This window comes from Bubalus kerabau, chromosome 2 (genome assembly GCF_029407905.1).
Source record: "Bubalus kerabau isolate K-KA32 ecotype Philippines breed swamp buffalo chromosome 2, PCC_UOA_SB_1v2, whole genome shotgun sequence".
Taxonomy (NCBI): domain Eukaryota; kingdom Metazoa; phylum Chordata; class Mammalia; order Artiodactyla; family Bovidae; genus Bubalus; species Bubalus kerabau.
In genome coordinates, this window is record NC_073625.1 from 88,480,319 (window position 1) to 88,768,676 (window position 288,358).

Genomic DNA, 288,358 nt, shown 5'->3' on the forward strand with positions numbered 1-288,358 from the left:
ATTCATTTATGCATAGGAGGACAAGATTTTTAGAGAATAAATAAAATAGTTTTCAAGACCCTGTGTCAACATGGTGTCTTGTTAATGTTAAAATCTGTTTTTCTAATTTGAAATACATCTTAGCACAGAATTTTGTTTTATATTAATGCTATGTTTGCTCACTAAAACCCTGTGTTTGTCTCTATAAAGGTAAAAGACAATATTTTTCTACTAATCAGACTTTCAAATATAACAAGCAGAGCTATCAATAGTTATCACAAAATTTGTCTGTGTGGGAAGTGGGTATAAACTTAAGAAATAGACTGCAGTTCTTTCTAAAAAGAAATCAGGACAGTTCTGAGGCATCCCCTCCATAGCAAGCAGGCATTAAGTCTTTTTTGTGAATAGGGTTTGCTGTACAGTAGAATAGGATTCAAGGAACAACTATGTCTAAGAATTCTACAAGTGTATTTTTTAAGTTATTTTTATTCACTCTTTATTGGCTGTGCTGGGTCTTCAGTGTTGCATGCAGGCTCTCTCTAGTTGCAGCAAGCGGGGGCTGCTCTCTGGTTACAGTGCTCGGGCTTCGCATTGTGATGGCTTCACTTGTTGTGGACCATGGACTCTAGAGGGCATGGGCTTCAGTAGTTGTGGTGCATGGTCTTAGTTGCCCTGTGATATGTGGAATCTTCCTGGACCAGGGATTGAACCCATGTCCCCTGCCTTGGCAGGCAGATTCTTAGCACTGGACTACAAGGAAGTCTGTATTTCCTTTTAATGTAAGAGAATTACTAGCGCCACAAAGAAGACTTTATTTACATTTAACATTTTATAGTACTCTGCATTTAACTTAATAGATCCATTAGATTTGTTTAAATATCTGTCTTACGTATCCTACCTTCCAGAAACAAACTGAGGAAGAGTTTCTACATCCTAAGGTCACTTCATAAGACAATGAAAAACCAAAATGCTAAGAGTGTCTTTTTCTAAGGAAACCTTGAAATTATGCAGTTAACTCAAGGTTTTTCTCCCTCTCTTTTCCTTTAGCTTTGCTTCAAGTTGTTCTTCAGAAAGCATAAGTTAATATTGATATATATGCATTTATTAAGATAATCCTCTAATCAACTGCAATCAGAAAAAAATAGTGTAACTGCAAGTGTAAACTCTCTAAGTATAAAGGAGGAATCCAAATTCATACCTTCTCTTCCTCCTTACAGAATATTGTATGGTGTTGGAGGTGGCAGTGGTGCCCTGGTTAAAACTTAGATCTGGGCTAACTCTCAGGAAAATCATGATTTCAGATTGCTTCCAAGTCCTTGTACTATCTCTAATAGTACATTTGCTGATTTCAGTAAACCAGGGTCACAGTCTGGAAGCCAGAATGTGAACACTTTAGGAATTGACATAGTTCTGCCTAATAATGTAAATCATTATTTACATTATTAGAAAAGTTGTTTCATTTTCCTCAAAATTATTCTAGAATTTGACTCAGTACTTATTTTAGAAACGTGTGCATGACCTTGATTTCAAAGGCAACAACTGTGTTTGAATATTTGAGTCTTCATTCTGTAATCCTTTTTTGAGGAAGCTGATGCATTTCATCTTCCCTTTTTTACACTTCCTAGTCACTCTTGTTTTCAATATCTACTCACTAAGATCCTTTTCTCTACTGTTTTCTAAAGTGTTTTTTAAGCAAGTATAGAAGTTTCTAGGGTTCTCTATGAAAAGTCTTAACATATTCTATTTAATTGAACCATATGGCATTGCCATTTTGTCGCCCCAAAGCAGCTGAATGAAAGCTTAGCCTTAACTGAAGGTCACCTGGAAACTTCTAAGTGGCTTAATTCTTTACTAAGTGTCAAAGCAGACACAACCTAGCCTGGCCCAAAGGGACCTATGGTTAAAAATATGGCCACAGTACTTCATAGTTCTTTGCCTCAAACCAAGCCAGTAATCAGAGATGTCTTTTAAGATGTATCACTTCAGACACATTTTATGAGCCATTTCAGATTCTCTCAGACTCACCATCTCATTTTAGCTGCCACTGCTTATAGGCTCTAACCAACTATATGAAGGTGCAGAGGGCCCTATTTTTGTTCCCATGTCCCCACCACTACCATTCTAAAACATATATAGCCCAGTAGGGAAACCATTGACAAGTGGGAGACAGAACTAGTGGATAAATTCTTCCCTTTTTCTATTTTTCCCATTAATCTTGGACTGTCTTGAGACTGACTATATATATAGCTTCTGGGATATGTCCTCTGACTCTAACAATTAGTCATATTTAACAGCATCCAGCTCAGTAATATCTTTTTGTATTGCCACTCTCCTAACTGGCTTAATCGTCCTTTCCCATAACTCTACTTCCTAATAAAAAAATGTAAAATCTCTTTACTTCAGCACTGCCTTCTGAGGAACCTAGGCAGTATCCAATGATGTTCTCAAATTTTCACCAGTCACCTATGGTAAAATACATGGTGAAGCTTGAGAAGTATTCCTCTAGGACTTTTTCTTTTTTTATTTTATACTGGAAGAGAATTGATTAATAATGTTGTATTAGTATCAGGTGTAAAGCAAAGTGATGCAGTTATACAAGTATCTATTCTTTTTCAAATTCTTTCCCCTTTAGGTTATTACAGAATATTGAGCAGAGTTCCCTGTGTAATGATAGGTCCTTATTGGTTGTCTGTTTTAAATATAGCAGTGTATACATGTCAATCCCAAACTCACTAAACCCAAATTTATCCCTCCCCTGCACCCTTCCCCTGTGGTAACCATAAGTGTGTTCTTTAAGTCTGTGAGTCTGTTTCTGTTTTGTATCATTTTTTTTAGATTCTGCATATAACCAATATCATATGATACTCATTTTTCTCTAACTGACTTCACTTAGTATGACAATCTCCAGTTCCATCCATGTTGCTGCAAATGGCATTATTTCGTTCTTTTTAATGGCTGAGTAATATCCCAATATATATACAGACTGCATCTTTTTTTCCGGTCTCTCTTTTCAGTCTTTTTTTACTTTCACATTAAACATGGTTCTTGTACATGGTAGAGGAAACGATTTACAAGCCTTCCAATCATTTTTAGTTGAGTGTTCTTTAGGATATATATGAAATATTATGAGTTTCCTTGTCCCCAACCCTCCCTGCTAAAAATCGGTTGCTGTTCTGCATTCACCCTAATATACCATTTGAAAGGAGATAGGCCTAGTTTTGACATCTTTCCAGCCTTCCCCAAGTTTTATCTCCAGACTTCACCCAAATTTTATCTGTCTTCCTTTATTTTTAACTTGATTACTTCTGTTGCTTTCATTTTAAGTTGGACTACATCTTTATTCAGTCATCTGTCAATGGGCATGTAGGTTGTTTTCAAAGTCTTGGCTATTGTAAACAGCACTGCAGTTTAATATTGGGGTGCATATATCCTTTCAAACCATGTTTTTCTCCAGATACTTGCCCAGCAGTGGGATTGCTGAGCCACATGGTAGCTCTATTTTTAGTTTTTTAAGAGACCTCCATTCTATTCTCATAGTGGTTGTACCAATTTACATTCCCACCAACAGGATAAGAGAATTCTCTTTTCTCCATACTTTCTCCAACATTTATTGTTTGTAGACTTTTTGATATAGAAAGTATTTCTGCCCTCATGAAGTTTTTAAATTTATTTTTATTGGAGTATAATTGCTTTACAATGATGTGTTAGTTGCTACTGTACAGCAAAGTGAATTAGGTATATGTATACCTATATCCCCTCTTTTTTGGATTCTTCCCATTTAGGTTACTACAGAGCATTGAGTAGAATTCCCTGTGCTATACAGTAGGTTCTCATTAGTTATCTGTTTTATACATAGTAGTGTATATATGTTATCCCATTCTCCCAATTCATTCCACCCACCCCCACACCCCTAGTATCCATGCATACATTCTCTACACCTATGTTTCTATTTCTGCTTTGCAGGGAAGTTCATTGGTATCATTTTTCAGGATTCCACATATAAGCAATATTATAGGATATTTATTCTCTTTCTTTATTTATCTATTTATTTATCTATTCTCTATTCACTGCACTCTGTATGACAGTCTCTAGGTCCATCCACATCTCTGTAAATAAGTGCAAGGAATTTATTTGCACCCTGCATGGCATATATTGTGTCCACATTTCTTGAATGGATGGATATGTAAGCCAATGTGCTGTGTTCAGTCACTCAGTTGTATCCGACTCTTTGCAACCCCATGAACTGTAGCCCGCCAGACTTCTCTGTCCATGGAATTTTCCAGGCAAGAATACTAGAATGGGTTGCCATGCCCTCCTCTAGGGGATCTTCCTGACTTGAGGATCAAACCTGCGTCTCCTGCATTGGCAGATGAATTCTTTACCTCTGTGCCACCTGGGAAGCCCCATGTAAGCCAACATTATACGTAATTTTTGTCTTGGTCCACAGATTTTGGGGGCATATTAAATTCGGAATGTTAATGAAGGTTAATTTTGATTATGTTAATCTAAATAAAATATTAAATTATTCAGTGATTAACTCTTTTTATATGTTTATTTGGGCTTCCCTGGTGGTATGTGAGCACACATACACAAGTTCATTCAACTTCTATTCCTAAAGATATTCTTAAGCTTCTAACCGTGAGCTCCTGGGCCAGCAGTAAGTGATCGTTTAGGTTCCTAATAGTCCATCCTTCCTACAGTTAACTATAAATTCTGGCCAACAACAAAAATTCCAACTACCTGAAAGTTAGAACGAACAGAGGTAGGCATGTTTCAGAGGCGAAATGAAACTTAGAAGAAGGCACTGGTATGGGGTAAGTTTCACTTTTTGAGCCTTTTAGCCTGAGGACAGGCCACAGTCACAGCGTGGGGTAGCTAAACAGACAAAACTGGCCATGTTTTTGGCCTGAGGAAGAGCGTACAAACCAAGAGACAACTGAAGCCACTGCAAAGTGAAGGGAGGAGCATTCAGTAAAGGAGCTATCCAGACAATGGGGGTCTAAAATTCTGAGCATAAACTTTCCTAAGTCTCCAGCTAAGCCTCAATGCATGAACAAATGGCAAATTCAAAGCAGCTTTCAGTTCAGTTCAATTCAGTCGCTCAGTCCTGTCCAACTCTGCGACCCCATGGACTGCAGCACGCCAGGCTTCCCTGTCCATCACCAACTCCCGGACTTTTCAGCTAAGGGTAAAATAATCAACTGAGATTTGACTGGTGTCCTCAGTGAGCAAAATCAAGTTTGAAGTTTAACCAATTTAATGTTTCTACAAAATGAAAATTGCAACACTTTTTGGAATTATTTAATAGAATCCACAATCTCCACAACATATAATATTAAAAATAGCTGAGACAATCTAAAATTATTTCTTTTTAATTAATTTTTATTGAAGTAGTTGAAATGCAATGTTGTATTAATGACTGAAAGTGAAAGTTAGCTACACAGTCATGTCCTACTCTGCGATCCCATGGACTGTAGCCTGCCAGGCTCCTCTGTCCATGGAATTCTCCAGGCAAGAGTACTGGATTGGGTTGCCATTTCCTTCTCCAGGGGATTTTCCCAACCCAGGGATCGAACCCGGGTCTCCTGCATTGCAGGCAGATTCTGTACCAACTGAGCTACTGCTGCTGCTAAGTCGCTTCAGTCGTGTCCAACTCTGTACGACCCCATAGACGGCAGCCCACCAGGCTCCCCCGTCCCTGGGATTCTCCAGGCAAGAACACTGAAGTGGGTTGCCATTTCCTTCTCCAATGCATGAAAGTGAAAAGTGAAAGTGAAGTCGCTCAGTCGTGTCTGACTCTTAGGGACCCCATGGACTGCAGCCTACCAGGCTCCTCCATCCATGGGATTTTCCAGGCAAGAGTACTGGAGTGGGGTGCCATTGCCTTCTCTGACTGAGCCACTAGGGAAGCCCATATTATTGCTATACAGCAAAGTGACTCAGTAATACATATATATACATTTTTTCATATTCTTTTCCATTATGGTTTATCACAGGGTATTGAATATAGTTCCCTGTATTACAGAGTAGAACCTTGTTTACCCATTATATATGAAATTTGTAGATATAATATTAGACAATACAGCACTACTGCCATTTTTAGGGGCAAAAATCACTTAAGTCACTAATTGTAAACATGGACTAGGTGACTTCTTAGATTTCACAATAGACATAATATCAACCTTGTAAGTTAGAGTGAATTAAAGGTAATAGCCATGAGAAAGGCAGTTTATACAAGATGCCAAACAAATGTCAAACTGTTTGATTCTTGTATACCTTGTATTTTGGCCCTAAATTAGATATCTGGTTAGTAGTAAGACTTCCCCTGCCTGATTTACTGGTCTAACCTGTATCAGTCAATAATTGGCAGATGTAAACTCAGATTATGTAAGTCGAGTTAGTATCAGTGCAGCAGTTTCTCTACTTGCATATTTCTCATACTTTATCATTGTCACCTACTTTTTAATTTTGTGATTATTTTAAAGGATAAAGCCAATAGTTGAGTTAAATGTACTTTCAAATTAACATATCAAAGCCCTTGAATACCTATGTTATACACAATATTTGTACATTCACAATGTGGTTGTACCCACTGACTGTAGTATCTCCTCACCAGATCAGATGCCAAATATCAATTATATGTCTGTTGGTAGCCCAATGTTGAGCTCCTACTGAGCTCTGATATGGCTTTCTGACAAGTGTGACATTTGTAATACAAATCTGTCTCAACAGGTGTTTTAAATGGTTATGAGTGCAGAACTTTCTGATCCATGTTTCTGGAGCTTGATTCGTGAAATCTGTCCGTGACCTCAAGTATGGTCTGCCCAAGTGATACAGTTAGGCACTTTCATCTTCCTTTTTCCCATGTATGTCCCACTCTTCATGTTTATCACACTGTCCTGTAGTTTGTAACTGTCACTTCTCTTTCTTTCTTTGAGACTGAGTTTCTTGAGGGTGGATCACACTGTATTCTAATCACCAAACACAGGACCTAGAAGTATTCAATAAATATTCTTTGAGCAGGTAGAAGGCCATAAAATACTTCTGTAGATGGGATATTGTTAGGGGCTTTAAAAAAATTTTTTTTTAATATATATTCCTCCCACCAACTTTCCTAATCCAGTTTGAGGCAGCTAGTACTAGAAGAATGACTACTAGGTCAATTATCTTGATTTAGACTTTATCTAGATCTTTATTTCAGAATTTTCCATTTTCTTGTCTTTTGTTTTTCTGAAATGTAGACTGATTAATAAACTTTTAAGTAAATACATATTGTTTAAAAGTTTCTGACTTTCCAGTAGCTACTTCTTAAATTTTATTACAAGATTTTACCAAATTTTACCAAAAATTTTCTTTCTAATCTAGATTGTGTTTTATTTAAGCCACAGAGACTAAATATACCTATGCATGCATGCTCAGTTGCTTCACTCATATCTGACTTTGTGACCCTATGACTATAGTCCACTTAAGTGATAGGCAAAATCAGAGTGAAAGTAACAGAATTTAAACTGAATAACTTAATTTCCTTTCCCCTCAGGCTGCATATAGTTGATAATTTTATAAAGTTCTATACTGTGGTGTGGTCAGCTATTTCATTTGATGATACCCATTGTTGACCTTTTGAGATAGAGTTCCTATTAAACCAGGTGGAAGGAGAATCATCATTTTTGGAGTTACTTAAAACCAGCCATGAAGTTAATAAAAACAAGGTTCATTTAATTGTCTTCCAGACTTGATAACTGAAAGTTGCATATCAGTACATTCGCCTGTAGGAGAAATAAACCAAATGACTTACAATGTAAACTGACTTCCCAAAGTATTTATTTGGGGAGCTGAAAGAAAAATAAAATAGAAGATAGAATGTAGAAATGAATGACATTTAAGAATGGTGGTTAATATGAAGTCAATTATGAGAATTCTTTTTTTACTTCAGTATTAGAGTCAAATATTCCTATTTCTTGTCTTCTGTATTACCTTTTTTCATAGGTAACTCCTTTTACTATTAACCAATGAAAAGTTGATTGGAGGAAGTAAGGAAGGAATTGAGTTGCTAACATATACTCATGGAAATAATTGATGTAGGCTGCTTTTGTTCATTATTTGCAAAACCAATTAGGTTACTGTTTGATGAATTTCTATAAATTTTTCAAAATAAAAATGGAGTCATCGAGAAATCTATTTATCATATTTATAAAAACTCAAAATTATATCTTTTATAAGCTCCATATGGATTTTTTAGAACACACTGGTCATAGCAAACACCTTCTTCCAACAACACAAGAGAAGACTCATCACCAGATGGCCAACACTGAAATCAGATTGATTATATTCTTTGCAGCCAAAGATGGAAAAGCTCTGTACAGTCAGCAAACACAAGACTGGGAGCGGATTGTGGCTCAGATCATGAACTGCTTATTGCCAAATTCAGACTTAAATTGAAGAAAGTGGGGAAAACCACTAAACCATTCAGGTATGACCTAAATCAAATCCCTTATGATTATACAGTAGAAGTGAGAAATAGATTTAAGGGACTAGATCTGATAGATAGAGTGCCTGATGAGCTATGGACAGAGGTTCATGACATTGTACAGGAGACAGGGATCAAGACTATACCCAAGAATAAGAAATGCAAAAAAGCAAAATGGCTGTCTGAGGAGGCCTTACAAATAGCTGTGAAAAGAGAAGCAAAAAGCAAAGGAGAAAAGGAAAGATATACCCATTTGAATGCAGAGTTCCAAAGAATAGCAAAGAGAGATAAGAAAACCTTCCTCAGTGTTCATTGCAAAGAAATAGAGGAAAACAATAGAATGGGAAAGACTAGAGATCTCTTCAAGAAAATTAGAGATACCAAGGGAACATTTCATGCAAAGATGGGATCAATAAAGGACAGAAAAAGTATGGACCTGACAGAAGCAGAAGATATTAAGAAGAGGTAGCAAGAATACATAGAAGACCTGTACAAAAATGACCCAGTTAATCATGACGGTATGATCACTCACCTAGAGACACACATCCTGGAATGTGAAGTCAAGTGGGCCTTAGGAAGCATCACTACGAACAAAGCTAGTGGAGGTGATGGAATCCCAGTTGAGCTGTTTCAAATCCTGAAAGATGATGCTGTGAAAGTGCTGCACTCAATATGCCAGCAAATTTGGGAAACTCTGCAGTGGCCACAGGACTGGAAAAGGTCAGTTTTCATTCCAATCCCAAAGGCAATGGCAAAGAATGCTGAAACTACTGCACAGTTGCACTCATCTCACACGCTAGTAAAGTAATGCTCAAAATTCTCCAACGCAGGCTTCAGCAATACATGAACCATGAACTTTCAGATGTTCAAGCTGGTTTTAGAAAAGGCAGAGGAACCAGAGATTAAACTGCCAATATCTGCTGGATCATGGAAAAAGCAAGAGAGTTCCAGAAAAACATCTATTTCTGCTTTATTGACTATGCCAAAGCCTTTGACTGTGTGGATCACAATAAACTAGAAAATTCTGAAAGAGATGGGAATACCAGACCACCTGACCTGCCTCTTGAGAAACCTGTATGCAGGTCAGGAAGCAACAGTTTGAAGTGGACATGGAACAACAGACTGGTTCCAAATAGGAAAAGGAGTACGTCAAGGCTGTATATTGTCACCCTGCTTATTTAACTTATATGCAGAATACATCATGAGAAATGCTGGGCTGGATGAAGCACAAGCTGGAATGAAGATTGCCAGGAGAAATATCAATAACCTCAGATATGCAGATGACACCACCCTTATGGCAGAAAGTGAAGAACTAAAGAGCCTCTTGTGAAAGTGAAAGAGGAGAGTGAAAATGTTGGCTTAAAGCTCAGCATTCAGAAAACTAAGATCATGGCATCCAGTCCCATCACTTCGTGGCAAATAGATGGGGAAACAGTGTCAGACTTTATTTTTTGGGGCTCCAAAATCACTGCAAATGGTGATTTCAGCCATGAAATTAAAAGATGCTTACTCCTTGGAAGGAAAGTTATGACCAACCTAGATGGCAAATTAAAAAGCAGAGACATTGCTTTGTCAACAAAGGTCTGTCTAGTCAAGGCTGTGGTTTTTCCAGTAGTCATGTATGGATGTGAGTTGGACTATAAAGAAAACTGAGTGCTGGAGAATTGATGCTTTTGAACTGTGGTGTTGGAGAAGACTCTTGAGAGTCCCTTGGACTGCAAGGAGATCCAACCAGTCCATCCTAAAGGAGATCAGTCCTGGATGTTGGAAGAACTGATGTTGAAGCTGAAACTCCAGTACTTTGGCTATCTGATGCAAAGAACTGACTCATTTTAAATGACCCTGATGCTGGGAAAGATTGAGGACAGGAGGAGAAGGGGATGACAGAGGATAAGATGGTTGGATGGCATCACTGACTCAATGGACATGAGTTTGGGTAGGGTCCGGGAGTTGGTGATGGACAGGGAGGCCTGGCATGCTGCAGTTCATGGGGTCGCAAAGAGTCGGACACGACTGGGTGACTGAACTGAACTGATGGATTTTTTTTTTTGAAGGGTGGCTTCCCTCATATCTCAGTTGGTAAAGACTCTGCCTACAAATGCAGGAGACCCGGGTTCGATTCCTGGGTTGGAAAGATCCCCTGGAGAAGGAAATGGCAACCCACTCCAGTATTCTTGCCTGGAGAATCCCATGGGCAGAGCAGCCTGGCAGACTACAGTCCATGGGTTCACAAAAGTCAGACATGACTTAGCGACTAAAACACCACCACCATGGATGTTTTGTTACTACATTTAGCAATATTTTGTAAGGAAATTTTATGAAAGCTTGTTAATGATATTATTGTTTTGTAATAGACTATGGAAGATTTCCATAGGTAAGAATCAGCACTTTATCACTCCAGAATATCAACAAAGTGGATAGATGTCAACTCCATTTATACAAAGAAAGTTCCCATGAAGGAAATAATGGTAATCTCAATTTTAGATTAGGTAGAGTTCCCATGTGAAAACTGTGGTTCATCTTATATGACAGCATGTAGCATATCCAGCTGCTTTCTCTTTCTAATCAAAACATTTGCTTGCAATAACAGCTGCCTCTCTGCCTTGTTTTTAAACCATTTGCAGCAAATCAAACTGGGAACAACGTGTCCACAGTAAGACAACTCAGGATTATGGAACATGTCTTTTCTAAAATTTCAAAGTAAGAAAAAAGAAATGCCAATTCACAAACCAATTGTCTTTTTCCTCTAAAGCTTTGTTTCATGAGCCCTAAGAAGCAAAATTTACAATCCACACTAGCATACTGAAGTCCAGAGATTTATAAACAATTGTTCTTTTCAAAATGTTGTTGCTGTTCAGTCGCTAAGTCATGTCCAATTCTTTGCAACCCCATGGACTGCAGCACCCCAGGCTCCTCTGTCCTTCACCCTGGGTTTGCTCAAATTCATGTCTATTGAGTTGGTGATGCTATCTAACCATCTAATCCTCTGATCCCCCCTTTTCCTTTTGCTTTCAATCTTTCCCAGCATCAGGGTTTTTTCAAATGAGTCAGTTTTTCACATCAGGTGGCCAAAGTATTGGATCTTCTTTGGTAACAGTCCTTCCAATGAATATTCAGGGTTGATTTCCTTTAAGATTGACTGGTTTGATGTCCTTGCAGTCCAAGGGGCTCTCAAGAGTCTTTTCCAGCACACTTCAAAAGCATTTACAATTGTGTATCAGATATGTCCAATACAGTGCATAACTTCTGTACTCATCAATTATTTTGGAAAAAGAGAATATAGGAACTGAGTTTTTGATATAATGGTAAAGTATTCTTCTGAGCCATTATCTGTGTCATGTTTATGAAACTACATTTCTAAAAGTTAATATGACTACTACATATGACTATATTATAGGTAGCATTTGACTCAAACACAAGACACATCAAACTGAATTAGTATGAATAACTTTTGGAATATGTTTTATAATCAATGGTTTGGAATAAGCAAATTTTGCACTGTTTTTAAAGAAAATATTTGATTGTTAATGTCATAATTTAGTAAAGCATTCATTTCTTTTATAAGTATCATCATATCAAGGGAAGAAAAGAGGATATGTAATTTAGGTCAGACCAACACATCTTAAGCATTAAAAGATGTGTTTGAAAGATGTCAGTCTCTACATGTTCTGGAAATAAAAACCAGACAAACAATACAATAAAACTTCATGCATCCCATAGAAGTCTGAATAACCAATCACTTAAAATTTCACCATCTGCTCTTACTGAAGCAGCAAGATTGAGGCGTTTTTCGGCCATGATGATCAGAATGTAACAGAATGAGAAACACTAACAGGATTCCCCCCACACACTCTTTCTTATTTACTGCTGTGGTTCTTAATGAAAACCTGAGCTATACAAAGAAAAAGGGAGGATGTCCCCCACCCCATCTCCTAATTGAGTGCTTATAGCCAGTAATAGCTTTTCGCTGCCCTGGGCAGCATGACATTGCCTCATTTGGCCTCGCACAGCTATTATTTCAGGAGGCAGCTAGTGAAGTGCCCCAATCCATCTGCTTGCTTTTCATGGGCTGGTGCCTTCCTTGATGTTGACAGCTGTCTTAATATTCCTGGGCCACCTGCCGCATAGCAAATACTGTGCCGTAATGCACACACAGAAATGTATCCCTCTGGTGGACTTTTTAGAACAAAAAGCATTTCTAAACCATGCTTGCATCCTTGTTGAAAGACTTTAGGGTCAGCACTTTGTTCTCATACTTTTGAGGAGTAATGTGCTTATGCTTTGGGAATGGTAGTTCAGTTACAGTGTGATGAACTTGAGCTTTTCTCACATATCAAATAAGCTATTGAATTGTACTCTTTTTGTAGAAGTCATGGTGGTCACAGGAAGCAGAGGAAGAGAATAAACTGACAGTTATCTCCTCTAGTCAGCCTTCATGGAAATTTCTAGACTAAGTTGGCATGTGTGCATACTAAGTTGCCTCAGTTGTGTCCAACTCTGTGAGACCCCCCTGTACTGTAGCCTACCAGGCTCCACTGTCCATGGAATTCCCCAGGCAAGAATACTGGGTATGGGTTGCCATTTCCTCCTCCAGGAGATCTTCCCAACCCAGGGATCGAACCCATGTCTTATATGTCTCCTGCATTGGAGACTAAGTTGGGGTTCATCCTATGTATGCTCATAGAAGGACTTTCTCTATTCCTATCTGCTTTGCTCATCTGTTCACCCCATCAGACTTGCATCTTGAGGGAAAGCTCTTGGTCTTATCACTGTATCTCTAAGAATGAGTGTGTTTCTGATCCATAGTCAGCACTCAAGGACTAATCCAGGTTTTAAGGTACCTGAAGATTTTTGCAATTTCTCTTTAAAGAAAAATATTTAAAATTAAAAATAAAAATTAGATATAAAAGTGAATGAAAAAATAAATCATACAAATGATCAATTTTAAACGATTAATATTACAAATGTCACAGTCTAGAAAAACAGCATTTTTTCCATTATCTGCCTATTATACTTCTATAATATTTTTTCTTATATTTTTGTTAGTGTATTCATTCATATGACCTTTTCTAATATTTTCTATACATATAGTGGAAAGATAAAGTGTTTCCTTAAATTTGGATGAGCATACATATTGATAGAAAGGCTAGGTAAGCATACATTATATACTTAAATTTGGATGAGCATACGTATTGATAGAAAGGCTTAAATTTGGATGAGCATACGTATTGATAGAAAGGCTAGGTAGGCATACAACATTATATACCCACATACACACTCATTGTGGTATTGCTATAAGTTTGTGCCCTACAAACAAATATTATCATAAGTTCTATTTTACATGATTTTCATTTAAAAGTCTACTGCATTTACAATTAAAAAAATTGTATGCACTACATTATTTAACATATAACTGTTTTGAGTGAAATTACATCAATTAGAAGTGATTCTTTTAAGTTTTGTCTTCTGTTGCCTGAAATAGTTTTCCACAACTCACCTTTTGCTATTGTACATTTTGAATCTTGTTTCACCTCTACTACCCACACATTTTCAGTGTTAGAGGACTTAGGATATGTTTATGTCGCGATAGTGCCTCTGGTCCTGTATCTTAGGTGTAATGCTTGGTGAGTTGCCCAGTGAACAAACTGAAATTAAAGCAGTAACAGCTATTTGGAGAAACTGACAACCATATAAATACATCCCACTAAAAATCCAAACTAAAATCCACACCACACATTTCCCAGCATGTCCTAAAGGGCCTCCAGTAACTCCAATACCAGCTGACTCTAGGAATAAGGTGATGGAGGGAAAATCCAAGTGGAAAGAGATTGTGGTCTTAATTGTGCAGTTTAAACATTTGCTTTTGTAAATTTCATAACCACCACCAAGTGATCACATTCCTGAACTCACCTTGGAAGAGACCATGCCAATGAGGTGCCTTGAAGCTTTGGTTTCATCAGCCTCACAGTAAATATGCTTCTAACATACTCATTAAATGAGGAACTGATCAGTTCTTGAAAGGTAAATCAATGAAAATTCAGGAGTCATTGATTTATGGCTTTAAGCTAATTTTCATAGAGTTTGCAAAGCATTTGAATGAATGAATGCAAGTGTACCTGGTGCCCTGCCTCCATTGAGGCAAACTTTGTCTATGAAAAATTAACTTAAAGCCATAAATCAATGACCCCTGAATTTTCATTTATTTACTTTTCAAGTACTGATCCATTCCTAGATGTCATCTGCTCTTACATTCTGAACTCATAATAATTTCTGAATACTGAGTTCTAAGATTGCATTAGGAAGTCTATAAAAAGGTTGAATTTTAGAGTTTTAAGGATCTTAGAGATTCTAATTTAGCACAGTCATCTTCATTTGTTCATTCAGTTTTTCTTGAAGACATTTAAAGAGTATCTATGGCAGAAGCATATTTACTGTGAAGCTGATGAAGCCAAAGCTTCAAGGCACCTCATTGGCATAGTCATTTCCAATGTGAATTCAGGAATGTGATCACTTGGTATATGGGGCTTCCCTAGTGGCTCAGATGGTAAGGAGTCTGCCTGCAGTGCAGGAGACCCAGGTTTGACCCCTGGGTTGGGAAGATCCCCTGGAGAAGGGAATGGCTACCCACCCCAGTATTCTTGTCTGGAGAATTCCATGAACAGAGGAGCCTGGTGGGCTATAGTCCATAGGGTCACAAAGAGTCTGACCCCACTGAGTGACTAACACTTTTTTTTTATATGAATATATATATATATATATATATATATATATATATATATATATATATATCTCATAGGTTTGTATTGGCCCAACTGTTTATTTTAGGGGTCTCTAATAACATTTATACTATCTTAAACCTTTGCAAGCTGTTTATTAATAGAGGGATTCTAGCTGGATGAACATTCTACTACCTCAACTATCACCACCAATACTATAGATAAATAGTTTCTAGATAAATGAAGTACTTTACCTGACATGATTCTGATGCCTTCTCCCACTGAGGATAGTGATTATTGAAAAAATATGACTAGCCCAGCTTTCCCCTTGAGGGCTATTTTTTTAGAGAAATTATTTTCTTAAATAGCATTATTAGATAAACCCATAAGTCAGTGATAAACTGTACTGGCCCCAATAAGATTTTCTCCCCAGAGAAATATCCTGAACAGTCCACCCTCTGGATAGGTAGTAGGGTGTAGGGCCTGCTTTGGTCATAGTACAAGGGCTAGACACATCTGGTAGCCATCTAGCATTCCTTTGGGGAGATTAATTCTCCAGGCCTTCAAGCTGGAGGGAACAACTGGCTTCCTACTCTTTTTGCTTTCATATTCTCTGGGCTTTCTGGCAAGCAGGCCTTTAATGGAGATTCCTCCCCAAAACAATAAGACTCAATTGGGAACTTTACTTGTCTTATTCTAGTTTATTTTTCTAGCTTTTTCCTCACAGGAGAAGGTTTTCAAAAGAGAAAGTGCTGGGCAATCTTGAGGGATAGTCTGGGGTGAACCCAGCAGAAAGAATCTGTACTGATTTAACTTTGGTAGGTTAAACTGAGCCAGAACAAATTAAGGTGAGCGGCCTTGGTCTCCGCTGCAGTTGGTAGGGGTTAGAGTGCTTCTCGGAGGCAGCTACCTTTGTGGCAGGAAAGTTCAACAGCCCTCAGCTAATGCTGAAATGGGGCTTATGGACATCCTGTCTACCCATAAACAATCTTCTCCTCCAGGACTCCAGTCAGAGCAGGCCAACCTCAGGGTACCTTCCTTCCCCCTCCCTCAAGTCAGAACTGCCTTGGACATTTCATTTTATCTCATTTACTTGTATAGAGTTTTTAGCGAACAGGTATAAGATAATCACTTTTATGACTTCTACACCCTCTCAGGGGCAGCTTGGTTTTAAAACAAACCACCTGGGGTGAATGGGCCCCTTGATATTTTCTCTACTAGCCACCAGGATATACAAAACTAAAAAAAAACAATCTATGCTACTCTATTAGTGAAATAAGTCAGAAACAGAAGGACAAATACATATATTTGGATTCACTTATACTGATGAATCTAAAACAGTCAAATCCATAGAAGCAGCGTGGAAAGGGAGTTGCCAGGGGTTGGGGGAGGGGAAACAGGGCATTATTAATAAACAGGGTATTAGTCAAAGGGAAAGTTGAAGTTATGCAAGATGAGCAAATCTTTGAGTTCTACTTACAGCACAGTGCCTGTAGTTCACAGTACTGTATTATATACTTAAAACTTTGCTAAGAGGGCAGATCTTATGTCATAATTGTTTATAATAATAAGAGTGGGAGGAAAGTTCTGGAAGTCATGGATGGTTTTATATAGATTGTGATGACAGTTTCATGGTGTATATTTATTTTCAGTCTCATCAAGTTGCATACATAAATTATTACAGCTTTTTGTATGTATAAAAAAATAAAACTAAGAAAAGTCAAACGACTGTATTTAGACATGCTGCTGCTACTGCTGTTAAGTCGCTTCAGTCGTGTTCGACTCTGTGCGACCCCATAGACGGCAGCCCATCAGGCTCCCCCGTCCCTGGGATTCTCCAGGCAAGAACACTGGAGTAGGTTGCCATTTCCTTCTCCATTGCATGAAAGTGAAAAGTGAAAGTGAAGTCGCTCAGTCATGTCCGACTCTTAGCGACCCCATGGACTGCAGCCTAGCAGGCTCCTCCATCCATGGGATTTTCCAGGCAAGAGTACTAGAGTGGGGTGCCATTGCCTTCTCTGGTATTTAGACATAATTCAAAGTAAATCTTAAGGACCTTTTGGTTTCCAGATTTCAGTGACGTCTGTGTAATGACTACAAAATATTTGTTTCCCCATAGTTTGAATTATACTTGTTTTTGATCAGCGTCATTTTTGCAAGAGGGCTAGCCGGGGAGCAGTATGTATTAATAACACGGAGTGTGAGAAATATCAAAGCACATCTGGGTTAAGATAAGTTACCCCACAGACAGTAAGCCAGCCGAACCAGAAAGGACCTGTTGACAGACCAGAACCGATACTTACGGCGTCCTCAACTTCTGAGACTGGACCACGGGGTAGCTGCAACTTTTTCAGCCCTGGGAAACTGTTTAAGGAATTACTGTTCGTTAGCTGAAAGGCAGCCTAGGGCACTCTGGTACCGCAGTTTAGTTCATGAGTTTCTTTCAAACTTTAATTAATGAACTTGTTTCAAAAGTCTGAAAACCGTTCCTTGCACTGACTGGACGATAGAAAAACAAATCAGTTATAGAAAAAAATTGAGAGAAAAGACAAATGGGCTGGCAGGCTGAGCTCTTTTGGGCTGGAAGCCCGGAGCCCGGCGTTGCGGGGTGGCGCGTCCCCCCGGATCTCAGGCCCATACTGAGAACGGGGACCGGCCAGCGGCGGCGGCCGGGCCCGGGCTCGGGGCGGAGCCGCGGCCTCTGGCTCCTCCTGGGGGCGGGCGGCCCGGGGGTGGAGGGAGGAGCCGCCTCAGAGCACGAGAAGGAGTAGTGCTGGCAGCCCTTCGCGCCCGCGCTTCTACCGCCCGGGATGGACTGAGCCGCGCCGGCTGCCCGCGCCGAGTCGCTCCTGCCCTCGCCGGGTCCCACGGCCCCGGACCGGGCTCCGGACACAGCCTCACGCGTTCCCTCGGACCGGCTGCCGCGCCGGGGAGATGTCCGGCGGCCGGAGAAGGGGCGGCGCCCCCTGGCATAGCTTTTCCCGATTCTTTGCTCCCCGAAGCCCTTCCCGGGACAAGGAAGAGGAAGAGGAGGAGAGGCCAGGGACAAGCCAGCCGCCCGCGCCGGGCCGGGACGCTGCCAGGTGGGAGCCGCGGGGGTCGTCGGGGGCCCCGCGCCGACTCAGGACGGGGGGGTTCCTGGCCCCGGTGCCCGCAGCCGGCCGCTGTCGGCCAGGCTGAGCTCCTCACTTTCTGTTCTCCTTCTTCCATTGCTGAAGTTTTTTCCTTCTCTCTCAGTTCCCGCGCCGCATCACTTGGTCTGTAAATCCTGGTGAAGTCCGTGGCCAGCGGCCGGGCCAGCCCGCGGGGCGCTCAGCCCCCCATCTCCCGTCCCCGGACGCGGTTCGGTTCCCGTCCCACACTCGCGTCTGCTCTAAGTTCTCCGGCAGAAGCGAGTCCCCCGGCGTCCTGCCGGCGGTAATGAGAAAGAGTAGTGAGCCCAGCCGTCCGCCAGGGCGAGGAGGGCGCGATCCGAAAACCACTGCGATAGGAAAGGTAACGCTTTGGAGCGCCACCCGCTCGGCTGGGATTTTGCCGTCTTAATCGTAGTTTCTCAAAATATTTTTTTTTTTTTTTAAGAATGATGATGCTGAGTTCCCAAGACCCCATCAAAATGTCAAACCGTTGCTAGTCTTATTTACCATTTCCTGACATTTAAATGATGCCACCCTTCTTTCCCAAATCTCGGAGAAAACATCTGCCTCAAGATCCCAGATGGATTCCAGAAACCTGGACTCGAGCTGTCTTGGTTTCTGTAATAATAAAAACGTGCCCCTTTTTTTGCAGTTTTTTCTCCATCCTCCACCTGCTGCTGTAAAATCGAGCTTTTTGAAAAATTCATGATTAATAAAAATACCTGTTCCGGAGTCTTTTCATCTGTCCTGAGGGAGGAAGAGGGGTTAAGTGATATACAACTCGCTGTTTAAAACTTTTGCTGGCTAGAGAGGCTTACTGCTGCCTCTTCCCCCACATTGCACTAGAAGATGACTCGTGATTGGAAGGACGGTCTCCTGAAAGCTGTGTTTACTTAGGTCGTTAAAGGCTTCCTGGAGAGCTTCAAAGAAAACTGGATAGGAAGCAGAACTGTAACTGATTGAGCTGCTTCCATCAGGATTCATTCCTGTCTTGTGATTGGATCCTGGGCGTTTATGTGTTCCTCAGTTTCCCTGCTTGTGAAGCATTTGCATTTATATGACCGTCTTAACAAAACTGCCACATCTTTCCAAGAAGGTTCCTATTACAACTAGAAGACTTCTTCTGTGAGACTTAGCTATTATTGCCCTCTTAAGAGAGAATTTAAAATTCAGACTTACATAGTAGTTAAAAATAGTTTTGAAGTCTGACAGGGCTCAACCAGAATGTCAGAACGCTGGTGTAGGCAGACAGCCCTTGGTGCCTGCCGTCACTGTAACAGCACTGACGATCTTGGATGATAATATGGAAACAGTATTGAAGAGAAACCTGAAGTAGACTCGGAACTAGCCTTGAGTCAGGATTAGAAGGGCCAATTTCATGTTCCTATCAGAATTGTCCTGAAAGCTTGCCGCCTCCCTGCCCTATTTTGGTTTTTTGGCCACTTCTCAAATCTAATCTCTTTTTCTTTCGGGTGCTAGCCACTCCCGCAACTTGTCTGTCTGCTTACCACTTCTCCATTCTCCTTATCTCCAGAGAGGCACAGACTGCCGCTTTTTGACAATCATAATTTTAATTGTGCTTATATGAACTCTAATTTTATCCTTCATCCGTTTTAGAACTTGCCAGATGTTAAGGGGATAGTGGATAATCTTTTGTGTGGGTGTTTTACCTTTTAAATGAGCTTAAATCTTTTCTTTTCAAGGACATAAACACAAAGCCTTTACTGAAAGTTTAATGAAACAAATGGAAACGCTTAGTAGTACCGAATGTGCTAGTAACACAACACCCTGGTGTTAACAAGATTGGAAACAGAATTGTGATTTGTCGCTGTGGTCTTATTTCAAAATGTAAGAGTATTTTGGCTGTTTCTTTTAGAGGCAGTAAAAACTCCTGGTTTTAGTGGGAGCCTGGTTTACCTTTTGTACTGGTGATTTTAGATGCAGGGGAGTCTGTTCAGACATGGGACTGGGTGTGATAGGAATGTAAAGATGACTGAGAAAAAGGCTGTTTCAAGGAACTGGGAGAAGCTGAGGAGACCACTTGAAAACAGCCATCCTAGTACCTATGACGTGTCTTGTTTAGTTGTTAAGTCATGTCCAACTCCTTGCGACCCCATGTAGCCTGCCAGGCTCCTCTGTCCATGGGATTTCCCAGGCAGGAACACTGGAGTGGGTTGCCATGGTGTGTCTGGCACATTACAATTAACAGAATACTTTAAAAAATACTACACCTGAGGTTGGACAGACATGTATGATCAGTATTCTAGTTTTGCTATAAAAAACAGCTAAAGAAACATTCCCAGAGTCACATAGCTACTTTTCAGTTAAAGAACAAGTTTGTGCAGTACCTGCAACTCAGAGGCCACTTAACATTTATTAAGGATTAATGTCTGCATCCTGACTTTTTCTTGTACTCGAAGTGCATTCTCTCAAACTTGAGTTGTACAGTCTCATTTTTTGCACTCCCAGTGTTGACTTACATGAGTTTCGTGATGTAACTTGTGTAGGTAAAAATACAAATGGGACATAAATTCCTTAAGAACAGAATTCCTTAACAATTCCTTAAGAACAGAATTGAAAATTAAACACAGACGTAACCACAAGACCAATAAAAATAAAATTTACAGCATTATCCTGGCAGCTGTTTTTTGGCTACTCACAAAATGCATATGGTACCAACTAGGAAAAAAACAAAGTTTTTGAGGAGTTGCCATGACTGTACCACTGTGTACCATGCCATGATTCAGGTTTTCCAATATTTCCCCACTTGAATCACAGGAAAACTTTTGCTTTTATGGTGTGCTGTAAGATATTTGGACATCATTTGCTGTGAACACGTCATTTATATACTGTATTCTCTGCTGCTCTCATTAACCTGCAGCAGTTAAAAGTCTGTTTGCATCAACACTGGTACGTATGTGAATTCAGGTGTTGGCAGTTGAATTGCTTGTTAATACTCTTTATCTTCGGTGGTTGACCACATCCAGAAAGTGCTTATATTAATTTGTTTTTAATTATATAGAAATGAAAACTGCAGTTGAATTCAATTCATGGCTGTAACGTTTAGCCCGGTTTATGAGTGTGCAATGAATGGGCTCAGCAAAAGTGATAGGGGAGAGCCAGGAGGGCTTCATGGGGGCGGTGGTTTTATCTGGGCCTTCAGGGCACTGATGGTGTTTTCCACAGGTAGAGAACCTAGCCAGGAAGATGGAAATAGGGGATGGATCTTCTAGGCTGAGCAAAGGCCTGGGATTATGATCTCTTGAGGGCTGTATACATCAGTGCGGGCAGTGTGAAAGAGGCGTTAAGACAATTAGATTTAGCACTGGGTCATAAAGAGTGTTTGGTCTCAATTTAGAGAATTTTTGTGAAGCCCCGTTCAACAGGTACTGCTAAACTGTGAAATTCAGAGGATACCTGCCTTCTAATTTTCCTTGCTTTGAGAAAACGATCTCTCAATTTTGTTTCTTTGCTGTATCACACATGATAGTGAGGCAAGAACAGCATTTATCAAAAGCCGACTGTGCACTCTTTGGGCTGGGTACTTTTACTTGTATCGTCTTTTTAAACATTACCCTCAGCCTGGAATGTTGGTATGCTTAAAATTCTGACAACTGAGGAAACTGAGGATAAGATAATTCCCAGAGGTGGCATCTTGGAAGGAACAATTCTTTGCTGAACTGGACTCTCCTGTCCTTTGCAGGACATTTGGCATCTGTGGCCCTGCCCACTAATTACCAGGAGCATCCTGCAGTCACTGGGAGAACCCAGAACACCTTCCCCAAGGTGGGCGGGAGGGAGAGCACTCCCAGGGGAGAACAATTTATCCCAAATCATAACTGGGATAAGTTTCAGGGGTGAGATTTGAGACTGGGTCTCTCTGACTCAGAAACTCTGATTCTTTTTCCACACCATCTTGCCCACCAACCTTCTGAACTGTGCTCCTTCAAAATACATCTGAATATGTAATTTAGTTGGACCTTTCCTTCCTTTGTTCCAGAATGGGTAACAGTGTGGCCTGTTTCACATATACTCTTTTTGACTGTTCCTTTGAGTGTCCCAGTGTAGTGCCATTGATAGAAGGTAAGACAGGATCACTAGACCCAAGGAGCAGGGGCTGTGTCTCATTTATCTTTTTGTCCTCTGTACCTAGCTCAGGTGAGGGAGTGAATCTCTGTTGATGGATCATTAAAACGCTTATTAGTGGCTTTTCACGAATACACTTTTCACTAAAACACTTATTAGTGGCTTTTCACAGGGTAATACCCTCCTGCCCTTAAAGTGGGCATTTTTGAGACATGGTAGGGGATGGGTACCATAAAGTTCTCTAGAGAGTGTTTGGCTCTTGATTTAAAGTTCAGAGAATATTTGCTTTTCACTATGGCTGAGTGTGGCTGATAAATGGGTTGAGCCATGATACTAGTGTGCTGAAGTGTAGGAGATAGTTTCATCAAATGTTAATAGTGCCTCTGATACCAGCTGTTAAGTTAAATGTTGACCACGGCATCATTTATGTAAGAAAAAGGAGTTTTGTGCTCTGAATTTTCATGGTGATTACATTTCAAATAGTGATTTGAAAGCACTGTATAAAATAATCAGTAATAGTTTGGTGGCATAAGATACCTATGTTGTGTTGAAGGGCATCATCTGAGGCTCATGCCTGCAGCAACAAAGATGACTGGAAAATTCCAGAAGTCCTCAGCTGTGAGTATTTTGTGAGAATCTTGAGCTTCCAGGTTAATGGAAAACACAGAACCTACTTTTGGCAGTGAAGTAGAAATATAGACTGTTTTAGAGTATTGAAACCATACTTTTCTTCAAGTGAGAATCTGTCTTTTGGGTTTAACAGGGTGTCTGCCAGATGTCTAACTTGAGGATTCTGTTTCTTGCTGAGGACATTTCCTTGAAAACTAACTCGATTGTACACTCTAAATGTATGTTGAATTGCAAGTGTACCTCAAATTGATCTGCAATAAACTTAATCACAACTTCTAATTTTTTTGAAGCAAACATTTCATCTCAGTGGAGAATATGTAAAAAAGGGTAATAGTGAATTTTATAAAGAAGAAAACAATTTTCCTTCAAAGTATTACCAGAGTTCTGATGAAGTACACTCGTGTGCAGATATACCAAAAATGCCAGTGCAGCTATGATAACTAGAAAACAGATTGACGTACATTCAAACTCGGGAAGGTAATCCAGACTGTCTACTGAAGAGAGAGGATTAGCATGAAATAAAAGTTCAAGAAGTCATGTTTCTCTTGAGCCTGTCCGTTCCAGAAATTTGACTGCTATGTGTTGAGTATGTTGCTAAGGTGTGGGATACAAAGATGAATAAAAGACTGAAACTGCCCTCAAATAGCTCGTAAATTAGTGGAGGAGATAAACCTGCACGTCTCTGTTTTCCAGATGAACTCATGATAAGCCAAATGTGCATTTGGTATGTGTGACTTGTGTGGTTCAGAACACACTCACTGTTTCATGAGTGTCACACATTGCATGAGGACTTTGAACGGGCTTTCAAAGTATCTTCTCACTCTCTTCTCTCTAAGCATGGTTTGATGAGCATCCTTTGCCGAGGCAGACTCGTGGGGAGATGGGGTAGGAGCTGTACCAGCAGGGTGAGTGGACATGATTTCCCTTGGTCCCTCCTGCTGCTCCTTGACCCAGCAAGTCTTAGATGCAGGCAGAAAAGCACATTCTTGCAAAAAATCAGCATTCCAAGTGAGTGGACATCCTTATACAGAATGGTTGGGTGTTGACAGAGAAACAAATTGGTTTTGTGACTAGAAATAATTCGTTGTGTGGCAGTCATGAATGCCAAGTACTGGTACGGCTCCAGCAGGGTTATCCCTCAGTGTTTAACCCCTGGGGGTATTTAACTGGAAATATGCCAAAGCAGTGAAACAACTAAAGTTTGCTTTAGTTGTTTAGTCAAGTGTTCCTTTGTGCCTGACAGATTAGTGACAACAAAACTAAACCATCCTTAATTGAGGCCCTAGTAAGATCCAAGCCCTGTGCTTGGGGCTTTCAACCTATACAACCACCTAATACTCAGAGCAACCTTATGAGACAGGAATCTTTACTCCCTTTTACAGACACATAATTTAAGGCTTGGAGAGGTCCAGTAGCTAATCAAAAGTCTCACAAATCTTGTGGTAGAGTGAGGAGTCATCCTCCTTCCTGAATTCAAAACCTACAGCATTCTGTGACTGCTGCTTCTGCTCAACTTGGGAAGAAGACCCAAACAGAAGGCAGGGTTTAGAAAATGTTTTGAGTGCAGATAAGACCATGGCCTGCAGATGGCCTGGGTCAGTGCTCAGTACAATAAAGAATTGATGCTCCTGGCATTTGAGAGAGGAAATTATATATACTTTATACATTTATATTTAAACACATAAAAAGGGTTAGTCTCCTAAAAAGATAAAAATTAAGCCTATAGCAAGGTACCATATTCCACCTGTCTGATAATCAAAACTTGAGTTCAGTGTAGGTATACAGGAGCTCTGGTATACTGCTAGCGGGAGTGTAAATCGAGACACCATTTTGGAGGGAAATTTGATGAACTCTATCAACATCATACCTTCACATACCCTGATTTAACAGTTCCCTTTTAGAAATTCCACTGGATGTATACAGCTTGCAAAACAAGCCCAAAGTTGACACTACAAATTTAGTCATTGCAGTGTTGTTTTAATTAGCAAGAGATGAAGATTAAAATGAAGTCTTATCAATAGTGGACTAATTGGTAGATCACCATGTATCCATGTAGTGGACTATTATGTGGCTGTCAAAAAGAATGATAAAGCTTTTTGTATACTGATAAGAAAAATACATTTAAAAATCTTTGTAAAACAAGATACAAACCACTGTGTATAGTATGCTCCCATTTGCATTTGAAAATGGGGGAGTATGGAAAAAGTCTGTTCCCACTGTTGTGTTAACTATTTGGGAAGGATGAGAGACTGGGTGAAGGAATGAGGAATAGGAGGGAGACTTCTTCATTTTAGACCTTTTTATACTTAAAAAATTATATGAATTACCTATTTCAGAAAACTGGTTATGACCTAGTGAATACCTTTGTATAAAAGAGGATAAAAGAATTTATGATCCTGTGTTGGCAAAAATTCTCCAAAGGAAAAATGAACTCCATTCACTTGTTCAAATGAGAAAAGTTACGATCGAGGCTACAAATAAATGGAATGTTTATAATGCCAAATAATTGAATATTTAGATACTTTCTGCAGGTATGAGGGAGGTATATGTATTTTTAATCTGCAACGTGAAACTGGGTAGAGTTAATAGAGCCTCAAAAATACCAACTCATTTTTGTGAGATCACCTGAATCATCACTTCGAGTAGCCATGTGACTCTGAGCCAAAATATTCTCTCAGTCTTTGATTATAAAGGAAAGGAGATGGCCCTCATAGCTAAGGTCTCTTCCAGCTTTAGAATGCCAGCCAAAACTCCGTAGGGTAACAGGTGTATGCAGGATAGGTTAGGAAGACTTTTGTTTTACTGGAAAGATCACATGAAAATGCTTTGGGTATTTCCTCTGTGTGTTCCTAACATTTTCATCGTTTGATTTGAAAAGCTCACCAATGTTTTTAACAAGAATCCCTTTGGTACCACTCATGCCAGGCGCTGTGCTAACCTCTGGGAATCCAGTGCAGCATGGCATTGGTTCAAAACACTCCTGCAGTTTTTGTGGGGAAGGCAGACATAGCACAAATCTTCCTTCCCTTCTTAAAATAAGTACCAGCGTGTCTCACGGGCTGTGGAGTATTTGACAGGGGTGGCCCACTCTTAGAGGAAACTGTTTTAATCTCCTTCAGTCTGTTCCTTCTGATCTTTCTGTACATGTGTCTATTTACTATTCTTGATTTGTAAACTTTAGACAATCTATATTGGTTTCTGGTGATGGTAGATGAGGATTGAGCTATTTTATATCTCTTTCCACTTCTCTTCATTCAGCCAAAATAAGTGTTATAATTAGGGGATTAAATCAAAAGTCAACTTTTCCATGTATATAAAATACAGCTGTTTAGAATAGCACAACATACTTTTGAAGGAGCATCATCCCCTTTTAAAGGACACCTCTTATATGTCCTTTATGATAAATAGCGCAAATGACAGAAAAGACGTGAAAATGGTATTTGAATGCTCTCATGAGTACTCATTTTATGTGATAGCTACATGATATGTTAGAAATTTCTGCTTTACTCTTTATATTAAAATTTATACAAAATATGGATATGACCTGCAGGTCATAATTTTTTTTCTGTAACTGCTGTGCTTATAACAAGGAATGAAATTCTTTGAATTTTATATTTTGGTAACTGGGAACAGGTAGCGTGAGATGTAAACTCTTAACCTTTTATCGTCTTTGCTGTCAAAGTACTAAAAAACATACTCTGGCTGGACAGGTGTTCTTGCCTGGAGAATCCCAGGGACCGGGGAGCCTGGTGGGCTGCCGTCTATGGGGTCGCACAGAGTCGGACACGACTGATGTGACTTAGCAGCAGCAGCAGCAGCTGGACAGCTGGCATTGTGCTATATTAATCAAAGCCGAAAATGTGTGTGGTAATCAGTTTAATTGTTCCATTGTTCTATTAGAGGTAGGTAAATAAGATCTTATTTGGGAATGTTACATTTATTATGATACGAAGAAATTGCTATTATGTACTATTTGTACTATTAGTATTTAGCTGTTTGTCTTCTCTAGGTTCATTGCTTGCATTTTTTCACTGACTTGTTTTTACTTGCCTTTTAGAATCAACTACAATACTTTGGGATTTTTGTTTGTTTGTTTGTTTTGCTTGCCTTTGAATAGTAATATACACTCTTCTAAAACAGGTATGAAATTAAAGAAAAATCAAAAAGAAAAAAAAGCACAACTCATACATAACCACCCAGAGACAAGTTCTGCTAGATCACTTCTGATACGCGTGTCTACATGTATACATATTTTTAGAAAAAGTGAAAGTCTTCTTCAGGATTTTGAAACTTGATTTTTTTCCCCACTTAACATTGGTGCTTTATCATTTTATACAATAGTACATATACTCTTAGAAATAATTAAAATAATTTAATTTTAATCTTTTGGAAGATCTTAGATGGGTCATCACTTTTCAGAATCTAGTGTGAATGTCTTAATGTGTCTCTGTTTACAGAGGGTTTGTATTCTGATGGGAAAGTTATATAGATTTATATATAATGTGCTTTGTAGTAAAATAAAGTGAGATGAGGGAAGAGGACGTGACAGAAGTAGTGAGTGTGGAGTAAGGTATAGAGAGGATGCTCGTGAGGCCTGTCTGCTGGGTGACACCTGACCCAAGACCTACATGATACTTGAATTAATGTGAATGAATGTTAATCGTTCAGTGATGTCCAACTTTATGTGACCCCATGGACTGTGGCCCACCAGGCTCTTCTGTCCATGGGATTTCCCAGGCAAGAATATTGGAGTGGATTGCCATTTCCTTCTCCAGGAAATCTTCTTGGAAGATCAGGAAATGAGCAAATCAGAGCAAAGGACTTTCCAGGCAGAGGGAAAAGCCTGTTTCAAGATCCTGGGGCAGGCTCATGTTGGCACAGGTGTCAGAACAGGCAGAGACAACAGAATGGAAAGGAGCCAGGGGCCAGATGAGGTCAGCCTTGGTCAGGAGTTGAGATGATAAGATTACTTTTTAAGAAAACTATCACTTGAGCATGGGTTTGTATGTGCGTATATATTTGTATCCTCTTAAGTAGTTTTTCAGCTTGTTGGTCTCGGAAGACTTGACAGAGGAGGAACGGCCTGAGTTGGAGGTGAGGTCAACCTTGGTCAGCCACTGGGAAGGTCCAGGCTCACCTGTTCTGGGGTCTCCAGAGCTCCTCTCTCAGGTGGTGTGTCAAGTGGTACACGAATGAGTGTCCCATTCTAGACTGCAGCTAGAGTACTGCTTTGAGTTCATGTCACAGCAAAAGATCAGGGTATTGATCCTTGTGAGGTTGGTCACAACTGTTCAGAATCTGAGGGGTTTGAGGAAGAGGACTTTGGGAGAATACAGCAGTTGCTGATGTCACGTGTAGTTGGACAGCTCAGGTCATGTCAAACTGCCTGAGATTCTCACTTTGTAGCCTGTGATTGAACTGTAATTATGGCTCTCATTTTGGGAGCAAGTGATAGGAACAGGAAGTAAATCAGCTTCCAGGTAGATAGAAAAAATAGGAGAGGGTTGACATTATGGGGAAAGAACTGTCAGAAGCTCTAAGACTGCAAAGCCATGGAGCTTCATGATCATATGTATTACTCTCCTCCCTGCTCCTAGTTTCTCTCCAAAGAGGTCTGACGTTGAGACACCAGATGTTTGGGCTAAAATGCATGCTGTTTGACTGTCTTAAAAGTGCAGCTTTTACTTACCTTTTAATTTGAAACCCAGAAATAGCCATAACCACCTGTTTTATATTCTGCTAATGGTCATTAAAAAAAATACAAGTACTACTCTACTGCTGGCAGTCGCTGTTTATGAATGGACAGTTTTCCAGATGGTTGTTTGGAAATTGTCAGTGTGGAACTCTGTTTTTATCCCTGCAGAAGCAGGGTTGGAGATGCTGGGTAGGGCTCCAGGCCAGTAGATAAAAGTCAGTTTAATCTGTAATGTACTGTACCTTCAGTTGGGCTTCTCTGGTGGCTCAGACAGTGAAGAATCTGCCTGCAGTGCGGGAGATCTGGGTTCAGTGCCAAGGTTGGGAAAATCTCCTGGAGGACGGCATGGCAACCCACTCTAGTATTCTTGCCTGGAGAATCCCCATGGATAGAGGAGCCTAACAGGCTATAATCTGTGGGGTCACAAAGAGTCGGACACGACTGAGCAACTAACCACAACCACACAGTACCTTCAGTACAACAATGAGCAAAGAGAACTCTAGAGCTTGTCTAGTGAAGATGTTTCAAGAAAAGATCCCCAAGGTAATGTAGGTGCCCCATGGCATGAGCAGGCCCTTTGGAGGGTATGGGGGTAAAGTTCAACCTATATTTCAGCACTTGAGTGGCCATGAGAGGGAGAAATCCAAGGGAATAGAGAACAGGCCCCGTGGTGGCCTCAGTCACTTTGAAGTCAGGGACAGTAGAAGCTCTGTCTCCTTGTTGTCACGCCCTAATATTTTAACTGAATTGGTTTCTTGATCACAGTCTTTCTCTTTCTTTACCACAAAAGCTTCAAGATTCATCTGCCTTTTCTTCTTTCTACTCACTCTGCTTATTGGAGGGTCATATGTGATTTTAGATCTGGCAGAGGGCTGGTCTGATCCTTTCAATGTACGTGTTTGAAAAAGGAAAATCCGTAAAGGGGCATTTTGACTGAAGAGCCATCCCTGAAACAGATCCCTGTCCATTTCGAGTTTTTGCAGAGCTTTTCGCTTCTGGTAACAGCAAGAAACAGAGTAGGATGGGAAGAGATCCCCTCCTTGTTCCACAGTCTTTTTCATTTAGTCCTCCAAGGAGGACTGCCAGAACTAGCAGGGTTTTATGTTAGTGAGGGAAGAGAGAAACAGATTAACCTGTATTCTCATTCCCTGTCCTCAGCTATATTGCTGGTACTGTAGACCGCCCCTTCTAGGATGAAAGTGAAAACCTAGAGTGGGAAAGAGAGGAGGCAGAGAAGAGAAGTCCTCAGCACAGGCCCCTAGGAATGGTGGCAAGTTCCTGGGGGTAGTGGGTTGGGGGACCTGCTTATGGATCAGGCCATGCCCAAACCAGGCATGTGTGTTCCATCACTCAGTCATGTCCAACTCTCTGCAGACACATGGACTGTAGCCCATCAAGCTCCTCTGTCCTTGGGATTTCCCAGGGAAGAATGTTGGAGTGGATTTCTGGTTCCTTCTCCAGGGGAATTGTCCTTACCCAAGGATCAAACCTGTGTCTCCTGCACTGCAGGAGGATTCTTTACCCGCTGAGCCACTGGGGAAGCCCCAAACAAGGCACCACCTTCTATTGAAGTCACCTTGAGTTTGTGAATGCTCAGAATTATGGCCATGATGTTACCAGTACCAGAGATTGCCTCCTTTCTGGAAATAGCAAGAAATCACAGACTCGGGAATCCACTGAAAAGTGGGCTGGCCTTTGGAAGACAGTTATGGAAGCTGTATTCAGTTCTTCAATACTTCCAGATTTTTCTGATGCAGCCACCATAACGGTGTGTGAGAGAAACGGCAGAGTAAGAGGTGGTACTCAGCTGCCTTGTTGCAGGAGGGGGAGGAGTGAAGAACTTTGTCTTCCTCATGCTGCCTCCACCCACATCCGTTCCTGCATGACTATCCAGTGACCGTCTAGGAAGGGGCATTCTCACCCCTTGAGGGACTGACTCTGGAAGAGGCTGAGCAGTATCCCTTGGGTTTCAGTCTGTGGTAAACACTCAAAGAGGGGATTTTTTTTCCCGTCCCGCTGGACTTTGCATACCCTGCATGCTCATTCAGGCAACAGCTCTTCACTGGGACCATCTCTGCTGAACATCAGTGTTAGAAAATGGGCGCTATTTCACAGGAGTGAGCTTTCAAAATAATTGATACCTATCCTTTAATTATCACCATATAACACATTTAAATAATGGATATCCCTCCAACCAGATCATTCTTTTCTCTGTGCAACGCTCAGTTGCTGGTTTCAGCTCAGTAAAGAGGCTCTCACGCTGTTGTTTATCAAGAACATGACCAGAGGACGGCCTGCATCTGAACAACCCAGGGAAGGGGGCGCCGGTTGTGGAAAATGTGGATTCCTGGGCCCCACTCCAGCTGGAATCCTTGACTGTCAGGCCCCCACATCTGTTTAATAAACAACTGTGCAGGTGATTATGGTGCCTCTAGAGAGGGATTCTTAGGGAAAGAGGACCAGGGCATTGTCTGGTGTGTTCACTGCTTGTTTCCTAGTATGTACCGAGAACAGCGTCTGGCACCTAAAAAGTGCAAGGACATGTCTGGTGACTGAGTTCTTGGACCTAGTTTTCTCCTCCTTACTTTCTGTGAGTTGGGGAATCTTGTTAGAATTTGATTAAAAGTAATAGTGTAAGATATTTTAAGTGAGAGGATAGGGGCTCTCTGTGTAAATTATTTGAGCTTTAGAATGTAAAAATGCCTTCTTTTTTTATGGCCCAGGGGGTTTGTTTTATTTTATGCCTGGCATAAAATAAGTGGATTTTTAATGGCTATACATTGGATTCCTGGTTTTCAGCTATGGTCTAAATAAGGCTGCATCAAAAATGAGGAGCTTCTGTGTCACTTTGACCTTGACGCTTATCTAGATTTAATTTCCCAAGTTGTGTTATCTAAGTTAGATGAGGATGTTAAAATTCAAGGTAGTCTTATTTGTGCCCACGTGTGATCATGATGCCTGCCCCCTCACCCCCTCCCTTGAGCAGAATGTGTACTTTCTAAAAATACTGCTATTGAAATACTCCCAGGTCCCAAAGGGGATTAAATTGTGAGAGAACAATAGGAAAGGCTTGTCTTTCCTAAGGTTTGAGATCATCTGAATTTGAAAAGTTTTTCTTTCTCTTGTATTTTATTTTTGAGTCTGAGAGTACCAGTCCAAGCCTTTTGAGACTTTTCTGTTAATATTTCTTCTTTTCCTTTTCTTTCTTTCTTTTTCTTCTTTTTAAAATCTAGGCTGACATCTAAATATACAATGTTTCAAGTATCTTTATGAATCCTGTCCTAATTTTTGTGTGTTTGGTTTATAAGTCAGTTGAAAATACCTCTGTTCCTACTGAGTAATCGTCTCCCAGCCCAACTTCTCTCTTTTATATCTTTTGAGAAAAATTGTTGCTGGATGAGAGTGGATGGTACATTCTTTCAAGAGACTTACATACTAGTGTGTCATTAAGGAAAAAGGACTACTGTGTATTATTATATTGTTCTTAATGGCACAGTGTTTTCTGATTATGCACACACAAACAGAATGTTTGATAGCAGTTATTTTTACAGTCCATCTGACAAACCATACTTGAGTGCCTTCACAATGCCAAGCGCGATGCTAGGCTTTGGGATACAGCCATGAATGATACGGTCCCTGGGTTATATGAGTTCAAATCTAGTTAGACAAATGGACAACCAGCCAGCCATTATGGTAATTACTGGCAGGAATGTATGAGGGGTATCACTCTGTGCAGTGGGGGCACAAAAATTACAGGTTAACATAGAAATCAATTGGGAAGGATTAGGAGTTGGACAGGGTGGGGAAGGGTGTTGCAGGCAGGAGGAGAAAGTAGTGTGCTGGTATGTGAATTTGGTGTGTTCTGAGAATGGGTTCTAGGTGACAGGTATGTCTGCAACCAGGTCATGAAGAACTTTCTATAGTTACACTAAGGACTCTTCATTTCATTCATCAGCTGATGGAGAATCACTGAAGGAGTTTTTGAGCAGAAGAGTATCATGGTCAGATTAATGATCACTGTGTCTAAGAAGAATGGATTGAACCAGAGCCATCCGGAGGATGTCAGAGACGAATGGAGAAGGGATTCCAGACATCTAGGAAGGACATGGGGAAAGCTTTAACTGAAGCACTGATTTTTCTACTTAATCCAGAATTTTAAAATGTTGTTTGTTTTAAAACTTGACACATTTTAAAATTTTGGTTTAGCCATAAGATTCATGAAAGATAAACCTTAGGATATAAATTTCAACAAGTTTTACAAAGTGTCAAGTATTAACTGCTCTTGGTGATTTCAGTTTTAAATTCTTCAGTTGTTTGCGCAATGCAGAATGCTTATGTTCTGACTTAAAACTTTTTTTTTTTTTTTTGGCATTTTGTGTGTGTTTACAGTGTGGAAATAATTATAGCTACTTGAAAATCCTAACTTCTGCCTTAAATCCCATGGACCCTCAGCTGCATTTTCTGCAGAGCTTTTGTACTGGGAAAGACACTTTTTACTGTTTTCATATACAATTTCAGTAAGGCAGTGAGCTTATAGTGTTAGTCGTTCAGTCATGTCCGACTCTCTGTGACCCCAGGGGCTGAAGCTTGCCAGGCTCTTCTGTCCACGGAATTCTCCAGGCATGAATACTGAAGTGAGTTGCCATTTCATTCTCCAAGCTTATAGAATACCCTGTGAACGCTCTAAATAAATATACTTTCAGAAATCTTGAACTAGGATACTAAATTGTCTATTATATATTTAGACAGATTATATTTAGAAATTAACTAGATTCAAAATAGACTGTAGTTAGAAAATACACTTATCAAATCACCAAGGTTAGTAGTATTCATGGTTATACCCCAAATGTTTATATGATGCTATTTTTATGTGTATTTTGCCAGTCTTTTTTTTATTTGAGCTTAGATAGACAAGTATTGACATTTAATTTAAAAAAAACTGAATTATAAATAACCTTGTGGCAAAAGATAAGCCTAGTAAAACAGGAAAAAACAAAGATAACCCACTCACATTTAAAATGTTAACCATTTAAGACATTATTTTATAGACATGTCCATGTATATGGGTTACAATTCTGACTTGTACATTTTTTTTTCTACTTTGTCCCTATTTTTCCCTATGGAGTTTTCATATGTTAAACATATAGCTTATGTATTTATTTACATGCTTAATTTTTCTTACTGGCATTTGAGCATGGCCGTATCTTTTCTGTCCTTGTATTCCTGCATAGAGTCTGAGACTGAATGAAATTTGAATCCATTGTATTTTCCAGGTGTTCATCATCTATTTTTTCCTTCTTTTTTTTTTAAATCATTGTCATTTGTTGCCTGGATAGGCTGCTCAATTGTACTGGATTGTATGGATAGAAAATCTTAAGTAGCACAAATAGTGTCCTTGCTTAGTATCCTAATGGGAGCTGTGGAACCCCCCTTCCCATTCCCTCTCCTGCCAGTCACCACGATTCCATCCATGTGTTTTTCCCCACCCATCCATTCTCCTGCCTGAAGGCTTCCCAGTGCTAACAGAACAAAGGTCACATTCTGTGATGGGTCAGACAGGTTCTTCTTGGTCTGGCATCTACTAACCTCTGTTCTCATTCTCATCTCTAGCAGGATTATTGCTGCCTGTCACAAGATCCTGTGCTTCAGTCTTATCTTAAAAACAAACAAGCAGAACTCGGTGGTGGTGGTTTAGTCGCTAAGTCCTGTCCAGCTCTTGCGACCCCATGGACTGTAGTCTGCCAGGCTCCTCTGTCCATGGGATTCTCCAGGCGAGAATACTAGAATGGGTTGCCATTTCCTTCTCCAGAGGATCGTCCCAATCCAGGAATCGAACCCACATCTCCTGCATTGCAGGCATATTCTTTATCGACTGAGCTACCCCCCAAATACTGTATCATTATCAACCCCTGCCTTTGTACCTCCTACATGGGCACTTGACTGAGCGGGCAGAGTCTCTGCCTCTTGCTTCCTCTGTGCTCCGTGCCACTTCATTCATTCGGCAGTTATGAATGAGTTTTACTTGTACCAGACTGTATTATTAGTTTGTTTATCAGTGTCTCCTACTAGACCTTGTTTTACGAAGATCCTGACCTACTTGTTCTTAAATCCTCAAGGCCATGCACGATTCCCAGTTCATGGTAGAGTGCCACAGTAATCTTTAGAGTGAAGCTGCTCAATTTGTCTCAGATTATGAAAGTATGAAAACAAAATAAAGTGTTGATGTAAAGAGTTAATTATCTAGATCTAAAATGTATACGTACCTAATAGGCAAAATAGGTTATTATCACATCTTATAAGATATCTGTGAAGGTATTCCAGACAAGACAGTTAAAAGTGACTATCTGGAAAATCAGATTTTTAAGGCACCATCTGGGACACACTTGTGTGTACTTAGTCGTTCAGTTGTGTCTGACTCTTTTCGACTCCATGGATTATATAGCCTGCCAGGCTCCTTTGTCCATGAGGATTCTCCAGGCAAGAATACTGGAGTGGGTTGCCCTGCCCTCCTCCAGGGGATCTTCCCAACTCAGGGATCAAACCCAGGTCTCCCACATTGCAGGCATATTCTTTACTGTCGGAGCCACCAGGGAAGCCCAAGAACATACTTGGGATTAGATAAACCTACATCTCTCTCTCTCTCGCTGTTTTTTTTTTTTTTTTGCATCTCTTTTAAGTATTCCCAGAAATCTCTATATGACCCTGTAAGTTTATAAAAATTTGTTGATTGGAAATATATTTCAGATAACCCTTAGCATAGGATTAAAAAAAGAGTGGGCTGTAGAGAACCTTAATATAAATACAGTCAAAAAGAGTGCCAACACTTTCCAAGATTATGATAGTTGTACACTGGGGCTGCTTTGTTCAGGTGCATCGTTGGTGTGATGCTGGTCATAAAACAGCATGGACTCACCAAAATGTCTGGAGCCTGATGAGCATTTTTGAATGTGTGTTTCAAGTGTAGACACTCAAATCAATAGCTTCTTAGTGTAACACTTTGTATGTGAATCTTTGGGGCATTACAGATAAAAAGGACCTTTCAGTTTTTGCATTAAACACAGAAACTGTATGATTTCAGTAATTCTCTTTTAATTTCAAAAAAAACTGTTTGTTTTTTTTCCAGTGTTGAAAATGAGCCCATGAGCACAAGTCAGAAAAAGGAAAATATACTTTCATCAGAAGCAGTGAAGGTATAGTTTTAAATTAATATTATTTTATATCAAGCAAATGATTTTTTCTTAATTTCTGCTCGCTCTTCTTTTTGATTCTGTCATCTCATTTCACATTTCAAAAAGAGCATAAAGTCTTATTCCTTATTGGAAACTCTAGCCCAGTTCTGCTGGATATTTGCATCTTGCAGTGGGGTTGTGGGTAGATCATTGAAGAAAGGCTTGAGACAGTGCTGCTCTTAACCCAGCTGAGCCACTAATCAGCTGTGAGGTCTTCCACTGAGACATTTAACTTCTCTGTGCCTTGGTTTTCTAATCTGTAAATTGGGTCATCTAACCTCCACTCTCCCTTTCCCCTAGGAAGTTCTTCAATTTATGTTGTGTTTACTCAAATGCTCCTGACAATTACGAGTGTTTCTGAGGACATAGAAGTTAATGATCTATTTGTACATGTCATTAGTATGTGATATGTTTGTTTAGCTCATAAGTGAACTGGCTTTCTCTGTATCTACAGAACAACCATGAAATCATATATGCTACACTTATATGCAGATAGTTATTGATAAGTGTGGTTAAAAATCTCTGAAAACTGCTAAACCTTATAATACTTCTTTTTCATCATAAGTGATTTCCTAGAAATTGGATGTTTGTGTTGGTTGGGAGTGTGAGGCTAGGATCAAGTTCTGACAGCTGTTCCACATTCATGGAGTTTGGGCCCAGTTCCTTTCTTTTTAAATGACTTGTGACAGTCAGTCAAGGAGAAAGCTTGTCAGGGATTCCCAGGTACATTAGCCTGGTCAGTGGAAGGACCAGAAAGTCAACTGAATCCTTCTTTACTGATAATTCTTCATTGCTCTTAAACATTACATGAGGTCCAGAGGCCTTAAAGATGGTAAAGGTAAAGCTGTTTTCAATGTTTATTTCTGCCTTGTCCACCATAGTTAACAATATAAATATTTTTGAAAGAAAAAAATCAGAATCGCCTTGCTTCCCTTTCCTTTCTTCTTCCTTTGTGAGTTTGGCTACTAACTCCTGCCCCCTCGGTTTTACAGCACTTCCTGCCTGTTCTTTGGCAGCCGGTCATTAGTCAACTCACTGGTTTACCACTGCATGGACTCTGTAGCTTTCTCTGTCTTGTTCAGTTTTTACATGTCCTGAGTTGCCCAGCTTCAAGATTTTTACTTCTCATTTTATGTGCAGCTTTGCTCTTGAGTTGTCTCACAGGAAGCATGTGTTTTACTTTGAAATCTCCAACTAAAAGGTTTCTTTATCAACCAGTTCCTGTCATTCCCTATCTTAGTCCTTCATTGCCTCTGAGCCCACCTTTGAGCTTCAGCAAACCTTCATGCTTTCCCTGCTCTTTTTTCTTCTCCAGGTCGCTACTTGTTTGCCTTTTCAACCTGGAACTGATAGGTATCACTTCAGCTGTTAATCTCACTGAAAAAAATGTTGGTCTTCAAACTTGGCCCTGAGACTTTAGTTTCCAGTAGAACTATTTTCTATCTGCAGAGATTTTACTCCAGAAATTATTCTGGCCTCAGTAAGTGTATATGGTGGGCAGTATAGTGGCTGGGCCTCCATGGTTACCATCTTCTCTATCCATTTTTAATACATTGGTTTGAATGTTTCGGATACTTTAAGTTTAGGATTTGGGCCCCCAAGTAAATAGTTATAGTCATGAAAGTCATTCTCTTATGATTTGAGGCCTATAGGATTACTTATATCAATACATGGGCAGTCTGGTTAGCCTCTCACTGGTGTAGTGGAAGCATTTTGGGCCATGTAAGCTTGTTTGTTTGCTATACTTTCTGCAAACTACTGGTAGGCTTGCTCATCTTTGCTGCACAGACCCAGTTGTGGTGGGACCTACTATTGCCAGGCATCAAAAATATGTATTTTGCAGATTATATTCCTCTGTAAGTTATTACATGATATTGGGTATAATTCCCTGTATATAGTGAATCCCTATTGCTTCAATTAAAGAAAAGAAAAAAAGTACATATTTTGATAATATCAATAGTTAGGCCCATACTTTGGGGGACTAAAAAGGTTAGCAACGATATTTATGATCCTGTTATTTTAAATAGTCTCATTTAAAGTTTTCTCACTTGGCAAGTAGCATAAAACATTCATTTGTTTTCTTTCTAATGAATGGTTTTCTGAAACATAGTGCTCCATTGTAAAGTGACATTTCTTGCCACACTTCCATCTTCATAACCTGAATTTTATGATAATGCCTTCAATGATAAGGAAAAATGTGCACCATTTTTCCTCTCCAGTGTAAAATGTAACAGATTTATGTACAATAAATGTTTTTATACATTTCTTTTTGTATTTGACCTTGAGATACCAAATCAAGGTGTTGAAGATTGTTTTGTTATAAATTTAAGCTACAAAAAAAAATTGTATTTTTTTAAAGAACTAGAGACTATAGAACCTTTGTATTATTTTTGTACATAATTAGATTCTTGGTTCTTAAAATATATATGCTATACAAATTTCACTGTTTTGCTAACATTGAAATCTGTTTCTCACATGTGCATCTACCATTCCACTGAAATATATATTTCTTCTGTATTAATCAGTTTTTATATCTAGCTGGTAAAACTTCCAGATATTTAGTCTTTACTCTATTCAGTTTTTCTTTAGGGAATGTGTATTCTTGTCTTGTAGCCTTAGACTCTTGCTGCGTTCATGTCTATCGTTTTAAAGAGAGGGAAGGCATGTTATAACACCATGCTCCCTTCTGCCTACTTCAGAGAACTGTTCATCCCTTCCCACTTTCCAAGGCTCACCCCCTAAATGCCCCCACGGGTGATACTGGTCTCTAATTTCCTGCCTTCTCCTGGACTTCACTTTTCACGGTGTTCATTTCTCCATCTTCACTGGATTCTTCTATTTCACTCTTAATATGTAAAAAAATTTTTTTTTCTTTCATTGGTCTGGTTTCCTTTCAGTCTATCATTTCATTTTATTGCTACCCTTTACCCAAAGATTCCTTATGGAAGTCTGTCATAATCACTGTTTAACTCTTAATGCTTTCTCATCTGACTCTGGTCCCCCTTCCTGGTTTGCTTAGACATGGGAAAACTAGTATTGTGCCTCACATACGTGTCATAGGTGTTCAGGTCAGTCGCTCAGTCGTGTCCGACTCTTTACGACCCCATGGACTGCAGCACGCCTGGCTTCCCTGTCCAACACCAACTCTCAGAGCTTACTCAAACTCATTTCCATCGAGTCATTGATGCCATCCAACCATCTCATCCTCTGATGTCCCCTTCTCTTCCCACCTTCAATCTTGCCCAGCATCAGGGTCTTTTCCAATGAGTCAGTTCTTCGCATCAGATGGCCAAATATTGGAGTTTCGGCTTCAGCATCAGTGCTTCCAAAGAATATACAGGACTGATTTCCTTTCAGATGGACTGACTGGATACCCTTACAGTCCAAGGGACTCACAAGAGTCTTCACACCACAGTCCAAAAGCATCAATTCTTTGGCGCTCAGCTTTCTTTATAGTCCAACTCTCACATCCATATGTAACTACTGGAAAAACCATACCTTTGACCAGACAGACCTTTGCTGGAAAAGTAACGTCTCTGCATTGTAATATGCTGTCTAGGTTGATCATAGCTTTTCTTCCAAGGAGCAAGTGTCTTTTAATTTCATGGCTTTAGTCACCATCTGCAGTGATTTTGGAGCCCCCCAAAATAAAGTCTGTCACTGTTTCCATTTTTTCCCCATCTATTTGCCAAAAGTGATGGGACCAGATACTATGATCTTAGTTTTCTGAATGTTGAGTTTAAAGCCAACTTTTTCACTCTTGTCTTTCACTTTCATCAAGAGGCTCTTTAACTCTTCACTTTCTTCCATAAGGGTGGTGTGATCTGCATATCTGAAGTTATTGATATTTCTCCCAGAAATCTTGATTCCAGCTTGTGCTTCATCCAGCCTGGCATTTCATATGATGTACTCTGTATATAAGTTAAATAAGCAGGGTGACAATATACAGCCTTGAAGTACTCCTTTCCTGATTTGGAACCAGTCTGTTGTTCCATGTCCAGTTCTAACTGTTGGTTCTTGATCTGCATACAGATTTCTCAGGAGACAAGTCAGGTGGTCTAGTTTTCCTGTCTCTTAAAGAATTTTTCAGAGTTTGTTGTGATCCACACAGTCAAAGGCTTTGGCGTAGTCAATAAAGGAAAGTAAATGATTTTCTGGAACTCTCTTACTTTTTCGATGATCCAACGGATGTTGGCAATTTCATCTCTGGTTCCTCTGCCTTTTCTAAATCCAGCTTGAACATCTGGAAATTCACGGTTCACGTATTGCTGAAGCCTGGCTTGGAGAATTTTGAGCATTACTTTACTAGCACATGAGATGAGTGCAATTGTGCAGTAGTTTGAACATTCTTTGGCATTGCCTTTCTTTGGGATTGGAATGAAAACTGACCTTTTCCAGTCCTGTGGCCACTGCTGAGTTTTTCAAATTTGCTGGCATATTGAGTGCAGTACTTTCACAGCATCATCTTTCAGGATTTGAAATAGCTCAACTGGAATTCCATCACCTCCACTAGCTTTGTTCATAGTGATGCTTCCTAAGGCACTCTTGACTTTGCATTCTGGAATGTCTGGCTCTCAGTAATTGATCACACCATCATGGTTATCGGGGTAGTGAAGATCTTTTTTGTACAGTTCTTCTGTGTATTCTTGCCACCTCTTCTTAATATCTTCTGCTTCTGTTTTTGTCCTTTATTGAGGCCATCTTTGCATGTAATGTTCCCTTGGTATCTCTAATTTTCTTGAAGAGATCTGTAGTCTTTCCCATTCTATTGCTGTCCTCTATGTCTTTGCAATGATCACTGAGGAAGGCTTTCTTATCTTTCCCTGCTATTCTTTGGAACTCTGCATTCAAATAGGTATATCTTTCCTTTTCTCCTTTGCCTTTCGCTTCTCTTCTTTTCTCAGCTAATCTTTCCTTTTCTCCTTTGCCTTTCTCTTCTCTTCTTTTCTCAGCTATTTGTAAGGTCTCCTCAGATAACCATTCTGCTTTTTTGCATTTCTTTTTCATTGTTGTTAAGCAAGAGTAATTCCATGGAACCTGACCTCTTGCTACCCATCCCATCAGTAACGTGTTCTCAGTTCTTACTGTATATAACCAGTTGAGACACTTGATTTTCCAAGTTGTCTTCTTTCCAGAAGTTGTATGTTTTTATATTTGCTCTTATGACCTTGTACATTCTAGTTTCTGTTCCTGCCTCTGGCCATTCCCTTGAGTTTCCTTCACTGATTCTTTTTTGAGGGGAGTGAAATAGAAAAGAATAGCTTTATTGCTTTTCCTGGCAAAGGGAGCCACCGCAGACTAATGCCCTCAAAACTCTGTTGGCATAAGAGGAGGTAATGAGATTTATAGTAATGGTTCAAAGAGGAGGGTGTGATCAGCTCATAGCCATTCTTTGATTGATTGGTGGTGAGGTAGTTGGGAGTCAGCATCATCAATCTCCTGGTCCAAACAATCTGGAGTCTAGATGCTTGTGGGAAGCACATGGTTAACTTCTTTTGGTAGGAGTTTCAGTATCTGCAAAATAGCTCAAATATAGTGTTAATGTATATTCATTTAGGAGGGTACCAGGACCCTGCCCCAAAGCTATTCTGTTGTTTCCTTTTTTATTTTATTGAAGGATAATCGCTTTATAGAATTTTTTTTTCTGTCAAACCTCAGCATGAAATAGCCATAGGTATATATATATATCCCCTCCCTTTTAAACCTCCCTCCAATCTCCTGCCCCTCTAGATTGACACAGAGACCCTGTTTGAGTTCCCTGAGTCATACAGCAAATTCCCATCGGTATCTATTTTACATATGGTAATGTAAGTTTCCATGTTACTCTTTCCATACATTTCACCCTCTCCTCCTCTCTCCACGCGTCCAGAAGTCCATTCTCTATGTCTTTCTCTACTGCTGCTGTTGCTGCTGCTGCTAAGTTGCTTCAGTTGTGTCCGACTCTTCACGACCCCATGGACTGCAGCCTACCAGGCTCCTTAATCCATGGGATTTTCCAGGCAAGAGTATTGGAGTGGGGTGCCATTACCTTCTCCGCTGCTGCCCTGTAAATAAATTCTGCAATACCATTTTTCTAGATTCTGTATATATGTGTTAGAATATGATATTTATCTTTCTCTGACTCACTTCACTCTGTATAATAGGTTCTAGGTTCATCCACCTCATCAGAACTGACTCAAATCATTCCTTTTTATGGCTGAGTAATATTCCATTGTGTATATGTACCACAACTTCTGTATCCATTCATTTGTCAACGGAAATCTAGACTGCTTCCATTTCCATTCCAGTTCCATCTAGAACTGCTTCCACTGTTCTAGCTATTGTAAATGGCGCTGCAATGAACAATGGGATACATGTGTCTTTTTCAATTTTGGTTTCCTCAGGGTATATGCCTAGGAGTGGGATTGCTGGGTCATATGGTGGTTTTATTCATAGTTTTTTAATGAATCTCCATACTGTCTTTCATAGCGGCTATATTAGTTTACATTCCCACCTACAGTGCAAGAGCATTCTCTTTTCTCCACATCCTCTCCTGCATTTATTGTTTGTAGACTTTTTGATGATGGCCATTATGACTGGTGTGAGGTGATATCTCATCAAAGTTTTGATTTCTATTTCTCTGATAATGAGTGATGTTGAGCATCATTTCATGTGTTTGTTAGCCATCTGTATGTCTTCTTTGGAGAAATGTCTGTTTAGGTCTTTTCCCCACTTTTTGATTGGGTTGTTTGTTTTTCTGGTACTGAGCTATATGAACTGCTTGTATATTTTGGAAATTAATCCTTTGTCAGTTGTTTCATTTGCTATTATTTTCTCCCATTTTGAGGCTTGCCTTTTCATCTTGCTTATAGTTTCCTTTGCTCTGCAGAAGCTTTTAAGTTTCATCAGGTCCCACTTGTTTACTTTTTTTTTATTTACATTACTCTAGGAGGTGGGTCAAAGCAAGAAGATCTTGCTTTGATTTATGTCATCAAGTGTTCTGCCTATATTTTCCTCTAAGAGTTTTATAGTTTCTGGTCCTACATTTATGTCTCTAATCCATTTTGAGTTTATCTTTGTGTATGGTGTGAGGAAGTGTTCTAATTTCATTCTTTTACATGTAGCTGTCCAGTTTTCCCAGCACCATTTATTGAAGAGGCTGTCTTTGCCCCATTGTATATTCTTGCCTCCTTTGTCAAAAATAAGGTACCCATAGATGCATGAGTTTATTTCTGGGCATTCTATCTTGTTCTATTTGCCTATATTTATGTTTTTTGTACCAGTGCCATACTCTTGATGACTGTAGCTTTGTAGTATAATCTGAAATCAGGAAGGTTGATTCCTCCAGCTCCATTCTTCTTTCTTAAGACTGCTTTGGCTGTTCAGGGTCTTTTGTGTTTCCATATGAATTGTGAAATTTTTTGTTCTAGTTCTGTGAAAATGTCATTGTTAATTTGATAGGGATTAAATTAAATCTGTATTGAATTTGGTAGTTAGTTATTTTCACAATGTTGATTTTTCCTACTAGGAACATGAAATATCTCTCCATCAGTTTATGTCGTCTTTGATTTCTTTCATTAGTGTCTTTTAATTTTCTGTGTACAGTTCTTTTGTCTCCTTAGGTAAGTTTATTCCTAGATATTTTATTCTTTTTGTTACAGTGGTGAATGGGATTGATTCCTTAATTGCTCTTTCTGAAATCTCAATGTCAGTATATAGAAATGCAAGTGACTTTGGTGTATGATTTTGATTCCTGCCACTTTGCTAAATTCACTGATTAGCTCTAGTAATTTTCTGATACTATCTTTATGGTTATCTATGTATAGTATCATGTCATCTTCAAACATTGAGAGCTTTACTTCTTCTTTTCTGATCTGGATTCCTCTTATATCTTTTTCTTCTCTGATTGCTGTAGCTAGGACTTCCAGAACTATGTTGAATAATAGTGGTGAAAGGACACCCTTGTCTTGTTCCTGATCTTTGGGGGATGCTTTCAGTTTTTCACCATTGAGAATAATGTTTCCTGTAGGCTTATCACATATGGCCTTTACTATGTTGAGGTAGGTTCCTTCTATGCCCATTTTTTGAAGAGTTTTAATCGTAAATGGGTGCTGAATTTTATCAAAGGCTTTTTCTGCATCTATTGAGATGATCATATGGTTTTTATGTTTCAGTTTGTTAATGTGTATCACATTGATCGATTTGCATATACTGAAGAATCCTTGCATTCCTGGAATAAATCCAAATTGATCGTGGTGTATGAGTTTTTTGGTGTGTTGCTGAATTCTATTTGCTAAAATTTTGTTCAGGACTTTTTAATCTATGTTATCAGTGATATTGGCCTGTAGTTTTCTTTTTCTGTGTTGTCTTTGTCTGGTTTTGGTATTGGGGTGATGGTGACCTCATAGAATGAGTTTGGAAGTGTTCCTTCCTCTGCAGTTTTTTGAAAGATTTTTAGAAGGATAGATATTAGCTCTTCTCTAAATGTTTGATAGAATTCTCCTGTGAAGCCATCTGGTCCTGGGCTTTTCTTTTGGGGGATTTTTTTTTTATTATGGCTTCAATTTCAGTGCTTATAATTAGGTTGTTCATAATTTCTATCTTCCTGGTTCAGTCTTGGAAGATTGAACTTTTCTAAGAATGCAGTGAAAGTGCTGCACTCAATATGCCAGCAAATTTGGAAAACTCAGCAGTGGCCACAGGACCGGAAAAGGTCAGTTTTCATTCCAATCCCAAAGAAAGGCAATGCTAAAGAATGTTCACACTGTCGCACAATTGCACTCATCTCACACGCTAGTAAAGTAATGCTCAAAATTCTCCAAGTCAGGCTTCAGCAATATGTGAACCGTGAACTTCCAGATGTTCAAGCTGGCTTTAGAAAAGGCAGAGGAACCAGAGTTCAAATTGCCAACATCTGCTGGATCATTGAAAAAGCAAGAGAATTTCAGAAAAATATCTATTTCTGCATTATTGACTATGCCAAAGCCTTTGACTGTGTGGATCACAACAAACTCTGAAAAATTCTTCAAGAGATGGGAATACCAGACCCCATTACTTGCCTCCTGAGAAATCTGTATACAGGTCAGGAAGCAACAATTAGAACTGGACATGAAACAACAGACTGGTTCCAAATCAGGAAAGGAGTACCTCAAGGCTGTATATTATTACCCTGATTATTTAATTTCTATGCAGAGTACATCATGAGAAACTCTGGGCTGGATGAAGCACAAGCTGGAATCAAGATTGTCAGGAGAAATACCAACAACCTCAGATATGCAGATGACACTACCCTTCTGGCAGAAAGTGAAGAAGAAATAAAGAGCCTCTTGATAAAAGTGAAAGAAGAGAGTGAAAAAGTCGGCTTAAAGCTCAACATTCAGAAAACGAAGATCATGGCATCTGGTCCCGTCACTTCATGGCAAATAGATGGGGAAACAATGGAAACAGTGGCAGACTTTATTTTGGGGAGCTCCAAAATCACTGCGGATGGTGACTGCAGTTGTGAAATTGAAAGACTCTTGCTCCTTGGAAGGAAAGTTATGACTAACCTAGACACCATATTACAGACACATATTACAGACACATATTACTTTATTACATAAAGACAGAGACATTACTTTGCCAACAAATGTCTGTCTAGTCAAAGCTATGGTTTTTCCAGTAGTATGTATGGATGTGAGAAAGCTGAGTGCCAAAGAATTGATGCTTTTGAACTGTGGTGTTGGAGAAGACTCTTGAGAGTTCCTTGGACTGCAAGGAGATCCAACCAGTCCATCCTAAAGGAGATCAGTCCTGAGTGTTCATTGGAAGGACTGATGTTGAAGCTGAAACTCCAATACTTGGCCACCTGATGCAAAGAACTGACTCATTTGAAATGACCCTGATGCTGGGAAAGGTTGAAGGTGGGAGGAGAAGGAGACAACAGAGGATAGATGGTTGCATTGCATCACCATCTCAATGGACATGAGTTTGAGTAAACTCCAGGAGTTTGGTAATGGACAGGGAGTCCTGGAATGCTGCAGTCCATGGGGTCACAAAGAGTCGGACATGACTGAACGACTGACGGAACTAAAGAATCTGTCCATTTCTTCCAGGTTATCTATTTTGTTGGGATATAGTTGTTCATAATAGTCTCTTATAATCCTTTTTATTTCTGCATTTTCTGTTGTAACATCTCCTTTTTCATTTCTAATTTTGTTGATTTGATTCTTCTCTTTTTCTTGAGTCTGGCTAAGGGCTTGTCAATTTTGTTTATCTTCTCAATGAACCAGATTTTAGTTTTATTAATATTAATATTTACTATTGTTTCTTTCATTTATTTTTCTTTTATTTTTGCATTTATTTTTCATTTATTTTTTCATTCATATATTAATAAATAATATATTTCATTTATTATTTATTATTTTATTATTTCTTTCCTTCTACTAATTTTGGGGTTTTTTTGTTCTTTGGAAAAGAAGTTTTTTTAGGTGCAGCAATGAAATTAAAAGATGCTTACTCCTTGAAAGGAAAGTTATGACCAACCTAGACAGCATATTGAAAAGCAGAGACATTAGTTTGCCAACAAAGGTCCGTCTAGTCAAGGCTATGGTTTTTCCTGTGGTCATGTATGGATGAGAGAGTTGGACTGTAAAGAAAACTGAGCGCCGAAGAATTGATGCTTTTGAACTGTGGTGTTGGAGAAGACTCTTGTGAGTCCCTTGGACTGCAAGGAGATCCAACCAGTCCATCCTAAAGGAGATCAGTCCTGGGTGTTCATTGGAAAGACTGGTGTTGGAGCTGAAACTCCAATACTTTGGCCACCTGATGTGAAGACCTGACTCATTGGAAAAGACCCTGATGCTGGGAAAGATTGAGGGCAGGAGGAGAAGAGGACGACAGAGGATGAGATGGTTGGATGGCATCATCGACTTGATGGACATTGGTTTGGATGGACTCCGGCAGTTGGTGATGGACAGGGAGGCTTGGCGTGCTGCAGTTCACGGGGTCACAAAGAGTCAGACACGACTGAGCGACTGAAGTGACTGACTGTTAAGTTGTCTATTCAGTGTTTTTCTTGTTTCTTGAGCTAGGATTGTATTGCTATAAACTTCCCTCTTAGAACTCCTTTTGCTGCACCCAATAGTTTTTGAGTTGTCATATGTTCGTTGTCTTTTGATTTCCCTTTTGATTTCTTCAGTAACCTGTTGGGTATTTAGAAATGTGTTGTTTAATCTCCACGTGTTTGTGTTTCTTACAGTTTTTTTCTGGTAATTGATAACTAGTCTCTAGCATTGTGGTTGGAGAGGATACTTGATGATTTCAATGGTCTTAAATTTACTGAGGTTTGATTTGTGACCCACAATGTTATCTGTCCTGGAGCATGTTCAATGTGACTTGAGAAGAAGATGAATTCTGCATTTGAATGGAATGTCCTGAAAATATCAATGAGATCCATCTCATCTAATGTATCATTTAGGACTTGCATTTCTTTACTTATTTTCTGTTTTGATGATCTGTCCATTGGTGTGAGTGGGGTGTTAAAGTCTCCTACTATTATTGTGTTACTCTCAGTTTCTCCTTTTATGTCTGTTAGTGCTTGTCTTATGTATTGAAGTGCTCCTATGATGGGCACAAAGATATTTAGAATTGTTATGTCTTCCTCTTACATTGATCTCTTGATCATTATGGAGTGTTCTTCCTTATCTCTTGTAATCTTTATTTTAAGGTCTATTTTGTCTGATATGAGGATTGCTACTCCAGCTTTCTTTTGCTTCCCATTTGCATGGAATTTATTTTTCCATCCTCTCACTTTCAGTCTATATGTGTTTTTAGGTTTGAAGTGGGTTTCTTGTAGACAGCATATATGTGGGTTTTGTTTTTGTAGCCATTCAGCCAGTCTGTGTCTTTTGGTTGGAGCATTTAATCCATTTACATTTAAAGTAATTATTGATATATATGTTCCTATTGCCATTTTCTTAATTGTTTGGGGTTGATTTTATAGATCTTTTTTCTTCTCTTGTATTTTTTGACTATATAAGTCCCTTTAACATTTGTTGTAAAGCTGATTTGGTGATACCGCATCCTCTTAACTTTTACTTGTCTGAAAAGCTTTTTATTTTTCCATCAATTTTGAATGAGATCTTTGCTGGGTACAGTAATCTTGGTTGTATATTTTTCTCTTTCAGTACTTTAAATATATCCTGCCATTCCCTTCTGGTCTGCAGAGTTTCTGCTGAAAGATCAGCCTCTAAGCATATGGGGTTTCCCTTGTATGTTACTTGTTGCTTCTCCCTTGCTGCTTTTAATCTTCTTTCTTTGTGTTTAGTTTTTGAGAGTTTGATTAGTTTGTATCTTGGTATGTTTCTCCTTGGGTTTATCCTCTGTGGGACTCTTTGTGCCTCTTGGACTTGACTGACTCTTTCCTTTTCCATGTTGGGGAAATTTTCAACTATAACCTCTTCAAAAATTTTCTCATACCTTTTCTTTTTCTCTTCTTCTTCTGGGACCCCCCCATATTTCCAATATTGGTGTGTTTAATACTGTCCCAGAGGTCTCTGAGACTATCTTCAGTTCTTTCCATTCTTTTTATTTTATTCTGCTCTTCAGAAGTTATTTGCACCATTTTGTCTTCGAACTCACTGATAGGTTCTTCTGCTTCACATATTCTGCTATTGATTCCTTCTAGAGTATTTTTAATTTCAGTAATTGTTTGTCTCTGTATGTTTATTCTTTCATTCTTCTAGGTCTTTGTTAACTGATTCTTGCATTTTCTCCATTTTGTTTTCAAGTTTTTTGATCATCTTTACTATCATTATTCTGACTTCTTTTTCAGGTAATTTGCCTATTTCCTCCTCATTTATTTGGACTTCTGTGTTTCTAATTTGTTCCTTCATTTGTGTAGTATTTCTCTGCCTTTTCATTTTTTTTTTTTTAACTTATTGTGTTTGAGGTCTCCCTTTCCCAGGCTTCAAGGTTAAATTCTTTTTTCCTTTTGGTTTCTACCCTCCTAAGGTTGGTCCAGTGGTTTGTGTAAGCTTAGTATAGGGTGAGATTTGTGCTGAGTTTTTGTTTGTTTTTCCTCTGATGGGCAAGGCTGAGTGAGGTGGTAATCCTGTCTGCTGATGATTGGGTTTGTATTTTTGTTTGTTGTTTAGATGTCCTGCACAAGGTGCTACTGGTGGCTGGGTCTTTTATTCAAGTGGTTTCCTTTGTGTGAGTTCTCACTATTTGATACCCTCTAGGGTTAGTTCTCTGGTAGTCTAAGGTCTTGGAGTCAGTTCTTCAACTCCAGAGGCTTAGGGCTTGATATCTACTTTTGCATGGTTCTATATATTCTTTTCCTCTGGTCAGGTACTCCTGTCCACTCTCAGCTAGTGTTCTGCATGCACTTCTGTGTCTGAAGATGTATTCCTAATGTATCTGTGCAGAGAGTTGTACTTCACATCCACCTACTCCTCCGCCATCTTGTTCTCCTTCCTTCACTGATTCTTTTCTGGATAACTTTCTTTTGGTGTGGATGTTTCTCAAAGTCCTCAACCCTCAACATCGGTCTTTCAAAGTGGTATCTTCCAGTCTCATTACTTCACTTCATCTTTCAACTCTCACATCTCTACCCAACACCCCTCTTGAGCTCTAGACTTGATTTTCAGAGTTCCAAACATTTCTACATACTGCAAATTCAGTCTGCCCCAAAGCCTCATATTTTCAGAGGTGTTCTCTCTCTATATATAAGTTGTTGACTTCCCTGGTGGCTCAGACGGTAAAGCGTCTGTCTACAATGTGGGAGACCCAGGTTCAGTCCCTGGGTTGGGAAGATCCCCTGGAGAAGTAAATGGTAATCCACTCCAGGACTATTGCCTGGAAAATCCCATGGACAGAGGAGCCTGGTAGGCTACAGCCCATGGGGTCGCAAAGAGTCAGACACGACTGAGCAACTTCACTTTCTTTCTCTCTATATATATATTGATATATTTGTTTGGGAGGAGGTAGAGAGCATCGTGTAACTGCCTGGGATGGGAGAAGAGCCTGGAGCAACAAGTACTCTATTTGGAGATACTCAACCAAACTCTTCTTTTGATCCCATGTCTCATATTGTCCTAAGTGGTACCAAGAGTCTTCAGATCCTGAGCTTTTCAGGTGGTCTGTTGACAGTGTGTCTATTGATTATTTCTCCTTGTGATCAAAGTTCCCTGTTGCTGGCACTTGGTGGACGCTTCCTCTGGTCAGTTACCATGCTTTCACCTGCTTTTGCCATCTAAGGCTTTTCTGAAATCTCTTATCTGCTAATATCTATGCTCTTCTCTCTTTGTACTTATAACTTAAAAAAAAAAAAAAAAAAAAAACCTCTTACTGTCATTTCAGAGTGTTTTGCACAAGAGAAGAAATCAGTGTTTGTGGTTTGTCTCCAGTATTAATCAGAATTTTTATCTCTTAGTAGTCGAAAATGTGGAGAGATTGTCGCTCAACAAACTCACACTGTTATAGAGAGGAGGCAGGAGAATTCAGATGCAATTCTACACCTTAATGCTTCCCATTTGTGAACTTAATTTATAACTTACAGACTTAATTTACCGAAAAGAAATCCCGTTAAAAATTAAAGGAGCTATGGCAATAAGTCTGTTTTCAGAATGAGTCATGAGCTAAATAAAATGAATTAAATCTAGATCATAGGTTATGGAATCTCCAAACCAGGCCTAAATAAATTTATGACTTTTAGGCTTGTTCTCAGTAGCTTAGCATCTGCTTTATGTAAAGTTTGACTCTCACCTTATTTTAGAATTGTTGCTCATAACCAATCATACAACGCAGGTGAAGGCCCTGGCATCTTTTGAAAGGCAATGATTGATGTATGTCTGTGATGTTTCTAGGGATAACCACAGAGTATCAATATTGTGCCTATTACTGTAAGTTGTTAATAATTCATAGCCCTTATTCTTAATATCATCATAAGTAAATTACTGAAAAAAACTATGCTTTTTAAATTGTTGCCACTGTTGACTGATACATAAAAGTAGAAGTGTGACTCAAGAATAACTCACTGAAGAAAAGTAGTCACAAATTATTCTTAATGTCAATACCTATATTGAGGGTACAGTACTGTTTAGTAAGATGAATATGTTAAATTATGCATTTGTTCATATTTTGATTTCTGTAGTGCTTCTTTCCTTATTGGTCTTTTTCAACACTTTTTTGGCCCGAGGGAGAGGGGAAATGGTAGTCAAATTTAAACATACTGGATGTTTTCATAGTTAGGAGAAATTTAATTACTGAAGTAATTTTTGGAATAAATTATGGCCTTAATACATGCTTGCTACCTTTATTCTCAGCAATGCAAATAGCCATATGACATCAACTTAATATCAAAAATAAAAATGTTTATTTTTCAAGCACAAGAACTCTTTTTAAAAATTTTAACTGTATTTGGACTTGGAACCCCACATATAAACAGGTTAAAGCAAAGCTCCCCTGTTGGTGATGGGAATGAGTAGCCTGGAGCCTCAGAGTCAGCCACTACTCCTTGCCTCTGCCAGCCATGGCACCTCCTTGGAACAAGTTTTTAAATTACAAGCAGTGATGGAAAGAACAGTCTTTGGAATCAGATGTATCTGGGCTCAAATCCTAGGTCTCCATGTGGTAGCTTTCTAACCGTGGAAAATTTATTCAGCCTCTCTGAACTTTGCTTGTTCTCTTTAGTCAGGGCAGGCGGGGAGAGGGGGAAGGGGTGTCTTACTCTTATTTTATAGAAATGTTTTAGAATGAACTGAGATAACATGTGCCGCATTGTACAATACCTGACACAGAGGAGGTCCTCAGGAAAAGAGCGGCCTTCTTATCACATGAAGTTTGACTCCAGCTTAGAATCTCACTCTTTGTTTAAGAATGGTGCAGACTTTTTCTGTGTGTCTGGAAATCAACTATTAGAAGCATTGATTTTTCTGTCACACTTGAAGGCACACATGAACATATGTACACACACTGAATTTTAGCTAAAAGTCGAAGCATCTCACCCCTTGATTGCTTCTTTAAAGACTAAGTGCCGTCAAGGTACCTGAAGTGGAGATGACAATGTGTGTTACTGTTCACGTGATCAAACAGCCAGAGAAAAGCCTGTCAGTGCAGCTGACACTGGTCTGAGGCCTTGATATCCCAGCGTTCTTGAATGTTGAATGTATTGCATGGTATCTGGTGTGATTTGCTACACCAACCTCTCGTAAACCTCACTTAGTCCTACCCTGTGGTGTGATGGAGTACCTTGTCAGAGTGGAAACTGGGGATGAAGGGTCATGTACCTACTCCAGATTTTTGTGAGTAAATATGCCTCCAGAGGTGCCAGATACTGATTTGAGAACATCAGAAGGAGCTCAAGAAAGCTCTCCTAGAATTAAAAACATTATCGTGGCCCAGTGTTTTCACTGGAGACGTTTTTATACCATAACAGAAGGGAATGGCTTTTCTTTTGTTACGTCGTTAACTTCTTTTCTTACCTTACACACCTGCCCTTGTTGATTTCACTTTTACCTACATTTTAGCCTACAACAAAGCTGTCCTTCCAGCCCAGTATGTTGTTCTGAGCTTCAGGGTGATGGAGCTGGTTCTTTGACGGGCCGTTCCTATGAATGTCACTGGGTATGAGATTTGACTCAAAGTTGAATTCAGTGTATTTTATCCTAATTTCCTTCTGTTCCCATATTCCCTGTCCTGCCAAAAAAAGTGAAAGTCATGTTCGACTCTTTGCGACCCCATGGACTGTGGCCTGCCAGGCACCTCTGTCCGTGGAATTCTCCAGGCCAGAATACTGGAGTGGATAGCCGTTCCCTCCTCCAGGGGATCTTCCCAACCCAGGGATCCAACCCAGGTCTCCCATATTGCAGGCAGATTCTTTACCGTCTGAGCCACCAGGGAAGCAAAAGTCCTGCCAAAAGGTGCCACCAATTACTCAGTCTTGATATCAGAGAATGATTCTGCCAAGCAGTGTGTTGTGGCCAGATATCTTAGGAGAAAACTAACTAGAATTCTCTAGTAGGCATCTGGTTTTAGTTTATAAATGCCCAATTTGGGTAACCATAAGTAATCTAGGTAATAGTCCTACTCGCAATGAAAGCATAAAGTCATTTGCCTTCACCTTGTGATTTTGTTTATGGGAAGAACACACACATACACACATGCACATGAATATGTTGTATGTGGGCAGTTTCCATTCTGAAAAACTTGAGTTGTAGTAATTTCCCAGGCAAAGAGGGCAAGGGATAAATGGTATCAGCAGTGATAATAGTGTTGTGCAAAGACATACCTGTAGTAAGAGGAAGCAAGAGGGGAGAGGAGTAGAAAACAGGTCTCAAGAATATCTGAGAACACACATGGTGACATCAGGCCCTGTAGGCATTACAAGTGACAAGAGATGGAATAAAAGGCACATGGGAGCTCGATCCACCAGGCCCTTGAATGCCATGCTAGGAGGTCTGGATTTTATCCTGACAAGGGTGCACAGGCATGAGAGCCCTTTAGGGATGGTCAGATTTGAAATCTGAAATATTGCTGTGGCTTTTGTGTGGAGAGCGGACTGGGGAACTTTAGGAATGGAAGCAGGGACACAGGTTAAGTCACTCACTGCCAGCAGCTTTCTCAGGGTGAGGTCATGGTGTCCTGGCGTTTCATTGACTGTTCAACAAGTGGGAATGTTACAGTTTACAGAAAATGGGCAAGAATGAAGACACAGCATGGTCAAGTTCAGTTTGGATGTACTGAGTTGGAGGTTCCAGTGAAGCGTTCAGGTGGCTAGCTGATGACTGGATATACAGTTTGAGTTGAGAATACACATCTGAGAATCATCAGATTGATTGGTAAGAAATGAGAACGCGTAAGAAGATCATGAAGGTAAAGCAGCCCTGGGCTGGAAGCTGGAAAAACGTGATATGCAAAGAAAGGATGGCTAGAAGAATGTGAACCAGAAGGAGGCGGAGAGAATGTTGAGAGAAGAAGCGAAACCTCAGGGTGATGTCATGGGAGCCAAAGGGAGATTGGCTTTCAGGATCAGACCCAGTCTTACCTCCTGTAGTCATACCACATTAGATCAGAGCAGAAAAAATATGTTGAATTAACAAGTATGAAAGTGTCTCTGAAGCCAGATTGCAGCGGCTAAAGAGTCACTGAGAGGAAAGGGAAAGAAGATGGTGACAGTTGGTAACTTCTGTCAATGAGGTTGGTAGTGAAGAGAGGAGAAATCTTTCCCTGGACTTAAACTTTGAATGGTGGGCTTATGGACGGGCAGATGAGGAAGTGAGGGGGCTGTTTAGAAGACATCAAGCACTATGAAATGGTGCCCTGGTGGATTCTTGGAGGAGGAGTCGTCCTCCCTGCATTGCGAGGGTGAATGAAGGAAGTGGGACTGATGCTGCCGCTGTGATGCAGATAGAGGAGGGGTGGGGGCAGGACTATGAGAGAGCATCTCTGTGAAGTGGAAGGTAGGGTCCTCTGCTCAGCGAGGGATGAGGTGGTGGAGGGGATGACTTAAGGGATGTGGTAAAGCTTTGAAATAGCTTCCATCGGAAATGGGGAGGTTGCAGACTGATTTCCAGCAGAAACTGTAAATCATTAGTTGTTGGCCAACTACATCCACTTAGCTGTATGTATCCCCATGGATTTTTAAACCAAGACATAGTTACTTTGTGGAAAAGATAAAACTGGAATTTTGGGGGGTGGGGATGACCAAACAACAAACAAAAGAAACTTTGAGTGTGTTAACCATATTTGATAACTGGACAGAAAAGATATGAAAATTTGTGGGAACTGAGACAGAACGAGAGGCCAGAAGCTGTGATGACACAGAAGGACTGATGCACCTGGCACAGTGGGGTAAGAGAGCTGAAAAGATGAGAGGGTGTGACTAATTCGGGAATGCCGGAGACTGAGATTCACAGGCTGGGTGCTTATGGGTAAAGACAAGGGTCAGGGTTAGCCAAACAGTAAGGCCCAGCAGAAGTGGAGGTCATCGGATTTGAGGGTGCTAAGGAACTGGGGCTCAAGGTGTTGTAAGAATCATGCCTGCTGTGCACGATGAAGGCAGAGCCTGAGGGAGAAGGGACGCCCAACCCATGTGCCCGAGAGACTCAAGGAGGAGTCATGTGGCTCTTCACTGTTTCTCACTCAGCAGGCGCTTTGCTGACACTCCCTATCCCTTGACCGTCTTGACCTTGTTCCCTGTGCCATTCATCATGTTGGGACAGCACCTGGCACTTGCTAGAGACTACCAAAGGAGGTGACATACTTATGCCCATTAGACCTGAAAACAAGTTCTTACATCACTGGAATGTACACTCTATGAAAGCAGGACTGTTGGGTTTTGTTTTGTTTTTCACTGTTGCATCAAAGCACAGGGAAGTATCTTATAATTCATCACCCAGAGAAGAATGAATACCTTGACATCGACATTGGCCCTGACTGCTCCTTGGTACCCCTGGTGACAGCCCCTGGCTGCCTTCCCCCAAACACTCTTCCAAGTCCTCTCTATTTGGGGAGCTCAGATCCCAGCTCCACCTCTGCATCCCTCCTTCAGCTGAGCGTCTCTCCTCTCACTTCTGAGGTCAGAGCCACGTGTTAGACCTTGCTCATCATCTTCTCCCCCTTACAGAATTGCTCAGGCTTTAGCTGCTTCCTTATCACTGTAGTTGGAAGAGGAAGTACTCCTACTACGCTCCGAGGCTCATGCTTCCCCTTTTTTAGACATATTAGGGACTGTACTCATCATCTCATCACCTTTTGCTTTTCTTTCTTGAACCTGTCATCCTTATCTTGTTCAGCAGTTACTCCCTCCCCACCAGGTATACAGCTGAACCATAAAACAGGAACAAAAAGACATTTCTTCTGTCTTGGACCTTAAACTGTCACCTTTCCTCCCCTTTTTTCTAGTTAAAAAAGTCTCTCAAAAGTGTTCCCCTCTATTTACCAAGTGTTCCTGTTTTCTTGCTATGTGTCCACTGTTTAACACCTTGAGTTTAGGGCTGTACGCACGAATTCCTGAGCTGTTTTGACTATTTCTCCTGCATTCCTAGGGATTCCCTATGGTCTTCAGTTCCTTTGTTTATTAATCCAGCAAGTATTTAAGCACCTCTTATTGTCAGGCACATTTCAAGATGCTAAACATAACAACAATGAATAAAACAGACGAATAACCCTGCCTTTGTGGCTTTTACTTTCTAGAGAAAGAAACATATCAAGTAATGTGTGTTTGTGAAATGTGTATTTGATACTAGTAAGTACCTAGGAGAAAAATGAGGCAGAGAAGAGATGCAGGCAGTTTCGGAGTGGAGGAGTTTACTGTTTTAGACTGAGTGACTGGGGAAACTTACAATGAAGGGATGACAGTTAAGTAAAGGTCTGAGGGCGGTGAGGGGGTGTGAGTCGATAGCTCTGTGGGGGAAGAAAATGCTAGCAGAGAGAAGAGTGAATGCGCAGTTCCTGAGGTATGAGTGGGCCTCATGTTTCTGAAGAACAGTGAGAAGCACCATCCTCATCTTCCTTGACCTCCCAGTAGCATTTGCCATTTGTTCCCCTTTGCTTTTGGAAATGTCTGCTGGGATGACTGTTCTGGTTTTGGCCTTCCCCATCTCTTTCACTGATTGTTTCCTTCTTTGTGCCTGCCTTTTAATCTTTTTTTTCCCTTTTTTTTCCCCCCAGTGCTTTTTTGTTAGTCCTGCTTTCCCCTGCACATGCTGTGTATCACCAAATCACATTCTTAACTGGGCTCTGACTGCTTCACTGGGGACCACAGATTCAATATGTCTGACATCTGCTTTGTTGCCTCACCTCCCCCAACCCCCACAAAGGCTCTTGCCTTCTGTTTTCCTTGTCCATTATTGGCTTAACTACTTAGTCTCCCCATTTAGAAAACTTAGTTATCTGTGACTTTGTTATCTCTCACCCGCCACTTCTAGTTGGTCATCTTATCGACCTCATTCTCCCTCCTCTGTGCCCGAGTCTTCTTCAGCAACACCCTTGCCGTAATAAACTTACTTCACACTACGTGTGCTCAACGCATGCTCTACCTTGTCTCAAGTGCTCTTCTCGCCCTTCAGGAGCAAGTGCACATGTTATCTCCTCTCTGCAGTGGATTCTCCCATATGTCCAACTCTTTGGAACCCCATGGACTATAGCCCACCAGGTTCCTCTGTCCATGGAATTCTCCAGGCAGGAATACTGGCATGGATAGCCATTCCCTTCTCCAAGGGATCTTAAGCACTAACATCCGTTGGATCATTGAAAATGCAAGAGAGTTTCAGAAAAACATCTACCTCTGCTTTATTAACTACGCCAAAGCCTTTGACTGTGTGGATCACAACAAACTCTGGAAAATTCTTCAAGAGATGGGAATACCAGACCACCTTATCTGCCTCCTGAGAAATCTGTACGCAGGTCAAAAAGCAACAGTTAGAAATGGACATGGAACAACAGACTGGTTCCAAATAGGGAAAGGAGTACATCAAGGTTGTATGACTTATATGCAGAGTATATCATGTGAAATGCCAGGATGGATGAAGCACAAGCTAGAATCAAGATTGCTGGGAGAAATGTCAGTAACCTCAGATATGCAGATGATGCCACCCTTATGGCAGAAAGCAAAGAATTAAAGAGCCTCTTGATGAAAGTTAAAGACGAGAGCAAAACAGTTGGCTTAAAACTCAGCATTCAGAAAACTAAGATCATGGCATCTGGTCCCATCACTTCATGGAAAATAGATGAGGAGACAGTGAAAACAATGAGAGCCTTTATTTTTTTTTTGGCTCCCAAATCACTGCAGATGGTGGCTGCAGCCATGAAATTAAAGGACACTTGCTCCTTGGAAGAAAAGCTATGACCAACCTAGACAGCACATTAAAAAGCAGAGACATTACTTTGCCGACAAATGTCTGTCTAGTCAAAGCTATAGTTTTTCCAGTAGTCATGTATGAATGTGAGAGTTGGACTATAAAGAAAGCTGAGTGCCAAAAAATTGATGCTTTTGAACTGTGGTGTTGGAGAAGACTCTTGAGAGTCCCTTGGACTGCAAGGAGATCCAACCAGTCAATCCTAAAGGAAATCAGTCCTGAATATTCTTTGGAAGGACTGATGTTGAAGCTGAAACTCCAATAGTTTGTCCACCTGATGCAAAGAACTGACTCCTTGGAAAAGACCCTGATGCTAGGAAAGATTGAAGACAGGAGGAGAAGGAGATGACAGAGGATGAGATGGTTGGATGGCATCATAGACTCAATGGACTTGAGTTTGAGGAAGCTCCAAGAGTTGGTGATTGACAGGGAAACTTGGCGTGCTTCAGTCCTTGGGGTTGCAAAGAGTTGGACATGACTGACCAACCCATTGTGTACATAGCTCTCCAGTGCTCCACATGGTGATGCAATGATGAGTATCTTGCTAGACTGTCAGCTCTTTGAATCCACAGCTAAGTCTTATTAATCATTGTACCTAATGCTTTCCTGTATTTCCCTGTTTTGGACACATAGCAAAGAGGATAGACAGACAGATGAATTTGGACCTAAGCACACTTCATTACAACATATTGAGTATGTAGGGGAAAAAAATTAAATTCCCCAAAATACATATGCCTTCATAAGTAGCCTTTATATGTTATATGCAGAGTACCAGCATCTTTGAGGACAACTGGAAACAATGTTTTATTAGTGTTTGCTTGAATCCTGAGTGTTTTCATTCTGTTTCTCACTTGTTGAATCAGTGGCAGATTGTCCAGTTGGCAGGTGACATTGGCCCTAGCTTGTGGCAGGCTGAACTTCATTGCTGTCTAGGCTGAAGGCTTAAGAGCAGTTATTTTATATCAGACTTTTAGTATGTAGTTATATAAATACACGGTTTGTCATGTTAATAACAGTGCCCTTTCCTGCTAATTTTGGTCTCTATAAATACTTTTCTTGTTGTTGTTGAAGGTATTTTAATTACTGACACTAATTTCTCATAGGATTATAAGGCAAAAATTAAGCAACTAATAAATTTAAGGAAACTGAGAAAATGTTCTTATTACATTTAAGATACAGGGATTCTGGGATAGCAAAGAAGTGATTACTGAAAGGAAGGAGAATTAAGTGGTTTTTAAAAAATTTATATGTATCACTCTAAAAAGGTTAAATGTGAAGGCATTCACTAGTTTAGCAAAATGTATTTTCCTTGCTTAGGAAACAGTCCATTATATATTTAAAAAATTTTTTTAATTGATTGATGATTGTTTTACAATACTGGCTTGATTTCTGTCATACATCAACATGAATTAACCATAGGTGTACATTAGTCCCCTCCGTCTTAAATCTCCCTCCCACCTCCTGCCCATCCCCACCCCTCTAGGTTATTACAGAGCCCCAGTTTGAGTTCCCTGAATCATAAACAGCAAATTCCCATTGGCTGTCTATTTACATATATTAGTGTATATGCATCCATGCTACTCTCTCCATTCATCTCACCATCTCCCTCTTCTCCCCGTCCCTTGTCCATAAGTCTGTTCTCTATGTCTGTGTTGTATCAGATCAGATCAGATCAGATCAATCGCTCAGTCATGTCCGACTCTTTGCGACCCCATGAATCGCAGCATGCCAGGCCTCCCTGTCCATCACCAGCTCCCGGAGTTCACTGAGACTCACGTCCATCGAGTCAGTGATGACATCCAGCCATCTCATCCTCTGTCGTCCCCTTCTCCTCCTGCCTCCAATCCCTCCCAGCATCAGAGTCTTTTCCAATGAGTCAACTCTTCGCATGAGGTGGCCAAGTACTGGAGTTTCAGCTTTAGCATCATTCCTTCCAAAGAAATCCCAGGGCTGATCTTCAGAATGGACTGGTTGGATCTCCTTGCAGTCCAAGGGACTCTCAAGAGTCTTCTCCAACACCACAGTTCAAAAGCATCAATTCTTCGGCACTCAACCTTCTTCACAGTCCAACTCTCACATCCATACATGACCACAGGAAAAACCATAGCCTTGACTAGACGAACCTTTGCTGGCAAAGTAATGTCTCTGCTTTTGAATGTGCTATCCAGGTTGGTCATAACTTTCCTTCCAAGGAGTAAGCATCTTTTAATTTCATGGCTGCAGTCACCATCTGTAGTGATTTTGGAGCCCAGAAAAATAAAATCTGACACTGTTTCCATTGTTTCCCCATCTATTTCCCATGAAGTGATGGGACCAGATGCCATGATCTTCATTTTCTGAATGTTGAGCTTTAAGCCAACTTTTTCACTCTCCACTTTCACTTTCATCAAGAGGCTTTTTAGTTCCTCTTCACTTTCTGCCATAAGGATGGTGTCATCTGCATATCTGAGGTTATTGATATTTCTCCCGGGATTCTTCATTCCAGCTTGTGTTTCTTCCAGTCCAGCGTTTCTCATGATGTACTCTGCATAGAAGTTAAATAAACAGGGTGACAATATACAGCCTTGACGTACTCCTTTTCCTATTTGGAACCAGTCTGTTGGTCCATGTCCAGTTCTAACTGTTGCTTCCTGACCTGCATGCAAATTTCTCAAGAGGCAGATCAGGTGGTCTGGTATTCCCATCTCTTTCACAATTTTCCACAGTTTATTGTGATCCACACAGTCAAAAGCTTTGGCATAGTCAATAAAGCAGAAATAGATGCTTTTCTGGAACTCTCTTGCTTTTTCCATGATCCAGCGGATGCTGGCAATTTGATCTCTGGTTCCTCTGCCTTTTCTAAAACCAGCTTGAACATCAGGAAGTTCACGGTTCACATATTGCTGAAGCCTGGCTTGGAGAATTTTAAGCATTACTTTACTAGCATATATATGGCATCTAGAAGGATGATACTGATGAGGTTCAGTACCATCCTTCTATGCCATATATATGTGTTAATATATGATATTTGTTTTTCTCTTTCTGACTTACTTCACTCTGTATAACAGGCTCTAGGTTCATCCACCTCATTAGAACTGACTCAGATGCATTCCTTTTTATGGCTGAGCAGTATTCCATCATATATATGTACCACAACTTCTTTATCCATTCATCTGTCAGAAGACATCTAGGTTGCTTCCATGTATATTGGCTATTGTAAATAGTGCTGCAGGGAACATTGGGGTACATGTATTTTTTTCAGTTTTGGTTTCTTCAGTGTATATGCCTAGGAGTGGGATTTCTGGGTCATATGGTGGTTTTATTCCTAGTTTTTTAAGGAATCTCCATACTGTCTTCCGTTGTGGCTCTATCAATTTACATTCCCACCAGCAGTGAAGGAGGGTTCCCTTTTCTCCACACCCTCTCCAGTACTTGTTGTTTGTGGATTTTTATTATGGCCATTCTCACTGGTGCAAGGTGATATCTCATTGCAGTTTTGATTTGCATTTGTCTAATAATGAGTGATGTTGAGCATCTCTTCATGTGTTTATTAGCCCTCCGTATGTCTTCTTTGGAGAATTGTCTGTTTAGCCCTTTCGCCCACTTTTTGATCGGGTTGCTTGTTTTTCTGGTATTGAGTTGTATGAGCTGCTTATATATTTTGGAAATTAATCCTTTGTCAGTTGTTTCGTTTGGTATTATTATCTCCCTTCTGAGGGTGTCTTTTCACCTTGTTTATAGTTTGCTTTGCTGTGTAAAAGCCTTTAAGTTTAATTAGGTCCCACTTATTTATTTTTGTTTTTATTTCCATTATTCCAGGAGGTGGGTCATAAAGGATATTGCTATGATTTATGTCATACAGTGTTCTGCCTATGTTTTCTTCTACAAGTTTTATAGTTTCTGGTCTTACATTTATGTCTTTAATCCATTTTGAGTTTATCTTTGTGTATGGTGTTAGGAAGTGTTCTAATTTCATTCTTTTACATGTAGCTGTCCAGTTCTTCTAGCACCGCTTAATTGAAGAGAGATTATCTTTTCCCATTGTGTATTCTTGCCTCCTTTGTGAAAAATAAGGTGCCCATATGTGTGTGGATTATCTTTCGGCTTTCTGTCTTGTTCCACTGATCTATACTTCTGTTTTTGTGCCAATACCATACTGTTGGAAGCAGTCCATTGTATTTTGAAAGGAATTGTCAAGTAAGTAAAAATAATTGAGGCAGTGAGATAAATAGTAGTTTTGATTTTATAGAAGTTTTTTGTCTTGATTTTGTTGATGTCAAAAATGTAATCATTATATTCTGTTTTCCTTTAAAAAAAAAAACAAAACACTGTGCCAGTTTTATAAAACCCCCTTGTGAATCTGTATGCATTTAAGAATATTGGTATTATTTTAGTGAGTAGCCTACAGTTCACTTAAGCATTGTGGCTAGCCATTACAACAAAGTAAATGGAGTAAAGGACAAAAAAAAATAACACATGATCACTTTCAAAATGTCATCTAGCATATTTTCTGCTGTCATATTGAGAGGCTATTTAAGCTGTTGACATGAGGAGAGAGCGCAGTTCATTTATAGAGCAGGCTCCCATAAAGAGCAGAAGGCTTGGTGGATGAGGTGGAGATATGTGGGCTTGAGTTGCAGTTGAAACCAGTAAAAGGTGAGACTTTGACTCTAGAAGGCTGGTGGTATTCTAAATGTAAAAGACTCAGAAGTTATATTAAGGACCTAACACATAGAAAAATGCTAATGTGTTTATTCAAAAATAGTCCTGACTCCTAAGGTTGGAACAGACCTTGAAATATGGTTCACTTGAAATTAATTTCCTAGGCTAATGGGTTCTAAACATTTTGCAGCCATTCATATGCCAAGTATTATTAGTGGTTAGTGGAACACTCCTTTAAGCTGTTTTGAATTTGGATTAAAACAAGGAAGGAAGTGAACAAATGACATTTGGATGTTCTTGCCTTCTTGAAGATCAGCTTCTTACAAAACTTCATCCTGTGAACCTGCAGTGGCCTAAGGTGGTTTCACCTTGGCACGTTGATATTTTTCTGACTCACACTTGAGCTTTCCTTTTATAAGGACCAGTGAGTGTGACATCTGACAGATACTATCAGACGGCATTCCTCGTACAAGTAGGTGAGTGAGCATGTTGGGAAAGGCAGGCTGAGTTGGCCCCTTTGCCTGAAGCTAAGGACGCTTTAGGCAGGAGAGAGCGTGGACTGCCAGCACGGCCGCATGGTGTACACGAGAATGGAGTGTGCTTCACTGCTGCTGCTGCTAAGTCGCTTCAGTCGTGTCTGACTCTGTGCGACCCTATGGACAGCAGCCCACCAGGCTCCTCTGTCCACAGGATTCTCTAGGCAAGAGTACTGGAGTGCGTTGCCATTTCCTTCTCCAGTGCTTCACTAGTAGGTTCATTATGAGCAGGTAAAACACACCCCTGAAAGTGTTCAGCATCTGCAAGAATTCCTGGTGCTGCCCACCATCTGCGTTAATGCATATATCAGGGCTTTGTGTTTTGCCATTTTTTTTTAATTTGGAGTATAATTGCTTTATAAGCTCATGTTTCTGCTGTACAACAGAGTGAATCAGCTCCAAGTATTAACAGACATATATCCCCTCCCTCTTGTCCTTCCTCCCCCGCCGCATCCCACCCATCTAGGTCATCACAGAGCATCCGGCTGAGCTCCCCAAGCTGTACAGCAGGTTCCCAGAGCAGGAATAGAGACGTGTACACAGGGAGGGGAAAGGGAGGGTGCTGTGAATTGGGAGAGTAGGTTTGACATAGATATACCTCCATGCATACCATGGAGAGTTGATAGTGGGCTTTCCCTCTCAGTTGATACACCATGCTGCTGTCTTTCCTCATCTTCTTGAGAAACAGTTTTCTATCATGTGGTAGCTTCAGGGGTTAACACAAGCAGAAATGATGAAGTCTGTTTAGGTGTTGTCTGTATGGAGCACATAAGAATACTGTCTATTAGTTCTGTAATAACAAGGGCTAAATTGAGATACATAGAAGGTTTGCTATGATGTGTGCCTTTACTTATCTCTCCACACTTACCTTTCGCTCTTCTCATTTTACAATCTTACCTCCAGTCATTTTAAATTAGAAGCTGACTCCTCATTGGACATGGAGAGAAGATGGATGTGTGGGCTGGGGAAGGTCGTGGGGTTGGGGGGAAGCAGAGACAGAGGGCGATGCACGGGCATCCCACTGGCTCTGTCTACGTCTCCTTCCAAGGGCACACCCCCCACCCCAAGTTACCTCCTCTGCTCTCACCGCCCCCAGACCTACTAGTTAGCTCTGGGCTCCCACGTGGACTGTACTTCTCCCTTTGTGACATTTACCATATCATGTTGTTAACGCTGTGCTGACTGTGCCCTTTAGTAGGTTGTAAACTATTAAGAGGTAGAAACCATCCATCTCATTCACAGAAATATCCCAGGCCTTCAGCACAGAGAGTGTCACGCAATAGGTTAGCAGTCAGCCCGTGTCATTTTTTAAAATGATGATGCTTAATATTCTCTGTTTTTTCTAAGATTCCCCAAAGTGAGGACAGAAGGACCCAGGCCCAGCAGCTGATCACTCTTCCAACACCGGAAGATTCCAAAAAGCCCAACGACCTTTCCAGTTCCACTTCAGAGGCCAAAATAGGAGAAAGTGATAAACAGCCAAAAGAAAGCTTCTTCCAGTTTCTAGGTAACTTATTCAATATCTCAGGAAAATCATCTCTTGGTGAAGCCAAGCAGTCTTCTTTCAAAGATGAACATGACAAACCTGAGAAAGACTTACGAAATCCCAGTCGTCATGAGGAAGGGGGCCAAAGGGAAAGTGCTGGTGGCTCCCTGAGAACCCAGGTGCTTCCAGCAGAGGAACAGGAGTCCAGCTCAGCTGAGCTCTCAGAGGCCTTTTCTTTGGATACAACACAAGACAGTGAACAGGAAACCGGTGACTTGCTGAAGTAAGTTTAAAATTTACTTAGCTGAAAAATTGAGTTTTGGACCTAGCCTTAGTTCTATTACTATTGATTAAGGGGATTTGAAAAAATATTGTTATATCCCTGCTACTAGGTGAAAAATTACATGATTCTGTATACCATATCTAGGGTCTCTTGAGCTATTTTAGTGGGTGGTACTAATATCTTTTAGTTGCTAACTTTGTTATAGTACAAGATTTACTTCCTTTTTTTAAAAATAATTTTATTTACTTATTAATTTTTGCCTGTGCTGGGTCTTGGTTGCTGCACACAGGCTTTCTCTACCTGCAGTGCGCAGGCTTCTCATGCGGTGGCTTCTCTTGTTGCGGAGCATGGGCTACAGAGCACAGGCTCAGTAGTTGTGGTGCGTGCGCTCAGCTGCCACACAGCATGTGTTCCCTCCTGGACCAGGGATCGAACCAATGTCTCCTGCATTGGCGGGCAGGTTCTTTACCACTGTGACACCAAGGAAGCCCACAAGATTTATATCTGATTTAAGACTTCTTTAAATGGGGGTGTTTTCTGTTGTCTGAATTCTTCTGTAGTCAGACAGGCAGTGTGTTCAGTATCTGCATTTTGGGAACAAAGATAGTCCTATGATTTGTGTTCACATTCTATCAATATCGTTTCTTTGTGGAATCCAATTAAAGGGATTAAGAGAAGAAATTGACTGTATTTATAAAAGTAGCCTTTTGAACCTTTCTCACAGCTCCAAGAAACAAATTTTGCACAAATTTAAGGAGCATTTCACCACCCCTTTTTTCTTTCTTTGATAAACAAATGGGCACTAACTTGTTATTCTTTTATTTAAATGAGCTAGAAGGAATGTTTTCTATCCAGAAAATGTTTATAACAATGTTGAGTGCATTAGACATTTTGTGTAACGTATAAGTATTCATTCATAGCTAGTAAGGATCTGATTCATTGATTTTAATTTAACCTCTACTTGAGAATTATTCTTATTATTTAAAGAGATCATCAGTACCGTAGGCAGATATTGATGACAATTTAGAGCTGTGTGATCCTTTGTAGTTTCAAAGTGTCCTCAGGCATGTGCTTTCAAACAGTTCCTCACAGTAAGCTTTTAAGATAGGTGTAGGCACAGGCCCATTTTATGGTTGTGAGAACTGAGACCCCAAGTGGATTCAGGTTTACCCATCAGGAATGCTGAGGTGGGACTTGCCCTGCCAGATCTTAAAATGTGCCCATCAAGCTACATTAATTGAAATGATGTCATAATACTGGTACAATATTTGCTAGATCCTTAAATGGAACAGAATAGACAGTCTGGAAATAGACCCTTATATGTTTTCAGATTCGAGCCTTCAAATGTGACAGCATTATGCATTCATGTAGAAAGGAAAACTTGAGGAAATTGGGTAACAATTGGGAGAAAAAATAAAAACTAGTCATGTCATTTTATATTAAAATTAGAGAAGAATAAAAATGATTAAGAAACATACAAAACTAAAAGCATCTAAGTGTGAATTATTTTGGTGAGAAGCAGTTTTCTAAGCATGATAGCAATGGAAAGTATCTGGAAAGAGAAAGTCAGTAGACAAAATTGCTTCCCATTTTCAAACTCTCTTATGCCAAAAATCATGAGCAATACAGTAAATTGGCAAATGAGAATGCTTTAACTGACAAGCATTTTAGTTAGCTCACCAATAGAATAAAATGGACAAATAAAAACAAGTCATTCAGATAAGTGAGGAAGAGATTTATTCTCACTAGCAATCAAGGAAGTGCAAACTAAAGTGAGAACTTTTCTCCTACTAAACTGATAACAGTAATAAGTGATAATATTCTATAGGAGTTGGAGTTGACTTGGCTAATGCTCATATACAGTGCTGTGAGTGGAAGGCTGCATGTATCAGGAACCTTGAGAAGCTTGTAGGTCATTACTGCTGCTGCTGCTGCATCGCTTCAGTCATGTCCGACTCTGTGCGACCCCATAGACGGCAGCCCACCAGGCTCCCCCGTCCCTGGGATTCTCCAGGCAAGAATACTGGAGTGGGTTGCCATTTCCTTCTCCAATGCATGGAAGTGAAAAGTGAAAGTGAAGTCGCTCAGTTGTGTCCGACTCTTAACGACCCCATGAACTGCAGCCTACCAGGCTCCTCCGTCCATGGGATTTTCCAGGCAAGAGTACTGGAGTGGGGTGCCATTGCCTTCTCCAGGTTATTATTAATGATATACAAAGATGTTTATTGAAACATATGTAGGAACACATCATTGGTAACAAATGTCCAATAGCAGACAAATGGTTAAATTTGGGTGCATCATAATAAAGTGAAAGTGAAGTAGCTCAGTCGTGTCCGTCTCTTTGCGACCCCCATGGACTGTAGCCTACCAGGCTCCTCCGTCCATGATAAAGGATTATCCAAAGCAGTGCTATTGTTCAAGTTCAGTCCCTGGATCAGCATCACCTGGGAAGCATTAGAAATGCAAGTTATCTGACTCAGACCCACTAAATCAGAGTCTCTAGGAGTGGGGCCCAACAACCATCTAACAATCTCTCCAAGTGACTTTTTGTCTCTAAAGCAGTTTAAAATGGTGCATATTTTGAGGTTACATGGGAATTGAGTAGAATCAAAGGTTTGTGGTTTTTCTTTTTTCTCCTTTGGGTTTGATTAGTAGGTCATGTTATTTCCTTTGATATTAGACAACAGAAAATGGAAGAGGATTCTGTGCCTGTTCTTTTTAGTAAAACCCTCCTTGATGATAGAATAATTGCTTAAGGCAGTTCACCAGAACCACCTCAGCAAAGAACAATGATTCTTAGAGGAAAGAGAAAGACCACTGGGCCCCCATTTTGACTGAGGCACAGGCTTTCTCCAGCCCAGCTTCAGAAATCCTATAGGTTATCAGGTTTAGAATTATTTATAGTGTTAATAATGTTCTGTTAAAAACTGTCAATTTGTTTAGGAATTATTATATAAAAGTCAAATACTGTTTTGGTTAATAGTACATTTTGACAGTATAATTACCGTCTGCTTATACCTGATTTTAAACATTATTTCAATAATATATCTGGAGAAGATATTTACTAATAACTTTGAGAATCTGAATTTTAAAGGTTAAAGTTTTATTTCTGTGTTATGAATTTGCTAAAAGCATGGACATTTCATTTTTATTAAGAACATGTTGTTGTTCACTTGCTAAATCCTGTCCAGCTCTTTGCAACCCTGTCCAACTCTTTGCAACCCTGCAGACTGCAGCACACCAGGCTCCTCTGTCTTCCTCTATTTCCTAGACTTTTCTCAAATTCATGTTCATTGAGTCAGTTATGAGCATGTTTCAAATATAAAACTTTATTTAAAATTGAATCTATACTTTTGAAATTACTAGAGATCCCTGGGTTGGGAAGATCCCCTGGAGAAGAGAAAGGCTAATCCACTCCAGTGATCTGGCCTGGAGAATTCCATGGACTGTATAATCCATGGGATCGCAAAGGGTCAGACATGGCTAAATGACTTTCACATCGCATCACTTTAATCACTATTAATACAATTTTCAAATTTTAGACAAGTTATTAGCTATAATTTGAAGTGTTTGTAAAAAATCCTCATCAAAAAGCATTGTAAATGATTTCATCTTCACTTAATTAAAAATAATAAACAGCTTTGCAATTGTTTTTATGTATAGTTGACTATATAGACTTCATTTTTAATATCCTTAAAGCCTTTAAGTAAACTTGTTTGGTAACATTTTTTAGATTGCTTTCCATACTTTAACTCATCCTTCTGGTGTAATTTGTATAGGAAGCTACTTTGTTATTGGGTTGAAATTCTTGAAAATGTTCTATAATGCTTCCATTTTCAGCAGATTCCTATCATCATGAGAAACTCTTCTATTAAAACTTTATTGTGATTTTTTTTTTAAAAATTGCTGGTTTTACAGCTTTTATTTACATAAAAGAGTTAAAAATCTTCCCTATTGTGAGAGAAGATATTCTTAACTATATAATTCGAAAGAAAATAAATCTTAATGCTAAAAAAGTAGCTTAATCATACTTGCTAAAAGTGAATTAGGTAGATGTATCCTCTAATGCTAATATTTTCAGGCAGCTTTTACAGAATTTTCTTTGAAGAATGATGCATGTCCTTGGTTGACCTATGTAGTATCAGATGTATGGGATTTATCCAGGATAGAGCACAGCCATGTGTAGTGCCTGGAGGCTTAGTAAGCCTTCACATGATAGGTAGGTATGTTTGGGCTGAAATGCATAAAAACCTTTTCACATTTTCAATCTGTACATCTATTCCCTTAAATATTTGAGTTTTTTAGATATTTTACTTTTCTATTAGTATTATTCTGATCACATACTTCTACTTTTATAGGAAAAGCTACACATCCCATGCACAATTACATAACACATGACAATACATTCTTTATTTTGTGAAATCCTTTTTAATTTTCCATATTTAGCTTATTTGTAAAGTTATATATTTTTGACATTTCCATTTTGTTCCTTTTCTTAATTAGGGAAAAACTTAACAAAGGACAGTTCTACATTCTTAATACTGTTCAATTGTGAAGACTCAGCTACAGCCTGTGAAAGAACACTGTAGAAAATAGACTATCTTGGTATGACTAACCCTTTATAGAGTGTGAGTGTGGCTCATCAGTACCTGCAGGGACTAATTATAATACATGAAGCTAAGCTTGCGACTTTGATGTTCAGTGCTTTAAACGTGGCAGTGTAGTTGTTTAGTATAAAGAGTGCATATTTTAGTTACAAGCATGTAACATTTCCATACAGGGTGCTGCCGGAGATTATCTCGTCAGAAATTTAAACGAGTTCATATAAATCAATTTAATCATTTCCGTTGAAAGTACCCAGAAAACTCCCCAAATGGAAAATAATTATTCCACCAACCCCCCCTAAAAAGGACTCCAAAACTACCAAAAGGCATTCCTACAGTGAACTGAAATTTTCCTGGAGTGGATTTTTCTCTGTGGTTTATTTTAATAGAAGTTATTTTAGATCAAGGATTGATATAGAGTAAAATGGTTAGGATGGTGTAGGTAGTAAGAAAACCTAAGTTTTACTACACATGAAGAATAAACTTTGGATCCTTCTCTCATGGGCTGTTTCTTTGGATATCATGTACATTTTGGAGATCTTTGGGGTGGAGGGGAAACACTGCAGTCTTGAAAGTAGATTTTTAATTATAAAATGTAAAAACTTTTAAAAGAAAAATCAAACAAAACTTGTCATTTTTCATACTTCTGGATCTTGATATATTGTTTTGAAAAGCTCTTGTACTTTCTGAATAATTTATGCATTTTAAAATAGGATTTTACCACTGACATAAATTCGCCTGTATGTGTTTTTCTCTTAAACAGGTTCCCTTATCCAGCATTTTAACTTTGTTTCATAACTGTCTTTGGTCTAGCCTGAAACTCCTGCAGCAGCTAAAATCACTTCTCCAAGGCAAAGCTTTTCTCTACACATTTCCTATACCTGTTTTAAAATGGACAGTAAAAATAAATGAATGTAACCAATACAAATTTTGTATAATAGTGGTGCGGTAGGATTTTAGAGGCCAGCAGTTATATAGGTTGAAATAAAGTTTCAGCTAAAATTAAAGAACTTTGTAAGGGGCCAGGTGATGAAGATTTTACATCTCAGAAGTTTGCTTTGTGTGTTATCATGCAGACAAATCTATCATTCTTCATGGTGTTGCTTTAAAGTTGAGAAAAAACATCATGTTTAGTTATTGGAATAACTGGATTTCCTAGTTATTCATATGAGTTCTATAATGTTTTGTTAATTATATGTTTAACCTGAAAACGTTGGAATATGCATCAGGTTTTTCTACCATACATTTTTGTAGTTGAGACACTAAAATATAACTAGTACGCAAAACTGAAAGCACTTTTGTATCAGTTTTTTTTGGATCCGATTAAGAAAGTCGAAAACAAATCGCTTAGCATTTAGTATCATTGCTTTACTTAAGCCATTCATTAATTCACACAAAGCTATTAAGCATACACCATTTGTCAGGTCTTTTGTAGAGCACTTAAAAATACAAAGATGATGAAGATAATAGTGTCTGTCTTCAAACAGTCACTAGGTTAGTGGGGAAATAAATTGGTACATAGATCTTTTTATGGCAAGTCTGTGCTCAGGGCCGTTTGTACCCAGAGATCAGAGGCTAACTGCCCATTCTAGTAACAGTAAACAGGTCCCGGGGTGGGTTTGCGTTAGAAATAACTTGGGAGCTGAGTCTCGGAGGGTATGAGTTTCTGTCTGGGGCTGGCATGGAAGAAGGGGAAAGAATGGTGTGTATGAAAGACCATAAGGCAGCGTAGCATAGCATCAGAGCTCCCAGAGATAAGATTCTCCAGAACAATGGATGCTGAGAATATCAGGAACTGTAGTCTAGGGCTGAGAAAAAGTTGGGAATTGGTGCTAGAAATCTTTTTTTATTTCTGCATTTGCCCAGCCAGTTTAATACTCATTATGCTAACCTGGTGGCTAGGATGGTAAAGAATCTGCCTGCAATGCGGGAGACCTGGGTTGGGAAGATCCCCTGGAGGAGCATGGCAACCCACCCCAGCATTCTTGCCTGGAGAATCCCCATGGACAGTGGAGCCTGGCAGGCTACATATACAGTCCATGGGGTTGCAAAGAGTTGGACACAGCTGAGTGACTAAACACAGCACATGCTAATTGAATCTCTGAAGAGCTTAACAGGAGAGAGGATTTTTAAGGCAGTTCTGTCCTTTATTGGCTTAATTATATGCTGAATGCTTACGGCAGGCTAGACATCTCGCCAGGTGTTTTCTTTACAACTTCTCTGCCTCTGTGCTAAAAGCGGCTGTTCCAAATTCACATCTAAGTAAAAGAAGAGAAACTTGCTATGATACTCTGATATGGTGCAGAAATCAGTGATGTAGCCATGAGATACCAATATGAGGCACGAAGGCAATGTGGTTCCTTCTAGTCAAGCACTCACTGGAGATCAAAACTATTAATAGAACCTAAGCCTTAGGTTTGTCAGCCCATGTTCTCTCCATTAATCACCGTGGGAGAGACAGACATAATCAAGTGAAAGGGACAGTTCTGAGGAGTTCAAACATTCAGGCTGGCTTGACATTCCTGTGCTGCTGGTCAAATCTGTATTATGCTTAATACAGACAGCCTGAACTAAAACATTCAAGAATTTCCTTCCCAAGTTTAGACATATTAAGAATAGGAGCATTTGAAAGATACACTTCACCATGATTTCTGTAATTGCTGTTAAGTGTCACTAATTATGTTTCCTGATACTCTCATGCTGTTCTTTTTGCAGACAAATGGATGGTAAATCAGAGAGGCCTTTAGTAACATATGCAACCTACCGAGGCCCCAGACAAATTAAGAAGTATTTGAAGCAGCAGACAGTGTCGGAAACGGTGAATCCCTTAGACAGAGAAAATGCAAGTTCTGACTCTAGTACAAGCACACATCGTGGCCCTGGGAGTGAGATGGAGCCTGGAATGGTGTTATTACTGTCATCAGCTAGCACAGGCATACCTGTGAAAGGACAAGGGCCTGAAGGCCAGTTAGAAGACTCTGATGATAACGAAAGAGATCTCAACACAGGAAGCCATTCAACAAACAACCAAGGACTAGCCAACACAGCTTCTTCTAGGGGTGTTTTAAACAAAGCCTATCCTGGGGGACCCGAGACAAGTAGATCATCCCGTTCTGTGACTAGCTGCAGCTCCACTGCTGGAGATTCTGACTCACGGCACCATTTGAGTTGTGCACCAGGTTCTCAGACTGACAGAAATTTGGGATGTTCAGCATTGTTGACAGAAAGTAACAGCAGCAAAATTCCTTACAGTCCAGACTTGCAGAGGACAGCAACACCAGGAACTGTGGTAAAACGAACCAGCTCCGTGATGAGTGATGGGACACCAGTGCAGGCTGAGAACTCGGCTGTTGCTGACTTCTCTTGTAGTAAATCTGATGGGAGTGACCCTACCACACTTAGAAGTGCAGATTTGCCAAGTCCAAATAAATCAATTAGGCGTGAAGCTCTGCAGTTGCCAGAGAGTAAGTGTTCTAACAAGCAAGCAGTAGAGAACTCATCAAAGCAGCCTGCCAATCACACCAGCTCCATGGCTTTCCAGAAACAAGCCGTAACAGACACAGAACTTGTAAGTGCTGGAAACAGATCATCTGCCCAAGACACACAGAAAAATTTGGCTCCTGCAGAAATCAAGCAAGAAACAGAAAATACATCAGGTGAGGAACCCACTACTTCAAGTCATGTCAAAGCTCCAGAAGATAGAATTGAGACACTACACAAAGATACTGACCCACTATTACTAACAGAAGTCAAAAACCTTGTTAGGCCACATGGCAAAGTGCCTCCCTTTAGGATGAATCAAAAGGAAGCTGCCTCTGTAAAACACACCAGTGAATCAGTAGTTGTAACATGCTTAGAAAATAAAATAGCCCCTGAACTGAATATTGAACTTAATAGAAATCACATTTCAGAATCCCTTCTTGACTCTGAGAGTCCTCAACAAGCCATAGCATCACCTGATGCCAGGACATCCCCCGGCCTTGGCTATAAGTCAGATTTCAGTGCTTCACACCCTACCTCTGTTTCCAGAGTGGGCATGCTGAGCCAGGTGGATATCCCTATTTTAAAGAATGAAGGTTCTTCTGCGCTTGTTGAAACTGGAGATGTCAACATTGTTGGTATCTCCAGTCAGTCTCGTCAGTGTCAACAAGAACATGTGGCAAATCATGTGGAGGCCACGGACAGGAAGAGTCTCCCTGCAGGCCTTCACTCTAAGCATGCACCTACAGCTCTTGAATCCAAGGAAGTTCTTCCTGACAGGGAGAAATGCCAGTTTCTACGAGATCTTGAAGCCAGTGACACCGACATAACTGCAGCGGACTTGAGCTTTGAGCCTGCAAGCTTATCTCAAGACCCTGAGAAAGCAGAGTCGGTGCTATCAAGCACCGCAGCAAGTGAGAGCACTGCAGACAAGCATGATTCTTCTTTCTCCTTGGAAACCAAAACTGATAGCATTGCAGAAATGTTACCAGAAGCTGACATTGGTGGTCAGAACAATGTTCCTGTTGAGTCACATTCTGGAACAGGAAAAACTCTAAGTCTCTCCAAGATACCTGTTACCCGAACAGAGCCCAGAGACATTTCTTGGGATGAAATTTCTTCTCCACTTGACATCACAGGTGTGCCAGCAAATCCTGCTTTATCAGAATTGACTTCCCTAGAAGTTGAACAGGACAAAATTTTTCAGTTAGTGGATCATGAGGAAATTAAAGAGAAATACTTAGATGCCAGCCTTAAAGAGAGTTGCCAAACTGAGGTTTCCCCTTCTGCCTCCAAATATCAAGGTGTACAGGGAACAGAGGTGGGAGCCCGCAGTGCTCTACCTGCTTGTCCCCAGAGTGATAGACCTGAGACTTCACCTCCTGTTCATGTTGAGAAAGTTACTAGGCAAGTGGCACAGAATTGTGCAGCCAGGGCTTCTATGATCCATCCACCTTCAGTTCCTTGTGGGAGCAAAAAGATTTTTGATTTTTCACAACTCAGCTTAGCTAATACTTCCCCCAAATTCCAAGAAACTGACAGCACAAAAGCCAAGTCACCTTTTCTGGGTTCTGGTATCAGTTTGGGAAAAGAGGCTTTTGCATCTGAGGATTCAAGTTTCCTTCCTAATCCTTCTGTGCTAAGAACAGAAAAGAGAGCCTCATCTCCCAGAAAGAAAGAGGATGCCCATTCCCTAAGAGGTGGTACTCACAGCCTGCCTTCCTCCTCCAGTAACTCTGAAGTTAGCATGGTTAGAAGTTCATATAACCCCACAAATAATTTTAGTTCTGTAAAAGTTCCCTTAGATGTCCCACATGAAGGTGCCTCCTTAACTAGCCTGTTGGACCCTAAAAGCTCTTATTTGGAATCAGAAACATCTGACCTCACAGGGGCAGAAGTCACCCCACTTCAGGACCATTTGGGAGATCCTACTGGGATGGTATCTCTTGATTTCCCAACTGCTGCCCAATTTGACAGTCCCTTGGAAGCAGCGACTAGAGCAGTTGCTGGGACCCCAGCGTCAGTTAACAGCTCAAGCCAGCAGTGTTCTGAGGCCTCTGCTGAGCACATAGAAGCAAGGAAGAGAGCACATGCCCAACTTTTGGACCTCGAGAGTGATTTCTGTAAAAAGGCTGTTACATTGATTGGGGAGGCCTTTAATTCTGTCAGGGAAGAGCTAAAATCCAAACACTCAGTCGGTACCTGCCAGGAACATAGAGCCATAGACGGCATAATGAATCCAGGTACCCTGGAAGAAGACATCCCTGAGAAAAACCCATCAGAAGTGACACTGACAGAGGTCCAGTCCACAGAGCATTTGGAAGAGCAGGCTGTGGAAAACATACCTGAAGTCCAAGGGGAAGAAAAGGCCTGTGTTTCACCTGTGGTTGGTGAGAACAGTCTCCTTTTTGATTCTGATAAAATGAATGTATGTTGGTTGTTAGAGGACCGAGCTAGGGAATTAGTCAATCAGATTATTTATTCAGCCCAAGAAACGGTAGCAAATGATGCTCAGGGTACCTCGGATTCTGAACTTCAGGCTAATACTTCAAAAATTCTGAGTAGTGATAGTGTTCAGCCATGTGATATGGTAAGAGAGTTCTTGGTGTCAGAACAGGCCATAAATCGAAGCACATGTGAAATCAGTGGGAAAGTTTTAGGTAGATTCTTTGCTGTAAGTAACTTAGGTAGTGACACCGAGTCAATAAGAGGAAGAGAAATTGTTCTCTACCAAAAATCCCCCTTTTCAGGAACTAGAGATGGGCAGTCTGATAGTATAAATTTGCAGGAATCAGATACTGTTTTACTAGCTGAAAACATACCCCTTACAGGGTTAGATGATAAGGCAAAAACACACTCGTTCCTCAAGGAGGACTCTAAAGAGAAAATGGGGACAGAGTGTGTTGATAATCACAAACCTGAGACAGAGGATACAAGAACTCTTGTATTAAATTTCAAATGGCCTCCATTTGTGAATGATGACACTCATGTACCTGGGACATCTAAAAGCAGCTTGTCTGATACTTATGTATGTTTATCTGAAAAAAGCTTGCCAGGATACAGTAACAAAAGCACACCCCTTGCAATGTCAGAAGTAGGGAAAATACACAAGGACACTGAAGTAAATATTGGAAAAATTGAGCTTATACCTTCCATGTTAGAAATGGGAAAACCAAATAAGAAGGACGCTGAGTTGAATATTATGAAATATGAGGCAGTCCCCCCAATGTCAGAAGTGGAAAGAGCACATAAAAAGGATGCCGAATTGAGTACCTCAGAAACTGAACCAACAGTTGAAATTATTAAAATGCGAGAAGCATACCAAATGGATGCTGAGAGGTATATTGAAAAAACTGAGGGATTGCCTGCCACTTTAGAAATGGAAAATATTTGCCAAAAGGATGCTGAAGGGGATATTGCAAAGACCGAGGTGACACCTGTTACATTAGAAATGGAAAATATTTACCAAAAGCATGCTGAGGGGGATGTTGGTAAGACGGGAATGACATCAGTTGTGTCAGAAATGGACAGTATCTACCAAAAAGATATTGAGGGGACTGCTGAAAAGGCTGAGTCAATACCTGCCACACTAGAAATGGAAAGTATTTACCAAAAAGATGTTGAAGGAAAGGTGGACAAAACTGGGGTGATGTCCCTTACATTAGAAGTGGTAAATGTCTACCAAAAAGATGGTGAGGGGATCACTGCAAAGATTGAAGGACCCTTATTAGACTTGGAAAACACTTGCCAAAATGATGCTGAAGGGGTTATTAGGAAAACTGAAATGATGCCTCCTTTTGTGTTAGAAATGAAAGAAGCAGCCCAGAAGGCAGTACCTGCTTCCTTCGAAATATGTAAGGGAGATACGAAGGAGACAAGTGGGGGAACTTTGTCCACACCCTCTAAGAGAGAAATGGAAAGCACATTCCCAGAAGATTCTGATGGGACCATCAGGAAACACAGAGTGTTTCCCACAGCAGTCAGCTCTGAGAAAATACCTGGAACAGGTCTGGAGTTGCCCATTACACAGGCAGAGGCCACATCTCCCATACCTGAGGCTGAAGAAGCATACCAAGAGGGTGCTGACAGGAGTGGTGGAGAAGTGGAGAAAGAGCCTACGGAAACAAAGACAGGCTGGATAGCGGGTGACACTAGACTCGCCTCGTACTTCAGGGATTATGAATCGCCTACCTTAAGTAAGGATAATGAAGGCTACCCAGCCTTAGCAGTGCCGGACTTTCAACCTGAGGGTACCATGGGAAGGCTGGACAGAAAAACATCTGTTACTACAGTACATAAGAAAGCAAGAGACCTACAGTATGGAGACAAAAAGGAAGAACCTAACTTAGCCTTCATTTCTCAGGAGGAGCAAGAAAACTCTTCCTTTACTATACTGTATGAAGAGCCCCTCCAAGATGAGGACAAGTACACTACCACCGAGGTAAGACGAACACATTCCCTCCTGATTCCTCACACAGCTCCCAACAGCATGCCTGTCTTCGCCTGTGAAAGGTCTGAAAGTAGAACTGACCTCGTCCATCATTTTGAAAAGGAAGCCAAATTAGGTGATGCATTTGATAGAGACAGTTCAGAAACATTCTTATCGGTAGAGGCCAAAAGGTACAAGATCTATCCCTTGGCTTTGTCTCCCATTTACGAGGACGACAGCTCTCAGGAGGACATTCTGTCCAGCGAGGTCTCACCTGGTCGTCATGGTGCCTCGAAATCAAGAGAGAATGCAAGCCAGCCCTCTTCTGTGTTATCGCTTCTCCAGTCAGTATCAGAGCGTTTAAAGATGAATTTTGATGAAGATGACAGACAGGAGGGTGGAGAAGAGGAAGATGAGGAAGAGCCACTGCATAAAGGAAGTCTGAGAGCTCGAAGGCAGGAAACTGTTACCTTCAAGCAGCCGGATTCTTCTCTTACATTTTGCTCTGATGATGACCAGGAAAGTACTGGAGTCTCTAAGAATTCTAATGTGATGTCAAATGAGCCTACGACCTCTAATCTGCAGATTGGTCTGTGGCCAGAAAAGGCCTCATTTCTACAAAAATCTGACCTTACTTCCAAACTACATTCTTCTCTAAAGAGTGCTTATCATCAGTATTTGCAGACCTCTAAAACCCATTCCTCAGAAAAAGGAGCCAGATTTGGTGGAATTTTTCAGGAACCAGTGTCAAAGTATTTCTGCACTCAAGACACCCCTGGCCGATTAAGCCCATTCACAGAGGTAAGTTATTATAATTATTAATTAGTGAAGTAATGCTTTGGGTAGTGCTTTGAAATAACCTAAAAGCTTATTAGGAAAATCAGTGTTTTGAGGTTGTATAAAGATTATTTAAAAAAATACTTTGTTCGTTGAGATTACTTTGTTCATTGGTTGAAGTGTATTATACCTCATGTATTTTAGTTGGACTGTTATGTTTGAGAAAACAAAATTGCTTCATCAGAATTTAAAAGGCATAAGAGAGAAGCAAGTTATAATCTCAGTTCTTTGCTGACTTCTAGTCTTCAAACTAAATTGTGACAACGTTTTGAATTTCTCAAGGTATTGAATGTAGAAAGATTGTCACTTTCCATTGAACTAATGTGTCTCATGAAAAGATTTTGCAATATTTAAAAATATTTTAAATATTTAAAATATTTCAAGTGTTTGCCTGACAACAGTCTCACTGTACTTGGTCTTGTTTTTGTTCGTACTTAGCAGGGCAATGAGCAGACTAATTTGAGAAAAAGGAGATGAAAACATTATAGCTGGAAAATGTCTTGAAATTCAGTTACACTTTTATTCAACTTAGAAATATTTGAATGTCTACTACAGAATATTCACTGAACCTGGGACATTTCTTTCTGACATTCCCAAGATCATGGAACTTCCTTTAGGATTGCCAAGGGCTATGTCTTTACTTTGAATACCCTTAATAGCAAGTGCTAATACTTGAATACCAGCCAGTTGCTTGTAAGGCAAGGTCCTTTTAAAAGAAAGGCTGGGCTTTGCAGAAATGTTTCTTTAATGATTGCTGTTGCCTATTAAGTCAAGTGCAACCTCTTCACTCTGGTTGCAAGGCCCCCAAGTTTTGTTCATTCAGCCTCCTCACTTTGTGCTCTGGTTACACACCCTCTAAGATGTCTGTACTTTGTCTCAAGATGTTCTCTTCCTGGAAGTTTTTTTCTTTACTACTCCTGCACCAGCCTGCCACATTGTTTCACTTACTGAAATCCTGTTTTTCAAGGTCTTCTAGATACCACTTCCTCACACAAGCCTCCTGGGAACCTCTGTCTGCCATCACCTCACCTCCATGCTGGTGCCATTTCTCTTGACTTCCGTAACTTGACATTTTGATTGTTTTGTACCTGAGAGTTTAACCTAATCTCTCACCGGAAGAGTCACGGAAATGTGATCATCTTTTCTCCTTTCAGAGACACAGCTTTATTTTCCTTTGTACTTACTTTTTTATTCCTTGTAATACCTAGAAGTTCACCTTGTAATGATGATCACTAAACAAATATGCAATAAATTGGATTTGTGACTGCTAAGAAAGTGAACTATCTTTATGTTTATGTTTCTTATGGCTCACTTCTTCCACTTTTATTATTTCAGAATGTTGACAAACAAACTCTGAAATGTAACCCAAGACCTGGAAAGGTAAGCATAAGTTTCTTAGATAGGCTAAAATGAAAGAAGTAAGATTATGTTTAGGTTTGGGGAGTTTAAGGTAGAAACTTTTAACTGATTTAGTAAATGGTTATTTCATTCAGGAATTTAGCATCTAAAGTGGTATTTACTTTTATGTATTTAGGATATTTTATTTTCTGCATTCTAGGACATTTTAGAATTTTAAATGCATTCTTAAAATTAGTTATTATGCCTGCTTACTATATGTTGCAGATGGTTATCTATGATCTCCATGGAAGAAAATATAAACAAGAGATCTACTGTAATATTCCTGATGCTACATCTTGGTCTTATCCGAATGGGGTACTGATAAAAGTTGTAAGGGGCTGGTAAGAGATCTCTTAAAACTTTTTATTTCCCCATAAGTTGTTTTCTTGCTGCTTATGCTGTATGTTTTTCTTGTATTAAGGTTGCATCCGTTTCTCTCCAGATAAGTTTTTGACACATCGTTAGAGTTTTATAACTTAATTAGAAAATATAGGTTGTTTTTAGTATTTACAGCCTGCAGTAAAATAGTACCATTTCGTAACTTCATGATTAGCAGGATAGATTTTACAAGTTGAATGCTTCAGTTGAATGAAACATAGCTTTGAAAATGAGTTCACAATTTGTGGGATGGTAAGGAATGTGAAGGCCACATGCTTAAAGTCATTTGTATCACTGACATAAGCAACAAGTGAAGGATTCTTTGTATGGCGTAAAGTGAAAGTAAAGTCGCTCAGTTGTGTCCGACTCTTTGTGACCCCATGGACTGCAGCCTACCAGGCTCCTCTGTCCATGGGATTTTCCGGACAAGAGTACTGGAGTAGGTTGCCAAAATGCTGGAAAATCTCGTTTATTATTATGGACCATGTCTCATGGACATGCGGGGCCAGAATTTCTTTGTCTGGTGTTTGGGTTACCCACTGGTCAGTATTCAGGTTATAAGCAGTGTGATCTCGTGTGTTTTCAAATAATAAAATGAGACCCACATGCTTTATTATCCAGCAACAGGAAAATTAGGGTAGAAATGGAAATTGGAATTTTTAAGCTATTGTTTTTAATGTAAATGTGTGTATAACATCTATAAAATGTATGTATACGTAAAGATAGGCCCAAGCATAGATTGTGGTGCTGTGTTTAGGAAGCACTGTAAGTTGTGTGCACTTATATTCTTTCTTAGACTCTTTGCTCAGCGTACATCATTGTTTCAAAATAGATTTATATGCTAGTAGTAGAAAATAGCCCAGATTTTTAAATTTGAATAGACAATGTAGTCTGTGACTTATAACTTTCATATTTGTTTTATGCCTCATTTCTTAGAAGATTAATTATAACTGATCATGCTTTTTTATATTTGTTCAGCTGGATTTTATATGAGAAACCACATTTCCAAGGTCAGAAATGTGTTCTGGAAGAAGGAGAAAAGGTGTTAAATCGTGACTGGCTTCTTCAGAACAGAAAGCATCCACAAAGAAACTTTGTGTTGGGCTCTATCAAACGTGTCTTAAAGGTAACAGAACAGTTGGTTTTTAAATTTTGTGTCATTTGTCATGTAGTAAAGCTGTACTTTGGCCCAGCACTGCTTAGAAATAGTTGCTATTAATCATAATTGTGGTAATTTTGTTAATCTTTATTATCATAGTGATAATTTTTTGACTAGATATGCATAAAGTATTAAGTTGAATGAAAATTTTAAATGTTACATGTAATATGGCACATAAAATGTTACATGTTGTAATATATATGTATTTTTAATAGTAGTTGGAATATACCACCCAGACATCTTTAGGATATTTCCAAATATGTTCTTCTAGTGGAGGTTTGTGGGTGTGTATATTTGGGTGTGTGTGGTGTTTACAAGAGAAGGGGAGATAGATGAGCGTTAGAAGAAATTTATAGAAGGTAGGTTGGGGAAAGGAAGGGGAAAATGTTGCTTTTTCATTTTCTGTTTATTAATACTAAGATGTGGAAGACCTTGCCTTCCTCATATAATAATACATACTGTGGGAAGTGCCTTGATGGTTTAGAGAAGTGAGTTAGTGATAAGGACAGAATTGTCCCATGTATTTTAAGGGTTCCTTCAGCAGTAATGTAGTACATGATTCAGTGCAGTTACTCCTGTGACAGTCATGAACATATATATTTTTCAAATTACAGAAATTCTATTTATATACTAAAAATGTCTACTTTGACGTGGACCCTATCATGATTTGGATCAATGTTGTTAAAACCCTTGATAGTTGCAGACAGCATACAGAAAAACTCAGTATCATAAAGGGGTGTCTGCATGAATTAATACTTTCTGCAAAACTGTTAAGCCTGTTAAGTCTTAACAAATATTTGTGTCTGCTCTTGGACTGAATGCTGTCGTGGGCACTGGGAATAGAAACACAAGTTCCATATGGTGTCTTCCTGCAGATTGCGCAGAGTCCAGGACAGGGACAGCTGAATCCCATGCCTGCATGATGTGAGACGTGCAGTGCAGGGCCCCACATGGGCACGAAGAAGGCGCCTCTCTCCTGGAGCAGGCAGCACCTGGTTGGCGTCTTGAGAGAGCAGACAGGAGTTTGGCAGCACGGGAGGTGTGCGGGAGTCCCTAGCAGAGCCACTTGTGTCACTGAGGCGGACGTTGATAGTGCGGGGAGATTGATGGCTGTAGGATAGAGGGCAGTGTGCGTTTTCATCGAAAAATGTAATCACAAGCATTTCAGCTCATCAGGCAGCATTTGAGTGCTCACTTCATTAGCTAACTCACAAGAAATTCCTTGAAGCAGGTAATCACTTTGTAGTTGGAATCTTCTAAAATTTAATAGCATGTGGTTTTGTGTCTGCCTTGTGAATGTCAGGCACCATGCCAGGCCTAGTGAGGAGAAAAAAAAAAAAGATGAATAAGGTATTGTAAGCAGCAAACTTCACACCCTCATCCCAAATCAAACAATAAAATCAAACAAAAAATTCAATCTGTTGAGCATGGGTATTTAAATGGGTATTTGCACATCCGCCATTTGCTTTGGATGCATTATAAGAAAGAGTAAGTCATGCTTACATTTTTTCCTTCTTCCATTGTTTGTTCATAGAGTCTTTTTTTTTTTTTAATTGCAGTGTTAGTGCCCACTTGACTTGAACTTGCTAGCAACTTTAAGTGAGGAAGGAAAATAAAACTATTGAACGTTGAATGGAAAAGGCATTAGCATTGTTCTAAATATTTTACAAAGTAAGAATCAGGCATTAAAATGCTTCCTTTTTGTAAACTTGTCACATTTCGGCCTGCTGATAGCTTCATTTTCATGGCGGCCATTCCAAATTCACCTAGGCCCACGGCAGCTTTATCTTGTTTCACCATCTTTTAGTGGCTCTCATCTTAAGTAGTCAAAGCTTTAAAGACTGTCCTTTAAAGACAATACTTTCATGATATCTTCACTTTGCTGTAAATGGAGCAAGTATAGAAGATACTGTCAGTCACCTGCAGTTGTAGGTTCTGCCCAAGGGTCATCTTTGCCCCTCGTGGAAGTAATTGGAGGTGGAGTAACGATGCAGTGAGACTTGAGTCAAGTGCTTTTTTTTCTCAAATAGAAAAAGTGAATCCTGCACATTTCTCTGTTTACTATGCATTTAATATATATATATTTATTATATATATATATATTTTTTTTAAGGAGTGACATTTCCTTCTTTCAGGAGTTAATTAGGTTTGCCCTTATTAATGAGCTGAGGTGCAAGAGAGCCGTTGTTAGATCAGGGACTGAATGTATTTCATGTAAGGCAGAGGCAAATAGTTTCTTGGGTTTTTGGTTTTTGGAGGTTTGTTTTGTTTTGTTTTTTTACTATTTATGTAGTTCATTCCTACCCTGTTTCCCTCCCATAGCTTTGTCTCCATTCTTACTGGTTGCTTTAATAGTCTGAGCTTATAGATTTCACCAAGATGTATTTAGAAAGTATATCATGACTAGAAAAGTCTGGGAGGAAACCATATAAACTTTTCTTTACTAAGAGTACAAAGTGTTTCTTGTTGCTAGGTTCCTGTAAGGCTAGTTGTTTACTCCCTTTGTCCATCAAGAATTACACAAATCTTGCAAAAGACATTACTTCTGTGACTAGCCACCATGGAGAAAATAGAACTGATTAGTGAAATCTTTTTCAGCCAACTAGAGAAAAAAAATCAGTCCTCTAGTACAATAGTTGAGAATGTAAGCGATCTTGTTTATATTTTCAATTTTTTAGCCATCATTACCTCTTTTCCATTATACTGTTTCCCTGTGTGATGTAGACTCAAATGCCTCTTAGCTTTTTCCCTTTTAAAATACACCACCCAAACATTGTTTGTATAACACAATGCAGAGGAAACTTATTTGTGTGAGACACTTAGTTATGTATTCTGTTACTGTACCTCAGATCCCTGGGGGAACATTTTAATAATATTACTAGAATTCTATTTTTAATAGCAAACAAAAGAGACTTGAAGACTGACAGGTGACTCTTCTGGACATTTCTGGACATTTTTTAAAATGAAACTTTAGACGGAAATAAACTTTTTATATTTTAAAGGATATTTTAGGTTATAGCTTCCTACTGTATTGTGTTTTAGAACTTTCTGAAAACAAGATGTATTAGTTTGCTTGCTTTTACACACTAATCAGAATGGTTAATAATGATTAATAATATAACTCAGTTTGGAAAAAAGATTAAAAAATTAGATACCATTTTGCAATTGCAAAACAGATTATAATAATAAATATAATTATTCAGTCTAATAAATGTCACCTCTAATAGTTTATTGCATTTACCTATTTCATTAAAGCAGAGCCATTTGAATTCCACAATGTCCTAGATGAGAATTATGCTGCTGAAACTTGAGTCATATAATGAAACACTCAGGATTACTGAGATAGATTAGACAGCACGACTGTAGTTTCAGACAAGGCAAAAATAATTGTGGTTTTGATTCCTTAAGAAAAGATATTGTCTTTTTTGAGTTAGAACTAATTATTGAAAACAAGCTTAATGATTACCAATGGGGAAACATGGCAGGAAGGGATAAACTGGAGTTTGGGATTAACATATACGCAGTACTATATATAAAATAGATAATCAACAAAGACCTACTGGATTGTACAGGAAACTCTTCTTAATATTCTGTAATGATCTGCATGGGAAAGGAATCTGAAAAAGAATAAATATATGCATAACTGAATTGGTATGCTATGTACCTAAAACTAACATAAGACTGTAAATTAATTATATTCCAATAGTATTTTTTAAAAAAAGATTTTCGTAAGTAAGGATACAGAAAATTATGTCTTCAGTTAGAATAAGGGAAATGTTTACAAAGCTTAGAGAGGCCAGGTGCAGAGATAGCATGGACACCAGTAAGACTGAAGAGTTGTAGGTAGTTAGTGTAGTTGTACGTTATTGTGAGTTAGTTAGTTGTGGGTCATTGCTGTATTTTAAAAGGAAAACCAAAATATGAATATGAATTGCTTGGTTCTCAAGTCAAGGAGTATGATGAGGGATGTGGTTTTCCCACATGCCCAGCTGTATAAAGAGTAAGCTTACTGGATCGATGGTCTAGGCCCGTAATCAAAGTCTTGGCCTTGATGAAAGACCTTGACGGTGGCAATTTTAAAGAAAAGTTTGACAGGACATGGTGACAGTGGATGTGTGATGAAGTATAGGATCAAATTTCATAATGTCTTTCTTCTTCAAACCAACTCATACTATAGAAAATAAATACCATACGTAAGAAAACAGATTTCCTTTACCCTCACCTCTAATTCCTACTTCTTTTGTCACTGTAATTTAGATAACCCGCTGAGAGAGTAGTACCTCTCTGTTATTTATTTTTTATGTTCCCCATGAGATCAGCTTTTATTTAACTCCCTTCCTCCCTATGGCTTTGTTATGCTTCTGAGAAGGAAGGCTTACAAACTCTTGGCACTCATATATTGGTAACTTTGAACATTGCTTAATGGAGCAGGACTTTTAAAAACAAAGCAGAAAGAATCAGGGTAATGTTTTTCAATCAATAATATTCATATAATTTTCATGTTGTCAATGTAACTTCTTAGAAAAATCAGTTTAACAGACTGGTAAGAAGAAACACTGTCTCCTTTAGGCTGTTATTGGTTAAAAATTCAGCTGAACAGTGAGAAAAATTTTAACTGCATATCCAGGGTTTTGAGGATTCTGCAGTGTGTGTCTCTAGATACTTCAAAGTCAACTTTTTTTTATTATTCTTTCCAGGATTGCAGTATTCCAGAGATAGAGCTTTGCCCACAGTCTGACCCGGCATGTTGCCCTATCTACATCCAGCGAGCGGTCCCCAATTTAGAAGAGCTGAATATCCCCAAATCTGTGTCCTTCACTGTGAAGTCAGGCGTGTATGTATCTGCTTCTCTTCACTACGGTGATTGATGGTTACCAAAGTTAACTTTGTGTCATATTTCAATTGGTGACCTACCCATTTCTAAAGTGTTAATTTTTCTGTGTATACTTCTGGAGACCTAAGAAAGACTTTTTCAAATATTTTAAAACAGATTCCGTCTTTTTTTCAGATCCAGTTAAGTTTTTGATAGATGACTCAGAGAAACAGATACAGGTTCCCAGACACCATTTTTGACAGGTGAATCCATTGTCTTTTCACCCAGCAGACTGTGGGACTGAAAAATAAATACGTATCCCTGACCTAAAACTCTGGAGCCTGAGCTATTTGCAAAGTGTCTGTCTCAGTGCTGGTAGTTACAGAGGGCCTTTATAGTACCAGTGTTTATTACTCTTCTATTCCTGGAAGATAGGTAGAGCTACTCTCCTGTCACAAATGAAGAAATTATGTGGCTTGTCCTAAGCTGCCAGCTGGTAAGCATGGATTTGATACTAGGCCTTTCTAATTCCAAAGGTATCTTCAGGACTGTGGGTCTGAGTTCAGTGCTAATTCAGTCCCAGATTGACTTGAGCCATAAGTTTTGTGATTTCTGGTTCAATGTGGATCCTTCTTCCCTCTTCCTCCATTTTCATCTGCTCTGATGATGGCTGGTGTTGAATTTAGGGGTCACTGTTGGACATCTCCCTTCATCTCTCCCACATGTTAGAACTGTTGGGCAGACCCAGTAATTAACACAGACCTGAGAACTGTCTGTAATTATCAAGTTTAGCTGGTTTCTGGATGGTTCTTTTAGGAATCTTATTTCAAATACTCTTCCTGAGGGAAACCAAGAACTGATCCTGATTCTGAAACTATGGGTCAAGGGTGTAGAATGCATAGTGGAATCCCTGCCTCTGATTGCCCAAGTTTAAAACAGAAACATAGTGGGATGATTTTTATTTTTCAGTTATATCCTAATTGCATTAAAGGTTTCACAACTTTTAAATACTGGAAAACATATAATAGGAAAGTGATGCCAGTGCTTGGAAAACATATAATAAACCAGAATAGTGTCTGAATGTAAGTAGTTAATAACATGTTAATTCATTGTTATATGTTGTCCAGCAGTGTCACTTTGAATGTGTTTTACTAATGTAATTCTGTGACAGAGATTTCTTCTTCTTTTTGTAGCTTTTTTTTTTTAGCTTTTAACTCTTACAGAGCCAGATTAAAGTATTCCTATTATACTTTAACCAACCATTCATTTCTCATTTAGTTGGCTTGCCTACCCAGATATTAATTTCAAGGGGCAAGCTATAGTTTTGGAGGAAGACCATGGACTCTTTGAGATTTCTGCAGCAGAAATTAAATCATTGCATCCACTTCAAATGGTAAGCAGATATAAAATGAAACATTTTCCCAAGTATCCATGAATTCAAAAATAAGATAGCTCTGATGATTGGTCATGCATCTCGGTCTTGAGACATGTATATCTCTGCTACAGAATGGGCAAACTATTCATACATTGTTGTTTTGTTTCTTTCAGACTTTTTGAAAATATTTTAATGTTTTCTAGAAACATTTCCATTTTAATGTTTTTCTAGATGTTTGAATTTACTTTGTACTATATTTATCACAATTCATGCAGTTTCCTTATAAGGTAATACTCTGACTTTAAAAAATTCTAAATTTGTTTGATGCTTATTAGAAAATTGCTTGTTGTATATTATACTCTTCCATTGCCATAATGAATGATAAGTTCAGCATTAATAATAAATGGGTAGGTCTGTGAATGGTTACTTTCTTAAAAGTAATAAATGTTGGTATTAATGATTTATTTTGTTGCAAATATTTTTATTTGAGGGGCAAATTGTTCAATTAAATAGTGGCTATGTGACAAACCGTTTTTGTGCTGTGCCTTAAAAAAATACTAAAAACCAGAAAAAACAAATTTTAAGGAGTATTACAATGTGGCATAGCACTGGAAACGAAGAAATTATACATGAGAGCTTTTGTGAGGAGTGGGTTATCTTTTATGCTCTTATCTCCATGTGGTCACAAAGACAGCAAGTGTGATAGGACTTGGAAGATGAAATGCTCTAACACAGAAAGCCCAAGGCTTTGTAGAGAAGAAATTGAGTATTAAGTCGTTTAGAAATCTACCCTGCCAAATCAAAGTTTTCAGTCTACTAACAGCTCCACTCTTCTTCTTGAGACACTCTGCTGTGGGATTAAATCTTTAATTGGTCACATGTACTTAAGCACTAAAGCTTAGTTTCCTTCCTTGTAGTGGTTGTACTCTGGAAAGTATCTTTCCAAGATTTGTTTACCCCATTTACATTGATATAGAGTAGTCTGACTTGATTTTGACTACTGTAGAGTTCTATACTTAAAATTTTTAAATACCACAACTTAAATTTGGTATGTAATCTTCACCAATCAAGTTTTTATATAACCTACATACATACATACATTACTTAGTTACTTGTGGTTAGTTACATTTTAAATATGAATATATCTAATATTAAAATTTTTTGTCATCTTAAGGGTGGACTGAAAGTGGAAATGCCTATGAACTTAAAGGTGAGTCTTGAACAGACTTTGGTAGCAGGCTAAAGAGTTTGATAATTAAATCTTTAACTATTTGTGTGTGTGGTAAGTCGCTTCAGTCATGTCCGACTCTTTGCAACCTCATGGACTGTAGCCCATGAAGCTCCTCTGTCCACGGGATTTTCCAGGCAAGAATACTAGAGTGGGTTGCCATTTCCTTCTCCAGGGGATCTTCCTGACCCAGGGATTGAACCCACATCTCTTGTATCTCCTGCATTGGCAGGCGAGTTCTTTCTCACTAGCACCACCTGGGAAGCCTATTACAGTTAAAATGTGATTACCTGAATGTATGCTGGCAATATCTAGGTAATGTATCTTGGGTTTGTGGGCAGTGACTACACAAAGAGGTGGCTGAGGGCCCACGCTCAAATGACGAGAGGGCTCAGTACAGAAAGGTGGAGGTCTGTTCTGACAACCCAATCAGACCCAGTAAGCACCTACAGGCTGGAAAGATGATAGGTTTGATACTTATTTTATCGGGGGCAAAGGGTTGAGGTGATAGCTAGACTTTGAAGTGAAAATACCCAGCAGGCATTTGGGAGTGGTGCTCAGGATGGAGATCAAGGATGATCAGGAGGAGATGCAAGCAGCTTCTATCAGGTGATGTCAGCTTGAAACTATAAGTATCTGAAGGGAACAGCAGAGGCACCAAAAACCGGGGTGGTAGTAATGCCAGAATTAAGTACATTTTGGGAAAGAAAAAGAAATGGAATTGTAGAATGCCTGTAAAGAGAGATAGGGAGAAAATCAGTGTAGTAATGAAAGATGCAAACAGACCTCTGTTTAATTAGAGTACAGCACTTTCAGAGGCAGGCAGGGACACAGGGATTCATCCATCCTGCTCTCCAAACCAAGGCACAATTCCCCCAGCTTTCCCATTTCTGGGCTTCCTAATTTGTGGAATTGACTACCATTCTCCCAATCACATAGATGGAGTTTTTTTTTAAACTTAGTATCTGAATGAATCTAATACAATTTCGCTGTATGTTGGAATCATACATATGTGAGTTCTAAAAAAATGCTTATGCCTGGGTTGCATTGAAAAAGATACTTATTTGGCCTGGGTTGTGGTTAAAATTTTTCAGAGCTTCCTAGGTGACTCTTGACATGCAGCCAAGGTTTTGAACTAGTGACCTAATAAGTGCAGAACTGGTTGTAACACTCCCTGAGTGACTTGTCTCAGTCGCTCTGTCTGCTGCGTCAGAACTTTGGGCTGGCTCTTCTGTGGACAGTTGCAGTCTGAGGCATGTGAATGGAATGGTTATCCTAGACAGTCACAATTTTTAAGTTGTTAGATATTGGCTTGTGACTTACTCATCAAAGAATTATTGCTTCTTACTTAGTTTTAATGTGTTCAACATATGTAGCGTGTATTAAACCCAAATAATACTTCATCACTTCCAATACAGCACTCTGAAAATTTAATATGTAGAAAACAGCAGGAGCAGTACTAGATTTTTTTTTTTTTCAGTCTGTGTAATGTTCTCAGTGTTGTTGTTGTTTTTCTTTTTCTTTTTAACTATAACTTGCTGGTTCAGTATGTCTAAGCATGGGATTTTATTCACCAATTGTATACAAATTATGCCATCAGCCCTAAACAGGACCAGGTGATAAAGTGTGGGTAGATAAGTGCTATTACTGTCATCGCTTCCCTGAACCCCAAGGGCAGCTTATGCTTGGGAAATAAAATAAAAAAAAAAATAGAAGGGAAGTACTTGTACCAATCCAAGTTTGAAGTAAACGAAATGCTAGACATCTGTGTCCTACTGCATTCCCTCCTCCATTTGAACCAAATATCCAATAAGAATACCAATTTTTTTTTCAATCATTTCTAACTTTTAGGAAGTTTTTTATTTAAATTCAAGTATATGCATGTGTAATTCTTCTCAGTGATTAGTAGTGACCATACAAGCAATGTTGTAAGAAATAGCAAGTTTTCTCAAACTCAAGAGAATTTTGGTTTCTTAATAAGAGGAAATTCAGTAAATATAAGGCAGGTCTGTATCAAATATTGAACAGAGGAAAAAACATAGATAGTTCAAGACAGTTTACTCTTTGCAGTGGACTTAGGATTTGGGTAAATATAACATGTAATTATATTTGAGTATTTTGATATAAGAGAAACATATTATCAAGATATTTTATCTTTGTAATGGATAAAGACTCACATATTCCTTGTGAATGTTGGACAGTATTCTATATTTTGAGTATAAAGGAAGAAAATGAACAGTGGTCCTTCATTCAGGTTGTGGCCCTCAGTGTCATATAAATCAGTATGTATCTATTCTAAAGTATGAGCATGCTAAGTGGTTTTTTTCATATTTTTCAGGTTATTATTTATGAAAAACCTCACTTCCATGGACAGGCCAAAGAGTTTAGTGAACACATAGATTCTGTCCCTAATTTTTTAAAAAATGATGTAGACTTTCATGGAATTGGATCAGTCCGTGTCATTGGTGGAGTGTGAGTATTATATATTTTCCATATGCAATTCCCTTGTCTAGTTTTGAAGATCAGCACACAAAATGTGCTGAGCAGAGCAAAAACAACCTACCTTAATCTAAAAATATACATCCCTTCTGAAATGTGGGAAATAGAACCTATTACTGACAGCTTTCTGTGAACTCTTGTTAGTATTAGAGATTTTGAGATAGATTAAATGAAGGGAACAGTTTCTAAAACTTAAGCACTTAGTATTTGTAAGCACAGTATAGAAGATAAGAATTGCAAGACAAGATTATTTCTCGATAGATTATGCACATGCATGAGAGTCCCAATTTTCACTCTGTTCTACCTCAGTTGACTTTTGGTGCTAAGGGTCTTGGCAGTGAGTCCTCTCTCATTAAAGAGGTAGCCTGGGTTGTGTATTTACAAAATCAAGGGTTCTTGACATTGGTTACCTTCTGGCCCTGCACTGTTTTTAAGAAAGCTCCCTAAAACCAATCCAAGCATAACCAATGCACCTCTACCCCACTCTGAATCAGCAGTTACTGGACTGGAGTGAAACTTTGTATTTGTATCCTCACAGGTAAAACCATAGAAAAGAAGCTTTCCTCATAACATAATTGCCATGGTCAACTCAGGGCTAGAATTCCTTCAGACAACATGTTAATCTCTCTGTTGATAGGTTGAACTATTAATATTTGAAATGTTGGTTTATTTTAATTTAAGCATCAATATCTCTTATTTGCAGTACATCATATAACTTGGTCATTGTATTCTAGCAAAAGATGCTGCTCAGATATTTCATTCAAAGAAGTTAAATGACTTGTTTAAGATTACTCAAGGGTCTGTATTTAGAGACTTAGTCTTTTCAGTTTCTGACACTAGATCAAGTAATGGATATACTAACCAAAATGGAAATGTACCATGCAATGCATTGGATATGTAGGTCATATCTGTAAATGGTCTTGTTACTAACCAAGGTTCTTGACCTCCTTAATCAATAGGAATTGATCAGAGACCAGACTGGAAATTCAAGCAAGGCTTTATTAGGGCTCCTGTTGTAGCAGAGGGGATCAAGAACAAACAACAGGATTCCCCTGCTTGCTTGTTCCCTGAGGTACAGGCGAGCTTGTTCCTTATATGGAGTGAGGGTAGGGGTTGTCCAGGAATTGACAGCTTAGTGGTTTGCCCACCCCTTAGGTGGTATCATCTGCAGAGGGCATGCACAGTTCTCCACTTTCGCTCCTCACCCCCTGCTTTTTCTTTCTTGTTTTCGGTCTCTTTGTGTCTTTTGTCCAGAATTTGCCCCAACTGTACATGAACACAGTGATTTGTAGTCCCGTAGTTTCTTGGTACTTTGTTCCTCCAGGAGAGGTTTATTCACGTGTAAGCACTGCAGCACTGCAGCAAAGGGTCCCAGGCCCCAGCCTGTCTCAGTCTGACATATTAGTTATTATCCAGTTCCTCACCTGTGAATTTAAAAAATTTATTAGAGGCTTTAAAAATAAATCTGTTTTGGATAAATTTTTATTGTATGTAGTCGTAGTGTTCTCTGATCCGTGGACATGTGTGCTTCTTATTAGTCCTGTGATAAAATATTTTTATTTTCTTTCCTTTAAGATCTGAGTGATTTTTATCATGAACTAGATTTTGATTTGCATTATTTTCTAAGTGTATTTGTGATTATTTTATAAAATCTCAAAATATTATGGCTAGTAAAACATTATACACACTTTCATTTTTTATATGACACCTGCAGGAGAAAAATGTGATGTCCAATATAAAGATGAACAGGTGACTTTTATTTTTTTCACTAATTCTACTTTTTTTTTTTTTTACTGCTTCACTATTTCATTATTTTTCACTTTTAACTCTTGAACTTTATCTGTAAATAATAGGAACTCTTCCTCACCTCTGTCTTAAGGAGTCTAGAGAAAATGAGGTTGATGTGTCTTAATTTTTCTCAGATAACATCTATTTTTAAATATCCCAGATAGATGTAAATGTAATCTTAATTAAAACTTAATCTATTGAGAAAGGCTGTGCAGATTTTTGAACTGTCATACTTTACTGATTTCTCCTTTAATATTAGGTCTTCTGTATGTTATTTTTCCCATTCAGGTATATTAAAAGCATGTTTTGAATAGTCCCATTTATATAAACTTAGAATTTGAAAGTTCTCTTATAAAATTTATTTTCACATAGTAGTTTAAGAATACAATAATAGTAGTTTCTTTATATATTACAAATATGCTAATATATATAAAATGTTTATTCTAACTCGCATACACCCTTACCCTTTTCCCTACCGTAGGCACACCTACAGAAATTAGATATGGGTTCAGGAGTACTGAGTGGCTACTGTTACTTCGTATCCTAGGAAAATAGTTCCTAGGAATACTTTTTGTATCTTCCCAAAAGAATGTAGTTAGCCCTGCCCGGCTTCATTTTGACAATCTCTAGAATTCAGAAGTCCCCAGCCCAGGAGCACCCAGTAGTCACTCTTGGAATCTGCCACATTGGAGCGGGTCCCACTGTAGTTACACAGTGCCAGCTAAGGGCAGATTTAAGCAGGGCAGCGTGTGTTTTATCTGTGCCCACGTGGCATTAGCTACTGTGGGTTACTGCAGATTAAGGTAAGTTTCCTGAAGAACTAGTGAGTAACAGTGTTTATCAGTGTTCGGTACTGATAATTTTAAATTAAAAGTCAAGAAACCTCTGTCCTTGGAAAGTCTGCCATGGTGCTTCCTGTTTCCATTATCACCACTGATAAAATGGTGGGAGCAACATTTCCTACCTGTAAATATTTACAGAAGTCTTTGTATATATTTAGACCACCAGGGCTAATACCAGCCCAGTCGCATTTCCCAGTTTCTCCTTGCTAAACCCTTCTGTAATGTGTTTCTGATCCAAAGCTGATGACAGGTTCCTTCGAGTTAAACCCTAAATACATGTTTAATATAGTGATCATTCTGTGATTCCAGCAGGGCTTAATCAGAAAAATAAGACTGATTGTCTTTGAATCTCATTGTGGATTTGCAGTATTTTTTCATTGTGCTTTCCATTATTTTTCCCTTGGCAGGCTATTCTCCGACCACGCTGTGATGGTGGTATAGGGTCAGGCCACAAATATTTAATGTGTTCCTGTGTTGCAATCCTGTAACAGCTAACGTTTTGTTGGGAAAAGCCTCCAAACTATAAAAATTATTGATCCATGACGTTTACACCATTCATTTGTCTCTGTAAATGCTAGCAAAATAAGTGTATTGCTTTTTTAAGAGATGGTGATGTGCAACTGGGTGCTTTATCACGATTTTCTTCTTGACTGCAGTTTTACTAATAATTCAGTTGTATGTCCTCTATTTGTAGATGGGTTGCCTATGAAAAAGAACATTTTAAAGGCCAGCAGTTCTTGCTTGAAGAAGGAGATTTTGAAGACAGTAATGCCTTTGGGGCATTAAGTGGTTCCATCTTGTCTTTCCGGTACTTACAAGCTGTAAGTTAACTTCCTTTTTCTTAGTTTTCTTTTTCTTTTTTTTTTAGCTTTCCATGAAAATTGGACATGACCTCTGGTAGAATATAAAATGAAAATGTGTTTCTACTACCTGAGACCATTAAACTGAATGGCTTATATGACTTGCCTTTCTTAACTGCCATGATTATTACAGAATATTTGTATTTTTCATCCATTGATTCCATAATCATTTTTGAACACCTGCTGTTAGATAGATTGTGTCAGGTGCTGGAGATATGATGGCTAGACACTGACTCCCTATGTGGTAGGGTTGATAGTACCTATGTAAATGTTTGATATTGTTTGACTGTGATTGGATTCAACACAAAGTATTCAGGATACCCAGAGAAAAATCAAATACTTCCCTTTTGAAGTAGACAGGAAAAGAGGGCAGCTGAGTTGAAATTTCAAGTTTGAGAGTTAGCTAAGTGAAATTTGGGAACAGGGTGAAGAAGAAAGATGGGTGTTTTAGCAAGAGGTTAACATTTTAAAAAGCAAGGATGGGAGCCAGTGTTGGGGATGAGCTCATGCAGGGGGCATCTGGCAGTGTCTGGAGACATTTTGGATTGTTATGACTTTGGGAGGGTGGGAGGTTGTCAGGCTACAGACGTCTAGTGGGTAGAGGCCAGGGAGGCTGTTCAATTCCTACAATTCACTGGACAGCCTCCACAGCAAGGAATCATCAGCCTAAAATATTACTGGTGCTGAAGTTGAGAAACCCTCATATAAGTGAAACTGATATGTTTTGGAAATGCAGTAAAATCAGGATATTAGAGCTCGGGAAGATGAATCCAGAGCCAGAAAATGAAGGGCCTTATATGCCATGTTGAGGCGTTCACAAGTTTTTCTTGACTTGACCAGAAGGAATGAATTTTAGGCCTAGTGAGTGTGATTAGATTAGCATTTTAGAAAGGTTTTTATTTTTTTGGTGAATGTATCAAGAACTAGCATGAGGTAAAGGAGGTCAGCCTGGAGGCAGGAGGTCTAGAATGTTTCAGGACTGGAAGACACAGGGAAGAGGAAATAGAAGGACGCTAGAAGTTCTGCAGGATATCAGGGCTTGCTTATCAGATGTTGCTCACTTCTCTGACCAGCTCTGGAGACTTCTTTAGTGTGTTCAGAGGGCCATGTTTTCTCATAGTTAAGAAGTTATACCACTGCAGTATATTTCCAAAATAATCTTTACCCATATAAACTCTAAACTATCTGGCATGGCCTCCAAAGCCACCTTTTGAAAGAATTGATGATGCAGTAAAGGGTGATCCTTGGATCCAGGTGGGCTCTGTGTGCTCTCTCCGCTAAGTTTCTATCTGTCAGGGTCACAAGCACCACTGTTGCAACGCCTCACTTGGTTGGGCAGCAGGAGCCAGAATGGGAGAGAAGAATCACAGGGAATAAGGGAGCTTTTTTTTTTGTCCACAGTGATCCTTGTTAGTAAAAAACTGAGTTGAAAAACCAGTTCTACCTAAAAGAAGTGTAGCAGAGCCAACTGAAGATTGGGTACTAAGTTGTCTGAGCAGTGGACAGGTAGCTTTTGAGGTATTTAGTACACAATACTAATGTACAAGGGCCGCGGGTTTTCTCTAGCCACTTCTTCCTTGAGCACTAAAAGGCACGCCAGACAAAACATGATAAAGCCTGCGTCTTTTTCTCTTTTTGTTCATGTTAACCACATGCATTGAGGAAGTTAAGCATCATGATTTAGAGCATCTCCCACCTAGTACTGAATGATTTTAAGAATTTCCCTCCTGATTTAAAAAAAAAAGTGGAGCCGAAGTTTGCTCCTAGAAATGTTCAGCAGAAAATGTGATGGTATCTTCCAAGGTGACTATGACTAAAACAGCTAAAACCCCAAGATTTCACTAGTTGAATCCTTCAAATAGTAGGAAATGTGGAAAGAAAAAAACACTATAGCTAAAAAGTCAGGAGATACTTGATATAGACAGTCTATGAGAATATACATTGGAAAAATTGCCAGAAATTGCCATGTTAAACTACTGCTGCAAATAGAAGTTTTGGGTATTTTTGAAAATGTTAACACATAGTTTTTAATAACACATAATTTCCTTCAAAGAAAATCTATTCTCTTTAAATTAGGTTAAAAAAATTAAGATTAGCTTGTAAAGATATTATCATCATCCTCATTATGATATTCCTAACATCTTCAGGTGCTTACTAATGGCTTTACATGCATACTTGTACTTAATCTTCACAAAAATGATGACATAGAGAGTTTTATGACTCCCATATTACAGATACAGAAACTGAGGATCTCAGAGCTTAGGTACTGTGCCCAGGTGCAGAGCTGTAGTTTGATGGGTGACTCTGTCTTACTGTAAAGCCCGTGTCATGTTTCCCATTTTCCTTGTCACAGAATGATTAGACTAAAAAGCACTTCAGGAGTGGAAATCTGGAATCTCATTCAGCCAATAGCTTATTAACATTTCATTTGTAGCTGTAAATATATAGTTACTCTGCAGACTAATAACATGTATAGTAAAGAATTATTTACATAAATTTAAAACAGTCTGAAAATTATGTTCACACAAATGTTTTCAGATAAAATATTTTCTTCAGACATAGCATGGAATTGGATAGAGATTCTCTTTTTAAAAACCACTTTATTGAAGCATGATTGACATGTAGAAAGCTGTACGTATTTATTGTATACAATTGAGGCATTTGGGAATAAGTATATACCCATAAGACTTATCAAGGCCCTGGACATACTTGTCTCCTCTCAGAGTTTCCTCATGTCCTCTTTATAATTATTAATTTTTTTGTGATAAGACACAACATAAAATCTACCCTCTTTGAAAATTTTAAGTATATGATACAGTTATTGTTAGACATAAGGTGAACAGCTTTTGGGGTTGTCATAGACAGTGGGATTAACAGGCAGAGCCGATGTGAGACAGATAGACTCTCAAAGGTCTCTAACCTGGGAAAGAGTAAAGCACTGCTTTTGAGATCTAAGTTGAAATAATATCAAATAAACAGATGAAAGGTAGAAAAGTTGCATAACATAATACAGTCTTCTAATGTCCTGGCTCTAGTATATGGAACACTCTGGATCTACAAAGGTCAGATCTTGGACATGTCCCTTAGGGATAATGTGGTCTGTGTCACGAAGTGCTTTGGAGAGGATGACCAGAAATGTGTTTCTAATTCCAAATGAGTCAGGCAGATATAGTGACTTGGAGTTGATTATCTTATAAAGAGAAAAGGACCAGGAGGAAGGAATATAGCAGTAATTTAGACTCCAGGGATTAAAGAAGGAATTTTTATTTTTGGCTCTCTCTATACATTTCTTGGTATGCTTATTTTCCCTCAGTTTCATACTCGCCTAGGTTTGGATTTGCTTTTGTTCTGATTTTTAGACTCGGGGCCTCTTTTCAGATCTGTAAAACCAGGTGGTATGCAGCAGACACCGTTGTGTCCCCTAAATTAATGGACACATCAGTTCTCCCCTGGTGTCTTGGTGTCTTCTTTTATGCTGCCCACCCGGGGGGTTGTCGTGCAGGAGTTCCAAAACCTGATGAGCTGAGGGATTTTATGGAATTTAAAAGTAATCAAATTATTGATCCTTAAGACTTATTTTTGGTCCTGAAGCAACTGCTCATTAGCTCATTCTAACAGTGGGGAGTACTGTGCCTGAGACTGCATTAGACTCTCCTGATTTTTGGTTCTGTTTAAGTGCTTTAAAATGGAGTGCAGATTTGAGGTTCCATCATTATTCATCTTTCTGGAGCAACAGAGCTCCACTTTAATCCATGTGACTTTGAAAGTTTTTTAATAAGTTGAAGTTATTTAATTGTGCTTATAGTTGGAATGATGGTAACCTGGTAACCTCACAGGACTTGGGTCCTATTACAGTCACCTCATGAACAAAGCAATTAGAAGGTTTGGTTTTTTGTTTTTGTGTTTTCTTGCGTATTTTATTTACTTTACTTTGGACATGTGACCCTGGAGATTTTGCCCCAGATGATTGGATTTGGCTTAGAGTTAGAGCTCCCCGCAGCAGGAACACCATATTAATGGCAGCTAGTCAACTGGATCAGATATTTTGTATTTGGTAGGTTTGAGTGTAACGAGCAGAAAGGGTCAAAGCCAGGAGACAGACAGACTCAGAAACATTTTTAGAAAAAGATGGAAGGCAGAAGCTACAAGGCAAAGAAAGCTATGAATAAACAAAAGGAGGAGGTTAAATGAGAAGAACAGTGTCTCTGTTAGGAGACCCCTGTGCCCTTGGCCACATCTCTGGGCATGGGAGCCAGAGCAGGAAGGACAGAGACTCCAGCCATGTGAGTATATTTATTTGTGAACCCGTGGACTGCCAGCACTTGTACTTGGCACCAGGTCCTGTGACAGTAAACCCCTCCTTCTCTGCTCAGCCCCAGGCTGCACTATGGCCCAATGGCCTGTGCCTCCAGCCTGCTTCCCAGCTCACCCTCCTCACGGCTGCCAGTCTCCCACAACCCATGCCATAGGATTCATCAAATCAGTGCTCAAGTAAACGTCACACCATAACACAAGTGGTTTCTCAATGAAAAGCACAATCATAGCACATGTTCCCATTTTACTCCAGTGTGATGCAGTGGCCCATAGAATACGTCAGCTTATCTCTGCTCCCCTATAACCCTAACAGGGAGTAGAGAACAGTGGTAGGGGCAGACAAGGTAAAAGCAGAGGTGGGTCATCGCAGAGTCACGAGAGTAGCGGGGGAGAGGTCTGTGTGTGAGAGCTGCTGAAGGCCTGCCCATCGTGGTTGGGCCTGACTTGGTTGGCAGCTGTTGATATCAGTTCCCGACTAGGACCCTGATGGCCACCTTCAGTTGTCATCACCACGCTGTATCCTTACAACCACCTGGAGCTAGGTATGTACTTTCAGGTTGTAAGAAACAGAGGCAAGTTCATGTTCCTTGGGTGACGGAAGTTTATTTTGTTAATATAAGCAAGTTTGTTAATATGGCACCCAGGCTGTAAAATTTCATTAGGGAGGCTTGTCCTGGGCAAGCAAATCTCTGTTGTTGTTTAGTCGCGAAGTTGTGTGCAAATCTTTGTGACCTCATAGACTGCAGCCCACCAGGCTCCTCTGTCCATGAGATTTCCCAGGCAAGAATACTGGAGTGGGTTGCGATTTCCTTCTCCAGGAGATCTTCCCAACCCAGGGATCAAGCCCATGTCTCCTGCATTGGCAGGTGGGTTCTCTACCACTGAGCCACCAGGGAACCCAAGAAATCTCTAATAGGATGTTCGAGCCTTGATTTAATGTATGTATATTCTAGGTTTATATTTGGAAAATTCCAGATCTATGTCTATAATGAGATACAGAAATATGAATATGTGTATATGTGTATGCTGCTGCTGCTGCTGCTGCTAAGTCGCTTCAGTTGTGTACGACTCTGTGCGACCCCATAGACGGCAGCCCACCAGGCTCCCCCGTCCCTGGGATTCTCAAGTACATGCATACATATATACACATATATATGTAAAATCAGGATTTAAAGAAGCTCAAAAAGATAAGTGCACGTGTTTGAAAAGTATTCTATTAATAAGATGAGGGATAGATAGTGGGAGTCATAAAGACTAAATTCACCTAGCTTCCACATTTTTAAGAAAGATGTAAAAGTAATGAAGGTGACAGGTGTTCTCGGGTTCCACATGTACTCTCAAGGAGGAATTGAAAACCCAAATATGGCTTAGAAAATATAATAAAAATTTCTGGTAAAAAGCCTTTATCTTTTTTCCTGAAGTTTCAAATGAAATTTGACCCAGCTGTGTCAGCAGTTTTTAAAATCCAGTTGACTTGTAAGTTGTAAGTGCAAGAGAATTATTTTTTCAAATGTATTTTCTTTCTCCTCGTAGATGCTTTGTTTTTATTGGATACTGTTTTGCTTGTTCATGTAAAATGAATGTTTGTCCTGGAAATCTTAGATTGTAATAATAATAATCATAATGAGAAATTTGATAGTGTTTGAGATGTACAGAAGCTGATAACATTTTTCTGTAGGTCTAAAACTTTAGCTACAAACAATGAAATAATAGGCAGAAATAAAGAGTTTTTATTTTTTTAATGCATTCTGTATTTTCCAGTTAAAAATACACCTATTTGAAATTTTGAAAAAATATAGGGTAAAATTTTTCAACTTCTGGACCCAAAGGTAACCACTCTTGGTTTTTCTTTTTTTTCTTCTATCCTTTTTTAAATGAAAAGTTGAGGGTTTTGTGAGAACTTATAATCTTACCAAGCTTTTAAGTTTTAGTTTTTGTCCTACTCTTTTATCCTTACATTTATATCTGACAATGATTAAGAGTTTAGAATAGACAAACAGATTTACACTCAAATTCAAGTCTCTGCCCCTCAATAGCTGTGATATATCAGGGAATTGACTCAATTTTGTCAGCTGTAAAATAGAAGTGATAGTAAAATAATCACATCAGAAATAAGGCATGTAAAGCTCTTGGCAGAAGTGAGTATGTGATATATTTTTAACTGTTAACTTGTTAAAAACTCTCCTTAATTGTATTTATTCCATCAAGCAGTGGATGCTTAAAGGTTTGTGTTTGTAAATCTTTTGGACATTTATACTATTCACAGCTTTTCACTATGATAAATAATTCATCTTTGCATATAAATTAACTGTCATTTAGTTTTAGGAAACAAGAAAAAAGGAATATCACACTCAAAGAATAAACAATTTCAGTTTTTTAAATATATGTATAAATTGTTTTCTAAAATAGCTGCAGAATGTATATTTCCACCAGGGACATTCCCTGATAAAACTGGGCTTTTAGATATTTCTTGACTTAAAAAGTGAAACTGTATCTGTTTTAATTTGAATTTCTTTATTCTTGTAGTGAAGTTAGACATTTGTTTGTTTTTAACATTAATCTTTTTTGTGAATAATGTTTATTTTGTGAATTACGTGTCAAGTTGGGTATTATAATTTTTCTGTTATTTTTAAGTATTCTGTCTGACTACATGGAGATGTTGTCCTCTGATTTTAATTTTTATAAAACTTTTTTTTTTCAAGCAAATTTCATTTATTCTGTTATATTTAAGCTCATAAAATCCTCTCCCACGATACCCACAGTACATTGTATGTTTACTTTGTTTCAGGTGGCTTTTGCTCTTTAGGCACAAGTTAGACTTGAGTTTCCTTTATAATTACTGTTATATATGATAGTCTGTAAGTCCCAGCAATTTACTGACTGTGAACTAACTTCTAGTTTCATAAAATTGTATTTCCCTGCCTAAAGTAAATTCAGACTTATGTTTTCTTTAAACTGTTTAGGAGTAATGCTATTAAAATTGTTTTCAGTGCCATTTAAAATTCTTCCTGAAGTTGTGTGAAAATTATCCCCAAAGCATGTGAAAATTGCTAAGATACAGCAAGCCATAAAACAAAATGCCTGTGTTCCCTAAACTTTCCTCTTCTTCTTTTTAGAATTTCATAGAATCTTCAATCACACTGTTTGAATCTGATCTGGAAAGTGGGAAGTTTATTGACATTACAAATCAGGAAATTTCTGACTTAGAAGAAATTGGCTTTGGCAGTGAAACAAGGTCCATTCATGTTAAAAGTGGCGTGTAAGTTGACTCATAGGAATCATGAGCTTCTTTGGTGTTTAAATTGTTGGTTGCTCAATTCTGTGTCACCTCTGTTCTTTTTCTTTTTTATCCTACTTAGATGGGTTGCCTACCAGCAGAAGTTCTTCTGTGGAGAACAGTACATTTTAGAGAAAGGGAAATACAAGTGCTTTTTTGACTGGGGAGGATCAAATAATACAATCATGTCAATACGACCCATCCAGTTGGTGAGTTAAATATGAACATAGCCAGTGGCATGTAATGGCATACAGTTGAATGTGTAGGACGGGCTTTAAAAAAGTGGGACTGTTGGAATATGTTGTTAGGTATCTATAGAGAAAATGAAACAGCATATGAATTTCTGTAGACTCCATAGAGAGCTAGTAGGTAGTATTAGCACCTCCATGATTAGGAACTCTTGTCATTTGATCAGTTCATTCATCCAGTAGCGTGTATTTAGTGCCTTTGACATGTCAGACAGGACTGATCACTGGAGATAAAAGATGAATAAGCCTGCCCGGATGGATCTCTGTGTCTCTTAGAGGAGACAGACAATTATTATGCACTATTACTTACAGTATGACTAGTGAGAAAATGAAGTGTGTAGGCAGGTGTAAGCAGTGCTGAGGGACTGGGGAATGGGAGCATGGGGAGCCCAGGGCTCTGGGGACCATGGCCAGACTTCAAGAAGAGATGCATTGAGTGATGTCTAAGAGGATAAAAGCAATCTTTCCAGAAAAGGAAGTGGAGCAGAAAAGGCAGTTCAAAAAGAAGGAATAATCTCCACATGTGCAAAGTTACAAAGTTATGAAAGAGTGTGGCCAGTGTGGATAATAACAAGCACTGCAGAACAGTAAGGGTACCCATGAGATAGTGATGGGAAAGAAGTGTGGGAAGTTCAGGGTCTGTCTGTCTAATGGACACTGGGGCACATTTTTCTTTTAGCTCAAAATGAATATTACTCAAAATGAATTAGTGATAAATATTAAGGTTATTATAAACTAATTTAGTAGATTATTTGAGGGTCCTTACCAGTTCAAATAATCTAGTAAATTGGTCAGATCATATACTTTGTTTTCCAAAGGATATTTTCAGCACTTTCAAAGACAACTAAGAATATATGATTATAATTCTTAAAATGTTTTTATATATGTTTCAGGAACCACTTGGGATAAATGAGCCTCCACATTTGGTATGTTTTAAAATATTCTTATAATTGTTAAAAATTGCTTACTAAATACGTATGCCCTTTCTCTCAAGTCTGTCTCTTTCCCTCAGATAACTTTCGTGTGTCTGCATGGCAGTGCAGTTCATATTGTACTAGGAGCCTGTGGGCGCCAGCGTGCTCATCCTTGTTACTGATCACACTGGCCTGGGTTTGTCACGGTCCTTTGTTTTCTCCTACTAGAGCTTCAGCACTGACCACTTTGGGTTCATCTCAGACCTCTGCCGCTCTTTCTTTCCTGTTGCCCATCCATTCTTCAACATCACATTCTTAATCAGCATAGTATGTTATGCTGTCCTGTGGAGGAGCAAACTTACTATGGAGAGATGGCATGCTTATTATATAAATGTATTTCTAAACCCTAAGGCACAAATTTCTTAAAAGCACTGGTAAAACTGCAACCCTGCTTCTTTATTTCTAGTATGTTAATGGTTTGAAGGATTGGGTAATACTCTGGAGCCTAATATTTGTTTATTATCCATTGAGAGCTAGAAATTGTATTTACTTACTGCTTCTAATAACTCTGTGAGGTCAGGATTTATCTCATTTATTCATGAGAAAAAACAAGATTTAGAATTCAAGTGAGCATCATTTCACACAGCTCAAGGTCACAAAAGAGGCACTTTTTGTATCTAATTCCAAGACTTTACATCAAAGAAAAACATATCTTGGTACAAGCAGTACAACCATATAAGAAAGTGGGTAAAATACAGTGCTTCCTCTGTCTCATTTAAAATAACAAATTTGGAAAATTTTCTTCAAAAAGCCAAAAAGAATGATTGGTTCTAAGTATTTGACATTTGCTAGTTTTACATAATGTTGAATCTTTTTCTCTGTGTACATTTTGCACATTCCTGTCAGTGTTTATATATCTCAAATCAGCTTAGTTTAAACCATGTTTCTCTTCACAATGTTTTCAGGTTTTATTATTTTCTGATTAGCTCAGGCCCCTTGGGAACATTTCCTGTCTGAATATAACTCAGTTTCTGGAGACACTTCCTGCCAGATCTTTATTTTGAATCTTAGAAAACTCCAACCATGGACTTTCAAAGCACTTTTTTTTCCACATGAATCAATATAACATGAGTAGATAAAAGAGATAAAACTGGGATAATTCCAAGCTGCACATTCTCAAAGTTTTAAGTGCAGATAAAAAAATCACATTCGTTTAAGCTCTGTTTCTCCCCTTCCTCCTCCATTCCCTTTTTTTTTTTTTTTTTAATGAACTTCCTTGTTTGGGACAGATTGCTCAGAGGATTTTCTTTATAGTATTTCCAGTCCAACTTGAAGAAAAAGGAAGCAGCCGCAAACACCCAGTGAAATTGGCCCTGTTTATTTTCTGAATATGGTTCAACCACTGCCTTGTGAAATAAAGGTCCTAACAAGTGTATGACAGCTGGACATTTGGTAACAAGCAGACAAAGCCGCCTTATTTACCCAGTATCAAAGCTCTTATTATTTCCATTGGACCAGATCTTCAGAAAGTTTAGCTTGTTTTCAGTTACCCAAATGAAAACAAGCAGATCTTGGCTGATAGTCTGGTTCCTTTCATTAACGATAAAGTTATTTTCTCCTTCACAAGTAGTTGTGATAGTCAGGTTGACAGTGGTAGAGGCTGTGTTTATATGGGATAGTTATTTTTCTCTGTCTGAGGAATAAGAAGGAAGTTACATCTCCAGTTCAAATAACAGAGGGAATTCTTAACATGCTGGTGATTTGAAAGTAAACCTCAAGTCACCTGAGAAGCAAAAAGCCAAAAAGTACGCGTGTAGAGATTTACGCTAGTAAAAATACCATTGTCGATGTGGAAGCATAGGATGATGATATATGTCTTATTTGAGACACAGAATACCTCCTTTTATTGAGAAGATTGTTTTTTACCTGTGACTGAAGGTCGATTCACCAGGTCTGATTGCCAGCTTGCAATATATGATACAAGAACAGGATCATTATAGAGTTCTTCATAAGTAGCAAATGGCATTTTATTTTTATTTTTCCCAGACCAAACAAAAATAGAATGTGAATTATGTTCATGATGTCCTCGTCTCTCTCTTTTCACAAGTCCTGAATATCTGCACTCTCACTAGATTAACTCATATAAAAGTGAGTTTTGTTTCCAGTGAGACTGTATTCCAGGCCTCCATTCTCTAGAAATTCTGTTTTCTCCCCTATGACCCAACTAAGGACCTTTCTTTCCTGGGATCTTTTTCAAGTCCATTTGCAGTATAGTTATATATTTGAATTTCTTTAAATATTGAGCCTCCGTTCCATTTTATACGTGATTCTAGCTCAGAAAAAGCAACTTGAGTATTTTCTTGTATTGGATAATTCAGCCAGATTGAATTCTCAAGAGATCACAGGCCCTTAACAGTGGTGGTTACTGTCACCATGTATGGAATATAAGAAAACAACAATTCTAGTCAAGTCAAATATTAGTAAGATTCAAGAGCAGTATAGGAAAACATTGGGGGCAGGGGAGTACTAAGACCAGATAGTTTTATTTATTCAAATGCTAAAATAATTTCTCTGAGAATACTCTGTCTTGTCTAAATAAGATGTTCTGCAGTCCATGGTGTCACAGAGAGTCAGACATGACTAGTGACTGAAGAACAACAATAAGAACAACATGACCAGATCCTTTTTATTGACTCCAGAGGCCAGAAATACTCAGGAAGTAGTACTTATCTAAGTAAAGAAAGCTCCTCTGAGTAAACAGGGAAGTAAAATCACTATAGAATATGCAGTTGATATGAGAAGTACATAGCGCTGCAATATGAGACAATGTGATGTAATGGAAGAGTGGAAACAAAGACTTTTTCTCTGTTTACTGTCCAGTACGTTTACTTGCAGGAAGTCCACAGGGCTGCAGAACATCTCATTTAGATAGGATAGAGTGTTCTCAGTTGAATTATTTTAGCATTGGAATAAATAAAACTACATTCAAAAATTATTCTGATATTATGAAATAAATTAACAAAGCACAACTTCCTTTGTTCAGTAATTAAGTTCTTGAGGTTTTAGTTTGTCATACTGAAGAACTATTACATTTGTTTATGTGTATTACAAATGAAAAATACATAGTAAAAGAAAAAGGATTTCTACAAAATTTTCATCATAAAGGGGTGATAATATCTGCTTCAAAGCGTAGTTCTAAAGAAGACACCAGACAGTATATGTGAAAAGGCACTTGGAAACCACTGCTACACTGCTGCTTTTTTCCTCCGTACACTTGCATTTGGGGCTGGTAGGCACGGAATCCTGCTTACGTGGCACGGAAGGATGGGTGTAATTAGAAACAACTCATTTCTTGTTCATCTGACTATTCATCTGTGTTCTATGCCACATATCTGAGTTGTTTTGTATATTTATTCTCCATTAACCCAAAAAGGAAACCAAAATAGTGACTCATCCATCTAGCTCTTTACAGGACTTATTTTTCACCAGGACACTGCCACTTAATTTCACCCAGTATGTGCTTAGTCACTCAGTTGTGTCCGACTCTTTGCAACCCCATGAACAGTAGCCCACCAGGTTCCTCTGTTCATGGGATTCACCAGGCAAGAATACTGGAGTGGGTTGCCATTTCCTTCTCCAACCCAGTATAAAAACCACAGATTAATTATTATAATTAGAAGTCACTGAATTGGTTTCTGTGCGTCCATCCTCAGAACATTATTATGATGAGAATTATTCTATTCTGAGGCATTTGTGAGGTAGTTAAAATGAGGTGTTACTTTTCTGGGGTTGGACACATGTTAAGTGAATCATATCTCATTTAGGGGATAAAAATAAATTCAAATCAGTATTAAGTCCTTTTTTTTTTTTTTTTGGTTTGCATAAAGAGTATTTTAACTATTTGAGTCAAAACAATACTTTATGACAGACTCTGTGTGTGAGAGTGACAGAGACAGAAAATTTTAATGCTTCTGGGTGTGAAGACTAAGACTAAAAAGTAGAAGCAGTTATAACATATACTATCTGAAATATGATTAACGTGCATCATAAGTTGTCCAGGATTTGACATTTCATGGCTTCATGGTAAAATATTGAAGTGTAAATCTTAAACTCAACAATATGAATATAATTAATTCAACAAACTGGGAATACATACAATGAATCAGACAGCCGTGATCTCTATCCTCATGTGCCTTTTCTGATTGTTATTCTAAATAAAGATAATTTTTGCCTGTAGGAGAAATCACTCCACATTTTGAAGAATTAAACGTGATTTACTTTTTAGCTTCGAAACGTTCTACAAACCTTTAAGTTAAAAAGCATCGTCTGAAAAACCACCAACTGAAATCCTTATCAAGGAATCCAGGGCAGTTTGCCTGGACATGTAGAACTGTGCATATACAGGGAAGCATTCCAGAGGTCTGTATTGTCTTGGACTTGCTTTTGCCTTTTCCTACCAAAGGTCCGTGGTAGGAACTTGACGGGTCATGCCTCCCTAAGGCTGGGAGTCCCTTGGTGTTTTAACACTCCAAATACAGCCTCGTTTCACATGAAGAAATCATATTGTATAAGGGGGAGTGGATTCTCAGCTTTCTGGCTTGGACTTGGCTTTGATATCAGACCAAGCAAGGTCAGAGCAGAATGAGATAGCCAAGAAACAGTTCCTCAGGGTTCAGAGACCATCCGTCCCTAAGAGGACCCTTGGGAAGATGAAGAAGGCGAGCATCCGCTGCTCAATGAAGCCTTGTTCTGGATGAAGCAGTGGCAGGAAAGAGGGTGGTGCTGCAGCTGCTTATTACGATGCATTCTCAGCTACAACACAGGCCTGTCAGTGCCGGGTGGATCTGTGGGCCGTGTTATTTCAAGGCTCCAGTGTATTATAAAATATTTATAGGCCTCATTAATTTTTTCTTACCTATTAGAGATCCAAGGCCACTGGCGTTGCAGATTATTATATCTCTGGTCTAAAGGGAATTATATTTGAGATTTCATGAATTTTCCTTGACATAAAGAACTAAAGCAAAAATGTAGTTAATAGTAATATAAGGCTGTAAGCTGTGCATTTAAGGTATTCTATCAGTAGGCTGAAGCTTGTAAGCTGAAATACATGGCACGACCATCTTTCTTTCTTCACTATAAATCTTGCACTAATCCCATCATTATTATCTTCTCTGCCATCTGCTCTTGGGGCCTAACAGGCATCCTCATGCTCATTTATGGGCACGCGCTTGTGCTTTCTCCTTCTCCCTTTTATTAACTGTGAATCAAGAAGGCTTGGGGAGAGAAAAGCCGTAGCCACCCCTCATACCAGTCCAAACTGCCTTCATGTTTAGCACTAAATTGCTTCTTTTTTTTACACATGTTTTCTCATCACAGGGGATAATGATCACTTGATGCAATGGACAGGGACCAAATTTAGCAGAGGAGGGATTCTGATTTACTTCTACAGGTAGAATTGTTTTCTGGGCCTCCGTGCCCAGAATCTGGTGGTTTGAAATGATAAATAAATTGTGACATTTCTGACAAACACATAAGAAAAAAAAAATGAGTTTAAAGAGAATGTCTTCCTTCACACGGATTCCTTGTTAATAAATAAAACATGAGTCTAGTATTTTGCTGAATTTTTATAAGTACACGAGACTAAAATGTTTTCATTTGCTTCTGTGATGATATCAAACAGCTGTTCTCTGTTTGTTGTGTTGCTGTTGTAGCTCAAAGCTTTCAGTAAACCAGGGTTCCAAGGTGAATGTATCGATTTCACAAAAGAAGTTTTGGACTTGACTTCATCATTCATGCCATGTTCTTTTAAAGTTCTTCGGGGTTGGTAAGTATGTCTATCAGCTGATCTCTGCTGTTGTTTAAATAAGTGAATTTCTTTTAAATTTATACAAATTTGACTTTCTCTTTTGAGTACTCAGTGAAAGAAACAATTGTAATCATTTTAATCTTCCTTCACATGGATTCCTTGTTAATAAATAAAACATGAGTCTAGTATTTTGCTGAATTTTTATAAGTCAATTGCTAATTAGCCTATGTGAACTTTGCCCAGCTTGTGTTATGAGCCATTGTGAAAGAGAATGCTAAGTAGCCAACTCTGAGACAATTTTGCTGAATTGTTTTTTCTCATTGTTATCTTAGATTATTCCCTAACTGTTTTGCATATTTATATTGTGTGTTTACTGAGTAGTATAATAGAAAGCTATAAAAAGCATTTTTGTCCAGATAAGACATATTACTCCTAAATTAAAAAAAAAAAAAAAAACAACCAACTTTGTATTTAAAGTATCCGTTGTCCCCATTTCACAGTTGAAAATCCCTGATTCAGAGTTAGTTTCCCAAGGTCACGTATCACATGTCAGGGAAATGCTTTGGCTGTGTTTTTGTTGTTGTTTTAATTCTATGTCCTTCCAACTGTGGTAGCACACCAGACCTTTCTTACATGTATATGAGACTATATGTGATTCTCAATTTATATTCTAACATATATTCTCTATGTATCATTTTTTTATTGTGGTACACTACATATAACATGAAATTTACCGTTTTAGCCATTTTGAAGTGTATATGTCTTTATAGTAGCCTCTCTATCAGACATCTACCTAATAACTCATCAAAGTCTGTTCTTCCTTCAAGATATCTTGGACTCATCAGTTCTCCTCCTTTTCTCTTGAACCAGTAGAGACAAGAGTCCTGTTTACCATTTGAGGAATTTCAGTCTCCTACTGAGCCACACTGTAGTGTCTTATTTCCAGTGCTTACCACAAACCAAAGCCCAATTATTTGTCCCAAAGTCCAGGTTAATATTTTTACTGCTCCTCTTTAAATCCCACAGTCGTTCTCTGATACCAGTCAGATCGAGATCAGGATTGATCTGAACCTTTCCAGGATTTACTATCCAAAAAAAAGTGTCACTTTCCGTGTCCAAGCTTCATTCTATCCGCATACTAGCCCCCTTTCCTCCCGTCTCTGGGCATTTACTCAGCTGTGTGTTTTCCTCCTTATGCCTCTGTACCAGGGGTCAGCAAGCTTTTTCTGCAGAGGACTAGGTAGGAGATATTTTTAGCCTTCTGGGCCATAGAGGCTCTGTCCCAGCTACTCAGCACTGTAGCACAGAAGCAGGCACCAGCAACACATAAACAAGTAGGCTGTGTTCCAGTGAAACTCTGTTCATGGATGTTGAGCTTTGAATTGTATATAATATTCACATGTCACAAAATCTTTAATTTTTTTTTTTTGAAACCATTTAAAAATGCAAAAACCAGTCTAAGCTTGTGAGCTATTGGAAAACTGGCAATGGAGTGGATTTGGCCCACATGCTGTAGTTTACAGCTCTGCATCAAAGTGTCAAGTCAGTTTATTTCTCTCCCTTGGTTCTTGTCTGGCTGCAACAAAAATTTGGAACAAGGGACTAAAGGGTTTAAAACAGCAGACAAATTGCAGCTCAGTTCAGCTCAAGCAGACAGATCTTTTATTAGACAGACATTCCCAAGACGTGGAAGCAGGCCCACAGCAAAGGAGTCATCCTCCTGATTCTTCTTGGCTTCCCCTTTTGTATACTTCCATTTTCTTTTGGTTGTGCCCTGTGCGAAAGAGGGCTTGTACCCACCACCAGTCAATGAAAGGGAATGCAAATGAGCAAACACTCAAGGCCAATTGACAGTTGCAACTTATATAACAGTAGGCTCTGTGTGTATGTCTTCCCATAATTAAATCTGTTATAGTCAGTTGTATATATGTGTAGAATATTTATGAACGCTTAATAGGCTCCTGGCTGCCTGAGGGTACTTGGGGAAGCCCCTGTGATTAGTTTGTATCCACTGTGTGCCCTGGACACATGTGCAAGAGTTGGAAAAATCTCTCTGGTTATTTTGTAGCATATCTGTGAACTCTCCTGGGTGTGTCTGGGATGCTGTTGGGAGATCTTTGGCTAGGCCCACCCCTATTTGCTCATACCTAACTTCCTCCCTAACAAAAGTGTATAGGTTTCAAGTGGATCTTGTCAGTGGATGTTACTTGGTTGGCCTACATGCTATGTTTAAAAAGTTTTTTCGTATCATTACTAAGATTTAGGATATTTTCCAGAAGAAACTATTTTTCACCTTCTGTTAAAGAAATCAGAAGATTTGGAAAATGAGGGAACATTCACCTTTGTTGATAATTATTAATAGCTGGCATCGAGTAGAGGCGTGTGTGCTCCCCAATGTACCATAGGATATATCGCCAAGTTTTTTTTTCACCTGGTACACTGCTCATTTATATTTACCTACCTGGCCTCCTGCAGGTGTGTAAGTTCGTGAACCTTGCTTAGTACTCATCAGCATATATATTTTTAAGGTTCAGTCCAACTTCATTCCCTCTGTTAACCTTCTCAACTAACCCTAAGTTAGGCTGTCTTTTTCCCATTCTGATTTCCAGTGATCCTCACTACTTTGAACCTCTTTGGATGTTACTGTGTTTATACTTACTTCCAAGAAGGATGTGAAAGTTTTTACAATATGAAAACACATCAAGTAGGACACAGTTGATGGAGAAGGAAATGGCAACCCACTCCAGTGTTCTTGCCTGGAGAATCTCAGGGATGGGGGAGCCTGGTGGGCTGCATAGTCCAGTCTATGGGGTCGCATAGAGTCGGACACGACTGAAGCGACTTAGCAGCAGCAGCAGCAGGACACAGTTGAATAGATTGGCTGCAGCTTTTTTGTGAGAAATCTATATACCAAGGGCCTGAAATAATTTTGTTCCTAGTATTCGATTCTGAGTTTCTAAGATAAATGAAAGTATTTTGCAAGGTAAGTTTTAATTTTGTGATAAAGCACTGAAGTTTTGGATTTTTTTTTTCCCCCTTTGAGGCAAATATATTTTCCTGACACTGAAGTCTAGGATAGATTAGTCATCTGTATTGCTTCATGTTGGAAATATATTATTTACTTACAAACAAATATATATTATATATATATATATAGTGTGTGTATATATATATATAATTTATGTATACATTTGTCCCTTGGTATCTGTGAGGAATTGGTTTCAGAAACCCCCACATATACCAAAATCCATGGATGCTCAAGTGCCTTCTGTAAAGTAGCTTAGTATAGTCAGGCCTTCGTTATCTGTAGGTAGGAAACCAGTAGATAATGGAGGGCTATCTACATACAAAATGTACATTTTACTTATATATTTTATTTATATTTATGTGTGATTTATTAAACAATAGTTTTAACAAGAGGATACAGGAACTATGGTGATTGCTTATGATTGCAAATGCTTTAGAGATCTGGATTTGAGCCCAGGTCACGACTTCCTATCTATGTAATCTTAAACAAATGGGACCATTTCTCTGAACCTCAGTTTCCTCCTCTGTGTGTCAGAGGAGTCACTCTGTGGTGTCTGACTCTTTGTGACCCCATGGATTGTAGCCCACCAAGCTTCTCTGTCCACAGAATCCTCCTCTGTAACTGGGATAATAATAGTACCTACCTCAAAGGACTCTATTTATAAGAACGAAATAAAGCATGTAAGGGCTTAGCTGCATGCCCAACACATTGAAATTTTGTCATAAATATTGGCTATAAAATGGTAATTACAGAGACCTCCCTTGCATTCCAATGGTAAGTCTTCACCTTCTAATACAGGGATGTGGGTTTGATCCCTGGTCAGGAAGCTAAGATCCCACATATCTCACTGCCAAAAAACTAAAACGTCAAACAGAAGCAATATTGTACCAAAGTCAATAATTTAAAAAAGTGGACCGCATCAAAAAAAAAAAACAAACCTTAAAAAATAAAATGCTTATCACACAGGAGACGTGGCAGTAAACTGTGTTATGGAGCATCTCTGTGGATATCTGATGTTCAACTTGTCTAGCTATAGTACAGTTCTGGTGATCTTAAAATATAGGGCTAGAAGTTAAACTCACCAAAGCTAAAGTAGTAACAGTCAATATAATTTCTCCCTTGAGCTCCTTCTTGCCAAAATGCCATGTTTTAATGAAAATTTTGATGAGTGCCCTACTGAAGAGAATTTGCTGTGGAAGATTCTAAAGGATTCATTTCCTTTTAAAAATCTCTGCTAGCTATCAGCTGTGTAGATGACAGGTTTTAAATATTTGTGTGTGATTTTAGGAGTCTAGCTTCTAACTCAGCCTAAACTGAAAGCAAGCTCATTATTAAATAAGGGTAAAAATTTTTATTCTCTCAAAAAGAACTTCTGATCTGTTGAAGCACTTAATAATTACTGTAATTTAATCCCAGGTTTTTATACTTGAAAGCACCAAATTAAGTTAATGGTTAGCTTACAGCACATATCTTAACGTCAATTCTCAGCTGTCATTTAATAGGGGAATCCTGGGCAAATCACCTAATTTTTTTTAATCCTTAGTTGTGTTGTCTATAAAAGTAAGGACATGTTTCTCCCTCATAAGTTAATGAGTACACAGTAAAAGAACACACGTGGAGTACCCAGTGTAGCACATGGTAAGCAGTCAGTAAGTGATAGTGGTAGCTTTTTTCTTTTTAAATCTACTCGGACTATTTGCTGCTGATCAGCACCAGGACTTTTATATCCTACTCCTAGCCTGTTTCCCTCTGCATGAGAATGAGTCCAACAGCCAACTGATACAGTTTCACTGGAAGTTTCCCTGCTTGTTTTTTCAGCTGGCTCCTGTATTACCAAGAGGGTGTTTCCACTAATCAGTGTGTGTTAGAAGAAGGCCTCTATGCCGACCTTACTTCCTGTGGCTGCCCAACATCTAGAGTCAAATCCCTGAAGCCCATTGACTATGTAAGTACTTTGCTGAATGCATATTTATAAGATGTTTTCTTGTCCTGTTTAATTACCATGAATGAGAATGTGAAGTTGGAAGACATGCTACAAGGGAAAAATATAAAAATTTAAGTAACTTACTTGTAGATTATAAGGTTGAGATTTACTCATGAAATCCAACAAACGTAAGTTTGATACTTTTCTTCCTTTTTTTTGAGTAGAATGCAAAACTTAGAAAGCCAACTAATATAGCCTTGAGCTTAAATGAATACTTTAACCACTTTGGGTGACATTGACAAGGTTACTTGATTTCCTCTTCTATAAAAGATAATAGTATCAAGTTGGCCAAAATGTTTGTTTGGGCTTTTCTGAAAGATGTTATGGGAAAAACCGTAACAAACTTTTTGGCCAACCCAATATTTTATACGGTCACTGGGATATTAAATGTGATGGGTGCTTGTAAAATGCCTACCATTTGGTAAGCACTCAATAAGTGTTAGCTATTAGTATCATGGTTATAACTTTTAAAGCTAATAACCTGATCATTTCATCATTCTGTTAGATAAGTCACATGACAGCTTGTCGGCTACCTAGGTTTACAGTGTTACTTTTAAGGCGTGGACCTCCATTGGTATTGATTGAAAACCTTGTTTTGGGGAACTAGGGCTTTCCTGCCTACTGTGTGCAGAATTACCTGGGCCACCTTGGAGGGCTACATTTATAGAGTAAGTGGTTTCTCCTTTCTGTCATATTTACTCAGAATTTTAAGTGTGAGAAAAGCAGGATGACTACTCTGGGACATTCATTCTGTTCCTGGTTAGTGCTGTCTTTGCAGAGGAAGTGGTAAAGATCTGGAATATTTTCAAGGTGTCCAGCTAAGATGATTCCCTGAGAGCATTTGGTCAAAGCTGAGATTCATGCAGTGATGACTAGAAGCCCTCCATGGTGATGGCAGTGACTCAGACCTTTAATCAGAGCTAACTCCAGGAATGATGATCCTACTCAGGATCCTGATCCCAGCCTCAACAGCATCATCTTCTTTCACAGGGCATTCCTGGAGAGAATAGTTGTGGTATCAGGCTAAGAATAGAGTCTTGGCAGAGGTACAGGAATAAAAATAGAGTCCCGATCTCTCTCAGTGGCCCTTAGACACCAACTCAGAAAGACTAAGTGGCTACTGATGCTTCTTGTTTATTGCAGGAGAACTGGTTTAAAAAAAAAAAAAAAAGAATGTGTTTTGGTGAGTCTAAGTATTGATAAGGCTGAAAAAAGCTTTGGAAAGTAGTCTGCATTTACTGGGAAAGGAACTTTATTAGCATATTTTTGTCATCAAACTAGCGGACAGATGCTTATATGCTTCAAATGAATGGAATTACTATTTTTTTTTGAGGAGTCACATTTCTTATTTCTCATTTCCACATTCATGAAGTCAAAAATGAAAAAATTAGGAGCAAAAACCTACAGAATGTTTCTGTGTAAACTGAAATGTGCCGGTGCATGTCCCTGGTTTGGTCCTGTGGGATACAGCAGTGTTGGTGAAGGTGCCCCTTGGAGAGGACTTGTGAGCTACAGCCGTTTCACTCCAAGAACCGATTAAAGAGTATATTCAGTTCATGTAAAGAGAACATTAACCTTTCTTAATGCCTTTACCAGATATGTTTTGAATCTTTGAAAAGTCTTTTTTTTGGTCTGCATTTTTGAATCATTGTGTGTACTGTGTTTTTTAATTAATTTTTGGCTTTTTGGGTCTTCATTGCTGTGCAGCTTTCTCTAGTTGAGATAAGCAGAGGCTAGTCTCCAGTTGCAGTGCTCAGGCTTCTTGTTGTGGAGCACAGGGTCTAGGGCATGCAGGTTTCTGTAGCTGTGGCTCGTGTGGTGTCTAGTGCACTGGCTCAATACTTGTGGTCGATGAGCTTAGCTGCCCCTTGACATATAGAATCTTCCCAGACAGGGATCAAACCCTTGTCCCCTGCATTGGCAGGCACATTTCTAACCACCGGACCACCTGGGAAGTCCTGAAAGGGCTTTGTTCAAGACATGTTTAGGCAGTAGGTTTAGTGGCGAAATATGAGGTTGGGCATTCCAGTAAAGACCTGCAAATTGACCAGGAGTCAGCCTCAACAGGTAACATTTCCTTGGTGATGTCAACCATGCTTCACCCTGGTAGCCCTGAAACCCTAAGTTGATCAGACCTAGGAGACTGACAGATAAACCAGAAGGCCAACCTGGTGATTTGTAGTTGTTGTTCAGTCACTCATTCGTGTCCAACTCTTTGCAACCCCATGAACTGCAGCATGTCAGTCTTCCCTGTCTTTCACCATACCCCAGAGCTTGCTCAAATTCATGTCCATTGAGTCAGTGATGCGATCCAACCATCTTGTCCTCTGTTGTCCCCATCTCCTCCTGCCTTCAGTCTTTCCTAGCATTAGGGTCTTTTCTAATGAGTTGGCTCTTTGCATCAGGTGGCTAAAGTACTAGAGCTTCAGCTTCAGCATCAGTCCTTCCAATGCATATTCAGGACTGATTTCCTTTAGGATTGACTGATTTGATCTCCTTGCTGTCGAAGGGACTCTCAAGAATCTTCTCCAGCACCACAGTTCAAAACCATTAATTCTTTGGCACTCAGCTTTCTTTATAGTCCAACTCTCACATCCATAGACTACTGGAAAAACCATAGCTTTGACTCGATGGACCTTTGTCGGCAAAGCAATGTCTCTGCTTTTTAATATGCTGTCTAGGTTGGTCATAGCTTTAGGTAGATTGTAATGACTGAAATACTTGGGAATTCTGTCCTGAGCATTTTTCTGCTTTTTTGGAAGAACCCAGGAAATGGAATTAGTCATCAGAAGATTTAAGATTTGGGTAAAATGAGGTAAATGTCTTTAAGAGTAGTTTACCTGAGCTAGCTAACATGACCCACAGAAGAGGCTCCTTTCCTAGTTGTTAGCATTCTCCAGACTCTGTGTATCCTTCCTTTGGAAAATTTTAGATGCACTTTATCTATCCTGCTTTTCTGATTACTTTCACAGCCCCTCTCTCCCCTCTGTGTTCCTACTGAGGTATTGATATGCCTCTTCGTATAGATTGGTTAATATTGCTGCCTATGCCACAGTCAGTGTGATTCTGGATTCATTCGGGGAAATGTTACACCCAGTTGAGTTGACTTTAGGATTGACTGATTTGATCTCCTTGCAGTCCAATACATATATATGAGCTCATGTTTTGATTTTGCTTTTATTAGTTAAAACTGCAGAGTTTTATGAGGGTGTTGCTTGCAGTTGGCATTCCCAGACATGCTGTGACTTAGTGCTCAAGTGTCATAATAGTATGATATTGAAGAATCTTAATACTTCATATAAGATCAGTGTGTCTTGCAAATGACAGTTTGCTCCAGGCTGAAGTATATCTGTGCAGACATATGTTACCTTCTAGAGGCCCATGAATGCATAACTTTCAGTCACTTTTTACAGTGAAAGAAGTGGCAAGCATAGAGTTCTGCTTTTCACTAGTGTGACCTTGTACAAATCACTTATTTTGACTTCAGTTAACTCACCTATAAAGAAACTGTTAGAACAGGTATTTTTTAAATCTTTGACAGCCTCCAGTTCAACAGAATAAATATCCAGGGCATATTTCTAATTGGACATGAAAAACATTGTGTCCAGCCTTAGGATTCACATGGTCTGAGGGAATAAGATGGTATGTTAGTTTTCAATAAGGTTATGCCATATAACTGGGTTGGGAAGATGCCCTGGAGTAGGAAATGGCAACCCACTCCAGTATTCTTGCCTGGAAAACTCCATGGACAGGGGAGCCTGGCAGGCTGCAGTCCATGGGGTCACAAAGAGTCAGACATGACTGAGGATACACAATAGCAAAAACAATGCCATGTAACAGTTCCCAAAACAGTTGATGAGGAGCTAAGAGGTGGATGGGGAATTTAAGTAAACTGTTTTAATTATTGGTCTAGTAGTGTGTGAGGTAACCTGCTCTTGTTTTGTTTCCATGGGAGCAGCAGTCTTCTCATTACTACTTCTTCAGTGTCTCCATGGTGGCCTGGCATGGAAGTTGGCCTCCTTTGAAGTATAATCCAATCCTGGCAGCTATAAGCAGGCAAAGCAAAAGAAACATTGCAACATGAGGTTGTAGAAAAAGTTTAAATGAAATTTATGACTGTGATGACATAAATGATCTTAAAAGGTAGAATAAGAATTGGCGAGGCAGTAATTCATTCTGTGTGAGAGTAATGAATAAGGGGTACAGCTATAAATAGAAGAAGACTGTAAATCCAGCCACAGATTAAAGGAAGCAATGACTTTGTCAAGTGTGAAAGAGTCTGGTTACTATAAAATTTTCAGATGAACTCATATATAGTTAATAGCAGTAACAACTGTGTGCATTTTGAAAATGAAGGCCAACAGAAGCCTACAGTAAACATCACACTTCCAAGTGAGATGCCAGAAGCATTTCCTTTTAAATTTAGGAGGAAGACAATGGCCTCTACTCTCACCAGTTTGATTCAATATCATTTTGCAATCTTAGACACTTTAATAAGATTAAAACCAAAAAAGATATAAAGGAAGAAACAAAATTGTCAAGACTTTCCACAGATAAGCTATTAGGATTAATATGAATTCTTTAAAAGTAGCTGGATACAAGATTAATAGCAATTAAAATATAGGATACTTGGGAATAAATCTAACATAATACAAGTACATCCTTTATGAGGAAAATGGTAAAAACTTTCTTGAAGGACATAAAAAATGGAGAGAGATTTTTTAGATGAAAATACTCAATATTGTAAATATTTTGGTCTTCCCCAAATTTGTAAAATTTGGGGCAAAATGCTTACAGAATCTTTGGTCTTTTGCGAGGAGGAGGGTGAAGGTAAAACATGACAGACTCATTCTAAAATTAATCTGGAAAAGATAGGGGTTCAAAATAGCCAATATTAATTTTAAGAACAATAGGCAGGATCATTTATTTGTCCTACCAAATATATATATATTGCATTATTCATCAGAATAGTTAAGATAGTATAGGTGCAAGGTGCAAGGAGAGGCCAATTAAAGAGTGAAATAGGAAAGCATAGAAACTGACTTGCATGAATAATGGAATTTGGTAGGTGACAAGAATAGCATTTCAATGGGGCTATTATGAAAGACAGTTGGCCCTTTATATGGAAAAAAATACAGTTTGAATCTTGCTCTATTCCAAACACCAAAAATAAGTTCCAGATGGATTAATGGCAACCTAAATGTGAAAACAAACCTGAATGAAATGTACAATGCAGGGAATATAGTCAGCAATCAGGTAGCATCTTTATATGGTGACAGTTGACAACTTGACCGTATGGTGATAGTTTTGAAATGTATAGAAATATTGAATCACTATATTGTGCACCAGGAACTAACATAGTGTTGTAGATCAATTATACTTCAAAAACAAACAAACAAGCTCATAGAAAAAGAGATCAGATTTGTGGTTACCAGAGGACTGTGTGTGTGTGCGCTCAGTTGCTCAGTCATGTCCAACTCTTTGGATATGGACTGTAGCCTGCCAGATTCCTCTGTCCATGGGATTTTCCAGGCAAGAATACTGGAGTGGGTTGCCATTGCCTCCTCTAGGGATCTTCCTGATCCAGGGATTGAACCCAAGTCTCCTGTGTCCCCTGCATTGGCAGGAGGATTCTTTGCTACTAAGCCACTTCAGAAGCCCCTACCAGAGGAAAGGGGAGGAGTAATTGGATGGAGGGAAGAGGCACAAGCTGGAATCAAGATTGCTGGGAGGAATATCAATAACCTCAGATATGCAGATGACACTACCCTTATGACAGAAAGTAAAGAAGAACTAAAGAGCAATCCATTCTGAAGGAGATCAGCCCTGGGATTTCTTTGGAAGGAATGATGCTAAAGCTGAAACTCCAGTACTTTGGCCACCTCATGTGAAGAGTTGACTCATTGGAAAAGACTCTGATGCTGGGAGGGATTAGGGGCAGGAGGAGAAGGGGATGACAGAGGATGAGATGGCTGGATGTCATCACTGACTCGATGGACGTGAGTCTGAGTGAACTCCAGGAGATGGTGATGGACAGGGAGGCCTGGCATGCTGCGATTCATGGGGTTGCAAAGAGTCGGACACGACTGAGCGACTGATCTGATCTGATCTGATCTGATCTGATGGTTTTTGCAGTGGTCATGTATGGATGTGAGAGTTGGACTATAAAGAAAGCTGAGTGCTGAAGAACTGATGCTTTTGAACTGTGGTGTTGGAGAAGACTCTTGAGAGTCCCTTGGACTGCAAGGAGATCCAACCAGTCCATCCTAAAGGAGATCAGTCCTGGGTGTTTATTGGAAGGACTGATGCTGAAGCTGAAACTCCAATACCTTGGCCACCTGATCTGAAGAGCTGACTCGTGTGAAAAGACCCTGATGCTGGGAGGGATTGAGGGCAGGAGGAGAAGGGGATGACAGAGGATGAGATGGTTGGATGGCATCACCGACTCAATGGACATGAGTTTGGGTAAACTCCAGGAGTTGGTGATGGACAGGGAGGCCTGTGCTGTGGTCCATGGGGTCGCAAAGAGTCGGACATGACTGAGTGACTGAGCTGAACTGAACTGAGCCAAAAGATACAAGCCTCTAGTTCTAAGATAGATAAATACTAACAATGTAATGCTGCTGCTGCTGCTGCTAAGTTGCGTCAGTTGTGTCCGACTCTGTGCGACCCCATAGATGGCAGCCCACCATGCTTTGCCGTCCCTGGGATTCTTCAGGCAAGAACACTGGAGTGGGTTGCCATTTCCTTCTCCAATGCATGAAAGTGAAAAGTAAAAGTGAAGTCGCTCAGTCGTGTCTGACTCTTTGGGACCCCATAGACTGTAGCCCACTAGGCTCCTCCATCCATGGGATTTTCCAGGCAAGAGTACTGGAGTGGGGTGCCATTGCCTTCTCCAAACAATGTAATGCATAATATGATAAATATAATAAACAGTGCTCTATGTTATACATGAAAGTTGTTAAGGAAGTAAATCCTAACAGTTCTCATCACGAGGAAGACTTATTTTTCCTGTTTTGTATCTATATGAGATGATGAGTATTCACTAAACTTACTGTGGTAATCATTTCACAGTGTATGTAGGTCAAATCATTTTGTCGTACACCTTAAAACTATACAGTGCTGTGCTGTGCTTAGTCATGTCCAACTCTTTGCAACCCTATGGACTGTAGCCTGCCAGGCTCCTCTGTCCATTGGGATTCTCCAGGCCAGAATACTGGAGTGGGTTGGTTGCCATCCCCTCCTCCAGGGATCTTCCCACCCCAGGGAACGAACCCAGGTCTACCACATTGCAGGTGGATTCTTTACAGTCTGAGCCACTAGGGAAGCAATACAGTGCTATGTGTCAATTATAGCTCAATAACATTGGAAGAAAAAAAAATTAGAAAATACAGGAGACTATGCTGATGATATTGGAGCAAGATAGATTTAAATGCAAAACGTACAAGTCAGTAATAGGAGGGGTAAAAGGCGAGTGTATCAGTTTCCTGTTGCTGCTGTAACAAGTTCCCACAGACTTAGTGGCTTAAAGCAGCAGAAATGATCTAACAGTTTTGGAGATCAGAAATCTAAAATGGGCCTTTTTGGGGTAAAATTAGGGGTCAGTATGATTGCATTCCTTCTGGAGACACTAAGGTAGATACTGCTTCATTACCTTTTCCAGCTTCTAGAGGTCCCCAGCATTCCTTGGCCCTCTTTCATCTTCAGATTGCATTACTTCACCCTCTGCTGTCTATCCTGTCTCTGACCCACCTGCCTTCTTCTTCTAAGGACCCATGTGATTATATTAAGCCTATATGGATAATCCAGACACATATCCCCACCTCTAGATTCTTAACTCATCACACCTGCAAAGTCCCTCTTTGCTACATCAGATAACATATTCACTGGTCCCAGGGATTAGGGTGTAGACATTTTTTTGCATGGAGGTAGGGGGACAATTTGGGCTTCCCAGGTGGCGCTGACAGTAAAGAACCCACCTGCCAATGCAAGTTAGATGTAAGACATGCTGGTTCTATCCCTGGGTCAGGAAGATCCCCTGGATAAGGGAATGGTAATCCGCTCCAGTATTCTTGCCTGGAGAATCCCAGGGACAGAGGAGCCTGGCAAGCTACAGTCCATAGGGTCGCACAGTCAGATATGACTGAAGTGACTTAGCATAGCACGGGAGGACAATTCTTAAGACTACCACAGCAAGCCACAGACTAGGAGAATATATTATAAGCTCCAAAGGTTTAATGTATAGGATATAAAAAGGACTCTTTCAAAATACTTGGGGAAAAAAAGGAAACCTTATTTAAAAAATCAGCACAAAATATGAGTAGGCAGTTCATAGATATGAGAAACATGGCTTAGGATGTAAAAAGCATATTCACTAGTGAGCAAGTAAATGCAAATTAAAACAGTAATTAGGTAGCATTTATTACCTTACTTCAGATACAAATATTGGAAGATCTGACAACAGCAGAGTTTAGTCAGTGGCAGAGAAGTGGTATTATTTACACAAAACTACTGGAAGAAGAATCAATTGGGATGAGGGGAAAATAAGGATGTTTGTTGCAGCATTGATGGATGAAACAAACTAAGGCAGAAGCATTTAAGGAAATACAGTATAGTAGGTGAGGTTCAGGTGTTACTATGGATATTACAGTAAGATCCATTTATATAAAATTTAAAAACAAAGGATGTATAAGTGCTAGAAAGATTGACAACTTCAGCACAGTGGTTACCTCTAGGGAGCGGGGAGATTAAAATTCAGCTCTGCATGTTATGTTTTTCTTGTTTATGCAATTTGATATAAATATAATAAAAGGTATTATTTCTGGGTACTAGATACATGGTCAACTAAATAGTATTTATTCTTTTTGAAATGTAGTATTTTTTTTTTTTAAGGAAGAAGACCAGTTAGCAAGGTAGATTTGTAATGAAACTGATTTTCTAAGCCAAATGAAAGAGGCTTTGATAAGGTGGATTTTGGTCCACTGGAGAAGAGTTTGGTTTGGGAGTCTGACAGACCATTTCTTGTTAGCTGAGTGACCCTGGGCATGTTTCTGACCACCCTGAGCCTCAGATTTCTTGTCTAATAAAATGAGGATTAAAAGAGCTAGTGCATGTGAAGGCTTTAGCACATGAAAGCACTCAATAGTACTATAATAGCTCATAGACGAGAATTAATATTTGTTGTGCAACATCAAAATTTGATAGACTGAGGTATTTATGCGATTTTGTTTTATATAGACCAAACTTAGAAGATTTTGTATTAGAGTCTAATTAGAGACTTAGGAGCGTCTATTAAATTTTCACCACTGCAGATGATGAAAATGCCCTTTTGCCAGCACACTGTTGGGTATTTCTCTGGACTGGAATGGCATCTGAGGTGCACGTGATACGCACACATATGCCGTACACACTGCACACAGCACAGTGTATTATGCTTACTGTCCTTGAGTTCAGTCCAGGTGTTCTTAGTGTTTCAGACATGGTTCATTTGGCAAAGATCGGGGTGAAGTGATGTTGTCGGGTAGATATTTTTAAAATAAAATAACATGTTACATTTAGAGTCTAGCCAGTTAGCATATCCTGAGGTAATACCAACACCTTTCCCATACAAGCAGTGATTTGAAACTCAACTCTACAGTGCCAGTGTACAAGTCTGTATGGGTTGTTATTTTTTTTTCTGGGGGGGGGGGGTTGGTATGTAAATAAGTAAGCCTGTTTATTGTCCAAAGGAAAAGAGCCAAGATAAAGTGAAAGGTGGAAATGTCAGAGAGGGGAAGATAATCGATAGCGAGAGACAGGTGATGGGACAGAAGAATTCCACTGGACTTGGCAACTGAAGATACCTGTAAGAGTGAAGATCTGGTTAAGGCAGATAAGGATGTGAGATGCCAAAACGCAGTAGAGATGATGCTAACTGTGATTCTGGCAGAGAAGGCTGCAGAGACCTCTGGAGATGAGAATGTGAAGGGCTTTGTAGCCCATGAAAGGAAGTTCTGGACACTTCCTGCTGGAGATCAGAGCTCAAGAGCTTCCTTCCAGCTCAGAGACTGAACTTACTGAAGTATCTCAGGCACTTGGCAAATTATCTGGCATGCAACAGGAGTTCACAAATGTTTGCTAAATTGAATAATGTCTTCTTCCTTCTAAACAATAAGAAATAAGACAAGATTTTATCAGGTGCTTTGTTTTTTGTATTAACATGTCCAAGTAATTTTCTTTTCTTTTTTTTTTTTTAAATTGGAATAAGGCACCTTTATTTAGTCTTTAAGACACTAAGTCAGACTTTTTCACAAGATATTTTTTGAGTAGCTGCCATGTACCAGCCTCTAATAAAAAATGGGAATGGTGAACAAAATAGTTCCACGTTCTAACTCCCGGGATGACCCCTTTGTCCAGTAAATGTGATCTTTGAACAGGACATTCCCTTTTGTTATGTTTTTGTCAGAGATCTCTCTCTCTCTCTATTTGCCCCTTCTACCTGTGCCCCCCCCATAGTCTTACACAGGCTCTATAGAGATATTCTGTGTAATTACACAGACCAAACTTCTAACCCCCACATATGCTCATTTCAAAAAATCTTTTAATTATGTGCTTTCAAGTTACAGTTTATATACTCTCTGGAGTGAAAGATTCCAGCCTTGGCTCCATATTAACAATGAGCTAATCAATACAATTTAACATTTGCTTTGTCTCTAAAGTTAGGTAAAGACCATTTGACAGACTTCATTCTACCTCAAAGACTTTCTATATGGATAAAAAGTCAATGAAAAAATATATAAAGTACGTATGTTCTCTTTACCATCTTGAAAACTTGTGCAGTTGATGACTAGGGAAATTATTTCATCCCCATTGTTTGTTTGAGCTCATATTCAAGTCTGTATAGTTTTGAAAAATACTGAAGCTTAGTAGTTAGATTTAAACATCTTATCCAATATATATAGAAGTTGTGCTGATGTAAATGTAATCCTTCCAGCAGAGTACTTGTACACAGGGTCTCCAAGCTCCACATTTATTTATTTACTATTTATGTATGTATTTGGCTACCATGAGTCATGGCATATGAGCTCTCCCTTGCATCATGCAGGATCTTTCTTTGTGGCACATGGACTCTAGCTGTGACGTGGGCTCAGTGGTCAAGGTGCGTCGGTTCCAGAGCTCACAGGCTTCAGTAGTTGTGGTACACAGGCTCCCTAGTGGTGGCGCATGAGCTCCGGAGCCCAAAGGCTCAATAGATGGGGTGTGCAGGCTTAGTTGCTCCCCGGAATATGGGATCTTAGTTCCCTGACCAGGGATTGAACCTGCATCCCCTGGCTTGTTAGGTAGATTCTTAACCACTGGACCACCAGGGAAGTCCCAAGTGGGGGACACACCTGTTAAATTGCTGTGATAGGTAAGAATGGGGGTCATAGACATTGCCCAGCTGAGCAAGATGACATCAGATAGTATCACACCTGCCAATCAAAAATAATCTACATGATGAAATTACTTAGAACATTTTAGAACTGTAGTGAAGGGGTTAAGAACACAGCCTCTGAAGCCATTCTGTCTAGTTTCTAGTTCTTTTACTTCCTGTGTGTGACCTGTGCCTTAATTCTTCATCTGCAAAGCATGGATAATAATCGTACCCATGTCAAAGGAAAGTTGCATGAATTAAAGGAGTGAATATGGTTTTGCAGTTCCTAAAGGAACCAGTCCATTCTAAAGGAGATCAGTCCTGGGTGTTCTTTGGAAGGACTGATGCTAAAGCTGAAACTCCAATACTTTGGCCACCTCATGCGAAGAGTTGACTCATTGGAAAAGACTCTGATGCTGGGAGGGATTGGGGGCAGGAGGAGAAGGGGACGGCAGAGGATGAGATGGCTGGATGGCATCACTGACTCGATGGACGTGAGTCTGAGTGAACTCCGGGAGTTGGTGATGGACAGGGAGGCCTGGCGTGCTGCAATTCATGGGGTCGCAAAGAGTCGGACACAATTAAGCGACTGAACTGAACTGGACTGACTGAACATGAATGCATTTTGGGATTTGGAATTTTTCACATTTTAAACAATAATATGATTCATTAGTTCATAGATAGCATGTATCCCCAGAAATATTCTGGGCAGTACCCCATAATTAAACATATTTCTATTTCTGTAGCAAAATATAATCATAGCTACACAAATTGGATAAATATTATAAATAATCTTCTGCTTATTCAGGTCAGATTTTGTTGCCAAATAAATTAGGTTAAAAAAAAAACTTAGAAAATATATATATATATACACTTCTCCATCCATCATTTACAAACATTTATCTGTAGTTCATGTGTGTGTGTGTGTCTGTATGATGCCCAGCACATGCTGTCACATGTTAATTATTACTGTTATCATTTAAAATATTTAGTTGATAGACTGATGAGTTTTTTTTAATGCAGTTTAAATACTCTTTTTCTTTCTTATCCACATTTCTTATCCACATTTTAGAAACTGTATCCTCATTGCATGACTTAGACTTGACCCAGCAGGAATGCCCTCTTCTGTTCCTGCTGACACCTAAGAAGAGTGTTTGGCCTCAAATGGTTGGCTGTCTTCTGAGTTAGCATGGACTGAAGCCAAGAGATTTGTAGAGATCAAATTGTAGTTAAATTCTGGTGGTTTCCTTGGAAAGGTCAGATTGCTCTGATGATGACAGGAAATGGCAACCCACTCCAGTATTCTTGTGTGGAGAATTCCATGGACAGAGGAGCCTTGTGGGGGTATAGTTCATAGGGTTGCAAAGAGTCAGACATGACCGAAGCGACTTAACACACAACACAAAGAGAGAGTAAATACATATCAGACCTCTAAAGAGGGCATGACTTTAAACTTAGAAACAATAGATGTTCTCAAAGGAAAAGTTTGATAAATGGGACCACATGATGACATCCTGTTGTTGTTAATGGAAAAGAGGGACATTTGTCCATGTTGGCTAGTCATGTTTCATCCTTGGCTAATGCTGTCGGTTTGTGTTCTTCACCCATTTATGTGTTGGGTCTCTTAGAGGATCCTTACTGAGTTAAGTAAACTGATACAAATACCCTCCTCTGTCATTTTCTGCAATTATTTTCCCAATCTTCCTGCTTCATCATTTTTAAAACAATTTTTGAAATCCCCTCCATCAAATTTTCCATTGTTTGTTGTTGTTCAGTCGCTAAGTTGTGTCTGACTCTTTGCAACCTCATGGACAGCAGCATGCCAGGGTCCCCTGTCCTTCACTGTCTCCCAGAGTTTGCTCAGATTCATGTCCAGAGTCAGTGATGCTATCTAACCATCTCTTCCTCTGTTGCCCCCTTCTCCTTTTGCCTTCAGTCTTTCCCAGCATCAGGGTCTTTTCCAGTGAGTCTGCCCTTGGCATCGTCACACTGTTATCTTAAGGCAAATTTCTAGGTATAGAATTCCCAGATTGCCTTTGAACTGGAGAGTGAATTTGATGCAGTTTGAATGATAATGACAGCCCTTTAAAACGTTTTTATGGACATTCCCCAAAAGGAAGACAACAAATGTAAATATGCAGGACCTATTTTCTTAAAATATCACTTTTAACATTTAAATTATATCCTCACATAAGCTTTTCATTTTTTTCTGTGGAATATAAAACAGTTACATCTAGATGCTTCTAATGTAAGAGTCTGCTGCTCTCGCCACAGCAAACTCTTTACTTGTGGAGAGTGTTGCTGGTGGTGGACCATGAGTCCACCAAGCTCCTTGCCTGTCTGCCCTTCCTTACTGATTAGTAACTCAACAATCAGAGGTAGATGGAAATGCTTTTTTATGAGCTTGAGGGTGAAGATGTTGGGAAAAGTCCAGCAATGTAGTCAGGGTCTTATCTGTGGATTTTGATTGTCCATTTGATTCTGTCACCAGTTTTAGTGACTAACTTAGCACCTGCTATTGGCTGCTTTTCTAACCTGCTATTCTGGACTCTCCTGTAAGGACATTTCTTCAATAAATTGTTGAGATGCTTCCAATTTTTATTTTGCAGATAGCAGAGGAGAAGCCTGATCACGTGTGCAGTCACTCAGGAACTCAGTGACTTGAGATGAATATCCATTCCTGACCCAGTTTACTGAAGGAAAATCAGTGCTTCCCGGGCAGCTTTTTCACACTTAGCTTACTGTCTCACTGCACACTGTGATGCTTGCCTTCTTTTCCAGCATATTCAAACCCCTACATCTGTACTGTCCAATACCATAGTAGTAATCACATGTAGTTTTTTAGTTGAAGTTAAATAAAACAAATTCAGTCCTTTGGTCACAGGAGTCACATTTCCTATGCTCAGTGGCCATAGGTGGCTGGTAGCTACCACACTGAAGAGGCAGGTGTGCCGCATGGCTGTCACTACAGGAAACTCTGCTGAACAGTGCTCCACACCCTCCGTGATCCTCAGGCAACCTTTGCCACATAACAAAGAAAAAAATTTTTTACATCTTTGTGCTTGTGTTTAGTCATTCAGTCTTTACATCTTTGTGCTTGTGTTTAGTCATTCAGTCTTTACCAGTTTTAAAAACCTGGAAATTTCTCAGCATCCTTTATCTTTCCTTATATTTCAGAGGAAGCATAGTTCATCCTTTTCAAAGTGATCCTTTCCCTCTTAGGGTGATTCCAGTCTTAGGTTCTGAACTGGGGATTGGATTTCACCTCCTCCTCTGGAACCCACCCCTCTAGCCTTGCCTTATTCAGATTTTTCCTATTGATTGCTGCTGCCTTCCACCATACCTGCAGGTGTTCACAGAGGCCACAACCCCTTTCCCTCCTTCTTTCTAAATATAGCCTATATGCCTCATCTCCAGTCTCCCCTACTTATTCCTCTGCCCTGACAGCCTAGATGCCACCCCTTATCTCTGGTGGATGGCTCCCTAAGCTCCCGCGGCATTGGTTATCAACTGCCCCGATTGCTGAACCCAAGCTGCCTTGTCACGGTTTCCCTCTTCCTCCACATCAGGGAAGAATTTTATAGCGAGGCCAGCTCTTCTTTCTGATTTTCTTCCCCCTTTACTTGTGTGACACGTCCTCTTCTGGCTCTTCTCCAGGTTCATTATCCTGCCTCCTCCACAGGCCCGCCTTGCATCACCACTCGGGCTGTGTGTGTCAGCACAGCTCTGTTCTCCTTCTGCTTCCCTGCCCTTTCCTGTAACTGACTCCAGTTATTACTCAGGTTCTGGGAGCTCCCAAATGATTGTCCCTACATTCGATCCTCTCTCTGAACTCCAGATCAAAGGGCACAGTGTTCACTGGGCACTTCAGTTAGGGCTATCCTGCCTCTGTCTCAACAATAAACCCTCTGGTTCTCAGTAAAAGTTCTTAGCTGCTGGGAGTGTTTGCTCTCCAGAGTTTCTCATATATGACAAATTGCAGTTGACTTTGTAAAAAAATTTTACTTATTTTGGTTGCTCTGTGGACTTCATTGCTGCACACGGGCTTTCTCTAGTTGTGGTGCACAGGATTCTCATTGCGGTGGCTCCTCTTGTTGCAGAGTTCAGATTCTAAAGTGCAGACTCAGTAGCTGCAGACAACGGGCTTGGTTACTCCACAGCAAGTGGAATCTTCTCAGACCAGGGATTGAACCCATGTCCCCTACACTGGCAGGCAGATTCTTAGCCACTATGCCACCAGGGAAGTCCAGGAGTTGACTCCTGAACAATATAGGGGTTAAGGGTGCTGACTGTCCACACAGTTGAAAGTTGGCATATGACTTTACTGTTGGCCCTCCATCTCTGTGTGTCCACATCCAAGGATTCAACCAACCTCAGATCGTGTACTACATATTTATTGCAAAAAATCCTTGTATAAGTGGACCCATGCAGTTCCAGCCCTCATCGTTAGGGTTGACCATGCCCGCAGCCACACTCCCATATGTTTTTCTCACTCTCTCCTTCATCTGTTTGTCTTACTTGGGCCCTTTTATCACTGTGGTAGTTTTTCTGGCCACCCCTTCTTCACCAATCCTGACCTTCCACACCCCCTTCCTGTTTTTAGGTCAGGTTCTTTTTCTTTGTTCTAGAAGATTTTTTCTATGTCCTGATACTTACACTCTATTTTCTTCACTCATTTGTTGCCAGATAAGTTTCCCCAAATCCATTTAAAGAAAAATACACATAAACTACATTTCTATACAAACATATGCATAATAATTACCAATTTAAATTTTGAATAAGTATTTCCATAGTTCAAAAATCAAAAAGGATCAAAGGCCTGCAATGAAGAACTTTGCTCCCACTCCTCCCTTTATCTTCTTAGATCCTAGTTTTCTGACATTAGCCATGGAGGTGCTTTATACTTGATTTTTTTAAGAAAAATTTTCATGTGTATAAAGCACGTATTATACATGGGTGTACATAAATTATTTTCCCTTCTGTACACAAACTGTAGCATAAAAAGTCTGCTCTTCTGCATTACTCTTCACTTTGTATTTGCTGCTAATGAACATATCTCAGAGATCTTTCGTAATGATTGCCTCACTCTTTTGTACAGTTGGATAGAATTCCTTCATAAATGCACCAGACATAACCCATGCCCTCATGATGGACTTTTAAGTCATTCTCCATCTTTGCTATTCCTAACATGGCTGCCAAGAATAACACTTTCGTAAGTCATTTCGGTCTTAGGCAGGTAGAGTGAGAGTCTGTTGCTGGACTGTTCATTTACTGTTGTCAGAACAGCCAGTTCCTGCCTATTGTATTACTTCCCATGTACCGGGTTACAGTTGGCTCAGCCCATTCCTCCTCCTCTGCCCAAATGCCTTCCAGGACTCCCAGCGCACAGTAAATGAGTCTGGTCTGTCAGGGGCAAGGAGAAGCAGGCAGCTCGATACACACTAGCAAACAGTGGATGCACCTGGCACCGTTTCCTGCCGGACTCGGTCTTTTGGCTACACTGGTTTACTTGCTGTGTCCCTAACATAGCTCATGCATTTCTGTCCCCTTCTTTGCACAGAGCACCTTCCCTCTGCTCTCCTTAGGCCTCTGCAGGTCACTGGCATCTTTTGAGACTGAACTCACACACCACCATGTTTGTGAAGTCTCCTTGATTCCTACAGCCTTCTGCTAAAAAGAATTTGGGCTTCCACTGGGTATTTTCATAGGGCGTCTCTTTTTCTACTCTAGATTACTTTACTTTACATGTCTATGCAGTTCTTCTAGTGTAGCTACTAGTTAGTAATGCCTCAAACATAAGGATGTTGACTTGATTTCTCATCCCACAAAAGTCTCCTAACATGGTTATCTTGTATACACAAATGAATGAAAAAGAGCAAAATTGATTCTGTTCTTATCTGACAAGAGGGGTTGGGGGAATAAGTACTTTTTATGTCGAAATCACTCCCACTGCTGTGCACTCTGGCTTTTTGTTATTATTGTTAAGTTAAAAATACCTTCTCCTCCCTCCTAGGAATACCTTTAAGAGCCTAGAGCCATGAAGTCGTATATCCTCAGTGATTATGCCTGTGACCTCCTGGGAAGAGAGAGTGCTGTTCCTTTCTGTGTTTATTCTGTGACCAGCTAAAAGCACTGGCAGGACCAAAAACATGGTCTGTTTTATAGCACATTCAGACCTTAATCTGTGACTGCAACAGGTCTCTATTTTTATTATGAGATTGACTGCTTTTCTAAAATTTCCATTTTAATTTACAAAAAAATTGAATAAGCATTATGAATGGAATCTAGTCTCATCACTGCAGCTTTGACAATAACATCATTAGCAGGTGCAGCAATCCACTATATGCATCTGAGAAGCAGTGGACCTAGGACACCCTGCACTGTGACTGGGATGTCACCGAGGTATAGCCACCCTCTGGTGATGCTTTCTCTTTTCTCTCTTAGGTTTTTGAAGAACCCTCCCTTAGCCTTTTTGCTCTGGAACACTGTGAGGGGAGAGAGTTACATCTAGAAGAGGCTGTGAACTCTGTTCTGAACAAGGACCTGCACTTCTACACCCAGTCCGTGTGGGTGAAAAGTGGACTGTAAGTATGGGGCGAGGGCCTGGCCTGCTTCAGTCACGGTGGCAGGTCAGCATTGCACAGGTGCTTTCTGTTCCCTGCTGCCTCTGTTACTTGGTGTGATGGTACTCTCACTTCTTTTCTGTCTCCATGTAATAATCGTAGTTTCTCTCAAATAAGAGAAGACTGTGGACTGTGTCCAGTATGCACTAGCGGACAGTGGTCTGGGAGGACTGCCATGTGTGTGTTCAGAGCATGGGTCCTAGAGTGGGTGGACCAGGTGACTGTAACAATTGAGCCCTCTTTCCTTTTGGAAGGAACCTAATTGAATCAGTGACCTTGACTAGATAAGAGACCATTACCGGCTTAAGACAAGTGACTAAAACTGATAGGGCTTTTTGTTTGGTGTTTTGATTTGATGTCTCGTTTATGCTAGAGCTGTTTTGTTCTAGGGCACTTATTTTCGTGCTCGGTGTCCTGGCTGAGCCAGCCTGCCTGCCAGTGTCACTGCTTATGTGGGATGTTGGGCAGGGTTGGTGCAGGTCATACGGGGCCTGCACTTTTACAGTCTGGGAAGATGACTCCAAGAAAACAAATGAAAAACGATGGGTACATAAATTAGGCATGAACTTGCATATTTATTCAGGACAGAAATGTTAAGTGGCCTGAAAGTAAGGGGCCCTGAAGTTGAAGCTCTCACGCTTGCTAGAGAATCTTCATCTCAGGCCATTTCTGAGAGTGCCTGTCAGCCTAGCCTGCCCCTCCTCCCACACCTGTGGTGTTCTGGTACCAAAAGTCATCCAAAAGAACACACATTGCTCTCTATAATTAATATAAGGATGCCATTTATGTGTCTTATGACTTTGAAACTGTGTGACAATCAACTCTCCTTGTTAAATTGTCTGGGGATGATGGAAGAGAAAGCCAAGACTATAAACTGATTTGAAAATGAAGTTTAACAGTTATATGGTTCTGGATTCTTTGTGAGAGAATCGGTACATGGGGTAGGAAGAGTGAAGGCTGTCTGAAGGTTTTCCGAGGCTACAAATGGCTCCCAGAATACCACTGCATGCACAACTAGCTGCCCTCAGTGACAGGTTTTGTTTTGTTCTGTTTAATCTGCGGTGGTAATGGGGCAAGCTTCAATGCTTTTCAGTTGTGAAATTCATTAGATTAATATATAAGGAGGTCAAGTTTATTAGAACCTATCTCAGTTTTATAATTGAGACTTCCCTGCCTGTCTAAAGACTCTACAAACCAGGAGAGGCAGCCCAGCCTCCCCATGGCCATACCATCCTGACGGTGCACCAGTCTGACAGTGTAGGCTGTGTTAGCAGGAAGGGGTGGAGGGAAGGTCGTCTGTCTCGCTCATCCATGCATAATTTGGCCAAGCCTGATCTCGGCTGTGGAGAGCTGCGGCTTTGTCTGAACAAGCCACCTCATCTTCACACGTCCTTTCTGAAAGCACTGTGTGCCGTGACCTGGGGTCCTGCTGAGAAGTGCAGTTTCTCTTGGTGTTCCCAGCTTATTTTCCATAACTGTGTGTCCAGCTTGATAACCACCTCAAGCCGGGCTCGGCAAACCTCTACAGCAAGGGGCCAGGTGGACTTTTCAGTCTGTTGGCCGGCCTGCCTCTGTCACCTAACGTCATGGTGCAGAAGCAGCCAAGGCCAATGTGGAAAGGAATGGGCATGACTGTGTGCGGTGGCGTAGGTCTCCAGGCTCCAGACATACTCCGTGAAGCCCCGGACACTCTGCCCAGTTGGAAAGCCCCTGGGGTCCTGAGAAGTATTTGCAAAAGGAGCCAGTCTGAAGAATTCAGATGGGATTTCTGTGGACAATTTTAAGTAGTCCTCGTGGGAGACGTTGTGGGAGGAGATGTGTCTGCAGAGGTTGCTAGAGCCACGCAGAGAGGCTCTGAAGGACATGGGACAGCAAGCCTAAGAGCAGGAGAGGAAGCCGGTATTTTTTAACTGGGTAATTAAGGAGGGATTATCACCTATGTCTGAATCTTAGAATGTTAGGGGGAACAACCTGGTATTATCCAAATAACACAGAATTCTAGAGCTGGAGGGAACCTTGTTTTGAAAGGAAGACAACGAGGTTCCTGCTGATCTTCTGAGCCACAGTCCAATGCGCTTTCTCTGCATCCTCTTTGGTTTTTCCACTAAAATACACATTTGGGACTCCCCTGGTGGTCCAGTGGCCAGGACTCTGCACTCCCAATGCAGGGGATCCAGGTTCAATCCATGGTTGGCGAACTGGATCCCACGAGCTGCAACTGAGAGTTGGGTGCCACAACTAAATATCCCACATGCTGCAACTAAGACCGGGCGCTCCCAAATAAAATCAGTAAATGAAAATAAACATGAAAATACCCAACATTTTTTCTCTTAATCACAATCTACAAACCTAGAAGTTGTTAACAAATGAACCCTATATGGTATAGTAAGAGGTATTTTTGATAAGAGATTGCTTTGTTTTAAGCATCCCATTTTTTTCTTTCCTGTTCTCATATAGGTGGATAGCTTATGAAGGACCCAATTTCTTAGGAAGACAAATCCTACTCGAGCCTAATGAGATCCCAAATTGGAGAGCATTCAGTGGATGGAAAACCGTTGGTTCCCTCCGTCCTGTGAAGCAGGTACAGAGAAAAGAACCATATGATCTAATAATATAGCTCAGTCTCCTAGTAGAAATTTCATAAACCACAGCATCTGAACAGTGGACCATTTAATTTAGTTTGCCATTTATGTTACAAGAGGATCCCATTAGGATGGGATCATAAAACTAAATCATAAAATTGTACCTAAGGTCAATGTTGGGTTTTAGCTTTGAGTCTTACGTCTGATTGACCTTGTTGTCTTTTCATGGGAAAATAAGTATCCTAAGCTCCGTAGCAAACAATGGAAACAACAATGAACTCTGAGAGTGCACTAGTTTCACCTCCTGAGCATTTGGCTCCCCCAACCCCGCTTACATAATACTCAGGATGGATCCTGGCAATTTAATGAACATAGTATTTATTGCACACCTACTGCTTGTCAGTCTTTTATGCAGAAACTTCCCACTGTTCTCTGGGTTCAGTCTCATCTCTTCAGCATGGCCTGTGTGATCTGGCTCCCCCTGGCTTCTCCAGCCCTGTCTGTCTCCCCCTCACACGCTGGCTCCATGCCGTGCACCAGCACAGAGTGCTTTCCCACACTTATGGGCTCTGTCTAGAAGTTTCTTCCTTCATTCTTTGCCTGGCTAGTTCTTTGTCCTCCTTTAAGTTCATCTGAAGTGTCAGGCCCTCCAGGAAGTCTCTCTTACTCTCTCTCTGAATCTAAATGACACCCTTAAAGACCTGGTTCTGTTTCTACAAGACACTGCCTGAGGTGTGTAATGTGTTTGTTGGATTGGGCACTTTCTAGCTCTACAACAAGCCCCACGAAGGGCTGCTCACTCTGCACTCCTGCCTCTCACAATGTCTGGCGCATTGTAGGCACTCAGGGACTATTTTTTCAGTGAAGGAATGAATGTATAAATGGATAAGTTGAATGTCTGATACTATGCAAAAAATAATTACAGAATATATATAAGGGTAGACATGATTTAGGCATTACTGGAGCTTACATTTTCATTGGGAAAACATGCCCAACTCAAAGCAGTCATATAAAATGCAAAATGGAGAGGGACCAAGGTAGCGGACTAGAAAGACCCTGAGCTCACCTCCTCTCACAGGCACACCTAAGTCACAACTGTCTGCAGAACAACCATGGATGAAAAAGAGGGACCCACCAGGAAAGATCCTCTACCACTAAAGATATGAAAAAAGGAGCCACTAGGAGTAGGACAAACAGATTTGCAGTATAATCAGATCACATCTCCTGGGTGGGTGACCCAATAATTGGAGAATAGTTCGTCCAAAGGAGTGAGAGTCGGAGCCCCGCACTGGGCACCCTACCCTGGGGACACTGCAGTGGGAAGAGGATCCCCCATAGCATTTGGGCAGAAGAACCGAAGAGACATTTTTCCAAAAAGGAAATGCAGATGGCCACCAGGCACATAAACATATGCTCAGCATCACTAGTCATCAGAGAAATACAAATTAAAAGCCATTATGGGATATCACCTCCCACCTGTCAGAATGCTGTTTATCAAAAAGAATGCAAAAGAGAAATTTTTTTGATGAATAGATAAATGGATAGACACACACGTGTGTGTACACACAAGCATGCACATATGTGCACACCATGCTCATTCCCACTACTGTAGTCCTGTTGGTTCAGATCCTAGCTCTGCCACTCAGAAGCAGTGACTTTGAGTCACTTCACTTCTTGGCATCTCAGATTTGTCACTGGTGAAACAGTGATCCCATTGCTTACCCCTCAGTATCATCATGAGGGTTAAATCACTGTAAGGATTGACACAACATCTGGCTCATGTTGTCGTGGTGACACCTTTATTATGAAAGGTTTTTATTCCCAATGTCCTTGGAGAGAACCAGAGATGCCCGGCCAAGGGATACTAAGCATCAGTGCACTTTCTGGCACAGTGTGTGGTACAGATCTTCCTGCATTGCATCTTGCTTATTCCTCAGTCCTGTCACACAGGATGATAGGGAACTGCCCTGAAAACCCATGGGGGAAAGGCATGGCAGAAGTGGGATTTCAGTTTAGTTTATATATTAGTAGTAACACTTAATCCCATGTTGTTAGAAACTCTGGAAGCCAAGTTGGATGCCGAGAATATTTCCCTCACTTTTGAAAGGGGGTCCCTTGCTGGGAAGGATGTCCCTGGCTGTTATTTAAGATAGCTAGAACAGTAGCCTCTGATTCTACATAGAAGTTTTTTTTAATAACATTGTTACTCTTCTTGAATTGTGTATTAGGAAATTATCCCTAAACATTTCATTTCAAAATAATACTTCAATACTTTCCATTTGTTTATTTAGGCCACAGCTTTGAAAACCAGCAGAGGAATTCTAGGTACCTATAACAGTATTGAGTCTTTTGTCCACTCACTCACCAAGCCCGACCCTGCTTAGCTGACAAGATCAGGCGCATTCAGGGTAGTTTGGCCATGGATGGATGTATTATGGGTCATAATTCCTCTTTTTGGTAAGCCTGTTGGCACTGCTTTGGCTTATATTATTGTTTAGAAATTCAGGAATCATCAAAATGTGATCCTCTGAGGTTGGAAATTAGGGCTTCAGCAAGGCACTTACAATGCATATCAGTGCTTTAATGTATAATCACAGAGAAGTCAGACTACAAGTGCATAATAAGGGTGATTATTACCTTCAGTTCAGTCGCTTAGTTGTGTCCGACTCTTTGAAACCCCATGAATTGCAGCATGCCAGGCCTCCCTGTCCATCACCAACTCCCGGAGTTTACCCAAATTCATATGCATCGAGTCGGTGATGCCATCCAGCCATCTCATCCTCTGTTGTCCCCTTCTCCTCCTGCTCCCAACCCCTCCCAGCATCAGAGTCTTTTCTAGTGAGTCAAGTCTTCGCATGAGGTGGTCAAAGCACTGGAGTTTCAGCCTCAGCATCAGTCCTTCCAATGAACACCCAGGACTGGTCTCCTTTAGGATGGACTGGTTGGATCTCCTTGCAGTCCAAGGGACTCGCAAGAGTCTTCTCCAACACCACAGTTCAAAAGCATCAATTCTTTAACAGTCAGCTTTCTTTATAGTCCAACTCTCACATCCATACATGACTATTGGAAAAACCATAGCCTTGACTAGACGGACCTTTGTTGGCAAAGTAATATCTCTGCTTTTGAATATGCTATCTAGGTTGGTCATAACTTTCCTTCCAAGGAGTAAGCGTCTTTTAATTTCATGGCTGCAGTCACCATCTGCAGTGATTTTGGAGCCCAGAAAAATAAAATCTGACACTTACTTGAGCTAATTGATTAAAAACTGTGATGTCTGGTCCTAACATAAGTGGAACTGTCCTTTGTGAAGGTCACACCTGTTTTCTTACATGTACAAGGTAAGGAAACTGTTGTAAAGAATGTAGTGAAGCCTCCAGAATTAATAACTGCAGGAGATTTATAGAATTATATGATTCATAGACTTACAAATTACAGGAATTTAAATACCTTACTGTTGCACTGTGAATACGGAAATAGTGGTTTGAAACAGTTAAAACACTTTACCAAGTAAGAGATCTTTTTCATCTGCTTTACATTACCAGATTTAAAAAACTGTCCTTTTATTTGCTTATTTAAGTGCCCAGAATGTTTATTTCCATAGGAACGCTAAACATGACACCAATTTACCAAACTTCAACTAGCCTCACACTGATCCATCTTAAACTTCAAAACAGAATATTCATCGGTGGGCTTACCATAATGCCTTGTTGCACTTCCCTAGCTCTTACCTTTCTCAGCTTGAAAAGTGCTTCTTTATTCAGTAACAGATCATGTGTTACTGGTATTTGACAAGGTTCTAAGTGGGATGCCAACATCTGATCCAAGACAGGGATATTGAGTGTCCTATATTACTACATTAAGACTGGAGGCCTAAGTCCTGGGGCTGAGAGTATAGTTTCTGTGGTGCTTCAGTCATGTGCTTTGTTCTTTTATCATTCTATTCCACTGCCAACTTTGGAATCGGTCTTTTATTCCCCATGTCTCAGAGTAATGCAGAGTAATGAGTGCATCTCTGCACAGGCCTTACAGCATCAGGGTGAATAGGGAGGGTTTTGGCACAGGCAAACCTGGTTTTTCCATATCTGTGTTACCCTTATTTGTAAGAATGCAGGTCATAATTATACTTTGTTTTTCCTGTGGTGGTTTTTTGACCATACCCTGCCAACACGCAGGATCTTAGTTCCCCAACCTGTGCCCCCTGCAGTGGACCTGTGGAGTCTTAACCACTGGACCACCAGGGAAGTCCCTTGTATTCTCTTAAAGGGTTGTTCTGTTCATTAATTCTGATAGCATTTAGGACTAAGTCTCAATAAATAGTAACTGTGATCCTTAGAGGCAAGTCCTAGACTTAGTATCTTATTTGAAAACTTTCTATATATTCCAGGCCCAAGAGATGAAATTTTTTGTTACCCAATTTTTGAGTAGCTACACAGTGATCACCTATATGCAAGGTCTCTTTCCTTGAAATATCAAGGTGAATTTCAACAAAGTATAAATAGAAACAAAAAAATTACTAGAGGGCCCTCAGCCACCTGGGCTTTTCACAACCTCCCATAGCAGTCATTTGGCACTTAATCATAGCACAAGCCAGCGTGTCTTATTATTGTACCTTGCCTGCTCAATTGTTATTCCATCCATGGAGGTAGTACCTTGCCCTTATTCTTACTCCCCAGCCTTCCCCAGACCCACAAGGACATAGTAGTTACTGCATGAACCTCATTAAGTCCCTAATTCTGCATCCACCCCTTGTCATAGCGGAATGTGAATGAATGAAACTATTACCTTTCACCCTCCCAAGAGTGTATTTCAGAAAAGACAATAGAGACTGTACAAGTGAAGAAGGTTATGTGCTCAGTGGTCTAAGGGTTTTTTAATGGAAAATTTGAAACAGATATAAATAAGCTAAATTCTGTTTCCTCTCACATGTTTCCTTCAAGTTTTCCTTGAAAAGGGCTGATTTCCAGATTCAAAAGATATTTTTCTAACCGGCTCTGCCCCTCCTGCCACAGCCCTCAGTGTACATCAGAATAAGGAACCGAGCCCAGGACGGGTACCTGACAGTCACGGGAAATGTGGCCGACACCAGGGCAACCTCTGTGTGCATCTCTCCCTACAGCGGGAAGAATACGCAGATCTGGCACTACTGTCGAGGACTCTTTAAATCTAAGGTAACCAGCCCCACCAATCGTATAGCTTGCTTGTTGATCTTTGGTCTTGTAGAAACCAGAATCTTCCCAAATCAAATGGCATGATACAATTAATGCAACTTCCTATGAATAGTTTGCTGCATGATTATAAAAGCATTGACATATATTACTGAAGTGAAATGGCCTTACAAACTAGACTTTCTATAGCCAAAAATTTTGTTTTAAAGTAAAAAGACTAATATATACTAAATGGATTTTTTAAAACTAGTGATAAAATCATCGCACCCAAATGGATGGTGTGCTTTTCTGAGATGCTTCTTACGCTCTGTGGCCCAGATCAATTTAGCTGTCTTTGTGATTCCAAACATGTTGAATTGAACCTTTCTCATCTTCAAAACAGGCTTCCCTGGTAGCTCAGCTGGGAAAGAATCTGCCTGCAATGCAGGAAATGTAGGTTCAATCCTTGGGTTGGGAGAATCCCGTGGAGGAGGGCATGGCAACCCACTCCAGTATTCTTGCCCATGGACAGAATCCCCATGGACAGAGGAGCCTGGCAGGCTACAGTGCGTGGGGTTAAAAAGAGCTGGACACGACTGAGCAACTAAGCACATCTTTGAAACAGATAATGAAGGTAGAAGAAAGCTGCTGCTTTTGGAGGAAGTTTAGAAAATAAAATTCAGGTTTCTTTGTTTTTCTGCACCCTTTCTATTATGTTTGATGGTATGGGGAATAAGACACCAGTTTTATTATATCACCAGTGGATTATCAACCTTTTTCTCATGCTTCAACAGAAATGAAAAGCACTTAAACGTAATTATTGTCTGGGTATCCAGCACATCACCCAATGTTTTTATAAGAAAAACAAGCTCGACCTTATATATTTAAGCTAAGACTAACTTAACATTTAATCCTAATTCAACAAATCTTTATTTAACCATCTGTTGTCAGATCTGGATGTTCTTTTAAAAACAAATACCTCAGGCTTCCCTGATGGCTCAATCCAGTCCACCTGCAATGCGAAAGTGAAAGTCACTCAGTCGTGTCCGACTCTTTGCAACCCCATGGACTATACATATAGAGTCCATGGAATTTTCCAGGCCAGAATACTGGAGTGGGTAACCTTTCCCTTCTCCAGAGGATCTTCCCAACCCAGGAATCGAACCCAGATCTCCCGCATTGCAGGTAGATTCTTCACCAGCTGAACCACAAGGAAAGCCCAAGAATAAAGCCCAAGATCCAGGGCATCTTCCCACCCCAGGTTCAATTCCTGGGTCAGGAAGATGCCCTGGAGAAGAAAATGGCAACCCATTCCAGTATTCTTGCCTGGGAAATCCCATGGACAGAGGATCCTAGTGGGCTACAGACAGGTGGGATTGCAAGAGTTGAACACGACTTAGTGACTGAACCACCACCACACTGAGACTTACATGATTTCTAAAATGATATGTGATTTTCTGACACTCATCTGTACCATGGAAAATTATGATTCCTTCCAACCACAGCAGTTTGAGGTTCAAGGGATCACAGGGGAAAAAAAAAGTACCTCTAGTTCAGTAGGTTTATTTCCATACTATCGCCTTCCCTTAGCCATAACAACTTAAAAAACTGACTGAGATTATAATTTTAGATTTAGGTTTAGGTCTTGTTTTCTTTTTAGATGGGCTTGTCTGATTTACTCACATGAAAGAAAAAAGACTCAATCCAACTGATTTTAGCAAATGTAGTACTGCCAGTGTATTTCTTGACCTTTCAGGCCAGTGACACATGTCTCGATGTCATCGGTGGTCGAGACACACCTGGAGCTAAAGTCGCCCTCTGGACCGAACATGGGCAGTTCAGGCAGAAGTGGAGACTGAACAGAAATGGAACCATTAGCTCCTACCTCAGTGATCAACTGGTCCTTGATGTTAAAGGTAGGCCTATGACAAAAGCCAGTGTGTTGTGTCCTTGGATATTCATTTTGAATTCCAAACCTCCACGTCCTCCTGGGTAAAAGAAGCTCTTATGTATAAGGGAAATATTAAGTCATTTTTAATTATACTTGAAAAAGCTGATATGCCATTTTAACAAACAACAAGCAAAGCAATTAGCTATAGGTGGATCAAAAGCCTAAGGACCAAGCCTATGAAGGTTCTTATCAGTACAGTGGTAAAATTTTCATTTGCCATGTGATCTTTGAGAACATTTCGAAATTTGAAGCATTACCAACTGTAACATGTCATCTGGTCCCTAAAGAAACATCTCTGACTTTCTGTTCTGAATTGTGTGGTTCTTAAAATTTATAGTAGGTATCATTTAAACTCACTTTTGAATTCAACAAGGTCAGGGCCAATATTATTCAGTGCTGTTGCTCTAAGTGGGTTAGTCACAGCCATTCTTGGTGTAGAAACAAAAATGCATTGTGACACTGAGCTAGAGTGTGCTCAGAGCACTGTGCTCTTAAGAATCCCATTGTTAGGGCACATCATTTATACATCTATATATTATACTGCTTAGCCTTTCAATCACTCCTGTGAGGTCTGGTTTAAGGTGAACAGATACACCTGTTTAACCTCAGTTTCCCATTTCAGACCATCCCTTTTATAAAGACATAATGAATCTACCCCACCAGCAAGTGGCCTGAACGAAAGCCTTCTGACAGTTGTGAAACTGTTAAGCACCTGTGTGAATAAATTAATCTTTCCTTTTGGAATTGCTGTTTTAGGAGGAAATTATTATGACAAAACTCACGTAATTGTAAACCAGCCCCTGGAGGGAGAAGAAACACAGAAATGGGACATTGAAATATTGTGAGAGAGTCCACAGTGTCCCTGGGAGAGCGCGGAGGGAGGAGGGCCCTCATGCCCTGTGGAAACGACCTGCCCATCCTAGGCTCTGGGACCACTGAGTGGAATGGGCTTCTCCCCCAACCATGAAGACTGTTGCTCTTCACCATGAAAGAGCTCAAAATATGCTTGCCAGCTAGTCAACGTTCCTGTGAAGAATGCATTAGGATGTCTGTGGAAAGTTCTACTCCCGCTTGATCTCCAGCTTTGGTGAGCAGGTTTTTTTGAAGTCTGTTTTCTCTTTTTACCAAACACAAATCCTCTTCCCAATAGTTACAGGACACTGCTGATGCTATCACCCTCTATTAGCTATTAACAACTAAGTGTGTGGTTGAGTGCCAGGCACAGGGAAGCGAAGTCCTACAGGTCAAGTCATACTTTTAAGAAGATGAATAATTTTTTCGCAATATCTGAAAACATAGTTAATAAACCTTACTGTTAAGCTACTGTATTAGATACGCATTAAAAGTTCTCTCTTGAAGCTTTTATATGAAGTACCATACGTATTCACCTCAGCAAGTACAGGAGTGTTTTCTGTTGCTATTTTTTGCCTGATCCTTTAAACTAAAAATGCACAAATAGCCGGTGGCTGTCCCTTCTCTCTCGGATGACAACACTAACCAGGGGTCACTCCTATCCTGGTGCTGACCTCACCTGATCTACCCTCAAGTGTTTATAAGGAAGGACTCTGTCACCTACGTATAATAAATTTTCCTTTGCCTAAAGTAAAGGGAAATTTTAAGTTAAAACCAAGTAGTATTTCAGCCTTAACTATACCATTTTCCTTTACAAACTGTGACAAGAAACTCAGTTTTTCACTTCCATTTTAAATAGCTTTCATTCAAACAAAATCAGGTAGGATATTGTCTTGGACTTAGTCTCAAGTAAGCATTACCACCGTCACTACAGAATTCTCAAGCATTTTTCCCTCCTAAGTTGGTTTTAAACTTACACTGAGATAACTGTTCTCTTCATCCCCAATTTTTGCCAGTAAAGCTGAAAAATGTCTGCTCTATTTTTCTATAGAAAGATTAAATTTTCCAGTGATATTTTTAAAAATATCAATCTATATGCACTTTAGAATGTAAAGTAACAGTGAACTGTTTAAACTCAAAGACCCACTATTTTGATTATTTTTTATAGAGACTTGGTCTTTCCATGTAAATATTATTGGGGATTTTTTTTCCTTCAATCTCAGGCTCTTTCGTAATCTTTCAAACAACACCTGTAAAACACCTTTGCCCATAGATGTGAGTGCCTCTTATTAAATGCGGCAGTATTATTTAATGAAATTTGTTTTAGGGTAACTTTATTTTAATGGGGGGGGGGGGCTTGTGTATACACAAAGGTATGGTATGTATATTTTCACTGTAAAAAACCAAGTTAAAAATTTTTCATGTTAATTGTTGTTTAAAATTTTTCTAGAGCCAGTGAGGCTCTTTAAAGAAGTTATTTCTTCCAAAGAACACCAGGTAATGACAGTTAAATTTACATTTATTGGAGCTGTGCCTTTTCTACCACACTGGATTAAATAAACTTGTCGAAATATGGCTTTTGTCACTTTCTGGGACATTGAGTAACTTGCTGTTCTTCTGTGTACATCTGTTAGTACATATGGCCAACTGATCACCTGTAAGAGGTAGATCTCATTTTATTAAATACACAGGTAAGGAAAGTTACATTCATCGTGTCCTTGGCTCAAAGCAACAGGAGTCCCCAGCACACAAATCTCTGCAGAATCAAGTGTCCAGTATTTTACATATATATATTACTATTAAAGCAGCAAAGGCACTAGACTACTTGGATTAAACATTCTGTCCAGAGGGATAATACCAGGTTTTGCTTTTCCTCATCTGTAGTCAGCTTCAGGTCCTTGACAGAAATAGCTGAACTGTTCCAAATTTGCTTTAGTGCATCCATATGTGATAGAGGAAAGCGAAGTCCATAAGACTGAAAAAAGATAAACCAGTCATTTAAGTGGCATTTTCCATAATTCTCAATGCATCATTACTGAGATCCTTCATAAGAATGAAACTTGTTACAGGTAAGCTATTTATAAAAACAACAAACTATAATTAGATAACTTATAAAAGTCAATGATTCCCTTGTGAAAACTCATGAAAGGCCTGTTAGTCATTTGGGGCTTCCCTGGCAGTCCAGTGGTTAAGACTCCACCTTCCAACGCAGGGGGCACAGGTCTGATCCTATAGGCTGTTAGGTGTGGCCCCAATTTTTTTTTTTTTTAATTGCAGAGAAACAGCCCCTACTTGCCAAATCAAAATACATTAGAATTAAAGTCTTAAATATTAGTCATTTGAAATGCTTCGTATTTGTTACTTTACACCTCCCCTACAAGGCCACAGGTCCCATGCCAGTGTCTTTTAAAGTGGGTACAGGTGTTTATATATTACAGAAATGTCTGACTTAACATTTCACAAATTGCCAGCCCTTCACAGGGATAGTTAAGCCCACACTGCAGTCACAGAAAAGCCCATTACCCATACATCAAAGGTAAGAGTCCTCCCACCAAGCACCAAACCAGAGCAAAAACATGCATTTTGGGTTGGAACAAACCTCTGTTTCCTCATTTCCCATCATGTGTGTGTCTCTCCTATTCTTTAAAGAATGATAGACGTAAACCATCTCCCCTCGAGTTTCATCCTTCAAAAAAAAAAAACAAAAAAAGCTGTCGACAACAAAATACTGACCACTGGGATGCTAGGAGGCCTTTCCAGTAGTATAGGGCAATACCAAGAAAAATCTCAATGCCTCAGTGCTTAAGTGAAATTTATTGAATACTAAAGAATCTTTCTGGCAAAAAGTTGAGATATAAACATGTAGATACATAAAAACAAGTTATAATGACTATTTTTTTAATAGTTGTCATAGATTACTATCTGTATGTAGCAAATAAGCACTTGTAAGTCCTTTTTTAAAAAGATAACAGCCCCTTCAGAAACTTTAATGAAAAAACCATTTCTATTTCAACTTACCAATGAAACATTCAGGTTACTTCATTTAACCATACCAGCAACTCTTTGTGCATCAGAAAAATTTAATATTCCTAGGTATACATAAATTTTCAATTCATGAACACCACAGAGTAAATATTAATTCTAAATACCAGCCATGTGATCTATAAAAACCTTCCTTCCACTTATAGTAGGCTTCCCCTCCGTGTCCACCCTACATAGGGAAGTTTACTGTCTCTTCCAGCACCTTGAGTCATTCCCTGTCCCCTCTTAGATGAGAATCAAACACACTGACCTAAAATAAACGCCTCAAACTGATTATCAGAATAACTAGCTTTTAAAAAAAAAAAAATGAGGCTGTGGGAGTATATAATCTCAAGGTTTCCATATATGTTATAAAGTTTTCACCAGGTTTGGCCCTGATGGCTAGAACAGTCTGGTTATGGAGACATCCAGGTGCCCCTGACTCCCAACCTCGCCAGTCATTCATGGGCCCCTCCCAAGAAAGCTGATCAGGAGGACCAGGGTGAAGCCACCAGGAATGGGAGAATTCCCAAGGGCTTTAGGGTTGTGCAGGGCACTTTCATAAAGGCAGAAGTCCCACACCAGAGGAAGACCAGAAACCTATACTGATAATTTGGCAAAGGCAACCTAGCCCAAATTAGGAGGCAGAGACTAGACATTAACCGCTAACTAGGGGAAGAAGCAGAGTTCTGTGGGGCTAAGGACAAAGCTTCAAATGCTCAACAGGCAGGAAACTTCGGAACCGGAGCAGTGAGATCTGGGCATAATCTGATCTAGAGATATGGGACTGAACTGTGAGGAGGAAGATTCCCAGAGGAGGTGGGCAGGGCCACCTGTCAGCCTGATAACCTGAGGCCCGCGATGGACGTGCCTTGAGTGGAACCCTCTTCCTTTCTGGATACTCACGGATGGGTCCTGATAGGGTCCTGTGGTGAGAACCACGTGGTCTCTAAACTGCAGTCTCACTGTGCTGTCCAACCCCGGAAGTTGTCCACCTAGAAAACCCAGAGAGAAAGCAGGCTCAAACTTGTTTGCAGGAGCAACTGTTTGGGAAAATTAGTTAACAATGTGCAGGTGAATCCAAGCATGGGGCATCTGCTCCAACTCAGATATTCACAGTGATGTTAAAAATACTGCTTACATCCCAATGGACCTCATCCTTACACTGAAGACAGATGTCAACCAGATAAATAACAGAAGTTTCTAAGTTCATTAAAAGGCTATCACCAGTACCCGGGGAGCACACACGATCACAAAAGACTGGGCCACCCTGCCTTCTGTGTGGAACGCTCTCACCGCTCCAATTTCTGTCCCTGGCTTGCTCCACATGTGGACTCTGAAAGGACTTCCTGAGCTCAAAGTGCACCATCCCTCCAATTACCAGTTACATGACCATGGCGAATTATTCAGTCTAGGTAGGTCAAGCGCTGTGTCATTAAAAAAAGCCACCTAATAAAGTGCACAGGAACAACTCTCTTTCCTAGATTGGATTTAACTTAGTGAAAAAGCAGCCACTACAAACAGACCAGCCTGACAGGCTGATCTGGTTGGAGATAGAGTTGAGGGAACTTAATATTGACAGTAAGGGCTAAGACAAGGAAAACTGGGACATAAGCTGATGCTCAGAACTGAACTGTTCTGCTAAAGATTAAACCATGTGCTGGGAAAATTGCTGTTTTGAGTGGATGCATCAAAAACATATTCTAAACCCCTCCCCACCTCAAACTACAACAAACATGTTCATAGAATGAATGTTAGAAGGGACCTTGTAGATTGTGTCTCGCTGGTCCTCCACGTGTGATGGATAAGGCTTTTTGAAAAGTTAGTGAAAATGAGACTCTCCCTCTACCTGACCAAGAGAAGCAGCCTGAGAGCCAGCCTGGCACTCCCAGCTGTGTCTCCCTGTTCTGCTGAACACAGGCCATTCTAAAGCACCCCAACATTAAACATGGCCACGCTGTGACTATGCAAGACAGAGAAAATAGAGACCACTTCATCAACAGGCAAAAGGAAGGACACTGTCCAGACCACGGGACTGACCACAAGTGCCCCATTCCTGGCTAGCCTGAGGGACTGCTGCTGCTTTACCAGTGGTCACTCCATCCTCACTTCACTCCTCCTGCTACCAACCATAACCAGGATTTACAGGAGACCCAATCTGAGAGTCTCTCTTTCCCAACAGCATCCAACCCAGAGCAAAGCCCGACTTCCTGAACCCTTTTGAAATCACCTAACTCAAACCCAAATCCTAGAAATCCTTCCCTGCATTCCTTTTACTGAGATGTCTGCAGTCTCCAGCAGCGTGCTATCTCCCGTTACAAGTCAATAAACCCAGCTCTGTTAGACTACAGGAGCATGGTATAGACTGTGCCCCAGAACACTGGTATCACCATCCACCCAGCAGTCTGTCCACATCATCTGTAACTTAAACCTGTCACAAACAGTCACCTGGGACTTGGGGAAGGTCTGTGATGATCCTGCGAATTCTTGTAGTTCACCTGCTGATGGCAACGTTTTACCCATCCCTGAGCTAATTTCCAACAAGATTATTTCAGTGTTCAAGTTCTTGAAACTTCCTGCAGATGATGAATTGCAGAGGGGCCATAAATACATACTCCTCACCCCAAACCACAGGGTTCTCATTTCCCATCAAGCAGCGTGTCCTGTCCAACCTTGACACACTAAGGACAGGCTCATGTTCACCCTGAAATGTTTCATACTTCCCACCAGCTCAAAGAAGGTGCACACCCAAAAAAGCATCAAAATATCCCACATTAGCCCCTGACCACCTAGAAGAAACAGCAAGCCCTACCTGGTGCCACAAGCTTTGCTCTATCTCCCATATAGTAAGGTGGGAGTCTGTTCATAGAGAAATCCTTCTTCATGTCTGCAGAAGGCAGTTCTTTGGTGCCCTCCAGCCGGTCTGCAAGCATCCTCAGAAAGCCACTTAATCTTGTTGCAACAGCTGTGCTTTCCGCCTGCTGGAAACACAGAAGTGAGTCCTGGCCCAGACTCCAGCCACGTTCCTGCCCAGGCCCCGTCTCCAGAGTGCTGCAATGGGCACCACCACCCAGGACAAACACGGATCCACGCCACTCCCTTAAGGACAGCACCCCTTTATGTCCTCCTAACCACTGTTCCTCTGTAGCTGCCTACCGTTTGCAAAAAAAGATCAATTTTTAGCATTTTGCCTGGAAAGAGGGCTCCCTGGGAATATGGTGCAGTCTTGGCCTTGCCTTTTGAAGAAAAAAATCACTATCTGAAGTGACCACTTCAGACAAGAAGGGACCTTTGCTCAACTCAGCCCTAATGCATCCATCATCTCAAAACCTGCCATCAGGGTAAAATCAGGATGGACAGGAAAGCCAGGGAACACACTGAGGCCAGGCTCTCCAGTGGATCTCTCCTAACTTGGGATCGCACATGTGCTGAGGCTATAGTTCCTAAGCCACATTAGTTATTCAAATTATCTGCTCAGTCAGCGCTCCCAGGGCCTGCTGCTGCCACGCTGAAATACAGGAAGTGGGCCATCTGCATACACCACTGTTCCTTTGGGTTGCCAGTAATGTGCAGCACTCCGTCGGTTGCAAACCACCCAGCCCAGGAGGAAACAAGCTTGGCTCATGTGGGGAGAAGGGTTCCGGGGTCCTGAGCGGGGAGCCACGGCTGCCCCTCCTGCCCCACCTGCCTTTGCTCCTTACCAGGAGCAGCTGCCGGGGGATGCCAGCCCGGAGTGCCACGTCTGCCTTGGCGGTGTCAAACACAAGCCCTGAAATGGTGTCCAAAAGGAAATCTCCCCATGAACTGGAACACATGCCAAGTTAAAAAAAATGAAAAACAAAACAATGAAAGCATAAGACATGTGGATAAAACACTGATTATAAAAGCCTCAAGCTACAAACTACACATCAATCCCCCTGCCCTGAAATCTTGAGTTCCAATAATTTCACATCCGTTCAGTTCAGTTCAGTCACTCAGTCGTGTCCGACTCTTTGAACTCAGCATAAAAACTTAAGAGCATTATCAATCACAGGCTTCCCTTTCTCCCCACCTCAGACACTCACATGCAAATTTAAAGGTGGGAAGCTAGGCTTTATTCATGATTTACCTTAAATGTAAAGATATCAGAATTAATTACAGACTATCATAAGGTAGGAAGTTCAAAGGAACAATTTTTTTTTTAATGTTTTCAACTACATAACTGCCTTGACAGTTTTGCAGAAAAGTAACTCTCAATGATTAGAGGACCTAAAAAAATTTGTATGTGCAAAAAATCCAAAAAGCAACATATGTAGGGTAACAGCAAGATCCTGGACTGTGCAATTATCTGAACAGTTAAACATGACATTTTCCTTTGTTTCTTAGTAAAGGAGGGGCACTGTTCTCAGTCAAATATCCAACATTAACAATTTCAAAATGATTTATTTTGCAACTTGTTAAACTCTAATGATGGTTTTATTGGGGTAGAAGAGAGAAGCCAGATGCCAGAAATACCATCTCAGGACCAGCGTCAGCGTTCAGCTACCTCTGCTTTTTCTGCGGGGCGTTCAGAATCACTCGCTCCTCAATGTGTGTCAGTGTAAGATGCACACGCTGTGGGGATGCTCTCTATAAACATTTCTGAGCTGCTCAAAATGTCCCTCTGTGTCACCAGCAGATTTCAAATTGCTGGCTACATGCAAAATGGAAATTCACAGTATGACTTTTGCCTCTCACTCGGTAAGCAAAATTAACACTTTTATGCTTACCTCCTGGAAGTGGCAAAGGAGGACAAGAGCCACGTGAGAGACACTTCTCCCCCGGCATCCACTCCCACCTGGTGGCCTCACGGGTTTCTGACAAAATGCTACACCCAGCCTCACACCTTTGACTGAACGTAGACCTGGAGGACACATGCAGACCTCACAGCAGCGTGAAATATTATCGTCCTTCGAGGGGTCCCAGGTATAAGTCACACAGCAGTAGCTCACGGAGTTAAAGTGCAGATATTACACTGAGCTCCGTGCTCTTCTAGGAGACTGGATCTTGGGCTGCAGTTTAGAAACAACACCTCTGGAGGGTTTCACCTTCATAAATTGGTCAGATCGACGTGCCACTATCTGAGAGAGCAGGCCCTAAATGCCACCCTTGAGAAGGCTTAGGGAAAGGCCGAATCTTCACCCTGCCATAATGCCTTAAGGAGCGCCAGGACCAAAGCACAAGGCATCTCCGGGGAGAAGCGGCCCTCGCGTCACACCTGTTCTGTTCTAACAGCGGCCCCACTGGCAGGCACAAGTCGGCATCACAGTGCCCATCCTCAGCCGACAGGCATCCTCTCTCACTCAGGCAGCTCTCCAGCCCTGCCGACTGCAGGCGCGGTGGGTGGGACCAGGGAAAGCTACCAGTTCTTCACCCCTGGGATTGGGAAACAGTCACTTGGCGGTAGCAAAAGCTAACGGGGTCAAGGAGGTAGAGGGAAGTCAGAGAAGTAACTGATGAGGCGACATGCCAATGTTGTGAGTACATCAGGAACCGAGGAAGGAAAATGGAGTAAAAACCAAGGGAGCCAGAAAACCAGCTGATGGCTGCAAGAAAAACGAAAAAGAGGAAGAACTAGGGAAAGAGTGACAGCAACGACAGGACACCAGAGGACGGACGCTCATGGGCTCAACGACATGGCTGCCGAGGCCCAGAGCTGCTTCGGTCCAGAAGGGGCTTCTGGTGCAGCCTCCCCACGGCCCGGTTCCCACTGCCCGCTCCCTCAGTCACCCTTGGAAATTTTCTCCCTCTGCAAGGAACCCAACCATGGTGAGAAGGCATTTTATACAAGAGAAACCTAAAACAAGCTCTCTGCCTTCAGGCCAGACTCCCGCTTAGTCCCTCCTGTCCCTTAAACACAGTGTTTCACTTCTCCTTGCAAAGCCAGAAGAGGAGGCAGAGGAATGCTTGCTCTCTTGTTGTGCAAGATACAGCTCTGAGGCTAGGAGGACCCACTGCTCCTCAAGCCTGGAATGTCCTGCCCCACTCTGACCTCTGGGCCCACCTCCACTTACTCATCCCCTGGGCTCCCTCAGTTTGGGTGTCAAATCATTGCTGAAGCTTCCGTGATGCCCCAGCTTAGCTAACCACACCCCTCTGTGCTCCCAGGGACTCCTCCGCAAAGCTGTGATGGGACATGCCACACTGTTTGGGAACTACACACCTGTCTCCCCTCCTTCCACCATGACCAGAGTATAAGTCCTCCTAAAGCCCCTTCAGTCCAGTGCCTACCATCCCAGCAACCACTACAAGGCCCAGGGCTCATGATGAATAAACCAGTGATGGGTGCTTTTAATGGGACCTGGACTACCAGGCCACTGCTGTCAGGAAACCACGGGCAGGGCCGCTGCCCGGGTCCTGTCACGTGACAAGGCACTCGCTGAACTGGAACTGGTTTTAATTGGAACTGTTTTCAGCACATGTGCTTCTAGGACTCACTGTTCCAGACGTCCTTTCCGACTTTAATGAACTGTAAAAACTGGAAACCTTAAAAGAGACCCAGAGGTTTCCGTGATGCAGAGTTTCTGTTCGGGGTGATGACAATGTTTCGGAAACAGATAGTGGGGATGGCTGCACAACAGTGTGAATGCAATTAGCGTCACTCAACCGGACGCTTAAAAATGGTGAAAATGGTCTACGAATATTTTGCCACAATAAAAAACTTTTCTAATGGAGAGAGTGAGTGGGTGGGGGTGGGAAGAGACTAGAAGTGCAGCCTGGCATCACAAACACACCACCACACCCACAGCGGTGTCCGTCTTCCCGATCCTGGAATGTGGGCAACTCCTGGTGTTCTGTATGAGACGGGGTCATGACAGTTCAGGAGGAGGCCCAGACAAGAGGGTCAATGGCAAAGGTGGGACACAGCAGGACTAGGAAGCCAGCAGGGATGGAGGAAGCCCTGGGGCTGGAGAAGCAGAAGTGATGCGACCACCTCTCACGCCTCCTGATCCTGGCCACCAGCGCACAGCTCGGAGCGGAGCTGTCGGGGACGCGAGGTCAGAGGTGAGGGCTTACCTGTTCTGGTAGGTGCTGATGGTCACGTGCGTGGAGTGGGCCAGGCCCTCGGGAGTGTCCGCCTGATGGATGGTCCCTCTGGGAAAGTACAGCAAGTCTCCTGGCTAGAAGAGGACAAGGGGGAAGGGGTTAGTGGGGAGGGTGTCTTCTTGGTCCTTTGTAGAGGCTGTGAGTTTCAGTTCTGCATTCTAGAAACCTCTGAGTGGTGACCAGGCAGTGGTCTGCATGCTGGGCTCCGTGGGGTCCACTGGTCAAGCTCTGCTGTGTCCGTGAGTCTGTCACCATGAACCCAATCCTAGAGAGGCTTCCGGTGCCTGAAGCCACTTTCTTTGTAAGCTGAAAACAGACACCTCTGAAACTAGCCCGGGATCAAGATGAGAGATGTACCTTGATCAAGGTGTACCCGCCCTCCACATCCTTCAAAGGGGGTGGTGAGGAGGGACAGCTCTGGAGCTCACTGGCTGGGGACCCCAGCATGTTACTTAACCCCCTGAGGCCTCAGTTCCTTTATGTGTAAAAGGGAAGCAATTGCCCCACATCTCACAGGATTACTGGAGTATTAAAGGAGACAACACAGCCAAAGCTCTTGGAGCAATGCTGGGCATGTGGCTGTATTATAATTATCATTTTACCCGCCGTCCCATTACAGTCTGTGCGGTCTCCCAAGCAGGGCCCACATCCATCCTGTATCCCAGGGCCTAACCCACCTGAGCATCTGGCACACACGGGCTCAATGGATGTTCGGAAGAAGGGACAAAAACCCTGCAGCCCTGCATCTGAGAATGAGCACTAGACGCAACCACAGCCCAGTCACGTCCTCCGGCAGGCGAGCCTCCCCACCCCGTCCAATTTCAAGCCAGTTAAGAGAAGTATCTCCCCAAACCACTCCTGCCCTGGAGCCACCACCTCCTGCCTGATCCCACCCAGACAGAATATTCTGTACAGCAGAAAGAAGAAGAGAGGGAGTCCTCGGAGTCACGTGTCTCCTCTCTGCAACCCAGGAAGTAGCCTGGCTCCCTGGCTACAACCAGGGGCCCTGGAGGAAGAGCTCAAGAAACATCACGAGAGAGATTTTTTTATTTTAATGCTAAGATTTGCCTTAAAGCAATAAACAATATACAATTATGAGGTATTCATAGGAGCTATCTTGCCCTGAATAACACCAACCTGACAGGGAAACTAGTCTTTCAAGTAAATCAATGCATCACTCATAATTACAGCTCTCATGTGTGAGTCTGAATGCCTGCCCTGTGACGGAGGCCCTCACATATATAGCTCATCATCCATCTGTTTATTTATTCATCCCACAAACACCTGACCAATCCTTCCCCACTCACCCCACCCACGCCAGACACCAGGCTAGGTGCCAGGGAGAGAGCACTGAACCAAAGAAAGCCCTGCCCTGATGGAACATGTTCCAGAGAAACTGACAAGCATTTGAGAAGGGAGAAGAGACATCAGCAATGAAGATATTCGAGTGGGGGCAAGAGGGATAAAAGAAAGCTGCAAATAAACAATGTTAAGTGGTGGTGAATGCAAAGAAGACAGAGTGAGGAGAATGATGCTGATGTAAGTCAGGGTGGGTGTGTCTAGGGTAAGAGGTGCTATTTTAGCCACTCTGCTAAGGTGACACTTCAGTAGAGACCTCAGGAAACGAGCAAGCCAGATGGTGAAGAATCCACCTGCAATGTGAGAGACCTGGGTTCAATCCCTGGATTGGGAAGATCCCCTGGAGGTGGGCATGGCAACCCACTCCAGAAATCTCACCTGAAGAATCCCCATTGACAGAGAAGCCTGGCAGGCAAAGAGTCGGACACGACTCAGTGACTAAGCACAGCACAGCCATGCAGCGTCCTGGGGAGAAAGAGCAGGTGCAAAGGTCCTGCAGCTGGCATGTGCCTGGCAGGTTGAGGGGCGCCGGTGTGGCAGGAAGGCAGTGAGTGAAGCTGGGGATGATGGAAGGTGAGGTGGGCGGGCAGCAGAGGGGTTGGATTACAGGGCCCTCTGGACCAGTTCAAGGACTTCGGCTTTTTTTCTGGGTTTAACGAAGTCACTAGAGGTCTGGGCAAAGGGTTCACAGGATCCCAAAAGGATCACCATGGCTGTTATGTCAGAAAAGTCTGCAAAAGGAACACTAGATAGGAGGCTTTTGTATAAATCGGTGTCCAAGGATTTTTGCCCTGAACAAGCAGAATGGGGATACATGCACAGGGAGGAGGCTGGGAAGAGGGTAGGACATGAGACTTTGGTTTGGGGAAAACTGAATTTGCTGTATCTTTTTATCTTTCCAAGGGGAGGCATTAAGTAGGTAGCTGAATTATGAGTCTAGAGTTTAGATGTGGGCTAGAGAGCTAATACAGCATTGAAAACACATCAGTGTGGAAGGTATTTGAAACCCTGGGAGGGGATGCTCATTGTTCAAAGAAGTCCTGGAAACAAGCCCTGCACCCCAGCTTACAGAAGCAGGAAGACTGAGGACATAACAGCAAAGGAGAACGAACAAGACAGTCAGGTGGAGACGGAACCAAGGCACAGTCACATCCGGGAAGCCAGTGGAGCAGGTGGCGGTGGCCCACTGAGCCAAATACTGATGACAGGCAGGCTAAGGTGGGGACCAGAGTAGACTGCAGTAGCGGGCAGTGTGGAGGCGGCCTGCAGAGTAGTTCCAGGGGAACAATGGCCAAGAGCGCCTGCTGGAAAGGGTTCCCAAGAGTGGGAGAGAAGAGGAAATAAAGATAGGGCATGGTGGCAGGGTCTCCAAGAATGTCTACACCCTAACCTCTGGCATCTGTGAAGATTTAGGTTACATGGCCATGGTTAATTAAGGCTGCTGACAGGGGGCGGGGGGGATTATTCTGAATTAGCCAGGCAGGCCCAACATAATCACAAGTAGAAGAGGGTACTGGAAGAGAGAGGGCAGCATGAGAAAGACCAAGCTCCATGTTGCATAGAAGGGGCCATGTCAAGGAAGGGGCCGTGAGCCAAGGACTATGAACTACCTCCAGAGGCTGGGAAAGGCAAGGACAGAATTCTTCCCTAGAGCCTCCAGAACACAGTCCTGCTGACACCTTGATTTCAGCCAGTGAAACCCCTCAGGGACCTCTGAACCACAGAACCACAAGACAATAAAGTTTGTGGTGTTTTTTCAAGTCACTGAGTCTGTGCTAATTTGATAGGTAGCAATATATTGACAAATAGCCATTGCTTTCAAGCAATTTCACTGTAAAAGAAACATCAAAGTAGTATTTCTAAATATTTACAACCTATAAGATAAACATAATGATCTCCAGTTTAATAAAAAAATGGACAATGGACACAGAGACCAAGGTCTTGCCCAAGGACATGCAGCTCGTAAGTGACAGCAGCTGAATTCAAACCCAGGTTTGTCAGATCCCCAAGCCACAGAGATGTGTTTCCATTATGGGGGGTTCTTCACCCCAAGACCCCAGGTTTGGCAGAAGTACCATTCAGGCTGCCACCTGAGTAGGAAGGAAGAGGGGTGAGGAGGGCTCCAGGCCTCTCATGGTAGCCCCCTAAGCCCACCCCCTCCCAGGGCAACTCTGCTCTTCAATTTCACATACTGGGCATTTACACAAGATTCCACTTGAAGAGTTAGTTCCACGGATTAAAAACTCAACAAGCTTACAACTTGAGAATCTCTGCAGAACACAATGCTATCTTTCTCCTTTCAGAAGAACCAGGGCTTCTCACTGTGAGCTGTGACCCAGATGGGTATGAATAGTGGGCATGGCTCCACCTTCAAGTCCCACGCCCTCTATGACCACCACGGAGCCCAACCTTCTCAGGCAGGACAAGTAGCCAGATGTCAGTCTGAGTCACTCAGCCCTGGCCTCAGAGACCATGGATGGCTTAGTCTTTTGGCTTAAAAATAATCGGCCAAGCGCACAGTTGACAAACTCTTTCTGTGAAGGGTCAGAGAGTAAATATCTGTGGTTTGTGGGCCGCATGGTCCCTGTGGCAACTAGTTGACTCTGCCAGTATAATATGAATGCGGCCACAGACAGCCTACAGGAATGGTCGTGGCTGTGTTCCCATATACTTTATATACAAAGGCAGGCAGTGGGCTCAATTTTTGGCCCATGGGCCATACTTTGCTAACTGCTGACCAAGAGCACAAAACAATGAAGATACCTTTATTGTTGTATTTATTCAAGTCCCCTATCACATAACAGAAGAAATAAGACGGCGGAGCAGAAGGACGTGTGCTCATCTTCTGCTGTGAAAGCACCAAAATCACAACTAGCTGCTGAACAACCATCAACAGGAGAATGTTGGAACCCACTAGAAACAGATATCCCAGGTGCAAGGGCAAAGGAGAAGCTGCAATAAGACAGCAGGAGAGGCATAATCACGTTTAAAATTAAACTTCATACCTGCCAGAGATGCTTGGAGGGCACAAATAAAACCTTGTGTGCACCAGGACCCAGGCAAAGGAGCAATGACCCCATAAGAGACTGAATCAGACCTGCCTTTGAGTGTTTGAGGGTCTCCTGCAGAGGCATGGGTCAACAGTGGCCTGCGCAGAACAGGGGTTCTGGCTGCAGCAGACCTGGGAGGCAAGGCGTAAGGCATAAGTCCTCTTGGATGAGGCTGCCATTAGCCCCACCACAGAGCCGCCTGGTGCGCAATCCACAAACTGGAGAAAAATTATACCAAAGAAGTTCTCACACTGTTGAGAAAGTTCTAGGCTTCACAAAAGATTTTCCAACGTGGGATCCAGCAAAGAGACTGAGAATTCGCAGGGAATCTGACTTTGAAGGTCAGCAGGATTTGATTACAGAACTTGTACAGAACTGGGAAAACAGACTCTTGGAGGGCACAACAAAACCTTGTGCATACCAGGACCCAGAGAAAGGAACCGTGAAGCCACAAGAGACTAAACCAGACCTGCCTTTGATAGTGTGAGGGTCTCCTGTGGATGCATGGGTCATCAGTGACCTGCACGAGGACAGAGGCACTGACAGCAGCGAGTTTGTTGTGGCAGAAAAGACTAGCGAGAAGAGATAAGAAAGCCTTCCTCAGTGATCAACGCAAAGAAATAGAGGAAACCAATAGAATGGGAAAGACAAGACCTCTTCAAGAAAATTAGAGATACCAAGGGAACATTTCATACAAAGATGGGCTCAATAACGGACAGAAATGGTACAGACCTAACAGATGCAAAAGATATTAAGAAGAGGTGGCAAGAATACAAAGAAGAACCAACAGTTAGAACAGGACATGGAACAACAGATGGTTCCAAATAGGAAAAGGACTACGTCAAGGCTGTATATTGTCACTCGGCTTATTTAACTTATATGCAGAGTACATCATGTGAAATGCCGGGCTGGATGAAACACAAGCTGGAACCAAGACTGCCGGGAGAAATATCAATAACCTCAGATATGCAAACGACACCACCCTTAAGGCAGAAAGCAAAGCAGAACTAAAGACTCTCTTGATGAAAGTGAAAGAGGAAAGTGAAAAAGTTGGCTTGAGGTTCAACATTCAGAAAACTAAGATCATGGCATCTGGTCCCATCACTTCATGGCAAATAGATGGGGAAACAATGGAAACAGTGACAGACTTTATTTTCTTGGGCTCCAAAATCACTGAAGATGGTGACTGCCGTCATAAAATTAAAAGATGCTTGCTCCTTGGGAAAAAAACTATGACCAACCTAGACAGCATGTTAAAAAGCAGAGACATTACTTTGTCAACAAAGGCCCGTCTAGTCAAGACTATGGTTTTTCCAGTGGTCATGTATGGAGGTAAGAGTTGGACTATAAAGAAAGCTGAGCACCAAAGAATTGATGCTTTTGAACTGTGGTATTGGAGAAGACTCTTGAGAGTCCCTTGGACTGCAAGGAGATCCAACTAGTCAATCCTAAAGGAAATCAATCCTGAATATTCATTGGAAGGACTGATGCTGAAGCTCCAATACTTTGGCCACCTGATGCGAAGAAGTGACTCATTGGAAAAGATCCTGATTCTGGGAAAGATGGAAGGCGAGAAGAGAACAGGATGACAGAGGATGAGATGGTTGGATGGCATCACCGACATGTCCATCACTCCATGGACATGAGTTTGAGTAAGCTCCGGGAGAAGGTGATGGACAGGGAAGCCTGGCATGCTGCAGTCCACAGGGTCACAAAGAGTGGGACACGACTGAGTGACTGAACTAAACTGAAATCCTTTTGGAAGAGGTTGCCATTACTGCCATTACCCTACCATAGGTTGGCCTCAGGCCAAACTACAGGGAGGGAACACAGCCCCGCCCATTGATAGAAAATTGGATTAAAGAGTCACTGAGGATGGCCCCACCCACCAGAGCAAGACCCAGATTCTCCCACAGCCAGTCCCTCCCATCAGGAAGCTTCCACAAGCCTCTAATCCTCATCCATCAAAGGGCAGACAGAATGAAAACCACAATCACAGAAAACTAACCAAACTGATCATGTGGACCACAATCTTGTCTAACTCAATGAAACTATGAGCCATGCTGTGTAGGGCCATGCAAGATGGACAGGTCATGGTGGAGAGTTCTGACAAAACATGGTCCACTGGAGAAGGGAATGGCAAACCACTTCAGTATTTTTGCCTTGAGACTCCCATGAACAGTGTGAAAAGGCAAAAAGATACAACACTGAAAGATGAAATTCACAGGTCGGTAGGTGCCCAATATGCTACTGGAGAAGAGTGCAGAAACGGCTCCAGAAGGAATGACGAGACTGAGCCAAAGCAGAAACAACACCCAGCGGCGAATGCGTCTGGCAGTGAAAGTAAAGTCTGAGGCTGTAAAGGACAATTTTACATAGGAACCTGGAATGTTAGGTCCATGAATCAAGGGATATTGGATGTGGTTAAACAGGATATGGTAAGAGTGAACATTGGTATTTTAGGAATCAGTGAAATAAAATGGACAGGAATGGGTGAATTTAATTCAGATGACCATTATATCTACTATTATGGGCAAGAATGACTTAGAAGAAATGGAGTAGTCTTCATAGTCAACAAAAGAGTCTGAAATGCAGTACTTTGGTGTAATCTCAAAAATGACAGAAATATCTTGGTTTGTTTGCAAGGCAAACCATTCAGTATTACAGTAATCCAAGTCTATGCCCCAACCACTAATGCTGAAGAAGCTGAAGTTGAATGGCTCTATGAAGACCTACAAGACCTTCTAGAACTAACACCAAAAAAAGATGTCCTTTTCATCATAGAGGACTGGAATGCAAAAGTAGGAAGTCAAGAGATACCTGGAGTAACAGGCAAGTTTGGTCTTGGAGTGCAAAACGAAGCAGGGCAAAGGCTGACAGAGTTTTGCCAAAGAGAACACACTGGTCATAGCAAACACCCTCATCCAGCTACACAAGAGATGACTCTACACATGGACATCACCAGGTAGTTAATACTGAAATCAGACTGATTATATTTTTTGCAACCAAAGATGGAGACGCTCTTACAGTCAGCAAAAACAAGACCTGGAGCTAACTGTGATTCACATCATGATTTCCTTATTGCAAACTTCAGACTTAAATTGATGAAAGTAGGGAAAACCACTAGGTCATTCAGGTATGACCTAAATCAAATTCCTTACGATTATACAGTGCAAGTGACAAACAGATTCAAGGGATTAGATTTAGGTCATACCTGAACGGACCGAGTGCCTGAAGAACCATGGACAGAAATTTGTAATATTGTACAGGAGCCAGTGATCAAAACCATCCCCAAGAAAAAGAAATGCAAAAAGGCAAAATGGTTGTCTGAGGAGGTCTTACAAATAGCTGAGAAAAGAAGAGAAGCGAAAGGCAAAGGAGAAAAGCAAAGATATACCCATCTGAATGCAGAGTTCCAAAGAATAGTAAGGAGAGATAAGAAAGCCTTCCTCAGAGATCAATGCAAAGAAATAGAGGAAAACAATAAAATGGGAAAGACTAGTGATCTCTTCAAGAAAATCAGATACCAAGGGAATATTTCATGCAAAGACAGGCACAATAAAGAAGAGAAACAGTATGTTTCTGTTCTAACAGAAGCACAAGATATTAAGAGGTGGCAAGAATACATGAAAACACTGTTCAAAAAAGGTCTTAATAACCCAGATAAGCACGATGGTATGATCACTCACCTAGAGCCAGACATTCTGGAGTGTGAAGTGCAGTGGGCCTTAGGAAACATGATTACGAACAAAGCTAGTGGAGCTGATAGAATTCCAGTTGAGCTATTTCAAGTCCTAAAAGATGATGCTGTGAAAGTGCTGCATTCAATATGCCAGCAAATTTGGAAAACTCAGCAGTGGCCATGGGACTGGAAAAGGTCAGCTTCATTTCAATCCCAAAGAAAGGCAATGCCAATGAATATTCAAACTACTGCACAATTGCATTCATCCCACAAGCTAGCAAGGTAATGGTCAAAATCATTCACACTAGGCTTCAACAGTACATGAACTGAGAACTTCCAGATGTACAAGATGGATTTAGAAAAGGCAGAGGAACCAGAGATCAAATTGCCAGCATCCACTGGATCACTGAAAAAGCAAAGGAATTCCATAAAAACATCTACTTCTACTTCATTCACTACACTAAAGCCTTTGGCTGTGTGGATCACAACAAACTATGGAAAATTCTTAAAGAGATGGGAATACCAGACATTACCTGCCTCCTAAGAAACTTGTATGCAGGTCAAGAAGCAACAGTTAGAAGTGGACATGGAATAATGAACTGGTTCAAAATTGGGAAAGGAATATGTCAAGGCTATACATTATCACTCAGCTTATTTAACTTACATGCAGAGTACATCATGTGAAATGCCAGGCTGGATGAGGTCTAAGCTGGAATCAAGATTGCCGGGAGAAATATCAATAACCTCAGATATGTAGATGACACCACTCTTATGGCAGAAAGTGAAGGGGAACTAAACAGCCTCTTGATGAAGGTGAAAGAGAAGAGTGAAAAAGCTGGCATAAAACTCAACAATCAAAAAACTGAGATCATGGCATCCGATACCATCACTTCATGGCAAATAGATGGGGAAACAATGGAAACAGTGACAGACTTTATTTTCTTGGGCTCCAAAATCACTGTGGATGGTGACTGCAGTCATGAAATTACAAGACACCTACTCCTTGGAAGAAAAGCTATGACCAACCTAGACAGTGTATTAAAAAGGAGAAGCATCACTTTACCAACAAAGGTTCATATATTCAAAGCTATGGTTTTTCCAATAGTCTTGTACGGATATGAGATTTGGAGCATAAAGAAGGCTGAGCACTGAAGAATTGATGCTTTTGAACTGTGGTGCTGGAGAGGACTCTTCAGAGTCCCTTGGACTGCAAGCAGATCCAACCAGTCAATCCTAAAGGAGATCAACCCTGAACATTCATTGGAAGTACTGATGCTGAAGCTCCAATACTTTGGCCACCTGATGTGAACAGCTGACTCACTGGAAAAAAACCCTAATGCTGGAAAAGATAGAAGACAGAGGAGAAGGGGACGACAGAGCATGAGAGGATGGGATGGTTGGATGGCAACATGGACTTAATGGACATGAGTGTGAGCAAACTCAAGAGAGTGAAGGACAGGGAAGCCTGGTATGCTGCAGTTCATGGAGTCGCAAAGAATCAGACAAGACTGACCGACTGAACAACAACATCATAAACAGGGAGTTTTTCCCAGTTATGGCATGCAGGCAGAGATTTTAATATCAGGAAGCCACAAGGCACTGAGTAAGAATCAGAGGGGATTCCCTGGTGGCAAAATGGTTAAGAATTTGCCTGCCAATGCAGGGGACATGGTTTCAACCCCTGTGTCAAGGCTATATATACTGTCGCTCTGCTTATTTAACACATATGCAGAGTACATCATGCAAAATGCCAGGCTGAAGCTCAAGGTGTTATCGATCCCACATTCTGCAAGGGAACTAAGCCCATGCACCATAACGACTGAGCTCACGTGCTCCAGCTACTGAAGCCTGCACACCTGGAGCCCAAACTCTGCAACAAGAGAAGCCACTGCAATGAGAAGCCCATGCACTGCAACGAGAGAGTAGCCCCTACTCGCTGGAACTAGACAAAGCCAGCACAAAGTAATGAAGATGCAGTGCAGCCAAAAATAAATAATTTAAAAAGAAAAAAAAAATTAGATACCAAGTGTAATTTCAAGATGTAAGAAATACAAAAACAACCATATGCAAGTCCATCAGTTTGGTTAAAATCTTTGGAATGATTTAGATTAACTATTATCTTATTACCACTGAAGGAAATTAAATTTTGTTGAAATTAAGTTTTATAGGAAAAGGTGTAAAACTGAGTTACACAGCTATTCTTATCCTAGACTTTGTTCTCAACAACCTGACGTGCTGGGGACTGGCTGTGATCCCACCCGGCTAACTGCTGAAGGACACACTTTCTCAGCAGCAAGATGCCAGCGAACCAGCACATGCTTGGGCTGCCTGGTTTTCTGGGGAAGATCCCCTCAAGAGCCTTCATGGTGACTCTTCTGACAACTACATGCAGAAGGAAGGGGGTGCAGAGGGCCTACTGCGGTTAGGAGGCAAAGGGGGCGCCCAAATTTTACCAGCAAGAAAAACAGAGGTCGCTGACCGTGCTCTCCTCAAGCAATCTACCACCCAGCAGTGACCACTGCCTTAGTTCTGGTGAAGCGGCCCAAGGTCATGCCTTCCATGACTTTTACTCCAGAAAAGTCAGTGGTTACCGTATTCATAATTCATTCCTTTTGGACTCAGAGAGCATATGGAGACGTTTCCTCAGCTCACATCTGCAAGTACAAAAGACCAGGTCTCCCTCTGAGGCCCCCCCGAGCGGCCACCTGGAATGGGAGCCACCTATCCCCAAACTCCTGGACACATTCTTGGGGGACCGTTACACAAGCGCAAACCTCAAACCACACTCGGCGCGCACACTGGCAGGCCCGTACCTTGAGTGTGAACTCATGTGTGGGCCTCCCGATCCTGTCCTCGGCCTCCACGCTGTACTCCCGCGCCAGAGGCACCGTCGGCTGGTACAGGCGCCAGTGCTTCTCTCCCTCCAGCTGCAGGATGAACACCTACAGGGAGCACAGGACCCCAGGAGTGTCAGAGAGCCTCCTCACTGGCTGCTGGCCCTCCCAGGGCTTAAACGAATCACAACTTTGATATAAAAAAATAAAAATAAAGGGTCTCAGATACACCTCGCTCCACGCTTAAAAGCTGCCACCACTGGCATTCACTTTTTAAAAACAGGTGACCGTAAATTCTGACACTGGAAGGCTCGTCATTCTTTTCACTTCCCTAAAAGCCTCGCTGAGTTCTTTATATCCCACTATCTATCCCTATATATCCCACTATTCATTCCTCTAAATCTTCCATCAGACAGTGGGAAGCCCATGATCTCTGAGGGAAAAGCCAAGCTTCAGATATTACTGAGTATCCAAAACCCTGAAGATAATCCCTGGCACATAGGAAAATGTCAAGTTATTATTCTTCATTCAACCAAAGATATTTTAAAGTACTGTTAGAAATATTAAAGGAAAAAAAAACTTTTGGAAAATGTATTGATATCAAATTGCTCTCAAGAGGAAAAAAAGAGGTTTTTATTTCCTACTATCTCTGTGTTCACAGAATGTATCAGTACAAAAATAAAACTACGACATACCTAAGCCCAAGAGTTAACTTTTTTTGGCAGCCACATGAGAGTGAAATCAACATTCGTCAAGGCGCCAGTGCTTAAGCAAAACCATGACCTTCATTTAAGCTGTCCCAAGACTTTCACAAATGGAAAAAAGCATATATTTTTGGCAGCTACAGAAAAAGGACAAAATAAAAGCAGATGTATGGAATACTTGTGACCTCACCTTATTAAACTGTGAAATTAAAGAAAAAAAATCCAATCACACTTCTCTGTAGAAAATTCAATCAATACATGTTTTGGAGGAATGTGCAGCTCTTTATATTAGTATATAAACAATCTTTCCCCTTTCCAAAGGAGCAGGAAACCAGTTCAGTGGGGTTAATTTTTTCCAACATCCTGGTGAGGGAGGTCAAGCTCTCCGGAGCCCGCACAGGAAGAGTGGGACCGGACCTGACCGACAGCTCAATTCCGACAATCCCACCTTCCTGGGCTGGCGGCCACTCCCTCCTCCCGCAGCCGGGCAGATCCCCTCTCTCACCTCGACATCATCATAGTGGGGCGGCAGGCCCTGGGCTCCCGCAGGGGTGATGTACACATTGGAGCCAACCAAGGAGCCGAAGTAGCACTCTAGCTTTTCCTGGATCCTCCAGAGCTCATCCTTAAGAAACAACAGTGGAGATAGAAGGAGAGAAAAATACACCAGAAGTAAGGAATCTGTTCTCATTCGCATAGCAAGTCTTTATCACACAGCTATTATGCTCTGTGCTAAGTCACTTCAGTCATGTCCGACTCTTTGTGACCCTATGGATGAGCCCACCAGGCTCCTCTGTCCATGGGATTTTCCAGGCACGAATACTGGAGTGGGTTGCCATGCCCTCCTCCAGAGGATCTTCCTCACCCAGGGATCAAAGCCTTCTCTCTTACGTCTCCTGCACCAGCAGGTGGGTTCTTTACCGCTAGTGCCACCTGGAAGACCAGATGCTTGGAATTCAGCAGTGACCGAACCGGCACCTCTACCCTCAGGGACCTTCTGTCCCGAGCATGGACAGGAGGAGGTAACAGGGAGCCACGAAGGATTTCAAGCCAGACAATGACACGACCCCATTAACACTTATAAAAGGTCAGTCTGGCTACGGGTGGAGGAGACTGGACTGTGGGAAAGCAAGAGGCAGCAGCGGGGAAGCGACAAATGCATAAGTACAGGCGGGGATGATCAGAGTAGGGGAGAGGGCGACGGAGAAGAGTAAAAGTCAGGATGTGCTTGGCAGGCAGCCCTGCCAGCACGCCTTGATGGCAGGGGCCTGGGAGTGGGGAGGATAAGCGAGAAGTACCCTGGGGGTTTTGACTAAGGCAGTTAGTTAGCTCCCAGCACCACTCAAGTGGGAAAGATCTGCTAAAGAATGAGTTTTCGGGGGAAAAAAGAAAAGCTGTACATTAGAAATGTATGAGCTGCTAAGACCCCCATGTGCCCGCTGGCTAAGTCTTAAGTTCAGGCAAGATGAAGGGCGAGGGTCTGGGAACTGCCTGACAAAAGGGTCCTTAAAGCAAAGGGAGCAGAAATAAACTGGGAAGAGGGTACAGGCAGCGAGCAGGGGACAGGGGTCGAGGAACACTCCCCTCTCTCACTCACTCACTAGCTCTTCAGGACCTTCGTCAAACTGAGGGACCTAGAGAGGAGCCATGTACTCCTGCGAGAGAAGGAAACCTGGTTGTCCCAAGGCAGGTGAGGGGAAGAGAGGCAGAATTGGGCCACGTGGGTATCGGCACTTTCTGTGTGCCAGGCTTCACCTACTTTAGTTACACAGCCCTCCTGGCAACCGTCTCGCAGGGTGGGTACCATCACCCTGTGGGTGCCCCACACCGACGAGGAAGGAGGCCTGTCAATGACAGATCCAGGATTCACATTCATGCAGCCCCATAACCATGCCTCTACCATAAAGAAAAATCACCGGCAAAGAACACTGCAGAAGCCCAACTTTTAATCATCCATACATGCAGTGCCTGGCACACAGAAGATATTGAAAGGATTTGCTGAGTAAACGATGATCATGGCTTAGAAGTCAATCTTACCCACTGGAATGGAAAAAAAAAAAAAAAAAACTACAGAATTAAAAATACCAAATGGGAAAGAATTGGGTCAGCATTAAACAAGCTTTGGGAGACATTTCCATATAAGCCATTGAGCTACTCTACATACAGAGCTCAAGGTTTCTATTTAACAAAAGAATAATAATTCAATGGCACCTGAATAGCTCCAAAGAGTTCGCAGATCTCCCAAGCAATCTAATGTACACCTGGGAGCGGCCAGCAGGATGTGTAGTTACATTTGTACAGTAACTGTCTGTCTCTCTCTGTCTATCGCTGATGGCCTGAGGACCATATGGGTGATCTTATGGCTCCCAACTGAAGTTTCTGGGTCTATAATTAAGAAGCACATGTCTCCTTCTTCTTAAAAGTTACAGAAAACCCTATCATTTGCACAAGTCTTTCATTTCACTTTTAGATTCTCAATCTGCCAAGTGTGGCCCACTAGGAAGAGATCTGGAGTCAAACCGTCTGAGTTCAGGTTGTAGTTACAAGCTAGACTTGAACTTCTTCATCCGCGAGAGGAGGACTCCCACTCTAAGACTGTGAGAAACAGCATAAAACTAGCTCAAATCTACTTCAATTGCACAACAGTGTACCAGTGTCACAGCTTCACAGCACTGACTGAGGCACAAACAAGGCTCCTGAAACCTGTCTCCTTTCACTCCTGGCCCCCAGCTGTGTCTGGAGCTGCCAATGGAAAAGCGAAGGGGGCGGAAGGGGGCGGAAGAGGGCGGGGAGGCCCTCTCCTCTGCACTGACCTTCCTGCAGAATCAGCTGAATACAATGGTCAAGACCAGAAGCCCACATTAACACCTAAAGAAAGGTGAAAACAAACATGCCAAAAGCCCAGCTACATTTCAGGGAGGATCTTTAGATACATGGTTCAGAAAATGTTTTAATTCTGAAGTTAGAAGTCCTTCCCTCGTAGCTATGTAAGTCACAAATGTGAACTCATTTCTTTCATGTAAAGTGGAGGCCACAGTGATCGCCTCAGTTATTTCAAATGTGTGTTGGAAGATTCAAAAGTGAACATGTGTAAATATTTGGTTAACTCATCTGGACTCCTGATACACAGATTACCCGAAGCGGGTGGGGAACAGCCTACCACTCCCTGGTTACCTCCTCACTCATTTCCAGACGAACTAGGCTAATAAGCTGTGCCCATTCTGTGATGTGACCAAGAAAGTGCTGACTCTGAGTCCTTCAACCCAGACAATGAGGAACTGCCTCTAGACTTCTTGATCCTGGTATCAGTATGCCCATTAGTAAATACACACAACACTAAATCTGCTCACAATATAATACTCAAAACCCAGCTTCCTGTGTAGAGAGTGAACTCCAGAAGCTTATAGGTTTCTCAAGTTCTGGTGGTGGAAGGTCAGAGGGAAAAAAAAAAACCACAAACGGGGCTTCCCTGGTGGCTCAGTGGGGAAGAATCTGCCTGCCAATGCAGGAGACGTGGGTTCCATTGCTGATCCAGGAAGGTTCCATGTGCTGCAGAGCAACTACGCTTGTGCACCACAACTACTGAGCCTATGCTCCGGGGCCTGGAACCACAACTACTGAAGCCCATGTGCCCTAGAACCCAAGTTCTACAAGAGAAGCCACCACAACGAGAAGCCCTTGCACTACAACAAAGAGAAGCCGCCATTCACTGCAGCTAGAGAAAAGCCTGCAGAGCCGCAAAGAACCAGAGGGCCAAAAATAAATAATCAAAAGAACAAAAACAAACCCACAAATAACCAGGATGCCTCCTAGCCTACCCTGGGGGCTGAGCTCAAACTGGGAAAGCTCATCCTTCCTGCTTTAATGAACGTGACTTAGAGAGCTGACTCAACAGGGCAAAGGAAACAGTCCTGGCCACTTGAAACTGGGGAAGAGAAGTGTGCCACACTTAAGCAGAAATGATAGCCACAGAGGACACCACATACGTGCCAAACAATAATTTTCTGCTAGTCTGTCAACAAATTACATGTAATCAGCATCACTGATCTTTTCTATTTAAAGTTCTTCAGTGTCTAAAAACTACTTTTTTAAGTGCTACTTTTAGCCAAGCAAAGAGTCAAGGACTAGTTCAGAGGGAAGTACCACGATGTACAGATTTTCTGAATGCAAATCATGACTTGGTCTGCAAGTGATTTATAAATTCCTTTCAGGTAGGATGCCCAAAAGAGTGGCACCCCAGGGATATTTCAGCTGCTCATGATTGCCCAAGATGAACTATCTGGAATGAGGACCTGTACTGAAAAGTCTATATCCAGAATACAAATAGTACAAAATCCTACAGACAAGGGAAAGGCATTCACAGATGAGGGAGGCCTAATGGATCTAATAAGGCAACTCAAGATCTATAATGACAAGCATTACTAGAACTCTGATGACAGAGACCTAGGCGCCAGCACGCAGCCAGCAGCCATCCTCAGTGTGAAACCTGACACACTGCTCTCCTCCTCCTCGAAGCTGGCATTCTGACTCAGCCAAGGGTCACAGACGGGGATTTCTGGACGGGAATAAGACTTTTTTTCTAAAACTCAGAAAGAGCCTTCAGTTGTTGGACACCTGTCCTGTAAACATCTCAAACATCTAAGAGACGCTTTCAAATTATGGTGCTGGAGAAGACTGTTGAGAGTCCCTTGGACTGCAAGGAGATCAACCCAGTCAATCCTAAAGTAAATCAACCCTGAATATTCACTGGAAGGACTGATGCTGAAGCTGAAACTCCAATACTTTGGGCCACCTGATGTGAAGAGCTGACTCATTAGAAAAGACCCTGATGCTGGGAAAGACTGAAGGCAGGAGGAGAGTGGGCAACAGAAGATGAGATGGTTGGATGGCATCACCGACTCAACAGACATGAGTTTGAGCAAACTCCAGGAGATAGTGAAGGACAGGGAAGCCTGGAGTGCTGTAGTCCATGGGGTCACTAAGAGTCAGACACGACTTAGCGACTGAACAACAACTAAGAGCAGATTAGCTCATCCTAAATCTACATTTTATAAATGCAGAAACTGGGCACAGAAGCAGCAGATTATTTCTCAAATGTCAATCACTGATGTAGAATAAATAAAAGATTAGTCAGTCGTGAAATCCAAGCTACCCTCCACCTACAACTGCCCCCACCCACCTCAGCAGTTCCAGAACCTACTCTCAGAGCCAGCCTGGCAGGGTGTCAACAAGGGTGAAGTCTCTTCCATAAATGTGCGTCTAGTACATGGTCTGGTCACTGCTCGGAAACCTCTGCTAAGGAGATGTGGGCAGCAGAGGGAGGCAACTTCAAGAATAAAATGATCACCTTGATGCCATCATGCCTTACGTTACAGTGAAGAAACAATCCAGAGAGAAATGTCCACCATGGATCAAAACAAAAACCAGCCCACAGAAATATTCCTGGAGGTGTAATGTCACTTTAACAAACTTTATAAACCTGCAATGTAATTTACTTTTTGCAGCTCAATGACACCGAACCATGTCCACCCTGAGCTGTTGCAGATTCTAACAGTTCAAACAAAAGGGAACATAAAAAAAAAAAAAAAAAAAATCACTGAAGTTGGAATGCATTTGAAGACCAAACAGGTATTGGCCTTTCTGAAACTGGCAGGAGACTAATCACCACCAAAACGGATTTATCCCTGAGCTGATCCATGGCCAAATGTTAGTAGTTTAATACACATGAGAATTCTGCCCCTGGGAGAGCCTGTTACCTTAAATCTCTGAGGTTGGTGAAACTGAATTGTGGCCCTTTTCTGATCAAAATCTTGTCTCAGCTGAAGAAAGTGCACTCTGCCATCTTTATTTAAAACCTTCTTCTTCCCGTGGACACAGCGGCAGACGTTCACGTCTTTCCCGTAGTATATACCCCAGCTGCACAGACTCTTCAGGTCAGAGAGCCTAAACAGGGAATGGTAGTACGTGGCCAACGCAGGGTCGTCTCTCTGGATGAGGAGGGGTTTCTGCTCCCAGAATTCCTTGAAAAACGTCTCTGTCTTGATGGGCGAGATGAAACTTTCAAAGAGGCCACTGGGGCTGTCGAAGTTCAAAGGGGAAGAAGGTCCACAGGCTGCCTCCACCTTCATCTGCTTAGGAACAGGCCCTTCCTCCTTCCGATCCCCTGCAGGCCTTGCTTTCTTTAGCATCGCTGTCTTCAAGACAAGGCAGTGAGGAAATGCAAACCTGCCAGAAGAACAAGACCCATGCGTTTAGGTTTCCCGGGGCCAGTGTCAGAGGATCACGTACATGCGACCTGCACGACTACCAGGCCCTTCGTGTGCACATTTCCTAAGTCAAGGCCATTTCCTCCAGGGTTAACACACAACCTGAAGCCGACACCATGTCTTCCAGGGTGTGATTCCGCCTCTGACACCACGCAGAGCACATAGTCATAGAAAGGGAAGCCTGTTTCCTTGTACACAAGCACTAAGTCATGGAATTCATTATTTATTAGAGGTATAATTATCCCAAGTTAAATGATTCAACTATCTCAGCAGTTTCTAGTCACGGTTTTAGCCTGTGGCCATTGACACAGCCAAGTCAAAATCTTAAAATTTGGCTTTAATCAGCAGCAGGTCCCAAATCTAATTAGATGCAACTGAGTAATAAACACTTGGCTCAATCCAGAGCCGCCCACAGCCAGGTGCTCCCTGCCACAGCCCCACGCAGGCTGCTTCCTGGGGGCCACCCGGGCCAGTGGTGCCACCTGGTGGCTAGACCAGACCCTGCCCGCTCCCGAGCCTGCCTCAAGCACCTGGACTGCCTCACTCCAAGCCTCAGCTTACTCCTGAAAACTGCCACTTTATCAGAAACATCCCATTAAAAAATAAAACAAACAATTAGACACTGAAAGTGAAGGGTAAGACAGTCATATCCCAAGGCTTTAAAAAAGCTATAACTTTTTAACTAAAATAGCAAAAGGCATACTAAAATGGCAACATCATTAATATCTAATGCAGCCCTCCACCCTCCAGCTTCCAGGTGCGCACACATCCCCTGGGAGCACAGGTCTCAGGTGGGACTGAGATTCTGCATCTTCAGCAAGCCCTCAGGTAACGATACTGCTGGGGGGTCACAGACCACGCTTGAGTAGCAAGAGGATGTACCTTCCTCGTATTGCCAAAGGTCTCTCAGAACTGCGAGACCAAGCCATAACTGTTGTCATATTTACATGGAGGGGCCCTTCATTTGGATTTCAAGAATACTTCAATTATAGGAGTTCCCTGAAACAGCAAAATTCTATTTTAAAGTACATTTATTTCTAGGGGAGAGGGTCCACTGCTTTTACCATATTCTTAAAGAAGCCCCCATCAACCAAAAAAGATTAAGAAGCATTGTGCTTGTAAAAAAAAAAAATTTTTCCCAAATACTGGCAATTTATTTATAAATGTTATGCTTTCCTATGTTGTTGGGCTATCAATAATTTTCTGTTCTTCTGTCAAGATAACTAAGCCATATTTCAGCTACACTGTGGACTGAGAATAATTAATGGACTGGTCTGGGAAGTACATACCCGAACAACATGTTACACATTGCAATAATAATCTACAAATTTATAATTGATAAATTCAGAATAAATCTATAAAATAAACTTAGAATTAATCCCTTTGTCTAGTGTATGAGCCCATTAGTCACTTAGTGGCCGTCCTGCTGATCAGATCGACTGCTTCAGTATCAAGCTTGTGCTCACATGACCCTCATTTTACTTGATAATGGCCCCAAAGTGCACACGTAATGATGCTGGCAATTCGGATATTCTCTTACCGTGTCTAATTCATATATTAAAGTTTATTATAGCTAACTGTGAATAGGGGAAATGCACAGTTTATACAGACTTCATTGCCATCCATGGTTTCAGGCATCTTTTGGGGACCTTAAAACATTATCAGCCATGGATAAGGAGGCACTACTCTGTAAAACTCACTAGTGGCCTCATTTTAGCTTCTAAATTTTATGCCCACAAACAGTTCCTTCAAAAGATCAAGTGGTTTTGATAAGAAACACAGGACCAAGTGTTTACAATACAAATTGACACTAAAAGCTTGCATGGAAGAGTAAGGGGTTAAGCTTTTTTCCTGGTGGTGGGCTTCAGATATATCACTGATAAGATACATTTGCTGAAAATGTTTCATATTCCTTTTAAGTTAAACAGACCAGTTTGCTTTCTCAATTGAAGAATCAAAGCTTTGATAAGACAAAGTACTGCTACTACTTGGAGCCCAGAAGTGAGGTAGAAATACAAGGACAAATGAAAGCAGACTCAGTGAAGAGCACCGCTTGTGCAAAAGAGTTACCTACTATCCCCTGAGGATTTCCCTGCTGGCTCAGTGGTAAAGAATACGCCTGCAGTGTGGGAGACCCAGGTTCAATCCCTGGGTCAGGAAGATCCTCTGGAGAAGGAAATGGCAACCCACTCCAGTATTCTTGCTTAGAAAATTCCGTGGACAGAGGAACCTAGCAGGCTGCAGTCCATGGGGTTCCAAAGAGTCGGACGTGACTGAGCATGCACGTATGCACTATCCCTTGAAAGTCAGTATGTGCAGATGTCTGGGCTGGGAACTTAGATTTCAGAAGTGTTCCTAACACCACTAACTGAAAAGAGGGACTCACTGTGACTTCGCTCTTTGGACAAACAATGTGATTATATGCAGTTATATGCCAGGCAGAGGTATCTACATGATGAGCCCCCAGTAAAAGCCCTGGACACTGAACGTCGAATGAGCTTCCCTGGTCGGCAGTATCTCACATGTGCTATCACAACCGGCTGCCGCATCAGTGAAGCGCTTGGTCTCCATCTGCTGTAAAAAATTAGCTGTGAGTCCTAGCAAACCACTGGCCCAGGAGATGGTTCAGGGACCCCTGACATGCTGCTCACATTTAACTGTTAAAAACTGTTAGACTGCCTCAGAAGGTCTGCGTCATTAAAGGTACTCAGTAATGAAAAAGCAATTTCATATTCAGCCACACATTTCTTATCCCTCACAAATGGTCACTTTAAACTTTACTTAAGGAATGCAAGCAGCAGGAAGATGTAAACAAAAGGTTTGTATTTTTTAAGCACAATATAAGAACACAGTATACGCATATTCACTAAAAAGTGTGGTGAAACAAAGTGTGCAGAATACTTCAGCCAAAAAATAAGATCACTTGAAGCATTTTTCCCATCACAATCAGTAACAAAATAAATCCCAACAGTGCCTAACAAATGCTTTTGTTAGAATATGAATTTCACTACTTTTACTGCCAAAACTTACATCATTTATTGTTTCTCTGTGTTCATATTGAAATGATTTGAGGCTCAGTTAATTGGAACCTAGCTTAGAGGTTACTAGGCAAACTTACTATTTCTGATTCTCACATTACCCATATTGTAAGACAACCATTCTTTTTAACAGCTTGTGGGAGGTCGAGAGGAGAACAGATGACATACTCCACCACATTAAACACACAAAAATAGCAAGCTCTATCACAATTTCAGAAACAAAAAGTTAAAAAGAAAAAAGAGCTGTGTGTCTTGAAAGAAATATAGGAACTAAACAAGAGAATACTTTGGAAAAATACAGCCAACACAAGTCTGCCTCTAAACCTCACAGACCACCCAATCAGAAGTTAAGAGTAAATATTTTTATAAAGCTACAAGAGAAAAAAAAAAAGCCAGCTTTTAAAAAGCATCTGTTTCCAATTTGAGTTGACTATAGCATTAAAGAAGCTTCCCAGGTGGCGCTAGTGGTAAAGAACCCACCTGCCAATGCAAGAAACCTGCAAGAGATGCAGGTTCGATCCCTGGGTTGTGAAGATCCCTTGGAGCGGGTAATGGCAACCTACTCCAGTATTCTTGCCTGGAGAATCCTATGGACAGAGGAGCCTGGTGGGCTACACTCCATGGGGACGCAAAGGGTTGGACACAACTGAAGCGACTTAGCAGCAGCATAGCATTAAAGTGTAAAAATATTAAATCAAAAGAAAAGATTCAAGGTTCCTATTTTACTAACTGCCCACAGATGAAACACAGCCACTAATCTAAACAATTTGAAGGATTAAACTCCACAAGAAAATCAATATTGATACCCATTCTACAGCCAGAAAACACAAACAAAATCTTAGTATTTTTAAGTGCCCTAACGTTCTTTTCTATGGTAATAGTCACTGACCAGAGGTCTTAAGGCAGGATACCTATCTGCACATTCCCAGAGCTAGTATAGAGCAGGACACATAGGAGGGTCCTCAAACACTTGCTGAGTGCATTTCTTTTTCACCTTTTGGATACAATTTTGGAGGGAAAAAAATCTCAAAAGCCTTACATAAAACAGAGTTGGGGGAAAACAGATAGTTTGTTCAGTGGGGTTATTCTTATAATGGCAGCCCAAGCTTGGGTAGTCCAGTCTTTTCAGACCTGAAAGGCACCTTAGCCATCATCACCAACCAGAAGGAGGTGTGTCTTTTAATCTCCAGAGCTGTGTTTTACAGACTGTAGTCAAGTCACCAGGAAAGCTTGTTAGTATGCAAATTTATGGGCCCCTTATCAAGCCTATTTAGCATTTCTGGGAGCCAAGGCCCAGAAACCTGCAGTAACTCAGTCAAAACAAAAGTTTTTTTTTTTTTTTTTTTTAAGTTATCCGCAGTAATTTTAGAAGTTTTAAAATTTTAAAAAGTTATCCACACTAACATAGAAGAAGATCTAGGCAAACTCAAGCTCGGTTAATTACACTCAAATAAGCTGACAGAAATGATACATCATCACCTGTAACATGGTTCCCTACTGCTGCTGCTGCTGCGTCGCTTCAGTCGTGTCCGACTCTGTGCGACCCCACAGACAGCAGCCCACCAGGCTCCCCCGTCCATGGGATTCTCCAGGCAAGAACACTGGAGTGGGTTGCCATTTCCTTCTCCAATGCATGAAAGTGAAAAGTGAAAGTGAAGTCACTCAGTCGTGTCCGACTCTTAGCGACCCCATGGACTGCAGCCCACCAGGCTCCTCCGTCCATGGGATTTTCCAGGCAAGAGTACTGGAGTGGGATGCCATTGCCTTCTCCAACAAGGTTGCCTCAGTCAGTCAGTTCAGTTGCTCAATCATGTCCAACTCTTTGCAACCCCATGAACTGCAGTATGCCAGGCCTCCCTGTCCATCACCAACTCCCGGAGTTCACTCAGACTCATGTCCATCGAGTCGGTGATGCCATCCAGCCATCTCATCCTCTGTCGTCCCCTTTTCCTCCTGCCCCCAATCCCTCCCAGCATCAGAGTCTTTTCCAATGAGTCAACTCTTCGCATGAGGTGGCCAAAGTACTGGAGTTTCACCTTTATCATCATTCCTTCCAAAGAAATCCCAGGACTGCTCCTTCAGAATGGACTGGTTGGATCTCCTTGCAGTCCAAGGGACTCTCAAGAGTCTTCTCCAACACCACAATTCTTCAGCGCTCAGCCTTCTTCACAGTCCAACTCTCACATCCATACATGACCACTGGAAAAACCATAGCCTTGACTAGACGGACCTTTGTTGGCAAAGTAATGTCTCTGTTTTTCAATATGCTATCTACGTTGGTCAAAACTTTCCTTCCAAGGAGTGAGCATCTTTTAATTTCATGGCTGCACTCACCATCTTCAGTGATTTAGGAGCCCAAAAAAATAAAGTCTGACACTGTTTCCACTGTTTCCCCATCTATTTCCCATGAAGTGATGAGACTAGATGCCATGATCTTAGTTTTCTGAATGTTGAGCTTTAAGCCAACTTTTTCACTCTCCTCTTTCACTTTCATCAAGAGGCTCTTTAGTTCCTCTTCACTTTCTGCCATAAAGGTGGTGTCATCTGCGTATCTGAGGTGATTGATATTTCTCCCGGCAATCTTGATTCCAGCTTCTGCTTCTTCCAGCCCAGCGTTTCTCATGATGTACTCTGCATATAAGTTAAATAGCCAGGGTGACAACATACAGCCTTGACGTACTCCTTTTCCTATTTGGAACCAGTCTATTGTTCCATGTCCAGTTCTAACTGTTGCTTCCTAGGCCGACCTAAAAGATTTCTCTTGGGGGATGTTTATCAAGACAGGGAAAAGCGGTTCTCCTATTGACCTAAAGCAGGGATTGGCACTTATCTTTTCAGTTCTATCTTAGAAATAATGGATTGAACCTCATTAATACATTTTAGTAATCATGACTTGTTACAATGGATGAGGGCTGAGAACCAAAACTATCCAAGCGATGGTGGAAGAACCTTGAAAAATCAGGTTTTTCCACGTAAAGATAAGCCCAGTGAAATCAAAGGCCTGGCGCTGAATTTACAGCTGATTTTTGGAGTAGTCAGGAGGCTTCCCAGATGGTGCAGCAGTAAAGAATCTAACTGCTAATGCAGAAGATCCAGGTTCCATCCCTGGGTTGGGAAGATCCTCTGGAGAAGGGAATGGCTACCCACTCCAGTATTCTTGCCTGGAGAATCCATGGGCAGAGGAGCCTGGCGGATACAGCCCATGGAGTCGGAAAGTCGGACATGACTCACGCAGGCACGCACTGGAGACAGCAAAAGCCAAGCCAACACTTCCAGAAAACACATGAACCACCAACCTGATCTCATTAACCTGATAGATGACCCGACAGCAGTCGGGGAGCCATTCTAGAAATATTCAGTGAGGAAAAAACGTCTGGGAGGGTAAAGTGTCATTTATAAAGTCAGTGTGGGGGCGAGAAAAAGGCAGCTGTCTCTGCCCGAACTTCAGGTTTCCCTGCGGTAAAGCCCGGGGCTCTTAGGCCCGCCAGGGAGCACAGCCCACGTGGTGCCCGCGCTCCCAAACCGCCGGCCACGAGTGCGAGAGCGGGCATCACACTCGCTGCGAAACCTGCGAACTTTCGTGTGCTTGTCCAGTCTCAAGACCACCAGCCGAGCACGTGGCTTCTCTCAGTGCCTAGGCCACTCCAGACCCTAACCCCGATCTGAGCGGCGCCAAACCGGCGTGCGCAGTCTCCGTGTGCAGGTCCCAGCGAACACCAGCGCTCTCCGGCCGGGGCCGGGGTGCACCGAAGCTCCCGGCCCGAGTCCTGTGGTTCCCCCCTACCCGGATCTTGCTCCACCCACACTCGCGCTTGGGCGTCGGGAGAATGAGCACCACCCCAGACAGCCTAGAGGCGGACGCCAGGCCGGGACGGAAGCACTCACCGGATTCAAGGCACTTGCGCGCGGCCTCCAGCGTAACGGTCGGCTACGCGACCCAGGGGCGGGCCTGCGCGGCGCGGGCCCGGGGCGGGGCGGCGCGGCGCGCGCATGCTCGGGGCGACCCCTTCTGTCTGAGCCGGCCTCCCGGCTGGCTAACCGAAGGAGGTAGGGGCCACTCCTAGTGTCTACGTGCGGAAGGGTGTTTGGAGTTCATCCCTATAGATTTCTTTTTTTGCTATTAAAGGAAATAAATGAGGGCTTTTCTTGAATTGGTGAGGGATGAGGCTCAGGTTTTGGGGGGACGTGATCTAGTACAATCCTGTTCCTTTAATGAATGGAGAAACTGAGGCCGGAAAGGGGGAAGTGAGCTGCCCAAGTTTAAGGAGCTAGTTAGTGGTGCAGGTTCTCCATCGCTTTCTTTGGGGCGCTCTGCTACGCTGTGTTGCTTTGTACTAAGTCAACTGTAATTTGTATCATGTTGCTCCCGGATAGAGAATAATGATTTAAAAAGGATACTGGAAATTCTTGAGACCGGCTGTAAAAGCAAAGAACAAAAAGGAATGATTTGAGTAACTACTGCCTAACACTCTCCTTTTGACTCATCGGGACTTTTGGGCGGGGAGGCCTGGAACCAGTGGGCAGAGGATCAACTAACTGTTCACTTTTGCTCTGGCCTGTGCAATTTTTGCTCTCCAGACAGCCAGAGGGGACACAAAGGAAGTCCTTATTTCATTCTGTTAAGATGATTGAGACCAGAAGCTGTTTCTGATGGTCAAGTGACAAGCAAATGGGAACAAAGTATACCCTTATCTTATGCTTGTCAAAACTAACAATAACGAATATTTCCAAAAGTGAATGCATAAACTGTGATGAAATAACCTGTATAGGAGTATACCTAATGAAATTTTTACTTGAAATTTTAATGAAAGCCCTAAAACAGGAGACATCTACCATTGTTGACCATATACCATTTCCCACACACTTTTAAAAGCTGTGTACTCAAACTTACTAATCCATACAAAAATCTACGAGAATGCTACAGTTATCTAATTTTGCATGGGAGGAAAAGGAGGTACCAGGAGACTAAGTTATTAGCCAAAGGCAGGCTTTCTTACCATGGGCACTACTGACATTCGGGGCCAATAATTCTTTCTTGTATAGAGATGACCTGCATTGTAGCAGCATCCCTGGCCTCTACCCCTTAGATGCCAGTGGTACCCACACCAAGTTGTGACAGCCGAAAAAGTCTCTAGACCCTACATAATTTCTCTGTGGCGAACCACTACTTTAGTAGTAGCCCCCACCCAGCGTTTAACGTCATACTATAGTGCAGTTACATGCCACACTTCTCAAGAGGAGGTGCTCGATACTGCCCTGTAGGACTCACTGAAAAGACCTGAACAGGTTCCATGAGCAGCACCCACAGTCAGAGTATATAAAGAGAAGACTGGAAACCGATGGGCAGATTGTGCATCAGTGTAGCAGAGATTGCTGTAGCATTTCCCTGCCTCGCACAGAGTCGGACACGACTGAAGCGACTTAGCAGCAGCAGCAGCAGCAGCAGAAGCCCAAGACAACTGGCAGGGACTCCTGAACCAACAGAGAGACCTGGGGCATCTGCAGGCCATCTTGAGCAGCTGGCTGTTTGCTGAGCTGTGGGCTGTGCTGGTCTGCTCCAGGGCTGCTATCAGAGGAGATCCCAGTGTGTTTACAAAGGTCTTAGATCCTTGAGTCATGGCTTGGAGTTGAAGGAATAAGGCTTTTGAACAGAAACCCAGGTGGCTGCTTCTTGCCTGGAGGATCCTGAAGGACAGGGCAGCGCTCTGAGGCCCAAGTGCCCCTCTAGCACCCTTTGTCAAATTAAGGACCATTGAGCATCCTCTGGGTGGAGTGGGTGCTGTGCAAAGTACCTGGGTTTGGTACATCTGGATGGTACCCTGTCAAAGAGAGTGACATAGCAGGTGATGAAGGCCAAGCATTAAGAGGCAGAGGGGTCCACTGGCATGGACCAGAAAGGAGGTATGGGGCCACAGGAGGTCCGTCAGCAATCTCAGGGTTAATTTCAATGCACCCCAATGTGTAGACCACTAAAAGAACCTTTGTCTGCATCTCTTGAAAACATCAACATTTGAACACCTGTTATCAGGCTAGCTATATAATTGGTGGAGCTCAGTGTGAAATGAAAGCATGGAGCTTCTTCCAAAGGGAGGGGTAAAGTAAAGTGAAAGTGTTAGTCACTCAGTCGTGTCCGACTCTTTGTGACCCCATACACTGTAGTCCGTCAGGCTCTTCTGTCCATGGAATTCTCCAGGCAAGAATACTGGAGTGGGTAGCCATTCCCTTCTCCAGGGAATCTTCTGACCCAGGTATCGAACTCAAGTCTCCTGCATTACAGGCAGATCCTTTACTGTCTGAGCCACCAGGGAAGTCCAAGTGTCATTAAAGATACTAAAAATTAAAATGGTTCCTTTCTTTTGCCTCCTGTTTATCTACTACAATGGTGCTATTTTCAATTTGCAGTATTTAATGTCATGTTCTTAGGAGCATAGGAATACTTGAAAGGTGAATGCAGACACGCAGGAGGGCCCTTCGGTGCTTCTTGGAGCCAAGTTTGCACAGGAGCACCCGCCTCACAGGCTGTCGAGTTCTCCCACTTGTTAAACATTGGTCCCACACTGCTGTGCCCTGGCCAGGGGTGGGGAAACCAATCCCTGAGGAACTGGTCACAGCCCCAACCCACAGCAAACCAGCTGGAGACTGCAACCTTCCATCTGGGGCACACTCCTTACCTGGATGGCGTGGTTAGAGGCTTGCCCCAGTCCAGTCACCCTCCAAACACACCATGGCACTGCCAGCCCAGGGCAGTTACAGGGTGTGGGATGTGCACCCAGTCCAACCCCACCCGCCACCCCTGATCTGTGTACCTGCCTCTCCTGGGGCAGAGGGAAGCCAGGGACATTGGTTGCCATGGGGATGGGGGTTGGGTGGGGAATCTGGGAAAGCAAGGTCCAGAACCGATCTCAAAAGGTGGGAGGCAGAAGTGTACATGCCAAGCCTGGTACATGCAAGTTGTTCCAAAAGTCTTCCCTTCAAAAACAGAGTCAAAGATTATGTTATTCACAATTTCAAGATAGCCACTGCAGAGTATTAAACTCCAAGGGTGAGGCCCTGTGTGAGGGCACTGGCTGTCTGCCCAAGAGATAGGCCCTACCTGCTACCCAGAGGACATCAACAAAGTCAGCTCAAATACATATCATTTCAGTAAAACACTTACCAGTTCTTTCCCTATTCCTCCTCATCCATTCCTGGCCCCTGAACCTGGTGGGATGGGAGGAGGGTGGGAGGCAGGGAGGTATGAAAGAGCGGATTCTACACTATTCCTTGGACAGTTTCCTCGATTGAGGGTGCAGGCCTGAGCTGGCAGGAAGGAAAACAGACCTAAATCAGTCTATGCCTGAAAGTTAGCATCGCTGTTATCAAAGTGAGTGAGTGGTGTGTGTATTGTGTGCTTGTTGACTGATGACTGGACTGATTGACAATTCAAAGTATCCAAGAGGCAATGGAATTCACCTGAGAAGTCAGCAAGGGGCAGAGAAGGAATCACCAATAAAGCATGTTTGACAATGACTGATGAAAAATACAGCCATTTTCTGCTGGTACCTCCAAGTTCCAATTGTTTCACATAAAACTATGGCTCAACAATGTGATAAATGGTAACCAAGTGGAACTCACTGGAAATTTCTCATCAGTAAAATCACTGCATAAAAGGGGTAAATGATAAAGTCATAAGAGTAATTTGAAATGGGTTATTTGAGTCAAGATGGCATATTGTATTGATTGCTTAGTGACTGTCATGTAATTTAATTGCTTTGATTACCCAAAGACACATCATTTTTTGTTCAAATGAGCAATAGTTATCTGATTGCATCAATCTAGACCAGGATATTATCCAAAATAATCGAAGATAATTAACTCTACATTCAAATCAAATCTTTTCCCAAGATATATCAGACTTTAAAGAGTTCATTTTATGGGTCAATCACATTTTTAGCTTCCACTTTGGCCTTTCCTTTGTTTTATTTTTCTCTCCTACATCAAATCCATATTATCTTTACAGGTCATATTAAATTATTAGGGCTTGTTTTCACAAAGTCTTCTCTTTTCTACCTGAATTGCATATTTATTTAAAAGGTGTTTATCATGATCCAAGCAAGCCTCCTTTCACCTTGATTCAGCATTTAATTTAAATATGGCCTCATTCAAGATATATCTAATTAACAAAACATATTTTAAGTTATTTTGGGGTGGTATGATAGCTCTAACAATGTATTTAATGAGTGGTGTTAATAACACTTCTTTATTAAATTGCAAAATGTGTGAAACACCTGCATTAATGCTCTCTGAAGAAGCGAAGAAATCAATGTGGATGCAAGAACTTCTTCAGATGCCTTGTTCAGCTAGTCTTCTTGGTGCTATTAGAACGTATATGCCACTTTTAAAGGACACAGGCTTGCATATCAATCTCAGAAAGCCTTATTAGTTCACACTAGGTTTAAAAATTGTTGCTAATGACATTATAACTCCATCTACTTTTGACTGCCTAAGGCAAGAAGTGATCAGCTAAGTAGCACAATTTTGTAGGAAGCCTTTGAAGCACTCTTGTACAAATAAGTTTCTACATTGATCCTAGGTTTAAAAGTAATAGCTCATCCTTCAAAAGACCTGATAATAAAACACAGTCCCATTTTTTTCCCTAAAACAAATTAAGTAGCGATATATTGAAAGGAAAACTGGCAGTTTTTTCCCAGTGACTGTGAAATCTGCCATCACTTTTGGCCCCATCATTGACCAAAAGCATTATGATTAAGCAGGGGATTGAAGAACACCTGATGATGCTGAACTTTTTCTGAAGTTCCTGTGTTCTTGCAAAATGTAGCAAAGGTTGAAACCTACTCCCACCATTTTATTTTCTGAGAAATGGCCACCTTGCTTTCATACATTCTGAGTTAACCCCCACCATTCCCTTTCCTCAGTGGATATGACTCTTTTGTTTCTCTCTTGTTTATAGCTCTCTTTGGATTTCTCGGTCCCCTTCCTTTTCTTTGAGATGTTCCTAATTATGAACATCCTTCCTATTTCAATAGCCTAAAAAAAAAAACCATCTCCTTAATTATTCCATGCATTTTGTCTCTCATAACTTCTTTACAAGAGGAAAAAAATATTCAAGTTCTTTATCAAATCCAGGGAAGTCAAACTGCAATTGGAAAGTGATAGGACTTTGAGGAGATGGGAATACCAGACCATCGTATCTGTCTCCTGAGAAACCTGTATGCAGGACGAGAAGCAACAGTTAGAACTGAACATGGAACAATGGACTGGTTCCAAATTGGGAAAGGAGTACATCAAGGCTTGTCACCCTGCTTGTTTAACTTATACGCAGAGTACATCATACAAAATGCTGGGCTGGATGACTCACAAGCGGGAATCAAGATTGCTGGGAGAAATACCAACAACCTCAGATATATATGCAGATCTGAGTGAAGAGGAAATAAAGAGCCTCTTGATGAAGGTGAAAGAGGAAAGTGAAAAAGCTGGCTTAAAACTCAACATTTGAAAAACTAACATCGTGGCATCCAGCCCCATCACTTCATGGCTAATAGATGGGGGAAAGTGGAAACAGTGTCAGATTTCATTTTCTTGGGCTCCAAAATCACTGCAGACAGTGATTGCAGTCATGAAATTAAAAGACACTTGATACTTTGAAGAAAAACTATGACAAACCTAGACAGCATTTTAAAAAGCAAAGACCACTTTTCCAACAAAGGTCCATGTGGTCAAAGCTATGGTTTTTCCAGTAGTCATGTATGGATGTGAGAGTTGGACCATAAAGAAGGCTGAGTGCCAAAGAATTGAAGAAGGCTGTGGTGCTGGAGAAGACTTGAGAATCCCTTGGACAGCAAGGATATCAAACCAATCAATTCTAAAGGAAATCAACTCTAAATATTCATTGGAAAGACTGATGCTGAAGCTGATACTCCAATACTTTGGCCACCTGATGCAAAGAGCTATCTCACTGGAAAAGACCCTGATGCTGGGAAAGACAGAGGGCAAGAGAAGAGAGAAGGGGGCAACAGAGGATGAGATGGTTGGATGGCATCACTGACTCAGTGGACATGAGTTTGAGCAAGCTCTGGGAGATAGGACAGGGAAGCCAGGCACACTCAGTTCAAAAGAGTTGGACACAGTTTAGCGAGTGAACAACAACAGGACTATGAAATTAGGCAGGACTTTACAGTTTGATGTAGTGTTTTAAAACAATGTTTACAAGGAGAGAGTGGGTGGCTCCATCACAAGTGAGGTAGTTGGGAATGTAACTGACTGTTTCGCCTAAGTTCCTGCCAGGAAATAACAGGAGCACCAGGTATAGAATTTTAGTTGAAATAGCAGTTTCCTTACTACCTCCTTATCTTGCTTCTTTGAGGATGTTACTTAATCTCATTGAAATTTTGACCTTCAGCATAAAACAGAATTAGATATAATTATTTTCCTCATTAATCTTCATGTAAAAAGGTACACGTGAATTTACATGTGTGTTTGTGTGTGTGATTTGAACAGGCTTATGAGTGGCACAAAACAAAACGAGAAACCTCATTCATGAAAACTCACCCGCTTGCAAGGATTAAGACAATATACCATAAACTATGATTTTGTAGCAACTCATAGGCAACTATCTGTAATCTCCATTGTTTTCCTACTTACAAAGATGGTTTGTGGCAGCAATAAAATCATGGAAGGAAGCCAGATTCCTACAAATTGGACTGCTTTAATGTAAGTATTTTATACAATACTGAAACTTCTTTTATATACAGGGAAATGAACTAAAAATAAAAAGTTCCTTCAGTGACAGTAATCTATACCCGAGAGCTTCCAGATAGATAGGTGAGCCTGACATGGCAGATTCTAATAGCAAACAGGGATTCTACAAAGAGAATAAATGCTGAAACTTGGATATGGCTAGAAACTTCATTTGTTTCTAAAATAATGTCACATAAATATTTTTTATGTTGCTAATTGCAACCCATTATAATAGCATACAGTGGAAAATAAAGCAAATGTCCCATAGGAGATGGGTTAAGTAAACGGTGGTACACTCATTCAGTGAATTGTTCTGTGCGTATAAAGATTAGTTTGGCCGGCAGGGGGTGGGGGTGGGGGAGGGGGGAGAATGGCATAGCTGTCAATGACAAAGATCAAACAAATTGAAAAAAATATTGCTTATAATCCAAGGAAGAAAACCTAGCTAAAAACAGCACAGTTTAGACACATTTTCAAACAGAATGTATGTTTAATAAGTCAGGGAGTATCCCTTTTCAGTTACCATATCCCCAACATGTTTGGTATGAGGTAAGTGAGTGAAAGTCGCCAGTCGTGTCCAACTCTTTGCAACCCCATGGACTATACAGTCCATGGAATTCTCCACGCCAGAATACTGGAGTGGGTAGCCTTTCTCTTCTCCAAGGGATCTTCCCAACCCAGGGATCGAACCCATATCTCCCGTGTTGCAGGTGGATTCTTTACCAGCTGAGCCAAAAGGTAAGCCCATGACATAAGGGTTTACATTAATAAATGAAAATACATACAAAATATTTTGTTAGAAATATATAATGTTATGCATAGAAAAAAATCTAAGAATATTCATTAAAATGAAAACTGTTTAAGTGGATTTTATTTGCTGATTGGTGTTTTTAATTTTTATAATAGAATTGTATTTCTTTTGTAATCAGAAAAAAAGCCAATAAAGTTAAAATATATCTGCTTATAGGTTTTTTAGCACAATCCTTATAAAATAGCCTGTTTGTATATTTAGTCAGTTTATAGAGCTGGCTGGCTTTTTCTTAAGCTTGGAAAGCAACTTATTTTCTGAAATCCTCCTATTTTATCCAAGCTTATCCCTCAGCGAACAATCACACACAGTCTGCTCCAGACTGTAATCAGTAAATGAAGTGAAAATGACAATGAGGTAAGCATTATATGCTCTCTGCCACTCACAGATTTCCCAGATAAGTGTGACTTCATTCTTCATGAAATAAGAACCAAACCCAGAAACCTTGTTGCTCCCCAGCAGAAATGAAACTTACAGAAACAGCTCCGTCCTTGCTGTTATCAAGAAGTCACTGACCTGAAAAGAAAATTGAGCTAAAATCCTAGCAGCTTACTCTGAATGCTCTAATAATTCTCTTGAGCAGCAAATATATTTTAGACATTTATTACTGAAAAATAAAATGTCTGTGTTTCCAGACATTAACAAAAGTTACGTTTGGTTGGCCAACAATTGTTCATTAATGGTCCTCAAGAGGAATGTCGAGTGTAAGTGTAGTGTGATAGAGACTCATTTTTCTAGTCTAGATTGCCAAATGTATTCAATGATGCATTTGACTTTAAATTGTGAAATGAATATGCCCAAGGGAAGCATTAGATGTCCTGAATGTTACAGTTCAAATAGAAGAAAGGAGGCAATATTTGAAAAACCAGAGAGTCAGAAGAAGGGAACTGTGTAGATCTGCTTTGTTCATTTGTAGATTTGTCTCTCTCTCTCTCTCTTTTTTTTTTTTTTTGGCATCAATTATATACAGAGTATATCAGAAGCAGAAATGTTAATCCAACTATAGTATTTTGCTTAAATAGTAGCTACAAATTCTCAAAGATCCACTTAGGATATTAATCTGTTTTACATTTTGAAAATATAATCCTAGAAAATATTATCCCTTTTAAGTCATGCTTAAAAACTATTTAATAAATAGTTTTAAATTTTATTTATTGTCTATCTCCAATCAAATAAAGTTTTAAAATAAATTAAGTTAGCTCAACTTTGGACAGTTTCCTACAAAAATATAATCCTTAGAAAGTTTTGAAAGAATTGGAGAGTTTTACTAAGAAAATAGAATGAAATATCCCCAAATTAGCCTGCCCATGAGGGAAATCATAATAGAGAAAGAATTTGCCTTTTGCTCCCAAGAGGAAAATAAGTTTCTGGAACATTATGTCATTAACGATAGAGAACCAAAACCAATGTTATTGGTAAACAAGTAGGATGTTATTTGTCTCTTCACCTGGCATGAAATAATTCAAATAATTTTAGCTCACTTTATGGTAAAAAATAAATGGCAAGACACCTGAAAGTAATACACTGTTTATTTCCCTTAATTCAATCCCAGAAATCAAAATAGGATGAGAAATATTTCATACTTCCTATCAAGAGCTTATCTCTAAATGGAATCTTTTTCACAAATACTTAACACGAAAACATGCACACTGTCAATCTACAAAATGAATGCTGAACATTGGAGTTTTTTTCTTCTTACCAAACATTTATTTAATACCCACCTGACCCTATTTACTTAGTTCCACCAAAGTTACTAAAGATTGCTATGGGATACATACATTTCATTCAGTGTTTTCCACTCAACCCCATGTCTGGAAGTATCTTGGTTTATAAACTAAGAGCCCACATCCCATTGTGGATGTTCTTTTCCTTCTTTTGGCATCCCTTTTGCAGAACCTCAGAAGCACAGTACATATAACTCTACTTTAACATCCATTATGTTTATTATTGACTATAGCTGCCATTTCACTGTTCCTACTATGCTGTGCACGGACTGATGGCAGGAATGTCAGTTTGTATTCATTCTTTTAGTATATCTAACACCTAATAAAGTACCCAGTACATGTAGGAGGTCAATAAACATTTGGTAAACAAAGGCAACTAATTAAATACCTCCAAAAAGTAGGAAAGCTACAAGATGCTATTATTGAAAATTAATGTGTAATAGCAACTTAGTATTAGGATGGGAAGACTGACGTTTAGATTTTTTTGTCCTGCTTGGTGTCAATAATGCACGAAACAATAGTAAAATAGGATAAAAGACTTGATTGGAGACGGAAGAAGGAAGCTCTTCACGAGGATCTCAGCTGTGTGAGAGTCCATGGTGCCACCTTGATGCTAATATTCTTCCTCAGAAGGATCCAATGCTATCGGGAATCTGACAGCTGGCTAGCACTAAGGAACAGAGTCGCCCTGAATAATTGGCACTGAAAAGTTTTTACTGAAAGTGAAGTCAGTCGTGTCCGACTCTTTGCGACCCCGTGGACTGTAGCTTACCATGCTCCTCTGTCCATGGGATTCTCCAAGCAAGAGTACTGGAGTGGGTTGCCATTTCCTTCTCCAGAGGATCTTCCTGACCCAGGGATTGAACCTGGATCTCCCTCGTTGTAGGCAGATGCTTTACCATCTGAGCCACCATGGGCATAGTCGAGCTTAATTTTTCACTCAAATGCAGATAATTTACATTTAGAAAGCAAGGAGAGTCCAGATAAAGTAGGTACAAAGCCCTTCCCTATGGAAATTGGTTTTCCATACTATGCATGCTTGTGACCCTTACTGATAGAGCCAAATTCTCCTAAGACCTTAAAGTCTTTCCTTGAGGTAAATCAGTCAACTTTCACATTTTCTTTAGGACAGGATAGGTGATTGGCTGACTCCAGTTTAGTCTGGTACCATCCAACTTATAGTTAAGAGTTGGTGGTTTTTGTTGTTGTTTTTAACATAATCTGACTCCAAACACATTTTATCAATTGGGATTTCCTCTTCAAACATAAATACTCCAGTAGAACAAATTAAACGTAATGTACACAGTGGGAAATAAAATCCTTGAATAGGTGTCAATGACATGGTTGTTCTCCAGAATGATTCTACCAACCTGCCCTCCTAGGGATTTTCTCGTCTGTATCCGAGGTGAATCTGCACTGAGATTGCCTATGCATCTTCCTTGCAAGGCGTCCTCTTCTGAGTGTAGAGAAAAGGAAGTCTGGTCCATGTCAGCCTTACAGTCATGATAACAACCATCAAAGGCCATGGCTTGAGTTGCCTCAATACTGTACATTCTAGAAATCTAACAAAAAGACTTTGTTAGTAAGTCATGAATATGGTTTTAGGAGAAGGAATTACAGTCAAATTCTAAACAATCAGATTTTTAAAACAGTTTTAATAATAAGAATGCTTATTTTAAAGAGTAAAATTCTAGTTTTGCTTCTGGTGTCTGATTAAAACTCATCTTCATCATAAATGGAAAACATCATCTTAGACATCCATTTTTAATATGGATTTAAAGAGCGAGTATTATACAAATATTTGAGCATTATACAAATAAATGTACCACAACTATAATTGAAAATATTTTCTAATTTAGTCCTGGCCTGTTAGACTGTACCACTCAATGTTTGTTTCCCCAAGAGGGACATTGTTTCAGGTGTTCCTTTCTGTTTCTGAGTGGTGTGAATTGTTTGCTCTAAGTTTGTGAATTGAAATGGAATATGATGTATCAACTAAATGGACTTGTTTTTCAATGTAGTTTTCCTTTTTAGAAAAAACAGAGCAGTATGCTTAATCAGTGGTTTTTTGTTTTGTTTTGTTTTGTTTTTGGTCCCAAAACAGAATAATAGCATCTGGTGATGCTTTCCGAGAAAACAAAATCTCTTCTTGATCTATAGGGAGGTTTAAAAATGAACAAATATACACTGGCTACTGTTGGATGAAAGTACTCAGAATTCAAATCGGAGGCTGCAGAGTAAATTCTACCAAAACATGTATTTTGTTTGTACTGACTCAAAAGCCTAATATTTTACTGAATTCAAGACACAAAGGGACAATTTTGTGCAATCAGTAAACTAACCAGCGAACCATATTAGGGTTATGTTGTCCCTTTTTGTTTTAGTCCCGGAAACTTTCCATAGTAAGATGAAAATGGGTAAAATAAACATGAAATAGCATCAAGATTGAATTACTAACCAATAGCCAATAATAACATTAATAATATGTTCAACTCTGGATCAGAGGATAGAATAACTGTGTATAGTCCCCTTGGTGGTTTTGCTAGCCACCCAGAACACTGCTGAGTTATCTCACTGAACATCCACACTTTTATCTTAATAAAAACGTCACTGTGGTGCTATGCTCAGTTGTGTCCAACTCTCTGTGACCCCATGGACTGTAGCCGCCAGGCTCCTCTGTCCATGGAACTCTTCAGGCAAAAATACTGGAGTGGGTTGTCATTTCCTACTCCTGGGGATCTTCCCAACCCAGGGGTCAAACATGGGTCTCCTGCTTGCAGACGGTTTCTTTACTGTTTGAGTCACCAGGGAAGTCCCCAAAATGTCATTAGCATGTTAAGAAAAGATATACTCTTCTTTGAAAAACAAGGGTACCATTTTCTTTCCCCATTATGATAATTTATGATCTCTAAAACTGATTAAGTCTTATAGTGCACAATTTACCAGCAGGCTGCTAGTTTCCACAAGTAGGTAAGTTGGCTGTTTCAACAGAAATAGCTTTTGAACTGGTCTTTCTTTTTTTCTGTCCAGCTTACAAATAAGCACATAACTAAGGCATATTATATCTAAAGTGTAGTTTTGACTGTCTTAGACTGAATTCTAAGTCCTAGAATTAGGAAAACATTTGGGTGAAGGAATAAGAAATAAAATATTAATAGTTTCCTTTCTCCTTTCTGGGCAAAGGTCAACACTAGGGACAAATTTTCCATGGCCCTTGCTGTTCTCCCAGCTCTTGGTGTCTGGGGGCCGGGGTCGGGGGTGGTTGGGACAGGTGTGTGGCGGTGGTGATGGGGTGGTGGTGGTAGGAAATGACCTTTGCTTGGTGCCAGTGCTGGTTTAGCTGCTAAGTTGTTTCTGAACTTGCAACCCCAGGACGGTAGCCCACCAGGCTCCTCTGTCTATGAGATTTCCCAGGCAAGAATACTGGAGTTGGTTGCCATTTCCTTCTCCAGGGGGATCTTCCTGAACCAGGGATCGAACCCGCATCTCCTGCATTGCAGGCAGATTCTTTCATGGTTTCACAGGGAGGAGCTCTGTAGCCTAACATTCCTGGTCTTTCCCATCATCCGAGGGGTTTGGAGGAGAGAACTAGCATGTGTGGCTTAGCCCCTTTGGAGTTACTTTGGATCTGCATTGGTATCCAGGTTTGTTCTCTGAAATGAGGTAAAGGAGACTGTCCTTACAGAGAAATCCTGAAGCATCAAAATTTTACCATGACCAAGGAAAGTAAGTACATTGAATACAGGGATGAAATATTAGTGGTACCCCCCTGGCTCACAGATCTAAGGCACTTTCTCCAAACTACTTTACCAGTAACAAAGATAAGATCATCACATCCATCTGTCTGGCTGCTACATCTCTCTCTCCCTCAAACTGGTTTCCCAGCTCAGGTACAGAGAGAAGAGGTATCATCGATTAACCCCCAAACCTTCAGATATATGTTTCTTCCTTGTGTCTCACCAGAGCATCCCAGCCCTTTAAAGATCTCAGACAGCCTGTTCCCAAAACTGCTACCCCTTCAGAGCGTATGCTCTGGGCGCTAGTCACAATAAGAATGTAACATTTGTGTAGCGCTATATAGTTTGCACAAATTTCAGATGCATTTATTATAACATTTGATCTTCACAACAAGGTAATGGAGAAGAAATTCCACCGTTTTGTAAATACAGAATGAGACAGTCTGGATACTGAGCTAGGTTGTTAGGTTTGGCATCACTTTTGACTCCAAATCTGTGCTCTTTCCTTTGTCCCACAAACATATGAAGGGCAAGTAGGACTCTTTTTTGAGAAAATTGCAACTTTGAAGGAGGCTTAGAAGGGTGGTTTCCAGAGGTTGGGTGCGGGGAGGGGAAATGGGGAGTTGTTTAATGGGTACAGAGTTTCAGTTTTGCAAGGTGAACACTTTCTGGGTTGTATTGGAGAAGGCAATGGCAACCCACTCCAGTACTCTTGCCTGGAGAATCCCAACAATGTAAATATTCTTAATACCACCAAACTGTACACTTAAAAACAATTAAGATGGCAAGTTCTATGTTATGTGCATTTTACTACAATTAAAAAATGTCTTTTAAAGTGAATGCGGCTGCCGCTAAGTTGCTTCAGTCGTGTCCGACTCTGTGCGACCCCAGAGACGGCAGCCCACCAGGCTCCCCCATCCCTGGGATTCTCCAGGCAAGAACACTGGAGTGGGTTGCCATTTCCTTCTCCAATGCATGAAAGTGAAAAGTGAAAGTGAGGTCGCTCAGTCATGTCCAACTCTTAGTGACCCCATGGACTGCAGCCCACCAGGCTTCTCCGTCCATGGGATTTTCCAGGCAAGAGTACTGGAGTGGGGTTTAAAGTGAATAATGCTTATTAACTCAAAAGAATCTCTTCTGTGGTACACAGAAGATTGTGTACAACTTGATCAAGTGAAAAAAATTCAGTGATCACAGATGTTTTGGTGGGGGTGGCTAGCGGTACAGGTGGGAAGACGAAGATGTAGGTTTTGGGGAGTCAAAGGACTAGATACAGGTGGCCAAAATCACTATAGTGTCTCTTTCTTCAGTTAACCACTACCCACATAAAGACAAAACAAAATAAAAAAAGAACAAAATTCTTTTCCTCATCACAGTTTTCTCTTTCACTTCACATCTTACCTAATCATTGCTGTTCACAGTGTGGCTGTGGATCAGTGGAGTCTGGGCCATCTTAGAAATGCAGACTCTTAGCTCCCACCCAGACCTACTGGGTGAGAATCTTAACAAATCCCAGGTGAGGTGCGCATTCTGATCACTGCATGCTTGTCTAAAAGCTCCTGATTTTCTCACACCTGCATAGCAGTCACTGTGTATGTGACAGAGACATGTACTTCCATGCTGTCAACAAAAGGAACTAAAGAATCTCTGATGAAGCAAAATCAGCTTCCATTACAGCTTTGACTCAAAGGATATGAAATTTAAAAAATGAAGTAGCATTAGGTGATCTGAATTGCGATTGCAGATCTGTTAGCTGTGGATCTTTTGGCAAATCACTTCACTTCACTAAAACTCTTCTGTTTCAGTTTAGAAATAGAGATAATAACCACTCTGAGGCCTACATCGTGGAGCCAATATGAGGGTTCAGTTCAAGAAGAGGATATAAAAATGTTCTTTTTAAAAAGGATGAAATACTCTCACTAGAAGCATAAAAAATATTAAATAATGTTTTGGTATGTATAAATACTCATTTAAGAATTTCTTCTTAAACCAGTGTGAATGTATCACATTAAAATTATTGCATTATATATATACATACATATGAAAATATATATATACACAATATATATACACACACACACACACACACTTTGACCATATACAATACTTTGGCCACCTGATGCAAAGAACCAACTCATTGGAAAACACCCTGATGCTGGAAAAGATTGAAAAAGGAGAAGAGGACAGCAGAGGATAAGATGGTTGTATAGCATCATCGACTCAATGGACATGAACTTGGGCAAACTCTGGAAGATGGTGAAGGACAGGGAGGTCTGGAGTGCTGCAGTCCATGGGCTTGCAAAGAGTTGGGTATGACTTAGCAACTGAACAATAGCAATACATATATATGTGTATCAAATTAATTTGTGTGTGTGTGTATGTATGTATACACACATATTAATTGTATCCGCTAGGTTTCTGAAGTAAAACAGCATGTTTTACTTCAATTGGTGCCCCAACCCTTTGTGAATGGAGCAGGTAGAGATCAATCAATCCAGATTGATAAAGCAATGTCATAAGAAATATGTGACAACACTTAGGACCCAGAAGGCACCTTGTTCCCTGTATATGGTGAAGAGAAGAACCTTCCTGTATGCTCTACCACTCACCTGAGTGACAAGAAAAATAAATAAATCCTAGCTCTTGGTGGAGATCTATTATTTACTGGTTAAGAGCACAGCCTTTGGAGTTGGAAAGCTCCAGAAGCATATCTTGATTCCTCTAAAGCTGTATGACCTTGGTAAAGTCACTCCCCAACTGCTCCTACTTCACCTCTGTAAAATGAAGGTGATAAAGTACTGTCCTCTTCAGGTTACAGTGAGAATTAAGAAATATAATATGTTGGGTGGTTAGCACAAAGCCAACAGATAAGAAACACTCATTAAACGTTAGCTATCATCATCCTTGGGCTTCCCTAGTGGCTCAGATGGTAAAGAATCTGCCTGCAGTGCAGGAGACCCAGTTTAATTGCTGGGTCAGAAAGATCTCCTGGAGAAGGGAAAGGCTACCCATTCCGGCATTCTTGCCAGGAGAATTCCATGGATAGAGGAGCCTGGCAGTTCATGGGATCACAGAGAGTTGGACAGGTTTGAGTGACTAACACACACACACACACACACACACCATCAGCATCATTCATCTACATGAAAGGATATGATTTGTACATCAACCCCTTCTTTTCCAGGGTTAAAGTCAGTGGAGGAGAGCACACTGTGAGAAATTCCTCATACAGAAAACCTCCTGGCAAAACTTTCTTTTGCGATGCCAAGGAAACCAGCCAGCAGAGAGAGTAAAGCTCAAGATTATTTGTCATAAACTTGCATTTTGTCAAGTTACACAAACTTCATATAAGGGTTGCAATACTGCCAGGAGAGGGCATGGATGAGGATAGCCTTTTTCACATTTCAAAAAGGATCCAGTAGTGAAAGCAAGGCAGTACCTTCCCGGTCTTCTTGAATCGTTTCCGCTCTTCCACTGTGGTGAGGTAGTTCACCGCTGCGTACTCAACGACTGACAGGAAGACAAAGAGGGAGCTGACCCACAGGTACACGTCCACAGCCTTGATGTAGGACACCTGGGGCATGGAGGCACTCACCCCGGAGAGGATCGTGGACATGGTCAGCACCGTGGTGATTCCTGCCGTTCAAGAACAGTGATGAACAGCTCAGTGACAGCACCATTCAGCTTTAGGTTCCAGAGCCAGAGGACACCAGGGGGGACATTTCCAGGTCGCTATCTGCTGATCACAAGTGTGTGAGGGCCGGGAATCTCAGCAAGTCAACCGAGTACAGCTTGAGCCTAAGCCAGAACCTCCCGTTGGGTTTTTCTTCCTATGTCTTTTTCTTACCCTCAGCGCCACTGTCCATGATGTCCCCCTTCCCTCCAGCTAAAGTTTCCAGAGTCAGACGTGTCCCTAAAGATTCATGGCTCCCACCCTCAGCTGGGCCTCTTTTAACCATCCCAGAAAAGTAAAAACGTATTCCATTATTTAAAATTCTCTGAGATTGTCTATACCAATTTTTTCAGATCCTGCATATATGCATTAATATACAATATTTGTTTTTCTCTTTCTGACTTACTTCACTCTGTATGACCATCTCTAGGTCCATGCATGTCTCTGCATATGACCCAGTTCTGCTCCTTTGTATGGCTGAGTAATATTCTATTGTAAGGAGGAGAAGGGGATGACAGAGGATGAGATGGCTGGATGGCATCACCGACTCGATGGACATGAGTTTGAGTGAACTTCGGGAGCTGGTGATGGACAGGAGGCCTGGCGTGCTGCAATTCATGGGGTCGCAAAGAGTTGGACACAACTGAGCAACTGAACTGAACTGAACTGACCTCACTAAATATTCTGAATATTCATTGAAAGGACTGATGCTGAAGCTGAAGCTCCAATACTTTGGCCACCTGATGTAAAGAACTGGCTCATTGGAAAAGATCCTGATGCTGGGAAAGATTGAAGGCAGGAGAAGGGAACGACAGAGGATGCGATGGTTGGAAGGCATCACCGACTCAATGGACATGAGTTTGAACAGCTCCAGGAGCTGGTGATGGACACGAAGCCTGGTGTCCTGCAATCCATAGGGTTGCAAAGAGTCAGACACGACTGAGTGACTGAACTGAATTGAACTGAACTGAAGCAGAAATAGAGACACAGACATAGAGAACAAACAGATGGATATCAAGGGGGGAAAGGGGGAAAATGAACTGGGAGATTGAGATAGACATATATACACTATTGATACTATGAATAAAATTGATAACTAACAAGAAACTACAGTATAGCACAGGGAACTGTACTGAGTGCTCTGTGGTGACCTAAATGGGAAGGAAAGCCAAAGAAGAGGAGATATATGTGTAACTGATTCACTATGCTGTATAGCAGAAACTAACACAACACTGTAAAGCAACCATACTCCAGTAAATTTTTTTTTAATTTTTAATTGAAGGATAATTGCTTTACAGTATTGTGTTGGTTTCTACCAAACATCAACATGAATCAGCCATAGAAAAAAATTCTTCTGAAAAAGAAATTAATCCTAAAACCATTTCCACCACTATTCCCCATCGTTTCACAACTTTTATGGTTAAGAAAGTATCTTCATGTCAATCTTAAATCTTTCGTTTGTCAGGGAGTGCTCTTTAGCAGCATTAAAGATTGCTGTCCCTGTACTTTTCTTTCACGTAGAATACTTACAGGCCATTGTCATTGCTATCACTTTGTCCCGTGTTACTGAAACTACAGCTCAGTTGAGACTCAGATTGGAAGTGTGGTGGTGGAGGCTTAGTTCCAAGTATTTATTAAGCAGCTGCTGCTGCTAAGTTGCTTCAGTCGTGTCCGACACTGTGTGACCCCATAGACGGCAGTCCACCAGGCTCCCCTGTCCCTGGGATTCTCCAGGGAAGAACACTGGAGTGGGTTGCCATTTCCTTCTCCAATGCATGAAAGGAAAAAGTGAAAGTGAAGTGGCTCAGTCATGTCTGACTCTTCTCGAGCCTATGGACTGCAGCCCACCAGGCTCCTCTGTCCATGGGATTTTCCAGGCAAGAGTACTGGAGTGGGGTGCCATTGCCTTCTCCGACTAAGCAGCTGCTAAACACCAATTACTTTTTGCCCCACTCCTCCCATTACCCTGTCTCCTATTTTTCCCACTTCTTCCCTACTATTCCCTTCTTACTGCTTTCCCTTTCATTTCCTTTTCTCTTCCTTTCCCTTCTTTAATCCCTGCAATGGGCATCAGAGGTAATGAGATCAAGATTCTGGGGGACAAGGGAGAAAGGAGCGACTGAGATTTCCTTAATAAAAATGACAACTTTAGGGAGAGCTCTTCTGTGTCTACACTGATTTCTCAGAGAGAGGCTGCAAGAGTAGTGCCTGGAGAGAAAGCCTAGTATTGTAAATATTCGAAATGTATGCTGGCTGGCATGGTTTTCTTTCTTAACTTCCCACCAGGGAGGTGCAAATGGAATCCTTAATGATTTTTATAAGTTGTGAGGACATTTTAATGTCAGCAGACAGAGTCCCAAACAGCAGGAAGAACACTGTGATTTACTCCTAAAATGTACAGACACAGCAGGTGGACAGCTCTCAGCCACACATTCCTACCTTTTCAACAAATTCTATCATTTTGTAAGGTTTTCATCTGAGGGAGGCCCATATCAAAGACAATGACAGCGCTACAGAGCTATTCAATTTCAAATTAAGTTTTTTCCTGTGGATGGTGTAGACCAAAGCAATTTGGCAATCTGACAGTCACTGTGGGAGGACCTGAAATCTCACCTTCACATGGATTTGAACTCCAGAATAAGAAACCTAAATGCTTCTCCAGCAATTACCATTACATGCAGGCCACTGACTCATTGAGTCTCAGGTCTCCCCAACAATGGTCATGTCAACAGTGTGCATATTGGTGGATACCGTTAGCATTCCTTGCTACATAAACATGGAGATATGAAATTTTTATTAAGGTAAAGGTGTATGTATCAGAGAAGGCGATGGCACCTGATTCCAGTACTCTTGCCTGGAAAAGCCCATGGACAGAGGAGCCTGGTGGGCTGCAGTCCATGGGGTCGCTAAGAGTTGGACACGACTGAGCAACTTCACTTTCATTTTTCACTTTCCACTTTCATGCATTGGAGAAGGAAATGGCAACCCACTCCAGTGTTCTTGCCTGGAGAATCCCAGGGACGGGGGAGCCTGGTGGGCTGCCATCTATGGGGTCACACAGAGTTGGACATGACTAAAGTGACTTAGCAGCAGCAGTACATATAGCTGAAGCTGAGATTAATAAATACAACTTGTTTGCCTTTATTGAATGTTTACCCACCACTGCTGCTGCTGCTAAGTCGCTTCAGTTGTGTCTGACTCTGTGCAACCCCATAGACGGAAGCCCACCAGGCTCCCCCGTCCCTGGGATTCTCCAGGCAAGAACACTGGAGTGGGTTGCCATTTCCTTCTCCAATGCATAAAAGTGAAAAGTGAAAGTGAAGTCGCTCAGTCATGTCTGACTCTTAGCGACCCCACGGACTGCAGCCAACCAGGCTCCTCCATCCATGGGATTTTCCAGGCAACAGTACTGGAGTGGGGTGCCATTGCCTTCTCTGTTACCCACCACAAACCTAGGTAAATATTAGCCACACATTGCAGAAAAGAAATATGAGTGAAAAGTGGCTGATTAGCCTGAATTTTGCCAGGAGCAGAATTGAAACCTTCTCTCTGAATATAGAAACCCATGCTTTTATTTCATGCAAACCTGTAGCCTCTCATTCTGAACCTGAAAAGGAAATTTCCTTTTGTTTTTAAGATTGTAGACCAGTCTGTATATATGGAGTATCTCTGAGACAAGGTGCTATAAAACTGAGTGTGGAATTATGTCAGGAAGCATGAAGGTATTTTGTGCTTTTCAAGAGGCCAGAAGTCTTATTCCGTCAGGATTTCACTGGTAAAACTATGAAAATCCTAAATGAACATTCCTGTTTAGTCGCTTACCTCATTTGTTCAAAATTTTTTAAATGTTTCCTCTTAATGGGTTTTGAAGATATGGAAGATAGAACTTGATTTTTTTTTTTTCAGTGACAGTAACATGAGGCTTAGCAGATGAAATAAGGGTTTAGAAAAACACACAAATAGATGCTATTGTCATGTATTTCACATTGATGACTGTTGAGTCAATAAAAGGGGATTGGATCATTTATATTTGCCAGATAGCAATAAATAAGCAGTCATTTTCTTTAGAAGGGTGCTTAGTCCAACTACGGAGAAGGCAATGGCACCCCACTCCAGTACTCTTGCCTGGAAAATCCCATGGACGGAGGAACCTGGTAGGCTGCAGTCCATGGGGTCGCTAAGAGTCGGACACGACTGAGCGACTTCACTTTCACTTTTCACTTTCATGCATTGGAGAAGGAAATGGCAACCCACTCCAGTGTTCTTGCCTGGAGAATCCCAGGGATGGGGGAGCCTGGTGGGCTGCCATCTATGGGGTTGCACAGAGTCGGACACGACTGAAGCGACTTAACAGTAGCAGAAACAGTAGTCCAACTAACTAATGGTAAGTTTATTTTTAAACCAGCATTCTAGATTTTCCTGTTTAAAAGAAGCAGATGGGGAAGGTGGGGAGTGGGGAAAAGGGAGTAAAGGATGAGAAAACTGATGTATAAATTCCTAAAGCAATAGAATTTAGAGTGAGGAGTATTACAGCTACATTAAACACACTTATTATGTCTTGAGCGACCCCTTAGAAATACATTAATCTTGACAAATTGTATTCCTTCTAAGCCCATTAAAGTTAACACTGCAATAAAGGAGTTTTGAATTATATGAAGTGAGCATTTAGTCAAAGAAAGGGCCTGTGTTGGAATTAGAGAATTATCTTCCCACCTACTGAAATCGCTATGCATAGATAGGAAAGCATTGAGACAATATTTAGTCTGGACTCTGAGACTCAACTTCCCTGAGCCGTGCAGTTTCTCCCCTCTATTAATTCTTAAGGTCACATATGAGATCCTAGGAGCCCTTCAGTCAGGGGAGGATTGTTATCTATTTTTATTTCTCATTGGCTATGTTTTGCCATACATGATGAGGCAAATGTCAGGGGTGTGGGGCCCCATGCCAGGAAAGGATGGTGTTTCCTGAACTGGCAGAAGACTAAAGAGGTGGTAACCGACAGACAGCTCAGATCAGACTTCAAGTGCCTCTGGGGGATGGGCGGACAGTGAGAAGGAAAGCTATGAAAGAACTTCAGCATGATCTCAGCTTCTGAGTGGATTAAATGGGAGGCAATGCAAAGACCACTGGATTAGGAGTCAGAAGGGGAACTAGGGAATGGAAGGAAGCTTTGGTTGAGTGCTTTGGCCATTGTAGCCCTGAGCTATGCAGTTTACATACATCGATCTTTGTGAGGGCATGAGGGCCTACAGATGACACTTGGAACTACTAGGTCAGTTCACCCCTCAGTAGCTCCCTCAGTATGGAGCTCTTTTGAAAGGAAAGATGTCTAGATTCATCTTTAAATGAGTAAAAACATTTCCCCTGTGGGCCAAGGCAGAAAGAAAATATTAAGTGATGTAAGGGGAGGAAGGTAGGCTGGATATCCCAATACTGCTCTTCGGACAGAAAGTACCAACCATTATCTCACAGATGTGGCGCCAGAGTCCACTGCATAGATGTTCTAGTTACTTCTATAATGGTAAAATGAATAGCTTCTAAATATTATTTTTCCAGGTATATGGCATATCCTCCATTATGCATTTTTCTTAATGAATACATGTCTGAAAGTTTTAGTTGCCTTCCTCTGCAAGGAAATATCTGTCTATTTCCTGATAAATGACCCCATTACTTCATACATTGTATATGAAGTGATTACCCAACAGGAATGCAGAGGGGCCCAACAGGAATGATAGAGGCAAGCAAGGAAGGAAGAGGATGAGAGAGGGGAGAAGAGAACCCTTCATGACAGTAAAAACATCCTTGAACAACTTTGTAAGTGTTCTTCACTTTTTCTCCACGTAAAATTGAATGGAATCATAGACTAGTATTTTAACCCAATACATACTCTGAGTTATGATTGCTATTATCTCTAGTAATAGAATTGCCTAATCACAACTGATACTCTGTGCTGTTCTGCCTCTATTGTTCTGTATCTGAAACATGACAGATGTGGAAGGGTTTTAACCAGCAAATGATTCATCCTTAGTCAGCAAATGAACCCAAATGCAGAAGAGTCTTAATGAGAAATGAATCATCATTGTTTTCAGTTAGTAACTAAAATACAGCTATTAAAAACATGCTGGGCAAAATACTGGCAGTCTAACAACAATATATTAAGCACAAAATACGTGCAGGGCACTGTGCTAGTCACCATCCTTGAAGAACTCATATTCTAATAGAGAAGACAAGATGAGCTACCAACCCACCCCACAGCTGAACAGGAAACAGATGAAGCAGGTTCCTTAGGATAGATACAAAGTGCTCTGTGGTTCAAAGATGAGAGAGACCATACCTGCCTGAAACCATCAGTAAAGGTTTCTGGCTTGTTCCGAAATGGCTAAATTTGCTAGAGAAAGACAGGTAAGGAGGGCATTCTAGATAGAGTGGGAATCAGCACAAATGTCCAGAGGTGAGAGAAGCAGATAGGCACGAGGGCCTGTCTGAGAACACCGAATATTCAAATTGACTGAAGCTTATTAAGGTAAGTCTGGTGGCTCAGACAGTAAAGAATCTGCCTTCAGTGCAGGAGACCCAGGTTTGATCCCTGGGTTGGGAAGATCCCCTGGAGAAGGAAATGGCAACTCACTCCAGTATTCTTGCCTGGATAATTCCATGGACAGAGGAGCCTGGTGGGCTATAGTCCATGGGGTTGCAAAGAGTCAGACACAACTGAGCTATTTTCACTATTAGGGCAAGTATTTTGGGGCAGGGGTATGGCTGAAAATTTGGCAAATAGAAACAGAATACTGTTATATTTGAATTTCAGATAAACAATGAATAATGTTTCAGTATCAGTGTGTTCCATGCAATATTTCAGATGTTCCTATACTAAAACATTATTTGGTGCTTAACTAAAATACAAATTTAACCCAGTGTCCTGTATTTTATCTGACAAGCCTTAAGGGACACCTTGAATTCCAAATTGAGTGTATTTACTGCAATCACGTTTGAGATTGAGAGTATGATGATCACATTTGTGTCATAGAAGTATCACTCTGGTGGCAGGATTGAACTTGGGCAAGAAGAAAAGGAGGTGAGATAAGCAATTACAAGGCTTCTGCAAGCCCAAACTCCATCTTTGTACAAATTAGTGAGAGATGTCCCTTCCTCTGGAGGATATCACTCCAAACCATGTGCCAAGGAGCTTGGGCTGGATCTCTGCTCCCCACTAGGTGCACCTGTAAGTTAGGAGTTTGGGAGTAACAGATACACACTGCTGCTGCTGCTGCTGCTGCTAAGTCGCTTCAGTCGTGTCCGACTCTGTGCGACCCCAGAGATGGCAGCCCACCAGGCTCCCCCGTCCCTAGGATTCTCCAGGCAAGAACACTGGAGTGGGTTGCCATTTCCTTCTCCAATGCATGAAAGTGAAAAGTGAAAGTGAGGTCGCTCAGTCATGTCTGACTCTTAGAGACCCCAAGGACTGCAGCCCACCAGGCTCCTCCATGCATGGGATTTTCCAGGCAAGAGTACTGGAGTGGGGTGCCATTTCCTTCTCTGACAGATACACACTACTATATATAAAAGAGATAACAACAAGGACCTACTGCATAGCACAGGGAACTATACTTAATATCCTGTAATAACCTATAATGGAAAGGAATCTAAATCACTTCGCTGTATACCCGAAACTAACACAACACTGTAAATCAACTATACTTCAATAAACAAATAAATTAAAAAAAAAAAGATGGCAAAGTATCTTTCCAAGAACCTGAGGGTGGGAGGAAACAAAAGCCTGAGAACATAGTAGTGTTCTAGAAACGTTTGTTCTATTAAAATGAAGGAGGGACACTTCTGATTTGTATATTATTTTATATAAATCTGCCTAGCAATTTCCTAACTCTGTAGACACAAGCAGCACAGAATTTCAGTGTTGCCCATTCAGTCCAGCCTGCTTGAGAGCCAGCTTTTATTGCTGTCATTTTCATGATATAAGAGCTAAGCAGTCAGCTTCAGGGATCCCATTGAAACTCATGTCCATAAACCTTTAGAGACTGAATGCCTTTCTCATTCTGTCTCAAGGGCTGGAAATGGGCCTTTAGTCTCCTCTTTGGGTCTATACTGCCCCACTGCCGTACTGAGGTCAGGGCCAGGCTGGTCTGATATGAAGGAACAGCCACAATAATTTAGTTACTCATTCAGATGGTATTTTCCCCCTTGAAGACATTCAAGACTCAAATGCTTGTGAACTGAAACTTTTAGTAGGGGAAAGACGTAAACAAATCATTAATATTAATGACAGTTTATGTCTTTCAAATATCTTTAGAAGTATGCATATAATTTGTCAACATTAACTTAGAAATCACTCCTTCTGGAATGAATTGTGTGATAATTATGATGACTGTGAACCACTTCTAACAATCTTCTCCCTAAACAGAGCATTATGGGCGAAATAACAAAATCAGCCCAAATGAGAGAGTTCTGCCCCAAACCAGCCAAGAAGGCAGGTGGGATTGACTCCTGGGTTCTCATTAAGTAACATGTTGTCTAAGGACTTAGCTTGGCAACTCTACTTTGTAAGGACTCAATCAAAATCACTAAGTGGGTCTGAAGTGGTTTCCATAAATCTGTGTGTGTGTGACAGTGGCATGGGAAATAGATGGGGAAACAGTGGAAACAGCATCAGACTTTATTTTTCTGGGCTCCAAAATCACTACAGATGGTGACTGCAGCCATGAAATTAAAAGACGCTTAGTCTTTGGAAAGGAAGTTATGACCAACCTAGATAGCATATTCAAAAGCAGAGACATTACTTTGTCAACAAAGTTCCATCTTGTCAAGGCTATGGTTTTTCCAGTAGTCATGTATGGATGTGAGAGTTGGACTGTGAAGAAGGCTGAGTGCTGAAGAATTGATGCTTTTGGACTGTGGTGTTGGAGAAGACTCTTGAGAGACCCTTGGACTGCAAGGAGATCCAACCAGTCCATTCTGAAGGAGATCAGCCCTGGGATTTCTTTGGAAGGAATGAGGCTAAAGCTGAAACTCCAGTACTTTGGCCACCTCATGTGAAGAGTTGACTCATTGGAAAAGACTCTGATGCTGGGAGGGATTGGGGGCAGGAGGAGAAGGGGACGACAGAGGATGAGATGGCTGGATGGCATCACTGACTCGATGGATGTGAGTCTCAGTGAACTCCGGGAGCTGGTGATGGACAGGGAGGCCTGGCGTGCTGCGATTCATGGGGTTGCAAAGAGTCGGACACGACTGAGCGACTGATCTGATCTGATCTGATCTCACAGTGGCATATGATGTCTCTAGATAGAGTGACGATCACACCTGTTAACGAGGCTGGCAATGTTTCCCCATTTGTAATCTCTGAAGTGCCACAACACCTAAAATTCTGCTGCAATTGATTCTGATTTCAGTATTTATTAACAGGCTATGCTATAATTTTTTTTAAACTAGCTCTTATGTTTCCAAATTCAAGCATTCGACTCTCCAAGAGGTAATTTATTAAGGTACCAATAGTAGAGTGTAAATTCATTTGAACTAAAAACTTCTGCAATGTAAGGGTTTGTCAGGCAAAGTGAAGTGAACTTGGGCAAGAGACAGGGAGGTTTTCCTGAAAGGCAGAAAAGAGACATTTGTGAAATGAGGCTGTTTCTGCTTCATAACTTCACCCTCTCTCCTCCCTACCCTCCACCTTGGGTCAGTTGGTGAAGTCTTCATACTGAATGTCTTGGTTTCCGAGGAAAGAGTCTAGCTACAATTTGCCCTTATGGCTGTCAGGCCAAATACTGTAACCTGAGTGCACATCATAACTATCCCTACTAACCCATCACCCTCTTTCCCTCTCCACATATCACCAATTCATTCACCCTCCTTAACATTTCTCCCACATTAACATTTCACAAAGGTACAGAAAGACTCACCCAAGGAAACTCTTGCGGGGACAGCTCTTCGGTCAATCCAAAATGAAACCCAGGAAAGCATTACCATCAACATAGCTGGGAAATAGGTTTGCAGGACAAAGAAGAAAATATGTCTCCTTAGCACAAAGTTGATGAAAAGCCTATTATACCAACCTATGAGGAAAAGTCAAAGTTTTCATCAGAACAGGATTTTTTTTTGGTGGAAATGCCATACTTAGTGATAATAACCTGCTTCTTTAGACTCCAAGCTCTTAGGTAACATGGAACTTAACACACCCTGTTTACCCAGTACTGGGATAGGACCTGGGCCTCCAATGTTGGTTGAACTAACTGAACTGCAGTAGGTTTAATTATCTGACTCAAAGATGCTCCTTTAAATTTCATATTTGCTGTTCAGGGATGAATGGTTATTATATTTTGTGGGATGGCCTTTAAAGACCTTACTCCAAAATGTATTGTGTTTGCAGTGTTTCTTCAGGTGAAAAAGTCTTCAATATATGGCTAATGACTGATGCAAGAGCCAATAAACCACTTATGAGCTATAACAAATGACATGAAACATTTCATCTGGAGGAAAAGATTCACAGCAGCTTCTCTGTCATTGGATTCCAAGTTAGGATCCAGATAGCTAGGGATTCAAAGAGGGGCTGGGGGAAGGGAGTGTCCATAAACAATTTTTATTATTTCAAAGTTTCGAGGGTACCATTAATTTATCTATTCTAATCTGTTGAAAAGTAGCCAAATGGTGTTTCTTTGTCTCTTGTTGGAATTATATAAATTCATGTCGGTATTAGTTTGTACTGATCAAAGCACCAGTTGTGGTCATGTCAATATGCATAGTTTGTTCAGCTTCCCATTTCACATTGGCTGCAAGGAACCATGTTTAGAAGGTTAGAGCATGCTTTTGGACCATCTATAGGACTTCTCTGATGCCATTTCCTGGTAACTACATGTTAGATTCTATATGATAACTTATGCTTATTTTACATTTTTCTTTCTCACATTTCTCTTTCATGTCATCTTGCTTTATTTTACAATGATGCCAATCTTATTAAATCTTTTCTAAAGTAAGCAATGAATAATGAAAATATACCTTTTATAAATAAGTGGTAAGATTAATTTTTCCATTATAAATGCAGTTGACTGTGATCCAAATTATTCAGGTCATAGATACTATAGCTTAAAAATAATAAAATTAAGTTATAGGTGTTGCAAGGTTGGAGAACTCTTCTACTTCCCCAGTAGTAATTTCTGAACCCAAGTTGGCAAACTTACTAGACAGACTGGGTAAACATTTAGGCAAACATATACCTGGTCAATCTTCACTGAGTTTGCAGACTGTATGCCTAGTATTCTATTCTTAATTAACTGTTGGTTACCCTTCTTTTTCCTACTTGTTTTAGTTTCTCTCACTATCAGTTGATATGCATCAGGAACACTAAACAATTTCATTACCAAGAGTAATAAAAGATACATGATGTATTATACTCTAAAGTCAAAATATGCCTTTTTTTAAGCTACTCATTGTCTTGTATTACCCATGTTACATCCCACTTTATTATAGTCTGCAGTTGAGAGTTTTGATTATGGCTATAGAGTGGAATAATAGCATCTCTGATGTTATAGCTTCATATAATTATTGTGAAATTATAAGGGATAAGGAAAAGCTGGAAAGTACTTCATAAAGACACACACGCATATGCTTTTAAGTTCTGAAATGTATTTGGGCAACGAGGTATTTTTTTAACTCATAATTTTCTGAATAATGTGGTTTTTTTTTTTTTGGCAACCATGTAGGAGACATGTTGCTCTGTCTTGAAGTTTTTCTGGGAAGGGGAGACGAGGGATAGTTCTGTTGTTGAAGTTGTAGCTGGGAAGAGCTCTCTTTACCCACCAGGAAAGACAGTGCTGCTCTGGAAAGGAGTGGAGCTCTCATTCCGGGAGTGCAAAAGAGTAGGACTCTATTTTTGATATTTGACTACTGATAGCTCTCTAGCTCCACTTTTCCTTCTGCTCCACACCTGGGCAAGCTAGGAAGAAAGCCAGATGTTCTCTTTTTACTGATGGGAAGATCAAACCATGGAAACATGGCCCCATGCAAGGAGCCCTCACTTGAGTCCCACTTTCTAAGCACCACAGAACCCAAGTCAGAGGCCCCTTCCTGTTCTCTCAAGACATTTTCAGATATGCTTTGAAGCCTGCCCTGCTGTCTCTAGAAAACCTCCTTCTGTAGTAATAAATCCCTGTATACCCTTTCAGCATCTGTATGCCATCACCAGTTTTGACATCTGAACCAAATTTTGGGTGGAAGTGTCCACCCACCTCCATCTGGTTGCCACATGGTAGAAAGAAAGGAAGTTTATGAAAGAGAGAGAAGGGCTGGAGAACTGGCAGCAGGGAAATGGAAGAGGCGGGCAGTGACTGGGCACTTAGTCCAAGACAATGTCCAAGAAGATTTTTATATCCAAAGACTGTCACCTTCAATGGCCTGTTGATGCTAAGGCTTCATTCTGTGTTGAAAGGCTAAAGATGCTGCTGCTGCTGCTGCTAAGTCACTTCAGTTGTGTCCGACTCTGTGCGACCCCATAGACGGCAGCCCACCAGGCTCCTCCGTCCCTGGGATTCCCCAAGAACACTGGAGTGGGTTGCCAAGTTTCATTATTGTAACTATACTTCCGACTCTTGTAACTGAGCCAGAATTGTAATTTTTTTTCTGTATAGCTGATTTAGGAGTGGCGGTTATGGTGGTTGTTTTAGTGATAGGCATGAAGACAAAATATAAAATATTTTTATGAAACTAATATGTTTAATTTGAGAAAAACACTTGAATTTGGCTCTCAGGTGACCTTGTTTGGTAATTCATGGATAATGTGAGGAAGAACAATTACCTACTTGTGAACTAAAATAAATTCTAAATGCTGATCTTTTCGAAACCTAAGAAATGCTTGAATGAACTCAGATATCATTAATAACTTGATATTTGAATACAACTTTCAAAATGCTTTATTCTTCTCTTTTAAAAAAAAGTAATATTAGGGGACCATTTTGGGCTCCCAGGTGGTGCTGGTGGTAAAGAATCTGCCTACAATGTAGGAGATACAGGAGACTTGGGTTCGATCCTGAGTTGGAAAGATCCCCTGGAGAAGAAAATGGTATCCCTCTCCAGTATTTTGCCTGAAAAGTCCTATGGACACAGGAGCCTGGCGGGCTACAGTCCACGGGGTCACAAAAGAGTCACATATGACTTAGTGACTGAGCACACACACACACAGGAGCCCATTTTAATCTTTCTCATTATAAAGTATGTCTGTGTAACAACAAAAAAATAAAGAAGTATTGAAATAAAATTTAAAAAGTCCCCAATATCTGTATTTACTTCTCATAGGCATATAAAGTGCAAGAATCACTTTACTGATCAAGTCATTCGGTTGCTATTTATTGAGCATCTATCACGCCCCAGGCATGTTTGAGGTGCTGGGTGAGAGACAGCGAACAAGGCAGACAGATAGATCCCTACACTCTTTCTAGCCAGGCACTCAGACAAGAAAGCAGTCAAACAGAGATGTATTTCAGGAAGTGGTTAGTGCTGTGAAGACAAATACGCATGGGGAATGGCGAGGAGGGAGGTTTATTGTACATAGGATGGCTAGGAAAGCACTCTTTGAGGAGATGATATCTGAATAAAGTTCTGAGAAAAATGGGGAAGCTGGTCATGAAAAAATCAGGGAAAAATCAGGTGTGTACCAGGCAAAGAAAGGTGAAAGCAGAACTCCTGCAGGTGGAATGAGGTGGGTGTGTTTGAAGACAAGCAAGAAGTGGGGAGGCCGGGCAGCGAGCGATTGGTGAGGTCAGAGCCTGAGGCAGAGAGTGATCATGTAGGGCCTGTGGGCCATGATGAGAAGCTTAAGTTCTGCTGTAAGTTTGGTGGAAAAGCACCGCAGGGTTTTAACAGGAAAGAATTGTGCTCTTCATGTTTTCAAAAGAACACTCTGTCTGCTGTATGAAGAGTAGACTGCAGGGGCCTAGGGGAAGCTAGACATCTAGTTAAAGGTGTTTACATGATAAAGACAGAAATGTGTACACATGGTCTCTGACCTAGGATGCTTTGACTTATTTTGACTTTATGATGGTACAAAAGTGATGAATATTCAGTAGAAACTGTACTTCCAGTTTTGAATTCTGATCTTTTCCCATGCTAGCCATATATTCTTGCACGATGCTGGGCAGTGGCAGCAAGCCAGCTCTTGGTCAGCCCCATGATCTTGAGGGCAAACAAGTGATATACTTACAGTCATTCTGTACCCAGACAACCTTTGTTTTTTCAGTTTCAGTACAGTGTTCAATTGCATTACAGGAGATAGTCAACACTTTACTTTAAAATAGGATTTGCATTAGATGATTTGCCAACCATAGACTAATCTAAGTGTTCTGAGCCTGTTTAAGTTTGGCTACACTACTTTATGATGTTCAAGAGGTTAGGCATGTTAAACGTACTTCAGCTTATGATGGGTTTACTGGAAGGTACCCCATCGTCAGCTGAAGAAGACCTGTATTGCAAAGATAGAGACAGCTGCTGGGAAAAGAAGGATGATATTATTGGTCAAATGGGAGGCTTGTTTGGACTCAGGACTAGCCACATGTGCTTTTCAGACAGCAGATGCTTAATAAATGCTCATGACTTGTCCACACAAAATACTGCACCTGTGCTGCTATAGAAAGCAAATCCACTGGATGCACTGAACTCCTCAATGAAAAACTGAGACAGGGAAATATGCTCATCAGTGTTTAGGGACTTGTTTCCATGTTTCCAGTACAGCATTAGATCCTCCTCATTGTAGGCATCTAAGACAAGAAAATAACATCCCTGCAATTAGAATGAACTCCTGTAAGTTCCATGAGGTCCATGATGGTGCTTTATAAAGTTCTGTATCCCCAGGGTCTGGTCCAATGTCATGGTTCTGAAATATATGTTTGCCAAAAGACTGATAATACCCATATCATAAAAAAACAAACAAACAAAAAACCCCTCCCCAAATTAGACCCTGATTACTGCCAGAGTATGGTTGGGTTTTCTCATGCCCACATGATGCTTTAAAAACTCTCCAAACAGCGGTTCCCCTGTCTGTGTGCCCTGTGATGTCACAGCACCACCTCTCACTCACAGGCCTGATGCCAAGGCTTTAGGCCTCAAACTGGTTTTGTGACTGTCTTGGATGAAATTGCAAAGTGAGCTGGGCTTGTAGAAAATTCTCTCATAAGATCAAATAGTGTGACAGAGAGTTTCCAATGGGTTTGGGGAGAATTGTCTCTGTAGGAGACATCCATTGAGATTCCCAGCACTTTACCTGCATCATGAAAAATTGCAGTCAGCGTTTAATAAGTCATGTCAAAAATAGCTGGGGAGGGGGTGTGGATCTAAGTAATTGACAGGGCTCTGGCTCAGATGCCCTTTGACAGGGCTTTGACTGGGTGATCTAAATCTAGAGCTGGGTTTTTCTGGGGAAACAAGATATACCTAATGGAAGGTTGGGATTCATATAAGAACATAAACGGCAGAGTTTTCTAAATTTGCCATTCTATGTTAATAACGTTAGCAAGAATACACGTTTTTAAGGAGCTATTCCTTTAAAATCATTGTGGAAACTGCAGAATATGTAGTTACCAAAGCATTTTTTTCTTGACTCTTTTATCTTCTCATCTGCAAGACAATTTGCCATCATCATTCTTACCAAAAAGACCAAGCAACCAACCAACCGATAAGCTTTTTTGGATAAACATATTTAACTTATATCAAAATGTTCACATGCTTGTTAAGATATTTACTGCAAGTATGTGATGGTGTGTTCAGACCACAGGTACTCACTGCATCGGGAGGTTACACTTACAGCTTTCCAGCTCAAGGGAACAGTTTTGAGTGTCAAGAGGAAACCTGCTGAAATCCATAAAGCACATTGCTGAAACAGTTATCCTATAGGAAGAATAAGAAAAAGAAAACTGCAGGTCATTTCACCACACGGTCAAATAAGTAATGTAGCTTAAAGCTATCTGACACTCTGCCTGTTTTGTGCACCTTTCAAGAATAATGCCAAACAGGTGTTATCATCTTCTATCCAAGTAACCCATAAGGAAGCAAACCCAGGAAGGTGGGTGATTGCTTAAGACCCAAAGTTAATGAGTGAATTCCTGCTGTAAGAATTGCTTCTGATCTCACCATTTCCTGGTCAGCTTCCTCTATACTTTCTGGCTCGGATGTCTTCAGAAAAACACACTTCAAAGTGAGAAGACTTTAAATAGACTTAAATATTTTCTGCTTTTTGGAAGATTCAAACTTAAATAGTTTCCAGTAATAAGGAGCTGGAATGGTGGTAATAAAAACCTATGAGTAAAGGTTTCCTTCACAAAGCAAGTTTACCTGAGGAAATTATCTTTGCAGGAGTGAGTGGAAAGCCGGAAGCATTTTCAGTTAGAAATCTATGTGCACAATGCATAATTCAGGTGCTATTAAGTCAAAGGGCTTACATACTGATGAGGGCTGTTCTTCACATTTTATGTCCTCCTAGCTTTTCACGGCTGCAGGCAGAGGCTGCTGAACTGTGGTACCCACAAAAGCAGATCAGAGGTTCATAAAGGGCCCCTGAGCAGGTCTGCAAAAAACAAAGGCAACAGCTGCTCCTACCCATGGCACCCCTTGGTTAATCAGAGGGGGAAAACCATTTTATCTGCTGTGCTTTGAATTCTACTGTCAATAGTCATGCAGGAAAATGCCAAGCCAGGGAGGGGTCTGGATAACCTTGCGACACAAAACATACTCATTTTGGCATCTTCCTGGTACTTTAAAAAAGGACTTCTGAAGTCTTTCAGTCTCCTTCCTTCAGAGTATACATAAATAAATTAACAGCCAAGGAGATTAGGTAGACAGTGTTAAGGAAAAAATTATTCATGACACTTGTTTAAAAAATGGTAAGGTAGACTCTATTTAGGACAGCTACTATAATTTTTTTTTTTGTAATTGGGAAGAGAGATTGGGATCAACTCCAAACATAACAACTTTGCTATAAGCAAAGGAATAAGGAGGCCAGGATGGGGGGTGTGCAAGTCAGTGGATAGAAAATTACTAAGAGGAAACATAAGGGGTCGGGGGAACCTGCTAAATGGACCTAACAGAATTCTTGCTGAAGGAGGGCCAGGGTGGTCAGATGTCAGCTGGGGGCTGGAGAGGTGGGATGAGGAATCTTATCAGATATGGGGGTGATCAGATATTGAGGATGGGGGACTCTGGATAAACTGACTATGCAGAGACAGAAACAGAAGCTCAAAATCGGGGCCAATGTGAGAAGACAGTTCAGAGGACACTGAGTAGAATTTGGTCAAGGAGAGACTCTTTGTCAGTAGATGGTGTCAGAACCAAGCCTGAAACCAGGTGACCTGGCTCTGGGCTTGGACTGGCTCTGCTGTCAGCTGAAATAGCTGTGCAGACAACAATTCTGAGTCCTCTGTGTTCCGAGATCTCTAGACCAACCTCAGCATCAATGTTTCATTAGAAGGACTTATAGAACTCATCAAAACTGTTATACTAACAGCTAATCATTTATTGCAATGAAAGGATACCAGTTAAAATCAACAATGAAATTAAGATGCACAGGGCAGATTCCAGGAAAAAACCAGGAGCAAGTTTCCAGTTGTCCTGTTCTAGTGGACAGGGCTATATGGACAGAGCTTACTTCTCCTAGCAGTGACATATGACCACATGCATGGAGTATTGTTAACCAGGGAAACTACGTGAGCCTAGGGGTTCAAAGCATTAATTGAGGGTTGGTCAGCCATGGCTGATCTTGGTCTTTAGCCTCTCCAGAGGTCAAGCTGATACCATGTGGCTCAGGGTCTTTGGGTAAACAAAGACACACTTATCAGGCAGGATATTCCAAGGGCTTGTAGGTTATTTCCCAGGAGCCAGGCAAGAGCCAAATCTTTCTTTGGAATGTGCAGGGTAAGGACAATTCACTGAGCTACTTCTCCAGTGGATATCCCCTCATCAAAAAAATTAATTTAAAACACATGATTTCTTGGCCAGATGCTGCTGTTCAGCTGCTGATCCCTCCTAAGGCTTGATTCCAGTACTTGTTAGAGTCCTAGGTTACCTCTGATGTAAAAGTTCTTATGGAAAGTGGTACTTTCCTCTCATTTCATTTTTTAAAAAACACTGATAGCTTTTATAAAATGTCCAGTAACAGAATCTCTGTACTAGAGCGAGCAAGGTGTTTTTAATGAATAAAAAGAACATATTTTCATTGTAAACAATTACCATAAACTTGGCAGTTTAAAACAACAGAAATGTATTCTCTCACAGTTCTGGAGGCCTGAAGTTTGAAATGAGTATCACTGGACTGAAACCAAGGTGTCAGAAAGACCCTGCCTCCTCCCGAAGCTCTAGGGTGAGATTCATCTTTGCTTCTTACAGCTCCCAGAAGTCGCCAGCATTTCTGGGCTGGTGGTTGCGTCACTCCAGTCTCTGTCTTCACCATCACACTACTTCCTACTCTTCCACGTGTGTCAAATCCTCCCTCTGCCTTTCTCTTACAAGGACACTGATGATTGCATTTAGTCCAACCCAGATAACCCAGAATAATTTCCTTGTCTCAAGACCCTTTATTTAATCATGTCTGCGTAGTTTTCCCCTACCCCCCAATAAAGTAACCTTCCTGGGTTCCAGAGATTAGGACATGGATATCCTCTGGAGAGCTAACTTCTTTTTCAGTTTACTATTGAATCTTTCTGGGATTTCTAAGACATTTGAAAACATGAATTTCTTGGATTTACCAAACATTTTTAAGATTCTATGGTAGGTCAGTCAGTAAGCACTGGACTCATTAGGCTAAAAAAAAAAAAAATGTTATAGTAAAGATGGAGGGATATTATAGCATAGTGTCTGAACAAATATTTTATTAAATTTTTTGATATCCAACAGAATTCAGAACTCCTATTTACCATTTGGATAGGTCCATTAGCACAGATCAAATATTTTAAATTAAAATTTGTTTTTCAGCAATTTTTAAATGAAGAAATTAGGGGTAACATGCATGATGACTATATCTTCATGTGAAGAGTGAAGGACACACTTAACAAAATTATTTAGTTAATCCAAGATTCCAAGACTGCTTGGTGGGGTGCAGAGTGGGGTGGCATTGGTGAGGAGAAAAGCAGTTTGGGTATCTATAAAAAACTGTAGGTTAGACTCTTAAGGCTATCCATAATTTAGCTCCATTTTGTCCAGCCTTATTTCCTATCATTCTCCAATAATATGCCCAGAGTGGCTACAGTTAGATTAGAAATCATTCTTTAAAAAAAGAAGTTTTTTAAACTTCTTAAAAAAGAAGTTAGGGGCTTCCCTGGTGGTCCAGTGGTTAAGAATCCACCTTGCAATGCAAGGGATACTAGCTCGATCCCTGGTGCAGGAAGTGTCCACATGTCTTGGAGCAACTAAGCCTGTGTGCCACAACTATTGAGCCCAAGCGCTGCAGCTTCTGAAGCCCACATGCCTAGAGCCTGTGCTCAGGAACAAGAGAAGCTGCCGCAATGAGAAGCTTGCCTACCATGGTGAAAAGTAGTCCTGCTCTCCACAACTAGAGAAAGCCCGCATGCGTTAACAAAGACCCACACAGCCAATAAATAAAGAAATAAATCTTGAATAAACAAAATGCTAATTATTAAAAGTCATTAAAGAAACAAAACCTGGGAGTTTAGAATCAGGAAAAAAAAGTCGCGTCTTCTGCTTGTGTCTGAAGCTCCAGCATTACCAAACGCAGCAATATCGGGAGTTCAGCCTGCAGTGAGCCCCCTAGTGCTGGTGCAGATGCTGCGGTGCCAGGCAGCCCAAGGCAGGGGGCAGCCCTCCTCACCTGACACTGAAGAGGACGTTTCCATCCGGGTGGACGCGCAGCATGGTGTTCTCCACAGTTGTGTCGTGGATGAAGGATCTCTTAGAATGGACAAAGAAGATATCAGGCACCCAAATCTTTTTGATTAATCTATGATCAAAAGTCATACTTTTGTTGGTCTTGCTGGGAAAGGCGAGCCTTTCATCTTTCCAGTAGTGCCTGAGATAAAAAGTCATTGTAAAGTCCTAAGCAGGGAGAAAAAGAGACAAGTCAAGGCCAGCAGAAATACGATTCAGGATGACCAGTCAGTACTATCCATCTCCACTGGTTTCCGTAGGTGTTAACGACCTGTGCCTGAATGGCTTATATTATATCTTCAGGTAGATTCAGAATGAGGCTACTGAGCTTCCGTCACAGAGCTTCTCCTCACCTGGACTCTGGTGAATGCTCAGAGTTTCTGAAAACCATCAAGTATTCACGTTGCTGAGGGGAAACAGGTTATAAGTGGGATGCATTTCTACCTGAGCACTCTGGTAAATCACCTAAGATGATCTCAGGAGAGATGGACCTAAAACTTCATGGTCTGGTATTTTATTTTGATTTTTCTGGTAGTTTAGTTTGCTTTTTCTCTCACTGTAAATAAATATTAACTTTTATGATTGATTTTATACCCAATATTTCTATTGTTTTTGTAAAGCAGTCCTCCCCAAGTTGAATAAACTATAGTCTTATAAGAACCTGAACACAACATTTATAGGAGTTTTTAAGCATTTTAATGGAAAGCATGTTATCAGAGGGGCTTCCCTGGTGGCTCAGTGGTAAAGAATCCTCCTGTAGTGCAGGAGATGTGGGTCAATCCCTGGATCGATAAGATACCCTGGAGAAGGGAATGGTACCCCATTCCAGTATTCATGCCTGGAGAATCCCATGGACAGAGGAGCCTGGTGGGCTACAGATGCTAGGGTTGCAAAAGAGTCAGACACAACTGAGCCACTAAACAACAGCAATGTTGACAGAGGTCCTGAGAAAGAGATGGTGATCTTCAGCTTGAGACACAGAACAAATACCAGGAAATGGTGGTGCTGGAATTGTAGTGTGCCAAAAATCACTTGTGCATTTGTTAATACGGCGCATCCCCCAGAAGCTAGTTCTCAGAGATTCTGATCCAGTATGACTCAGGATTTTAAATTGTTTATATGCATTCCAGTTGTAAGGAGGCAAGGATGAGGGGGAAAAGCTAGATTAACATTATTTTAGCAGAAAAAACTTTGCTTAATCAATTATTTGAGTTTTGTTTGGCTCTCAGGTACGAGTATTTTGTTTGTTTGAATAGAAATTCTCCTATCTTCACCTAAGTTATAGGATGTAGGCAATGACAATGTGTTTCACATTTCCCAACTGCTTACTTCTTATTCTCATTTATTTGTCAACAACACTCAAATTCTTCTTGAAATAACACATATAATAGAACTTCAACATTTACTACACAAGCGAAGGACAAATCTCAGCAAACCACAAACAAGTCATCAAGTAATGATGAGCTCATTTGTTTTTCTTAGGATCAGAATAGAGGTACATTGTATTATTGCTCTGGGTTAATCTAGGAGCACCAGCCACGTGTGATTTTGAATTAGGGTAAGAGTGAATAAATACAATGGTTCATTCATTACCATAACACCACTCCACAGGGAATCCTGTGGGTTACTGCATGGATTGCTTTAATAAGCATATATTTGTGTTTAGATGCCCAGTCTGATCTGAAGGGCGCCAGGCAAACACTGAGCCTGTGAAGTCAAATGGCAGACACTGGCACGTGTCAGTGATACATCAGCATCACCACTACTTGGCACTCTCATGGGAAGCAGGCTGAACCGCCCCCTGGGAGGAGAGCAGGACAAAACTAAAGAGATTGAAAGTGATTTCAGGGTGAAATAAGGGAGGGTTGGAAAATGATAAATGAGAAGCAAAAGAAGCCAACACTTGGGATCACTTGATCATTTTTTCAAATTGGGCATGGAGAATGCAGACCAGTTTTTTGCTGATACTGAGTACCAAGGTTCAAGTCACATAGCTAAGTATATCCTGTCCGTCAGGACACTGTAAAGCCAATAGAAGAAAAGGAGACGAGAAAGAAAGGAATGAGAATTATAATCTGGGGCAGAGATAATAGTTAGAAAAGAATAAAGTAACTTCAACTTTATTAAGCAAAGCAGGAATAATATGCATAATTAAGATGATTTATTAAAACGTCAGTGATTTTGACACTACCGAGAATCTATCCGTTCAGAAAAAGCATCTCACGGAGAAACTTACCATGTCAACCTCTGAAATGCTGTCAATACTTTCAACCTGGACATCTATACCCACTGGCACTGGAGACCCTTCAGAAAGAAGAATGAGAATATAATGAGGAATCAGGATTATTTTTGAAAACATTTAAAGTGGAGAGAGATCAATGCAGCAAATGAATTACTTTTCAAGTTTTGATGGTAAATTTCTCACTTATCTATTGATATAGTATTACATATTCAGGGAGCAGACTAGCATGAAGTTCATGATTTTGGCAAATGTGGGAGCCTTTCCTCTCTTGCCTAAAAATCAGTCTCTTCCACGTGGAGAGGCTAGAGGGCCACACTGACAACGGTGCTCCCCAGGATGCTGCACATTCAGAAAGGCCCCTTCCCAGATAAACAGAAACCACAGCTTGCATTTGGGGCGAAGCAGACATCCTTAGAAATGTGAATGCTGAGAGTATTCTGAAAGTCAGAATGGGAGCAACTCCAGACAGGCAAGTTCTAGATTTGTGTGCAGTTGGGTCTCACAGAATCAGGCTCATGTGCCCAGAGAACAAACTGAGACCAAGACAATCCCTTGTTACACTCTACAGAGGGTTTCATCTGTTCCTGTGTGAGGGGATGCTGATGCTACTAACTTCATTATTTAGTACTGTGTATGAAATGTGATGCACATGTGCACCTGTGCTCGGTCATGTCTGACTCTGCAACCCCATGGACTGTAGCCTGCCAGGCTCCTCTGTCCATAGGATTTTCCAGGCAAGAATACTGGAGTGGATTGCCATTTCCTCCTCCAGCAGATTTTCCTGACCAAGGGATCAAACCCATGTCTCCTGTGTCTCCTGCATTGGAAGTGGGTTCTTTACCACTAGCACAACCTAGAAAGCCCTGATGTATATATATATATGTTCAAATAATTTGTATATTTATACATAGACTCTTCATATGTTTTCTTTCCACGGTGACCAATTCTCAAACTTTATAGCCCTTAATTAAAAAATGCTTTCAACTATTGTTGGGGAAAAATAAATCTTGCCTAGATGGATCCTAAGTGGTTATTTCAGACAAGTTGCTGGTATTTAGAAGGGACAGGCCAGAAAGACTTCATTCCTTGTTGTCTGGATATGCTACATGTGACATATATGTGCATATAATTTAATAAAGCACCTAATTATTGTATTTTAAATGTACTGTGTGTGTGTGTACGCTTAGTCACTCAGTCATGTTTGACTCTTTGGGAACCCATGGGACTGTAGCCTGCCAGGCTCCTCTGTCCATGGGATTATCCAGACAAGAATACTGGAGTGGGTAGTCATTCCCTTCTCCAGGGGATCTTCCCAACCGAGGGATTGAACTGGGGTCTCCTGCACTGCAGATGGATTCTCTTACCATCTGAGCCACCAGGGAAACCCAAATATAATACATTATAAAACAAGACATGCCTCACCAGTCCCTATGCACCATCTATGCCTATTCCCCCCCCATTAATTGGCTGACATTCAGTTCAGTTCAGTTCAGTCACTCAGTAATGTCCGACTCTGCAACCCAATGAGCCGCAGCACACCAGGCCTCCCTGTCCATCACCAATTCCAGAGTCTACCCAAAGCCATGTCCATTGAGTCAGTGATGCCATCCAACCATCTCATCCTCTGTTGTCCCCTTCTCCTCCTGCCCTCAATCTCTCCCAGCATCAGAGTCTTTTCAGATGAGTCAGCTCTTCGCATCAAGTGGCCAAAGTATTGGAGTTTCAGCTTCAACATCAGTCCTTCCAATGAACACCCAGGACTGATCTCCTTTAGGATGGACTGGTTGGATCTCCTTGCTGTCCAAGGGACTCTCAAGAGTCTTCTCCAACACCATAGTTCAAAAGCATCAATTCTTCAGCACTCAGCTTTCTTTATAGTCCAACTCTCACATCCATACATGACCACTGGAAAAACCATAGCCTTGACTAGATGGACCTTTGTTGGCAAAGTAATGTCTTTGCTTTTTAATAAGCTGTTTAGGTTGGTCATAACTTTCCTTCCAAGGGGTAAGCATCTTTTAATTTCATGGCTGCAATCACCATCTGCAGTGATTTTGGAGCCTAGAAAAATAAAGTCAGCCACTGTTTCCACTGTTTCCCCATCTATTAACCATGAAGTGATGGGACCGGATGCCATGATTTTAGTTTTCTGAATGTTGATCTTGAAGCCAACTTTTTCACTCTCCTCTTTGACTTTCATCAAGAGGCTCTTTAGTTTTTCTTCATGGCTGACATTACTTCATTTTATCTACACTGATTCCCTCTTTTATGAATCTAAACCCTCGATATCATTCCTAACTTACAAGGATTTCAACTAGCCAGGCACTGGGCCTCTCACTAGAATATATTTCTGCTTCAGGCTGTAGGAATACCTTACTTGCATCTGAACTGCTAACTACTTCCTGCCATATTGGACCAATCACTTCCAATAGTATTAATAATGACAATCCTATTAAAATATTGTTTAGTGATAATTATGATTAAGCATTAACTTGGGAACAGCTCAGTATTATTCCTTTATCAGGTTTAGCTCTGATGCTTTTATTTTGCTTTGCCTTTTTTCTTTAATTGGCGTGTCTGTGAGTAGTCACTTCAGTCGTGTCCAACTCTTTGCACCCTTGTGGACTGTAGCCCTCCAGGCTCGTCTGTCCATGGAATTCTGCAGGCAAGAATACTGGAGTGGGTTGCCATGTCTTCCTTCAGGGGATCTTCCCAACCCAGGGATCGAACCCACATCTCCTGCATTGCAGATGAATTCCTTACCACTGAGTCACTGGGGAAGCCCTCTTTAACAGGTAGAGCTATCAAAATATACATTTCATGCAAAGATCTCATCCCTGGCCCTGTTTGGCCTTTCAGAATGAGTAATTCCCCCCACTAACTCCAATACTCCAAAGGACTGAAGAGATGGGAGAGGCCTTGGAGAGGGAACAGAACATCCTGGAGAAAATTTTGGCATTAGAGTCCCAACCAGAGCTGGAATCCAGCTCCATGACTCACATGAGAACAAGGGTCAGTAAAATCTCTAAGCTTAGGGTCCTCAACTATCAGATCCATTAGTAGTCTCACCAAGGAGACTTATATAAAGACTAGAAATAATACAGTTGATAAACTTAGTAGATACTCAATAAATAGCATAGAATATATGTTATTGTTACTGTAATTCAGCAGATTTACAGAGGATGACATAGTTGGATGGTATCACCTACTTGATGGATATGAGTTTGAGCAAGCTCTGGGAGTTGGTGATGGACAGGGAAGCCTGGTGTGCTGCAGTCCATGGGGTTGTAAAGAGTCGGACACGACTGAGCAACTGAACTGAACTGAATTCAGCAAAAATGTGAATCTATTCCTCAGACTACAGACCACAATTCCCAGTCTTACATTCAAATATTGAAACAATCAGTCCATTCTTCACTAAAGAATGATCCAGTGCTTCTCATACAGTGTTTATTTTATGACAAAGTGTGAGCACAACTTGGATTCAGGATGTTTATGACTTCTGAGTAGGACCCAGTTACTGATGAGTATCTCTGCAAGCCAGGGCAGTCTTCTAACACCACCATACAAGGACATTCGTGCCACCGCTGGACAAGCACTGGGCCCTCAGGGTTGTCTGGAAGCTGGACTGACAGGGCGGTAATAACATGGCTTGTCCATTAGGAATGGGTTCCTAAATGCGTCTTAGATTTCTTCTTTCCTCTCTCCCATTTATTCTATTTTTGTCAGGATGAGCTCTTTCATCTCAAAGGAAAGTGTTTGTCCTCAGATGCTATCTGACCTCATTTTTGTCTGCTTTGCATTTGATGCCCAAGTGCATCTTCTCCTGGGCCCAGGACTGTAAACTCTGTTCTGACATTCTGAGGACAGAGTGGAGGGTGAGGGTGAGTAAAAGCAAGATGCAAAATCATAGAATTTGGGAGCTTCTTAAAAGCTCCAAAGATCATTCTTTTTTGCGAAATAGGAGCTGAGTCTCAGAGAGAAGGTGGTAATAAAGCAAAAAGATTGAAAACTATGAAATTTGTAACCATATAAACCTGAGTTTAACCTTCTGTAATCCTTAACTCCTCTAAGCCTCAGTTTTTGCTCATCTGTAAAATAGGGGACATACATACAACATACATGGTCTGTGCCTAATGGGGTTGCTGTGAAACTAAAATAAAAAAATGCATATCAAGTCCTTAGCCTAACCTAACATTAAATGTGTTAACCAACTTATTCAGTATATAGTAATGTGTGATACGCAGAACATGAATAATACCAGTTTCATAAATGCTCTTATTAATTCTCATATAAAGCATTTGGAATATAGTAAAGATTAAATAACTATTAGGTATTACAATTAGGTGTTGATTTCCCAGGATTACTAACTAGTTGGTAGCACAGACATTTATACTGCCGTGTATATTATACTATACTATATTATACATATAAAAATCATCAATCTTACTTTTACGCATGCTGGGATAAGGGGATCTAAATAAAAGTTATTCGTCTTATTTGTGGAGTACATTTAAAATACGTGATATATTATATCATGTTATCATTACAGCCACTTTGTTAGTTAGCCAGGTAGAACCAATTTAGCTCCATTTGACATATGAGGGAACTCATGCTCAGCAAGGTTGAAGACCTTGCCTGAAAGCTAGAGCTGGTTAATGCAGGAATACAGCCAGTTCCCCCTGGCTCCCAATCTGGTCCTCCTGTTTGACAAGCAAAGTCTACACAAGCGGCTTTTACAACTTCAGCTTTTGTTTTAACTCAGCAGCCAGTATCTAGATGCTGAATTGATTTCACTTTAAAGAAACAAAGAAATCATCATCTATACAACTAAAACAAAAAAAGCCCTTAGTTATGGGAGATGTAAAGGGTAGGGAAAGCATAAATAAAGAAAAGGAGCTGCAATTTATAACCCAAGTTAAACAAAAGGCTCCCTTTAAATTTATATCCTCCTGTTTCCACATAATGAGTCAATTAATCTTCTAATGCTTTATAAAAGTAAAAAACACTGCAGTAGCAGCTGGTTTTAATGTTAAAGCTAATTAGGAAAACATTAAGGGAAGAGAAGTGCTGAAGTTACGTTTAGCGCAAGAGGAAAGAAGAATGTGTGTGTGTTGTGTTATGGACAAGTATAAAGAAAGAGAAGATAAATTTAAGCCTGTCTTTTATATTCTGCAGCTTGAGTTTCCCAGGAAAGCAGGCTTGAGAGAACAGAGAATGGGTCACCGGTATAAAAAGCTGTTCTGACCAAGACAAGAGAAGGTTAAGGACTATATTTCTCAGAGCTACCAGACTGACACTTCTGACTGAATTTATGGATTTTTTCTGCCTGAACTGACTGAATACACAAGCCACTTGGATACCATTTAGCCCCAGTCCATGACTGTCAGAAAAATTTCTTAATCGTGGGATGATTTGCCACCTGCCACTAAGTAGTACATTTCCATTGCATTTTTAATGACCCCCCAGAAAGTAGCCTCAGGAAAAAAAATTGTTTTAAAAATTCTTAACATGTATCCCTAACAGATCAAGAGAAGTGGAAATTTAAGATCAATATTATGTTTTTCTGGCAGGTGGGGGTGATACAGAGGAGGGAGAAAGAAGGCATAAACGTTTTAAGATAAAAGCTTTGGGTCGGCTCTTGGTAATTTATGACGGTGCTTCTCAAATTGTAAAGTGTAGTCGAATCACCTAGGGATCTTGTTAAAATGCAGATTTTTATTCAGAAAGCCTAGGGTGGGGCCTGATCTTCTGCATTTCTAACTAATTCCCAAGCGACTCTGTAGCTGGTCCTTGGAACACTTTGAGTTACAAAGTGTAGAGTGCTTGTTTCAAGGTCCAAATTCAAGGGCAGCAATTTTTCTCTTAATCTCTCTGGCTTTCAGTGGTCTAAAATAAACCCATAAAACCCTTTCCTCTAGGATAGGAATTCATTAAATTGACGAACCTAACCTAACAGGAATTAGGGCAGCTTTTTGAATTCGTATAGAAGGGAATACATCATTTTGGGCTGCTAATCACTACTCCAGGGAGGCCAGTTCCAAGCTATTCCTGTGCATCTGGAGCCCCCTAATGGCTCCAGGTACCCACAGCCAGTCAAGTTTAAATTCAAACAAAAGTTCCCTAGCTAAATTGTGGGAGGCGAAAGATTTTAGAGACTCTTCAGTTTTTTTTAAATTTTATTTTATTTTTTAAATTTACAATATTGTATTGGTTTTGCCATATATCAACATGAATCCACCACAGGTATACACGTGTTCTCCATCCTGAGCCCTCCTCCCTCCTCCCTCCCCGTACCCACTATGGAGAACAGTGTGGAGATTCCTTGAAAAACTGGAAATAGAACTGCCTTATGACCCAGCAATCCCACTGCTGGGCATACACACTGAGGAAACCAGAAGGGAAAGAGACACGTGTACCCCACTGTTCATCACAGCACTGTTTATAATAGCCAGGACATGGAAGCAACCTAGATGTCCATCAGCAGATGAATGGATAAGAAAGCTGTGGTACATATACACAATAGAGACTCTTTAGAATCGTCGAGACCAAGGTCCAGAATACCTGCCTAACAGTTGCAGAGTATATTATCCAAACTTTGGGCAAATTGTGTTGGGGGAAATAAACTGTCTATTGGGAATGGCAGTTAAGAGTACATCTTCAGGTGAATTGTGGTAAGGATGACACATCTGAGTAGTGATGTAAAAAAAAAAAAAGGAATTTAAAAAATAGATCTATAGGTAGTAAAAAAAAAAAAGCATACATCTTTGAATCTGACTGATTTTGAGGCTTCTAAAAATCTTAAATTAGGTTCAATAAATGTGAGAAATGCTCCTGAAAAGCAAAATATTATACTCACTGCAAATTAATCTGATGCTAATAATCTAATTCAGTAGTTATCAAATGTGATTCTCAGACCAGCAAAATCAACATCACCAAGAAAGGTATAAGACATGAGAATTGGTGACCCCACTTAAATCTACTGAATCAAAACCTCTGTGGGTGAGGCCCAGTGATCTGGGTGCTAAGGAGCCCCCAGGGGACTCTGATGCCTGCTGAAACTTGCATCATCAACCTAATAAAGGGCTTCCCTGGTGGCTCAGACAGTGAAGAATCTGCCTACAATGTGGGAGACCTGGGTTTGATCCCTGGGTTGAGAAGATCCCCTGGAGGAAGGCATGTCAACCCACTTGAGTATTCTTCCCTGGATGGACAGAGGAGCCTGGCAGGCCACAGTCCATGGGGTTGCAAAGAGTTGGACACGACTGAGCAATTAAGCACACACACACCCTAATAAAATCAAAACCAGACCCTTAGAATTGCAACCCAGTGGATTCCAGAAAATTAAAGAACAAAAACCAAACAATCCTTAACTTAAGAGTTACCTGATGTACTTTAAAATTTTACCAGTTAACACATTAGTTTTCTGTGGTACCTACCTGTGTGTGGTGCTTCCCTTTGTCATGACGACAGTATGATGAGTCTCGAGGTCTTCCCACCCACGCCAAGTACTTGAAGCATTAATTATCAAAAAGTGGTACCTATTCTACTTCTCTTACCTCCACTTCTCTAGCACGAAAAGTTGTCAGTTCAGGAAATTGTGGGTGTGGGAGACCTTAGGTCAGGAGCGGGAGAGTCAGGATGCATTTAGCACTAAGGTGGAGAGTACAGCTTAAGTGGGTGATTTTACCACAGCCCGTGTATCTCTGAAAAGGTTGGTACCCCCAGGGATGCAACTCTGTGCACACGAAGCAATCTGACAGGAGGAAAGGCTTTTTTCCAAGTACTACATCCTCCTACTGTGGTTTCTTCTGTTCTCCTTACCAGTCATTGCATCTTGGTTCTACCACATTACTTTTTTCATGGCCTTGAGAACATTCCTTAATTTCTCTAAGCCCTAACTTCCGCACTGTAATATTAGGGTCGTAACACCTACTTCATAGGGTCACTGCAAGCGTGGAATGAGACAGCGCATTAAAGGGCTTAGCACAGTGCCTGGCACTCCAACATTTCAATCAATTTTTATTGCTAGGTGCAATTAAAAGAAAAACCCTCAGCAGAGGTGGTTCACAGGGAGTCATGGCATTTGGCTGACTAGTTCTTCAACAAAAGTCAGGCATTCCAGCTCATAAGCATGTTTCACAAGATTTTACGAATACCATAATATAACTCAATAGATTTTAATTAAAACAATATGTTGGTGTATGGGCAAGATATATGCATTCACTATTTTTGAAGGCATATTATTTATTGAACACACTTTTTATGATAATGTGTATAGTAAACAATGGGTCATTTTGGTTAATTTAAACTGCATAAATTATCAATTGCTCTTATTCAAGAGAAGATCATTGTAAAAGGTTTGTGTTTCTTTTTCTTTAACTGATGGTATTGTGTTATGGTCTTATGGCTTCAAATTTTCAACCCAGTTTTGACAATGCAATGGATTATAACACAGGAGTTTTGTAAAGATAGTGCTCACCTCCAAATCCAGGTCTCATTGCAAAATCATGGTCCTCTATGTGGAGGATTTGCTTATATTTCAGGGGCCACACTTTGGTACTGTCTTCCTTCCTCATTTTAGTTTCTTGTTTGCTGTACCTCCAAGGGAGAAAAATGCTTTTGAGATACATGTGCTTCTGGATATTTTCATTTAGTTTAGCTTTCTGTGCTCAACATGCTATGGTCCAAAGTATACACATAAAGCTCATTTTCTCAGTTCATATTACATACAGACAAAGATCAACCAACATTTACTCTGGGACAGGTAAGGTAAAGTACCTTCAATGACACACTTGAGTGTGGATGTGGTCCTGACAATGTGGTTTTTAGTAGGGAAACCTGGTCACTAGCACGTGGGTGGAGATGATCAACATTCAGACCCATGCACCCCAACCCAGATCAACTAAACCAGAACCAGAGAACACAGGGCCTAGGAATCTGCATTCAACGTGGTACCTGAGTGATTCTTGGAGTCACAGAAGTTAAACTACCTCTTGCACTAAGATAATGTTAAGAAAAAGCAAAACAAAAGACCTGAAAATTGTAAACTGATGAAAACAGTGTTTTACAAAATGTGCAAAAAGTATAGGTGCTGCTTGGGATTCAAGGAAGAATCCCTGTAGTAGATTCTGGAACTGAGGGAGGGCTATGGGCATGGAGAGGAATCCCAGGGGAAAATGGGTGATCTGACAGTTGACTGGACCTAAGACTGGTCCAGTGGTGAAGCAGGCGCACTTCCTAGGGCCAAGGCAAAGTGGGTGGCCTTTCCGGTGTGCGTGGAGACCTGACCTGGGAGCGAAGCCCGTGGCTCCCTGGGCTCTGAACTCAGGCAAGTTTCTGGGTCTCCCTGACTCATTTCCTGTGACACGTACTTCCCAGACATGTTCTAACTCTGTAAGTGACGTGCAGCCAACTTCTTGTCCCAGGTGCCCGAGACCTTGCTCAGTCCCTCTTCCAGAAGAACATTCCTGGGCTCCCCTGGTGTCTCAGTGGTCAAGAGTCCACCTGCCAATGCATGAGACACAGGTTCCATCCCTGGTCCGGGAAGATCCCACATGCCGTGGGGCAACGAAGCCTATGCACAACTATTGTGCCTGGAGAGTGGCAACTGCAACAAGAGAAGCCACCAAAATGAGAAGCTTGCAGTTGGAGAGTAACCCGGCTCGCTGCAATTAGAGAGAGCCCGCATAGCAATGAAGACCCAGCACAGCCATAAATAAATAAATGAAATTATTTTTTTAAAAAGAACATCCCCGTCACCATCACTGTCATTGTCTGCAGCAGCAATAACACAAGACGCTGAGGGCTCTACTAGGCAAGTTCTACTTACTCTTTCTTGATTGGCTTTTGCATTGATACATGTCTTCTTCAGGAATACACATCAATTTTTAACATAATACTTGTGGACACAATTTCTTAACTCAATACTTTGATGGTGAGAATTTCACATCCTGAAGCAGCTGGTTTAAGAAATATGTCCAGGTTTATGGGCACCGGAGAGCACCCATATGATCTTTCAGTACAGAAGTTTCTGACTGAAACCCTCAGAGATTTATGTATGCATTTTTGCCATTAATAGAAATAGGGAAGTTGGAAGAACAAATCTGATTTTGTGTAGAAGACAAATGAGTTTGATTTTAAACACAAGTCATTTTATCCTATGAATAATTGACACAGAGAACTATTTCTTCCAAGGATCTCTTAACTAGAAAACCTCTTTCAAGGAGCTAGAATGATCCTTTGATTGAAAAAGTAATAGCAGCTAGTTTTTATTAAATGCCTATTGTGTTCCAGGCCCCCTACCACATGTTTTGTAAGTACTATATTCTTTGGCATGAATCTCAGTTACCAGGTTTGCTGGGCTCCATGCCCAGAGTTTCTGATTCCATAGTTTTAGGGTATGAGAATTTGCATTTATAACAATTTCTCAGGAGAACTACCGGTCTGGAAAATAATAGACGTTTTATAAAAGCTAGCTGGTTATTATTTTAAGAAAAATTGGAATGTTACCTTGGGTGGAAATTCATGGAAATTTGTGAACTTCTTTAGTTATATAGCACAACGGCAATCTCTAGTACTCTTTTCAAAAACATAGCCCTCCAGAGATCGGAAGGGATGAATCTTAATTAAGAATCCCCAGAATACCCATCTCAGAAATTCCATCCAGAGGAACAAAAAAAATTTAAAAATTAAAAATAGAACATAGAGAAGCAAAGACAGAATGTCCCTCCCCCAAATATCACCCTGTCCCTGTCTGGGAGTTGTGTTATTTAAAGATATTCTGTATGTTGTTATCTTTTGCATGTAGCTTCCCTAATGGACAAAAAAAATCCTAATAAATTTCCAGAATCCTAATCCTCAAAAAATAAATAAATAAATAAAGAATCCCCAGAACAATGAACATGCAGCCTGCTACAAAAGGCAAGAGGCTTCCCAGGTGGCACAGTGGTTACGAATCTGCTTGCCAAGCAGGAGATAGGGTTCGATCCCTGGGTCGGGAAGATCCCCTGGAGTAGGAAATGGCAACCCACTCCAATATTCCTGACTGGGAAATCCCACGGACAGAGGAGCCTGGCAGGCTCCAGCCCATGGAGTCGCAGAGTTGGACATGGCTGAATGCCTGAGCATGCGTGTGTGAAAGGCACCCCTGGCAGTACCTGCGTGCACGCATGCCTCCTCTTACCTGAGGTCTCTACTTCTGTGCCGTGAGAGGTCCTGATTTCACTTACTTTTGACTTTATACACCATCTATTTTTCAGAAAGATTTATGTGGCTTAGACACCCTCTGAAATAATTTTGAAAACCTCACACATATTTAAGTAGTCATCTTCAATTTTTTCATCATAACATTTAAAATTAAATATTGATAATTTAAAATAAAACTTATATTCCTCCTTTAAATGTATCCAGTGAACCTGAAATACTCAAAATACGCATTTTAAAATACATGAATAAGCTCCTCTTTAAAAACCAAAAGTTTTGTCGCATTTCTTGTTTTCTTGAAACTTGCATTTCCATTTTATTTTCTTCATTGAATTTTATCACCTATCATACTTCTTTCCGAGAAGACATGTATACACATTGAAATAAATTCTTTTGTAGCCTTTATGACTATTAAAAATGGGGCAAAACATAACTCATATAAATGTTGATAAATAATTATTAAAATTATGATTATATTTTATTGGAGAAGTATTTCTTAATAAGGTGATGGTACATTTTCCCTATTTTGTGTATCTGTGTATGGATATTACTCATTGCACTTGTTATTTCTTGTGTCTTTTGATAAAGCCCCTCTAATAGATGTGAGGCGATATCTCATGGTATTGATTTACATTTCCTTGATCCTATTTTTCACTTCTATAGATGAAAATACAGAAAAACTTTGTTCATGGACATGGAATTGGAAGAAATTTTGTTTAAGGACTATAACTTAAACAATTCCTTCTTACTTATTTTTCAAAATTCACATTGTGGTATATCATCAAGAATTTTTTCTAATGATTTATAACCTGACAAATTAAGTGGGTTCTTTCTTCAATATTGTTGAAAGCAAAAAAAAAAAAAAAAAAAGGAAAGAAAGAAAAAGAAAAACAGAAAAAAAGGAAAACACCCAGTTTGGAAAAGGATGTGTTATTTAAACTAAAGTCATCAGCTACCTTAACAACAACATCTGTAATGGATTCTTTGTACCCAGGCAGGTTTTATCCACTCGTGTAACACACATAGTTAAGATTCAGACAAAGGAAGAGGTGTGTGTGCTTTTATTTTGCCAAATGGGACAGAGCAATCATTAGAGAGAGGCTACAGAGAAGACTGCAGGCAAATTTTCAGGAGGATCCATTTTAGGAAAGAGGTCAGAGGAAGTCAGAGATCCAGAAATAATTATTTTAAAACTTTTCATGCTCACATGTGCCTCTGAGAGCTTGCATGCACCCTTAGGGAAACATTATAGTCTAGGAGCATAAGTGTCCTATCTGAAGACCCCTGACTTGGAAAAAAAAGCATACAAGTAGAAAGGTTAATAAAATGAAGACAAATAGAACAGACAAAGGCAAGAGAAGCAAATGTGCTTAATAAGGGAGGTTAATTTATGACAGAGAACCAGATTTAGCTCAGAACTTTCTGGTCTGATTCCATCTAAGAATCATTTGAAGCCCCTTTGTCTTCTGCCTTCTTCCCTTTCCTAGAAAAAATGATTCTGTTTTAGTCATTACTGAAAGAAAACTTTTGTATTAAATTGGAAAATTTTGCATGAAAATCTGAATTCTTCTTTTGAAAAATCAGGAAATCTAGTGACACCAGGCTGAAGTTCTCTTCCAAGAAGAAAAGTCTTAACCTGACCAGCCTCTGCCCCCAGAGGAACATTGAGCCTATAATTGCCTCAGTCTCTGCCAGTCACTTCTATCTTACCTCCAAGCAGTTTGAATTGGCAATCTCTAGGACACTCCTGTCCTCTTGCCTGGAAAATCCCATGGGTGGAGGAGCCTGGTAGGCTGCAGTCCATGGGGTCGCTAAGAGTCGGACACGACTGAGTGACTTCACTTTCACTTTTCACTTTCATGCATTGGAGAAGGAAATGGCAACCCACTCCAGTGTTCTTGCCTGGAGAATCCCAGGGACAGGGGAGCCTGGTGGGCTGCCGTCTGTGGGGTCGCACAGAGTCGGACACGACTGAAGTGAATTAGCAGCAGCAGCAGCAGCAGCAGCAGGACACTCCTGGCTTCTACATTAGGTTCTTGATGTGCTAGTAAACGTTTAACAAGAGACTCCAGGAAAAAAAGCCCTGTTTGTAGTGTTTGCTGATTTCCATACTGTCATCATAGCTGATTTCAAGCTATGGATATGACAGAGAAGTGTGTAGCCCATAGTATAGTATAGTACAATACAGTACAATGTAATATAAGTTTGTGTATGGTAGTATACTACAGTTTATATGATAAAATAGTATTCTATATTAGCATAATACACAATACTACCTATACAGTAGTATATTATACTATATAATTGCACACTACATAGTATATACCACACTATACTATATACTGCTGCTGCTGCTGCTGCTAAGTTGCTTCAGTCGTGTCTTACTCTGTGCGACCCCATAGACGGCAGCCCACCAGGCTCCCCCGTCCCTGGGATTCTCCAGGCAAGAACACTGGAGTGGGTTGCCATTTCCTTCTCCAATGCATGAAAGTGAAAAGTGAAAGTGAAGTCGCTCAGTCATGTCCGACTTTTAGCGACCCCATGGACTGCAGCCCACCAGGCTCCTCCATCCACGGGATTTTCCAGGCAAGAGTACTGGAGTGGGGTGCCATCGCCTTCTCCGATACTATATACTAGTATATAGTATATATAGTACTAGTATACCATACACAGTTACACTATACCATGTAGTATGTACTATACTACATTGAGTGCAGGAGGAGAAGGGGGATAACAGAGGATGAGATGGTTAGATGCAATCATTGACTCAGTGGACATGAATTTTGAGCAAACTCCAGGAGATAGTGAAGGACAGGGAAGCCTGGCGTGCTGCAGTCCATGGGGTTGCAAAGAGTTGGACATGACTGAGTGACTGAACAACAATAACACAGCATAATATGTTACAGTTTAGTGTAGTATTTCTTCCAGACATAAATAGATATAAATAGTGGTATACATGATAGTATACATGATAGTAACATGTAGTAAAGTAGTTAGGAAATGGTGAACTTTAAGTATTTATTACTTTCATTAAAAATAATTTATTTAATTGTATGTCTATATAAGTTAATTTTTAATAAGTTTATTTTTAGCAGCCTTAAAATTTCACAACTGGCTCTTGCAAGCTGATTTATACAGAAACTGAGCACTCTGCTGATTACTCTTAAGGCTGAGACAGTATATTCTTCTTAACTCCCAACCCAATATTTGTCATTACAGAAGGCACTCAATACAATTGCTGAAAGGATGAATAAATATTCAGTAAGTCTGGATGCCTAATCTTGTTTGCATCACTGGGGAGCCAGATCTCTCCTCTAGGCCAAACAAGAACATTTTCCCCTGCCATACCTAATTTATTCACCAACTCCTCCTCTCCCCTACTCTGTTTTTAAGAAATAAAGGGATGAATCTTTGGATGAAAGATTTTTAAAGTATTTGGCTAAAAAAGGGAGTCTTTGGGCAAAAAGCAAAATTATATTCTGAATGTAAAGAGTTAATAGCCTATTTAAGGATAAACGGCCTGCCTGTAGGAAAACTGGCTCAAAATAATGTACATAAATGTGACCTAATTTATACAAATATACTTCCTAGTTTTCAAAGAAAGATCAAGTCTTCTTTCCACGTTCATTCTATTAGTTCTCTTGCATTATGAGTTGGCATTACTGACTCGATGGACATGAGTTTGAGCAAGCTCCGGGAATTGGTGATGGACAGGGAAGGCTGGTGTGCTGCAGTCCATGGGGTTGCAGAGTTGGACATGACTTAGTGACTGAAATGAACTGAACTGAACTTATGACAGAGTGGATTATTAATTCATTACTTATTTAATTATTGATAGTCAGATCACGTGTGGGGTAAAGAACCTCACAGCGTTTATTCATATACTAAGGTCTAAATTATCCTGGGTTCCTTACTCTATAAACTATCTTACATAGTAATTTCTGTATTTTTGTCAAAATGCCTTAAAATCTGCCTGAGAGGGTGCTGAGTGACAGCTCAGAAGCTGGCTGGCTGCATTACTCTGTTCACTGGGGAAATGCATGGCTTTCATCTTAAGTGGCCGCTTCTCAACCAGGGTGTATATTTTACGCCATCCCTAGAGTCCTAGAGGATTTTTCTTTGAAGAACAAAAGAGGTAGGTATAAATTTTAATGAATCATATTGTGGCTTATCACTTAGGATATAGAGAAGTGAAAACAAGCATTCTTGGCCCCATAGAGTAGAAAGCTTAGGGTTCCCTCTTCATTTAACTGGAGTCTAAAAATGAGACACTTCACATAAGAGAGAAATTCTCACACCACCGCAAAGAAAGATGTTTTCTTCTTGTCCATTAAATGACACTTACAAAATACACAGGGCAGATTTTTCTCCAGCAGTTTTCCCACCAATAGTGGGCTGGTGAGTCCCTATGACTATCTCCCTGCTTACCTACACATCCACCAAGCAAACTGGGCAAACCCCCTACTGTTTAAGTCACAGATGCTATTTTAAGCAATCTCCATTTGTTTCAAAAGTAGATACAATATACTACTAAAACATACTAGATGTTATAAGCAGCCTGAAAAAAACACACAGCCTGGTTGGATAGCCTCACATTTCCTAAATATTGCTTGCCTAATTGCCTCAGGGAAGACAGGAAGTATTTAAACGGAACAAGACTTCATAACATCGTGGATCTGAATGTGGAAGCCAAGTCTGGAAGGGAAGTATGGGGGATGGTTTTTGATTTCTAAGAGCAGAGCAGGAATCAGGACTTGAGCGACCGCTTCTCCCCATTCCACCACAGTGCTTTTGTTTTTGGTCATTAAACCTGAGGCTTCAGAAGGATTTATTAAATTTTTATGTTCTCTTTCCTGATCTTATAGTGAGTGCTTCATAAATATTCAAAATGTGAGGGCAGTCTGGCTGAAACATATGTCACCAAGGTTGGCTGGGTGATCTCACTCACTTTCATTCCTCAATTTCTCCTACTGGGTCTTTTTGGGAATCTTGCACTTGGCGAAAAGGAAAGACTTTCCCTAGGACAGGAGGTTATTCAATGGTTATTAAAGTTACCTGGGTAGTACTAGGCATTGCACTGAGGCTTTGCATGCATGCTCAGTTGCTCACTTGTGTCGGATTCTTTGCAACTCCATGGACTGCAGCCCCCAGGCTCCTCTGTCCATGGGATTTCCCAGGCAAGAATATGGGCGTGGGTTGCCATTTCTTTCTGCAGGGGATCCTCCTGACCCATGGATTGAACTCTTATCTCCTGAGTCTCCTGCATTGCAGGAAGATTCTTTACCACTGAGTCACTAGGGAGGCATTGCCTGTGTACTACGGTGACTAGTTGTTCTAGTTTGTCTGAGACTGAGGGGGTCTCTAGGACTTCTAGCGCTCAAGACCATGGCCGCTAAGTCGCTTCAGTCCTGTCCGACTCTGTGCGACCCCATAGACGGCAGCCCACCAGGCTCCCCCGTCCCCTGGATTCTCCAGGCAAGAACAATGGAGTGGGTTGCTATTTCCTTTTCCAATTCATGAAAGTGAAAAGTGAAAGTGAAGTGGCTCAGTCACGACTCTGAGTGACCACATGGACTGCAGACCACCAGGCTCCTCCATCCATGGGATTTTCCAGGCAAAAGTACTGGAGTGGGTTGCCATTTCCTTCTCTGAAAGACCATGGAGCCCCAGGCAAATCAGATGAACTGGTCATTCTAGTAGAGAGCTATGCCCCGTCACTAGTAGGTCCAAATATACCCTGATTATTGATGATAGGATAATAATGACAATGTATTGACATTCAGGATGATATTTCAAAGACGATTTTCCAAATGGAAAATGAATCTTGAAAAACAACGAATGGGTTTGATGCCTTTCAGTACTGTCTCATCAATATACAGAGCTATATACACTCTGCAAGTACTTGACATCAGAAATCGGTACTTAGACTAATTTCCACTCCAAAATTTTTGATGGAACATTAAACTCATGTCATTATTAATAATAAATGCATTGCTCATTGGAGAAATACAATCCCTGAGAGAAGACTCATACAAGAGCCCTTTAACTACTTTGAATAAAATTAAGCACGTAAATGCCAGCATGGACCCCAGATTCTGTTCTTTCTATGATAACCAGAAGTGATTTATTTTGACGAGTGCTCACTCTCTCTAGGGACAATCACTGCTACAAATGTGTGCTACCATTAAAAATATATTGCCCATAGGTCTGAGGCAGCTGGTGAGAGAAATTGGGACTATAGTATGGCTGTCTTACCAAGTCTGTTCCACTGAAGAGGAGCAGCGTGGGTGGGGTGTCTTGATTTCAGCAACAGCAGAAGCATTTGGCATCAGTGTGATCCAGATGCAGGTGAAGAAGACCAACTGGGAAGCCAGGATCATCTCTTCCAAAAGAAAGAAATGTGGACGGATACAACCAATGCTGTTATCAATACTGCTTCTTCACGTGTCCTTTTAAAAGTAATTAGGGTCCCAGGTAAAAAGGTATCAAGGAAGAAAGAGAGACATTGCTTTCAGGGCTGTGTCCTTTGTTTTAGTAGGTTAAGTGGATTGACATCATTTAGAGGCAAACATCTGTCTGGATCATCAGCCATTCAAGAGAAACAAAGCAGATTTTTTCCTTCTCAGTTCCCATCCTCTAGTCCCTCTTTGCAGGGAAGGTTCTTAGTGGGATGCTTGATCCTGGACTCAATAAACTCACAGTGGCAGTCTTACGCAGACAAAGAAGTGAGGTTAGGCTTTAAGTCCCCTTAATCCAACACAATATCATTTGAATATATTTAGCGACTCAGCAAAATAATATGCTTAATGAGAACAAAGATGATTAGTTTAATCCAGAAAGGAATATTTCCCTCTCCAAATGTGTACAGATTGCCAGAGTACAAAAAAAATTCAATGATTATTTTGTCAAATAAATAATCATATTTCAAGATAATGGTTTATTCCATTGATATCAATCAAGTGGTTCAATTTAAGGTTTAATATGGTGAGCAGCCAGATTAAATAAGACGAGAAATTAGCCTTGGGCAGGGGGTAAGGAATTATGTTAAATTATGGCTACATAGGAGGTGAAAGATACTTTGCACATACTGAGTAGAAATAGTCCCTCTATAACGCAAAATGCCAATGCATGGGTATGATGGTGAAATTCAGTTTCTTCAACTGGAAATAAAAGGTGAGCAAGTCAGTGACAGCCGACTGTTTACTAGGACTGAAGAAGAACGCTGTTTTCTTCCCAGGAATACAGTGTGAAGGAAATTGTTAAATTTCCTCAAATTAATTTGTCTCCTTGACACTGCATATCTTGTGTTATTGCTTGATTCTGCTTATTTTGACTTGGGTTTCCTCTTCTCTTAGCCCATGTATTAACACCTCCTATGTTTTTTGGGGCAAGTATTTCCTCTTTAAAATATGTGTTTAATATAAAATATTATAAATATTACAAATATACAGAATAAAGTAATAAGTCTTTACCTTTCCCTTCATCCCCTATTTAGTGTTTATCACTGTATACAGTTATGCTTTTATATATATTCATAAATAATCTACAATTTTTTTTCACATTTCAGAAAACATTATAAAAATGGTGTTAAATTATGCCTTTACATCTGCAACATACTTTTTTCTCTCCACATTATGCTTAGATTTATTATGTCGATAATGCAGTCCTAGTCAATTCATTTTCAAGTGCCAATTAATACTTCAATGTGTGGATAATTAACATTTTATTTATTTATTCTTTTGCTGATGGGCATTATTTCTTATTTTCCTATAAATAATCTATTATAAGCAATTCTTCAGTGAATTTTGGTCAATATTTTCTTGTGTTCATATGTACCAGTTTTTTTAGGATAAATACCTAGGAGTAAAGCCTCTAGGATGAACAATTTCCACATCTTCAAATTTATAGGAGACTACATAATGCTCACAATGGTTGCACCAATTTACAGCCTCACTAACAGTGCATGAGAGCTCTCGTTTCTTAAAATCTTTTTTGACTTTAATATAATCAGGTTTCTAAATGTTACCCAATCAATCTTTTAGGTTTAATTTTAATTTCTCTAGTGGCTAAAGGGAGAAGGCAATGGCACCCCACTCCAGTACTCTCGCCTGGAAAATCCCATGGACGGAGGAGCCTGGTGGGCTGCAGTCCATGGGGTGGCTGAGAGTCAGACACGACTGAGCGACTTCACTTTCACTTTTCACTTTAATGCATTGGAGAAGGAAATGGCAACCCACTCCAGTGTTCTTGCCTGGAGAATCCCAGGGACGGGGGAGCCTGGTGGGCTGCCGTCTATGGGGTCGCACAGAGTCAGACACGACTGAAGCGACTTAGCAGCAGCAGCAGCAGCAGTGGCTAAAGAAGTTCGAGCAATTTTTTTCATGTATTTCTGGGCCAGTAAGCTTTCTTCTTCTGCAAAGAGCCAGTCAATAGAAGAAACGTGAGAAAAGATGCTGGTGTTTTTGTTCTTTTCCCCTCAAAGTGTATGTATTTTCTCTCTCTCTGTCTCTTTTTCTTTAATTGGAGGATAATCGCTTTACAGTGCTGTGGTGGTCTCTGCAGTACATCAGCACAAATACTGGGCATATGCCCTGAGAAAACCATAATTTAAAAAGACACAAGCACCCCAGTGTTCATTGCAGCACCATTTACAATAACCAGGACATGGAAGCTACTGCTCGTAAGCGGCTGTCACTTTGGCTGCTGAAGGATGTCATCATGGTCAAAGTTTGTGATTTCATGAGATCCAGGGCCCTGGCTCTTGACCCTAGCACTCACAACTACCTGAGCCTGTTCTCTTTGTTAAGTACCATTGTCTACATAAGTATTTCCCAAAGCAATTCTCGGCTATGTTTTGTGAAAAAAACATTCTGTGCTAAGTGAGTGTGGAAAACACTTTTTTTTTTTTTTTGGTGTGTGTGTGTGTGTGTGTGTGTGTGTGTGTGTGTGTGTCTGTGTAGCAGTAAAACTTGCTTGTTGACACTGATATTTGAATTTCATAGTGTTTTCATGTTCTCATGAAATCCCTGATATTTGAATTCACTGATATTTGAATTTCATAGTGATTTCATGTTCTCATGAAATTGAGGGGTGGGGTCCCTCCCCCACCCCTCAGTTAAACACTGTAAAAACCATTTGGCAGGATGAATACAGACCACTGGGTGTAATTTTCCAACCCCAAGTCTAGGCTGGGGATTCACAGTTCACATCACATGGGTCAGCCAAAGTGCTCTGGTCCTACAGCAACCAGGAGGATGTGATTTCAATGGTCTAGTCTCTGCTTATCTTACTGGATCTGTTGGAAACAGTGACACACCCGACTTCTCCCTTCTACTTGAAATCTTTTCTTCACCTGCCCTCTGCTTTCCTGGACTTGCTTGTTTTTTCTTACATCTTGGTTATTCCTTCTCGGTTCTATTATTTGATCCCCCTTCCTCTATCAGATTTCACAGTACTTGAGTGGTTCTATGCTCAGTACTTTAGTACTCTTCCTTCCTTTCCTCTTGTGATCTCAGCCAGTTTCAAGGTTTTGAGAATGATGCGTAAGCATGTGTGGCTCAGTTGTGTCTGACTCTTTGTGACCCCATGGTCTATAGCCTGCCAGGGTCTTCTGTCCATGGAATTCTCCAGGCAAGAATACTGGAGTGGGTTGCCATTCCCTTCTCCAGGGGATTTTCCTGACCCAGGGATCAAATCCAGGTCTCCTGCATAGTAGGCAGATTCTTTACCATCTGAGCCACCAACTGCCTGCTTAATGTTTTTACTTGGACTTCTGATAAGTATCTCAAGCTCAACACATCCAAAAGTAGGCTTGTTAATATCCCTCACCCCCTAGCTCACCTACAGCCTTCTCTGTCTCAGCTGATAACAACACTGTCCCTTCTTGACATTCCTTGTCCAATCCATCTTAAAAACACATCCAGGATCCAAGGACTTCCCAGGTGCTGCTCAGCGGCTGCCCTGGCCTGTTAACCATCTTTATCCTTTGCTTGAAAGTTTGCAGTGGTGCTTTGTCTCCTTGCCTCTCCCCGTGCCTTGTTTCAGTTACTTCTCAACACAGCAACCAGTGATCTTTTAAGAATAAAAGTCAGATCAAGCTACTCCTCTCTTTAAAACTCTGCTGTGGCTCCTTTTCTTCTGTTTGAAAGTCTTTATGAAGGCTAGGTAATCTACAACTCCCCACTCCTTCTGCCTTCTGGCTTCTCCACTGTCTGCTCCACCCACCCAGTCTGTTCCACAAACTCTGGTCTCTTTGCTGTTCCTCCAACATACCAAACACACTCACACGGCAGGGTCTTTGCATGGGTTGTCATCCTTGCCTGACCCACTCTATACACAAGAATCTATCTAACTCCTTTAACATATTTAAATCAAATGTCAAATGTCATTTATTCAATGAAGCACACCCTAACCTCCTTAAAAAAAAAAAACAACACAGTATGCTCCCTTTTCTCCAAAACTTGTTACCAATCTACCATATACCCCACTTAACATGTCCTACACAATTTACTTATTATATTTACTGTTCATTATTCATCTAATCCTGCTAGAATGTAAGCTCTACAAGGAAGCATCCTGTGTCTGTTTTGTTCCCTGGGGTATCCTAAGCACTTCTAACCATTTTTGGCATATAATCAGTGTTTAGTAAATATTTGCTGCATTAAAAGCATCAGTAAAAAGTCTGTTTAGTTCTGCTGAATTCAGTGTTTCCCAAACTTGGTTGACCTTAAATCTCCTTAAAAAAAAAAAAAAAAAATCCACCAGATCCCCTGCTGCTGCTGCTGCTGCTATGTCGCTTCAGTCCTGTCCGACTCTGTGAGACCCCATAGATGGCAGCCCACCAGGCCCCCCCATCCCTGGGATTCTCCAGGCAAGAACACTGGAGTGGGTTGCCATGTCCTTCTTCAATGTATGAAAGTTAAAAGTGAAAGTGAAGTCGTCCAGTCGTGTCGGACTCTTTGCGACCCCATGGACTGCAGCCTACCAGGCTCCTCCATCCATGGGATTTTCCAGGCAAGAGTATTGGAGCGGGGTGCCATTGCCTTCTCTTAATATTCCTAAAAAAAAAAGTGCTCCTCCAGAGCACTCAGCTGGGAAATTCTGATTTATAGGTTTATCTGTGCTTTACATGCCCTCTTTATCAAAAGTCTAGGTCCCTGTATCTTGAGACTACTTTTGTACAATTTTACTTGTTTGTTTATTTGCTTTTGGCTGCGATGGGTCTTCATTGCTGCTCTGGCTTTTCTCTAGTTGCAGTGAACCAGGGCTTCTCCTTGTGGTGGCTTCTCTTGTGGGGCACGGGCTCTGGGCATGTGGGCTTCCGTAGTTGCAGCACGTGAACTCGGTAGATGCAGCACAGGCTCAGTGGCCCGCAGCGCAGGCTCCGTGGCCCACAGCTCAGACGCGTGGGCTTAGTTGCCCCTTGGCATGTGTGATCTTCCTGGACCTGGGATCGAACCTGTGTCCCGTTCATTGGCAGAATTCTTAACCACTGCACCACCAGTGAGGCCCCTATTTTTGATGACTATTAAACTTTTAAGTTCATAATGAAATACTGGTAGCCAGTGAAGGGTAAGCCAGGCACTGTGCTTGTGCTTAATCATTCAGTCATACCCAACTCTGTGATTCATTGGACTACAGCCTGCCAGGATCCTCTGTCCATGGGATTTTTCAGGCAAGAATACTAGAGTGGGTTGCCAATACCTTCTCCGGGGATCTTCCCAACCCAGCAATTGAACTGGAGTCTCCTGTGTCTCCTGCATTGCAAATAGATTCTTTACTGAGCCATTGGGGAAGCCACTAAAAGGGGAGTTCTTAAAGCAGTACTTTGTCTTAAAGGAATGAAGCACTAAAGCAGAACTCACCCACCTGTCAGGTCAACACTGGAGCTTCTGGGGGGCACATGTTTTTCAGAAATATCTGTCAGGTCATATACCTCCTCATCCCCACTTAGTCATATCAGGGTGCCCTACGTGCCCCCCTCCACACTGTAGAAATGACGCAAATCCACCTGACCTCATTATTGAATCATCTTTGCTAAAAAAACTCTGCATATCAACATCAACATTAAGGGAGAAATAAAAACAGTTTAAATACTGTCAGTTTGAATTTAAGTTTGCATAAAAATAAAAACGAGGCGATGGCCTAGGCTACAAAGAGTTGGCCTACAGAAGGTCTTAGGGTTTCAATTCAATTACAGCAAAACATCTGTTTCTGTTGTTGTTGAATCTGCTCCTTATCCCTTTAGTGCTTTCTTTGCAAACCCAGTAAGCTTCTTAAGAAAAAAAAAAAAAATAGAAAACCACATCTGTCGACATTGGAAAGAGGTAACTACCAGGGAACAAAATTAATCACAGGGTCAGTGGAGACTTTTGTAATGGTTTAAGCTCTCCCTCACATGTATTGCCTCCTGTCCACTCTGCTTCCGCCCTGATAATGCCAGCTAGTTTACATTCCTTTGGCAGGAAGCCAGAGAGAACACTCGGATAGCATGGCTGTGTCATCATTATTCATCTTGGGGTACGCAGCTATTTTGCTTACAAATAGAAAACACAAGGAAAGTGGAAGTCTTATTTATATTGAATCAAAAACATCTGACAACAACAATAAACAATTCCAGGCCCCCAGAAATGCCCCACTGCGTCTGCATGATGCCAGGCAGGCAAAATATCTTGAGTGGGAAACTAGAGTTATAAAATATGATATGGAAAGGCTGTTGGAGATCATTTATCCAAATCTTTCTCTTTTTATATATGAGAAAACTAAGACTGGAGAGATTAAGCACACAATTTTTCTTATTTTTTTCATTTGCTTTAGCTTTATTTAATTTTCTTTGGTATATTGGAAATATTGATATTTTAGAATATAACATGGCTATGCCAAGAGCAGCCACTAGGTGGCACTTGTTATTCCTCCAAAAAACCCTGCTCACTCAGGAATGGTGGTGTCTCGCGTTTCCCCGAACGACCAGAGCCTGGATGGAGTTTCTTTCCGTCCAGCTGCCTCTTTCATTCCCCTCTCATTTTATTCCTGAGTTACAGAATCAAGAGGGATGGGAGCGGGGACTCCGCATTAGTGGAAAGTGGGTGAGAGGAAAATGAGCTTAGTCATAGTGTAATAATACAATATTATCACGAGATGGCAGCATAGACTACACAATACTGTTTAAGCAGTCCCTTAAGAAATTAAGATACTATAAAATTAAATGAAACGATGAATAATATAATGCCAAATGATTCAAGCAAAAAGAAAATTCCTGTTATTGAGTAAGATGCAGTTATTTATGCAGTTATTGTATGGAGATTGAACATTGAGCATATTTTAAAGAATTATTTTATAGATATAAAAACAGCATTTCTTTTTATCTCTGGCAACAGTAGGCTACAGAGGTGAACACTGGAAAAAGAAACTTTCCAGGGAAAGAAAAATATCATATGACATCACTTATAATTGAAATCTAAAAAGATGATACAAATGAACTTATTTACAAAATATGAACAGACTCACCAGCATAGAAAACAAACTTACACCAAAGGGAAAAGGCAAGGGGAGGGGTTGTATAAACTAGGAGTTGAAATTAGCAGACATAAACTACTATACATAAAAGAGATAAACAACAAGGTCCTACCATATAGCAAAGGGAACTATATTCAATACCTTGTAATAAATGATAATGGAAAAGAATCTGAAAAAAAAAAGAGAGCCTATATATAGGCTGAATCACTTTGCTGTATACCAGAAAATAACACAACATTGAAAATCAACTGTACTTCAGTAAAAAAGAAGTTTTCCATCAAAATAAAGTGCTGTCATGAGTGATGCATTGAAGACACATGAGATAACGAACTAGGAGATTTGGCTCTGGGATGGGATGCGGCACTTTCTGTATGACTTTTAGAAAGCTTCTTAACCTCTCTGGGCTTCTATTTCTTTTTCTATATTCATTATGCAGATGGATTTAGATGATTTTTTTAAATCCCTGAGGAGACAATCAAATATAGTGGTTAAGAATGTGAACTTTGGCAACAGAGTTCTGAGGAGCAAATCCTAATTCTTCCACTTGCTAGATGTGTGAACACTGGCGATGGTTTGGTGTTTTGTCTGAGTCAGTTAGGTCCTATGTCGATCAGGGATGACATCACTGGACCTATCTCTTAAGATTACAGTCAAAACTGATGGGATACTACCATGTGTTTAGTACAATTTCATTGAAAACACAATAAAATAATTAATGTTAACTGCCAATCTTATTCATCTCTATTAATGTAGTCTTTGCATTTCCAACATCATGATCTTGATCAAAACTACCACCATTCTCCCAGTCTCCCAGTGTTGAAATTTCAAACTCATGTTTGACTCCTATCTTTTCAAGATTGAATTTTTTTTTTCTTCAAAACTTTTAAAGAGACGTTCCCTTGTCTTTCCAGTGCCATTAGACTGTTTTCCTCTAACATAAATAAATACTTCAGTCAGCCTCCTTGTCTCAAGCCTTTCTACTTTCCTCTCTTCTATATGCAGTTACAAACTTTCTGTGGTGATACTTCTTTTCCTAACATCTTTTCTCCGCTTAAAATGACTTCCTATTGCCTATAGGAGAAAACCTATTATGTTACATTGGCCTATGTTACTACACCTTTGCAAACAGTGTCTTATCAGTAACTTTAGAGTGAATAAATCTTAAAATCCTCCAACTTTATTTTTCTTATTCAAAGCTGTTTAGTTATTCTAGTTCCTTTATTCTTTTTTTATACACCTTGGGGTCAGTTTCCTACAAAATTCTGCTAGGATTTTGATTGGCATTGCATTAAATATGTATGTAGGTCAGTTAGGTGAGAATAGACATCTTATGTTGAATCTTCCATTTATGGAGCATGGTTTGCCTCTATTTAGGTCTTTTATGACTTTTTTCAGTAGTGTTGTACAGTTTTCAGCATCTACATTTTGGGCATATATTTTTTAGATTTAATACTTAAGTATTTCATGTTTTGGGAGTTTTATAAATGGCATTGGTTTTTGAATTTTGGGCTTCAAATTATACATCACTAGTATATGCAGACAGAATTAATTTTTTCCTCAATTAACAAACTGTGGGAAAATACACAACTTAAAACTGACCATTGTAATAATTTTTCAGGGAACAGTTAGGTATGTATTAAGTATATTCAAATTATTGTGCAACCATCCATTCATATCCAGAACTTTTTCCTCTTTTGTTTTTAAGGAAGACAATTTTTAAAGAGAAGAAAATTATTCAGAGCAAAACTGAGAACAAGGTACAGAGAACCTCCATTCACCCTCTGCCCTACACATGTATAGCCCCTCTACCGTTATCAACATCCCACACCAACGTGGTACATTTGTTACAACTGATGAACCTACACTGATCCATCGTAATCACCTAAAGCCCACAGTTTACATGGGCTTTCGCTTTTTATGTTGTACACTCCGTGGGTTTGGACAAATGTATAATGACATATATCTATCATTAAGGTATCACACAGAATATTTCACTGCCCTAAAAATCCTTCGTGTTTCACCTAGTCATCCCTCTTCACTCAAACACTAGCAGCTTCTGATCTTTTTACTGTCTCCCTTGTTTTGCCTTTTCCATGGTATCATCTAGTTGTAATCAGAGAGTATATAGCCTTTTCAGCTTGGTTACCTTTGCTTCAGTTCAGTTCAGTTCAGTCACTCAGTCGTGTCTGACTCTGCAACCCCATGAATTGCAGCACGCCAGGCCTCCCTGTCCATCACCAACTCCCGGAGTTTACTCAAACTCATATCCATTGAGTTGGTGATGCCATCCAGCCATCTCATCCTCTGTTGTTCCCCTTCTCCTCCTGCCCCCAATCCCTCCCAGCATCAGAGTCTTTTCCAATGAGTCAACGCTTTGCATGAGGTGGCCGAAGTACTGGAGTTTCAGCTTTAGCATCATTCCTACCAAAAAATCCCAGGGCTGATCTCCTTCAGAATGGACTGGTTGGATCTCCTTGCAGTCCAAGAGACTCTCAAGAGTCTTCTCCAACACCACAGTTCAAAAGCATCAATTCTTCGGCACTCATCTTTCTTCACAGTCCAACTCTCACATCCATACATGACCACTGGAAAAACCATAGCCTTGACAAGATGGAACTTTGTTGGCAAAGTAATGTCTCTGCTTTTGAATATGCTATCTAGGTTGGTCATAACTTTCCTTCCAAGGAGTAAGCGTCTTTTAATTTCATGGCTGCAGTCACAATCTGCAGTGATTTTGGAGCCCCCAAAAATAAAGTCAGCCACTGTTTCCCCATCTATTTCCCATGAAGTGATGGGACTGGATGCCATGATCTTCATTTTCTGAATGTTGAGCTTTAAGCCAACTTTTTCACTCTCCTCTTTCACTTTCATCAAGAAGCTTTTTAGTTCCTCTTCACTTTCTGCCATAAGCGTGGTGTCATCTGCATATCTGAGGTTACTGATATTTCTCCCGGCAATCTTGACTCCAGCTTGTGCCTCTTCCAGCTCAGCATTTCTCATGATGTACTCTGCATATAAGTTAAATAAGCAGGGTAACAATATACAGCCTTGACGTACTCCTTTTCCTATTTGGAACCAGTCTGTTGTTCCATGTCCAGTTCTAACTGTTGCTTCCTGACCTGCATATAGGTTTTTCAAGAGGCGGGTCAGGTGGTCTGGTATTCCCATCTCTTTCAGAATTTTCCACAGTTTATTGTGATCCACACAGTCAAAGGCTTTACCATTGCTTAGTAACATACATTTAAGTTTCTTCTATAGCTTTTCTTGGGTTGATAACTCATTTCCTTTTAGCACTGAATAATATGCAGAGTTATATTGCATATTATAACCAGTAGACTGGTTGGACTGAAAGGAGATCCAACCAGTCCATTGTAAAGGAGGTCCTGGGTGTTCTTTGGAAGGAATGATGCTAAAGCTGAAACTTCAGTACTTTGGCCACCTCATGCGAAGAGTTGACTCATTGGAAAAGACTCTGATGCTGGGAGGGATTGAGGGCAGGGGGAGAAGGGGATGACAGAGGATGAGATGGCTGGATGGCATCACTGACTCGATGGACATGGGTTTGTGTAAACTCCGGGAGTTGGTAATGGAGAGGGAGGCCTGGCGTGCTGCAATTCATGGGGCCGCAAAGAGTCGGACATGACTGAGCTACTGAACTGAACTGAACTGAATAGTCAATTGTCTGGAGGTACCAGAGTTACAGACACCTGGGGTAACAGGAAAGTTTGGCCTTTGCGTACAAAATGAAGCAGGCCAAAGGCTAACAGAGTTTTGGCATGAGAACACACTGGTCATAGTAAACAACACAAGAGACAACTCTACACATAGACATCATTTTATAATCAATCAAAATCAGATTCTTTGCCACCGAAGATGGAGAAGGTCTGCATAATCAGCAACAACAAGACTGGGAGCTGACTGTGGCTAGATCATGAACTCCTTATTAAAAATTCAGGCTTAAATTGAAGAAAGTAAGGAAAACTATTAGACCATTCAGGTATGACCTAAATCAAATCCTTTATGTTTATATGGTGGAGGTGACAAATAAATTCAAAGGATTAGATATGGTAGGTACAATGTCTGAAGAACTATGGATGGAGATTTGTAATATTGTATATGAGGTGGTGACCAAAACCATCCCCAAGAAAAAGAAACTCAAGAAGGCAAAGTGGTTTTCTAAGGATGCTTTGCAAATAGCTGAGAAAAGAAGAGAAGTGAAAGGCAAAGGAGAAAGGGAAAGATACACCCAACTGAATGCATAGTTCCAGACAATAGCAAGGAGAGATAAGAAAGCCTTCTTTAAGCAATCAATGGAGGGAAATAGAGGAAAAAAAAATAGAATGGGAAAGACTAGAGATCTCTTCACAAAAATTAGATATACCAAGGGAACATTTCATGCAAAGACAGGCACAATAAAGAACAGAAACAGTATGGACCTAACAGAAGCAGAAGATATTAAGAAGAGGTGGCAAGAATATACAGAAGAACTATACAAAAAAGATCTTCATGACCCAGATAATCATGATGGTGTGATCACTCACCTAGAGCCAGTGATCCTGGAATGTGAAGTCAAGTGGGCCTTAGGACACATCACTACGAACAAAGCTAGTGCAGGTGATGGAATTCCAGTTGAGCTATTTCAAATCCTGAAAGATGATGCTGTGAAAGTGCTGCACTCAATATGCCAGCAAATTTGGAAAACTCAGCAGTGGCCACAGGACTGGAAAAGGTCAGTTTTCATTCCAATCCCAAAGAAAGGCAATGCCAAAGAATGTTCAAGCTAATATACAATTGAGCTCATTTTACATGCTAGCAAGGTAATGCTCAAAATCCTACAAGCTAGACTTCAGCAATATGTGAACCGAGAAATTCCATATGTATAAGTTGGATTTAGAAAAGGTAGAGGGACCAGAGATCAAATTGCCAACATCTGTTGGATCATAGAAAAAGGAAAGGAATTCCAGAAAAACATCTACTTCTGCTTCATTGACTATGCAAAACCCTTTGACTGTGTGAATTACAAGAAACGATGGAAAATTCTTAAAGAGACAGGAATACTAGACCACTTTACCTGTCTCCTAAGAAACCTGTATGTAGTTCAAGAAGCAACAGTTAGAACCAGACATGGAACAATGGTTTAAAATTGGGAAAGGAGTACATCAAGTCTGTATATTGTAAACTCCGCTTATTTAGGGAACACAGACACTTCTCTCTCCTGGAAAGACCAGGGTCATCTGTCCAGAACTCCGGCAGTGGACTCAAGTCTCCAAAGCAAGGCTCTTGGATAAGGATAGTGAGACCTGGGTCATGCAGCATTACCCACCATAGAGTCACCAAGCAGACAACCCAGAAACTGCAGAAGAATTATACCAAAGAAATTCTCGTACTGATAAGAAAGTTCTATGACCCACAACACACTTCCCAATCTGGGGGTCCTGCAAAGGGACTGAGAACCCTCAGGGACTTTGACTTTGGAGGCTAGGGGGATTTGATTACAGAACTTCCACAGGACTGGGGAAACAGACTCTTGGAGGGCACAAATAAAACCTGCATGCACCAGGAGAAAGGAGCAGTGTCCCCACAAGAGACTGAGTCAGACTTGCCTGTGAATCTGCAGGAGTCTCTGCTGGAGGTGTGGGTTGATAGTTTGGCCTCAGGCCAAACAACAGGGAGGGAATACAGCCCCACCCATCAACAGAAAATTGGATTAAAGATTTACTGAGCATGGCCCCACCCATCAGAGCAAGACCCAGTTTCCTCCACAGTCAGTGTCTTCTATCACGAAGCTTCCATAAGCCTCTTATTATTATTCATCAGAGGGCAGACAGAATGAAAACCACAATCACAGAAAACTAACCAAACTGATCACATGGACCACAGCCTTGTCTAACTCAATGAAATTGTGTGCCATGCTGTGTAGGGCCACCCAAGGCAGACAGGTCATGGTGGAGAGTTCTAACAAAACGTGGTCCACTGGAGAAGGGAATAGCAAACCACTTCCATATCCTTGCCTTGAGAACCCCATTAACAGCATGAAAAGGCAAAAAGATATTATGCAGTCCATGGGGTCGCAAAGAGTCAGACACAACTGAATGACTGAACCGACTTACTTACCTTTTATGCAGATTACATCATGCGAAATGCTGGGCTGGATGAAGCACAAGCTGGAGTCAAGATTGCATGGAGAAATATCAACAACCTCAGATATGCAGATGATACTACTCTAATGGCAGAAAGTGAAGAGCAACTAAAGAGCCTCTCAATTAGGGTGAAAGAGAAGAGTGAAAAACCTGGCTTAAAACTTAACATTAAAAAAACTAAGATCATGACATCTGGTCTCATCACGTTACAGCAAACAGATCAGGAAAAAAGAGATACAGTGACAGACTTTATTTTCCTGGACTCCAAAATCACTGCAGATGGTGGCTGCAGCCATGAAATTAAAAGATGCTTGCTCCTTGGAAGAAAAGCTATGACAAACCTAGACAGTGTTCTAAAAAGCAAAGAGATCACTTTGCTGACAGAGGTTCTTATAGTCAAAACTATTGTTTTTCCAGTAGTCATGTATGGATATGAGTGAAAGTGAAAGTCGCTCAGTTGTGTCCAACTCTTTGTGACCCCACGGACTATACAGTCCATGGAATTCACTAGGCCAGAATCCTGGAGTGGGTAGCCTTTCCCTTCTCCAGGGGATCTTCCCAACCCAGGGATTGAACCCAGGTTTCCCACATTGCAGGTGAATTCTTTACCAGCTGAGCCACAGAGGAAGCCCATGGCTATGAGATTTGGACCATAATTAAGGCTGAGCATCAAAGAATTGATACTTTCAAACTGTGGTGCTGGAGATGACACTTGAGAATCCCTTGGACAGAAAGGAGATCAAACCAGTCAATCCTAAAGGAAATAAACCTTGAATATTCATTGGAAGGACTGAAGCTGAAGTTGAAGCTCCAATACTTTGGCCCCCTGATGTGAAGAACTGACTCACTGGAAAAGACCCTATGCCGGGAAAGATTGAGGGTAGGAGAAAAAGGAGACGAGATGAGATGGTTGGATGGCATCATCAACTCAATGGACATGAGTTTTCGCAAACTCAGGGAGAGATGAAGGACAGGGAAACCTGGTGTGCTGCAGTCCACTGGGTGGCAAAGAGTCCGACACAACTGAGTGATTGAATAACGACAATGTTCATAGCAGCATTATTTACAATATCCGAGATGTGAAAGAAAGCTTAGAGCCCATAAACAGATGATAAAGAAGATATGGCATGTATACACAATGGAATACTACCCAGTCATAAAAAATGAAGACCTTCCTTTTGAAACAACATGGATAGACCTGGATGGTATGATGCTTAGTGAAATAAGTCAGACAGAGAAAGACAAATGGTGCATACTTTCACTTATATGTGGAGCCTAATAAATAAGACAAATTAATAAATATAACAAAATAGAAGTAGGCTCACAGATGTAGAGAACAAACTAGGGGCTATTGGAGGGTGGAAGGAGAGGGAAGGGCAGTGGATCAATAGAGGGGTAGGGAATTAAGAGGGACAAAATACCATGCATATTATTAATAAGCTACAAGGAGATACTGTACAGCACAGAGACTGTAGCCAATATTTGATGATAAATTAAATGTAGTATAATCTATAAAAATATAGAATCACCATTTTATACCTGAAACTAATTTAACACTGTTAATCAACTATACTTCAGTAAGATAAATAAGTGTAATATGTAAATCTTATAGGTTTTTTTTCATTCAAGTGATATGTCTCATTTACTCCACAAAAATCACTTTTCTGACTTTTCTGGTTTCTGTGCCAAGTTGCAGATGGCATGAGCTAGATGTAAAAGTTGTTTTACGTACAAAGTTAAACTATCATTTTCAGCAGTTAGCACTATTTCAATTCTGCTCACCCAAAATACCTTTCCTTAACAAAAGAGCTTAGCTGTTTTATTTATGAATAAATAGAATACCAACACAAATAAAGTTAATATTTAATGAGCCTTTGCTACCTGTCAAGTACAATGCTAAGACTTGTTGTTTATCCTCTCATCTGATTTTTGCAACAATACTGTAAGTGCAAATCAACAATCCTATAAGTACACATTATTAACTTTCTTTCAAAATGAGAAAATCAGGGCTTACAGAATTTATTGGTCACAGTTTTAGAGGCAAAGCCAGTTTTGATCCCAAGTCTGTCTTTAAAAGTCTATGCTTTCAATAACATTTGATATTCTTTCTTTCCATAATAGAAGCAGACTATCACATTTTAGTGAATTTGTACTCATAATGAACTTTGATGACATCAAACATAGTTTCAATTGTTAGTTAACTTTATGATATTTTGCAATATTGAGCAGGGAACATCTCTGGTCTTTATTTTTTTGGTAAAATTCTTTTGACGTGTAAAAAACCAATTTGATTCCTGAAGAATTAACATTCACTAATCAAACTATCTTCCAATTTTTCTTTTTTGAGATTGCATATAACTTATATATTAATTTGGTAAAATTAACACCTTTACTAGATTTCAATTCTTCCAATTTAGGTAAAATGATGAATTTTCATATATTAAACAAATGTTTATGCTTTTTGGTAGTTTTACATTTCTGCCAAATATATAAGGTCAGGCATATTTCTTACCAAGTTCAATCGTAAATATAGATATATTAATAGTTAAACATAATTATGTGAATCTGTGTATTTGTGCATATATATGAATATGTGTATACCTATATATTTATACACACTTGACCCCTGAATAATGCTGGTTAGGAGTGATGACCCTCTGTTCTCTTGAAAATCTGGTCTAACTTATAGCTGGCCCTCTGAAAATATGGTCGCTTTGTAATCATGGTTCTGCCACCATGGTTATAACCAACAGCAGATTGTATAGTGCTATAGAATTTAACATGGGAAAAAACCTGAGTATAAGTGGACTGGGCACTCAAACCTGTGTTGTTCAAGGGCCAACTATATAATAAATTTCTTTGTGGTAGTATAAAATTTGGGAAATTAGTAATTTCAAAATTTGTAGTGTAAATCAGGAAGTCCATTGAAGATTTGTTAAAAGAAAATCCTTAACATCACACACATATTTGGACAAATTAGCTTCGTCTCTATAACTTTATAACTATAGAGTTTTGTAAAATTGATATAGCCAGAGAGACAACCCACAAGTTTTTCAAACTAAGAGCACAGGAAAATAGAAAGGATGTGTTATTCAATTAAAATAATTTGTTAAAAATATGTATAGCAGAATCATAATCATATAATTTTAAAATTAATTATATATAAATGTATGTATAATATATATATATATATATATATGTTAATACACCAATAGTCCTACATGCATTGGTTACAGGTAGAAGAAAAAATACCCCAAAAGTTAACTGTATTTTTCAGTGATTAAGTGAGATTATAGCAATTTGTTTTCTTTGTGCTTTCCTACCTTTTTATGTTAACTTAACAATTAAGTTGCCATTGTTTAGTATTAAACTGAAATTGCTTTTAGAAGAATGAAAGAAGCTATAAAAATAATAACTGCAAAAGAGTATGTTCAAAATGATATGTTGAAAAATGTATAAAAACTGTGTGTGTGTGTGTGTGTGTGTGTGTGTGTGTTAGCATGGGCCCAAATGTACATAAATGATGAAATGATAAAGTGGTCATCTCTGGATAGTGGGGTTATCTATGAGTTTCTCTTTCTCTCTGCCCTTCTCTATTTTCTGAGTTTCTTGCATTAATGTGTGTATTATTTTTGTAACTGGAAAAAAAATAAATCTAATTTTTTTTCAAAAAAAAAAAAAATGATATGTTGATTAACCTGTAATGCCCAGTAGACTGACTTTATTCTACAGGGAATCTTTTGGGAGCATTGAGGGAGTTTCAATATTATGTTCACAAACAGATTTGAAGATGGGAGGATATAAATACCTGTCCTTCTAAACTGAATTTCTCAATGAAGATTAATATGAGATGAATAACTGTTTTTGACATTTTTTGTTTTTGCATTTTGAGTTCTTTATGAAAATTTACATTTTATGGCATCTTTGCATCCTCTTATTGGGATTGGGTAAGAATGCTATGCTTTATTGTCATTATTCTTCCCATAATAAAAAGTGATAGGGTATATAATTTTAGTACCAAAAGTTTCTCAGGAGTTGTCAAAATATCCAAAAAAATTTTCACTTATCTAGCAAATGGAAGACAGAGCAATTCTGAATAGTTAAAAAACTATTATATTCAATCCTCTGAACCTTATGGATGCAAGCTATATACCTGTAGAATGAATTTGTAGATTTGAATTCATGCATATGAATTTGAGCCTGTGGGCTTAACTTACATTCTCTGCTACTTAAATAGCGAAGAGGAGTCACAGACTCAAACTGTGGACAGATGTTCCTTAGAGAATCCAGCACTACAGATGAGAATCTTAGAATAAGGTCACAAAGTGGCTTAGGTATAATCGTTTAGTAATTCAGAGGTGGAGTTGAGACTCAAAGCTTCAGAAATTTTGTTACATTTTTGTAAACATTTTCTTTTGCCAAGAAGATGAGTTACTGAGCCAATCTATTTATGAATGTCTGTAAAAGAGGAATTCATTCTAGCCTTTACCATATTGTCACAAAATTTGGAAGTTTTGCCAACAATGATGAATCATAGAGAGCTTTTAAGACGCGTCACGGCCTTTGTCTTCAACCTGGTCCTCGTTTAGATTGTATTTCTCTGGAGACAGGCAGAAAGGAGTTCATTGTATCTACCCTAAGCCACATCTCATTATCATATTCTGGGCAGAGTGTAAAATGAAGATAATCTGCCCCTTTCAGTGATATGCAGCAGCGTGCTTACTCATAAATGACTACTGCCACTGCTACCAGCCCTTCTGAAAGTCTAATATAAATCTCAAACAAGTTTTTTTTCCCCAACTCTTATGAAGTTGCAGAACTGTTCTCCTCAACACAGCCCCCCCTTTTAAAAGAAAAAAGAAACCTCTAGGTTCCTTCCTGAAGAAAACACCCCAATTCTTCTATACAAATTTACTGTTCAAATATTTATCTTGTTAGAACTGAATTCACAAACCCTATCTTCCTTAAATTTTCTACATTGTTTCTTTGTTTTTTGAAATGCAGTGTAGGCACTTTCAGAAAATGTTTCAGGCTAGCATAGACTTCTAGTGAAATCTTAAGTTACATTCTGAAGAATTGGTAACTAGGTTATAGAAATAAAAATTTGTGCTGGAATGACTACCACATGACTGGATATGTAATAAAAGTCAGGGAACTGTGCATTCAAGTCTTACATGTATTCCCTTGTATGGTTATATACTTAGATCGGCTGTTTGTAAGAGGCTAGACTCTTCTTCAGCTAACTAAGGCAGATGTGGATGTACCAAATACATTTTATGTTCAGAAATGTATACTCTTTGTCGTTGATAAAATGCATTGTAATGATGCAGACTTAGGTTTACCCTGGGGTTTGCATAGGATCTAGCCTGTGCATTTGCTTCCCAGGACTATACAGTTAACAGGTATTAATACATGTGTAATTTGGAGCACTTTTCTCCTTACCTATCTTAATGTTGCTGCTGCTAATCCGCTTCAGTCGTGTCCAACTCTGTGCGACCCCATAGACGGCAGTCTACTAGGCTCCCCTGTCCCTGGGATTCTCCAGGCAAGAATACGAGTGGGTTGCCATTTCCTTCTCCAATGCATGAAAGTGAAAAGTGAAAGTGAAGTCGCTCAGTCGTGCCCGACTCTTAGCGACCCCATGGACTGCAGCCCACCAGGCTCCTCCGTCCATGGGATTTTCCACAGAAGAGTACTGGAGTGGGGTGCTGTTGCCTTCTCCATCTTAATGTTAGCCACTGCCTATTAATGTGTTTTATTTTCTCCCTCATTTGATTGGGATTTAAACAAAATTTAGGTTTTTATTATTTGACTCCAGATATTCAAAACACTGACTATTTTTTCCACTGTGGTGTCTTTAATAATGTTACATTCTATCCTGACTTTGACAGTTTCACTTGTAATCTCAAAAAAGGAAGGGAAGGAAAATTCTTATAATTGTTTTGGAATTATATGCTTCTGACATATTAAAAACATTCTTGATTAACTGCATGATAACTGTCTACATTGGCATGTACTGCCCTAGCCCTTAGATTCTTCTCCCCCAACCTCCCCCCAACCCGCCCCCTCTGCCTCTACTTCTTAGTAAAGTCGCTCAGTCATGTTCGACCCTCAGCGACCCCATGGACTGCAGCCTTCCAGGCTCCTCCATCCATGGGATTTTCCAGGCAAGAGTACTGGAGTGGGGTGCCATTGCCTTCTCTGCTCTACTTCTTAAAGGAGGGCTTATTTTAGCTTTACTGGTAAAATGCTGAGTAAAATTTCTGTGAATGACTAAGCTAGGAAGAACAGTGTTCTAGCTTAGGAAGAACTAAATAAATGTTTGATGACTGAATGAATGATTATGCTCACATAAGAGAATTTATTCAGTGAAATTAAAAAGAATCTATTTGAAATTTGGTTTTACGGTCTTACTTTGAGGTATGTATAACCCAAAGAGTCTATTAGGAATTTGGGGTAATTTTTTATGAATACACAATCAAACAACATGATGGTAATGGATAGGACACAGCAAAAATGAAATTTTAACTTACTGTATTACTACTTTACCCATTAATGTCTTAATAGGAAATAATAAAACATAATCAGTAGTACAAAGGTGTAGCTCATTTTTTTGATTCAATAGAAGAGTTACAATTGAGTTTTTAAGAAAGAGTGAAAACACTCTTGAACTTCAACAGTTTTCACTTTTTGGAGATTATGGACTAAAACATACTATATACTTTTTATTCTTAACTTTGTACATTTCACTGGGAATACATTCAATTTTAAGGTATTAATGAGTAAAAGTTATGGACTAAGTTAAGTGGTGTTAACATTTTACTCCATAAACCTTTAAGTAAATGTATATATTTTTAAAACCTTTAAAAAACTCCTTCCTCCTCAAAATTCTTTATAATACACTTAATACTCTTAGGGATTTCCCTGGTAGATCAGACATTTAAGAATCTGCCTGCAATGTAGGACACCTGCATTCAATCCCTGGGTCAGGAAGATACCATGGCGAAGGGAAGGCTACTCATCCAGTATTCTTGCCTGGAGAATTCCATGGACAGAGGAGCCTGGTGGGGTACAGTCCATGGGCTCACAAAGAGCTGGAAATGATGGAGCGACTAATACTAACACTCTTAAGTGTGTTTTAAAAAAGAAAGACCCTATACCTTTATATTTGTTCAGTAAAGGGCATCTGAAATGTAGAAATATGAAATTGCAATCCACTGTAAGTTTTCATGAACCTTGATTAATGTTTTTCCTTTCACTTCTCCATGCAGTGGTCAGCCTGAGTGGATGTGATGGAGGCAAACAAGACTCTGGTGACGGAGTTTGTTCTCACAGGACTCACAGATCTCCCAGAGCTGCAGGTCCCCCTGTTCCTGGTGTTCCTGGTCATCTACCTCACCACCATGGCGGGCAACCTTGGACTGATCTTTCTCATCTGGAAGGACCCCCATCTTCACACCCCCATGTACTCATTCCTAGGCAGCTTGGCCTTTGCAGATGCTTGCTCTTCATCTTCTGTGACTCCCAAGATGCTTGTCAACACCTTAGACAAGAGTCAAATGATGTCTCTCTATGAGTGCATGGCCCAATACTATTTTTTTGGTTCCAGTGTCACCACAGAATGTTTCCTCCTGGTGGTGATGGCCTATGACCGCTATGCAGCCATATGCAGCCCCTTACTTTACCCAGTGGTGATGTCCAACAGACTCTGCACTTGCTTGATAAGTGCATCATATGCAATTGGTTTTCTGCATCCTATAATACATGTAGGATTATTATCTAGATTAACTTTCTCCAAGTCTAATACAATACATCATTTCTACTGTGAAATCTTGCCACTTTTTACAATTTCTTGCACTGATCCATCTATTAATGCTTTGGTACTTTTTATTTTTGCCACTTTTATACAGGCTGTTACTTTTATGGGTATTATAGTCTCCTATACCTGTGTCCTTTTTGCCATCCTGAAAAAGAAATCTGAAAAGGGCAGGAGCAAAGCCTTCTCCACGTGCGGTGCCCACCTGCTCTCTGTTTCCTTGTTCTATGGCACTCTCTTCTTCATGTATGTGCGTCCAGGGTCTGGCCAGGATCAATATCAGGATAAAATGTATTCACTGTTCTACACAATTATAATTCTCATGCTAAACCCTTTTATATATAGTCTAAGAAACAAGGAAGTTTTAGGTGCACTTAGAAAAATAATAAAAAAATAAACATTTATTTAAAAAAATGTTCATAGTCTTTCCTTTTTACTCTCCATTTACATAAAGTATAATAACTGGACCTGGGTTTTGCACACAGGGGCCAGCTAAGTAGTTGTTAAATCAATTAATAACAATATTTAGACTAGATATGATTGCCTTAGTTATAAGTGAACCTAGGTCCTCAAAATAACTGATGAACAGAGTAAGATATCACTGACTTGTTGTTGGTTTAAATCCATTATGAATGAAACTGCAGTTCCCAAATCACTAAGCTTGAAATATGTATAAGCTCTTCTATTTTCAGATACACATGTTTTAAAATTTTTATGAACTTACATGCTTTTAAAGGAAGACTCAAGTCCACGTGAAATTTCTATTTATAAAGTACTCACACCCTCCAAAATAATTCCTGAGCACATAATATTTCAAAACCTTCTCTTCAGTTAATACTTATAATGAAACGAGGTAGTTAAATGAACACGTCTAAGAATTTTAATAGTAATTTTACAAATTAAATTAGATTTGTATGTTATCCACAAAAAGGTACAAAAATTAAGAAATGATAAAAATAGTTAATTTTCCTATAATTTTAAGCTTTTAACTTTTTAAAAGCTTTAAAAAACTTCTTTTTCTTAATTTACTAAGTAATCTTACTGAGTCCCTTTTCCTGACACACACATACTAAATGAATGAATTTGTACATGACTTCACTTTCACTTTTCACTTTCATGCACTGGAGAAGGAAATGGCAACCCACTCCAGTGTTCTTGCCTGGAGAATCCCAGGGACGGCGGAGCCTGGTGGTCTGCCGTCTATGGGGTCACACAGAGTCGGACACGACTGAAGCGACTTAGCAGCAGTAGCAGCAGCATAAATGCATGCATATATATATATATGGAATTGTCAGCTACATGAATAATAGGTATGCTTGATCAAATAATAATTGCATAACTTAAATGGAATTTTCTTTACAAAAGCTAAGCATAGTTTCCAACTAGCCCTTTTGCCCTTTGCCTCTTGACTTTGTAACATTTTGCCTTGTAAATATGTTAGTGAGAAATAAAGGAAATGATATCTTCATGAACATGACACATTCTCCTGACCCCTAGCCTATTAACTGATCTGAGAAAACAAGCAATTTGTGGGTCAGATACCCCAAAGCCCCAAGTGGGCAGACGGCCTTCAGTACAGTGAGTTTGGGATTTGTTTGCTCAGACCCTTGATCCTGTGAGGCATCTGAGCTCTGCCTCTGCTGTGAGGACTCATTCTAAGCAGCTTGCTCCCCATGGATGCGGAAGTTCTGTAGGAGTTCCTGTTTCCATCTCTTCACAGTCAAAGTGAAGTGAAGTCACTCAGTCATGTCCGACTCTTTGCGACCCCATGAACTGTAGCCTACCATGCTCCTCCATCCGTGGGATTCTCCAGACAAGAATACTGGAGTGAGTTGCCATTTCCTTCTCCAGGAGATCTTCCCAACCCAGGGATTGAAGCTGGGTCTCCCACATTGCAGGCAGATGCTTTACCATCTGAGCCACCAGGGAAGCTCATTCACAGTCAAAGCCTGTGGCAAAGCTTTCTTTTTTCTTAAGGGCCACACAGACTGTTTAGGTTTGGCCATAATGCAATTGCTGTATGTCAATAGATAGTCATTCTCCATATCCTTTATATCTTTAGTATTTCAGGCAATGTGGTGCTTGTGTCCATGCTTTTAATCACTACTCTTCTATATTACTGTAATGTTTTATAAGAGGGGGAAGAAAATACCAGATGGGAGAGGAAAAAATAGCCAAATATGAATAAGGAGAAGTAAGTGTTTGCATAAGAGTAAAGTAAGAAAGGTCTTGTAGGTCTTCATTGAACCGTTCAACTTGAGGTTCTTCAGCGTTACTGATCGGGGCATAGACTTGGATTACCGTGGTATTGAATGGTTTGCTTGGAAATAAATGGAGATCATTCTGTTTTTGAGATTGCATCCAAGTACTGCATTTCAGACTCTTTTGTTGACTATGATGGCTACTCCATTTCTTCCAAGGGATTTCTGCCCACAGTAGTAGATATAATGGCCATCTGAGTTAAATTCACCCATTTTGGTCCATCTTAGGTCGCTGATTCGTAGAATGTTGATCTTCACTCTTGCCATCTCCTGTTTGACCACTTCTAGTTTGCCTGGATTCATGGACCTAACATTCCAGGTTCCTATGCAATATTGCTCTTTACAGCATCGGACCTTGCTTCTATCACCAGTCACATGCACAACAGGGTGTTGTTTTTGCTCTGGCTCCATCCCTTCATTCTTTCTGGAGTTATTTCTCCACTGATCTCCAGTAGCATATTGGGCACCTAATGATCTGGGGAATTCATCTTTCAGTGTCCTATCATTTTGCCTTTTCATATTGTTCATGGGGTTCTCAAGGCAAGAATACTGAAGTGGTTTGCCATTCCCTTCTCCAGTGGACCACATTCTGTCAGACCTCTCCATTATGACCCATTTGTCTTGGGTGGCCCCACACGGCGTTGCATAGTTTCACTGAGTTAGACAAGGCTGTGGTCCATGTGATCGGATTGGCAAGTTGCCTGTGATTTCAAATCCTAAAGGATAATGCTATGAAAGTGCTCCACTGAATATGTCAGCAAATTTGGAAAACTCAGCAGTGGCCACAGGACTGGAAAAGATCAGTTTTCATTCTAATCCCAAAGAAATGCAATGCCAAAGAATGCTCAATTGCACTCATATCACATGCTAGTAAAGTAATGCTCAAAATTCTCCAAGCAAGGCTTCAGCAATATGTGAACTGTGAATTTCCAGATGTTAAAGCTGGATTTAGAAAAGGCAGAGGAATCAGAGATCAAATTGCCAACATCTGCTGGATCATCAAAAAAGCAAGAGAGTTCCAGAAAAACATTTGTTTCTGCTTAATTGACTATGCCAAAGCCTTTGACTGCATGGATCACAATAAACTGGAAAATTCTGAAAGAGATGGGAATACCAGACCACCTGACCTGACTCTTGAGAAACCTATATGTAGGTCAGGAAGCAAAAGTTAGAACTGGACATGGAACAACAGACTGGTTCCAAATAGGAAAAGGAGTACATCAAGGCTGTATATTGTCACCCTGCTTATTTAACTTCTATGCAGAGTACATCATAAGAAATGCTGGGCTGGAAGAAGCACAAGCTAGACTCAAGATTGCCGGGAGAAATATCAGTAACCTCAGATATGCAGATGATACCACCTTTATGGGAGAAAGAGAAGAAGAACTAAAGAGCTTCTTGATGAAAGTGAAAGAGGAGAGTGAAAAAGTTGGCTTAAAGCTCAATATTCAGAAAACGAAGATCATGGCATCCGGTCTCACCACTTCATGGTAAATAGATGGGGAAACAGTGGAAACAGTGTCAGACTTTATTTTTTTGGGCTCCAAAATCACTGCAGATGGTGATTGCAGCCATGAAATTAAAAGACGCTTGCACTTTAGAAGGAAAGTTATGACCAACCTAGACAGCATGTTAAAAAGCAGAGACATTACTTTGTCAACAAAGTTCCATCTTGTCAAGGCTATGGTTTTTCCAGTAGTCATGTATGGATGTGAGAGTTGGACTATAAAGAAAGCTGAGTGCCGAAGAATTGATGCTTTTGAACTGTGGTGTTGGAGAAGACTCTTGCGAGTCCCTTGGACTGCAAGGAGATCCAATCAGTCCATCCTAAAGGAGATCAGTCCTAGGTGTTCATTGGAAGGACTGATGTTGAAGTTGAAACTCCAATACTTCGGCCACCTGATGCGAAGTGCTGACTCATTGGAAAAGTCCCTGATGCTGGCAAAGATTGAGGGCAGGAGGAGAAGGGGATGACAGAGGTTGAGATGGTTGGATGGCATCACCGACTCAATGGATGTGGGTTTGGGTGGACTCCGGGAGTTGCTGATGGACAGGGAGGCCTGGTGTGCTGCAGTTCATGGGATCGCAGAGTCGGACACAAGTGAGTGACTTCACTGACTAACTAAAATAAGAAAACAGGATGATGATGCTAATGGCTGAAGAGGCACAGGGAAGGAGATGGAGCTGGCCAAATCTCAACTGCATTTTTCATGTAACACTTGTCCTTGTACTAAGAGAGTGGCAGTGAGCCTCAGATCTTGCTTCCTGACTTCATCTTTCTTTGTGAAAGTTTAGATCACTATGCTAGGTTTTCCGTAGGATCTTGTGCACTCTTTGCAGAAACTTATCTTACATGGTTTTCTGTTCAATGTCAAAGATGGTTTGGAATCCACCCAATACTTGCAATAATCCATGAGAGCTGGGCATTTCTGGTAACCCTCAATTCAGTTTACAGCATATCATAAAAAGGAATAATTTTTGATGTACCAAATCCTGTTGATAAGTTACAGAACCAGGAAATATATGCATGTCATCAACCAGGTCTTGAATATTTTCTTCTTCCTCACCCAGAGAATACAGACAGTGACCCAGAGAATACAGACAGTGATTCTCACTCTTGGTTATCAACCCAAACCAAACAAATTAGAATTTGTAGAGGGGTTCTCCACAATGGTAGTTTTATAAACCTCTTGAAGTGATTCTAATGTATAGCCATTGTTGATAATGACTGGAAACAAGTCTTCTATGAGACTTAACAAGCATTCTGTGAAAATAGATGATTCAGTTCAGTTCAGTTCAGTCACTCAGTCGTGTCTGACTCTTTGTGACCCCATGAATCGCAGCACGCCAGGCCTCCCTGTCCATCACCAGCTCCTGGAGTTCACTCAGACTCACGTCCATTGAGTCAGTGATGCCATCCAGCCATCTCATCCTCTGTCGTCACCTTCTCCTCCTGCCCCCAATCCCTCCCAGCATCAGAGTCTTTTCCAATGAGTCAATTTGCATGAGGTGGCCAAAGTACTGGAATTTCAGCTTTAGCATCATTCCTTCCAAAGAAATCCCAGGGCTGATCTCCTTCAGAATGGACTGGTTGGATCTCCTTGCAGTCTAAGGGACTCTTAAGAGTCTTCAACACCACAGCTCAAAAGCATCAATTCTTCAGCAGCTTTCTTCACAGTCCAACTCTCACATCCATATATGACCACTGGAAAAACCATAGCCTTGACTAGATGGACCTTTGTTGGGAAAGTAATGTCTCTGCTTTTCAATATGCTATCTAGGTTGGTCATAACTTTTCTTCCAAGGAGTAAGCGTCTTTTAATTTCATGGCTGCAGTCACCATCTGCATGTGATGGTGACTATCAATATGCAGTGATATTGGAGCCTCCCAAAATAAAGTCTGACACTTTTTCCACTGTTTCCCCATCTATTTCCCATGAAGTGATGGGACCAGATGCCATGATCTTCGTTTTCTGAATGTTGAGCTTTAAATCAACTTTTTCACTCTCCACTTTCACTTTCATTAAGAGGGTTTTTAGTGATTATCAGTTCACAAAAAGCATCCTGCAATTATTCCCTAAGAAATTTTTTCTTGGCTTATTAGAGTCTCATATTTAGGCAGGTACTTAAATTTTAGCTGGACAGTTCTCCATTTTCTGTCCATATTTCTGCTGCTGCTAAGTTGCTTCATTCGTCCGACTCTGTGTGACCGCATAGACAGCAACCCACCATGCTCCTCTGTCCATGGGATTCTCCAGGCAAGAATACTGGAGTGGGTTGCCATTTCCTTCTCCAATGCATGCATGCATGCATGCTAAGTCGCTTCAGTCGTGTCCAACTCTGTGCGACCCTATGGACAGCAGCCCACCAGGCTCCTCAAGGCAAGAATTCTGGAGTGGGTTGGCATTTCCTTCTCCATTTGTCCATATTATTAGGTATTAAAATCAATCTGCTGAATATCAGCTAAACTATTATAAAATGTCTACTAGGTATTTAATTTATATAGTTGGAGTGCATAGCCTCTATATAATATTTAATTTGGTCACTTAAGTAGAAGAGGAGACAATAATGTAGAGATTTTCACTTGCTTTTGTCATTGTCAAACTTGGATGACCATGAGTTCACAGTTTTTAGATTCAGCAGATCATTCTGGGCTGGGCCTGAGGTCTTTCATCATTCAGAAGCATCTCATGTGATTCTGATGAATCTGAAGGCATTAGACCACATTTTGAAAGTCAAATGACTCATATTGCTCAATCATCCAAGGCCACTAAGTTGGAGTCTGAATTCTGATTTCTTCCTAATAGGAAAGCCTACCTATAATGGTCTGAATGTGTGCATCACCTCAGCACACATATGCTTAAATACCAGGCCCCAAAGATGATGGCTTCCCTGGTGGCTCAGATGGCAAAGAATCTGCCTGCAATGCTGGAGACCAGAGTTTGATCCCTGGGTAGGAAGATCCCCTGGAGAAGGGAATGACTACCCACTCCAGTATTCTTGCCTGGAGAATTCCATGGACAGAAGAGTCTGGCAGGCTATTGGCCATGGGGTTGCAAAGAATGAGACACAACTGAGTGACTTTCACTAGTCACTTGCCAAAGATGATGGTAGTAAGAGGCACGGCTTTTCAGTTCAGTTGCTCAGTAATGTCCGACTCTTTGCAACCCCATGGACTACAGCACTCCAGGCCTCTCTGTCCATCACCAACTCCTGGAAGTCACTCAAACCCAAGTCCATGGAGTCGGTGATGACATCCAACCATCTCATCCTCTGTTGTCACTTCTCCTCCTGTCTTCAATCTTTCCCAGCATCAGGGTCTTTTCAAATGAGTCAGTTCTTTGCATCAGGTGGCCAAACTATTGGAGTTTCAGCTCCAGCATCGATCCTTTCAATGAATATTCAGAAAGGCTTTTGGAAGTTGCTTAATCCATGTGGAGGAGCCACATGAATGGGATGAGAGTCTTATAAAAGTGGTTTCAGAGGGATCCCTGCCTTTATTCTCCATGTGAGGACACAGTGAGAATGAGTAGGCTAATAACCAGGGGAAGGGTTTTCACCAGAACTTGGTCATTCTGGCACTTTGATTTGGACTTCCCCACTTCCAGTAATGTGAGAAATAAATTTCTGCTGTTCATAAGCTATCCAGTCTAGATAGTCTGCTTTTATGGCAGCCTGGACTACCCTGGTGGATCAGACGGTAAAAGTGCCTGCCTACAGTTCAGGAGACCCGGGTTCGAAAGGGAACCCAGGTCAGGGAGATTCCCTGGAGAAGGAAATGGCATCCCACTCAAGTAGTCTTGCATGGAAAATCCTATGGATGGAGAAGCCTGGTAGGCTACAGTCCATGGGGTCACAAAGAGTCAGATATGACTGAGTGACTTCTCTTTCACTTAAATGGACTAAGACACTACCTCATATTTAATTATTACTTCAAGTCTTTCAAAGTGTGTTCATCTGAATCATCTTAATTGATAATGAGGTGGTATTTCCTCCATTTACAAATCAGGCAGCCTGGAGCAGTGGAAAAGCACAGGATGTCAAATCAGAAGACTTATTATTATTTTTTTTTCTTGAAGCTCAGATGAGGTTAAAAGTGATTACAAGAACCTCCATTAAATCTGCTAGTGCACAGAGAGAAGAAAGAATGAGTGTTTAATGCAAACTCAGTAGACACTGCCTTAATTTCTTCATGTGTGCAATGAGTATAGTAATATGCACTTGTGATGATACTATACATAGGAAATCCTAAAGGTGCAACCAGAAAACTGTTGGAGTTAATCAATGAATTTAGTAAAGCTGCAGAATACAAAATCAATATGCAGAACTCGCTAGCATTCCTATATACCAACAATGAAATACTGGGAAAAGAAATTAAGGAAAGAATCCCATTCAACATTGCAACAAAAAGAATAAAGTACCAGGAATAAGCCTACCTAAGGAGACAGAAGACCTGTATGCAGGCAACTGTGACACTGATGAAAGCAATCCAGGATGACACAAATGGAGAGCTACAACGTGCTCTCGGATTGGAAGAATCAATATTATGAAAGTGACTATACCACCCAAAGCAATCTACAGGTTCAGTGCAATCTCTATCAAAACACCAATGGCATTTTTCACAGAACTAGAACAAAGAATCTTAAAATTTGTATGAAAACTCAAAAGATCCCAAATAGCCAAAGCAATCTTGAGAAAGAAAAACAGAGCTGGAGGAATCAACCTTCCTGACTTTATACTATAAAACTACAGTAAACAAATTTTTATAGCTCTTGGTAGTTTTACATGTTTGCCAAACACATATAGGTCAGGCATATATCTTGCCAAGCTTAATATAAATAATATGATTATGTGTGTATTCATAGTTATAACTTTTTATAATAATGATGTAGCCAAGGAAATAACCCAAAAGTTTCTCAAGCTAATAACAAGACAATATGAATAATATATAATTTAGCTGAACTTATTTTTGAAAAATTATGTGCAGCACTACCTTAATATTATTTGTATATAGAAATGTTTATACCAATTATATATATACAAGTATCTATATCAGATCAGATCAGTTGCTCAGTCGTGTCCAACTCTTTGCGACCCCATGAATCACAGCACACCAGGCCTCCCTGTCCATCACCAACTCCCAGAGTTCACTGAGACTCACGTCCATCGAGTCAGTGATGCCATCCAGCCATCTCATCCTCTGTCATTCCCTTCTCCTCTTGTCCCCAATCCCTCCCAGCATCAGAGTCTTTTCCAATGAGTCAACTCTTTGCATGAGGTGGCCAAAGTACTGGAGTTTCAGCTTTAGCATCATTCCTTCCGAAGAAATCCCAGGGCTGATCTCCTTCAGAATGGACTGGTTGGATCTCCTTGTAGTCCAAGGGACTCTCAAGAGTCTTCTCCAACATCACAGTTCAAAAGCATCAATTCTTCAGTGCTCAGCCTTCTTCATAGCAATGAACAAAGCTAGTAGAGGTGATAGAATTCCAGTTGAGCTATTCCAAATCCTGAAAGATGATGCTATGAAAGTGCTGCACTCAATATGCCAGCAAATATGGAAAACTCAGCAGTGGCCACAGGACTGGAAAAGGTCAGTTTTCATTCCAATCCCAAAGAAAGGCAATGCCAAAGAATGCTCAAACTACTGCACAATTGCACTCATCTCACACGCTAGTAAAGTAATGCTCAAAATTCTCCAAGCCAGGCTTCAGCAATATGTGAACCGTGAACTTCCAGATGTTCAAGCTGGTTTTAGAAAAGGCAGAGGAACCAGAGATCAAATTGCCAACATCCTCTGGATCATGGAAAAAGCAAGAGAGTTCCAGAAAAACATCTATTTCTGCTTTATTGACTATGCCAAAGCCTTTGACTGTGTGGATCACAATAAACTGTGGAAAATTCTTTAAGAGATGGAAATAGCAGACCACCTGATCTGCCTCTTGAGAAATCTGTATGCAGGTCAGGAAGCAACAGTTAGAACTGGACATGGAACAACAGACTGGTTCCAAATAGGAAAAGGAGTATGTCAAGGCTGTATATTGTCACCCTGCTTATTTAACTTATATGCAGAGTACATCATGAGAAACACTGGACTGGAAGAAACACAAGCTGGAATCAAGATTGCTGGGAGAAATATCAATAACCTCAGATATGCAGATGACACCACCCTTATGGCAGAAAGTGAGGAGGAACTAAAAAGCCTCTTGATGAAAGTAAAAGTGGAGAGTGAAAAAGTTGGCTTAAAGCTCAACATTCAGAAAACGAAGATCATGGCATCCGGTCCCACCACTTCATGGGAAATAGATGGGGAAACAGTGGAAACAGTGTCAGACTTTATTTTGGGGGGCTCCAAAGTCACTGCAGATGGTGACTGCAGCCATGAAATTAAAAGACGCTTACTCCTTGGAAGGAAAGTTATGACCAACCTAGATAGCATATTCAAAATCAGAGACATTACTTTGCCAACAAGTATCTATATAACTTCTGTGTATAAGTATACATAAAAACTCCAAAAGTTAGCTGTAATGGCAAGTGATTAGTGAAATTAGAAGAATTTGTTTCCTTTGTGTCTTGTACATTTTCAATTTTTTTCTACAAATAAACAGTGATTTTTTTGTTTTTATAAAAGAATAGTTGCAAAACTAGCTATAAAAATAATAGCTAAGAAACAATGTTTGAAGTGATTTGTTGATTAGTGTGTAATGCCCAGTAGGTTGACGTTTTTCTATAGGGAATCTTTGGTGGCTTTGGGAGAATTTCAATATTATCTTCACAAACAGACTTGAAGACAGAAGATATAAATATCTTTTTCTTCACAGGGCATTTTTCAAGAATATTAATTAGAAATGAACATTTGTTTTGACATTTTTGTTCTTATACATTGAACTCTTCATGAAAGTTTGTATTTTATGGCATCTCTGTATCTTATGGGAATTTCAGGTGAGAACACAATGCTTTATTTTATTGTCATTATTCTTTCCAAAAAAATGATAGAACATATGTAATTTTAGTACCTAGAGTCTTTCATCAACTGTCAAAATATTTAAATCATCTTTTCAGATGATTTATCTACCAAACAAAACAGAAAGCAATCCTAAACTGAATAGTTAAATATATATTAGGTTCTGTGGGGCTTCCCTGGTGAATCCACCTACAATGCAGGATACCTGGTTTCAATCCCAAGGTTGGGAAGACTCCCTGGAGGAGGACATGGCAACCACTTCAGTATTCTTTCCTGGAGAATCCCCCTGGCTAGAGGAGCCTGGCAGGCTACAGTCCATAGGGCCTCAAAGAGTTGGACATGACTGAGTTACTAAGCATACACATACATGTTCTCTGAACTGTTACAGATACAAAGCTATATACTTGCAGAATGAAGACTTGAATTTATGCTATTACATGTAGAGTTTGTGTGCTTAACCACTATGCTATGCTACTTACTAAATAGCAAAGAGGACTCATAGTCTCATAGGCTGTAGGCACATGTTCCTTAGACAATCCAGGGTGCTACAGATAAGAATCTTAAAAAGAAGCCATAAAGTGTTTTAGGTATAATCATTTAATAATTTAGAGGTAGAAAATTAGCTTCAGAAAATTTGTTACATTTTTGTTACATTTTTCTTTGCCAGGATAATGACTTATAGAATGAATCTATTTAATATTCTTATCTGTAAAAGTGGAATTCATTCTGGCCTTTATTGTACTTTCACAAAATCTGGAAGGTTTTCCAACAGTGAAGAATGATATGGTTATGGAGCTGTTAGGGCAGTTTATGTCTTTGCCTTCATCCTGATTCTTGTTAACTTTGTACTTCTCTGGAAATAGGCAGAAAGATGCAGTTGACCACATCTGCCCAGAGTCACACCTTATATTCTAGGCAGAGTATAAAACAAGAAAATGTGATCCTTTCAGGGATTTGACAGCAGTGTGGCTGCTTAATAATTATTGCCAATGCCACCAACTCTGTTTGTACTTTAAAAAGTCTAATATTAACCTCAAAAAATCTCTTTTCCTATTCTCTATGTAGATGTAAAAGAATTTTTTCTCAACATAGCCTCTCTTATAGAAAATTTACTCTTCAGAGGTTAACTTTGTCAGAACTGAATTTTTCACAAACTCTATATTCCTTAAATTTTCCACATGGTGTCCTGTCTTTGAATTATAAAGTAGGCACTTGGAGAAAATATTTCAGGCCAGCAGAGACTCAGAGTAAAGTCTTCAACAACATTGTACAGGATTGGTGACTAGGTTATAGAAATAAAGATCTGTGTTGGAATGACTCCCGCTTGGCTGGACATGTCATGAAAGCAGGTAGCTGTGAATCCAACAACTGTGAGTACTTTCTTTCAGGATTATGTACTTAGATCAGCTGCTTCTAAATGGCCATACCCTGTTTTATATAAACCAGGCAGGGATTTGGGTACACAAAGCACATTTTATGTTCAGAATTCTGCATAATTTTTTCATTGATGAAATGCATTGTGATGATGTGGACTTAGGTTTACCTCCTGGGTTTCCACAGGATCTATCCTTCTTACATGCTTCCCAGGATCACTTGCTTCACAGATAGCTTTACAAACATTTATTTTAATTGGGGGATAATTGCTTTACAATATTGTATTTGTTTCTGCCATAAATCAGCATGAATCAGCCACAGCATACATATATCACCTCCTACCCCTCTAGATTGTCACAGTGTACCAGGCTGAGCTCCTTGTTTTATGCAGAAACTTCTCACTAGCTATCTGTTTTACATATGGTAATGTGTATGTTTCAATGATACTCTCTCAATTAGTCACACCCTCTCCTTCCCCAACTGTGTCCACAGGCCTGTTCACTACATCTGTGACTGTATTCCTGCCCTACAATTAGGTTCATCAGTACCATTTTTCTAGATTCCATTATATGCATAATATATGATACTTCTTTTCCTCTATCTGACTTACTTCGTTAATATACGATACTTCTTTTCCTCTATCTGACTTAGTTCACTCTGTATAATAGGCTCTCGGTTCATCCACCTCAGTTCAACTGACAGATTTGCTCCTTTTTATGGCTGAGTAATATTCTATTGAGTATATGTACCACAATTACTATACCCATTCATTTGTCAATGGACATCTAGGTTGCTTCTGTGTCCCGGCTATTATAAATAGTGCTGCAGTGAACACGGGGTACATTTTTTTTTAATTATGGTTTTCTCAGGGTATATGTCCAATAGTGGGATTGCTCAATCACATGGTAGTTTTGCTCCTAGATTTTTAAGGAATCTCCATACTGTTCTCCTAAGTGGCTGTATTAATTTATATTCCCACTACAGATGTCTTTATATTAGTTACTTCCCCAATATAATATATCTTTATCCTTATCTGATTTGGATATAAACAACATTTATAATTTTTACTACTTAAATTGAAACAGCTTCAAAACAGTGGTTAATCTTTTTGACTGTGGTATCTTTTGTAATGTTTCGATTCCCTCTGATTTTGAAAGTCCCAGTTCTAATTTAAAATGTATCAGGTCAGGAAAAAAAAGTTATAATTTTTCAGTATTATGTGCCTTTGACGTGCCAAAAAACATTCCTGGTTAACTGAATGATGATTGTTTACTTGGCATGTTTAACAGCATCTCTTAGATCCTTCCCAAATTTGCAGATGAACCGATTAGTGTCAGTTATTCTTCTTGTTAAAGGAGGGTTATTTTAGCATCTCAGTGTAACACCTGAGTTAGAAGTTCTGCATTTGACTGAGCCAGGAATAACAGTGTTCTAGCTTAGGACATCAAACTAAAAAGGTTTGATGACAGAATGAATCATTATGATCATATATGAGAGTGTGTTGATAAAACTATTAAATAACAAGAATCTATTTGAAATTTGGAGGGGTTTGATGAATATATAATCAAAAGAGCCTATTAGGGATATGGGGTAAGTTGGTGTATATATAATCAAAGAACATAATGATAATGGATAGAAATCAGCAGAAATGGGATTTTAACTTATTATCTTCTTACTGTACTTATTAATGTCTTAGAAATAAAAATTATATATACATATGTCAGTAGTATAAAGGTATACTACTTTATACAACTACTATACTACTATATACTACTAGTAGTATAAATGTATACTACCAAAAGGTATTTTTTGGTTCTATAGAAAATATATGAAATAGTTGCTTTGAATCAGTGAAAAGTTTTATCCTGAACCAGAGTCTCACTTTTGGAGATTTTAGTATAAAATGCAGTGTGCAATTTTTACTCTTAATTCTGTAAAAAAAATTTCAGAGTTAATGCAATACATTCAATTTTAAGGTATTTATGAGTGACAAGATATGGACTACATTAACTGGTAGATGTCTAGAGCCTCCTCCACAACGCTTTAAGTAATTATATGTATGTATATACACACATTAACTTCTGAAAATAATTTATAGTATTTATAATATACCTATAATACTCTTCAGTGTGTTTTAAAAAAGAGAGACTCTGTACCTTAAGATAGGGCATCTGATACAGAGAACTAAGACATTACCATCCAGTATACATTTTCATGACCATTATTTTTTATTTCACTTCTCCATTGCAGTGATCAGCCTGAGTGGATGTGATGGAGGCAAACAAGACTCTGGTGATGGAGTTTGTTCTCACGGGACTCACAGGTCTCCCAGGGCTGCAGGTCCCCCTGTTCCTGGTGTTCCTGGTCATCTACCTCACCACCATGGCGGGCAACCTTGGGCTGATTTTTCTCATCTGGAAGGACCCCCATCTTCACACCCCCATGTACTCATTCCTGGGCAGCTTGGCCTTTGCAGATGCTTGCTCTTCATCTTCTGTGACTTCCAAGATGCTTGTCAACACCTTAGACAAGAGTCAAATGATGTCTCTCTTTGAGTGCATGGCCCAATACTATTTTTTTGGTTCCAGTGCCACCACAGAATGTTTCCTCCTGGTGGTGATGGCCTATGACCGCTATGCAGCCATATGCAGCCCCTTACTTTACCCAGTGGTGATGTCCAACAGACTCTGCACTTGCTTGATAAGTGCATCATATGCAGTTGGTTTTCTGCATCCTATAATACATGTAGGATTATTATTTATATTAACTTTCTGCAAGTCTAATATAACACATAATTTCTACTGTGAAATCTTGCCACTTTTTACAATTTCTTGCACTGATCCATCTATTAATGCTTTGGTGCTTTTTATTTTTGCCGCTTTTATACAGGCTTTTACTTTTACTTACTATACAGGTATAGTCTCCTATACCTGTGTCCTCTTCGCCATCCTGAAAAAGAAGTCTGAAAGGGGCAGAAGCAAAGCCTTCTCCACATGCGGTGCCCACCTGCTCTCTGTTTCCTTGTTCTATGGCACTCTCTTCTTTATGTATGTGCATCCTGGGTCTGGCCAGGATCAATATCAGGATAAAATGTATTCACTGTTTTACATGATTATAATTCCCCTGCTAAACCCCTTTATTTATAGCCTAAGAAATAAGGAAGTTTTAGGTGCATTTAGAAAAATGATAAAGAAATAAATATTTTTCAGGAATTCTTTCATTATTCCTTACTTTTTACTGTTTTTAAATAAGGTATAATGACTGTCTCTGGGTTTTCACATAGTAGGGACTGCATGGATAGTTGTTAAATGAATGAATAATAATATTTAGTCTAGATATGCTTGTCTTAGTTATAAGTTAATGTGATCATCAAAGTAATGGATACAGTGAGAACAATCATCATTGACTTTTTGTTGTTTTAAATTACTTTTCAAGGATGAAAATGACACATGAATCCCCAAATTGCTAAATCTTTGCAATATGAACCCTTGTTTCCAGATACACATATCTAAAGCTCTTCTAAACTTATATTCTTTTAGATGAAGATTCAGTCTGTGTAAATACTCTGTTGAAAAGATACTCATGCCCTCCAAAATAATTATTGGGCAAGTAGTTTTTCAAAATCTTATCTTTAGTGGCTACTTATAATGATCCCAAATAAATGAACATCAAATTAATATTGTTACACTAAATATCATAGCATATATTCCTCTTTAGGGCTTTGAAATTGATATTTCTAGACTTAAAATATTTGGAAAATTAATTATATCTGTGTTGCATTCATTGGAAGATATTAATTTAGCAAATGTTAATACAGTGAACTTTCTAGCAATACAACAAAATGTTGAATCTTTAAGGTGTTTTCTTTTTCAGTTTATTAAGTAATCTTACTGAGTACCTTGTTCAGAGCATTCATATACCGAGTGAATATATTTTCTCACCCCAGAATTGACAACAAGCTTAAATAGCAGGTGCTCTTGTTTAACTCATAATTATGTAACTGAAATTGTTTTTTTTTCCCTTACAAGAGCTTTGTATGTTTTGTGTTAATTAACCTTTGACAAAGAAGGCAAAAGTATACAACAGAGAAAGAACAGTCTCTTCAAGAAGTAGTGTTGGGAAAGAGGACAGTTATATGGAAATCATGAAATTAGAACAGGTTCTCATATCATATACAAAAATAAACTCAAAATGATTTAAAGACCTAAATATAAGACACAAGACCACAAGACTCCTAGAAAAGAACATAGGCAAAATCTTCTTTGACATAAATCTGTCTCCCAATGCAAAAGAAAGTAAAGTAAAATTAAACAAATAGGACCTGATTAAACTTTAAAGCTTTTGCACTGCAATGGAAACCAAAACAAAATGAAATGACAATCTAAAGAAAATATTTGTGAATGACACAAGGAGTTAAAATCCAAAATGTGCCAACAGCTCATGCAACTCAATATTAAAAAAAGAAAAATAATCCAATCAAAAATGGGCAAAACTCCTGAATAGACGTTTTTCCAGAGAAAACACCCAGGCCAACAGGCACATGAAAAGATACACAATATCACTAATTATTAAAGAAATGTAAATGAAAGCCATATGGGCTATCACCTCACACTGGCCAGAAGGCTATCATCAAAAAGTCTAAAAATAGCAAATGTTAGAGGATACAGAGAAAAGAAAACCCTTGTATACTGTTCAAGGGAATGCAAAATTGTGCAGCCATTATGAAATGCTGCACAATATGAGTATGGGGTTTCCTTATAGAACTAAAAGGGGTACCATATGATTCAGCAACCTCACTCCTGGGTATATATCTTCAAAAGATGAAAACTAACTAAAAAAGATAGATGCATCCCAATGTTCATAGCAGCACTATTTGCAATAGCCAAGACATGGAAACAACAACCCAAGTGCTCTTCCACATATGATTGGCTTAACAAAATCTTTATATGTAGATATTAATCACTCATAAAAGAATGAAATATTGCATTTTGCATCAACATGGGTGGACCTACAGAACATTATACTATAGACAGAGAAATACATTTGCATATCACTTATATGTGGAATCTAAACAATATAAATGTATGTGTATGTTAGTTGCTCAGTCGTGTCCAACTATTTGCAACCCCATGGACTATAGCCCACCAAACTCTTTTATCCATGGAATTCTCCAAGCAAAAATACTGGAGGGGGTTGCCAATCCTTTCTCCAGGAGATCTTCCAGACCCAGGGATCGAACCCAGGTCTCCCACATTGCAGGAAGATTCTTTAACAAATGAGCCACCAGGGAAGCCCTATTGGCTCAGATGTTTTCAACTCTTTTCCACATGAAGTGTAGCCTGCTAAACTCCTTTTCCCTCGGAATCCTCCAGGCAAGAATACTGGAGTAGGTAGCCATTCCCTTCTCCAAGGGATCTTCTCGACCCAGGGATCGAACCTGAGTCTTCTGCACTGCAGGCACATTCTTTACCATCTGAGCCACCAGGGAAGCCCAATACAAATGAATATATGTACAAAACAGAAACAGATTCATAGACATAAAAAACTGGTTTATGGTTACCAAATAGAGAAAGTAAAGGGTGAAGAGGAAAATTAGAGGTATGGAATTCCCTTCTCCAGGGGATCTTCCAGACCCAGGGATTGAACCCAGGTCTCCTGCATTGCGTCCAGATTCTTTACCATCTGAACCATCAGGGAAGCCTAGATACAAACTACTACACATAAAATAGATACACAGATACACAGAGGATTTAATGTGTACCACTGGAAACTAACTGTATTCAATATCTTCTAATAATTTATAATGGAAAATAATCAGAAAAAATAATTGAGTCACTCTGCTGTACACCTATAATGTAAATTAAATATACTTCAGTAAAAGAAAAATCCTAGTCCTGGGTTTCACTATTGCAAAACAAATATAACACTATATAAAATTTCCTCCATACTCATAAATGGCATCTTTGGAGATGATTTTTCAAGTTATTGCTATGCTAAGGGGCAGGAACATCTTTTGGCATGAAAAGTCATGAACAAACCATAATTCAGAGAGAATGAAAGTTGTCCCTTTCCTGAGGCCACCTCATGCAAGATTTCCACATCCTAAATGTTTGCGAGAGGAAATCTTAGCAATCAAGAGGGTTGTTGGGTAAATACATACATTTATTTCTGGTGATTCTGTGATTTAACATTTTTTTAGTAGTTCAATTCTTGCAGGTATTCAAAGCACCTCAGATAAACACTGCTAGACCATGGTTTCATCTAACATTTAAAGATTGCAATTGCCTGTGACCTATAGAACAGACTTCCTCAGAACAAGCAGTTCAACTAGTCCTTTAGGGGTTTCCCCATGCAAACTGTGGGGTCTGCCAGCTTCATTCAATGGAAATTTTGCATCTCAGAATAGTGTATCAGTTGTAACCTAGTGTGATTCTCAGAAACGCAAAGACTGCAATGGTGATGATCTTCAATAAATCCTTATTTGTTTTACTATCCTAGTCTTTGCAAAAACTGTATAGGGCATAGCTGATAATGGTAGAAACCAGAACCAGCCTTGTAGAAACTTTCAATGCAATATCTGGTATGAGATATATGCTACTGATGTGTGGAAAATGTATTCTGCAAATACCAATCATGAATGAGGATTAGAAGTATTTTATATTAATCTGGGAAGGGTAACAGTATAAACTGAAGGTCTTGCCCCAGGGATATATGAAGAAAACTTTATTTCTAGAAAATTTTTTAAACAGCAGGTTGGTTCATTATATTTATGACAATATGTTAACTGAACCTGATAAATACTGTGGATACCTTTGTAAAGTTCATATGCTCCACAGGATGCCAGAAAAATCCTATAAGAATTGCATTTTGGGTGGAGAAAAGGGAACTGCCTTGCACTGTTGGTGGGAATATAAATTGATACAGTCGGTATGAAAGACAGTGTGGAGATTCCTTAAAAAACTAGGAATAAAACTACCATATGACCCAACAATCCCAATACTGGGCACATACCCTGAGAAAATCATAACTGAAAAAACCACATGTATCCCAGTGTTCATTGAAGCACTATTTATAATAGCTAGGACATGGAAGCAATAGATGTCCATTGACAGATGAAGGGATAAAGAAGCTGTGGTACTGATATACAATGGAATATTACTCAGCCATAAAAAGGAACACATTTGAGTCAGTTTTAATGAGGTGGATAACCTAGAGCCTATTATAAAGGATGAAGTAAGTCAGAAAGAGAAAAACAAATAACATATATTTATGCATATTTATGGAATCTAGAAAGATGGTACTGATAAACCTATTTGTGGGGCAGCAATGGGGATGCAGACATAGAGAACAGACTTAAGGACCCAATGGGGAGTAAGAAGAAGAGGGTGACAAATGGAGAGAGTAGCATGGAAATATGTACACTAACAAATGTAAAACTGATAGCCAGTGGGAATTTGTTGTGTGATTCAGGGAACTGGTACTCTGTGACAACCTAGAAGGGTTGGATGGCACAGGAGTTAGGAGGGAGTCTCAAGAGGGAGGAGACATATGTATACCTATGGCTGAGCCATGTTGATGTTCAGCAGAAACCAACACAATATTGTAACTATCCTGCAGTTAAAAACAAATAATTAAAAAAATTGCATTTTGGGGAACACATGTATACCTGTGGCGGATTCATTTTGATATTTGGCAAAACTAATACAGTTATGTAAAGTTTAAAAATAAAATAAAATTAAAAAAAAATTGCATTTTGGGAGTGTGTAATTATATCATGTGGCAAGATGATATTGCACAGAGTCAGACATGACTGAAGTGACTTAGCAGCAGCAGCAGCACACAAAGAAGAGACATAGCTGGTTTGCTGGAGAGAACAAAGTATTATCCTGAAAGCATAGCTTTATGTTGAGCTAGGTACTACCTGGGAATTGGGTTTGACTAATTTTCAATTAGTTTGACTCTGGTTGGGAGAGACTGAGAGTGTTCTACAAGTGGAAAGGAGGATAAAACAGGTAAATCATAAACAAAAGAAGTACAGAAGAAGAAATCATTCGCTGATAACCAAATCCAAATAACCACAAACAAAAGAAGTACAGAAGAAGAAATCATTCGCTGATAACCAAATCCAAATAACCATTTTGTTCTCTTCCTTGATACATGGCCTCACTTTTCAATTGACTGCAGTATTATGATTGAGGTTAGGATTGCAAGTGACATACTAGCTCATAAGCACCTCACAGTTGGAATCCCCCATGAATTTTCCCCTTCCAGCTTGATCCAGATGACAACGCAATCACTGAAGAAAATTATGTGTGGGGACTTTCCTGGCAGTGTAGTGGTTAAGACTTCACCTTCCACTGCAGGGGGTGCAGGTTCAACCCCTGGTTGGGGAGTTAGGATCCCACATGCCTTGTGGCCAAAATGCCAAGGCTTAAAGCAGAAGCAATACTGAAAGTTATGTGTGGAAAATGCCTAAAATGTCTGAATGATAAGATGGAGCCTAGGACTCTGGACCATCAGTTGGGGTAGAATAATTGAACAATTAGGAACATGTGGTCTATACTCAACCATGAATGAGAAGTTACCTTCTATTTTCTCAATTTACTTAGATATTGAAAATTATCTATAAGTTCAATTAATGTTACTGTACATGATACACACATACAATGCAATAAAATTCCTTAACTGCATACAGTTAATTCTTGGGCCTATTTCTCAGTACAGGGACATGTATATGAGGCTTAAGAATTTCAGTTGTTAACAGAAACAGACCTACAGACTTAGAGAGCGAACTTATGGTTACCAGGGGGTTAGGGTCGGGGAGAGGGACAGGTAGGGAGTCTGGGATTGATATGTACACACTGCTATACTTAAAATGTGTAATGGAGCTTCCCTGGTGGTCCAGTGGTTGAGAGTTTGCCTTGCAGTGTGGAGGTCATGGGTTTGATCTCTGCTCGGGAAACAGGGACCCCACATTCTGGGGAGCAAGTGAGCCTGTGTCCCACAACTCTAGAGTCGGTGGGCCACAACTACAGAGTCCATGCATCACAACAAAAGATGCCACATGACCCAAGGCGGATTCTGTGTGTTGCCACTAAGACCTGGAACAGCCAAATAATTTCTTTTTTAAAAAATAAATAACCAACAATGACTTATTATATAGCACAGGGAACTCTGCTCAATATTTTATAACAAACTAAATGGAAAAAGAATTTGAAAAAGAATAGATACATGGCTATGTATAACTGAATCACGTTTCTGTGTTTGTGTTCTGAAATGAACACAACGTTGTTAATCAGGTATACTCCAAGATAAAATAAAAAACTAAAAAAGAATTTCAGTTGTTATTTTATTTTCAATGAGAAATTATTAACAACATTTAAATGGCGGCAAGCATGTGTTATGGTGTGGTATTGAAACAGTATACATTTTGTAAGAATCAGTGTGGTGTCAGTGTGGAAAATAGATCAGATGCCTGTGTTAGAAGTTGTAGACAGTATAGTTAGGAGGTTATTTAATAAGCCAGGCAAGAGATGAATGTATTTTATATTTTAGTACTGACTGCATAATAAGAAATAGTTGGATTTAAGACATATTTAGTAGATAAACTTTTGGTTTGTGACCCTATTTCCTATGACAGGAAACCCTCGAAGAATACCAGGTTTGAGGGTGGAATAGAGAAAGACCATAATTACAGATTTGGACATGTTAATCCTAAGGTACCTTTAGGAATTTCAAGTGAGCAAGTCAGGTAGGTAGTTGGGGAGTGGCAGCATTAAGAAAAATAAGAGGAAGGAAAAATAGCTTATTCTAAATTCTATTCTATTAGAGCAGAAATAAATGCAAAAGAAACAAAAGAGACCATAGCAAAAATCAACAAAACCAAAAGCTGATGAATAAAATTGACAAACCATTAGCCAGACTCATCAAGAAACAAAGGGAGAAAAATCAAATCAATAAAATTAGAAATGAAAATGGAGAGATCACAACAGACAACACAGAAATACAAAGGATCATAAGAGACTACTATCAACAATTATATGCCAATAAAATGGACAACGAGGAAGAAATGGACAAATTCTTAGAAAAGTACAACTTTCCAAAACTCGATCAGGAAGAAATAGAAAATCTTAACAGACCCATCACAAGCACGGAAATTGAAACTGAAATCAAAAATCTTCCAGCAAACAAAAGCCCAGGTCCAGACGGCTTCACAGCTGAATTCTACCAAAAATTTAGAGAAGAGCTAACACCTATCCTGCTCAAACTCTTCCAGAAAATTGCAGAGGATGGTAAACTTCCAAACTCATTCTATGAGGCCACCATCACCCTAATACCAAAACCTGACAAAGATCCCACAAAAAAAAGAAAACTACAGGCCAATATCACTGATGAACATAGATGCAAAAATCCTTAACAAAATTCTAGCAATCAGAATCCAACAACACATTAAAAAGATCATACACCATGACCAAGTGGGCTTTATCCCAGGGATGCAAGGATTCTTCAATATCCGCAAATCAATCAATGTAATACACCACATTAACAAATTGAAAAATAAAAACCATATGATTATCTCCATAGATGCAGAGAAAGCCTTTGACAAAATTCAACATCCATTTATGATCAAAACTCTCCAGAAAGCAGGACTAGAAGGAACATACCTCAACATAATAAAAGCTATATATGACAAACCCACAGCAAACATTATCCTCAATGGTGAAAAATTGAAAGCATTTCCTCTAAAGTCAGGAACAAGACAAGGGTGCCCACTTTCACCATTACTATTCAACATAGTTTTGGAAGTTTTGGCCACAGCAATCAGAACAGAAAAAGAAATAAAAGGAATCCAAATTGGAAAAGAAGAAGTAAAGCTCTCACTGTTTGCAGATGACATGATCCTCTACATAGAAAACCCTAAAGACTCCACCAGAAAATTACTAGAACTAATCAATGACTATAGTAAAGTTGCAGGATATAAAATCAACACACAGAAATCCCTTGCATTCCTATACACTAATAATGAGAAAACAGAAAGAGAAATTAAGGAAACAATTCCATTCACCATTGCAACGGAAAGAATAAAATACTTAGGAATATATCTACCTAAAGAATCTAAAGACCTATATATAGAAAACTATAAAACACTGGTGAAAGAAATCAAAGAGTACACTAACAGATGGAGAAATATACCATGTTCATGGATTGGAAGAATCAATATAGTGAAAATGAGTATACTACCCAAAGCAATCTATAGATTCAATGCAATCCCTATCAAGCTACCAACAGTATTCTTCACAGAGCTAGAACAAATAATTTCACAATTTGTATGGAAAAACAAAAAACCTCGAATAGCCAAAGCAGTCTTGAGAAAGAAGAATGGAACTGGAGGAATCAACCTACCTGACTTCAGGCTCTACTACAAAGCCACAGTTATCAAGACAGTATGGTACTGGCACAAAGACAGACATATAGATCAATGGAACAAATTAGAAAGCCCAGAGATAAATCCACCCACATATGGACACCTTATCTTTGACAAAGGAGGCAAGAATATACAATGGATTAAAGACAATCTCTTTAACAAGTGGTGCTGGGAAATCTGGTCAACCACTTGTAAAAGAATGAAACTAGAACACTTTCTAACACCATACACAAAAATAAACTCAAAATGGATTAAAGATCTAAACGTAAGACCAGAAACTATAAAACTCCTAGAGGAGAACATAGGCAAAACACTCTCTGACATACATCACAGCAGGATCCTCTATGACCCACCTCCCAGAATATTGGAAATAAAAGCAAAAATAAACAAATGGGACCTAATTAACCTTAAAAGCTTCTGCACACCAAAGGAAACTATTAGCAAGGTGAAAAGACAGCCTTCAGAATGGGAGAAGATAATAGCAAATGAAGCAACTGACAAACAACTAATCTCGAGAATATACAAGCAACTCCTACAGCTCAACTCCAGAAAAATAAATGACCCAATCAAAAAATGGGCCAAAGAACTAAATAGACATTTCTCCAAAGAAGACATCCAGATGGCTAACAAACACATGAAAAGATGCTCAACATCACTCATTATCAGAGAAATGCAAATCAAAACCACTATGAGGTACCATTTCACACCAGTCAGAATGGCTGCAATCCAAAAGTCTACAAGTAATAAATGCTGGAGAGGGTGTGGAGAGAAGGGAACCCTCTTACACTGTTGGTGGGAATGCAAACTAGTACAGCCACTATGGAGAACAGTGTGGAGATTCCTTAAAAAACTGGAAATAGACCTGCCTTATGATCCAGCAATCTCACTGCTGGGCATACACACTGAGGAAACCAGAAGGGAAAGAGACACGAGTACCCTAATGTTCATCGCAGCACTGTTTATAATAGCCAGGACATGGAAGCAACCTAGATGTCCATCAGCAGATGAATGGATAAGAAAGCTGTGGTACATATACACAATGGAGTATTATTCAGCCATTAAAAAGAATACATTTGAATCAGTTCTAATGAGGTGGATGAAACTGGAGCCGATTATACAGAGTGAAGTAAGCCAGAAAGAAAAACACCAATACAGTATACTAACGCATATATATGGAATTTAGAAAGGGTAACAATAACCCTGTGTACGAGACAGCAAAAGAGACACTGATGTATAGAACAGTCTTATGGACTCTGTGGGAGAGGGAGAGGGTGGGAAGATTTGGGAGAATGGCATTGAAACATGTAAAATATCATGTATGAAACGAGTTGCCAGTCCAGGTTTGATGCACGATACTGGATGCTTGGGGCTGGTGCACTGGGAGGACCCAGAGGGATGGAATGGGGAGGGAGGAGGGAGGAGGGTTCAGGATGGGGAACACATGTATACCTGTGGCGGATTCATTTTGATATTTGGCAAAACTAATACAGTTATGTAAAGTTTAAAAATAAAATAAAATTAAAAAAAAAAGAAAAAAGAAAAAAGAAAAAAAAAAAGAAAAATAAGAGGAAGGAAAAATAGCTTATTCTAAATTCTATTCAGCGACATTTTATAAACACACTCTTACAGTGAACTTTGAGGATATTATGTTTAGTTTTAATTGTTATAACTAAAAGTGTATGATGATTTGATGATTAGCTTACAATGCCCAGTAGAACAACTTTGACTTCATCATACCTACTGGGAATACTTTGGAAGCATTAAGGGAATTTCAAAACTTTTTAAGAATGGGTTTGCAAATAGGAGAAAGAAATGTTATATCCTTCCAGTTTTGCGTTTCCAAGGAAAAGCAATACTTGAATAGTTGTGCTTCATTTCTGTACTTTTTATGCTCCTTTGAGAAAACCAGCACATTTTCAGTTTCCCATATCTTACAGGAGCTGGGTGAGGATGCAGACATTTTCATAATTTTTATTATAGCTTTGTAATTTGTATTATAAGAAAATATCTAAATAAGATATTAAAACTGTATACAGGCCTTTTCCGTTTTGAAGTCAGCAAACAAAATCTGAGCAAGCAGGTAAATGTTTGTGTGAACAAGCATGTTCTAATTTCAGTTAGAATTTTTACTGTGTAGATTGCACATCTGTTGAGGTATTTTTAAATAATAAACTTTGATTAATAGAAGAATGAAAAATAGGAAAAAATAGTAATGATAAGAAAAAATCAGAGTGTATTTTATAATATGAAGTTTTAAAAATTGAGACATAAGTTCTGCAGCCCAAAGTTAACTTATTTGTAAGTTTTCAGAATGGGAATTCTGGCTTCAGGTTTCTTATATATAATAAAAATTCTTTAATTACATGGAATCATGAGTATGTACGCTAAACTTACTAAAGGTAACTTCAAAAGACTCTTCATGTTATCTAACTGTTGAGAAAAAAATTCATAAAAGTTACTCTTGTCCAAATTATATTAATACATTACAGGAGCTAAAAGTAAGGTTAGCAATGATTTGGTTATTTGAGGTTCTAAAAGGAGTTGGGCCAATTTATGCAGGGTAAATATTTCTTAAGGTTCTTAATTTCCTATTAATATTTCATATATATATATATATATACATATACTGCTTTTTATTCTTTCACTCTCTTCTACTTCATTCATTATTATCTCCACTCTCACTCCAGAAAAACCAGTACTGTAAACTTAGTGTCTATTATTCACATGTCCTTCATGTAAAGGAGAGATTTAAAAAAGACATTGCTTGTTTTACAATGATGAGACCATAGATTTTACACTTCTTTGGATCTTCCTCTTCTGAAATAACTATACATTGTGAAAATTCCAAATTTAAATTAGGTAGAATAGCTCTTTTTTCATGACTGAATTATATTCTGTAATATGAATGTACTCTGGTTTATTTAACCATTTCACTATTGATACATCTGGTCTGTGCTTGTTGTTCAGTTACTAAGTCATGTCTGACTCTGTGATCCCATGGACTGCAGCATGACAGGCTTTCTTATCCTTCACTATCTCCCTGAGTTTACTCAAAGTCATCTCCGTTGAGTTGGTGATGTCATCCAACCATCTCATCCTCTGTTGCCCCCCTTTTCCTCTTGCCCTCACTGTTTCCCAGAATCAGGGTCTTTTCCAATGAGAGAGCTCTTCACATCAGGAGGCCAAAGTATTGGAGCTTCAGCTTCAGTATCTGTCCTTCCAATGAATATTAGGGTTGATTTCCTTTACGATTGACTGGTTTGATCTTCTTGCTGTCCTAGGGACTCTCAGGAATCTTTTCTAGCATCACAATTTGAAAGCATCAATTCTTTGGCATTCAATCTACTTTATGGTCAAACTCTCACATCCATACATGACTACTGGAAAAACCATAGCTTTGACTAGATGGACCTTTGTTGTCAAAGTGATGTCTTTGCTTTTTGATAAACTGCCTAGGTTTTTCACAGATTTCTTCCAAGGAGCAAGAGTCTTTTAATTTCATGGCTGCAGTCACTGTCTACAGTGATTTTGGAGCCTAAGAAAATAAAATCTGTCACTGTTTCCTTTTTCCCCCCATTTATTTGCCATGAAGTGATGGACCAGATGCCATGATCTTACTTTTCTGAACGCTGAGTTTTAAGCCAGCTTTTTCACTCTCCCTTTTCACCCTCATCAAGAGGCTCTTTAGTTCCTCTTCATTTTCTGCCATCAGGGTGGTATCTTCTTCATATTGAGGTTGTTGATATTTCTTCAGTAATCTTGATTCCAGGTGTGAGTCATCCAGTCCAGTGTTTTGCATAATGTACTCTGCATATAAGTTAGATAAGCAGAATGACAGTATACAGCCTTGACATACTCCTTTCCCAATTTTGAGAACCCCATGAACAGCATGGTCTTTGCTACTCTGAACAATAATGCATTGACTATTCTTTGTATATTTATCTTTGTATAGCAGTGCTTTGATCTCTAGGGTATATATATATAAAATGATAGATGAAAAGATATATGTATTTTAAGCTAAATGGAATTGTATAAAATTGCTTTTCAAAAAGGCTGTTGCAATTCATAGTTCCATGAGTAATATATGAAAGTACCACTTTTTTCACTTCAGTCAACAAGGAGTATTTTTATTCATTTGTGCTATTCTGATACATGAGAAAGGAGGTATCCACCTGTTTTTGTGTGTCTGTTCATGTACACATGTGTATTTGTGACATAGAAATTTAGGTATCTTTTCATTTTATTTATTGGTTATTTTGATTTCTTCATCTGTAAACTCGCTTATTTTCATCCTTTACATTCTTCTATTAAATTCCTTGCCTTTAGAAAAAAATCTATACTTTAGTTATTTTATACGATAGACATAAATCTCTGTCTTTAATATACATGCAAGATATCTTTCCAAACTGATTATGTACTCTTTGACTCTGTTGGATATTATTTTCTATGCATTCAAGCTATCTATTTTACTGGGTTTCTTCTCTTGAATAAGAATTTTTCTATTCATTATGTCACATTATTGCCTTCTCAGTTACTTAGGCAATATCTATGGTGTGGGGAGGAGAAGGCAATGGCACTCCACTCCAGTACTCTTGCCTGGAAGCTCCCATGGACGGAGGAGCCTGGTGGGCTGCAGTCCATGGGGTCGCTAGGAGTCGGACACGACTGAGCGACTTCACTTTCACTTTTCAGTTTTATGCATTGGAGAAGGAAATGGCAACCCACCTCAGAATTCTTGCCTGGAGAATCCCAGGGACAGGGGAGCCTGGTGGGCTGCCGTCTATGAGGTCGCACAGAGTTGGACACGACTGACGCGACTTAGCAGCAGCAGCAGCGTGGTGTGGGGCAGGAGCCTTAACAGTACTTAGTAATATTTCCAGACAGATAGCAAACTGTCAGCATAACCCATTAAATCAATTGTCCTTTTCCTACTGAACTGAAATATCATATTTTTCATGCCACATTCCCATATATATTGGAACCTACTTCTGAGTTCTGTATTCTGTTGCACTGATCCTCTGGCTTCTTCTTATGCCACTACATTAATGTTTTGATTACTATGTCTCTATCTTATTGTTCAACATCAGTTAAGGTATTCCTGACTACTCAATGTTTATATATTTCTTGGGCAGAATGAGAAGTTATTTCCTCCATATCAATTTTAAGATGAGTTAATGCAAATCTAAAAACTGTTGTTACCCATGTTAGATTGAAAAGGATTTGCATGAAAATTACCTATCAATTTAGGTGAATATAATTTTAAAATATTTCATTACAGATAATTTTGAGTGTATATAAAAGTAGATAAGTGAAGGTACAAATTACGAACTACTAACTAAATGAGAAGCATGTCTTATATGTCTGTAACATAAAAATTCACTGTTTTTATGACTCTTATGTGAATGTTCCCTCTCTTACTCTTTCATTTTAGAGATTAGCTGGTTGGATATGGCAGAAGAAAATATGACTCTGGTGATGGAATTTGTTCTCACAGGACTCACAGATCTCCCAGGGCTGCAGGTCCCCCTGTTCCTGGTGTTCCTGGTCATCTACCTCACCACCATGGCAGGCAACCTTGGACTGATTTTTCTCATCTGGAAGGACCCCCATCTTCACACCCCCATGTACTCATTCCTAGGCAGCTTGGCCTTTGCAGATGCTTGCTCTTCATCTTCTGTGACTCCCAAGATGCTTGTCAACACCTTAGATAAGAGTCAAATGATGTCTCTCTTTGAGTGCATGGCCCAATACTATTTTTTTGGTTCCAGTGCCACCACAGAATGTTTCCTCCTGGTGGTGATGGCCTATGACCGCTATGCAGCCATATGCAGCCCCTTACTTTACCCAGTGGTGATGTCCAACAGACTCTGCACTTGCTTGATAAGTGCATCATATGCAATTGGTTTTCTGCATCCTATAATACATGTAGGATTATTATCTAGATTAACTTTCTGCAGGTCTAATACAATACATCATTTCTACTGTGAAATCTTGCCACTTTTTGCAATTTCTTGCATTGATCCATCAATTAATGCATTAGTGGTTTTTATTTTTGCTGCTTTTATACAGGCTTTTACTTTTACGGGTATTATAGTCTCCTATATTTGTGTCCTCTTTGCCATCCTGAAAAAGAAGTCTGAAAAGGGCAGGAGCAAAGCCTTCTCCACCTGCAGTGCCCACCTTCTCTCTGTTTCCTTGTTCTATGGCACTCTCTTCTTCATGTATGTGCGTCCTGGGTCTGGCCAGGATCAATATCAGGATAAAATGTATTCACTGTTCTACACAATTATAATTCCCCTGCTAAACCCCTTTATTTATAGCCTAAGAAACAAGGAAGTTTTAGGTGCACTTAGAAAAATAATAAAGATATAAATATTTATCAGGAAAACATTCATAGTCTTTCCTTTTTACTCTCCATTTACATAAAGTATAATAACTGGACATGGATTTTGCACATAGGGACCAGCTAAGATGGAGAGGGAAATGGCAACCCACTCCAGTGTTCTTGCCTAGAGAATTCCATGGACAGAGGAGCCTGGAGGGCTGCAGTCCATGGGGTCTCAAAAGAGTTGGACACGACTGAGTGACTACCACACACACACACACACACCCCAGCTAATAAGTTTTTAATTCGATTAATAATAATATTTAGACTAGATATGCTTCCTTAGTTATAAGTGAACCTAGGTTCTCAAAATAACTGATGAATAGGGTAAGATGTTACTTACTTGTTGTGAATGAAACTGCAGTTCCCAAATCGCTAAGCTTGAAATATGTATAAGCTTTTCTACTTCCAGATATACATGTTTTAAAATTTTTATGAACTTATATTCTATTAAAGAAAGATTCAAGTCCATGTGAAATTTCTATTAAAAAGTATGCATGTTCTCCAAAATAATTCTTGTGCACATAATTTTTCAAAACCCTCTCTTTTGTTAATATTTGGAGAAGGAAATGGCAATCCAGTCCAGTATTCTTGTCTGGGAAATCCCATGGATGAAGGAGCCTGGCGGGCTACAATCCATGGGGTTGCAAGAGACTGACATGACTTAGTGACTAAACTACTAAAAAATAATGAAACTTGAGGCAGTTAAATGAAAATTTCTAAAGGTTTTAATAGTAATTTTACAAATTAAGTTAGTTTGTATCACATTCCTAAAAAGGTATGAAAATTAAAAAATACTTAAAATAATTAATTTTCTTGTAATATGATTAAAAGTTCTGAGTTTTCAAAAGCTTCTTCTTAATTTATTAAATAATCTTACTGAGTTTCTTTTCCTGATTGACTACTGATTGAATTATATACTGATTGGATATGTGTGTGTGTGTGTGTGTGTGTGTTTGTGTTTATATCAGGAATTGGCAGCTACATGAATGGGAATGTATACTTGATCAAATCGTAGTTACATAATTTAAATGGATTTTTTCCTTACAAAATCTATGCATAGTTTCCATCTGGCCCTTTTGCCCCTTGCCTCCTAACTTTATAACATTTGGCCTTGTGAATACCCTAGTGAAAAATAAAGGAAATGATATCCCCATGAACATGACACATTCTCCTGACCCCTAGTCTACTAATTGATTTGAGCAAATAAACAATAGTTTGTGGGTCAGATACCCCAAAGCCCCAGGTGGTCAGGCTGCCTTCAGCACAGTGTGTTTAGGACTTGTTTAATCAGACCCTTGATCCTGTGGTGCATCTGAGCTCTGACCCTGTTGTGAAGACTCATTCTAAGCAGGTTGCTCCCTGTGGATGCAGAAGCTCTGTAGGAGTTCCTGTCTCCATCTCTTCATAGTCAAAGCCAGTGGCAAAGCTTTCTTTTTATTATGTGCCACACAGGTGGTTTAGGCTTGGCCATTATGCAATTGCTATATGTCAATAGATAGTCATTGACATATCTATTGGTTGGTTTGAAATCCACATAATACCTACATACCATGAGAACTGGGGCATTTCAGGTAATGCTCAATCCAGTTTACAGCATATCATAAAAAGGAATAACTTTTGATGTGTCAGACCCTGTTGATAACAAGTGGCAGAACCAGTAAATGAATAAATGTCATCAACTAGGTCTTGAATATTTTCTTCTTCCTCACCCAGAGAGTACAGATTATGGTTCTCACTCTTGGTTATCAACCCAAACCAAGCAAATTAGAATCTGTAGGAGATTATCAACCCAAACCAAACAAATTAGAATCTGTTCTCAGGCACTGGTAGTTTTATAAACCTCTCCAAGTGATTCTAACGTACAGCCAATGTTGATAATGACTGGAAACAACTGTGAAACTTAACAAGTTTTCCATGAAGATAGATGATTAGCAATGCACAAAAAGCTAATTGTAATTGTTCCCTAAGAAATTCTTTTCTTGCCTTATTAGAGTCTCATATTTAAGCAGGTACTTAATTTTAGTTGGACAGCTCTCCATTTTCTGTCCATATTATATGGTATTAAAATCAATCTGCTGAATATCAGCTGAACTATTATAAAATGTCTACTAGGTATTTAATTTATATAGTTGGAGCATATAGCCTCTATATAATATTTAATTTGGTCACTTAAGCAGAAGAGGAGACAATAATACAGAGATTTTTCACTTGAGTTTGTCATTATCAAACTTGGATGAGCATGAGCCCACAACTGTTGGAGTCAGCAAATCATTGGTGGGCTGGGCCTTAGGTTTTTCAATATTCAGAAGATTCTCAGGTGATTCTGATGCATCTGTGGGCATTGGACCACATTTTGAAGGTCAAATGACTAATATTGCTCAAGCATCCATGGCCAGCAAGTTGAAGTCTGAATTCTGATTTCTTCCTAATAGGAAAGCCTACCTACTATGGCCTGAATGTGTGCATCACCTCAGCACACATATATTGAAAATTCAAGCCCCAAAGATGATAGCTTCCCTGGTGGCTTAGAAGGCAAAGAATCTGCCTGCAATGCAGGGGACCCAGGTTTGATCCCTGGGTAGGAAGATCTTTTGGAGAAGAGAATGACTACCCACTCCTTTATTGTTACCTGGAGAATTCCATGGACAGAAGAGCCTGGTGGGCTATTGCCATGGGGTCACAAAGAATCAGACACAACTGAGTGACTTTTACTACTCACTCACCAAAGATGATGGTAGGGCTTTGGGGAGTTGCTTAATCCATGCAGTGGAACCACATGAATGGGATGAATGGAGTGTCATGTGGTGGAGTCTCATAAATGGGATGAGAGTCTTATATAAGGGGTTTCAGAGAGATCCCTACTTTTATTCTTCATGTGAGGACACAGTGAGAACATGTAGGCGATGAACCAGGGAAAGGGTCTTCACCAGAATTAGGTCATTTTGGCACCTTGATTTGGACTTCCCAGCCTCCAGAAATGTGAAAAATAAATTTCTGTTGTTCCTAAGCTATCCAGTCTAGTGAGTATGCTTTTATGGCAGCCCAAATGGGCTAACACATGACATCATATTTAATTATTACTTCAAGACTTTCAAAGTGTGTTCATCTGAATCATCTTAATTGATAATGAGGTGGTATTTCCTCCATTTACAAATCAGGCAGCCTGGAGCAATGGAAAAGCACAGGCTGTCAACTCAGAACTATTTTTTTTCCTGAATCTCAAATGAGGCTAAAAGTGATCACAAGAACCTCCATTATATTTGCTAATGCATAGAGTGAAGAAAAAATGTTTGAGGCTAACTCAATAGACAGTGCCTTAATTTCTTCATGTGTACAATGAGTATAATAATATGTATTTGTGATGACTCCATACATAGGAAATCCTAAAGATGCAATCAGAAAACTACTAGAAATAATCAACAGATTTAGTGAAGTTGCTGGATACATAATCAATACAGA

At 40.4% G+C, this 288,358-nt stretch overlaps 6 protein-coding genes across 11 annotated transcripts; 4 read left to right on the plus strand and 2 right to left on the minus strand.

Annotated features, from left to right (window-relative positions):
* Positions 1–17,871: 17,871 nt before the first annotated feature.
* Positions 17,872–144,083, plus strand: CRYBG3 (crystallin beta-gamma domain containing 3). Of its 2 annotated transcripts, XM_055567876.1 has the most exons (22): positions 17,872–18,245; positions 35,831–35,897; positions 64,282–64,703; positions 72,023–78,017; positions 79,389–79,433; positions 79,677–79,792; positions 80,808–80,955; positions 85,686–85,822; positions 87,080–87,194; positions 88,351–88,386; positions 90,743–90,876; positions 94,228–94,354; positions 101,824–101,966; positions 102,067–102,193; positions 103,126–103,158; positions 108,858–108,970; positions 113,799–113,925; positions 131,801–131,940; positions 134,437–134,560; positions 139,571–139,729; positions 141,462–141,621; positions 142,413–144,083. In XM_055567876.1, exons 1-22 carry the CDS (start codon positions 18,097–18,099, stop codon positions 142,499–142,501), a joined length of 8,706 nt encoding a protein of 2,901 aa, XP_055423851.1. In that variant the 5' UTR covers positions 17,872–18,096; the 3' UTR covers positions 142,502–144,083. The 2 variants fall into 2 exon arrangements, with proteins under 2 accessions (XP_055423851.1, XP_055423852.1); XM_055567877.1 differs by lacking the exons at positions 131,801–131,940; positions 134,437–134,560; positions 139,571–139,729; positions 141,462–141,621; positions 142,413–144,083 and adding an exon at positions 127,966–128,235.
* An 83-nt stretch (positions 144,084–144,166) lies between these two features.
* On the minus strand, positions 144,167–177,556 carry RIOX2 (ribosomal oxygenase 2). 5 transcript variants are annotated; one of them, XM_055567880.1, is made up of 10 exons: positions 177,413–177,556; positions 169,980–170,448; positions 164,729–164,848; positions 163,499–163,627; positions 152,565–152,668; positions 149,231–149,333; positions 148,342–148,510; positions 146,436–146,524; positions 145,108–145,194; positions 144,167–144,483 (listed from the first exon to the last, which is right to left on the minus strand). In XM_055567880.1, exons 2-10 carry the CDS (start codon positions 170,409–170,411, stop codon positions 144,325–144,327), a joined length of 1,392 nt encoding a protein of 463 aa, XP_055423855.1. In that variant the 5' UTR covers positions 170,412–170,448; positions 177,413–177,556; the 3' UTR covers positions 144,167–144,324. The 5 variants fall into 5 exon arrangements, with proteins under 5 accessions (XP_055423855.1, XP_055423856.1, XP_055423853.1 ...); XM_055567881.1 differs by lacking the exon at positions 177,413–177,556 and adding an exon at positions 176,824–177,177; XM_055567878.1 differs by lacking the exon at positions 177,413–177,556 and having other exon boundaries at positions 148,342–148,507.
* Positions 177,557–188,055: 10,499 nt separating this feature from the next.
* On the minus strand, positions 188,056–233,935 carry GABRR3 (gamma-aminobutyric acid type A receptor subunit rho3). Its single transcript, XM_055570239.1, has 9 exons — positions 233,775–233,935; positions 224,797–224,909; positions 216,309–216,376; positions 214,017–214,240; positions 210,006–210,088; positions 208,822–208,962; positions 204,121–204,273; positions 193,973–194,169; positions 188,056–188,358 (listed from the first exon to the last, which is right to left on the minus strand). Exons 1-9 carry the CDS (start codon positions 233,897–233,899, stop codon positions 188,056–188,058), a joined length of 1,407 nt encoding a protein of 468 aa, XP_055426214.1. The 5' UTR covers positions 233,900–233,935.
* Positions 233,936–254,463: 20,528 nt separating this feature from the next.
* LOC129644784 (olfactory receptor 5AC1-like) lies at positions 254,464–255,387 on the plus strand. Its single transcript, XM_055570240.1, has one exon. The coding sequence runs from the start codon at positions 254,467–254,469 to the stop codon at positions 255,385–255,387; it is 921 nt and encodes a 306-aa protein (XP_055426215.1). The 5' UTR covers positions 254,464–254,466.
* Positions 255,388–269,354: 13,967 nt separating this feature from the next.
* On the plus strand, positions 269,355–270,284 carry LOC129644785 (olfactory receptor 5AC1-like). Its single transcript, XM_055570241.1, has one exon. The coding sequence runs from the start codon at positions 269,358–269,360 to the stop codon at positions 270,282–270,284; it is 927 nt and encodes a 308-aa protein (XP_055426216.1). The 5' UTR covers positions 269,355–269,357.
* A 13,675-nt stretch (positions 270,285–283,959) lies between these two features.
* LOC129644441 (olfactory receptor 5AC1-like) lies at positions 283,960–284,883 on the plus strand. The gene has a single exon (XM_055570075.1). It carries the CDS (start codon positions 283,960–283,962, stop codon positions 284,881–284,883), a length of 924 nt encoding a protein of 307 aa, XP_055426050.1.
* The last annotated feature ends 3,475 nt before the right edge of the window (positions 284,884–288,358 follow it).

Bases quoted from the DNA above. Each gene is read 5' to 3' on its own strand.
- CRYBG3 (XM_055567876.1), top strand. From the start codon at position 18,097: ATGTCCGGCGGCCGGAGAAGGGGCGGCGCCCCCTGGCATAGCTTTTCC. The intron at 80,956-85,685 runs GTAACAGAACAG...TATTCTTTCCAG, and splicing joins CTATCAAACGTGTCTTAAAG to GATTGCAGTATTCCAGAGAT. The intron at 113,926-131,800 runs GTAAGTACTTTG...TTTCTCTCTTAG, and splicing joins CCCTGAAGCCCATTGACTAT to GTTTTTGAAGAACCCTCCCT.
- LOC129644784 (XM_055570240.1), top strand. From the start codon at position 254,467: ATGGAGGCAAACAAGACTCTGGTGACGGAGTTTGTTCTCACAGGACTC.
- LOC129644441 (XM_055570075.1), top strand. From the start codon at position 283,960: ATGGCAGAAGAAAATATGACTCTGGTGATGGAATTTGTTCTCACAGGA.
- GABRR3 (XM_055570239.1), bottom strand. From the start codon at position 233,899: ATGATCCTGGCTTCCCAGTTGGTCTTCTTCACCTGCATCTGGATCACA. The intron at 204,274-208,821 runs GTGCAGTATTTT...TTTTCCTCATAG, and splicing joins TGCTTTCTATAGCAGCACAG to GTTGGTATAATAGGCTTTTC. The intron at 194,170-204,120 runs GTGAGTCTTTCT...CTTGAACGGCAG, and splicing joins CCCCGCAAGAGTTTCCTTGG to GAATCACCACGGTGCTGACC.
- RIOX2 (XM_055567880.1), bottom strand. From the start codon at position 170,411: ATGCTAAAGAAAGCAAGGCCTGCAGGGGATCGGAAGGAGGAAGGGCCT. The intron at 149,334-152,564 runs GTAAGCCCTCAC...CATGTGTTCCAG, and splicing joins ATCAGCACCTACCAGAACAG to TTCATGGGGAGATTTCCTTT. The intron at 146,525-148,341 runs GTAGGGCTTGCT...TGGGTTTTCTAG, and splicing joins AGCAAAGCTTGTGGCACCAG to GTGGACAACTTCCGGGGTTG.
- LOC129644785 (XM_055570241.1), top strand. From the start codon at position 269,358: ATGGAGGCAAACAAGACTCTGGTGATGGAGTTTGTTCTCACGGGACTC.